Source organism: Camelus ferus, chromosome X (genome assembly GCF_009834535.1).
Source record: "Camelus ferus isolate YT-003-E chromosome X, BCGSAC_Cfer_1.0, whole genome shotgun sequence".
Classification (NCBI taxonomy): Eukaryota; Metazoa; Chordata; class Mammalia; order Artiodactyla; family Camelidae; genus Camelus; species Camelus ferus.
This window is the reverse complement of record NC_045732.1, coordinates 18118332-18402098: the sequence shown is the minus strand read 5'-3', so window position 1 is coordinate 18402098 and position 283767 is coordinate 18118332. Positions and strand designations below refer to the sequence as shown.

The following is a 283767-nucleotide window of genomic DNA, read 5'->3' as shown; positions in this document are numbered from 1 at the left end:
GCCCCTACTCAAACACACAAGGCTTCCTCCCTTTTTCTTTTCTTTTTTTCCCCATGCTACTAAATATGTCTGTGAAGTCACAGGAGAAGAACAAAGCTGGAAATGTGCTGATGGATAGTTTCTCTGCTAAAATATTTTCCAGCAAAAGACATCTTGGTAACAAGCTACTCTGTAGACTATAACATATATTTCACAATTTATCTACCTCCTGCAGGATGTCAAAATAATTGGCCTATAATATTTCTAAAATATAGTCAGTCATCTCTGGATTTATTATGTGCATATGCATTTGCATAATGATGACTGAATTTACACATCGTGCATCTTTCCAGACTTTAGGCTTCCATTACTCTTTCTTTTAAAATCATAAGTCTTGTTGCAAAATGCAAGAGTCTCTAAGCGTGGTTACCATTTTCTTCGGCCTAAAAATAAGTGATGGAAGCAGTGTTCCACTGTTAGCTTATAAATGAGAGATTAGTAATCAATGATAACAAACTTGGAATTTCTCCTCCACTGGCCAGAGAAGAGATGCTTCCAGATTTGCTACTCAACTCTGTCAAGGCAGCAACTTCAACCTCAGTAAGTTGGCAGAATACTTGAGGCAGAAGCACTGCTGCCACCCCCATTTTATCTGCTACTAGGAAAAGATTTTACCTACTGCAACCCAAGGTAAGTGGAAACAGAGAGGAGGTGGCCCCAGTAGAGAGTGATGGCTGGTACTGCTGATGGGCTATCCTGAAGCTGTCCCCAGCCCCATTCTCCCTTGCTTCCCTAAACTACACAGAATGGAAAGTCAAATGCCTTCCCACATTCCCTTGTGGCTTTGGGTTGCCACATGACTCAGCTCTGGCCCATGAGATACAACTGAGTCTTTTAGCTTTTTTTGTCCATAGGATGAATCTCACTAGGAATATATAATAAATTACTGTGGTTTAAAGTCATTTGAAATATTTCTTCCCTCTGTATTTTTGCCACTAACTTACTATACCTTTGGATTTTTTTTTTTTTAGGAAATGCTTTTTAAATTTAATTTTGTTCAGAGTTATGTATTTACATAATTCCAAAGTCAAATCTGCAAAACATGGTAAATCAGAAAGCCGTTTCTATCCCTATCTCTTCTACCTGGTTTCCTCCTTACTACATGTGGCAATTTTTTAAGTTTTTGGCTTATTTTTCTACTGGTGTTTTTTTTCTTAATTTTAATTTTTAAATAATTATAGAAAGTTGCAACAATAATACAGAGAGTTCTCATATAACTTTCATACAGCTTCCCTAATGTTATATCTTACTTAACCATGGTACATTTGTCAAAACTAGGAGGTTAACATTGGTAAAATACAATTAACTAAACCATAGACTTTATTCAGATTTCATTATATTGTTGTCCCACTAATGGCCTTTTTCTGGGCCAAGATCCCATCTAGGATCCTGCATTACATTTAGTTGTCATGACTCCTTGTCTTCTCCACCTTGAGATGGTTTGCCGACTTTTCTTTGCCTTTTATGGTTTTGACAGCCTTGGAAAGGACTGGCTAGTTATATAATGTCCTTTAATTTGAGTTTGAATGATGGCTCTTCATGGTTAAATTCATGTTATGCATTTCTGGCAAGAAAACCATAGACAACATGCTGTGTCCTCCTCAGTGCATTGTATCTGGAGGCACATGATGTCAATTAACCAATGAGGTCAACCTGGTTAAGGTGGTGTCTGCCAGGTTTCTCCACTGCAAAGCTACTATTTTTCCCTTTGTAGTTACTAAATATCTGGGGGAGATACAATTAAGGTATGCAAATACCTTATTTCTGCTCAAACTTTCATCCACTAATTCTAACATCCATTAATAATTCTTGCTTAAAATAACTATTAGCATAGCTTTTGCCAAATGGTGATTTTCTATTTCCATTATTCTTTCTATATTATTGAAACCTCTATCAAACAAAAGAACTTTTCTGTCTCCTTCATTTATTATTTTATTCAATTATTTATTTATATCAGTATGAATTCATGGATATTTATCTTATTCTATAGGTTATAATCCATTACTATCATTTGTTTTATTTCTCATATTTTCTCAGATTTGGCCATGGAGAACTTCTCTTCAAGTTGACTCTCCTGTCCTTTCAACACATCCCCATGATTTTTTAGCACTTTTATTTTCTCTCTCTCTCTCTCTCTCTCTCTTTTTTTTTTCTTTTTTAAGGGATGAGGTAATTAGGTTTGTTTACTTACTTATTTTTTCTTTTTTAAGTGGAGGTACTGGGGATTGAACCCAGGACCTTCTGCATGCTACGCAGGCACTCTACCATTGAGCTATCCTCTCCCCTAGCACTTTTACTTTCTGACACCACAAGATGTTCAGGCTCTTCCTGTATTTTCCTGGCCCTAGTCCTGGAATCAGTTACTACTCTAAGGAATCCTGGTTCCTTTTACTGGAGAATGATGTTTTAAAACCAAGATTTGGGCACTATGTATGCTTCTTGATACTGAGGTGTCACTGAACATCATCAAAATTAAATTATTTTGCTTTGCAAAAGATAGTGTTAAGAAAATGAAAAGCCACAGATTGGGAGAAAATATTTCTAGAACACATATCTGATAAAGAACTTGTCCAAGAATATTAGAAACAAAAACAAAAACAAAACAAACAGACAAAAAACCTCTCAAAACTCAATAGTAAAAAAACAAACAATTCAATTAAAAATGGGGCAAGAATCTGGACAGACACTTCACCAAAGAAGACACATGGGTGGCAAATAAGCACATGAAAAGATCTGCAATATTGTGAGTCATTTGAATATGCAAATCAAACCACAATGAGATACTATTATATATCTATCAGAATGGTCAAAATTGAAAAACAAAACAACCCAAATATTCTCCATTGCAGAATATATAAACAAACTGGTACACACATAGAATGAAATCTACTTAGCAATAAAATGGAACAAACTGCTGATACATGCAACAACATAGATGAATCTCAAATGCACTGTGCCAGATGAAAGAGGCCAGATCCAAAAGGCTACATCCTGTATGATTCCATTTACATGACACCCTGAGAAAAGCACGGAAACCAGATCGGTGTTTACCAGAAGCTGGAGTCAGGAGAGAAGATAATTACAAAGGGGCACCAGGGAATTTTGAGGGTTAATGGAAATGTTCTGTATCTTGTTCATCATGGCAGCTATAAAACAGTCAGATATAACATGTCACGGTGGTTACATGGATTTGTCAAATTTCATAGATCTGTATACCAAAAAGAATGAATTTTCCTATATATAATTTATTTCTCAGTAAAAAAGAAAAGAAAAGAAAGCAGGGAGGGAGGCAGACAAATTCAAATCACATCTCTGAAACTCCAGATTATCTATGTCTTGTCAAATGCTGTCCACAACACTTAACAGGGTGCCATTTAAATTTTTCATAACTTTTTGTGGTTTTTTTTTTTTTGCCTTCTCGCTCATTTTATTATTTTTTTCTTTTTAAAACATTTTTTATTGAGTTATAGTCATTTACAAAGTTGTGTCAACTTTTTGTGTTTCTGTGATTACAGAGGCCTGGAAATAACCATGAAACATCATGTGAATAAAGTACCTGGTACATTAGGAATAGGATTTTTACAAGAAAAGATGAGAAGAGCAGCTATTCTTCTATGCTGACAAAAAGTGTAAGAAGTAAACCATGTTAAGAGGCTTAAAAGCTTGAGCTCAGGAAATCTTAATTTAAGAGGTGCAGGTGGGCCAGTTACTCCTTTTGAATAAAAGGCAGAAAATCCTTCCAGGCTTCATTCAATCTGGTGACTCATTTTGAGTGAATCTGTTCAGAACAATTCCGCAAGGCAACAGGCATTGCTCATTACAGTGGCGGGGAAGAGGTGCCAGCCCACTCTGAAAAGGAGCTTTCTCCTCTGTCCCCTCTAAACTTGAAGTCAGGTATCTCGTCCTAATGCCCTCCTCCCCTCTCCCAATCAAGCCCACATCTTCTCCATCCTGTACAAATCCCTTACAGCCCCTTCTGTGCAAATGAGACCAGGAGTCTACAAATTGCACCCCCGAGCCAAGTCTAGCCAGCTACACGTTTTTGTACAACCTGTCAGTGGAGTGGTTTTCAACAATTTTTTAATGGTTGAAAAAAAATGAAAAGAAGAATATTTCATGAAGTGTGAAAATTAGAAGGAATTTGAATTTCAGTGTCCATTAATAAAGTTTTAGTAGAACACAGTTGTGCCTGTTTGTTTCTGTATTGCCTGTGTGACTCACAAAGCCTAAAATATGTACTATCTGGCCCTTTACAGAGAAAGTTTGCTGACCCTTAATTTAGGCATTTTCATTCTGTTGCCTCTAAGTTGATGTCTAGACTATAAATTTATAATAATAAAAAAAAAAGACAAGGTCCAGCAGCGTCCTTTACACACTAGATCTCGTCTCTATGACATCATAACAAACCGTGCTCTTGTACAATACTTTTTGCTGCTGCTAAGCAGGATAAAGACATGTAGCATTGTGATAGGAAGAGAAACAATTTGAGAAATACATGGAGTCTTTGTTTCTAAAACTATCTACTTAAGTATCCCACAGTTGTATACACACTTACAGGAGAGTTTAGAGTCCGAAACAATAACTATTCACTAATTATTGCCTCACAATATCCAATCACTCAACTCAAAGAACATTTTATCAATCTATGAAACTCCACAAGTTACATTGTCTTTCCAACGTAAGCGTAACAGTCCTATCCAGAGCTGTGATGGCAAGTTATACTGATTCTGGGCATTTGCCTCCTCACCTGTTTATAGTCTAGTATTGCTCATATTTTCTTTTGCCATTAATCAGATTATGAGGCCAAATGATAGAGCAAAAAGAGAGCTGGACCTAGAACAGGATTTAGAATCTAAAAATTTCCACCTATATCTTGGTCATACCACTTACATTGGATGAATTTCATAACATCTTGTAGCCCTGATGTCCTTATCTGTAAAGTGGAGAAAAAATCACACTTCTCAGGACTTCTAAGTAGTAATAATTATATGAAAGCATCATGCTTATGTTATGATAATGATGGTGTGTTCCTTCTATCTTCTGGCCCCTTTCCCTTCTGCTCCGTCAACCTCACTAAAATTACGTCTCTGATATTGGGAAAGCTAATCTGTTAAGTGAGCCAATGTGGCCAGCAAATCATTTTTTTTTTAAATCAGTTGTTTAAAGTTTTTGATTAATTGTTCCTATAAACTCACTTAACAAATCTTTGGCCCTTAAGCGGACAAAGACTAAACAGTTTAATATTGCTTTTATTCTGTGCTTAGGAAAATAGGCTCATTTTCAATTGGCAGGATCAAAGATGTTTCACTAATAGGAGATGATGATCAATTAATTATGAGCTACACTTCTGTAAAGAGAAAATGTTCACATCTCTTCCGCAGTCATTATCCTTCAAAAACACAAGAGGTATATCATCAAATGCAGCAATGATGATCAGATCTTATGAGTTCTGAAGTAATAATTTAAAATGTGACTCCATGAAAAACATACCAATTAAGGGCAATAAAGGGCTAAAAACAATTGGCTCTAGACGCTGTTGTGAATAAAGTCAACTCCTATGTATACGTGCTAGGCACTGGGAATTTAACAGCACTGAATTGGGGCTCAGGGCCCAAGTTTTAGTTCTAAATCAAACATTAACCAGTTGTGTGCAATAGGCAAGTGATGTTTTAGGAGCCAGGTATTGAGCTCACAAATGTTACCTCTCCATTAACACAATTTGGTGAGTATGCCTCTTGAGTGTTCTTGGCCCAAATCAGGAGGATGCTTTTTCTAATAAAGCAGTGATTGAAAGGTTCAAAATTCTAAAAGCCATTGGTTATAAGGGTTGTTGGATTTTTAAAACAGTCTCCTTTATTCAGTTGAAGATTATATGCAATAAGAATCCGATAACACCCACTGAGTCTCTTGGCCTTCTGCTTGTGAGGTTTCTTTGCTTTCATTGCCCCTATGACCTAGCAGTAAAGACCAATCCCAAACAAGGTCAGGCTCCCTTGTATGTGTCTTGGCCCCAAAAAGATCCGCTTTGTTCTTTAATACCTGAGATGATTGAAAATAATGACCTCGGAAAAAGAAAAAAGCAACCTCTGATATCCAAAACTAATCTAATGTTCACAACTAGACCTCAGTATTTTTACAAGCTCATTTGACACTCACAGCCAGGCCATTTTTGTTCTCCTATAGGACATAAACTCACACAATACCAGCCTCAAATAAGGTTACTCTGAGATCATGATAAAATGAAAGGAAACAAGACCACTTCATAATTTTAAGCACAAATAAAAATAAGATCACTGTGCCACTCAAAAAACACCCAGTCATAGCATTGTCCTCACTCTCTGCCAGCATCCCATCTAGACCCAACTCCTGCTTCCTTAGACTCTCCCATAACTCCTCCTTGTGGAGCCCAAAACCTATATGTTCTAATACCCTCTTACTGAGGGACCCCATGATCCCCTGCAAAGAGTAATAAACCAAATTTATTTAATCAAGTGTGCTTCCAGTAGTCTTTGGCTAAAGGGCATTGACACCTCCAAATACATCTTTTCCTCTCTCATCTGGGACACCAAGAGCCAGGCTGATAGAAATACTACAAAGGTACAAACAAGCGGAAAAAAAAAATCTCACCACATACAGCAAGCTATAAAGACTTGGCAAAACAACTCTGCACTCCAGTTCCTGTCCCCTTTTTATCTTTTCCTTAATTATCTCTTGAAAAATGGACTCTCCCAAGTTTGACCTATAAAAAAAGAAACTGGACTAGAAGGATATTTCCCAAAAGGCGTTCTTTAGGAAACTAGTGTCCTTCAAATGCTGATAGGTGTTTCCAGAAAGGATTCTGTGGGAAAATGCAATTGAGTAAATCTCCTCTTATAGTTTTAGTTCCAGTTCTACAAGCTACTTTGAGAGTCATTTAAACTTCCATTTACTTAAATCTCAGTTCCTTGCCTGCAGAATGGTTCCTTTACTATGCCCTGCCCATTCCTCAATATTTGGAAGCAAATGAAAAATGTGACAGAAAAGTACTTCAAAAACAGGAGAGAACTTCTCAGGTGAGACATGGAGGCAGCAGTGAGTCCACTGGAGAGATCCTTAAGGGCAAAAGTCTAATCCAGAAATCAGGCCAAAGGACATGTGTGTGAACTAGAGCTAGCACAGTGAGAAAGGGGAGGCTGGGTGTTCCGGGGCTATGGCCAGGTGACAGTTCAACCAAAAACTTGCATAAAACAACCATTTGTTGTGTTCAGATTCTGCAGGTCAGAAATTTGAACAGTGCATATGGGGATGGCTGGTCTCTGCTCTACAATGTCTGGGACCTCAGCTGAGAAGTTACAAAGTCTGGAAGCGACTCAATGGCTGGCAGCTAGAGTCATCTTGAAGGCTTCCCCATTCGCCTGTCTGGTGGTCGAGACTAGCAATTGGCTGAAACACTTATAAATGGCTTCTCCGTGTGGTCTCTTCACGTGGGCAAGTTTGAGCTTCCTAACAGCGTGACAGCTGGGCTCTAAGAGAGCAAGAGGGAATTGCAAGGCACGTGTATGACTTATTCCAGAAGTCACATAGTGTCACTTGTGCCATATTTTAATGGTCAAGGCAGTCACAAAGTTTCACCCAGTTCAAGGGGAAGAGATGTAGACCCCCACCACTCAATAGCAGGAGTGTCAAGGTCACACTTAAGAAGAGCATATGGGATAGTAGATGTTTTTGTGACCATCTTTGGAAAATACAGCCCCTTACTCTTTGCATACACAGATGCAAAGTGGATGAAAAAATGTGGATTCTTGAAGCCTGGCTGGAGGAAAAAGAAGAAGAAATCAAGAATTCTCCCAGATTTCAAGTCTAGGTAGAAAAAAAGAATAACCACAAAAGGGAAGGCTTGAGTCAGAGTTAGTTTGAGGAGAAAGACAGTTCAAAAGATGTTCCCAGTGGTTCTGCCTTTTGAGTTTGGAGAAGATCTAAGAGTGTTTATTGGCAGAGATAATGGAGCCAAGAGGAAGACTAAAGATAGAAAATGGGGGAGAGGAAATTAATAGGACAAGATTCTGGAGGAGACAGATATGACTAAATACTCAGATGGAGGTTTAACTTCACATGGAGAAATGCTATTTCTCTGAGGAAATAGGAAGAGAGGATGAGGGAAATAGAACAGAATTCTGAGACATTCTGAAGTGGAGAAAAGGGAAAATGACAGACCTCAAACTAAATAGCCTATCTTCTCAGGGAACTAAATGATAAGAAAATCTACAGAAATTAAGATGAGGGGTCTTAAGGTCCACAAGGAATAGAAATGACTAGGCAAGAAATTAAGTAGGATATCTGTAAGATATGACTCAAGTATTTCTTATTTTTGAAAAAAGTTGAAAGATTGGCAAAATGATCATTATTGATGTTGGGTGATGAAATACGGGAATTTATTATACTGTTCTCACTAATTATGTGTATGATTGAAATTTTCATAATAAAATATTTAAAAATTTTAAAAAGCTATTGAACAATACACCTATCTCTGCTTTTTAAAAGAAACTTATAACACTGTATTTTTATTTGTGGGTTGTCAATAAAAATATTTCCCTTAGGTCAATGGCCCTCAATGGGAAAAGGATTTTCTATGTGTCTCATACCAATTACTATCCTAAATAAAAGTTCAATCAGTTAAAATGTACCTGTAAAATACTCTGCCTATTGCTTTTTAAAATGCCTGATGCATATTTTAGGCAAGTTCTGAAATAATTTTGCTTATTTCCCCTAACAGCACATTATTGCTTTTTGTCTATCTAAAAAATCTTTTATTTCTTTATTATTATTATTATTATTATTATTATTATTATTATTATTATTATTATTATTATTATTATTATTATTATTACTTAAGACAAGTTGGTTACAGGTTGGGCTCTAGTCTGTCCTCTCCATAGCGATGCCCAACTGAAGAATATCACAGGCTTTCTGGTCTTGCTGGATTTCTTCCCAGCACTGGGAAAACATTGAGCTGGCAAAATAAATAGCTCAAATCTTAGAAACACATTAGAGTGATATGGAATCCTGTATGCTTCATAGCCCTAAGCATCAACTCATTTATATTCTTGGAGATTGAAAGAAACATATTAAGAAAGGATATTCGTGCCTTGTACAAAATTGTCATGGTCGGCTAGCAAGAAATATTAAAGACTGAAGAAATATCCATGAAGTAGCCACTTGGTTTTCTGAAGCATGTCCATGATACCCAGAATCCATCAAGTTCATGGTTCCACATCTTGGATTATGAAAAGTGACTAGGCAGTATGCGTGATTTTGACCTTTAGTCAAGATCTCTTTTTCTGCATTATATTAGGAATAATGAATTGTCATAAATATCATGTGGCTTAAACCAATATTCTGGGAAAACAGCTGGTGGGTTTTAGAAATTAGATGGCAAGCAACTCAAAATCTTTAGATGATTTTTTAAGACACTGCAAATATGTTAAAAGGAGAATAGCCAAGTTTTCCAGCTTTAGCTCTTACCAAATCATTCACATGTTAACCAGGCTCCTGTCCAGGTAAGAAGCACTAGAACGAAGAACATAAGTAATACAGCGGATGAAAAATCTGAACAGGATAGAGGGAGAGGGAAAGAAGACCAGGGAAATTAATGAAAGGGAAGACGCAATAGCATAAACTCAAGGTCAGAGGAGCAGAAGACACCATGCATCCCTTGCTGAGGGGTCAAATTACTTCTTTCATATTAGTACAGCAATGTGAAAACAGAAAACAGGAAAATTTTCAGTCAGATACATTTTACTGGGCAAAAGAATGCTTAGCCAACTTTACTCTCAATGACCTTTAATAGCAATTTGAGGAACGCAAAGGAAAAACTACTGATCAAATGAAAGCACCCCCTGACACCACTCCTCTCTTAACTGACATTAATCACAAGTTGCTGTCCATAAAGGAATTTGTATTTAATGGAGAAAGAAGCATATGCTACTTTATCTTAGCATCTTACTAAACAGTAGTTCTAGGATTCATCTGCATGGACTACAAACTACATCTGGAGTTCTGCCCCTGATTTTGATGTTGGAAAGATTATAAAGAAGTATAATACATGACCAATTCAGGAAGAGAGAGAGACTAAGAGTGAGGCTGGAGTGAGACTGGTGGTGATTCTTTCTTTAAATCCCCTCGCTTCCTTAGTGGATATAAACTATCAACCAGATATACACAGACACTCTTAGTGGCCAGAGAAGTCAGCTCATCCTTTCCATTTTGGCTTTAGTGAGTTCCCAAAAGGTCTAGTCAAAGAGTCGGTGCTGGATGGACCTAGAGCAGATGCCACTCATGGTCCTGCCCTTGTCAAATCATCCCAGGAGAAAGCCTCGTCCACGAATAGGCACAGCTGTACCACACAGTCCCTGTCCTCTCTGAGCCTGTGTGGCACACATCAACGGCCCCAGTAATGGAGGCCTGGGCCTACCCTGGTCCAGCTCCCAGCACTGACAGAGACTGACTCAAGTGCTAAAAGAGTGAAGAGTAAGTGCAGACATTATTAACTCAGCAAATTTGATTTCCGGCATTGAACATGAAGCAAATGTTGAAAGGCAAATATAATTTTTGTGTCCAGTCCTCCCTAACTGTGGTACGCTGAACAACACCCCTCCTCAAAGATGTCCATGACCTAATACCAAGAATCTGTGAGATTGTTACCTTAAGTAGCAGAAGAGATTTTGTAGATGTTATTAAATTAAGGATCTTGAGACAGGGAGATTATCCTGGATTGTCTGGGTGTGCCCAATGTATTCACAAGGGTGCAAATAAAAGGGGCACAAGAGGAATCAGAGAGAAGGAGATGTGATAGCCGGAGCAGAGGAACAGAGACAGACAGACAGACGGACAGAGATTTGAAGATGCTACACTGCTAGCTTTGAAAACAGAGGAAGAAGCCATGAGCCAAGGAATGCAGGTGGCCGCCAGAAGCCTGAAAAGGCAAGGAAACAGATTCTCCGCTAGAACATCCAGAAGGAATGCAGTCCTACAAACTCATTTCAGACTTCTGACCTCCAGAACTATAAGATAATAAATTTGTGTTGTTTTAAATCACTAAGTTTGCAGTCATTTGTTACAGGAGCACTTGGAAGTGTACATGCCAATAATTTATACAGACAAGATGAGATCAATTTACTCCCAGTCCCTAAATCACAACAACTTAAGTCCCATCTCACTTGTCAGTAGAAGTCCAGGCTTTATTTGTTTGCACAAATAAAAGGGAAAGTTTACTCCTTCTAGGAATTTGCCTTGGTTGTTTCTAGCTGACTCAGTCCCCTCCTGGTTTGAAGCCACTCTTTCCCTCCACCCACAGGGCCATGGATGACCCTGCTGCTGGTCACTGTCCACTCCTAGGATTCACTTCCCTTGCATTCCTACATCACTCCTTCTTTTTCCTTCACCCAAAGCATGGTCCTGATCAGCTTCCAGCTTCCCTAATTTCCAAAGTGAAATGCAAGGCTGCAGCTTGTCTTCATAAGAAAATAATAATAAGTAATGATAAAAGTACCAGTTGAGGAACTTACGACACAGAAGTAACTGGCTTAGGTTGGACTCCCTAGAACTGGAACCTGAGATGAGAATTCTTGGGTTTGATTTCCTAGGAGAGAGAAGAGGAGTGAGGGAAACAGGATGAGGCAGGACAAGCAGTGAACTAATCATGGGGTTTCACTGGGAATTCAACTTCAACCTGATTCCACAGGGAATTCTGGAATACAAATTGTACTAGAGGATAGTACCAGCTTGAAGGCAAAGAGGCCAGCCTTTTGTGCCATGTCGGTCTGTCATCAGCCATAGCTACTTCAGGAATGGGGTAAAATAACCTCCCATTCTGCTGAGAGCAATTCTCCAGAGAAAGAGGCAGGGGTGAACTGTCAACAGGCCACACTCATAGCAGCTGAGGGATGGCGTCAGGGGCCCTTAAAGGGGATGTGGGTGGGCACCAACAGCATCTATCTCTATCACCAATAACAGAGCTCCCAACTAGTCCCTGAAAAGCACCTCTGTCAATCACCTTGGCCACACTATTGTTTGAAAGAGTTAACTTTACTTTTCATTTTTCCACCTCCTTTCCACTCCACCAACAAAAACGTCCTTGAGCTGTCTCTTCTGCCTGGAATAGAGGTCCCAGAGATGTTTCTTTGTCCCTTTAAGACATCACCCAATCCTGCTTCAGTTTCAGGATTTTCCAAGATGACTGACAGCCCACATTCCCTAGTCTTGGTCCTAGGCCTCCAAGAAGACATGGGAACACAAAAGCCCAACCTAAGTACATTTCTCCAAGTCTGACTAACATAAAATTGAGTAATATGCATGTATAGCACCAACAGCCCAATTTATGTTGAGCCAAGATGATTAGCTGGGTTCATTTCCCTTTCACAGCCTCTCACTCCTCCTTGGGGAAGTGAAGATTGATCTTCCACCTTATTCCTGTCATGCACAAACACCTCCATGAGAACAAGCAATAACATGCAGGCAATGAAATCTATAAACCCCTTCTCAGGGAAGAACATATCAGCAAAAAGTGTTATTCATACTGTAGGTGGCAACCTATTACTGGTCTTGAGAAAAAATTAATGAAAAAAGGTAGACTAGAAAAGATTAAAATTCATTTCAAATAAATGTACATATTGTTTCATGGAGTAAGACTTTGTTTCAGTTTTATCTATTCATATAGATACAGATAGATATGAATACATATTCATATCTATTCATATGTGTATATTCAAACATCTGTATATTTTGGGTCATGATGTATTTCTTACTATACACAGGAGTCAAAAAAAATGTTGGAAAAAACACCAATGTACACACTTTTCACTATACAGATATCTTCTCTCATTTTCATCCATAACAGCTTGGTTTCTTGGTGTCACTGAAGGTTTAGAAAACTCCATTTATTGTTATGGGTCTTTGCTTCATAGCTACAAAAGAGAAAGATCCGTTTGGGCATTTGTTTTCCCCAAAACAAGAAGAGTTCTCAACTCCATTCCATATCCTAAAGGTGAATTGAACTCTACTTCTGTACTATTTAAAAGCTTTGAAATTATAACATTGACGTGGGTAGAATTATGTCCCCTAAAAAGATGTGCTCAAGTCCTAACTCCCAGTATCTGTGAATGTGACCTTATTTGGAAATAGGGTCTTGGTAGATGTAATCAAGTTAAAATGAGGTCATACTAGGTTAGGGTGGGCCCTAATCCAGTGGCTGGTTATCCTTATAAGAAGAGGAAAATGTGGACAGAGAGGCACACAGGGAGAATGCCACAAGACAACAGAGGCAGGTATTGGAGTGACGTGCCCACAAGATAAAGAATGCCCAGGAGTGCCAGAAACCACCGGAAGCTAGGAAGTGGCAGAGAAAGATTCTTCCTAGAGCCTCGATAAAAAGAATGGCCCTGCTGACACCTTGATTTTGGACTTCTAGCCTCCAGAACTGTGAGAGAATAAATTTCTGTAGTCTTAAGCCGCTGGTAATTTGTTCTGTTAGCCTTATGAAACTAATGTGTGGGTTTTCCTACTTCTACTCTCACCACTACATTTTCAGAGATCTCAAGAAATATTTACATGTCCCTGCTTGAATATCTATAAAATATCTCTGAAAGGATAACCAAGAAATTGACAACTTTGGTTGCCTTTGGGAAAGGGAACAGGGTACCTAAAGGATAAGGGAGTTTTTTTTTTTTTTTTTCACAATAATACCTTTTGAAGTTTAAACCATGTGATGTATTATCTATTTTTAAAACAAATAAAATTAAAATTTTGAAAATTTATGGTGTAAACTTAACCTACCTAGCAATCTTTCCCATCTCTCCAGAGATCACTGCTGATGGAGGCCTGTCCTGTTCTTTTTAAACAGAGGTAAAGTCCTAAGAAGATGGATTGCCCACTTTCACAGAGAACCCATGGTTCACAGCCATTTCCATTTTGTACCAAAAACTCAGAAAGGCTAACTGCCCAGTCTTATTCAGAGATATCTTTAGTTATCTGCCTCTCTCTTTCAAGCTATTTGCTTAAGGATAAAAAGGTACAATGCTGGCAGCTAAAATAATGTTCCTAACCATGATATCCTTAATTATTGACTTAAATGAAGAGCCATTGTCAGATTTCTTCATTAAAAGACATATTTCATAAGCAGATAACTTACACAGATGATTTTAAAAGGACAAACTCATCAGACAGTTTGAGGCTGAGTCCAACAAGGTATGCATAGTTAATTATATAATATGAAATGTTGGACAAAATGGGCCCAAGGGTCTTTCAACATCAAAATGTCCAGTGGAGAAGGATGCAGTGTAACTGGGGCCTTCAGCAAAACACTCCTGTAAGACATCTCTACACAGTATCGGTGATCAATGCATATTTCATGAATTGAATAAAATTAAAGCATAAAATGAAGAACTAGAAGAGACTTCGGGATTTTTAGGCATGTTTCCCCTGTAATGCTCTGAAAATGGGCATCAGGCTGTCTGGGTTGGAATAGTGACTTAACTATTTCTATGCCAGGCTTTTTCTATACCTCAGTTTTCTCATCTGAAAATTAGAGTAATTATACTATCTGCCTCTTAGGGTTGTTGAGGACGTTAATGGATGTGAAGTACAACACAGTAGATGCCATTGGTGCCCGGCTCAGATACCATTTACCAGACCAGGGCACCCATGCCCCAGCTGCATCCTCCTCTGCAGAACTGCCAGGAGCTGATGGTTGTCATGTCGTCCAGGAAGTTACCCGACCCCATGGCCCACAGACAATGACTGGCTGACATGGGGGTACAAAAGAGACCCCTCCTCTCAAGGCAGGGATAACTCCAAGGTGTGGTTTGTATTTCAGAGCCTCTCTTTAAGGAAGCGGGACCATTTCCTGGCTCAGCTTCCCCCACCCTCTTCCTTTCCTGCTTCCCTCCCTCCCTCCCCTTCTCCCTGAAGAGCACTCCTGCAATGCACCGACTTCCTGCCTCAGGCTCTGCTTCTCAGGAATCCAACCTAAGGCAGAAGGTAGAGAGCTTCAAAATTAAGCGTATAAACAGTCAATCCATTTTCACTGTTACTGTTTAATCACTCAAATTTAGGGCAAGCACAAAATCAAAGGACCTCTGACAAACTCTAAACCACCCCGAAGGCTTACAGAGGAAAGTGGTGATACAAAACCTGAAAAGGGTGAGTCCATTCCCAAGCTAACACTGAGGAAAAAAACAGAAGCCAGAAAGAGCTAGACCAGCCCTGCTTAGATTGTTTTAAAAAGAATAGAGACCCTGTGATTAAGGCCTGAGATTAATATTACGTGCTGCCTTGACATCTGGTAAAATCAGCAGGGTCTCAATTGGCCTAATTGCAAGTTCCTCTCCTTACTCTGCTACAAAGGTCCCCTAGCCAAACAACTCTGCTTATCACAGGGACCAAGCACAGTTCCCTGCAGCCTTTAGAACTATTCAAATGAGCCAATCGCATTCTCCCACAGGAGCCAGGGTGCACCTAGCTCTCCTGATACCACAAAGCCTGCCTCTCACAGCCCCTGGTTGTTGGCTCTGCTTCTGAGTACAATCCCCAAGTAGCCCTACATGGCATGGGACCCCAGACTGTGACTTTATGTGACTCTCATCTCTCCCGGGGTGGATGCTGTGTGTTCAGCCATCCCCACAAATCCAGGGTGGGGATCCATTCATTATCAGTGGGGTAAAGAGAAAGCAATTAAAACAGACCCTTATTACCAGGGCTTGTAAGAATTCTTAGTTTTTTAACTTCTCCCTTGTTTTGTTAAACTTGCCGATTTTCACATATGAAATTGAGAAAAGTCAAGTGTGTGTGTGTATATGTGTACATGTCAAAGAAACAAAATTAGGTTAGAAGAAGCTGTAAGCAAACACAGGAAACAGGCTGTGTGTGTGGATGAGAGGCGGGAGTGGATAAAGCCGGGTTCAGCTTGGGCCAGAGGGAGACTGAAATGGACAGCTTGCTGAGACAAAGCTGTGTTCCAGGTAGAAGCATCACTGCTTCCCATTAGACCAGGGTGCTTCCCATTGGAATAGAAACCAAAACTCAGCGGGAACAAATCAGGTCTCAAAGCTGAAGGAAGTAGAGACGCCTGGATGGAAACAAAAAATGAATGAGAAGCAGGTGCAATAACCATTATTCGTCAAGAAATCCTGATGCTGTGGTTCTTATTCATGTAGAATGTGAGGGATGAGGTTTGGTTCCTCTCACTAGTTTTAGCTAAGGTCATCAAAAATTATGGCTGCCTTTTATAAGTACGAAGTACCTCGAACTTGATACTCAGCCTAGTTATGAGATCACTGGGGACAAGTTGAATGAGGTGCCCATTTTTAGAGCTTTACAGAAGAAACCTTTCTGACAATCCCCAAATCACATTCCTTCTGCACTTCTCATTCAATTTAACTCATGAATTAGGCACTTAGCATCTATATTATAGGATACCTAATGTACTGTGTTTTCCCACGTATGCACCTATGATATGAAAGAATCTGCCCTTTTAACAAGCCCAGAGTCTTATGCATCCCAAAATTTGAGAAGTAATACTTGAAAAAATGAAAAGGAGAAAAAAATACAGGTGAAGCACCAACATTAAAATACAGGAGTGTTCCTTTAAAAAAATGAGTCAGAGGCATTTCTTCAGAGAAGACATACAGCTGGCCAACAGGCACATGAAAAGATGGCCAACATTGCTAATTATTAGAGAAATGCAAATCAAAACTACAATGAGGTATCATTTCATACCAGTAAGAATGGCCATCATCATAAAGCCTACAAATAATAAATGCTGGTGAGCGTATGGAGAAAAGGGAGCCCTCCTACATTGTTGGTGAGGATGTAAATTGGTGCAGCCACTGTGAAGTACAGTATGGAGGTTCCTTAAAAAACTAAAAATAGAGTTATCATATGATTCAGCAATCCCACTCCTGGGCATATATCTAGAAAAGTCAAAAACTCTATTTTGAAAAGATACGTGCACCCCAATGTTCACAGCAGCACTATTTACAATAGCCAATCATGGAAGCCACCTAAATGTCCTTTGACAGATAAATGGGTAAAGAAGATGTGGCATATATACACAATGGAATACTACTCAGCCATAAAAAAGAATGAAATGATGCCATTTGCAGCAACATGGATGGATCTAGAGATTATCATACTAAGTGAAGTAAGTCAGAAAGAGAAAGACAGATAGCATATGATATTACTTATATGTGGACTCTTTAAAAAAAATGATACAAATGAACTTATTTACAAAACAGAAATAGGCTCACAGACATAGAAAACAAACTTACAGTTACCAAAGGGGAAAGAGGGGGAGGGATAAATTAGGAGTTTAGGATTAACAGACATACACTATTATACATAAAATAGATAAACAACAAAGACCTACTGTATAGCACAGGGAACTATATTCAATTTCTTGTAATAATCTATAATGAAAAAGAATCTGAAAAAGAATATATGTATATGTGTGTGTGTGTGTGTGTGTGTATATATATATATCTGAATCACATTACTGTATACCTGAAATTAACACAAAATTGTAAATCAACTATACTTCAATTTTTAAAAATGGGTCAGAGGGAGTTGTTCTTTTAAAAATAGAATTAAATGAAATAAAATAAAATAAAGATCGCACAGATCAAGTCACACTATTAATGGACCAACAGGAAGGGCAGAAGCTGTTGAAAAGAGGATGAAGGTAATTGTTCAACTTCCTGAAAGGTAGGAAGGTTAACCTGGGATTTGAGGATGAACAGGATTTAAATAGACATAGAAAGCATTCCACACATCCACACAATGATGGAAGTGAGCATTCAGTTCAGCAAATATTCATTAATTACTAAAAAAATGTGACAACATCTCAAGAAGTACACAGTGGTTGCCATTTTAATTTGGCTCACTCCTTATTTGAGGGAAATATTTTTGGTTATAAAATCCAGTTTAAACACTCAAATTATAAAAACCAAAACTAAATGGTACTACACGCTTTCTTTATTGATGTGAGACTTGACCCTATAGCTCATGCAGTGCCACCAAGGACCTGGTTTCTCACTATGTAGTTTCTTCTCAGCCTTCCTTGGTGTTGGCACCATCCTCAGAGCTTTCACACTGATCCTTCGGCTTTCTCTCACTGTAGCAAAATGGCAGCTCAAGGCCAAACTTCATATCCTCACACCAAACCCCTAGGACAAGAGATGGTCTCTTTCTCTTTCTGCCTATCTTTCATTCCATCTTGAACCACGCTCTCAGTTGCTCTCTGTACTCCCATTCCATTGGCCTATTTCAAGCTCATCAAATATGTTATTCCTACTTCTATCACAGAACATGGATTTCCATGGTACACTCTTCCTACTCTTTGCCTGGTTAATACACACTCAAATTTCACTTCCCAGCATAAACTTCATGACCATAAGGAAGATTTGTTTGCCATCCTCACCTACCAGACAAGGTACAGCCCTGTTATATGCTCTTAATACATAGTATAGTTCTCCTTCATGCAATATATTAATATAACTATTTGATTGGTGTTTGTCTTTCCTATGAGAAAGAAACCATGTATGGTTTGGTTTACCACTGTATCCTCAGCATCAATCAAGCGTCTGGACAGTGGGCACTCAATAAGTATTTGTTGACTGGATAGTTGGATGGATGGATGAATAAATGGGTGGAGGGATGGATGGAACTGGCTTCTAAACATGGCCATGTAACTAATTAGCTATGTAACCTTTAGCTTTTTTGAGATTCAGTTCTCTCAGCTGTGAGATGAAAAGGTTGGACTAGTTGACCTTTAAGATCCTTTCTGAATTTAAAGTGTTGAATTCATAAGTGTTACTGTCAAGAGAATTTCTTTAACTGAAGGTATTGTGGAAACAAACTAAAAAATGATGTTTTTAGTTACTCTGCTATCCTTTTATAAATGTCATTTTTAATCTAATTCTGACTTTGTGTGGTCTCATGCAGTAGTTAGCAATCTGGAGAAATTGATATCCTACAACTGTTACCAAGCAGCTGGAATTGCCAAATAGCTAATACATGTTAGAAAAAAATATATTGACAGTCTAGGCAGATGTTAAATGAAATGTTACTGAGAACATTTTACATGTTCCTTTCTCCACCCCACCCCCCAAAAAACTTGCAATATTCAAAGTAAAGGGTTGATTTGGTTTGCTACACTGCTAAAACTAAAATTTCCATTTTTGAGTGATGTTTAGTACAGAGCATTATTACCATACTGAAATAGTTTTATTTTGCATTTACGAAATAACTTTGCTGAATCCAAATTCATAGAAATTTGATTAGATTCTAAATACATTTGCGTTCAGGGTCCAATTCATATCCATCTATTTGTGCATTTTAAGAGAAAATATAATTTATGTTTTCACTTGACATGCCTATGAAGCACAAGATAAAACTTCCTACCTGCCCCCCCATTCAACATCTGGATCTGAACCATAATTTGCCTATAAATAAGAAATGAGAATTTTGATCAGGCAGCTTTGCAATCTGTTCAAAATAGTCTGGGAATGCTTGATTGCATAACAAATCTCCAAGTAAATTAAGTGGTGTTAAGAAAGTTTAACTACCATAGAATATTTTATTATATTCTATATTCCTTTAAAAATTTATACTTTCTAATGGAGTGATGCAGCCAAAGTATTGATAAAGAGAGAGAACTATATGGAAATGTCCTTGTGAAAAGAAACTCTCCCTGTTGAGGAAATCAAGGCTCCATTGTTCTTCTTCTAAGTGGCTGGGGCAGGAACTGGCTAACTGTTCCCCAAACCCATTTCCATATCCTCCTTGGCTCCCAGGTAGACTACATTTCCCAGCCTACCATGTGACAGATTCCTGGCCAATGGAATGTAGGCAAGAAGTTATATATCTGATTTCTGGGCCTGGCTTATGAAATCCTCCCAATGTAATCCTCCACCCTCTTACCTCCTACACATTAAAGATGGCAGAGTGAGGTCTGCCTTGTTCTCTGAACACTGTTTAGGGCAGAGCCTCTCTCCACATTCTCATATTCCCAACCAAGTTATGAGCTAGCAGAAGAGAGACTACATTATCTCATCCTTCATTCTTCTTAGTATCTCAGGCTTCTGAGCACAGCATAGTACCAAAAGCTTCCACTAAAAATTTGCTATAGGTGATTATTTCTTTTCCCCCATGTTTTCTTCATTTTAAAGACAGAAGAGGAAAGGAGAAGTGAAAGGCTGACATTCCATGACTTATTTTTGTCCAAGAATCATCTCTCCTTGCATAAATTGGGTCCATAAAATAGATCGGATGCAAGAATGGAGAAAATGTTAGCTTCTTCAAATGAGTGTGCTAGTCCAAGTTCTCACAGAAGCATATGCCAAGATGAGATTAAACATGCAAGGATTTTACTAAGAGAAATGCCCATGAAAGAAAATGGAGAGTGAGCCAGGAAAACCAGAGGGTCATCAGACCATGATGCAGTCTGACCCAGAGTAAAGGAGGAGAGAAGGCTGGGCAGAAGTGTGCGGCCACATCATCTAAGGAAGGTTTGGCAAGGCCATCAGGGAGTTCTCAAGCCAGAGTTGGCATTCAGAGGAATCCCGCGCCCTTCCAGAAAAAAACCTGTCTTGGTATGCCTGCCACACATCATTGGCTGGGAGCAGCCCTTGGGAGGCAAGGCCTCAGCTTGAACTTGGAAATAGAGATGGATTTCAGAACCCAGCAGTTGGAGCTGTCAGTCAACTAGGAGCTGTCAGTCAACTACACTCCCTGCTGTTCTTCAAAGCAGTCTCATAGCCTCTACAGAGTGTTCTTTTAAAGGCAACATGAGTTTATCCATCTTATCCCATATATCATTTTGTTTCAATAGATATTAGTCACTATAAAAACATAAAGGATTAGGACCAGAACAAACCAGTCTCCATGATGGGTCTTGTCATAAATTTTGTTCTTATCAGTTAATAACATAATGCTTCCCCGTTGAATAGAGGCTGATTAACCAAGTTAGGATTTATATTCAGCTGCTAGTTATGAGAACAGGAGATAAAAATGGTTTAACCAAGAAAGAGGTTGATTTCCCTCTTATATAAAAGAAGTCTGTAGTTAAGCAGTGCAGTGATAGTATAATGACTCCAAAGTATTATCCTGGACCAGCCACCTACTATATTTCTATTCCTTCATTCTTAGAGTATGACTACCATCCTCAAGGTCACCTCTTATTCCATAATGGATGCTAGGGACCCAATCATCATGCTTGTATTCCAGTTAGGATGATGGGGAAGAAGTGAAAAGCATAAAGGACATACGCTAGCTCTTTGCCCCTTTAAAAAACAAACAAAGGAAACTATTTCTGGGAAGTATCACTGTACACAGTTACAGAATTACAACTCATTGGTAACACCTTACTACACAGGAGGCTAAGAAATGTATTATTTTAGCTGTGCAGAAGAATGCCCCAAATGTTTTTATAGAAGAAGGAGTATGAATACTGGGCACATATCCTTTTTCACAGCCATTTCTCGGGTTTGGTTCTGAAAAGAAAGTTTTAATTTAAAAAGGCTGGTATGGTATTCCCTGTGCTACTAGACGAATGGATTATGTTTATGAGAACCACTGATCCAATTCAATTGCCTTCCATAAATTTGGACATATTGTTTATTAGTTGTCTTGTCCATATAACCTATTCATTTTGTACTTTCTGCCCTCTCTGAACAAAAGTAAATTTTCATCCTTTTTTCCATTGTATTAGAGGCCTTCTCGGCTATCTGCGCACGCCACCAGCTCACCTCTCTGAGAACTGCTCTCCCAGAAAAGAGGGGTCCCTGAGTCATATTTCTAGCTACCTAATGTATCCTTTGACCCTTGAATATTGGCTCATGGATAGAAACTATTCCAAGCTGAGCAGACCCACTTCTCTCTTCTGAGAATTTGGATCTGGGATCAAAATCACAAATCTGTCTCCACTGGTCATTTGAACAAAGGAGATGTAAATATATAAATGATAGGGACAGACATCTTCTGCCATGTTTATGGGACAATCAAGAGAGCCAGTCTGCTGACAGAGGAGAGGGAAGCAGAGATGGCACAGGCCTTACTTTGCTGTAGCTATGTAGATGGATGCCTTCCACATATATTTTTCCAAATATTACATCCATGTAGGTGAACTGGAAGGACCATAAATAGCTGGTGTAGCTAGTGTCCAGTGTTTTCCAAACTACCTTTATTATTATGACGTAACAAATAACCATCCCAACCTTTCCTTCGATGGTCCTCCCAATGTGGTACACTGGAACCAGCTTAAAATTTGTTGATTTTTAAATGTGTTCCCCCATCCCCACGTTCATCCTGAGTGTATATTTCTTTGAGTAGCTGTTACTTCCCACCAATAGAGTCATCCTGCCTGCCATATGTTATCACAGCTATTAGGAATAAAGATGATGATAAGGGGTCGGGTTATTGGTTTGGCTTATTGGATTCAATTTGAGAAACTGAGTTCAATAGGGGTTCTACACTATGCAAGGTCTGGAGATTGAACATATAAATAAGACATGGACCATGCCCAGCAATTTGTAAGTCACTACCATAAGTGACTCTCAAACAAACTCTGGTATTGTACATGCACATCAAGTCATATCTAGCAAAAAGGAGGTAAGATCTCTCAGTTGGAAGATGACTCAATAGCCTAGAGGCAGAAGGGAAAGATGATTCCATTAACTTCTTAGAAAAAGGAAAACCTTTCAAAAGTTTTTTTTTCCCCCTCTCTGACCTGATTTTTACCTATACCCTTCTGTTTTTTTGTACTCGGTATACAGACAGCTCCACTGAGGAGGGGATCAAAAAAAAAAAAAAAAAAAGCCAAAGCAAGGTAAACAAAAGAAAAAATCTATACATAATGAACTTTGAGGTGTTTTTCAAATCAAAAATCTCATAATTATCCCAGGTTATGAACGTCTGTAAAAATTTTAATGCAGATACAAGAAAAGAACAATACTTTTTCTTAGTCTTCCCTTCTCACTCTGATGTGCCTTGCTGTTTTTTAAAAAAAATTGAATTCTCTGCCTTCTGGAACTTTTTACCAGCAGGAGGTGAGAAATCATATAAATTGCTGGAAACAAATGGTAACAGTCAGTCATTTCTTTTATAATGGTACATTAGATTGGTGTATTTGCATGTATCATTAAGATTTATTGCAAATTCTCTAATGGAATGACAATGCTAGAGATATAGTCTGTCTAATACAATTAGAATGTAGGCTTCTGGGGTAAAATTACTACACATTTTCCTTGGAGGAGAAAAAAATGTATATCCTCTGCTATGAAAATACCAATGAGAAAAAAGAATCTATTCTGAACGCTTTTGTCCAATTTAACACTTTTCTATCATAACAAAATTCTTATGAATTTCACATTAGCCAGTGATTTGAAGGCAGGCATCTTCCAGAGTGAATTTTTTTTTTAATGCAGAACACAGGATAATCAAGATCAGGAACATTATCTTTTATTCTCTGATGAAAAAATCAATGCTTTATGGGTACAATTATCAGTGAAGGCCAACGTTATGTCTCTACAAGGAATTGTAGGAGCACTCACCTAAGCAATGCTTCTTTGTGGCAGATGAGAGCTGGAACTAGATACAAACTCCCAAGTGGGACTAAACAAGAGGCATGTCCTTGCTCAGAGACGCATGTAGGGCCACCCCCTGCTAGAGGCTGGTTTTCAAGAGAGTTTCTTGCGCCAAATTTTATTTTCACATCTCCTTTTCCCATCAGTATTTGGAAGTATTGGTCAAACACTCCCTATTACCAATGGAAGGCCTCCCCAGTGAATACTGCTCCCTTCTCCTTCAAATGACAGAACTATGCCATCATTACTTGCACTGTTGTCATAGCTCCCATGGCACCCCGACTCACTCCAGGGAAATCATAAAACCATATGGAAATCAAACGCAATGTAATTCAGCATCTGGAAGAGTTCAGGGAATAACTCCCCCAGCCTGTAGTTTTATATTAATTTTTAAAGTGAATCTAAGCATTTTGGAGACTTTATTTTTAATATAACATTAATTTAACATAAAAAATACTATGCATATGTTCTATAGAAAGGTAGGAATAGTAAAAAGAGGAGAGAGAGCTAGAATTAAAAACCAGTGGCTTTAACATGTATTTTAACAACATGAATAATTTAAATCTGCCTCCTGGCATCAGAAAGACATTCCAGAATACTTTTCAGAGATGAATTTTGGTTACTTGAAATTTAGTGATATAATGGGTTTCAGCTATATTCAAGTGGATCATTATAAATGAAGTATGGCTAACTCAGGTGATGCTAGAACCCCAGAGGAAAGAAAATATTCAGGAGAAATATGTGGTTTATTACACATTCAGAAGCTTAAAATAATTTTTTTGTTATATTTGAAATGCCTATGTTGTACTATGTTACAAATGAGGAAATAAGAGTGTGAAATTAAGAGATATAGTCTGTCTAATACAATTAGAATGTAGGCTTCTGGGGTAAAATTACTACACATTTTCCTTGGAGGAGAAAAAAATGTATATCCTCTGCTATGAAAATACCAATGAGAAAAAAGAATCTATTCTGAACGCTTTTGAGTGTTCAGAATAGATTGGTTGAGTGGTCAACCAGTTTAAGTACATCAAATGGAATATTCACTAGACTGGTTATGTTATGTTACTTATTCTAAAGATCCATCATGGAATAGATACACTTTGAAAACGATCCTGAAGAGTGTAAAACCAGGTTGATCAATGCTTTCTGCAGATAATTCTCCCAAATGGTATATCTGAGTAAGTGACCATAGATAGCTGGTGAATTCAGTGTCAGGTGCTTTCCTAACTATCCTTCTATTATTATGATTTAACCAATACAATCTCAAAACTTTCTCTCTCTGGTCCTTTTGTATGGCATATGAAAATCAGCATGCAATTTGGTGATTCTTTTATGTCTCCCTCATCCCCATCCTCATTCCCATCCCCAGTGCATATTCCCAAGTGTTTGTTTACTTGTTCACTGATGTGTTTGTTTACCACTCTGTGAGCAACCTGAGGTCAGAGACTGTATGTAGTTTACCTCAGCATCCTCAGTGCCTGAGACATGCTGAGTAAGTATCCCAGCAAATGTTTGATGACTAGTAAAATTATGAATCTCAGGCACTTATTAGTAGTGGGATGTTGGGCAGTGAATAAAATCTCTGAAGCTCAAGTCTCCTCGTCTAAAAAGGAGGGATTAACAATAACAGCTGCTTACATCAGAGTTATTTTAATAAACAAAAAGACTGTTAGAGAACCCTCCCCTGCTGGTGGGAACGTAGTTTGGTGCAGCCATTGTGGAAAACAGTATGGAGATTCCTCAAAAAACTAAAAACAGACTTACCATATGATCCAGCAATCCCACTTCTGGGGTATATATCCAGAGGGAACTCTAATTCAAAAAGATACATGCACCCCATTGTTCATAGCAGCACTATTTACAACAGCCAAGACATGGAGACAGCCTAAATGTCCATTAACGGATGACTGGATAAAGAAGTTGTGGTATATTTATACAATGGAATACTACTCAGCCAAAAAAAGAATAAAATAATGCCATTTGCAGCAATATGGATGGACCTAGAGATCGTCATTCTAAGTGAAGTAAGCCAGAAAGAGAAAGAAAAATACCATGTGATATCACTCATATGTGGAGTCTAAAAAAAAAAAAGGACACTATGAACTCATCCACAAAACAGAAACAGACTTGCAGACATAGTAAACAATCTTATGGTTACTGGGGAAAGGGGGTGGGAAGGGATAAATTTGGGAGTTTGAGATTTGCAAATGTTAGTCACTATATAAAAACAGATTTAAAAAACAAACAAACAAGAAACAAGAGGCCAAATTTAAATTCCTATATAAAACAAGGCAACATCAAATAATCAGAAAGCAGACTGACTCACTACCCCCAACCTCACCCTAAGGCACCATATATTAAATTAAACCGTACTTTACCAGACCAGGAGAAAAACCATGCTCTTGAACTAAGAAGACAAGCCACTCTCGTTTTCAGTTTTCAAATGGTAGTATTGTAACGGAGCAGGACTCTATGAGGCCTTCCCAGGACAGACCCCTCCCCCACATCCTCTGCTTTAGCTCCTCTCTGAAGTATTTAGATAATAGTATCTGATGCACAACTCCTGAGTTGTTTACAGATGCTAAAACCCACACCAAATGGAAGAAATTAACTACTTGATGATGATCATAAGCACCTAGCCCCCAGACCTACTGGCCCCTGAGGGTTGACAATGTTAACTCCTGTGATACTGTCCTGTTATCTCACCGGAAACCAATCAGAGAATTGTGTACGAGTTGATCACATACCCTGAGATGCCCCTCCCTTATCTTGCCTTTAAAAATGCTTTGCTAAAACCCATAGGGGAGTTCGGGGATTTTGAGCATTAGCTGTCCTGGACTCCTTGTCTGGCGCCTACAGTAAATGCTGCGCTTTCCTTCACCACTACCCAGTGTCACTAGATTGGCTTTACTGTGTGCCGACGAGCGGACCCAAGCTTGATTCGGTCACAGTATCTTTGCAGGGACACCAGATCCCATTTTTATTACTGATAATGTGTTTTGCATTTTCCAGAACCATACAATAACGGGTGATTGTATAGTAAAAAGTGGGGTGGTTAGGGTAGCTTTAAGAAATTAAACAAAATGTTATGGTAACTCACAGAGAAAAAAATGTGACAATGAGTGTGTATATGTCCATGAATGACTGAAAAATTGTGCTGAACACTGGAATTTGACACATTGTAAAATGATTATAAATCAATAAAAAGTTAAAAAAAAAGAAATTAAAGATGTGAATAAATAGAAAAATACATCAAAAAAAAAAAAAAAAACAAAAACAAAAACCTGTTAGAATCTTTGGGTTTTATTACATTGTCACATCATTATTATTGCCATTATTATTCTCATCATGAATTTTCAACCATTTTCCAAAAGAGTGATTGACTCAGTCCTCTCAAGTATATGGCTGAATTTGAACTTGAAAGATGGAGCCTGACTCATGAGAAGAGGATAATAATGGGTGCTATGTTTTCATTGGAAAATCTGAGTTAGCAGCAAGAGTCCTGTTTGTTAAAATTCAGATACAGATATATTATGAGTATGGTTCAGGAATAATTGCAGGGTATCCATGGTTACAGAAAATCTTGTCAACACCCATTATTGTATGTTTACTTTGGGAGACATGTCACCACATTTCTATAAATAGAGTAGAAATTGATTCATTTCAACCTTGATCATATGTAAGCCCCCAGTCTTCTCAGGAATAAAGAAACTAGACTTGATGTGATGGGGGAATATGTAATTTAATGGGTGTAATGGGCCATAAGTCTGAAAAAAGGTCAACACAGCAAAGAAGAAATAGGGCAAATGGGGCTTCCTAAGATCTCCAGCAAGCGACCACTTTGAGGAAGAATGACCCGGAGAAGTGAACAACCTCAAGCTGAGACAGGAAGAAAGGGGACAGGGCACAACTGCTGAAGGAATGACACAGCCATTGAGGACAGGACAAACTGGTTAGAACCAAGATGGCAGAAGATTCGACTTCCAGTAGACCTTGAGCCTCATGGCACGCCCACAGGCACCATGACAGTTACCAGGCTGATGGTAAAAAGTCAAAAAGAGGGTGGAGGGCCCAGTTCCTGGAAACCCTAGCCCCTTCCCCAACATAGTTGGAATAACCCTCCTACTTGTTAGTGTATGAAATTACCGAGCCCATAAAAACTAACAACCCGGCACCTCGTGGTTGCTCTCTCTCTGTCCTTCTAACACGGGCTGCACTCTGTCTATGGAATGTGTAACTACTTTTACTTTAAACACTCCCACACCTCTCGGCCTCTCTCCCCCTCGCCTTTTGAGATGGCCCACATTCTGCTTACGGAGTGTGTATCACCTAAGCCGCTCTTCCCTCTGAGTGAGAACCACTCTGTCTATGGGGTGTGTATCTCTCTAAATAAACTCGCTTTCACTTTACCATGCCTTGCTCTTGAATTCTTTCCTGTGAGAGGCAAGAACCTATTCTCTGGCAACAAAGCTACTTACAGTATCTCCTGACCACGCATTCATTTTTAGATACAAAACAAAAAGAGGACTGGAAGATTTCTGATTCAATATGGCAGGAAAAATGATTTTTTAGAAAGGCCATAAGGCCAGAAAGAATGGAGGAGTAGATGACAGCAAATGAGAGATGGCCATGAAATTTTAAAAGTTGTAAAGCAGATGGCTGAGTGGTAACTCACTTGGCATGAAGCTAAAATTTGAGTATCTACAAGGATTCAGGGTCAGGTAGCGGTTGAAAGAAAAAGCCAATCTGAGCTGCAGAATCCCAGGAATGCTAGAAATTGTCAGCACCAAGTACTTCTGAAGGTTGAGTGGCAAAAGGCTGAAAAATAACCATAGCTGAGGGCAGGAGTAGTGTACTAAAAACAGAGGAATTAATTCAGAGTTATTACATCCCAAATAGTGATATCCTCCCAACCTGTTTCCTACTTGGCTCTGAGAACACAAGCAGCAACTCACTTCCCAGAGAAGAGAATGATCCCTGAGAAATACTACCATGCTTAGTAGTTAGTTTGTTACAGATACTAACATATGGAGGTCTCCAGTGAAACATCCAGACTTCCTCTTTGTCCAGCTCCATCAATGTACAGTTTCCACTAAACTAAGATTTTTAGTGTTTCACTCTTAGACAGACTACCATGAATTTCTATTTAAAGAAAACTTCTAACATGAAAGACAATAAGCATATGGAAAAAAAGGAACCCAGAGAAAACAGAAACAATGCAGAGAGAAGAAAACAAAACCTCACTATAAGTAATACCTTCAAGTGATAAAAGATATCACATCATCCAAGAAAGAATGGCCTGCTATACAGAAAAGAAGCAATCCAAGAATAAAGAGCTCTTTAAATTAAAATATAATAGAAAATGAATTAACAGAGAAGTTATAAGATAAAGCTGAAGAAATTTTACAGAATTTGAATAGACAGAAAAAGAAAGAAATGCAAAACACAAGAAAAAGGATAATAAAATCAGAGTATCAATCCAGAACATCCAAGATTGAATTATAAGAGTTCTAGTAAGAAAGACATGAAAATGGAGAGACGAAAACCATCAAAAAATAATTTAGATTTCCCAGAACAGAATAAGGGGCCAAGCTAGTGTCTAGCATCATGCCCTTGCTAAAGTATTACTGTAAAATTTCAGAACACTGGGTATATGGGGAAGATTTTTAAGTCTTCCAGAGAGAAAAAATAGCCCACAAATAAAGCTGCTCTCCCTTCTGAGTGAGATGGACCATACAGTGTCTATGGTATGTGTATCTCCCTGAAAAAAAAACTTGCTTTCACTTTACTTTGCTTCACTCTTGAACTCTTTCCTGTGAGAGGCAAGAACCTATTTTCTGGCAACAGTTGGAATTTCTAATCTACTATAACTGGTAGGTCAGAAGCATAGGTGATACCTGGACTTTCAATTGGCCTCTGAAGTGTGTGTGTGTGTGTGTGTCGGGGATAGGGGAGACCCCAGTCTTGTAGGACTGAGCCCTTAACCTGTGGGATCTGATGCTATCTCTGGGTAGATAGTGTCAAAATTGGGTTGAATTGTAGGACACCCAGCTGGTGTCCCAGAATTGCTTGGTGCTGTGGAAACCGCAACCCCCGCCCCCCTGCCCCCACCTTTGGAATTGGTATCAGAATCATTAGATGTGCTCCACCAAAATGAGGGAGTAAATTAAGACAGAAGATAAAGGATCAAGTAAAGGAATCAAACAGAGGAGAGACTATAATTCTCTTTCACCAGGGTGAGGGTAAAGGAAATCCCAGGACCACACAGCTAAGAAGTGGACCCAGAGAGCCACTGATTCAGATTGGAGAAAGAGGATGGAGGGCTCCAATATGGATACCTCAAACACAAAATGAAGCAGTAGATTACCACCAATGTCTGATGTACTCGAAGGGGAATGATGCTTTTGGGATGAATTAGAGAAAGCTATATAGAAAAAAAAATATAGGCCCAAAGTGATACAAGAATTAGCTCCAGAGAAAACAAGTTTTCCAAGAAAAGAAATTTAATAACTGTATGCTACCTCATTCACTTATGCATAATAGTTACATATTCATAACAAGAACACTGAATTCTGGTCTAGTCTTTTAAACGTTGGTATAACCGTAGCATAGGATGGGATAGATTAAGCATGTGTGTTTTGGAACTCAGTGTGAGAAAGGAAGGGGAGGTAAGGGTAAGAGAGTTAAATCCTCAGCCTCAGTAGTGAGAAATCAATAAATAATATCAAGTTAGGAAAACATTAGAAATAGTGTTGATTCAAAATAAGGAGATAAAGTCCAGAAAAAGATAGTTAAAGGAATCAAAAGTGGTTGACTCTTAAGTGTGTAACACGGATGCCAGAAGGGTGGGGAAAGAGATTGTTCATTTCTCTGCAAACCTTGAAGAACTATATGAATTTGTAGAATCACGTGATAAAACCTTTTTTAAAGTTATTGCTATACCTCTTCCATTTCCCCCTCAGATCTACTCTTTGCCCTGCCCCTCTCATTGAGTACCCTGGGAAGTTGACTCATGTGGACCACACGGACAGTCTTAGTTGGATTGGCTAAACAGTGAGAGAGAAGGACATAGTGTCGCAGCTCCAGTTGGGTGGTCCGTAAAGCTCTCTCTCCTCTTGCCCTCCACACCTAATGGCCGTAACAGCTCTACTTACCTATCCTTGAATGCTGCACTCTCCCTTATGATTTCCCTCCACTCTGCCCACATCTTTGGAAATAGTCTCTTCATTAGAATTCTCTCCAAACTACTTAATTTGAATATGTCATGTACTTCCTCCCAGGACCCTGACTAATCCAGAGCTTTAGCTACATCTGAATCTAGATTGACTAGAAAGTAGATGATAATATTTTCTTAATTTTTAATAACAGTAATAATTTATTATAATAACAACACAATGTAAATGTCACATACACATCTCTCTTCACTATAAATCTCTGGAATCATGGGGGTTTTAAGAGTAGTTACAGATTCACAGCAAATTTGAGAAGGCACAGAGATTTCCCATATTCCCCTGCCTTCCACACATGCTCAGCCTCCCCCATTATCAACACCCCCATGAGAGTAGTACATTGCTTACAACAGATGAAACTATATTTACATATGATAATCGCCCAAAGTCCATAGTTTACATCACAGTTCACTCCAGGTGTTGTATATTCTTTGAGTGTGGACAAATGTAAAATGACATGTATCCACCATTACAGTATCATACAGAGTATTCTCACTGCCCTAAAAATCCTCTGTGTTCCGCCTCTTCATCCCTCCCTCACCCCTGCCCCACCAACTCCTGGAAACCACTGATCTTTTTACTGTTTCCATAGTTTTGCCTTTTCAAGAATGTCACATAGCTGGAATCATATAGTTCATGTTGTTTTGAGGTCTTTTTTCCTAGTTATATACTCATAGAAAAATCAGAAAATAAAGAAATTAAGCACCATAATTCCACAAGCCTGAGTCAATCGATATTAATATTTTGGTGTGAAAATCTGCAGCAAATTAGGCATCCCTTCAAATGGATATTGTTTAGTGATGTTCAGTGTTTATAGAGAGGCAGTACAGGGGATCGGCAGAGCATCAGGATGGTTGCTTGTTACAGCCTCTCTTAATATTCCCAGTAATGCAAATCCACTCCCCAAATTCTACACTTTACTCAGCTCTACACTGAGTTCACCATCTTTACCTCCAAGTGTCTTTTCAAAGTATTCCTTCCAATCATGCACAATGCTGTGTGTAAGAGATGTTCTGGCAATATGGCTTTTTCCATCTTGGCAACATTTCCAATGATGTTTTAGTGCTCCAGTGAGGCAGTACAGGGGATCGGCAGAGCATCAGGATGGTTGCTTGTTACAGCCTCTCTTAATATTCCCAGTAATGCAAATCCACTCCCCAAATTCTACACTTTACTCAGCTCTACACTGAGTTCACCATCTTTACCTCCAAGTGTCTTTTCAAAGTATTCCTTCCAATCATGCACAATGCTGTGTGTAAGAGATGTTCTGGCAATATGGCTTTTTCCATCTTGGCAACATTTCCAATGATGTTTTAGTGCTCCAGTGATCTTTTACCCACCCACGCTTCTTAGCCACTGTTGCCCTGGGGTAATGTCCATGCCTTTTTTTCCACTTTAGCATCAAATTAAGCATGGTAACAGATCACTTCAGCGTTGTCAGCAGCAGAGAAGGTGAACTAAAACATGATCTGCAATTTTTCAGTTATCCTATAAAACTGTCAGCCTATCTTGTTTTACGGTCACCTCCGCCAAAGTTTCTTTGTGAAGTATTCACAAAGGGACATTAATTTTGATCCATATCTGAAGTAAGGGGAAAAAATCAAGTGTTTATACATAAATGCTTTCACTTCAGTGGGTGGAATGGACTATAGATTAATGAACCTCATCAACAGAACATACTCATCTCCCTGTGAGGGGGAAAAAAACTTGTGTAATCAGGGAGTCAAACTCACTGGTGTTTAACTTTATGCTGTTAAAATTGCTAAAAGCACAGGAGCAATGGTGACATCTTGTGTCAGGTTAAAAAGTAACAGGATCTTAATTCCTTGTGATGTCTACTGGGAGTACTTCAGATGAGCCCAGCTAACATTCATCTTTATCTGCTCCATTTAGTGGCTGATAAAATAATAAAACAGGGGCCTTGGTTTCTCAAGTACAAAGATGATATCTTCAGGAAAGACGGGGGAAACTCCAGCTGGCATTTCGCTCATCTAACTGCCACCTCAAGAATAGGGCAACCAGGAGTCCCAGTCTAGTTCTTCCACTCAGACATTACACCTTGCCAGGATATCCTAGTAAAACACATGGGCTGTGGGCCCATCTGCCATCAATCTGAAGCAGACAGAGGAGAGCTATGGAGCTCTGTAATGACTGCATTTAGTTATCTGACTGCCTGGAGCATTTTCTTCATCTCATTTCTTTGGCAAGCCTTGGAATGTCACATGACATGACTGGAACCTCTGGAGCCCAATAGATGGCACATTAAACACTGCTGGTAGCAGATGCCTGGGAAGCCAAATCTCTTTGTTTTCATGTGCTCTTCATGAGAGCAGTGGTTCTTAACTCTAGCCATACAAAATCACCGGGAGATCTTATAAAAATATCAATATCTGGATCCATTCCAGACCAATGAAATTAGAATTTCTGGGAGTTGAAGGCAGACATTTTTTAAAAGTCCCCCAAGGGTATACTAGCATGCAGCTCTCACTTGCCTCTTTTGCCCTGGGAAACCAGCCACCATATGGTGAGGAAGCCCAAGTCACATGGAGAGGCCATGTGCATCCTTGTGTTTAGAGATCTAGGCCTTAGGGCAAATCTCTGATTATTTTTTCTTAAAAAACAAACAATTAAAAAAAAACTTCGCAGAATTACCAAGTCAGAGAGTATCCTTTAACATATGCATATTGATTAAAAATCAATAAATTTTTAATAATTAAAATAATTTATTTTGAAAAACACATTGCCAAATAACTTTCCAGGAAGGTAGACCTTTCCCCAAAATAGTTCTCTGTCCTTACCATCTTGAATCCCTCTCCCCTCATTCTCCCTTAAACCCACTTCAATTACACCTTTGACCCCAACACTCCATAGAATCTGTTCTCCATGGAAAACAGCTCACTAACTATCTTCACACTCTTGACTTTATGACTGTCTTCTCTTACTCTGTCCTAGCAGCAACATTTGGCACAGTCTATAATTCCTCCTCCTTAATACCCACTTCTTCACCTGGTTTCCGGGATCCACCCTCTCTTGGTTTTCTTATCTCTCTGGTTAGACCTTCTCAGTCTCTTTGCTGAGTTCTTCTTCTTTTCCTGTAATGCTCCAGGGCTCAATTCTGGCTCTTTTTCCCTTCCCTATCTGTCACTCCATGTATGATCTCAGCTTGTCTCAAGGCTTTAAATTCTACGAAATGCCTTTATCATCTCCAAATATACTACCAGCCCATACTTCTATCCAAATTCCAGGCACTTTCATCTGACTGTATACTCAACAATTCCATGTGACAGACATCTCAAACTCAACATTTCCAAATCTTTTCTGCCAAAATCTTCTCTACCAGCAGCTGTCCCCTTCTCATGTAATGGCAACACGTGTCTTTCAATTGCTCAGGCAAAAAACCTAGACATATTCTCAAATCCCCTCATTTTCTGTCATGTCATATGTAATTCATCAAAAAATCCTGAATGCTTTACCTTAAAAGTATATCCACAATTGAATCTCCTCTGACACTTCACTGGTACCATCCTGGTCCAAGCACCTGGCCTTTTGCCTGGCTAACTATAATACCCTCCAACAGCTTTCCTTGCTTAAACTTGTCCTTGCCACCCACCCCCCGCCGCCCCTCACCATACACACTAGCAGCCAGAGGGATGAACCTCCTATAACATGTGAGAGGGAGCGGAATACATGAAACCAAAATATGCCACTCTGGCATGTGTATTATTTGGTTACAGCTTATGGTACAGTTGATGGGATATAAGCCTTGCCATTAGGTCTTGTATCTTTGGGGCTCCCACACATACGAAATTAAATTTTTCCTCTGTTAATCTGTATTATGTCAATTAAATTATCAGACCCAGCTAAAGAACCTAAAAGGGAAGGAGGAAAAATTTTCCATCCCTACACATGTCAGATCAAGATGCCTTCCCTGCTCAAAATTCTCCAGCAATTCCCCCTCTTCTCCCACATCCAGTGTCTCTTTTCCTGCTCCATATTTTTGTTTTTCTGTTGCTAGTATCACTTTCTAACACATTATATGGTTTGCTCATTTGTTGTGTCTTTTGTTTATTGTCTGTCTCTCCCCACTAGAATATAAGCTCCACGAGGGCAGGGATCTCTCTCTGTTTTCTTCACTCATGCATCCCAAGCACCCAGAAGAATGCCTAGAACAATGAGGGCACTCACTGCATGTTTGTTGAATGAATGAAGGCTATTACTCTTTACCTTGGGACCTCTGTGATCTATATGGCAGGATATCATAACTCCATTTATCTACCCCCTAGACGAAAGGCATGTAGACAAGGTTTGCCCACCTGGCCCTCCACTTCTTCATGTAGAGTGTATCATCCTCTAGTTTCTCTTCAGGCTGCTTAGGGACCCTCCACTCAGGCCCCCTTTCTCTCACGAGAGGCTCAGCCTCCAAGATTAGGCCTTGTTCCTCTGCTGCCCCCATTCTGTCAGTCCCCTTCCTTCCACCTGTGAATGTCAGCATGCAATCAGCAGGCAAGCTTCCAGTTAAACTAATTCATGAAGATCTTTGTGCTTGTTCCCTTCCCACAAGTCCCCTCTCTGAGCCTCCAGGCTCAGGATGAGCCTTAGCATTAGCTAAATTTGCTCTTATCCATTAGCTCTTCACCATCATTATGTTACTCCCAAGAACATTCATATTTCACAGATAATGCTCCAAAAGGCAATGCTTACTTGTTGACAAATTCATACGGTATCCCAAGCCTCCATTATTCATGATTCAGAACATGAAAAAAATATGATTTTAGCGATAAGAAAAGACAAAAAGAGGTAGTCCTTTCACTTATATATTCAATCATCAAATATTGATTAAGCAACTATTATGTACAGCCACTGTGCTAGGCATTGGGGACAGATTGGAGAACAAGACAGATCAGGTCACACTCCTTTTGGAGCGCCAGTCCAATACCTAGATTTAAATGCTTTATGTAACGGTTTTAACATTAATTAACTAATTAACATTAATTTACATTAAATAACTTAAAATTTTCTTCAGCAGAAAATGCATAATCTCAATTATTAGACACCGTGATTAGTTTTTGTTTCTTTGCCAGTCAAAGTACAAAGGAAGTTTACGCTACTAAAGAAAGACTGTTAAAATAACCCACAAGATCGGTTTGGGAAGAAAAAGCTGATATCCTAAGCAAAGCCAAAACATTATATTGCCTTCAGGTCAATGAAGGACCTCACTATTCCTCTGTTCTGAGCCAGAACCACCCACAGAAGGATTAGAAATTGCACAAGCCAAGAATGACCTCTTTCTAGTTCATCTGTATTGTTTTTTTAGGGTGAGATCCTGAGTCTCATTGGTCAGGCTGTGAGCCTCCTCAGTTCCTTATTTTATAATGTGATGACTGGGTCTTTCACATGTCTTACCTGACGTAACCAGTGAGCCAGCTTGTGAGGAAGATATTGCTATCTCCATCTTGCCAAGGAGGAAATGGCGGTTGGGAGAATAAAGTAATTTGCACAAAACTAAACCTGCTACAAGTGCTGGTGCCAGTATTTTAAAAACTCAATTCTGTCTGCCTCTTTAACTTATTTTATTTGCACTGTAACACAATGTCTCAGATTGCAAGTTTTGTGAGATCAAAATAAGTATCTTTCTAGTTCTGGTGTCAGAATGGAAGGGGCTCTTCTCTGTTCAAATAAGAAGAACCAAAAGAAGACTTAACTGGTTCTTGAAGTTAATAGCAGTAGAAATAGCATCAGTGACAACAGAGCATGGGCAAATCGTTTATTTTTTTTCCTGCATCTAAGATTCTTTAGGTGATAAATGGGAATAATAAACTAGAAAAAGCTCAAAGGAACACTATACAAATCAATCTAATGTTTTGACAAAAGAACACTAAAAATTCTTATATATCTCATGTATGTTAACAAGACTATTATAAAAAACTTGGAAATAATAAACAACCAAAATGTCCATAGACAGGACTATGGATAAATGAACTGTGGTGTGTTCACCAAATGGAATATACGAACAGTAGTAAAAATGAATGAATTTCTGCTACAGACAACAATATGGATGAATTGACAAATGTTAGAAACTTGGGAGAAAAAAACACTGCATATACTATGATGCCATTTTTATACAGCTCAGAAACTAGCAAAACTAAACAAACTGTTTAGGAATATATCTATATGTGGTAAAAATGTTTTGTTTTTAATGAACGGGAATGCAAAATCCAGAAGAGTAGTTATTTTTGTGGGAGAATTAGAGCACACATATTAATGTTCCAGCCCCTGTGTGTTTATATGTTAATATTCTTCACTACTTACATATATATGTTTATTATTATATACATAAAATATTATATAATTAAAAATTAAGATAAAAATATTTTTTCTCTCATGATACTGTGAAACAAATTCTTAAAAGACCTTAAGACCAATCTATTTTCCTTGAAAAGTTAAGAATTTGTAAGAATTGAGAAAGAGGGACCACGTGAAGTCTGAATTCTAGTGCCAAGGACTCACAATGAATTTCTCCAGCTAGCCTTGAGAGCAGCCCTTATCCACTGATACAGCAGTTTCCTGAAACCCAGGCTCATCCTTCCAACCCAGCTCCAAACACCTTAGAATTACTGAACTGGTTCACGTTAGCTGGCCAGCTCCCTTCCACCAGATAAGACCATTTGACATATTATGTAACCACTTTTGAGAGTTTATCTTCTTATTCACCACAACAAATCTTCAGTCTGGAACACTGGACAGCCATTTTTCAAACACTGGGAAAATAATGACTGTTAGCAACTTCCCATCATTCTTTGTGTCCTTGATGCTACCAGGAGAGAGTTCATGAGAGAACTTGGAAGTATTGGAAAAGTCTTTGGGGGCCTGGATTTATAATTGGAAGTTTTTCTTCTGAGTATAATTCCCTGTACTTTTATGGTCTGTTTTTAAGGAGAAATGAAACAACTTGGTTTTTAATCCCTCTTATCCTCATGTCAGAGGAGTCGGGGGAGCGGGGAGGAGGAAGGAGAAGTGGGGAGGGAGGAAGGGAAGAGGGGAAAGGGTACATTGGAAGAGAGAATGTGAAGTGGGGAGATGAAGGGGAAAGTGAAGAAGGAATGGAGAAGGAGAGGTATACAGAGGGGAAGGGGACATGGGGAGTAGGGAAGGGAAGTGGGGAGGAGAAAGGGAGGGAAGGAAGGGAGGACAAAGTGACTTAGTCTGAGGAACCACACCTCCATGTGCTATGCTAGATTATTTCCATATAGGTCCTGACAGCCTTGTGAGGTAAGCCAGGAAATTTGAGACCCAGTAAAGATAGAAGTCTTAAAGTGACAAAGTCAATAAGTGATGGGATTTAACTCCAAATCTTACTGACTCTGAAGCCAAACTATTTCTAAGTGCCCACCTCTGGGAACTGGAATTTCAGAACAAGGTAAAGCACCAAGGGGCAGAGGCCTGGAGCACAGCAACAAGATGGATACCCCAAATATGTGTACATCAGAAAGTTTCATCTCACTAAAAAGAAGAGAATTTGATCATTCTTGGACTAGTTTTGCTAGCAATATCATTGATCAGAAGGTAGACAAAAGAAATGGGACTGACACTTAAGAATAATTGGTTAAACGGAAGTGCAAAGAACCTTTGAAGAAAAAGATGATAGCATTATCTAAAAATCCAAAAGGCAAGGAAGCTATAACTGGATGCAGACTTTTAAGAAAACACATTTCTACTGATTCATAGAAAAGACAGAATCACGGAAAAGATAGTGTCAGGGGACTCAAATTCAAGCCAGAAGCTCTCAAAATAGACTTCTGGCTATTTAATAAGAATACTATAATACCACTTAAGTCCAAAGAGGAGAAAGAATTAAAGAAACAAATTTTGCTATGAGCTCAGGTGTTTAAAAGGTTAAGAAATGGCCACACAATCTCTCCCAAATCACCATGACTCTGGCGAGGATTTCCAGCATCAAGAACAAAATGATACTGTGAAGGAAAAACCGGGCTGGTCTAACAAGATAACTCACAAGTCTAGGAATGTGAAGAAGAGGCTGGGCTGGGCTGGGCTGGGCTAACAAGATAACTCACAAATCTAAGTATTGGAATACTGATCTGAGTTCTGCTAGACTAACTTGTAAATCTAAGTTAATTAGTGTTGGTCTGCTGTTCATGTTTTTTACTAGCCAGCTGGGTTTTCAAAGATACATATCTGGCTTTGGAATGTTGGTTTGCTGCCTCCCCGCCTCCACTTTTGTGATGATAATGCTGCTAAAGCTGTTCCATGCCTATTGGCCTAATACCCCAAGCTTGTACTTTACCCTGTAAAACCCCATGCGCATGTCTTGGAGGTGCTCAGAGCTTCGGAGCAGAAGCCCCTCTGAGCCCGCCGGCGTAATACATCTGAGTACTCCAACCCCCCAAGTGCTGCTTGTTTCTTGACTGGCCTGTCGTTTCCGTAACATTTCTGGAGGCCCCAGTGAGATACAACCATGCCGGCCCCTTGAGCCGCTGAACTGGGATTCCGGCAGCGAACGAGGTGGCGCCGCCCGACGGTATTCCGGGTTCTCCTTCGTGACGGCAACTTGGCCCCCCGGGTGGCTGGGCTACAACCAGAGCCAGACTCCATGGAGGGACGGACAGACTCACCAGGTGGCCGTCCGGACAAGGTCGGATCCCCCAGGAGGAATCAGGTCCTGTCCCATTGGACAGAAGAGGAGGCTGATCCCCTCCTACAGGCTCTCTGTCTGATGGTATTTCAGACGGGGAAATCAGGTCAGGTATCAGGTCCTGTCCCAGTGGACAGAAGAGCAGGCGGATCCCCTCCTACAGGAAACAGGATATTGGTATTGGTGGGAGGATCGTTGTTTGTGTGTGTGTGTGTGTGTGTGTGTGTGTGTGTGTGTGTGTGTGTGTGTGTGTGTGTGTGTGTGTGTGTGTGAGCGGCCTGTGAAGCATGCGATCAGGCTCGAGTTTGTAGCTCCACGGCATTCTGCTACGGAGTTCGAGTGAGTCCCAACCTGCGGTTCCGTGGTGACCTCATATGGCTCAGGGCGGCATCGGTTCCTCAGGGTCCCGATCGGAGTCAGCGGCTTATACTGACCTGCCAAAGCCAAGAGGCACCTTCATCCCCGCGAGGGGAGCGGCCAGGCGGACACAACGAAAACCCTCCTTGTCTTGTCTGAGACACCGGCACAGGGTGGCTACACTGGGAGGGAAAAGGACATAGATAGCCAATGAGTCAACGCCCCTGTGCTCTCGGAGGCTAGGATGCTATTTCTTTGAAAAAGTCTCCTACCTGATTCTGTCACAGAACTCCCAAGACTTATTGTTCCCCTACTGAACTGACCCAAGTAGTGCCCCTTTTGCCTAACCTCAGACCCCCAGGACTCAAGTATAGAAGACGAATTCCTTTAGGACCGGGCTCACCCGGCCTTGGAGGTCCCTTTTCTAGTCCATTTGCTTTACCATCCGCCATCAGTCCCACGCCCTTGATACGTTAGTTCAGGATATAGAGAGGATTTAATGAAGAAAGTCCCTGGAACTGCTTGAGGCCTTGAGCTCCAGAGACATCAGCTGTGACTGGAACCCAGACTCCCTGACCAAATTAGCCTTCAGACAACTCAGAGACCCAGCAAAAGAGCAGTCTCTCTGGGAACTCCGGTGTTTTGAGGAGTGAAGAAAGAAAAGCTATAAAGGCTACCTTCCCAAACATCTAAAGCAACAGATCTATTATCCTTAAACATCTAAAAAGAATGGGAGGCTCTAAGTCGAAACCCACCACTCTAGACTGCATGATTAAGAATTTCAAAAAGGGGTTCTCAGGAGACTGGAATTCGAATGACCCCTGGCAGGCTCCACACTTTATGTGAGCTTGAATGGCCGGCCTTTGGAGTCGGGTGGCCCTCAGGAGGAACTCTGGACCTAGCAACATTGCGAGCAGTCTATCAAATAATCACTAGAACCCCGGGCCACCCAGATCAATTCCCTTACATTGACTCCTGGCTGAATATCGCCCAGACTCTACCCCTATGGATTCAGTTCTGCTTAAAAGAATGGACCTGGACAATACAAGATATTAGCAGCTCAGCCGGTCCAGGCCAAAAAGGACAGATTAAAAAAAAAAGCCTATTTTCCAGGGAGACACAGAACAAGATATGCCTACCCCCTCCATATGCCCCCGGGGCACCAACACCTCCCCAACCTGAGGACCCAGAGGCAGAGCCCAGCCCCCAGCCTGAGCCATAGGAAGGAGAATCCACTCAGCACAAGCCAGGAAGCCAGCACCACCGGCCCTCCAAATGCTGCTGCGGGAGACACAAGGGCCACAACAAGTTGGGGAAAAAGGGACTGTTCAGTCCGGGCACCCCGTACTCTGCTACCAATCCTTTAGCACTACAGCCCTTCTCAATTGGCGCCATCATACTCCTTCCTACTCTGAAAAGCCGCCCAGCAACAGCAGCAGCAGCAGCCCCCACAGCCCTGGCACTGCCTCCACCTCGGCCGCCGCCTCCATGGCAACTATTGGGGAGCGCCGGCCCCTGCCCAGTCCCGAAGCGATGCTGGGACAGTCTTGGGGCTCTGTCGCAAAGTCGTGCGAATACTTGGTCTCTGTCCAGCCCACGATGATTTCTACTTGGTGGTATGTGACGACTGTAATCAGGCTGCCAAGCCGTAGGCTATGAGTGACCTCATACAGTCTATCTTCCATTCTCACCGGCCCACCTGGGAAGATGTCCGCCAGCTGCTTCTGACTCTTTTCAATACGGAGGAGAGGAGACACATTCTCGCTGAAGCACGAAAATGGCTGCAGGGCCGAGCCCCTGGGGACACAATGGATGTTGAGGGGAGGGCCATGACACATGCCCCTGACACCAGACCAGATTGGGACTTTAACACCCAAGAAGGAAGAGAAGTGCTGCGTGAGTACCGGGAGGCCATCCTACAAGGGCTAAGAGCGGGAGCCAAGAAGCCAACTAACATGTCTAAAACTGACCACGGTGACCCAGAGGCCAGACGGAACCCCACTGACTTCTATGAGAGACTATGTGAAGCATTCCGAGTCTACACTCCTTTTGATCCTGAGGCCCAAGAAAACCAGCAGATGGTCAACGCTGCCTTCGTAGCCCAATCATACCCAGATATACGCCGGAAACTCCAAAAACTGGATGGATTCGCAGGGATGAACGCTACATAGCTGCTGGAAGTAGCAAACAAAGTTTTTGTAAACCGAGAACGGGAAGCCCAACGAGAAGCAAACCAGCGAATGAAGCAGAAAACCGCACTCCTTGCAGCAGCCCTGGGGAAAACAAGCTTCAGCCAGAATCCTGCACCACCCCGGAAGAGGGGACCCCAACCATGGATGCCCCTGGGCCGAGACCAGTGCGCATACTGCCGGGAGACAGGACACTGGAAGAACGAGTGCCCAGAAAGGATGGAAAGAGAGCACCCCCAAAAGGCCTACTTATCAGCTGGAGCCACCAGCCAGTAATCACATCGGACTGGCTGGGGTCGACTCAGAATAGGAGAGACCAGGCTCCCTGACCCTGGGCCCCCGGGAGCCCAAGGTCAAGATGTTTATAGGGGGCCAACCAATGACTTTTATGGTAGACGCAGGAGCAGAGTATTCTGTGGTGACCCAACCTGTAGCCCCCTGACCAAGAAAAAGGCGACTATTATAGGGGCTACTGGGGACTCAACTGCCCGCCTCTGCCAACCACGATCCTGTCAAGTAGGGGGCCATCTAGTGACACATGCCGTTATTCACTGTAAGGGGCCATATTTAGTGGCATTAACTACCCCTACAGCTGTTAAAGTTGCAGGAATCATCCCTTGGATCCACCACTCCAGGGTCAAGAGAGCGACTGCACCTCAGACAGAGGGTCCCTGGAAAATTGAGAGTGTCCCGGGAGACCCGCTCAAGATCAAGATCAAGAGGGACCAGAAAAGGATCGATGAGCCCTGCTCTAGCCACACCCGGAGGCTGGCTAGTCAACACACGGCCGAAGCTTGAGGAAAGCTCAACGTAGCTGTTAAATGTATTAATTTTGTGCTCCCTTGCCTCTTTCCTTGTTTGCTATACTAGTCTGCGTACTAGCAGTGGGGCTAACTAGCGCCGCCCCACCTGACTGGAACATAGGCCATAGAATCCTAGTACCTATTTTATATCTTGTTATAATTAGTGCCATCACTGCAGCATCATGTCTAAGATAATCATAAGGCTGATGTTACTGACGCTAATGCCCTCACTCTCCTTGGCTGTACAATGCACCTGCACGGAACCGGGTGACAAGTGGTCCATGTACCGGCCTGTATTTTCAGCTTATAGGTGAATTCAGCCACGATCTCCAATGAATAGCAGAAACCCTGGGAACTCTGCAAAATCAGATTGACTCTCTGGCTGAGGTGATCTTACAAAACAGGAGGGGTCTGGACCTACTCACGGCCAAAGAGGGGGGACCATGCCTCTTCCTAAATGAAGAGTGCTGTTTTTATGCCAATCAATCAGGAATTGTCAGAGGGATGATTCAAGAGTTACAAGACTGAGTGGAAAAGAGAAAACATATTTTAGATAAGAGCCCATGGACAGGCCCCTGGGGCTGGACCTCCTGGCTGGCACCGTTCATAGGTCCCTTACTCCTGACTTTTGCAGTTCTGCTATTTGGGCCCTGTGTCCTAAACTTCCTGACCCGCTTTGTCAGTGAGTGGATAGAGGCTATAAAACTTGAGATGTTAGCCTCCAATTATGAGCCCCTGCAACAGATAAGTAATGAAGCTTACTCCAACTGGAGTTGTGAAAGCATCAAGAGGGGGGAATGTGAAGGAAAAACCGGGCTGGTCTAACAAGATAACTCACAAGTCTAGGAATGTGAAGGAGAGGCTGGGCTGGGCTAACAAGATAACTCACAAATCTAAGTATTGGAATGCTGATCTGAGTTCTGCTAGACTAACTTGTAAATCTAGGTTAATTAGTGTTGGTCTGCTGTTCATGTTTTTTACTAGCCAGCTGGGTTTTCAAAGATACATATCTGGCTTTGGAATGTTGGTTTGCTGCCTCCCTGCCTCCACTTTTGTGATGATAATGCTGCTAAAGCTGTTCCATGCCTATTGGCCTAATACCCCAAGCTTGTACTTTACCCTATAAAACCTCATGCGCACGTCTTGGAGGTGCTCAGAGCTTCGGAGCAGAAGCCCCTCTGAGCCCGCCGGCATAATACATCTGAGGACTCCAACCCTCCGAGTGGTGCTTGTTTCTTGACTGGCCTGTTGTTTCCGTAACAATACATGCACCCTAGTGTTCACAGCAGCATTATTTTCCATAGCCAAGACACGGAAACAACCTGTCCGTCGACAGATGACTGGATAAAGGAGTTGTGGTATATTTACACAATGGAATACTACTCAGTGATAAAAAAGAATACAATAATGCCATTTGCAGCAATACAGATAGACCTGGAGATCGTCATTCTAAATGAAGTAAGCCAGAAAAAGAAAGAAAAATACCATATGATCTCACTTATATATGGAATCTAAAAAAAAAAAAGACAAATTAACTTGTTTACAAAAGAGAAACAGACTTACAGACATAGAAAACAAACTTATGGTTACCAGGGTGGGAAGGGATAAATTGGGAGTTTGAGATTTGCAGATACTATTAGATATAAAATAGATAACAAGGTCCTACTGTATAGCACAGGGAACTACAGTCAATATCTTGTAGTAACCTATAATGAAAAAGAATATGAAAAGGAATACATATATGTATATGTATGACTGAACTATTATGCTGTACACCAGAAATTGACATAGTATTGTAAACTGACTATACTTCAATTAAAAAAAAAAAAAAAAGAACAAAGTGAAGGTAGCATAGACCCTGCAGTCAAAGTTCCAAACTGGAGGGCAGAACAGCTCTCTTGTTTCCTTCCTGTGCTCGCCACTAGAGTCCCTCAGTCATAGTTTGAAAGATCCCCATGGCAGTTATGGAGGGGTCCGGGAGAAAGAAATGGGAGATGGCTGCTCACTAGCCACTGGTGTCCAGATCTTAAGTCAAAAGAGAAAAGGGAGTTCTTGACCTTTCTACATGATCCATCCTGGATTCCCAAAGCAGGCAAGCAGTTAGGGATATAGAATATGCTAGGAATATTCTACATACGCTTTTACCATCCGGGGTCCTGCTAGGAAACAGATGGCAGGGGAGCAGAATAGGCTACCCCAAAATGTGCCACTTTGGCATGTGAATTATTTTGAGCTTCAGGCAACCAAGACCCAACAGATTCAAGGAAAACTTTTATCTCTCCCTTGACTACCTAAAAGAATTCAGATAGGGGGCCTGGCCCAGAAAGAGCGCTATTCCCAGAAATAACTTTTTATCTGAAAGACCTATCTGTATGGCAAGGCAAACATCTGATTACCAAACATCTGCTCTTCTTATCATCCTGTGAATCACCCTTCTGCCCTCTGAAGCATCAGGTGCCTATCCCATTCCTTAGCTCAGGATGAGATGTAAGCCTCAACTGCTCGACTTACCCTTGGTGCTCCCTTATGTACAAAATTAATTTTGTTTTTCTCCTGTTAATCTGTCATATGTTAATTTGATTCTTAGACCAGCCAAAGAATCTAGAAGGGAATGAGGGAAAATTTTCCACCCCTACAGCCCACTCTCCTGGGGTAAGTGAGAAGGGGTTAATGAAGAACACTTCAAGGCAAGGTTAAGATAAACCAACAGGAAATGGTACAGTATCATGGGGTGACCTGAGAACTGAGTTCTGGGAGAGGGGTGCCCAGGCACAAAAGCCATCATCAATACAAGAATGCAGCCAATGAAAATCCACAAAAAGGGAGGGTGGCAGTCAGAATGTCATCCATCTCTCTCTACTGCCCACCTCCAATGTCCTGCTTGTGCTTCCCATCACCAGAAGGTTAATAAGCCCAGTGATGTGGGCCACAGAGCAAGGCAAAGAAGGATGTGGAGTAAACCCAGAAGGAAAGAGTAACCAATGGAATCATTCAAAAATTATGAGTATATGCAGAGATCCATCTAAAGGAGATCCATTACAATGTTGATTGTAAAAGCAAAAATATGGAAATGACCTAAATGTTAGAGGGAAAAAAATTATGTTACCCACATGAGGGCAGAGACAGTCTTGCCCATTTTTATACATGAACTGCAGCGACTGGAATAACACCTCGCATAGAAAATATTCCTTAAACATTAAAAATGCTAGTGTGGGGGTATGTTTATGGACATAGAGAGATGCTCATAATTCAGTTAAAACAACAGGTTTAAAACAGGTTTTAAAAAATAATGTGGTAATGATCCCATTTTGTTTGATAGCTAGCTACATAGAGGATGCAGGTTTGGAAAAACATACATGGAGATGGTTAGAGTAATTAATGATGCTCTGAGGGAGACTGTTTTGTTCTGTTTGATTTGTTTTTATACTTCATATTCTGATTTTGCTGTAATGAAAACAAATTGCTTTTATAATAAAAAAAATACAGCTTTTTTCAGTTTTATTTATAAAACAGTGTTCATTTTCCTGGTGTTTTCCTTTCCCTTCCCTGTGTCATCTCTTGCTCTATAACCTTGAGAGTAGCAGCAGATGGCTGGGCAAGCATGCGGATTGAGGGGAAGGGAGGGAATCCCACCATATGGAAGTCATGACTCACAGCTTTCACAGCTTGTGGAGCACCGGGGACCAAAATACAGAAGAGTGGTGGGGCTTAGGAAAACCTCCTGTTCCCAAGGCTTAAATTCTAGGAAGCTGAAGAGAACTGAAAAGTATTTTCAAGCTGCATTGGAAGCAAGATGAACAAGCAGGGAAGAGCATTGCTGTTAAGGAAAGTTGTCACATTACCAGATAGCAGGGAGAAGAAGCAGTCAACTCCAACTTTGCTTTAATGTCAAGCATAAATAGGCTTTATCCTCCTTTTCTCTTTCTTAGCCATCATCATCATCATCATCATCACCCCCATTATCCTTGTATCCTCCTCCAAAATCACTACCGTTATCATCATCTCCATTCTGGACAGTAAACTTTCTAAGAGTGGTAAAATATGCCTTAAACTTGTATATACACTGGAACATTTAGCATATAAGATTCTACACAGGATAAACATAAATTGAAATGACAAAGATGAAGGCACTCATCACGTAAGCAGAAACATGAGGTTGGTAGGAAGAGTTGGTAGACTACATGAAAATTTTATAAACTTTTTTGAGCCAGCATCACAAAGGGCCAGAACTTTTTAATCATGTATGCCTCCCCAGTATTTATGTGTTTATTTATAAATTTTATACGTTTGACTACTATAGTACAATGTCATAAACATTATAAAGTACACATAAAATAAACATTTTAATGAAAAAGGTAATATTTGTTTTCCACATCTGAATGGATCATTTTGGGGTTTACATACCCTGCATGGGAAACCACTGTCCTAGACGACAGAATCAGAAGTTTTTGAAATAAATCTATAATAGGGGCTGTAATCAACAATAGGAGATTAAATATAGATAAAGATCAAATATTACATCTGAATTCCCAAACTGAGCCCAAGTTGAGGAATTTAATATGCAAGTCCACACTTGTAATACTAACACATCACCACCAGGTGACTTCTAGCTCTAGTAATTTAATATGGGTGGACTGAGCAATAAGCAGCATTTAAAGAAAAGCCAACCTTGACAATTATTCAAATGTACCAGATGGTGCCCCATTCTTGCTACTATCAGTATTTAACGTTGCTGTATTAAATTAGTGTGTTTTCTTTCTAGGGATTTCTTGAAACAAAATAAGGTTTCAGAGGGCATGAGCAATATGTGCCTGCTTCCATCACTTTTGGAAGCTGTTCCGATACCACGGCAACCAGAAATTTTTAATTACCCGAGAGAGCCCTGCTTTTCATCCCTTTGGGACCAGCATCCTAGCTCTGGGTTGCTAGTTATTAACTGCAGCAAGAGAGGAGGAAGTAGGGGACATCCTTGCTAGTTCATCAGCGTGGTTTCCTCGGACAGTTCCACCCAAATCTGGACATTTACACCATAATTTCAGGTCAAATTAGGGAACTTCTGCAGAAATGGCTACCCCCACAAAGTGGGATTGGAGCAACCAGAGTGTGTTCTGGGTAGAATAACCTTTGGGCCACAGGAGCTTCGTAGAAGGTTATGGTGTGACAGAATAGAGAGAACAAGGGCTTTGGAGTCAGACAGATCTGGGACGGAATCCTCCATCTGCTGCCCACTGCCTGGGTGACACTGGGCAAGCTACTGAACTTCTCTGTTACAAAAGGCAGTTAGTAGAAAGCAACAAGATTTTTTTTCTAGGCTTATCGTGTGCTGGAAATGTTTGTAGAGCACCAGGCACGGGATCCAAGCTCTCCATTCACTCTGTCATACTTATGGATGTGGATACCTGCAGCATTTGTTAAAAATACAGATATTTCCCCTCTAGTGATTCAGATGTCACAAGCCCAGGGTGAATAAACCATAAACCAGGGTGAATATTCCATAATTACCTGCCTCTGGGGAACCTGTATGCCCTAAGGAGTTCCCGTTGCCCCCCAGGTGATTATTACTGTCAAGCAAGCTTAGGAATCCCCGCACCACCAGTTATTTCGCAACGTCATGCCCACTGCTGTGTCAGTGCTGTTCCGCTCCTTCCTGCCACCCCGCAGCACTACCACAGGGTGCCGCCCTTATGGAGTCTGCCCACTTTCTTCCACCAAAGAGAATTCCCTGCACTTTCTCCTCCACTTCCCTCCTCCCATCTTCACTCCTCAGTCAACCTGCTCTCCGCCATCTGTCAAGTTGGAAAGGCCCGAGTGGATAGATTCATGTGAAGGCTTTGAACTGAAAATGACTTACTGAGTTACGCAGGCCAGGGATTTTTTCATATTAAGTGGCACAAACTCAAGAAATTCATCCTAAATAATAGCAGCACTGGTCCGGTGGGAGATGTTTTGAGAAGAGGGATTTCTCAATTCCTGCCATTGCCTACTTGCTGATTCATCTACATGTGTGTAAGAATCACCACAGAGCTTGTTAAAATGCAGATTCTGCTATTATACACTGGTGCTACAGTGGGGCCTGAGACTCGGCATTTCTAAAAAGCTTCTGGGTAACCCCATGCTGGTGGGCCAAGGACATTCTGTGTGTCAAGGGATGGGTAATGGTGAAGAAAAGACCTACATCCCCAAATGCTTGGAAATTTACCAACACCTAGAGACTAACATGATCATGAATGTCTAGAGTCTCTTAGTAAAGCACCACAAGATAGGCCTGTTACCAGACACACACAACCCACAAACACCAGGTAAGAACTTTTCAACACCTTTAACAACTTAAACATCATTACTTTCCATGTGGGAACATTTCCACAGAGAAATGACAACTAAGAGCTCCCACGTTTATTGTAAAAGCATTTATTATTATGCAGTTATTTCAAAAATTACATCTCAGTAATCATAAAAGGTAAGTAGAGGTAAATGCGCTTGCTTTACACATGACAGACAATACAAGAACACCAAAGTAACTGTTGACAGAGCCAGCCCTCCTGGAACAAAGAAATTTCCATTCACCGGTGTGGCACAGTCAGCTCCACAAATGTAAAGGGTTTTGAAAACATTCAACGGGCTACTGCTGTTAATGTCCTGGAGGAGGTTATAGCACAGTGTGAAACAATAGAATATGAAATGTGAGAGCTGGGGACAATGGAACATGGTCATGGCGTTGTGGAATTTGAGCAGTAACCTATTTGTAAATCTGGAAGGTCTCTGCAAAGCAGCCATTGACTGGTCTAAAAGGTCGGACAGTCCAAACTCCTTAAGCATGATTATCTTTTGGAAGACAAGCTCCACCTTGGGTGTGTGAGGATGATGCTTCTAGGGACACTGATATCCAGGGTTACAAACATATCACTTGACCCTTTGGCTCCACACATCACCTAGGAAAGCCAGCTTTGGCACTTGCACAGATGCAAAACCTCTTCCTAGGGCAGCTGGAACTTCTTGGAACAACATGGCAATGTTGGTTTACAACCCATTTAAAACTGCCACCACTCTCCAGAGGACCCCAACTACGGCCCTGATCTGGAGCCCACACTGCCTCTTCCCCAGAAAGCTTTCGTCCTCTCCCTGGAAACCTGGCTTTTTAGGCTCCAGCTGCTGAGCTACCAGACAGAGGAAAACAGCATCAAGCAATGTCAGGCAGAAATTTTCACTGTGTGTGCAGTTCTGCTGATGCTGGTAGGAAGATAATGTTATATCAACCTTGCACAAGGCTAGCCTTCATATGCTCCCACTCATTAGATTTTAACCTCTAGTGACTTTTTGAATGAGAAAAGACAAAGGAGTAGCCTTTTCGCTGCTGAGGTTGGGACAAAATGGGATACTTGTATAGTTTATCTCTGGTATTAAACGTATCACTCAGATTTATTTTCCTTTTGTGTTTTAGCTTTTGATTCACTTATAACACACATACAGGGAAGTACACAAATCACTATGTATGAACAGCTCAGCAAATATTCACATACTGACCACATCCTTTGACTGAGCACCCAAACAGGAAATGGAGCACTGCAGCTCCCAGAAGTCCCCTTTGCGTCCCCTTTCAGTCACTATATCCTCCCCAGAATGGCTGCCATGACTTTTAATACTCCATAGATTAGTTTGGTATATTTTCAAACATTAAATAAAATTCTAAAAACTGACTTATTTTTGAAACATGAAATTAAAAGGTAATAATATTAATAGCAAATTTTCAAGTTGGTGTTTTATGGTAATTTGAGAGTCCTAAAATTAAAGTATCTCATTTAGTCCAGTCCAATAGCTATGGACTGGACTGCCTCTCCCCCAAATTCATATGTTGAAATCCTAACCACCAAAGTGGCTGTATTTCTCAGGGCTTTTAGGAGATAATTAAGGTTAAATGAGGTCATGAGGGTGGAGCTACACAGTAAGAAGGCTACAGAAGGCTACTACCAGCAAGCCAGGAAGAGAGGGCTCACCAGGACCTAAATCACCCAGCACCTTGATCTTGGACTTCCTACCCTCCAGAACTATGAGAACTAAATTTCTGTTGGTTAAGCCACCTAGTCTGTGGTGCTTTGTTATGGCAGCCTGACCTAATACATCAATTTTCTTTAAAATGTATTTCACTTTTTTCAGTAATAAGTTTATCACTGAAAACCAGCCTTTACATTTCAAAATAATGCATTGGTTTTTTTCAGTATTAATAGAAGTTGGCACACAAAATGAATTTACTACTGCCCAGTAAGAAAAGTACGTTTCTTAGGTAAACATAAGGAGACCTGTGCACTAAGTGCTGGGGTGCAAAGACAAAAAGGCAAGATCTCTCGTCTATGAAATTCACAGTTTACTTGGTAAGTTCAATCATTCCAAGTCAACAGCAGATATTAAATGGCATCACTAATGTAGGTTTAGGTGCCCTGACTTCGAAGTAATGCAATAAAACCCTGTCCTTGCCACTGCCTTTGAAATCAGGGTGGTAGCTGCAGCCCCTCCCACTAAAAGTAGACATCCAACACATGTTGATTAAAGAGGTGGCTGGAGGATTTTGAAGTGCAGCTGGAGGGAGAGAGGTGCCAAGAGGTGGCTCTCTTTAATTAACAGTCTGTTGGGAAGAATCAGGCTCTTAGTGGAATCACCCATAGTACCCAAAGGGAGTGCAGTGATTCTATTTGCAAGCCAGTGTGATGAGAAGTGTTTCTACTGAGTCATATTTTCAAAAGCCATCGTTTTCCCCTCCTGTAAACAAATGCCAATTAATGTGTAGGATGTGACTTTCTTAGAGTCGAATAAAAATAACACAGCAACCGGGTGGCATGCAATTTGCCACTTGTGCTTTTAATTTACAAACCTATTGCGTGCCACTTGTGTCGTCAAAGAAATAAGAAATAATTAGAAAGGTAGACTAACAGGGAAAATAAGATGTTTGTGATATCTGGGTCCTCCTCATAGCTCAGAAGGCACTGTTTGTTATATTGCATTCAAATATAAAACAAATGATCTGTCTCCAACATAAACTATTTAGACTGAACACCAGCCAAATGAAAGCAGCTGCCACTAGATTAAAAAGTCATTTTCTCAGCCAACTCAGATTAAAAAAGAAACATTTTATGAACATATTTCTTCAACTCAAGCAGATTTTTATTATTCTGTGTTTCAGCTGCACATAAAAATAAAAACAGCATCTCCTGGCATGACCATTTTTCAGAAATTTAATTTCAGATAAACAGATGGTGCTAAACTAAAAATATTAGTAGGATATCATCTGTAAAATTCAAATCATTTTAGTATACGTTGCCTTTAGTCTTTTTTTTAAACAAAGAAGTTTCTTTTTCTAAATCTGTCACACCAAAATATAGCTAATATTCATTTTCAAGGATATTTAACAAGGGTCTCATGTCCCCCATCTCTAGGGGTTCTTGACAAGAAATAGAATATACTGTTCCTTCTTCACTTCAGGGCCTGGAGATAAATCTGGATAAAATTTTAAAGGCTGCAAATTGAAATTAGAATTCTCTTTACTAGTTGATTTACTTGCTGTTCAAGGCTTGGGCACATTTTGTGCACCTGGGGGGCCAAGTTCTACTCAGTCAACGTCAGTAAAATGAAAGGAAGCAGCAAAGGAGAAAAGGACTGGCACAGCAAACAGCTGAAAGATGGGTTTCCCAACTTCCATTAGTTACTAAAACAAAAAGTCAAGGCAGTCCCTCCAACCACTCAGTGAAAGTTCTCACCCAGGACCAACAGCTACAGCAATTCTGGGGACCAACCAAAGGTCCAACTGATTCAAAGCATAGATTGGATTAGACTACATTTCATCACGTACAGTCTAACCACACAGCATAAATCACATCAAACCACATGAAATTACCAATATTCAACCAGTTTAGACCATCATATATTTCAATCTAATACGAAGACTGCTTCCCAAGAACACCTCATTTCTAACTTTGCCCATAGTACAAATCAAAAACATTATTCAATATGTGTCAGATCACATAAGAGGGGCTTGACTCTTTTTCGGCTGCTTCCTTGTCCTTAAAAAACTATTCTTTTCCTCACCGGTCTAATCATATCTAATTCTCTAACAGAACAGAGCTTTTCCACCAAAGCTGTGGACACCTTTGGACTTTGTGCACAGGCTTCTGGGGGCCAGTGAAAACTTAGAAATTGTATACATAATTGCTTGTGAATTTTAGAGTAGGGATTGGGCAAGAGAAGTTAGTCCACAATATTTACCAGCTTTAAGAGAAAACAGTGGATCAAAATTGTTAGGTAGCTGCTCAAAAATCCTGTCTTGTCCCTGAAAACTCTAGCCCACATTAATCTCACTCTAGAAGCAGTTCTGAAAGACTTAATGTACTTAAACATAAACTGGTTCACATGCTACTGACTGGTTTGAGAAATGAATGAATGTTCTTATAGATCAGATAGAAAGTTCCAAGAGGCATAGTTCTTTTATGCCTTTTGTGTTTCTCCTTAGTTTCTAGCACAAGGGTTTAATCTTACAGGTTAGTTAAAAATTTTTGTTAACAAATAACATGCATCATTGCTCCTTAAAATTATTTTTAAAAATTGAGTTTTCTAGTGAAAATTCATCTACCATCACATATTTCTACATTTCTATAGTTTATAATTGGATTTGATTATTGTTCACAGTAATTATTTTATGTGTAAAAATAACAATAAAAATATGTCAAAAATTATTCAAAAAACATAATTGAGAGCAAATCTGATATCAAAAGTCTATTGTGATATATGCTAAAGTACATAAAAATTTGAGTCTACTCCTGCTGCCATCAGCATGCATAATTATGAGTTAAGTGGTTCAGATAAGTAGACAGCTTTGGCATTATTTTTCTGGGAAATAGAAGGCAAAGCCCTATTTGGAAATACGGTGGTAGCCTTAAAGGAATCTTTTAAAATTATGTATATATATGTATAATTTTCATGGATTTATACTACCTTAGATGAGTGATTCTTTAAGGCAAGGTTTTTCAACCTTGGTACTACTGGTACTTTGGACCAGATAATTCTTTGCTGGGGGCTGTCTTGTGCACTGTAGGGTATTTAATGGCATCCCTGGCCTTCACCCAGGAAATGCCACTAGCAAGCCCTCCTCCAGTCAGGACAATTGAATAGGTCTCCACTCATTGCCAAATGTCAGGAGGGGGCAAAATAACCCCCAGCTAAGACTTGAGATTTCTTTAAGGTCTTTAGTCAGTAGCCAACCTATCCCATGTGTTTCTCCTTATTGCATGAAGGGGACAGCCTCACTGGAAATAATGAAGTATTTCCTCAAAGGTTTTGGGTTACAGTTGTCAGATTTAGCAAATTAAAAATAGAAGATGCCCAATTAAATTTGAATTTCAGATAACAGCAAATAATTTTTAATTAATTTTTTTTCCTTTTTCAGTTTTATTAGGTAGAATTATTACAGTTTGACTGTACATATACATACTGCATATAAATACATATGTACAATATCCTGCAGATGTTTTTTAGTTTACACATTATGTACTGACAATTGTTTCTAAGAATAGATTAGAGCTTTAGCTTTTTAATAATTTTTTTATTTTTAAATTTTTTGGCAGGGAGGTAATTAAGTTTTTTTAATGGAAGTACCTGGGGATTAAACCCAGGACCTTGTGCGTGTTAAGCAGCTGCTCTACCACTGAGCTATATCTTCTCCCAACAACAAATAATATTTTAGTATAAACCTGTCCCAAATATTGCAGAGTGTTTAATCTGGCAACTTTATTTCCAGTGAAGTACTAATATCATAAATAAATGACTACAAATAAATAAATTGCTAATTCATGACAGGGGAAAAACAGGATTAAACAGTTACTGTGACTCTTTTCTACTCTTATGCTGTACTGAAGTGATGGAAACTGGGTTGTGTTGCAAATAAATCATTTTGTTGTTGTTAAAAAAAAAATAGTTCAGAGTCAGTGGGTTATAGTGAAAACAGCACATACTTTGGAGCCAGGCAGCTTTGAGTTGGAACCTGATAATGTCACTTTTGAGATGTGCCTTTGACAAGTTAACTTCTCTGAATTTCCACTTCCTTTTTTATGAAAAAAAAAAAAAAAAAAAAAGGTCGGGAGTGGGAGAGGGGATTATAATTCTTTTATTGAGTAGATATGTGAGTCTATGGTGAAGTGGGGTATCTCTTTAAAGATGAAGTGAATAATATATAACGTTGCAAGCACTTGGCACTCTCTGGATGTGTGGGGCTGGTGACCAAGGGCTCTAACAGGCGGTAGACAGGACATTCTTCTGGCACTGCCCCTACCCTAGACGTAATCTAATAGGCTTCAGGCAGCACCTGCCGGGAGGCAAAAGAGGGAGCTGAGCAGACTGAGAGGTTTCCGGTTCTCTCATAGCCGCCTGTCACGCCTGACCAATAATAGCTGAACAACCCACTCAGGCCCCCCGCCCCCGAATAGGGCTGGGAGCAGTACTGAGCAGAGAGGCGTGCAAAACCGAGAAAGAGAGCCACAGCCTGACACTTGTAGGGCTATGGTGTTCAACTTCTAAAATGCTCTTCTCAAAAGAGCTTTTCACTCGAATTTTTCACCTTGCAATTGGACTGGTAGTGTAGAAAATATATTAAGCTTTAAAAAAAAAAATACTTTATCTCTATCTCTTCATCTGCAAAAGGAAGGGGTGGGGCAAGCGAACACTAACATTCATTCCAGGTTTGAAAAATTATATGATTCCTCCCTTCAAAGGCTGATTGAAGTCTCAGCTCCTCCTAAAGGCTTCTGCTCTGGAAAGCCTGCCAGCACTCATCGCTCCCTTAGCTTTTACTGTCTCTACCATCCATTAAAGCAAACAATCTATCATGAGCTACTTCATATTTTAAAGGATTATATTACCTAAATAATGTATGCAGAATAATAAAACAAAATATCTATGTATCTACTGCTCAATGGAAGAAATAATGTTACCAATGTTTTCAGGGTCCCTATCAGCATCCCCCAGCAGTAATCACCATCTTGAAATTTGTTAATTATGTATCCTCTTCTTATTACTGCCTTGCTTTTTTAAATAGTTTTACAACACATATATCTATTCCTAAAGAATACTGTATAGAGTTGCTTGCTTTTTTGCTCATATTGTTTTGTTTTGTTTTTTTTTTAATGGGGAGGAGGTAATTAGGTTTCTTCATTGATTTCCGCTTGGAGGAGGTACTGGGGGATTGAACCCATGACCTCTTGGGTGCTGAGCATGTGGTCTACCACTTGAGCTATACCCTCCTCCAAGAGCTGCTAGCTTTTGAATGTTATATGTGTGTATGCTTTCATGCTCTATATTCTGGGACTTCTTTTACTCATTAGTATATGTGTGAGACTCACCCATGTTGAGGGGTGAAATTCTAATTCAATCATGGTCACTAATCTACTGTATTCCACTGCATGAATATATTACCATTTATTTATTCATTATTCTGTCAGTGGACCATAGGGTTGTTTCCAGTTTACTGCTATTTTGAATAACGTTGTGGTGGCCATTTTTTATGTCTCCTGGTGCACACAGACCAGAGTTTCTTTAGAGAATAGCAGTAAGGCTATGGGATAGGTGCATCTTCACTTTTCTAGATGATGCCAAATTGTTTTCCAAAGAGGTTTACCAATTTACATCCTAATCAGCAGAACATCAGTTCTCCATGCTGCATGTCTTCCACACTGGGTATTGTGAAAGCAAATAAAAATTATTTTCTCTTCTGATAGTGGGCAAAGAGACCATTTTCCCACTCACCCCTTTTCTTAGAGTGTTTCCCAAAACGTAAGGACACAGTGAATCTGAGTCCTTACTCTAACCTTTGGAATAGAGAGAAATCTCTCTAGGGATTAAGCCCAGGCTCCAGTTTTTACAACACAGTTATCTCCAAGGCCAGGACCAAATAGTCTTTAGATGTGTAAATATGCATACCTCTGGAATTAGCTAAGGGCTCTCTCGAAGGGTGGGTAGGAGACCTTGGGAAGGCACAGTCCTTTGTCTCTCTGGGAGGTAAGAGAAGTCATTGTTTTTTCTTCTGCTTTGCTTTATAAATTACGTGAGATTTTGTCCTAATCTTGTAGTCTTTTGGGTGGACTATCTGCGTTATGTGTTTTCTATCTCTTCTATATCAGTACAGAGGAGGCCTTGCTGGCAGGATTGTTCTGTTTCTCCAATATAATTAAAATCCATAATTTAAATAATTTTTTAAATTTTGGAATAAATTTATATTTGCGGAAAAACTGTAAAGCTAGCATAGATTCCCATGTATCCCTGATTTCCACCCATCAGAAATTTTTATTTAGTTGAATATCTAGTATCTTGTATTGTTTGCATATCACACATATACATATACTATTAAACATTATATATTTGCTAATATGTATTTTTGTCTCTGTAAGAGTCTGGGGAAGGTGTTGCTCTAGGTTTCAATACTTACTATAAGAATTTAGCTATGAGAAGAAAGGCCCTAGCTGAATTTGGAGGCAGAGGTGGGAGAGGGCCAAATTGCTCCCCTAAGGCAATGGAAGGAATTTCTATTTGTCTCCTGAGAGGAAAAAAGCAGAGAAGAGAAAGACGAGAGGTTGAGCTTAACAAGGAGACAAGCCGATATGGAGCTGTAGAGGGGGCCAAGGAATTATTTTAAGAACCAGGATATCCAAAGTTAATTTTAAGTTTTGTCCATTGTAAAGCAGGGGTGCACAAAATACACATTTCAGCCACATGCCCAATGGCCCAAGCCAAGGCAAGAACCAAATATTCTATCCTAGAATGAATGTTCATTCATAAAATTTTATTTTAATATATTAAAAGTTTAGTATCAAAAATTATAGTAGTCACTTTTTAAAGTGTGACAGTTTAGTGCAGCTACAGAAACATCTTGGCTCAGACAGCTGCTGCACCACTCTCTCAGCTACTGCACCACCATTTGCAATTTTGTACCAAATGGATATTCACTTTCAAGTGAAGTCAGAATAGGTACACCATGTTTTTGGCTAGCACCGCCAGCATGGAGCTCTGCTCCTGGCGAGATGTCACCAATTTATTAAGTTTCTTCCCTAATAGTAACTGACCAAGGTCAAAATTTACCTCCTGGGGTCCAAGGTTAGGTGGATGGTGATGGTGCAATTTCACTGAAGCAGGCTCACCAACTAAGCTTTGCGCATGGTTTAAAGAAGATAATTTCTGAATATTTTCAGGAGCAGCCTTAAGATTGTTTTTCTTGCTTTGGTTTTTTATTTCTAATATGTGTGCAGTACTTACAATGCTCCACATGATCACAGCAGATAAATTTGTCCTCAAACCTTGGATCTGGAAATGTGGCATTGGAGCAAGTAATTGGCTTTCAAGATGACAAAACTATCTCTGAATTTCCACCTGCATCTCAGCTTTCATTGCATTCACACCAATTTCAGCATCTTCACTGGAGAAAAATGATAGAGGGATCTCTCCGGCAGGTCATGGAGAAAATATTTGCAGCTTCAAGGCACATCAGTCTGGTTAACTGCTTCAGTAGCTTTCAGCAAATAAACTACCCTCTCTGCAAATAACCATTGGTTGCTAATAAGCCCTGCTATGTTGGTATTGTTATCTGCAAAGTACAAAATTAAGGTTGCTTTGTCCAAGTAACATTTTTTAAAAATACGTTATAGGTGCTTTTATGTCTTGTTTGGTCTGCAGTTTGGAAAGTATCTTGCACACTGTTAGGGAAGGAGTTCTTATTTACTAAAAGCAACAAGTTAAATTAATGCTTCCTCAACTTTAGTGATCTCCAGGGATTCTGATTTGGTAGTTTGGGCTAGGACCCAGAAATTCACATTTCTAACAAGCTACCATGAGGTGCAGCTGCTGGTGAGGGGCCCACACCTGGAACAGCTTTGAGTTATATCATGACCTTGTCCCCACTCACTATCTTCAGTTGTGGGACTTGTTTGCTGCAGGGGTGTCCTTTTGCTTTTCTTATTTTTCCAGTTTCTAAGCTTCTTTTCAGGGAAACCATTCAGTACTCTACTTTTTTAACAGCTTTGTTGAGATATAATTCATATACCATACATTTATCCATTTAAAGTGTGCAATCCAATGGTTTTTAGTATATCCACTTGAGTTATGCAACCATCACCATAATCTTAGAATATCTGCATCACCTCAAAAAGAAAGCTCTCACCCCCTACCTCCCCCCGGCACCTGGCAACCATGTATCTACCTAATGTCTCTATGAATTTGCCTATACTAGATATTTTATAGAAATAGAACCATACAGCCACCCTCTGTGCTTAAGTGTTTTCTTGAAGGGATATGAGAACAGCAATATTTGTCACGACTGAACATGGTTAGAAAAACAACTCTGTCAGGTACCATTCTTTAAGAGACAAGGCTCTCAGGGATGATGTTCCTTCCTGAACAGGGTCAGTGGCGTTAGTGGTGAACATTATTTGGATTTTAAAGGTTTACTATTTAGTGTTGTGGTGGGATCTACTTAACTTACATGGTCACCACTCCCACCTTCTTTCTTTTGGAGGCCTCGTCCCCACTGCTCCAACTGTGTGGTTTTAATGTCACTGCTAGTCATAATCCTCTTCCCAGCTCCCATCCCCTCCCTCCTTAACCCATGTTATAGACTGAATGTTTGTGTCCCGCCAAAATTCACACACTGAAACCTTAATGCCCAATATGAGGGCATTAGGAGGCGGGGCCTTTCAGAGGTGATTAAGTCATGAGGGTGGAGCCCTCATGAATGGGATTAGGGCTCTGATAAAAGCAGACAGAGCTTGCTTTCTCTCTCTGCTCTGTGCCATGTAAGGGCACAGCAACAAGGTGGCCATCTGTAAAGCAGGAAGACAGCTCTCACCAGAACCTGGCTATGGTGGCACCCTCATCTTGGACCCCCCAGCCTCTAGAACTGCGAGAAATAAGTGCTGCTTAAGCCACCCAGTCTATAGTATTCTGTTCTAGCTGCTGGAGCTAAGACGACTCCATGCATAGCACAGGGTACGTGACCCAAGCTTGCTCTCTCAGAGGCCTTCCCTGGACATTTGTAAATCAGCCCTAAGGGAAGGGAAATGTGCTAGGAGGATGTGAGTCCTTGAGCTGCCATCAACCAGGGTTTCAACATCCTGGCTGAGATGGGGAGGGAGGCAGAGTCTTCAGGAGAGGGGATCCACATCTTGCCCCTCAGGTTCCCAGGGCCACCCTGATTCTCGCTTCCCCAAGACTTGGTTTATTGGTTCTGGCCTCTATTCTAGAAGTACAAAATGGACCTCAGGCAGGCCTGAAGGCTCAGACTCAGAAACTCGTGGTAAATTAACCTTTAATGTCCCCAGTCTCAGGGCACACGAGAGATGTGCCTAATTCTTCTATCTTCTATCTTCTTATAACTTTGTCTCTACTTCTTATATCTGGTGAGCAGGCAAGCAGGTAGCCAGGTTCTCTCCAGTCTGATTGAAAGGAGCTAAGAGAGTAAAAAGACCCCAAGAGAAGGGAAGGGCAAAGTTCTCACTCTGTGCTCTCCATCCTTAAAGGGATCTCGGAGGAATTAGGATGCTAGCTGCATCTTCTGCTTTGTGAAGCTGTTGGGTGAAGCTAAGTTTCTGTATCTTTTGACATCAGAGAAAACATATTCCTTTAACTGTGTCTACAGGCATCTTTCTACCAATCACATCACTGTTGCACTGAGACAAACTGTGCTATGAATTATCCCAAGATCCTTCCAATAAATCTCTTTTTATCTAAAGTTCTTTTTGTTTGTTTTATCATCTGTTTTGAAAAGTTCCAACTATACAACTACTGATGCTAAGAAATTTAGTCATCATCCTGCTTATCTAAAGATAAGAAATTCACTATACTTTGGTGCAAAATATGACTATATATAACTGCCAAGCTGAATACTGCGCACTGGCTACCAACCCCAGAGGGGGGCTCCAAACACTTTTGTCCATTGCATGTTGGTATTGAAGTTGCCAAGGAAAACACAACACAGCCAAGAACTAGATGGAATGATACATTACTTACATAGAGAGGGGACAGAGCAAGATCAGCTTCATAGTGGGTGCTGGTCTCTTATGGCCAGCAGGTCCCGAGGGCAGCCAACACAGGGCATTTGGCCTATGCACACCCTTCTTGTGCTGTAGCAGAGTGACCCTGGCGCCCCCACTGCAGAGTCTAAAGTACTGAAAGCTGGTGCATGCCTGTGGGCTGTTGACATACACACGTAAGCAGTATGAAGGAACACTCACTGAGCAGGAAACAGGAAAAGACAGTCCACACAAGGCAGAAAGCCTGCTGCAGGCTGTGTGGGCTCTATATGTCTTGATAAGGAAGTGTTCCAGGCCCAAGGCCCTTTCTTATTTGGCCGAGCAGGGGTCCAAAGATTGCCTTTTGACCCTGCCTTTCCCAACAATGACCAAATCCACTTGGAAACTTTGACTTGCAAGATACAGAAACCCCAACGCAAACAGAATTGGTTCACGTAACTGATGAAGTCCAGTAGTCAAAATCTCAGCTCTTGTGACTCCTTCCTATTTACTTGTGACTCTTCCCTATTCAATACTGTCACCATGTTAAGACTAGCATTCTTTATGGAAGCAAAATGGGTGCAGGCTTTGTGTCTCCTGACGTTAAACTCTACCCTACTTGGACAAACTCAGCATTCCTGAAACAAAGAGGGAGGGATTAAGGCTGCCACTTGTTGGGAGAGACGATCTCAAAGTTTGCTATGTTGATCTGGGCTCTGTTTTGACTTAGTTTAGTTTGATAATGGTTGAACTTCAATGGTGTACCAGGTACTCTCAATGAATAAACACAGTCCTGCCCCAAAGAAATTCACAGTCTTCTAATCAACACACAGTTACTCTGAATATAAGATCCAATGCTTATTTAAAGGTCACCCAAGAAGCCCAGAAGAGAGTACTTAGCCTAATCCAAAGTGTTGTAAAGGCTTCCTAGTAAACATTTTACCTGAGCTTTGAAGGTATTTCCACTTGGGATTTCAACTCCATACAGACACTCCATGAGGGCAAGGCCTGATGCCATAGTATCCACTTATCTCAGCAGAAACTAGTTCTCACACCATCCTAAGTCTGTTCCAGAAGCCTCTGCATAATTGTATTTAAGCTGGTTAGTGGTTTTCTGGTTTCCATTTTCAGCCAGTTGTTTGTTCTCTTGGTATATCCTCTTTCCTTAACTCCTGACATTGTAATAATCCAATCCTGCCCTCCTCCATTTGTTCTAACAGCTCTCCACCTACATGTGAAAACTTAATTTTCATTTCCCAATGTATGGAGACACAGAAGTACTTTTCAGAGCAAGTCCAACAGTACTAGGAAGGTGAGAACTGACATTTACCAAGCACCAACTATGTATCAGGCACAAGAGTAGGCTTTTTGCAGCCATTTAATTCTCAAAGAAGTCTGTGAGATAGATACAGTATCCCTGTTTTACAAATGAGGAAACCGAGCCCCAGAGAAGATCTGTTACTCACAGAATGCTATACAGCTGCTTACTGGAATGGCAGAAGTCTCCACCCAAGGCTACCTGATTTCAAAGTTTTTCCCAAGCTACGTTCTCTTCATTACCCAGTAATTTCAATTTTGGCTGCAATAAAAAATCACCTGCAGAGTTAAGACATACACATATACACATGTTCCAAGTCCTTGGCCCCATGCCTTACCCTTATTTTAAATGGAGGTGAGACCTGGACATCAGTATTTTCCTTCAGAGCTCCTTGGATGATTCTAATGAAAACCCAGGGTTTGAACAAATTGTACCAGAATGTGCTGCCTCCCAAATCATATCAATAAATTTCATCAAACATAGCAGAGGCTGGACAGCACTTCAATCTCAACATCTAAAAATAGCTAATAGTGGCACCAATATATAGTATTAAAGGGAACTCAGGGTAATTTCACCTAGGATGGTTCACCCATGCAAAGTGATTATGATAGGCCTGGGACTAAGACAGACAGCACAAATCAGATCCTGGAAGCCTGCTCTTGACTTTGCTTCTGAGCCTGTGTATGATGGTTGCCTTCTCAGCACAGACCGCAAATGCCCTGCCCCACGAGCCCTTGGCCTGGCCTGGGTTCACCTGCAGCTGCTGAGGAAGACAGTCTTGTACCTGCTGACAGCTCCTCACCTCAAGCAGCCACCTGTGTCTCTCTCCACCTCTGCCCGAGGGCTTCACTAGCACCTTCAGGGCTAGCTCAGTCTGTGCACAGGGTGTCTAGGAAGTGCCAGGGATTTATCATCCCCTGGGGCAGCCTTTAACTGATGAGGGAGAGAAGCCTGTGGCTTAATACGTCCACTTCCCCATCCTCAGCAGAAGGTTCGGAGACTGCTCAGTTCCCTTGAGCTTCATTTGTGCACAGTTATAACTACTTATAACTCACCCTTTTCAGGTGAGTTCCTCCATCAATTGTGTAAAGGTCCCCACTTCCTCACTTATGCTCCCTAGGATCACTCCCTCCCCCCAGTTTACTCCCTGCACCAGAATCCTAGTTTCAGGATCTGCTTTGGGGGAACCAGACTAGAACCACCTCCAGGCACCTCATTTTAGCCTCAGATGTAAATAAGCATTAGGCCAACAACGATACTAATTTATATATGAATACTACTTTATAGCCTACAAAGAGCTTTACAAACACTGTCATGTTGATCTAACTAAATGTTAGAACATTTCCTAACACCATTACGGGGCTGGGGGGGGGGGGGCAGTGAATATAATTCTGTTTAATTTCTTGAGAGAAAACTATACTATTATCATAATAAAGACAGACAGATTAATTTTTCCCTATGCACGCACTCTGCTGACACTGTTTGACTCTGTTAGTGGGTTCTTCACAAGAAAAATGGCCAATTCAAGCAAATATTAGAAATAATTCTATTGTTTTATATAGCAGATGTTCAAGCAATTAGTGCAACAATGTCAGGGTTTTTTTTTTTGAACTTTGATTATGACTAGTCATTCATGCTTCATTATGTAAAATTATATGTTAAAAATGTGTGTTATGGGAACATTTTTCAGTGAGATAAATACAATTTAACATGGGTCACAGACTAGGGATAACAGAGAAATTTTTCCTGTCCTCCTATAAGTTAAACGAAAATGAGATATAAAGGGGGAGATCATTGGGGTTGCACATAAAAAGTAATATACCTTTGCCATTTCTTTGCAACATAAAAAGGTTCTGTTGGGTATTATAGCTTATAGCAGTCTTCGCTATAGAAAATTTTAAATAAAATTGGCTGGCTCAAGGAAAGGATATTATTATTTTGAGAATAAGAATGAGCAAAAATGCACAGCTCTCTCTCTGAGTCTAAATCCCTAATGAAATGGATAATCTTGCAGCAGAAGAATTCAATTTAAGCTATTATTGTCCCATCTGTGCTGAGTCAGGGCTGGCCACCTTGCACTTTCCTTCACAGAAAGTAGGGCTCCTTTTTAGTAGAATTGCAATTTTTTCTCTACAGTTTGGACCTTTTTACTGCTGGTTGGATTTTAAGGAATTTTAAAGCATGTCCTTAAAAACAAGATTAAAAGTTTTAAGTTTATATGAGAGGTACTACATTAACCATTTAGGTAAGGTTCTTTTAGTTTTATTTTTATTTACTTTTACTTTTAGGTTTATATTTACTTTTCAAGAAAATCTAGACGAGCTTAAAAAATGTCTAAGCTCTAATATCCACAAATGAAGCCATGAACTGCCAGAGGTTTTTCTCTTAATCCATTGGCCTCAGAGCTGGATTTGCTAGTCACTGCATATTTGACTGCCTCAGTATAGTCATAGTTCCTAAAATACATAAACAATTTCTGTTTTAGCCATCAATATCTACCAGAACGCTCCATGTAGGAAAGGGGAGACCAGTAGGTTGGGCTCAGTCTGTAGTCTAACATTTTTGTTCTTGATAATAATAATATAGAGATATTCACAAATTAATTAAAACAGTAATAGTGTTCCAGATCATGACACTAATTATTGCTGCAGGCTTAGGATAGACTGTAAAATAGTAAAATGTAAAAAAAAATGTATATATTCACCTGTATTCCTGTGCTAAATTAATATGACATTATCTTGGAGAAGTGGGAAGATGTAATGCTCTTTCAACATTTTTATTTGGGGCTTTTCATCTTTACCAATGGCTTTTGGATTGTAGATGGAAATCAGTTTTTTGGAAAAACTCAAAATGCATTCACATCTTCTTTGAGGCAGATTTTTATCTAAAAGAGGTGATTTTTTGTTACCAGCATTTCAAAAACGTTTGTTTCTTGGGATGATTGCCTTCATCTCTGCTTATTTCTTTAACTTATCAAATACTAACATTCTAGTCTGCAAGTAACTTCAAGAGAAAAAAAAGTGTTTGAAATGGATTATACTGAGTTTAACAGACTGACTGCAATTTTGGTGTTTCCTACCTGAGGACTGTTTAGGACTCAGTTTAGTTGTTTTAGAATCATCCAATAGCCCCATACTGACTTGAATCTTATGTGTGTTGCTCAGGAAGATGTCATCTTATCCAGATAAGGTATTTACATTTTACTCTGGGTTTTGGAACAATTCCTCTTTTTCTCTTTGCTAGGGTAGACATATTTTTGGTATATGAATCTGTGGTTCTGAAAAGTTTCAAGTAATCAATTAAGTTCAAACACTACCACATAACACAGAATACTTGTTTGTGTTATCAAACAGCAAATATTACTTTAAAAATCATGCTTGCTGTAACATTCAGATGAGTTTTCTTTCAACACTTGGAAATTATAATATTCCTGGATGTTTTATTTATCAGCTCCCTTTATCTTACTGCTGTTTGCATGTTGATGGAACAGTGCAAAACAAAAGATTTCAGTTTAAATCAGGTGAATGTTATACATGGTGGTGCCTGGAACTGGACAGGGGGCATGGATATTCCTACATCACTTTATGCAGATTTCTTCTAGGTCTGGCTAAGAGTTAGGTCCTTTGATATCAGCTAAATCTGTCAAAATTAAGTCAGTTGTGAAAATTCAAGCCTTAGGAGGCATTCTTCATCTGAAAAGCTGTAAGTATTATGCCCAGGCCCCCAGGAGAAAATCTGGTGAACAAGGCTTTGCAAGAGCAGATTTGAATTTTCTAATGTATGTTTCCCAGTTGGAAACAAATCACTTTTATTACCTTTTTCTTATTTTTCATCTGCAATTTGTGGACTCATAAATATTATACATAGTTAAAAATTGAATGGAATTCTATGATTTACTTTTTCATAAATTTTTTAGAAACTAATTGGCTTGTTCTTTGGTGCTCTCATAATATTGAAGACGAAAAATATTATATAAGTATTTTGATGGATTTTGAGGTTTTAAAAAATTGATGGTGTGGAAGTTGACTCTGGAATAATACAGTTTCTGATTTGCTTTCTAAATTGTATTTTTCCCACCCTCCTCCCACCCTCATGTATACACTCTGTTCACTAACTGCATTATGTATGGCACCTGGAGGGGAAGGTTCTCTGTGAAAGCTGCTCCCAAGAGTGGAGAAGAGATATCAGTACATCAAGCAAAATGTTTGGTAACCAGTGGTTTTTGAGTTTGCTGATTTAGAAGGACATGTATTATTGAAATTTAAACGCTGATCTCTTATGGGACATTGGAAATAAATCTGGACACTTTTAGCATATTCTTTGCTAAGCTTCTTGTGTAGCCTCTGGGTTCTTGTTAAGAGCTATTTTCATGTTGATTTTTTTCTTAAGCAGACTTTTATTCTCTCTAGCTTTTGTTATTCTTTGAAGGAAAAACTAAATCCTTAAATTTAATCTTGGGTTAAAATATATACATTAATGTGTTAACTGGCCTAGAAAAATGTCTGAGTTTTTTCCACAGGTGACCCATCTCACCCACTGATGTTATTTGCAAAAAAAAAAAAAAAAAAAAGATAAAAGAAAAAAATCACAAATAAACATCTGGTAACATCTATTCATCTTTCTGGCTTGTTTCAACCATTCAAAATCCTAATTCTAAATTGAGTATCCCTTCCACTTGGGTGTCATCTGAAAATCTGATCAGTTTGCCATCTCAAAAGAGACAGATGGTCTGCTGGACGGGCCTGTGCCTTCCATCAGGGAGCCTGGCGACAGGATGTCTCATAGGAAGGACTTCAAGGTATTCAGCTGAGAAGCATGGGTGCTGAGTGCAAATTCTAGGTGCCTTACATCCTACATAAGGATGATCTTCACTTTGACAAGGCCATTCCACTGACTATTAACCCGAGTCCTCTTAATTCCTGATGACAGGCGCCTGCTCCAGTGCGTCCTGCCCCTTTCAGCTTCTCCAGAAGTACAGAGGAGCAGAGTCCTTCTCCTGAAGCTATCCTTGGTGCTTCCAACTGTGCCCTGCTCGCAAACATTTCCTATGGAAAGAGAAGTGCTGGGAGAGGGGCACATGTAATATGAGTATGAACATTGTCTGTCATACATTTCATTGGTTCTCCTCTAAGTTTCAATAAGCCTGCCTTATGCAGGCATCTCTGCATATGTACTCTGTGTAGTATTTGTCCCTGTCCTGGATTTAATAGCTGGCACTCAATGTGGGCTAATACCACTTGACCTAATGCTATGGTCTTGTGGAAAGACAGAAGGGTTCACCTGACAGTGGGATACATCTTCCCTGTGGTTGCTGGTAAGTCATCTGGCTGAGCTAGAATGGCCAGTGACTAGGTGGTCACAAGGCTTATGCCTAAAGACTGCAGAAGCCCTGGAGCAGGGTATCTGTAGTGAAGGGAAAACATGGAATGATAAAGCTGCTCATAATCCCATCCCCTCATTCCTTCTCACCAGTTTGGCGATCCTTTCAAGCCCTAAAGATGACAAGCAATGTGTAGTAGGCAGAATAATGGACCCCCGAAGATGTCCATGACCTAATCCCCAGAACCTGTAAATACTGTTACATGGCAAAGAGGAATTAAGGTTGCTGATGAGCTTTAAGCTTAGGATAGGGTTAGTATAGGATTAAGATACAGAGATTATCCTGAATTACTGGAGGAGCCTAATGAATCACAAAGATCCTTAAAAGTGGAAGAAAGAGGCAGAAGAGTCAGAGTCAAGCAGCACTGGAAAACCACACAGCTGCGGGAGGAGTATGTGCCGAGGCTAATAAAACCACTCCTGCTGCATCTGGTCACCACCCCAGGCCAACTCAAGCAATCCCTTGGTGGCCTGGGAAAGCAGGCAAGTAGCTTCTGATCAGGTCTTTGGATGTGTCTCGGCACTCCTTACCCACACGTGCACTGAGAGATCTGCAGAGCTGCATGATTGGCTCTGTGTTACTTTCTGGAGTATGCCCATTAACACAATGTCTTCTCTGACCTCCGACTAACTGCAAAAACTCTACTTAAGGCCCAGTTAACTTCTTCCTTGAAAAGCAGCTTAGGTTGAATTAGCCCTGCGAGGAAGGTCTGCAAGCTCTGAAGACCTGAAGGCTGAATGGGTGCTGGGAAGCAAACTCCTGGGGGGGTTTCAGATAGGAGGATGTTCTTCTCACCAGGAGGGCCTTCCTCTGACAGAACGTCCAAGGCCTTCTGGGTCCCACTATTACATGATAGATTGGGTGCTCCCTGCCCCTTCCAGCTTCTCCATGAATATGTGGAGTAACAGCAGGACAGGGTCTCTAAAACTATAAAACTCTTAGAGGAAAAGCTAGGGGAAAATCATTACTTTGGATTTGGAAATGGATTCTTAGACATTACACCAAAAGGACAAGCAAAAAAAGAAAAAAATAGACATACTAGACTTCATCAAAATTAAAAACTTTTGTGAATTAATAGACACTATCAAGAAAGCGAAAAACCAACTATAGAATGGGAGAAAATATTTTCAAATCATTTATCTGATAAAGGTCTAATATTTAGAATATACAAAGAACTCTTACAACCCAATAATGAAAAGACAAACAAACCAGTTTAAAATGTGCAAAGAACTATTCAAGTCCATTCAGACTTTTCTCCAAAGAAGATGCAGAAATGGCCAACAAGCACATGAAAAGATGCTCATCATTAATCATTAGGGAGTTGCAAATCAAAACCACAATGAGTGCCATTTCACATCCACTAGGATAACTAATTTTTTTAAAATTTACTGACATACAGTCAGTTTACAATGTTGTGTCAATTTCTGGTGTACAGCATAATGTTTCAGTCATACATATACATACATATATTCCTTTTCATATTCTTTTTCATTATAGATTACTACAAGATGAATATAGTTCTCTGTACTATACAGTGTAGACTTGTTGTTTATCTATTTTATATATAGCAGTTAGTATCAGCAAATCTCAAAGTCCCAATTTATCCCTTCCCACCCCCTTTACCCACTGGTAACCATAAGTTTGTTTTCTATGTCTGTGAGTCTGTTTCTGTTCTGTAAATAAGTTCATTTGTATCATTTTTTTTTTAGATTCCACATATAAATGATACCATGTGGTATTTTTCTTTCTCTTTCTGGCTTACTTCACTTAGAATGATGATCTCTAGGTCCATCCATGTTGCTGCAAATGGCATTATTTTATTATTTTTATGTCTGAGTAGTATTCCATTGTATAAATATACCACAGCTTCTTTATCTAGTCACCTGTTGATGGACATTTAGGTTGTTTCCATGTCTTGGCTATTGTAAATACTGCTGTTATGAACATTGGGGTGCATGTACCTTTTTGAATTGGAGCGTCCTCCAGATATATGCCCAGGAGTGGGATTGCTGGATCATATGGTAAGTCTATTTTTAGTTTTTTGAGGAATCTCCATAATGGCTGCACCAAACTACATTCCCACCAACAGTGTAGGAGCGTTCCCTTTCCTCCACAGCCTCTCCAGCATTTACCGTTTGTGGACTTTTTATTGACAGTCATTCTGATTGGTGTGAAGTGATACCTCATTGTAGTTTTGATTTGCATTTCTCTGATAATTAGCAATGTTGAGCATTTTTTCATGTACCTACTGGCCATTTGTATGTCTTCATTGGAGAATTGTTTGTTTAGGTCTTCTGCCCATTTTGGGATTGGGTTGTTTGCTTGTTTGTTATTAAGTTGTATGAGCTGTTTGTATATTCTGGAAATTAAGCCCTTGTCAGTAATATCATTTGCAAATATTTTCTCCCATTCTGTTGGTTGTCATTTTGTTTTGCTTATGCTGTTCAAAAGCTTGTAAGTTTAATTAGGTCCCATTTGTTTATTTTTGCTTTTATTTCTATTGCCTGGGTAGACTGTCCTAGGAGAACACTGCTAAGATTTATGTCAGAGAATGTTTTGCCTATGTTTTCTTCTAGGAGGTTTACAGTGTCTTGTCTTACATTTAAGTCTTTAAGCCATTTTGAGTTGATTTTTGTGTATGGTGTGAGGGAGTGTTCTAACTTCATTGATTTACATGTGGCCGTCCAGCTTTCCCAATACCACTTCTGAAGAGACCGCCTTTTCTTCATTGTGTATTCTTGCCTCCTTTGTCAAAAATTAATTGATTGTAGGTCTGTGGGTTTATTTCTGGGTTCTCTATTCTGTTCCATTGATTCACGTCTATTATTGTCCCAATACCATGCTGTTTTGATTACTGTAGCTCTGTAGTATTGTCTGAAGTCTGGGAGGGTTATTCCTCGAGCTTTGTTCTTTTTTTTCAGTATTGCTTTGGCAATTCTGGATCTTTTGTGATTCCATATAAATTTTAGGATTATTTGTTCAAGTTCTGTGAAAAATGTTCTGGGTAATTTGACAGGGATTACATTAAATCTGTAGATTGCTTTGGGTAGTATGGCCATTTTAACAGTATTAATTCTTCCAATCCAAGAGCATGGGATATCTTTCCATTTCTTTAAATCATCTTTAACTTCCTTAATCAATGTTTTGTAGTTCTCCATGTATAAGTCTTTCAGGTCAGGTTTATTCCTAAGTTTTTTTTGTTTTTTTTTGGATGTGATTTTAAAAGGGATGGTTTGTTTATTTTCCTTTTCAGATATTTCATTGTTAGTGTAAAGAAATGCAACTGATTTCTGTATGTTAATCTTGTATCCTGCTACCTTGTTGAACAGAATAACTAATTTTTTTTTTTAAAGCAAAAACCAGAAAATAACAAGTGCTGGTGAAGACATGGAGAAGTTGGAATCCTCATACATTGCTGGGGGAATGTAAAATCGTGCATCTACTGGGGAAAACAGTTCAGTAGTTCCTCAAAAGGTTAAACACACAATTACCATATGGCCCAGTAATTCCACTCCTAGGTATATACCCAGAAGAATTAAGAACAGGTGTTCAAACAAAAATTGCCCACAAATGTTCATAGCAGTACTATTCACAATAGCCAAAAGGTAGAAACAAATCAAACTTCTATCAACTGATGAATGGATGAACAAAATCTGGTATATCCATATAATGGAATATTATTCAGCTATAGAAAGGAATGAAGTACTGATACAGGCTACAACATGGATGAACTTTGAAAACATTATGCTAGGTGAAAGAAGCCATACAAAAAAGGTCACATATTATATGATTCCATTTATGTGAAATAACTAGAATAAGCAAATCCATAGACCCAGAAAGCAGATTAGTGATTACCTGGGAATGGGGGTTGGGGAGAATGGAGAATGAGACTGGGGGCTTCCTTTTGGGGTGATGGAAAAGTTATGGAACTAGATAGTGGTAATAGTTGCACAACATTGTGAATGTACTTAATACCTCTGAATTGTATACTTCAAAATGGTTAAAATGGCAATTTTTACATTATGTGCATTTTTTCACCACAATTAAAAAAGAAATAATAAAGAATATGAAAATGTATATATGTATGCATATGCATGACTGGGACATTGTGCTGTTCACCTGAAATTGACACACTGTAACTGACTGTACTTAATAATAATAATAAATTAAAAAGAACAAAGCCATCTAACAGGGTAACTATTCAGAGCATGTCTGTCCATCTTGTCTATGAGGATACAAAGGCCTTGCCAAGTATCTTGCAGAAATCTCTGCCCCACTATTTGCACCACATTACTTTGATCAACTGACCTAATATCATTAGTGAAGGTACAAGTAAAAGGAAATCTGATGACTGATACGATGTTCTTTGTGACTCCACCATCCAAACTCCTACAGCTCATTAACTTCCTGTGTGGGTGCTTACAAATCATTCTTTGAATATTGTAGTCAATTACCTTGGAGTAACATCAAGTGTACTAGGCTGTTATTTTTGGTACTGTCTCCTTTTTCAGAATTAGGACCCTCACCCCTGCCTCCCTCCTTCCCCATGCCCTTCCATTCCTCTGGCTTTTCTCCTACTTTCCAACCATAGGAATTCAGGATCTCATATGTAAGTTTTCTCTGATGGTTTATCACATTCACCTTGGTCCAAACCCTAGCACTTATAGCTAATCGTGCTGCATCTTTTGTCTGTTGTTCTTCTTCCTCTTCTTCTTCCCCTTCTACTTCTCCTTCTTACTTCTTTTTTTTTAATCTCACCTCTCACCACTCTCCTCTTCACTCACTTTACTCTAGCCACACTAGTCTCCTCTCAACTCCTCCATCAGAAATGGCACGCTTTCTTACGCCAAGATTTGGCACTCTGTTCTCTCTGTCTGGAAAACTTATTCCCTAGATTCCACTGGTTCATCCCCTCACTTTCTTTAGCTCTGTGCTCAAATATTACTTTGCCAGAGAGGCAGTCCTTGACCAGTCTATCTGAAACTGCAACCCCCGCGGCCCCTCTCTGGCATCTCTCTCTTGCTATTTATCACCTCCTGACCTATTTGTTTATCTGCTCATTGTGTGTCTCTTGCTGTCATTCTCTTTCCGTCACCTCTTGGCACTTCTCACCACCTGACAGATTTATGTGTTTATATCTGGGTTGTCTGGCTCTCCTGGGATATCACAGGGGCTCAGTATTATTTATGTAATAAATTGAGATTGGCCTTCAACTATCCCCTGACCCATTCAGTCAATCAACCAAGAGTTATTGAGCAATCTTTATATGCCAGGCCCTGTGTTAAGTCTCTGAGCTACAGAAAATGAAAAGAGATGGTCCCTGCTTGTAAGTAGCCTCTGGACTAGTAGGAGTGGACAGAAAACAGTAGGTCATAGGAGAGGCTTTGATCTAGGGAACGTCAAGAAGGCCTCACTGAAGAGTTGAAAAGGGCTGAGGTTTCCTGAAGGCTAGGAAAGGTATATATGTATGCTCAAAGTCACTGAGATGGGAAAGACATAGCTCATTCAAAGAACTTCAATATTCTGAGGCTGGAGCCCTGGATGCAGAGGAGGGAAGGGTAGCACTTATCATCTCCTGATTATTTGTGCATCATTTATCTGTCCCCTACTCTCTTTCTCCTTGCTTCCTGGGCTTATCACCTCCTGAGCAAGACCCAGGAGCCTTACTCCGAAGGGCCACCACACAGAGTTTGACACCTGCAGGTGATGGAGCATGTGGTCAAGAAGACAGAAAGGGGGGTGGAGGCCTAGAGCCCAGCAGCTACGCTGTTTGTACAAGGCCCTCATTATTCCTGCTTGCAGATGGCTGCAGTGCTTAAGAAAGCTGCCAAGTCAGATTAAAATCAATCAGGAATGTAGACTATGGGTCTTAGGTTCAACAGACAGAACTACTGGCGAGGGAGTCGTTGCTATACAAAAGCCTCCCTGTTTCAGCGTAGGTTGGAGCAGGGCACTGCTCAGGAAAAGACTGGTTAACCAACCCAGCATGTAATTGAGTCTGTTCTTTTCCCTGTTCTACTAATGATTCATTAAGGAGAGTGTACCGCTCACTGTGATCCAGACTCATGACTTCAAATCAAACAGAGGAGGCCAGTTTCTGCAAAGTACAGGAAGGAAACAATCAGTGTCCTGGACTTGGTTAGGGCAGGCTACAGAAGCAGGAACCCTACAACTGCTTTGCTCTGGGCAAGGCATTTTGGAAAACTATAGCTTCAGACCTAGACACAGAACGGGTAGTAGAAAAAGTTGAGGCTAATAATAAATACATACTTTGGACTTGGTTACCAGCACATGAATTTTTTTTTAACAAACCTATAAATAATTATGAAGTTAGGACATTTTAGTTCTAGTTAAATGATTAGATCAGGGAAAGAAATGGCCACATGGCACTAAATATTTTAAAAAGAAATAGTGTTAAATTTGATCTATTACTTTAAGGGGAGCTGAGGATTATTAGAAAGTTACTGTGTGAGGAATTAATAATAATATTCACATTCTATGGTATGCCTACTATGTACTAAGCATTATGATAGGCTATTGGCATACTTTATTTCATCTTCCAAATAATTTTCTAAAATATACATTATTAATCTCATTTAACAGAAGAGGAGACAGGTTCTGAAAGACTAAGCAAGCTGACTAAGGAACCCAGAAAAGCCAAGATTTAAAGCCTGAGCCTGTCTGACTTGGAAGGGCGAGTTTTATGCTTTGTATGGTGCCCTGAAAAGCTCTTCCAGGCTTTTGTGGCAAACACCAAGTACCTTCCAAATCAAAGTCCTATTGGAGAGAGACTAGGATGAGAATTAGGAAAGTATTTTTACTTAATGTGAATTTGCAATGATGGAAATCATAGTATGAGCTGCAGTTTTTTTAGCAGTAAAAACACATGATTCTTCACTCTTAAATAAGGAGATATCCACAAGTAAAAAGAAAGCAGTTGAAGGAGAGAAATCACCTCAATTTAAGATTAAATCACAAATATAAATGAGATATAAAATAAGGAAGCATCTTCCTGAGAAACCTGGAGAAGCTTCAAGAAAACAGTCCCTTTGTTGAGTGCCTGTGTGTCGAGAATTACAGGAATTTCAAAGGAAATTCAAGACACTGGCCTTCTATCCCATTTGTACCTACTATTCTAGACTTCTGACATATCAGTCAGGAAACATTTCATTTCCGTTTAAGGTGGAGAGAAGCAACACCAAAACGCAAACCCCAAACCCCAAAACAACTGCTAACTTGCAGTGGTATTTTCTGGATCCCATAACTGAAAAGAGCCTTAAGGTTCTGAGTGTCCAACCCTTGAGGTAGCAGAGGAGTCCTCTCTGCCACGTAATTTGAACATCTCCAACAAGTGGGAGTTCACCTACTTTGATTATAGACTCCTAATTATTACTAATTACTTGTTTATATTTTATCTGAAATCTACCACCCCAGTAACTTTCATCCACTGATCTTTGTTTTCCTCCTGGAACTAAACAGAATTCTGTCTTATGTTCCATCTTTTTCAATGCTTTAAGAGAGCCATCCTTTTGCCCCTAAATATTTTATTCCCTGAACTAACCATCCTCACTCAATTCAGCTGCTGCTCAAATGCCATGATTTATAGCACTATATGATGACTCCTATGAAGGAGTTGAAGTTGGTCTATGTCCCTCATGAAATATGTTTCCCAGAACTGAACATAATAAATCAAAGTATGGTAAGATTGATTATCAAAAGCATAGAACAGTCAGAATACTGTATTTCTATTTAAACAGCCCAAGATTCCTTTGGGGTTTTTTTTCTTTTGTTTTATAGCCTTATCACGCTCTTGGCTCTTACTGGCTTCTGGCCACTAAATCCCCAAGTCTTCTTTTCTACATGCTGCTATTTAGCAAGTTCTCCCTATATCCTTAACTTTGGTTCTAAGAACAGAACACTAAAACTTGTCCTATTTAAATTTCATTTTAATAGAGATGACCATTTATGCGTTTATTTACATACTTATCCTGCCTTATTCCAAAAGATACTAACTGATACATCATCCCTGGGCCAATGCCAGTTTGGAATCTGCTTTGTCATCTGATTTATTCACACTCCCTCCCAGATTCCTGTTCTCCATACATTGATAACCATGTCTACTCAGCTCATATCCAGGTTACTTAAAAAGGACCAAGCTAGGAAAACAATCTTGTTTGAAACAGATCTTCAACAAAATTTGCCAGATTTGACAAAGATAGATCCATTAATCAGCATTTTTAGGATAGAATGATTATGCTGCTAAATTATCCTATCATCCATCCAGTTTTTCCATCTCTTCAGCAAAGATGCCATGAATGTCTTTGAAAAATGCCTTGCAGAAGCACAGAAACTCTATGTCCACAGGATTCCTTTGATCTATGAGTCTAGTAAGCATATAACAAAAGAAACCAAGGCCTGTCAGACTGTCTCTTCTTAGTAAATCATGCTGGTTTCTTTAAGGATCATCTCTTCTCTCTCTGGGAGTTCACATATGCCAATTTGATATTCTTAATAGAGAATCAATATTGAAATCCTTGTTAAAGTTTGCATCACCTACCTTCTCCCTATTTTTGAAAACCAAGACATTTACCCATCTCCTGTATTCAGGAAGCACTTCTATTGCTAATCTATGGGAAACATAGCTTGCAGATGGTATTGTAAGGATCTCTTCTGAAAACTGTTTTCATATTCTCCGATATGACTTGTCCCAACCTGAAGACCTGCATTCTTTTAGTCTGCATCCCTGGAATGGGAGTGATGGTGGTAGAGGGGCAGAACAGTTTCCCTGAAGAATGGGGGTACTGTTTTTAGAAGGAGTGAAGGATACTGGGCAAACAAAAGAGAGTCCACTGCAGCAGTGAACCTTCAAATTCAAATACCCTTCAGCAAGCCTCAGTTCTCTCTAGCTAGTCTTGCTTACATTAGCATTACAGCTTTGTGCTGTTCTTGTGGTTTGAGTCTTTGATTGCTACCTCCTTCTTCCCAGGTTTTTATGTGTCTTTTATAATCTGAGCTCTTCAGAGAGCCTTAGCCCCTCTCACCAGCACATTTAGTCTCTTGGATTACTTCCCCCAGTATTATTAATAGGGGGCTCTAGTCCCTTCATACAGACAACAGTCCCTTCTCCTTATTTGTAATTGACATTTTTTGGAGGTAGATGCATTCATTCAGTTTTATTGCTTTTAGTAGGCCTTGACCCCATTTTGGGCAGTTTCTGTTACTAACATGGTTGAAAAGTAGCCAAAGACCAGAGAAGATAAAACTATACAGGGCTTCCAAGGTCAATAGGCCAGAAAATAAATTATTCCATTATCAGGATGAAAACTAAATCCTCACATTAACCTTCCTAATTGCTTGCTTACCTTGTTTTTATACTTTCTAAGTGAACAGGAACAAAGCCACTTGCTGCTGTTCTCATTAACACTAATGATCAATAAATAAAAAAAAAATTTTTTTGCTGATTCTTATATTTTGTTCAACATTATGTATGCTTAATTTAGAGCTTATTAGGGCATTGCCAGTTTTGCTCATTATCTCCTCTATAAGATGAATGTGTTTCTTAGGCAAGTAGTTAACATGAAGCAACAATGACTGATTCAGTTTTTGTCATTAAGCAAGGCTTTCAGTTATATTTACTGCTGGGGGCAGGGAGGGAAGAAGCAAGCATTAGCATTTAATAATGACTTATTTCAGATACTCCTGAGAAAAAGACATTCTTATAACAATTTCAGCACTGGATGCCAATGACCAGAGCTGACTTGGTGTACAAGCGAAGTGTTTGCCTTGCATCCTCCCCTAAATTCTTTTGAGGTTCTTTCTACTCATTAAAATCGTGCTCTGAAATGAAATCCCAATGCATGCCACAAGATGGATGATGCTTGAAAACACTATGCTAAGTGAGGGAAGCCAGACACAAAGGACCACATGTACTACGCTTCCATTTACATGGAATGGCCAGAATAGGTAAATCTATAGACAGAAAGCAGATCAGTGGCTGCCAGGGGCTGGGCTAGGGGCTTTGCAGGGATTGAGGAGATTGGAGGTGATGACTAAGGGGTGTACAGTTTCTTTTTGGAGTGAGGAAAATGTTCTGAAATTGTGGTGATAGTTGTACAACCCTGTGAATATACTAAAAGCCATTGAATTGTACACTATAAATGGGTGAATTGTGTGGCATGTTAATTATATCTCAATAAAGCTGTTTCTTAAAAAAATCACACCCTGTTCCTCATGCTGCCATTGTATACCACTCCTTCTTGCCTTGGAATTTTTAGCAACTGGATCACTGTCACCTTTTCCATCAGGTCCTGCTACCATCCTGAATAACTCTGATATTCACATAGATGACCCACTACTCAACACCCAAGTGAGTCCCTTCCTTGGTCTTCTCTGCTCCATTGACCTTCACTTCCTTTCCACTTGGCCACCACTCCGTCCTTATTTGTTATACTTTCCACTCAACTTCCCACCTCCCCCACCTCTGAAACAACACCTTCAGACGTCCCTCTCAGAACACGACTCCCAATGCTTCCAGCTGTCTCACTCAGCTGCTCTAATTCTCATCTGGCCTTAGTGGGTGTAGGATCTTCCTCTCCCTGGACCCCATCACTTTGTCTCTTTCTGTTCTATCGTATCAGCATCCACCACCTCCCTCCTGCCCCGAAACTCCCCGCTTTCACTGTTACTGCTTTCCTCATCTGGCTTGAATTCCATCACTTCAGTCTCTTGTCCTTGTATCTCAGCTGTCTGACAAATCTCAACCTTCCATCAATGCACCTAATTCCAGGATGATCCAGTCACAGATCTTGTCTCCAGTGCACACTCAGTGCCCTCAGTTATCTGCTCATATTGCTCCAGAAGCCTCTCTCCAGTTCTCCAAGGTCCCTAGGAGAAACCTGTTTCCCACTTCTCAACCCCTCTCCACCTCCTTCTTCATGCCCAGCAGACAACCTTACCTTCTCCTCTGTGTCAGAGAGGAAGAAGCTGCTTCTCTACCACCAAACTATGTGCTTACCTACATCCTTTCTTCCTCCCCTATCACCCCTTGGTCTGAGCAAAATGGGAGAAATGCCCCATCTCTTATTTAGTCTCTACTGTGTCTGGCTTGCATCACCTCTTCACTACTCAGAGTCTTTGTAGTACTGCCTTTCCCCTAAATCTTCAGCCTCTTCCTCTCGACTGACTCCTACCCATCGGCATGTCTCCCTCGTTAAGCAACAACAGCATCTCCAATTTGATGCCATGCCTCCCCTCTAGCTGCCTCTCTTTTTCCTTCTCTTTAAATACAAACCTCCTAAGAGAGCTGTCTCCACTTCTCCCTTTCCACTTTCCCCTCCACATGCTGCAATGAGTGTTTCTACATGTCATTTCACTAAAATGGCTTCTTTTAATCCAGTCAGCTCTTTCTGTTCCTACTTGAGTTCTCAGCAATATTTGGCACATTTGACAAATTTGACAACTTTCTCCTTATCAGGATCTCTTCCTGTAGCTTCATGACTACATACTTCTGGATCTCCACCTATGCTTCTAACCTCTCCATTTCAGTCTTCTTTTGAGGCTTTTCCCCTGATTGCCCCCTAAAAGTTTGTATTTCTGAGCTGTGTCCTGGATATTTGTATAAGTGATCTATTAATGTATAACAAATTAACACAAACTTAGCAGTTTAAAGTAGCATCCATCTAGTATCTCTCAGCTTCTGTGGGTCAGGAGTCCAGGCACCAATTAGCTGCTCTGCTCTGGTCTCACAAGGCTAACGTCAAGGTGTTGGCTGAGGCTGTGTTCTCATCTGGAGCTCAGGGTTCTCTTCCAAGCTCATTCAGGTTGTTGGCAGAATTCAATTCCTTGGCTGTCAGCTGGGTTCATTTTCACCTCCTAGAGGCTGCTCTCAGGACCTCCACATGACCTCCACATGACCCTCTCTATCTCACCAGTGAAGAACCCCCTCTCATGAAATCCCTCTTATGCTTCAAATTTCTCTGATTTCTTCTTCTATTAGCTAGAGAAAACTCTCTTCTTTTAAAGAGTCCCATAATATTAAGTTAGGCCCAGTTTTACAATCTCTCTATCTTAAGGTCAACTGATTAGTGATCTTAATTACATCAGCAAATTCCCTTTGGTGAGGTAACCTAACATAACATCATGGGAATCACATTATAATTCTGTCCTTCACAGTACTTAAAAAAAATATATTATTGTTGTATACATTCTTCTGGAGTGATTTCAGCTTCATTTACCAGCTCTATGCTGATGACTCACAAATCTCTAGCTACAGCTCTAACTTCACTCCTGAGCCATCAGACTTACATCAACAACTCCCACAGTCCATTTGGAGGCCCCACAGATGTCTGATTTTGGAGGATGAAAAATGAATTCATCATTTCACCACCAGTCTGCCTTCTTTCTGGGTTCTGTCTCTCAGGGAATTATCCCTCAGCATCATCCTTGACTTTACACCCATTCCCCTTGCCTCTACATCAAAGCAACCTATATCAATCAATCCTACCTCCTAAACTCTCTCCAATCAATCTCTTTCTTTTTATTCCTTGTTCAGGCTACCTTCACCTCTTATGTGAATTATTCAACAGCTTCCCAACTGGTCTCTCAGTCACCAGTCTTGACCTCTACAGTGGACATTGTGGATCTGCTTGTTCAATATCCATTCCAACCTCCTTGTAGTGTTCCTTCCAGAAAACAAAAACTACATTCCATGGCAAGGCTCCTGGTTTTGATGTAGATTCCAACAATCAGGTGTACCCATGCAACACTTGGAAGGGGGAAGTGATATATCATGAAGAGGGGGGCCTCACTTACACTATTCCTGCTGGCAAGCATGATTATGGAAGCATCTGGCTTTCAGTGGCAGTTGTAGAGGGAGTCCAGTGTCCAGTCTCTAGCCACATGAGTGAAAAGAGGGAGGACCCATGGCTTCCACTTTTCTGGCAGCAGATTCCTGATTTCTCAGTCACAGCAGAGGAGGTATAGGCTTGAAGCCAGCAGTTAGGGAGACAGTTTCTTAGTATTCCACCTCATGATCATGGCAGACACAGTGGCTCCCTGGCAGTCAAGTTCTGCAGTGTTATTCTGGAAAGTCTTCCTGGAAACTCAGCCTAGCTTTTGCTCTTTCAGCTCCTCCAATCATTCTTAGATTGCTCCTGTTTGTATGAGTTAGAATGGTTTATTTTATCAGCAACTAAATTTGGACTACAGTATATCCTGCAATTATCCACATTTCACCCAGAGTGATTTTTCTGAAACTCTAATATTCAAATCCAATAATGGCATTGCCCTTGCTTAAAATCCTTTAATGTCTCCCAATATCTTTACGTAAAGCCCAAATGTTTTAATCTTGTTTGAAAGGTCCTGTATAATGTGATCTTCCTGTTCTCTGCAGACTCATCTTTACCCAGGTACTCTCTGACCACACTGACTTTCTATTTAGGTCCTTAAGACAGTCACACACTCATCTCTTCATCTTTGTACGTGCTATTCTCCCTGTGTGGAATACTCTTGCCCTTTCTTCTCTTGGCTAACTACCCCCCTCCTTTTTTTTTTTTCCAATCTTGGCCTAAAGGCTGTGTCCTTCAGGAAACCTTCTCTGACCCCACCACCTATCACTATCACCAAAACTCAGGGTTAGGCCCTCTTTTACAAGCTCCCACAACAACCTGGCCTTCCTTCTTTTGAAACACTTACTCCACTGTATTGGGATTGCCAGTTGTAAATTGTGCCCTCTGTCCTCATACTATATGCACCTGGCAGAAGGTTTCATGTCTAAGTTGTTCTCTATTTTATCTCCAGTACCCAGTGAGTACCTGGCCCAGACTTAGGCATACAAGTCAGAGTAATAAAGAAATTGAAACATTTTAAACAGAAGGTCTAATCACTATTGGATTTATGTTTCAAAAAAAATACTCAGTAATGGGATCAGATGGAGACAAGGAGCTGAGACTGAAAGTTCTGTTTGTTGGTCTGACCTAGAGCAATATTAGTGGGGATGGAAACTTGGAGATTACTTCATATGCTATGGTGGGAGAGGCAGGTAGAAGAAACTGAAAATACTCAAGAAGCAATGAGAAAGGGGCTTATTAGTTTTTCTTTTGGCATTCAAATCCAAATTAACTAACATTTTTTTGAGCATCTACTCTGGTATAGTATTAGGTTCTGTGACATAAAGATTAGTAAAATACTATCCCATTCCTGGAGATCTCAAGGGTTTCAGTGGGCTACCAGAGACACAAACACTTTAATACCAAGCCAGGAGATAAGAGAAAGAATTGAAGAGTTTGAATTTTGAGGAGCTGTGTGTGTGGTTTTTCAGTCTGTTTGTTTTTGCCTAAAGATAATGTGCTAGTAGTATGGGCAACAGACAGGGGACTGAGGGAAAACACTGCCTGGAGACAGAACACAGGGCTCTTATTTCCTCATCTACCACTAACGAGGTAGTATGATCTTGAGCAATTTGTTTACTTCTCTGGGGCTTAGTTTCCTTATTTGTTTTTTTTTGGGGGGGGGTATGTATGTATGTATTTATTTTTAGGAGGTACTGGGGATTGAACCCAGAACCTTGTGCATGCTAAGCATGCGCTCTACCACTTGAGCTATACCCTCCCCCTTCCTTATTTGTAAAATGAAGTTTTTGAGTGAAATGACCTTTAAAATTCTATTATTCTATGTATTTGCTATATTTAAAATGTGTGCAATATTCTAAAAGTTTTTCAAATCATTCAATTAAAATGTCCATGTATTCTGAATAGTACTTTATGATAAATGTTTTAACTCTGTCCCATAGTATTTAAAAGACAAGGATATAATGTGATTATAAATAAACTCTTAACTTTGGGTTTCTCAGTTCTAAGAAATTGACAGTATCATCCACCTTTGACAATTAGGGACAGTTCACCAGAATATGTTCCCCCTGTGCCCCTATTTCCCTGGCTCTTTCAGCCATATGATTTTTTTTTTTTAATTTTGCATTATCTATTGCCTGGTACAAATGCTAGGTTTTGCCATAGGAATGTAAGGTAAAGAAAATCTCAAATCAGTCTCTTCTGCCCCTTTGATAGATGAGTAGTTTTAAATTCTGGGCCCAGATTGTATGAGGATTCTCTTTAAATTTCAGTGGAGGTAGGGAGTGTATAGCTCAGTGGTAAAGCATATGCTTAGCATACATGAGGTCCTGGGTTCAATCTCCAGTACCTCCATTTAAATAAATAAACCCAAATACCTCCAACCTCTACCTCCTGCAAAAAAAAAGTGTTTGACTCTATGTGCATACATGTTTGATTAAAAATTTTTTTTTCAATGGAAAGGAGACACATGAAGAACACAAAAAGCAGGTTTACAATTGAGAAAAAGAACTAGCCACTTGAAAAATTCACTGCTCTCCCAATCATATGGCTCCTTCTCTTTGTAATGAAGCGTGTAACAGCTTGCAAGAATGGTTAGTAATACTAACAGATGTAACAGTTGAACCCAAAAAATCAGTGGCTTAATACAAAGTTATTTCTCATTCACTTAAAGTATAATTGGTGGTAGGAATGATGATGGTGTAGTGGTCTGTGTGTCTGCTCCATGCAGTCATTCCGGAACCCAGGCTGACAGAGACTCAGCCATCTTCAAAGCCTGACTTCCAAGGTCACCCTGGGTGTCAACACCCAGGGGGAAAAAGCAGGGTGGAGGAGAGGGTGAGGGAAGAGGCTTTCCTGTGGAAGGTTCTCTGGGCCTGGCCTGATAACACTTACATCTACATTTCATAGCCTGATCTCAGCTCAGTGGGCACCTTAGGTGGCTAAGGAACAGGGTCTAGCTGTGTGCCAAGGAAGAGAAAGGGTGGATTTTGATTACTACTATTTCTGCCTTATCCAAGGATAGAGATTCTGTCTAACTGGTGCCTCTCAACTCTGTCCTTTCCACCTCATGTCTGTAATTGCTGGCAAAGTATTTCAGAGGTGGTTCCTAGTTGGCATGAGGAGTTGGAAAATATTTTTAGAGCAGTGATAGTCATCAAGTAAGCATCTGATTTTTATGATGCAAACTTCAAGTCTCTCTAAGTGCTCTAATTTCTAACTTAGACTATTACAGTACATTAGTTTGTACAGGGCACACCATGATCACAGGCCACTGTGGGTTGTGCACATAGATTTACCTTTAGGTTCATATAACTGGGAACATTACTCTCCCAATGTTATCAGACTTAATGAGATCAGCAATAAAACATATTCAGATCTCAAGTTTCCTTTAGCTAATTTGTCTGGGGAAAATATATTAATCACTGGCTTTGAGAACTTTCTTATTAGATATCATAGCTTTTTTTGGTATAAAGCAGTGGTTCTCAAAGTGTGGTCCCAAGACCAGCAAGCATCAGCACCACCTGGGAACCTGTTACAAATGTAATTCTTACCATAAAACTCCTAGAAGAGAACATAGGCAAAACATTCTCTGACATAAATCATAGCAATGTTTTCTTAGGTTAGTCTCAAGAAATAAAAGCAAAAATAAACAAATGGGACCTAATCACAGCACAGCAAAGGAAACCATAAACAGAATGAAAAGACAACCTACAGAATGGGAGAAAACATTTGCAAATGACATGACAAAAAGGGCTTAATTTCCAGTTCAATATCAAAAAAACAAATAACCCTATCAAAAAATGGGCAGAAGACCTAAACTGACATTTCTCCAAAGAAGACATACAGGTGGCCAATAGGCACATGAAAAAAAAATGCTCAACATCACTAATTACTAGAGAAATGCAAAGCAAAACCAAAATGAGATATCACCTCATACCTATCAGAATGGCCATCATCAAAAAGAACACAAATAACAAATGTTGGCAATGATGTGGAGAAAAAGGAAACCCTCATACACTGTTGGTGGAAATGTAAATTGGTGCAGCCATTATAAAGAGCTAAAAATAGAGTTATCAGATGACCCAATAATTCCACTCCTGGGCATACATCTGGAAAATATGAAAAGTCTAATTTGAAAAGATACATGCACCTCAATGTTCAAAGCAGCACTATTTACAATAGCCAAGACATGGGAGCAACCTAAATGTCCATTGACTGGATGAAGAAGTTGTGTTACATATATACAATGGAATATTACCCAGCTATAAAAAAGAATGAAAGAATGTCATTTGCAGCAACATGGATGGACCTAGAAATTATCACACTAACTGAAGTAAATCAGAGAAAGATAAATATTACACAATATCACTTATATGTGGAATCTAAAAAAATAATACAAGTGAACTTATTTACAAAACAGAAGCAGACTCACAGACATAGAAAACAAACTTATGGTTGCCAAAAGGGAAAGTGGGGCAGGGAAGGGACAAATTACGAGTTTGGGATTAACAGATACACACTACTATATATAAAATAGATAAACAACAAGGTCCTATTGTATAGCACAGGGAACTATATTCAATACCTTGTAATAACCTATAATGGAAAAGAATCTGAAAAATATACATATACATACATATGTATCTGAATCACTTTGCTATATACCAGAAACTAACATAACATTGTAAAACAACTATACTGCAAAAAAAAAAAATGCAGTTCTCAGGCCTCATCTCAGATGTGCTGAATCAGAAACTCTGGAGAGTCATCTTGTGTTTTCACAAGTCCTCTAAGGAATATCCTAGAACCGTAAGTCTACTTGACTTACATTACTGCTGAAACATTTCATTTTAAGGACCAGGTCAAAAGAAAATTATTTGAAACTGTTTTGTTGAAAACATATTGAATCTGTGAATTCTCACAGAATGAAAAGATTGCTAAGAGCCCTTGGAGGTCATTAGGGCAAATAGTTTCCACAAGTGTCAGTCACAGAAAATCTAAGGTTCTATGAAGCATCTCTAGGGGTTTCCTAAAAGAAAATGTATTCATATGTTTTGACTGGTGACTGCTCCCCTGACCATCTAAGGTTTGTCACCAAAAGACATGGAATTCTGTGTCAGGAGAAATGGTTTTGGAGTTTTAGGACACAATCAACATCTTATTCATCTCTGTATCTCCATTACCCATCCAGAGTACTTGGCATAGAGCAGACACATAATAAACATTTATGTTAATGAATGAATGGATGGAATAGTCATCCTATGGATCCTGGTTCTAAGCAACTGCACTAATATTCTGGGATCACTTTGAAAAAACATTTCATTTGGATAGTTTATTCTAGTTAATTTAAAGAATACTAACTGCTTATGTATGTGGCCAGTCTTTTTAGCAGTTAAGGATTTTACCTATTAAATATTAAGAATGCTCATCCAAGAGAATTCCAACTCATCCAAAAGAAAAAAAAATATGAAGATAAGTGTTTGTTTTATTTCTTGAAAGTCTATAAAATATCTCCATTGCTACATGCTTTTCAGTGACTAACTCAGGGTTCTCAACCTTGGCTCTACTGACATTTTGGGCTGGTTAATTCTTTGTGATGGAAGCTGTCCTACACACTGCAACAGCATCACCACACTGCACCCACCCCCCTCCCCAGCCCCCATCCCATTGTGACAACCCAAATGTCTCCAGACACTGCCAAATGTCCCCTGGTGGGGGATAAAATGGCCTAGGTTGAGAATCACTGCTCTAACCTAATATTAAAAGAAGAGTCATTTTCCTGTATTTTATTCAAGGCTATGGAAACAGGCTTCGAGAAAGAGCATATGTTCCATATTTCTCTTTAGTTCATTCTTGAGGACTTTGGCATTGACAGCTCTATCTATTTGAAATGATTTGATTCACAAATCCTCAATATTTTAGGCCAGTTTTCTCCTCAGAACAACTTTATCTTAGGAGATGCAAATTCACAAACTCTAAGCATCTTTTTTATACTTACTGTGATCTTCTGCACTGATTCAGCACTGAATTCCATTGCAAGACATTTTTATTTAATAAATTTCAAATAATATATAGATTGGCTAAAGGAACACTGTACAAATCCATAGTACAGTGTTAACACTAACAGAATTCTTATCTACTTCATTACAATATTTAAAAAATGTATCTAAGTAAAACCTGCTCTAAAGTAAAATGTAATAATAACCTTTATTACATTCTACCTCAAGATTCTGTCCCTGGAAAGAAAATCATCACTGCTTCTGGAATTTACTTCCTGGTATCAAAAGAATATGCTAATAGTTCTATTTCTTGACTTATGTTAGATCTTATCTATTTTCTTACTGTTACTGCATGAGGATTTAGCATTATTTCAACATCCCCTCACCTCCGTCCTCCATATTCTCAATATGAACATACTACAATTTTTACTTAAATTGTCAGTGTTTAATGATGAGCCGAGAGTGTACCCTCACACCCTGTTGACACCCTCATGCTAATGTCCTCTCCTTTATTGTCCACGTGGGTCTATACTCTAAACATGCCTCTTTTTCTTTTTTCATTTAATGGCATTTTGAGAAGGAGAAGAGATAAAAGCATATGGCCATCACACATTTAAAAGGAAACTAAAACTATTTTTGAAAACTTATAAAAGATAACATATAAAGTCTCAAAAATTTACTGTTAGAAAGTAGAATCTCTATTTCACCCTCACCTCTCGCATTTAGCATAAAGAAAAACTGGGCACTTATTTTTTAAGAAACAAGTGATGTTAAGTAGACTTGTTGTGATCATTTTGCAATATATATAAATATTGAATCATTATGTTGTATACCTGAAACTAATATAATGTTATATGTCAATTATATCTCAATAAAAACATAAATAAAGAAAAAGCAGATTACCAGAAATACTTCAATTCTTCCCCTTCTGAACACTTGGGACATGGTTATCATTCTTATTTCAGGATAAATCTGTTCTTCTCTCTTCTGACCTTGCGGAATTTTCCTTCATCTATCTGGGCCATTGAAACCTGGGAAACATCAGGCAGCCTTGCACCATGAAACTATGTGTTCTTGTTCCATAAGAAAGAATTTTGTAATAAATGTCTCCTGTATCAAAAAAAAAAGTATAAAATCTGATTGTTACTTTTTCATAAAAATAATTTTTGTACCATCAATTAATAACAACCAAGAAATCAGGAGCACCCAGACAACAAAAGCAGAGGACTAAAAAAGATACCCTATTAACATGACACATGAAGAAGATACTAGATGAGAAGAACCGGGTATATAACAAAGCCCACATTTTGGAAATTGTGGGACTCAGAGTCAAGCAGTTAATTACCAACAAAGACAATAACAGTGCTTCTTTTGTCTTTCACGGTGAATGCACAATTAGCACTTAATACTAAGACTGGGGAATAAACCATCTATAATCTACTGAAAAAGACCATCTGCTTCTATAAATTTTGTTCTTACACACTTGCCAAAAGAAGAGTACATATTAACAAAATAATGGGCCCTGCACTGTTAATTGCTAGTTGTTTGCAGTTGTGCTGTTGCTATTAGAATTTAATAAGCCATTCCTTCTGCTAAATTAATAAGCAGCCAAGATTATGTAATAGCTGCTTTCAGCTGCTAATTATTTTTCCCATAATTCCTTTTTCTTCCTCCCCCAACCCCCACCTTTTCTTGGCTAGGCACACCAGAGACTGCCAGTGTCATGAGCAAGTCTCACATCCTCGTTTTCAGAACCACAGACCAACATTAGGAACATAATCAGTGAACTTAAACTTAGAGGTAGTTATCTCAAGAACCTTGAGGACATATGTGTTTTGTACAGAAAAAGAGAAAAGCAGCATTTGGAGTCAGAGGGTGAGTTTTCATTGCATAAAATTAGATCTATCTTTGATTGGCTAATGGCATTTGTTTTACGTAGTCAGGGAGAAATGGGACATTAACATGTGCCTCTGAGGCATGATTGGTCAGGCTGCAGAGAGAAATTTGGGCAGGGGGACTAAAGACCTACAGTAAACCAGCTCTGTGCTTTGTATTCACCACTTCTTTAATATTACAGTATATGTTAAGCATATATGTACGTAGGAAAATTTCCAAGCAGCACAGTAGTGCTTAAAAGAGGGAAGTATTATACATTTTTATTTTGCCAAAGAAGGGCATTAAAAATGCTCCCAAATCCCTGTTATATACTATCTTAGTTTTAAAGATATTTTAACACACACAAAAAGAACACAATCCCTAGTAAAGGATCCTTTTAAATTGATTAAATTTTAGCTTCATGAAAAAGTTAGCATCTTTTTCCCTTTCGGCTGTTAAAAAATTCTGGCGACTATGTTTGGGAACCTCTGCAAAAAGGGCATAGCTTAACAAAAGCAATTTCCTAGCTTCCTTTGTAAGAACCTAGGTGACTAGGGTAATGAATAGCATTCTACACGAGAAACCCGTGACTGTTCAAGCAAGGTCACTTAATCCCTTGGGGCCCCCCTTCCTCATCTGTAAAAGATGAGTCGGACTAGATGATTCATCCATCCTTTCATTCAAAAACATATAAACATCCATTATGTGCCAGACACAACGGCTCCTAACAAATCTATCGTTTTATACTCATCAGTCAACTCACATTTATTAATGGTGTTATACACCAGGCAGTGACCTAGGTTGGGATGCAAAATGAATAAAATTCAATGTGCTAAATAGAGGCTAATAGGCATGTAGGTGAAAGAGGGATTCGTTCTTACAGGGTTTGAGGGTGAGGCTTCATAGAAGATGTGACATTTGAGGGCAAGGGCATGCCAGGCAGAGCAAGTCGTCGGCAAGGCTAAACTGGAACCCAGGCGGCTGTGGGGGAGAAGGGGAGCGACTCCGAGTGAAGGAAGCGGGATCTTGAAGATGAGCTATTGTCTGAGCTTTTCAGCAGAAAACGGAAACTCCTCAGGTCCGCAGCACTGAGGATGGGCGAGGCAAGCCCAGTGAAGAGACACTTGCACAGCTTGGGGTGAAAGGTGACTAGGGCTGTAGCAGTGCGATAGGAGGGACCGGATTCCGGGCAGTTTTGAGGCAAAATAATTGCAAAAGCCCTCTGAACGTGTGCAGGAGCTCCACGAAAGAGCTGACTTGTTTTCCTCAGAGTTGCAGCACTCCCTCTCCCCTCACCAACGTCACCGGTAATCACACCGTCCCGTCCCACCCTCTTGGGGCACGCAGTTATCGGAGCTCGAACGTGGCTCTTGTCTGTCCAGACCTTCCCTGCCCAGCACAGAAGGGTCGACAAAGGGCACTGAGAAACTATGCCATCTCACCACTAAATAGCTGGGAGAACCGCGCTCGCGTCCCTAAGGCACGCGCAGGAGTGCGCAGGCGCGCCGGCCCCGGCATAAGCCGCTTCCGGCTCACGTGGCCTGGTTTCCGGTCTCGGACCACCCTTCTCGGTAGAGATGCGGCCAATCAGCTTCCTTGGATTCTGCGGTCACCTGAGCTGCCTGCGGTGCCGTTGGCGACGACCGCACGGCTTCCAGCGCGCCGCCCAGCCCGCCCCTCTGCTCGCCGCAGCCCCGGCTCCTCCCTCGTCCGGCCCCCAGGGCGGAGTCTGTCTGCTCGCCCTCCCCTCGCTGCCTAAGCCTTCCCTCCGCGAACCGGCTCCCCTCCCCACAGCAACACGGCTTCCCTTCCTCAGCTCAGCGACAGGGGCTTGCCCTCAGCCGCCGCCGCCGCCGGCCAAGCCCCGCCGCGCTCGCGGCCCGCGGCCGCCGTAAGTCCCGGGAGGCGAGTGGGGGCGCCGGGGACGGGGACCAGGGAGGGAGGGTCGCGAGAGCTCTCCGCCGCCCCGCCAGCGCCCGGACGACCCCCACCCCGAGCTTGCCCGCCCGGCCCGCCACTGGGGCACGGCGCCCCAAAACTCACTTCTCTCCGCGTCCGTTCCCCTCTCCGCTCGGCGCCGCGCCTCGGGATGCGGAGGCCAGTCTCGGACGCTGCGGCGGCCCCGCGGCACCTGTGGTTCGGGAATCACCTCAAGTTTTGCGGCGTATTTGCGGGAGGGGTTGGCGGCGGGGGGCGGCGGCGGCGGAGCACCCTGGGCGCCCTCTGCGCCGCGACGGTTGCCATTGTCTGCTCCGCTCCTTAACTGTCACCTCGCCCGGGCTGGGTCAGTGATGAAGTGCGGCCCCGTGGGGCAGTGGCGGGGCATCGGAGACGGCTGGACCGAGAAACGCTGGCCCCGAGCCCGCTCCGCGGCCGAGCCCATTGTTTTTAATACCAATCTCGAGGAATTGAGGTGCCCTGTGATTTGTAGCAAAATCGAAGCATTCATTGGTTTTGAACTAGAGGAAAGGAATACTTGTGCCTTGCGATCGCGTATCGTCCCATGTTAATATATAATTTGTTTTAAGGAGAGTGAATTGTTTATTAGTCCTACAATGTGGGCGCGGGGGGTGGCACGGATACAGGACCCTGCTACAGACTGCCTTGAGTCCATACTCCTTTCGAAAGCAAACCCCCAGCCCTCCTGGTCACCGAGATCCTGAAATACGAGTCTATTTTTTTCCAAGTTCTGGTAACGGGTTTGCATTGAACGTTATCTAGTTGATGCTTTACTTGCTGTCCCCTTCGAATGCTGCTACCTTAACAGGACTTCTGTGTGAGGCACTTTGATATCATGAATATTATTCGTTTAATTCGTGCCAGTGATGCGTTTTAAGTGAGGTGTAATAAGCCACTTTTAACTTTAATGAAGTTAAATTGTCGCATCGTAAATTTCTAAATATCTTATTGATGCCCGTTTGGATCATTACAAAGGGCGACGGTAATTTCTTAGCGAGATTTAGGGCCCATTGTATTCTAAACTGATCGTGTAAATTCCCCCACCCCAATTCAGTATGGTGTGGTGAATATTAAGAGTCAGGCTGGAATCTTACTTGCAGTAACACTATTAAAGGAACTTAGTTAGAAGAAAAAATATATATATCTGAATTCTACCTTTAAATTACCTTTGGAGGAACAATGCTTATCTGTTTGCAGTTGAGAAGACCGATTGAATTACAAAGAACTTTCTTTAAATTTGAACATGTAGGCTAATCAACATTTGCAGATTCCAAATAAATATATACAAAATAGTTTGTGTAAAATACACTAGAATTCAGCATCCACTCCAGCTGTAGATGCTGTTTTTTATCGCTTTAAATGAAGCGTTTCATGTAATATCTGAATGTGTGTAGCTCTTATTTCAGCTTTTTAAAGGTTTATATTCTCTTTGGTAATATTAACTCACTTTATTATGTGTATATTTATGTTGGAATTTTTTAAAAGTGAGATGAGAAGGGATACTTAATCAGGCTTTTATTAAGAAAAATGTGCATTTGTGAGTCTTTTTTGGTTAATAGTTTAGATCTTTTGTTTTGCTTGAAATATGTAAGGATACACTGAAGAGAGCATTCTAAGTGATAGCTGATAGCTGTCTGTCTACAAGCAATTCGGTTCGGAACTAGAACAGCGTGTTCTGTTTAGGGTGAAAAATAGTAGATCTGTTTCTTTGAAATGCACCTAATCTAGTAGATGTTAACAATTCTCTTTTGATGCATATACAGTCCTGTAGCACAGGTGCACAATAGTTTCTTAAATTGCAAGAATTATCTTTCTTTTTCCTCAGAATTTTCACTTAAACTTTTGCCTGTTCCCCGTGCTCTTCCCCCCCCCCCAAACTTAAATGGAACAGGGTCGTGTTGGGAGTTTTACATCTGGTGAGAACATCTTTCTACAAGAATTTCCTGGTATTTTAACTGGCATAGAAATATTGATGGTTTCTCATCATTTGTTAGCTAAATGCCCTGTTCCCTAAGACTTGTCTATGCAACTTGTCATCTTAATCTTAACTTTATTGAATCAAAGTATTGCCTGTAATCTTGGTTCTATTTGTCTTAACAGATGCAGTTTATGTTGCTTTTTAGTCGTCAGGGAAAGCTTCGACTGCAGAAATGGTATGTCCCATTATCAGACAAAGAGAAGAAAAAGATCACAAGAGAACTTGTTCAAACCGTTTTAGCACGGAAACCTAAAATGTGCAGCTTTCTTGAATGGCGAGATCTGAAAATTGTTTACAAAAGGTATAATTTTTATTTATCAGAAAGGTGAAATAGAATCAAATGTTAAATCATTTATAATGTGGAAATTGCAGGCTTTTGAGGATGATATTTGTAAATAATGATTACTATAGATGAAATAAGCTTAAGGTAAAGCTTTGTATTTTTAAAATAACTTCTGTTTTGATTGTTCACCCAGGCTGCAACAATAAAATCATGGAATTTTTTAAACGAATTATATAACTAAAGGCATAAATGATAATTCATGCTTAATCACCTTTTTTTTTCCAATGAATTCATTTCTTTGCAGGGGAAACTAGGATCAGTATTTTAAATTGTGTGAGTAGTTCTCCGAATTTAGATAAGCATTTACCTCCCCCTACATCTTCCCACAAATCTGTAAAGTAATGACTGATGTTTGAAATGCCTTTTTATCTGACTTGTAGAATCTCTTACTTGCTTATAAACAGCTTGGATACATAGACCATTTCAATCATAGATGTGTAAAAACTGGATATATACAGGATCTGTTCATTAGTAGTGTTTATTAATTTGAAGTACACTTGTTGCTGTGGCGGAGGTGTGATTAGATCTGGTAGATAGATAATTTTGCCAAGAACAGATTTTTAAAATTTTGATGTTGCAAAATGACTCATAGATTGGCCTTGAACAGTAAGCTTTTTAAAAAATGTTATACATCTTTATTGATATCTGAAACTTTTTAATACCTTAAAATAAATTTTTTAAGACTGTTCTAATCAGGTTAAAAGAAATAGAATTACTTTGTTTCTTCCTCACTCCTGTTCCCGTATGAATAATTTACTGAATTTAAGATAAGAATGTTTCTGCATATAAAAAATTCTCTCCTTTGGGGGGTTTGCAGGGAAGTAACAGCATGGGCTGCAAGGACAGTCAAAGAGAAGTCTGGGTTTTAACTCAGCTTTCCTTTAACCACTCTGGTATGGGTGGGGTTTGTGGGGAAGATGGCAGAGAAAGTCATGAAGACTATAGGACATCTAGAATTTTTAAAATACCAGACTCCTCTTTACAATAGAATGAATTTAGTCATCTTTGGGTGATTTTGTATTTGCTGAGAAAAATCACAGCATTTTAGAGCTGGGGGATGTCAAGTGACTTTTTTTTTTAAGCTTTTTACCCCAAGGATAGAGCCTTAAATGAAACCAGTGAAAGTGGAGGTGCTAGTGTGAAGTCAGGACTGCATGTCTACTCACTTGGCTTCCACCCTCTGTCTAGGAGATGATTCCTGAGTTTGAAAACCACTTCTGTTGATCAACTTCAGTTTTATTAGAAACAAACAAACAAACAAAGGAGAACTGGGGAGTGTCTTGTCCAAGGTCTGATGCTAGTAACTGGCATAGGGGCCAGAACTCAAATCTTAACCCTGGAGGCAAAGATTGAAAAGAAGCAGATTTGCATTTCTTTAAAGATCCTGTAACTGGGAAATGGGTGGAGGGCAGGCTGAGACTGGCTCCTGGGGATCTGTTAGGAGACTGCATTGTCAGGAGGTCCTGAAGGAAGACCTCTGCTGTGGGCTCAGCAGGTGGAAAGAGCTGTTGTAAAGTAAGTTTTATAAGACTTGGTCACTGCTAAAAGCAGTGAGGGTAGTGAAAGGAGGAGAGGAGTGAGGTGATCCCACATTTCTGGTTCAACTGATGGGGTAAATGGTGAGCTAGTAGAAAGTTGACTTTGAAGAGCCCATGTGACTTCCATTTGCAGATGCCTAATTTCTCAGGGTGGGTATAGGCATGGAAGTCTGGGGGGAAATTAGGCATAAATTGTTAGATCACCAGCATTCAAGCAGCAGGCAGAGGGGGAGAGGATAAGTATAGGGTCAGTCACATTGGGGAAAGGGAGAGAGTTTAAAAAGTAAGGTCACCAGTGCCAAATATTGCATAAAGTTCAATTAAACTGAAGAATCTATTAGATTTTACAGTGAGCATTTCACAGAGTACCCTATCTGAACATTTCAGTAGAGATGGAATTCTCAAAGAAAGGGGGCAAAGTGTGAGTGGAGACATTAAAACAGCAAGTGTAGACTGTTTGGGGGAGCTTTGCTAAGAAGGACAGAAGAGGTGATAACCACCATAGACAGGAGTGGGAGACAGGGTTAAAAAAACGGCCTGCGAGACCTAAGCTTATTTCTAGATAGGGGAAGGAGTCCCTCGTGTGGAGGAGGAAAATACCAGCAAGGGAATCGATCCCATGAATCAAGATTCCTGCAGCTGAAGGAAATGGCTTGTTAAACAGAAGGAAAGAAAGCGCTAGTTGGTGTTCCTGTTCACAGCATTCAGCCCATTCATGTTGGACAGGCCGCTGCTTTTTCTTTTAAAGGCTATAAAGGGTAATCTAACCTGACTCTGATACTTTCATCAGCTCCTATAAATAAAGGTTCACTAAAAAAAAAAAAAAAGCTTTACTGAGATAAAGTTTACATACAAAATTAGAACTTGTAATCAGTTTTCCTATGCATCCCCAATTTCATACTGAAAACCTCATCTATAGAACTTAAGGACGTATTTTTTGTAGATAGGAACCGGTGATTTTTTTTCCTCTAGTCCAGCTGGAAGAGAAGATCTTTTAAGCAAAAGAATTACCACTTAGCTCCTGAGAAATTCTGAACTAGCACTTTTGCTGTTCGTATCAGCAAGTGATCTTTATGTCTGCCTTCCTCAAATTGTCTCATCCACATTTTTCATCCCTGAGCCTTCCACATTAGTTACCCATCTTGGGGAGGGAGAGGTGACGGGCGGGAGTAAGGATAATACAGCTGGAAAAACAGACTGAAAACTTGGGGACTTGAATTCTGTTTCTCTGGGCCATTAGCTAGTTTTGTGACTTTGAGCAAATCATTTTGCCTTTGTTTCCTCATCTCTAAAATAAATGCTCTTGAAGATCCCATGAAGACAGAAAATGCTATGCTTTTTTGATTCCTATTTTGTGTAGCAAGTTATAGATTACAGTCTTAATACATATAACTACAAATTACTAGCTTTCAATAGGTCTGAGAGTACTATATTGATTTTCTTTACTAATAAAAGAATTTGTAATGACATATACCATTGGAATATTGAGAGCAGTTTGGTTACACTCACCCACAGTCAGCTGATATTTAGCTGACTGGAGAGAAGTCATGTGTTTTGAATATAAGAATAGGCACTTTCAGATGTTCTCTGAGTGCCAGTAATTAGAGTAAGCCTTAATCTACTCTGCTAAAAATAACCAGACATACCTTTCTTCTTACTGGTCTATTATTAATTTTACTTCAGATTTAGACTTACAAATATGCACTAAGAAAACAAAATGAGCTCATTACTGAATTTTTAAAAACCACTTGGTTCTAAAAATAGAGAGTACACTTCAGGTTCTCCTAGTAATCTTTCACTAAATCAGTATAACAATTCTTATTTCTCTCCCTCTTCAAAGCACGCAAAATATTGCTTTGAATATGTTTTAATTTTTGCCAGGTGCAGGATTACTTTACTGAATACAGTTCTAGGCTATAGTTTTTAATATAAAACTTGGGCTCTGGAGTCAAGTCTTTGTTCCTGGGAAGGTTACTCAGTTAAGCCTGAGTCTCCTGTAAATGCAAATAATAACAGTATCTCTCTGGAAGGGTTTTTATAAGAATTTAAAATGGTAAATTATGCCAAGACCTTAGCTAACATTTAATGCCTTACTCAGGGTGGGGACTCAATGTTACCTGCTTCTGTTTCTTCCTTAAGCTTTCTAGAAAGAGGTGCCTTCTTATAATACTGATAACTTGATGTTCACCTACAATGAAGGTTTCATTTAATTTGATAGCTTTTTCCATTCTAAGTGAAAGCAAACATTTAGATAGTGTTGCAGGGTTTTTAAAATATTACGGTTGGTGCTTAGGCACATCAGTACCGATGATATTTAAATTAATGTTTCTGAATGATTCATACAATCTAGGACCTTTGACTAGCGTTTAAGTGTTGTTCATTTGTAAGTAAAGAGACAGTACTGTGAAGAAGGAGCGAGCTTGGTGCAAGTATTAGATTGCTTAACAGTAGCATTGAAGAAATCTTGAAATTAACAGTAAAAGGAATTTTACCTGACACAGACTATTAGTAAATTCTTTCTAATTAGATTATTTAACACTCAGTTCATGTCAGCTAGTCATATTTGGTTTTTATTTACCATTTTTTAATGTCAGTCCCTTTAAACTTTAGTTTTCTTAATTCAGATAATTTATGAGTCATTTGTATCAGCTTCCCCAAATTTAAAAGTCTTATTTGAGGAGCATGGGTTAGGGAAGATGGAGAGTTGGAATATCCCATTGCCTTTTAGAACCATAAACAAAACATAGGGTAGTGCTGGGAAAGAAAGGAAGCACTTTGTTAATAAAGTTGGAGATGGTGCCCTGTTATGTCCTTCACGATAATAAATGAACACGTTTGAACACCTTCTCTCTAAGACTGCGGGAGACCCACCATTTAAAATAACTTACTGAATGTAGAAGTCAGGTAGAATAGACATGGCAAAAGTTTATGTGTGTGATAAGGGAGTTGGAATGGTAGAGTGGGAAAAGGCCTGGAGTTAAGGTCCGAAGATCAGATTTCTTGTCCCAGTATAACCACTTGGCAGGCTCTGTACTCATGGGCCTTTTTTTTTTTTTCCCTCTTCTATAATCAAGGATGATGGGTAGTGCTTACTGTTGGAAAGATCAAATAAGATGAAATGTTTTTGATAACGTTGAAATTAATAGAGTTATGAAAATACTAGTTATTCTGATACTGAAGAGCCAGAATTCATTGAATTTCAAAACTGGGATTGTGTCTGTGTTAGCATATTATTTTGCGTTAATGCTGCTAGTGGTAATTGCCCATTGTGTTTTCTGAAAATCACTTAAATGCTCCTCAGTGAAAATTACAATGGCAACTGAGACTTGTTTGCAGTGTTTTAGGTTTTTTGTTTCTTTTCAAAAGCCTTAAATACATTTAAACCTTTTGAAAATACTCTTTTAATCCTCCTCCAAGGATTTGATTAGGTCATGTCCCTTATTCCTCAAGATTGTATGTTAATAAATTTAGGCTTCCTTGGATCAAGTATAACCGAGTCCCATGTGCTAGAATCCTAATTTGGAGGAGAATATGAGTTTTCCAACTTTATTCCTTCTTCAAGGGAAAATAAACTTTAACAGAGTAGAATTTGGAAAATTTGAGGACTCAAGCCTCAGTTTCCCCTGTCTTTTCTCTAACTTCTGTGATAACTTGGAACTGCTGTTTTTTCTCTTGGGGTTTATTCCACAATCCTGTAAACCTTTTTTTAAAAATAATTCTATGCTGTTAGAAGTCAAGATAGTAGTTACACTTGGGGTGGGAGGTTGTGACCTGGAGAGGTTAGGGGAGGGGCTTCAGGGGTTCAGTAATAATTCTGTTTCTTGATCCAGGTGTTGGTACACAGGTGGGTTCACTTTGAAAAGTCACTGAGCTGTACGTTTGACTTGTGTTCTTCTCTTTGTGTATACTGCACTTCAATAAAACTTTTCAGAACATTAACTTCACGTTTACAGTGTCTTCAATAAGTCCTTCAGGTGGAGAGTTTATTTTCTTTCCTGTTTATTTGTAGTTTGAATTAGTCACACAGTGCATTTTAAGTAAACTTAAGAACAATTTAGGTCAGCTATGTGTTAGAATATTCATCATAGAAAGGAGCCAGAAAGGAAGAAGAACAAAGTAAGTTACTCTTTCTGGATGATGTGGTTACTTTTTATCTTTTTTGCTTGCCTGTACTTTTCAAAATTTCTTTTTTATGCATTTATTACTTCTATAGTCTAGGAGAAAAATAATCTACTGTTGTAAAAAGGAAATAAATTGTATAAGCATGGGGTCTTTCACAGTAGGATATGAAAATATATTTAGAAAACATGATTATAGGGTAAACTTTTTTCCACATTGTTTTTTGTTACAGATATGCCAGTCTGTATTTTTGCTGTGCTATTGAGGATCAGGACAATGAACTAATTACCCTGGAAATAATTCATCGTTATGTGGAATTACTTGACAAGTATTTTGGCAGTGTGAGTAGTATTTTGCTTTAGTAAATTGAATGCTGTAGTATTTTTTTTAAAACCCTTTCTGTAACAAATTTATTATTTGATTTGATTGTTTTGGGGATTCTGACTATTTGAAAGAAAGGTGGGAGAGGGAAGGAATGACTATATTTCTTAGTGTGCCTAGTCAGTTAACTGCCAGAATTGCTTGACCCTACAGACCTACTCATTTAATTATGCTGGTGAGAATGAGGTTTAAAGTAGTGAAATGGAAGTAGCCCAACTGCAAAGATAAGTATACTCTAAGTGCTTAGTATAGAATTTAGATTTGGTTAGCAATTATAATCACATTACCCAGGAATATGTATTTCAAAAGATTAGTTTTTGTGAGTAGAAAATTATTCAGTTGCCCATGTTAGGAGTTTGCAAGGTGTATGGTCTTTTTTAGCTTGTAGGCATTGTGTTTTCAAGTACTTGAGATTTGAAAATTAAGCTGACTAAATCAATGATGGTTAGTTAGCAAGGTTACCATTTTTAGAAGAATTAAGATTGATTCACTCTGGTCAGATTTTACTGACTACTTGATGATCTTTTGCTTTCTTCAGCTTTAATTTTTTTTTTCTTTTCAGGTGTGTGAACTTGATATCATCTTTAATTTTGAGAAGGCTTATTTTATTTTGGATGAGTTTCTTTTGGGAGGGGAAGTTCAGGAAACATCCAAGAAAAATGTCCTTAAAGCAATTGAGCAGGCTGATCTACTGCAGGAGGTAAGCTACTCGTTCTCTTGACTAACATTAGCATGTTTTGCTCTTGCTAGGGAAGTCTCAGTCATCTTCTCTCATTCTTACAGTTTCAGAAATTACTCTGAAGCATGCTTGGCATGTAGTGTCCATGTGCAATTTATTGATTGGAATATGTGTCAGTCACATCAACTCAGTTATCTGTGGATGGATCATTTACTTTGGAGATGGTCTGTTGTATTGATGGCCCATTTTTGGACCCCAAAACATCAGAGTCCAAACCTTTAGAGAACAGACTACATTAAGATGGGAAAAGTAACAGTAATTTGAGAACTTTCTGTCCATTGTTCCAAATTACTTAAGATAACCTCTTTTCTCATTAGTGTGGATGATCAGGAGTTGACTGTGAGATTATGGCATTTTCATTCCATGTTGGTTCATATTTTCACCTCATGTCCATTACTTGCAGATGTAGCCAAGCAAATCATAGTGTTACAGTTACACTTTGTGTAGAATCCTCTAGTTTTGCATTAGCAAAATTAACTAAAAAGTATTTCTACTTCTTTGCTTTTCTTAAATAACAAACCATGTTCTGTCAAACAACTGTATTCTTGTCTTGCCTTGATATCACAGGAACCATTGATAAACCCCATTCACTTTCTAATTTCTACAGTTATCTTGGGTTAATTGTATATTTGATGCTCTGTAATAACAGGTGTGCCGACTACAAGCTCATATTGTAAAATTGGCTTTAAAGTTATCACCTCCTTATTTTACTGTTCACTAATCAGACTTTTCTAAAAATTAGGTCAAAGCCAGGGTCACAAATCGGAAATTTTTCATATTTGTTCCTTCCCTTGATCATTATATTTCATTATTATGGAACTATATTCTATTCTATCATATTCTGGTATTTCCTCCAAGTCCTTCATCATTTCTTGAAGTTAAACATTTCATACATAAGGCTACGTTTTCCTAAAAACTTAATGATACCTTAATTCAGGTACTAAGTTGAATTATGCTTTAGTCATAATTGTGGTTTGAAACAAATTGAATGTTTATAGGTTGAGGAGAAGAAGCTAGTCAGTATAAAAATGTAGTCTGTTTTTGTGAGAGTAATTGTCTTTTTTATTATAATTTATTAAAGGAGGCTTTAAATCAGCAATTTTTTTTCCATTATAACTTCTTAACTGTTGGCCTCAGTTGGGAGAGTGGGGAGCTCTTGGTAATCCCTCTGCATCAGTCACTGACTGGGTCAGTTGTGGGAATTGTTGAAGTTGAGATGACATTATCTGGAACATATATTAAATATGAAACAATGCATTGTACATTTAATGATCTTGAGTTACCAAAACAGTGGTTAAGGTGCCTATATAAGTAATGTTTAGGGCATTGATATCTCCTTGTGTCTGGATTGTTTTTTAAACTCTACTGGAAAATCACTATAGACTACAATATGACAAATATGCTAAATTTACATTATAGCATATATTGAGTATTTAATGTACTAGGGGCTAAAAAAGTTATTATAGTTACGTGTTTATTTGTGAATGTGTGTGTATCTCACCTATCAAAGTATTTTAATAAGAAGTAATGTCTCCCTTTTTGAAGTAGTATTTTTATATCTTTAATTGGGGAAAGTAGGAATGGAGAGAGAAGCATAGGATGTCCATGGTCTCATGTAAAATTCTCTTTACCCCATCTCACCCTAGTTTTAAAAAATAAAAAGCTGACTACTGTTAATTACAGTTCCTTGTCTTTGGAAGGGAGCTATTTGGCCCTGTTTCTCATCTGTGACTACCTTTACATTAACCAAGTTGATACTACATTAAAACAATTTCTGTTCAGTGGTCTGAGTGGATCCTTTCTCGTACTTTAGCTATTCAGGTCTTAAGGCAGAAAGTGACTGGTCCATTGTGAATTTAGAGTGACGTTAGGCCTTTATGAAGCCAAGTTGAAGTCTACGGGACAGTTAAGCTTCAGCTTATTCTGTTCAGGTTAACAAGTTAACCTGTTTATTCAGATTATTCACCAACATACTGTCACAGGAAATTCAGGATGACAAGATGCTTGTTTCCTAAAATAGAGTCATTTATATGTTGATACATAATACAAGTTTACATCTCTGGGAGAGTATTTGAATATATTATGTTCATGAAATAGATGGTAGAAGAAGATGAGAAAAAGCATTCCACAAAGTGCCAAAAAAGACTTGTCTGGACACCATGACAACAAAAAGAACTGTGATGATAGCTAATGCTTATTAAGCGGGTCATGAGAGCCTTTTTAACAAATGAAGTAGAGGCTTGGTGAGGTCTTAGGTAGCAGCTGGCAAAACCAGGATTCTAAACCCAGATCCGCTAGACTCTGGAGCTGTATGAAATCTGAACCACTGTGCTCTGTCCACCCTACCCCACATTCATGTATTTTCTTGGTATGCATATTTTAAACATTCTGTTTTAGATACCAACTTCTGTATGTCTCAGTAATACAGTAAAGAAATTCATAATTCTCCTGGACGTTTTTTTATACTGAACAGAGTAGGTTTCCTAAGACTGATGCCATCTTTTACTTTTTAGGTTGGAAATTTTCATTGTCCAGATTATCAATAGTTGGAATTTTTAATCAGATATATAAATATAAATAATATTTTCAAATTATTTCTTGTTGGATTTATCAAAATGCCTGGATCTATAATAGCTTTTCTGGTCTTACAATTTAGGGTATAATATTCACTTAGTGTACATCGTGGAATGATTTTGCTTCCAAAATTGTAGATATAGCTGTAAAGACACTTCTCTAAATGCAGCCTTAGATTTGTAGAAGTCCTAATTGATTGATTTTAATCTAGTTCTTCATATATTGTGATTATTTTTCTATTTGGTGTCAGGTCTTTTACTTGAATTGATTATTTCCAAACACTAAAGATTACTGAATTTATAATGAAAATATCTTTTGGCTTAAAGATGAATGCAAATTACAAAGTGATTTTGGTTTTAGTCCTTTTTTTAATTTGTGAAATATTTATCTGTATCCTTAAGAATGTATATTTTCTTCAGAAAAATTTCTTTAAAATTTCCCTTTTATCCAATTTGTATAAACGTCATGTAGTTTATTTAGGTAGTCCTTCATTTTATAGGCCAACAGGGTAAACAGTCAGTGGATAAAGTAGATTTTCTGTTAGTATTTTATAGTCAGTAATGAGAACGTAACATAAATGTGTATTTGAGTAAATATTGCTAGAATATCAGATACTCTGATTAATAAAGATAACTTTTTTATTTTACTTAATTACTTGGTAAAGGAGGTTTCAGTTTTGACATTTCTAGACCAAACTCTATGTTTATTCCTTTTGGTATTCTGTTGTATGAATACATAATTAGATTTGGAGGTAAAGCCCAGAAAAATCAGTCCATTATTCCAATTTCTAACATTTGACTGTTGGAATTTAAAACATGTTTTCTTAACATGCCACTGGTACTTAACGTGATGCTTAAATTATTAAAGTGCAACATGCTGAGATTACTAAATTGATTTTTTTTTTTTTTTTTGCAATACTGGGTGCATTTTCCCCACCACCAATTAAATATCTATTTTAAGCTAGATTTTGGCAGGGGAGGGGAGGGCACAGGGGAGTGGTACAGTTGGGTTTATTTTATAAACATAATGACAAAGGAAATATAGAGTACATTTTCTTTGTGAAGTCAGGTACTTAACCAGTTTTTCTCTGCTCCTTAATTTTATAGAGCCAGAATGAAGAATGGGGAGGTTTGTCTGAGGATATCTTATGATAAAGAGCAGTCTAAGGCTTTAGTCCCTTTGATCCCCAACTTATTTATTGGTAACTACTAAATTTACCATTTTTGTGGCATGGATTAAATGGGGTGTTATGCATAGACTGTTGCACGTGAAATGATTTCAAGTCCTTGCTTGATCCATGAAGATCAAATAGTTAAATACTGGGCGTTGGGCTTTAACCCTCAGCAGTAGATGCATGATGGTGTTGATTAGCGCTTTGAGATGTGTCGACCTTTTTTTTTTGTACTAACAGCATCATTTTGAAATTTGTGGGGTTTTCCTTTTGAGCTTTGTTTGCTGTTGGTATTGTTTCTCACTAAAGTAATCTGAGAAATGAAAAATAAGTGAGGTACCAAAAGCAAGCATTACACTCATGAATTTGCTTCTACTTCGAGGTGATCCACTTCATGAACAGATTTATTGGATTTACAGTTGTTAATCTGCCTGTCTAGAAAGTGGTGCTCTACAGAGAATTAGTGCTGCTAAAATTTGATTTGTTTTAGTGCTGGGGCTGCATGATATATCTTAGTACTATACAACATCTTTGTGGAAGTATAATTAATAAATCTGTTGAACTACATAAAAATGGAAAGGTAAGAATCTTAGGAGAAAAAGCGATTTCTTTAAAAAATGAATCTTGTAACGTAAAATTATTTTAAGTACTTATTGAAGTATTTAATAACATTATGCCTTTTAATAAGTTTTAAGTTTTTTTAAATTAGAATCTTGCTAATTAAGAATTTTGGGGCATGCTAGTGAAACTCAAGAATATTTTACATTGTTTTAAAACATGGTTTCAAATATGTACAATAAAATTTAACAGAAAAAAGCATTTTGATAAAAATTCTCTTAGGATTTGCTTTAGTAAGACAAACTCCTGTAATTCCTTTGTAATTACCATTGTTTATATTAAAACCTTTAAGTCTAAACCTTTTTGTTTATATTAAAACCTTTAAGTCTAAACCATTTTCTTATCACTTGGGTTAAAAGTTAACAAGGCTATAGTCATTTATGCCAGCATATTTTAATTTTTATAGGTAAGATTGATTGGGATCTGCTAGAACAAATTCTGGATAAGTGAGGTTTAGTTACAATAATACTTGAGATGGAAATTATAGAGGGGTAGATATAGATAAAACAGAAGGCCGAATAAATCTTACCTTTTACTTTGCATTTAATAAGAAACAATTTGGCCAAGTCCTTGGTCACTGGTTTTCAGGTTGTAAACATTTTGCTGTATGTTTATGTGTTTTTTGAGCTCTTTGTCTGCTTTTCAGAATTTTGAGGATTTCCCCCGTATGATTTAATTTTAATTCATTTTGAGCCAACTCTTGCTACTTTGGACTATTTGTAATAATGAAAAGTTGAAGTAACTTAAAATATTCAGTGACTGTAAATTGATTTTCAAAAGTATTCGACAAGCCATAGTATTATGTTTTTATATCACAATGGTTAAATAAACAAACCAAATTTTTTTTTAAGTAAATACTTTTATTTCTTGTTTTACAATCTCACATTTTGTATTCTCTTCTCCTTTTTTTTCAATGCTGATCCTGATCTACTAAATTAATTACATGAGCCCTAGGTTTGGGACCTGCACAGGGACTTGCAGAGTGTATTCCTAGCTGTTAGTGGTGATTTTTTTTTTTTCATTGAAGTAATTTGACGTGATTTTTTTCTTTAAAAAATACTTTCTGAAAAATTTCAGCGTTTGAGTTCTTTTTCCCCCTACTGATACATTCTTTTTTATTTTCTTTTATTGTTTCCTCTGTTGTCTTTATTTTTTTAAATAAAAATTCCCATTCTAGAAAAATTAACAAATACAGGCAAGCACATTAGAATGTAATCTTACTCACCAACCAGCTACAATTAGATTAACTCTAGTTCTCAGATGGGGTGAGTGGTGGGGCAGTTGTGCCTTCTCAGGTGCCATTGGGCAGTGTCTGGACACATTTTTGATTGTTACAACTAATCGTGGGGGGCTGCTGGCATCTAGTAAGTACAGATCAAGGATGCTGCTAAACATCCAGCAGTGCCCAGGACTGCCCTCCCAGAATAAGAAATTATCCAGCCTCAAGTATCAATAGTGCTGAGGTTCAGAAAAGGTTTAATTTAACACTGAAATATGTAAAGATTTCATTTATAGGTTCCATTTACATTTATGGACTGCTACATCTTTTCAATATAATATATAGTCCAGATTATAAATGACCAGCTGGAAATGAATCAAAAGTAGGGTGGGGGAAAAAAAACCTAAAAACTGTGAAACAAGGACACGTGTTCAAAAACACATAAGTGGCTATAAAAATCACCTCTGTGATTCACCCAAATTACTTTTACTCGGTAACCAGAGATAACCCACAGCAAAGCTTATGGGATATCACTATATAATTTAATTTCCTTAACAAAAACCAAATCTGTTAACATCTATTAAGGTAATTGAGTTTTTGCCTGGAAACAGAATTGAGCATACCCTGCAGACAAAACACTTTTGAATTTTCTGCTGATTTCCCTGTCTGCCTTGGGAATTTGATGGTTTCTTAAGAGGAATAGTTTAAGTGACCAGAATTGGTATATATAGACTTTACATTGTACATATAGCCTTTTTTGTTTTTCTTTTGTATCCTATTAACCTTAAAGAATTTACTTAATAAAGATATTCAGAGTTTGAATATTTGAAATTCAGTGATTTCCAAGAAATCTTTTATGTTTGGAAAATGCTGATTAAATTTAGGACATTTCAAGTATGATCCAAATGGAAGACCAGGGCAAATACAATTACTCTAAAATATGCCTAAAACTATTTGTTTACAGTCTATTACAGTCTAAAGTTAGAAATGCTAACTTAATTATCTTGCTTTTTTATTAAAAAAGTAAACTAACTGCCAGAGAAAGTTATTTGTCCTACTTCATCACTAACAGGTTTTAGAGCAGGATTTTGTAAGATATAGTTAAGTTATCCCCATTATTATTTTTAAGACTAATGTAATAGAAACAGCTCAATAGCATAACAGAAAAAGATAGCAGTAGATATGAATAAGTAGTTCACAGATGACAGAAAAAAACAAATGGTCCTTTTATTAAGGGAATGTAAATTAATTAAAGTATCAGTTAGACCCTCTTTTTGGTTTGTTTCTTGGATTGGCAAAGAATTGCTGCTTATGGGCACTTCAAATTGTATTCCATTTTGGAGGATTAGTTTGGTGTACACAGTTAAATGTGTACACCTTTTGCCCCATTAGTTATACTTGAAGGAATTATGTCCATTAGAAATGTACAGGTGCACCAAGATGCATGCTCAGGATAATGTTAAGCTATTGGAACTTACCCAAATGTCCATCAGTGGGAAATAGGTTAAGAAAATTCCAGTATAGCCATACAGGAAACCGTTACCTGGCTATAAAAGAAATGAGGTCAATTTCTGTATAATGATACAAAAAGATACTCAAGGTATATCAAGTAAGAAAAGATCTAGGAGCAGGACATTTACTTAATGGTGTTACCTCTGAAGATGTTTGAGGTTTCCCCTACCCCATTTTCTAGAAGTGTAAAACATGTATTTGAAGTATAAATTTTTTAAAATTTATAAATGTTTTAAAATGATAAAATGCTGCTGTGTCAATGGAAGATTCTACATTGTGTTGCTCCTTTAGGTGAAACTAGAGTAGAATTTGCTGAAAAGAAAGTTTCAGCAGGTAAACTGAAGCACTGGTGTGCCCTCAGGCCATTCTAGACACTCATCTGGAGCAACCATATTGTTCTTGCCATTCACTGCTAACTTAATGTAAAAAAATAACTCAACTTTCCTAGTGTCTCACAAGTGCTCATGAATAAGACACCGTGAGCCCTGTCATCTAAATGACACCTTATAAAAGTTCCTTCAGTTCTTTTCTTTTTATTCATTGCTAAAAATAGATCTTAGTGAGTTTGGATACTCTGTGGCCCTTTGGTCTTTAGCTCAAGGAATAGGGTTCCAGACTTGAGAGGAAGGATTTTGCCACAGTAATTCAGTGAGGCAATAAAGAGGACCATTGTATTAGAACATGAAGGACAATGGATATTACTTTGTAGTGCAAAGAACAAGTGAAGTCCCTTTACAAGAAAAACTGGAATAGAGCAGTAACTTCAAATTACACTTACATATATTTATTAAATGTACATTTTTTTTCTTTGACCACAATGTGTACTAGAAAGAGAAAATCAGGAGACTAGGTTTTCAATTTTGGATCCAGTACCACTAATGCTATTTAAGCCTTTCTCATCTCAGCAAGACTTAAACCTTCAGGTAATTGCTTGCTTACCAGTTTTTTTGTAGTTTACCAGATCAGTTTACTTTTGAGTCATCAGCCTAGTAGAGTGAGTGGGAATTTTTAAGGCAATGAGGTTTGTCTTTTCCTAGGAATGTAGGCGGTTTAGGAACAGGTGTGACTTAATTCCTCTCTGCTTTGTTTGTTATCCTAACCTTCCCACTACATCTGGTCCTTTTTTTAGGGAATCGAAAAAGATTATTCTTAGTATGGAGGAAAGTTGAACATGCATGTAGACTAAAAGAGAAGGAGCTAGTGCAGAGCATGATGAAAAACAGGAATAGAATAAAGGGGAAAGTATATTGGGAGGGTGAATAGAAATGGAATCAAAAGCATTGGTTTTCTTCCTCTGTATGAGGAGATAACAGATTAGTGCTGTAGTGGGTTTTTTTTGTTGTTGTTTTTTTTTTCCCCCTCATGAGTTGGATGAGCAGAATTGAAAATTGTTTTCTTGGCTTTGAGAATCTACATTAGAGGAGAGCTGCTGTGGGAACTAAGGAGAAAGAAGGGGTAGATAACTTGAAAATGTTGAGGGTTTGGAACAGACTGACTTAACTGGGAGCAAATCAGTGATTTGCCCAGGACTGAAGGCCCATTTCAGATGGAAAATAATATCTAATCTTTATTCAGAAAATAAGTCTTCAAAGAATCTGTACTAAGGGCAGTTTGTGGTTTGTATTCATGTAATACAACCAGATTAAAAATTTTTTCTCACTATTTTCACTCTGGCCTTTATTCCCACGTAATCACTGACGTTTCAGTGCATTAAACTCAATTTGCTAGGTAAAAGAAGACAGTAGGTCTAGTTCTGCACTGGTCCTTTGTGTGTATTTTAACAGACTTACTCTCACCCTCCCCAATTTTTAATTACTATAATTATTCCATGACTCATAAGATGTACTGGTGGAATACCGGAGTTATATTTAATCTACTATAATGTTTTCCTTGTACATAAGAGAAAAAATAACTTTGTTAATTATGAGTGTATCTATCATTTAGCTAAAAAATCAACCTTAATATTAAGTGGCCATTAAGACATTTATAGCACAATTTTTTCAGAATCTAGCAGTTTAAACTGGGGAATTATTTTAAATATGTTATAGCAACTTAAAAGTGGTAAAAGAATACATTTATTTTTGTGCATTTTAGGGTTTGTTTTCTTCTTGAAGGATGTTTTTCCAAGGAAGAGGATTTTTTTTACCTATGGAGAGTATTCTTCACAATTGATTGGATGCTAATTTCTTGTTTAAGTACAGTAATAAGGATCATTGCTGTAAAGAATAGTTTGGCTGGTTTATCAATCCTTTTCTTTCCTGAAAGTAGTAAAAGGTCTGTCAGAAATGCCTGGGGAAGTCACAGTTGAGAATTGCTCCTATAGAATTGTTTGTTCTCTTTCGTTTTATAGTCAGTCACCTCTGGGGAGGAACTGCTGTGTACTCAGCCCTATTTGGGAAACTACTTTTCTCTTTTCTTTTAATGGCGTAGGCATAAGCTCTCCATGGTTGGTTTTTACATGGTGTGGTATAAAATTAAGAGGGAAAACAAAAAGATGAAAAGCTATAGTATAATAATATAAAGGCTCAAAGTACTGGTATTATTTAGGTGAAAGGTTATTTGATAGATTTAAGCTTTTCTTGTTCTCTCTCCAGAAAACAGAGGCTATGTATCACAGCAAGAGTTTCATTGGGTCTAAGAAAGCGTACTAGAATACGTGCTGGAGTACTGACATGCATCAAAATGTAGTAGGACATATATTCATTTTGTAATTATAATTTTGTCAAGTTTGTTACTTATATTTTAGCATTACCTGAAAAGTTTAACTACATTAAATCCCAAGGGATAGTCTCCAGTTATTTCATTTAACTGATATTTTCATAGGGAATTTTGCTCTGATAATGATCTATCATTGGGGCTTATAATTTATTTTTTTACATAGAGAATATTGAAATAGGTTAAGAGTTAATTGACAAAAAAAAAGTACTATTAATGCCATTGAACAGAAACAGAATTCCCTCATGAAAATGAAGCATTTAGGGGTTTAATTTATTATTAATACTATTTTAGCTTGCTGCTTCATTCCACAACATTCTAAGTGGAGGAAGAAAGGCAATTAATTTTATCTTTAAACTGTTTAGGAATTATCTGAGGATTAAGATTTAACTGGCTTTTTTTCCTCAGATACTTTTGTATTTAATGGTTATTATATAAGTATCTGTTACATATTTTATTGAAATAGTTTACATGGCTTTGTAGCCTAACATTTCAGAGTGCCAAGTTGAATAAATATTAAAATGAGGATATCTTATAAGCCCTCAAATAAGCAGTTTTAAACTTTTTTGAGTCATAAGGCTTTTGGCAAGGTATAATCCTTTTAAGAGTCTGAAGGGCCATGGGCCCTCTTCTCAGGAAAATCTGTACCTCATTTTACCTCTAATTTCAGGGAGTTCTTGGAGTCCCTAGAAATTCATCTCTGCTGTACACTCTAGGATCAGTTTAAAATCTCACTTCAGGTTACCTTGTTGATGTGAGAAACATCTTTTTAGGTACATTTGTAGACATAGACATTTAACATCTATTTGGAGAATCCTTTAAAATCTGTCATGAAGATTATTTAAAAAGTAATATCCTTAGTCACAGAGGTATAGTCTTGAGATTTTTTTTTTCTTAACTAAGTGAACCATTAAAAACCTCCATTGCTACTTAAAATACTAAATGGGTGACTACTCTTCCATTTTTTCCTTTAGGATCTGTAAAAGAGTTAATGGTCACCTTAGGATGTAATGATTTTCATTAAGGGATTGACATTCCTTTGCTTTGTGTAATAAAATGCTGATGAACTTGAACACTGGTGGGAAGGAGTATTCTAACTGGATTTTCAGTTAACTCAGTATTGACCAAATGATTTACACTGAAAAGTCTTTTCAGTTTATTAGTAAACACAGTACTTTAGGATTTTCTAGGACATAGGCCATCATTTTGGTTACCATTATATACAGTAAAGTTATAAAAAATGAGTCTGAACTCTGGGGCATCATTTAAAAGTTAAATGTACCATAAACCAATATTCTAAAAACAAACTTCTAAGTTTCAATTAAGTTTTCTTTACTGCGTACTAAACATTCTAGAAATCTGATTGTGTCTGTGTCAGTTTGTATACTGTGTAAGAATATATGCATTTCTTTTGTAGCCACGTCATGAATATTTTAATGTCCCTGTGTACTAAATGACTACTCATCGTGTGTGCAGAATTTCACAGAGGAAATAGAGAGCTGATATGCTTATGAAAGAAAATATCCTCAGCTTGGTGACTGATTACTTTATATAGTAATAATAGAACATTTCAGAACCAGTACTTTTACAATTGTAACATTTTTCCTGTTTCTATCCTCTTTTCTATTTTATTTTCATTCTATATGTGATCTTGATACAACTTTTTCCTGCTTACAACTGTTTTAATTTTTCTTGAAAAAATATGACCTATGACTTTTGAGTAATGTTTCATCTAAAACACATACATGTCATCATTTATGAACTATCTGTGATTAATCTTGTAAGAGGAAAACCTAACAGTCATTAAAATATTTACCAAAGAAAATATAGCTGAAATGCTAGGTCAAAATAAGCAGTGCCATAGTGTATAGCATGGTTTGGTCTTCACATGTTGAGGGGGCAGTACTATGTTTAGGGTGATTATATTACAGTCTGTATGAGCTGTTGTTTTCTAATGTATCACATAAAAGTGTATTTGGAAATAATACAAGAAAGTAAAATCTGTACTATTATACACTATTTAATGTAAAACATTCACAATTTTTAAGGAATTTGTAATACCACATGTATTGAATCACACTTGTGCTATATACAACGGTATCAAACAGTCTCTTTAAGAACTATCAGAAAGCTATGTCAGGAAAGTCTATTCAATAGTGAGTAACCCTTTCAGAGTATTAATATGGAGTTTATTTTCTATAGTTCAAATTCTAATATTGTTTAAATACCAATATTTTATTAGTTATGGTTTTATAATTGCCTTCATTTAGATACTTAATGATTTGTTAAATATGGTTTTATATTTCTGAATATTAAAACCTTTAATATTGATCATTTTTGTGTATACTTTTAATAAAACATGCAACATATTTTATTATAAAGGGGAAAGGATGAAATAATTCATTGTTTATATCTAGAGAGCTTAAAGCCTGAGTTAAGTAAGCTACCATTAAACAGTAAATTCAACAGATGCTCACACTGGTTTACCACTAAAAGAAGACATGTGAAAATGTGTATTAGGCAGGTATGCAGATCAGTTATTTCCATTCTTACCATTCTCACTGTACTGCATTACATTTGAAGCACCTGGATGGGCTATCAAATGAGAAATTTAGCATTATACGTTGAAAGCATTGGGAAACATTGGTCTTCATTTCCATTTTTCCCTCTACCCCTCCCCCAGCCCTTCAACTTGTCATTCATCTGGTTTTAATGGTGCATAAATATACATTGTCTCATGCCTGTTTGCTTTGGATGCTATGTGCCAAGCTGTAACAAAATGTTGCTTCTTTTGTTATCTGTATACAGCTGCTTGCTTTAAATTAGTAGATTCTGAAATAGCTTTCCTTGCATGTCTAAAATAAAAGTATTGCATGTACTGTCTCATGTGAATGACTTTTTTATCCTTTTGATAAAAAATAGATTTCATAGTTTAGTTTTTACAGGTAATTTTAAAAAGTTGTGGTTAAAAAATAACAAAATTTATTAGCTTAAGCATTTTTAAGTGTACAATTCAGTGATGTTAAGTATATTCACATTGGTGTGCAACAGATCTCCAGAAGTTTTTCATCTTGCAAAACAAAGTCTGTACCCATTATAAACAACTACTCCTTACTTCCCCTCCCCTCAGCCTTTGGTAACCACCTTTTACTTTATGTTTCTATAAATTTGACTACTTTATATAATAGTTTTTCTAGGTAATTTTGAGCTACAGTTTGAGTGTGAATATGTGAAAATTAATTTTATATTATAAATACAATTGGTAAAAAAATTCAAATGTACTATTTGTGCAAGTCTCAAAGGAATAAAATGTGTAAGTGATACTTTCAATCTAAGCCTTTTAGAAAGGACAGATTTTTGAAATAATGCATATTTGATAAGCAACACGGTTCTCTTCAAGAAATACTATATAAGATTGCAGACAGTCAGTGCACATAGGGAAAATCTGACCAGCTCCAGGGAATAGGATGGGGGGACATTTTTGCATGGATAAGCTAAGAATATTAACTCAATAGAATTCAATGTAGGCATCCTTTTAATAGGTACATTAAAGGTTGTATGACATTTTAAAAATTATTTAACATTAAATGGAAATGGTTATTTTTAAATTGTCTCCTTTAATATGTGTGATTCAGATGTCAGTCTTGCAGTATATTTAATGTTTAAGGCTCAACATAAATGAAAGAGATTGGCTTATATCACTCTTGGGAGTGTTGCATCATTTCCATGAAACTTTCTTTACAAGCTATATCATGAAAACTCTGAGACATGCAAATAGAATAATATAAGGAACCCTCAGTCACTCAGTTTCAACAACCATCAACTCAATACTGCAGTTGTTTCATAAATCACCACCCCACCCTACTCCACCTTTTTTGCCTGAGTATTTTAGAGCAAGCCCTAGACATCCTATCATTTCATCTTTGATACTTCAGTCTGTATCCCTAAGAGATAAGTGCCACAACCCCCCCCCCCTGCAAAATGACAGTAATTCCTAATATCTTATTCTTGGTTTGTTTTTTTCTAATTGTCTGAATAATGCATTTTTATAATCGGTTTGTTAGAACCAGATTCCAAACAAGGCTCACACTGTATCTGGTCTCTAAGTTTCTCTTAATCTTTAACAACGCCTCTGCTTTTTCCCTCCCTTACCTTTTTTTTTTCTTTTTTAACTGAGTCACCTATACATACTGTAGAATTTCCTCCATTCTGTATTTGGCAGATTGTAATGGTGATGTTTAACTTTTCTTGTCCTCTGGATATATTTAGGTTTGTAGCCTGGTTAGGTTGAGGTTCACTTTAGGGGGGCAAGAATACTTAATAAAAAATAACCTTTTTTCACCAAAGCAACTTTTACCCATTTTTCATTAATATACAAACATACTAAAAGATCATATGGACTTTATATAGAGAGTTAATTTATAGTAAGACTAAATACCTTCTTTAAGATTTCAGTTGTGTAATGGATCAGCTAATTTTTTTTTTAGCACTTTCTGTGAATCAGGCTCTAAGCCTATTTCCCTTAGTCTCTACATACGAAGGTAAGTACTATGATCCTTGTTTCCCAAATAAGGAAACAGACCATGGAGTTTAAACAATTAAGTTCATTCCATGTAGTGCTTTACATACAGTTAAATCTAATGTATGGATTTATGGTTTAATTAATTTTTCTTTTCCTTGTTTTGTGCTGCACCACAATTAGGATGCAAAAGTAAGTTATTAGATACAAAATTGTTTTCCTTTATCAAAATCTAGTATGCCTTTTAATTACAAACTTGTTGCTAGTAATACCTGAAATTTGACCTATTTGGTCCTTTTTTTATTTTGTGATGTACAAAATTAGCTAGTTTGGGAATTAAAAAATTTTTTTTTGTGGTATGGCTGCTTTGTTTAGTCTTCTTTGACATTTAAAAATGAGTGTTCATTGTTACATAGGACAAAAGTGCTTTTTGTCCCAGAGCATTCTTCCTGAATATTGCTTCCACGGAAGGCATTGTTTGCTCTGGGGAGCTCTGGAAAGGGGAGTTCCTGAAGCCTTGCTGCTGAGGACAGTTAAGTCCAAAACTGAGTAAAAACTCAAGAGAGGAAGACATTTCTGTAAATGCATGTGACTCAAAAGAAAAAAGAAAAAAGCATGGAAAATAAAAATATGTGAAGAATGGGGAGAACTTAGGAGGTTTTCCCTGCTTTTTGTTTAGGGGAGCTTTTGGATTTTAACAGTAAGATAACTTACCTTTCCTGTAGAAATGTTGGTAGCAATGATTTCCTAAATTGCCAGTGGGTTTGCAGTGAGTTTGACTGCTTTTTGTGTTAGCAGCAATGGAGCCTAGCACGTTGGTAGGTTATCAATAGGTATTTAATGCATGTTGAAAATAACCTCTTGTGGTCTCTGATGTTTGGGACGTAAAATGCTAAATAGACAGTAGCTCTCAATAGTAAAAGTGCCATACGGCTGAACTACTTGCATTCAGCGTTTTTCAGTGAAACTTGCATGGCCTTCCGTGTCGATTTCACATTCTCAGCCCTCCCAGGATCTGCTTACCAGAGTCTCACATTTTCCCTCCACAGGAAGCTGAAACCCCACGTAGTGTTCTTGAAGAAATCGGACTGACATAACTCTCCTCCCCTGTTGATGACTTCTTGTGGCATTTCACACACTGTAGATGATCACTGCCTTCATGTCCATGTTAGCTAATGGTGTAAGATGACGTCTTGTCAGTATTACTGTTCTGCTAAGCTGCTTCATTCAGGCCTACACAATTTTTTTTTAAAGGGAACTTTGGTTAATCAAGTGATAACAAGGGACTTACATAGGAATTAGAATGAATGCAGAAAAAGAAAAGTAACTTTTCTTCCTGTTTTAAAGTTTATAGGTCTCTTTCTCTTAATCTGATTATGTGCATCTATGAAAATGACAAGATCAGGTAATTTATTACTTACTGTCTTTGGCAAAAGAAACTTAAATTATGTGAAACCTGATTTTATGAAACCAAAGACCAGTGCCGCATTTCAGTATATATGAGAATAAAGGGAATTGACATGTCACGTATCAAATGAAGGAAAATTTCACTGTATGTTGAAACTTTAAAGAAAAATAAATTTATACCAAAGACCCTTATTAGAAACTAAATACTTAAAACAAAGGGAATACGCAAAAGACTAAAATGGAATGATGCTGTTTTACACTAAAAATTGTTTAAAAGACTTCTGAACCTGGGACAGGGAACAGAGATCAGCTGTTTCAATAATAGTAAGTATGTTATTTTTAAGGCCAAGGAATATTTGACTCCTGAGATAAATTTTTTGTGGTCATAATCATTTAGTCACTTAGTTGGATTATTTTTGATGCCCCCAAAATAAAACAGAAATGTTGACTTACCAGGGATTTTTAGTAACAGTTTCTTATGAAAAGTGTGTTATTCTCTTCACAAAGTGTTGCATAAGTCATTGTTTAAAGCAAGGGTGCTTGTTATAGCCAGATTTATTTTGCTCCCCTATTGCTTCTCTCCACTTAGAAATAGAGCAAACTTTAGGGCAGCTTCCTTCCCTTCCACGACACTGTCTACTTATCAGAAGTCATAAACACCACCTTTCATGCGAAAGTTGAGTTGAATGAGATAAAATGGCATTAGTGGGCCCTATATTTTTTAAGGCTATACAGTTGTTTCAGTGTCACTTTTATACATACTTCTATATATGTAAACATGTCTTCACAGTAAACATGTCTTCACAGTTTACACTTTCATTTGTATGCTGGGCTGGATTAAGCTTTGTTGTGATTGTTACCAATATTCAGGCCACGTGAGCATTGTCTTATGACATCGCCAATTAGTTATAATAAATGTTCAACGTACACCACTGCAGTGTGTTTTTATCTGTCTCTTTCCAAGTTTGTCAAACTATAAAGAGCTAAAGGAAGAATCTAAAAAATTTTTTGAGTAAAATGTTGAAAATTCACCTCCATTTGAATGTGGCCATTGTTAAAAGCACACACAAGATAAATGGTGGAAGATTGAAGGAAACTTCGTGTACTTCAAGCTCATTAAAAAATAATGTGGAGTCCATGCTACTTATCTACACATTTATTTTCAATCAATCAATAAATGCCGCTTTTAAAACCTTGATGCAGTTGACTTTTCTACTCTATGAATGAGCAACTTAAATTACTCCAGGTAATCAAAGGTATTCCAAATCAACTGGAGTCTCCCCCATGAACTGGAGGTGCTAGTACACTTGCTGAAATGAACTGGTATTTGCAAACTAAGGCCTAACATAAGTAGCAAATCAAAACTTTGGTTAACATGATAGTTAAGTGACTGCCCATTAACTACAGATAGAAATTCTACATACTAAAATAAGTTTTTTTTTTTTAAGTATACTCTGATTTCTGGAAAAAGATCTTTATAGGAAAATAAAATAATAAATGGAGGATATTTAAGAACGAGGAAACAACTACCATCAAATGAAGTTGCTAGTCTGCTTAAAAAAGATGTGTGCAAAAAAAAGGGTGTAGATTTCAAGAGCCTCCAAACACAGCTATTTATTCACTGAAAACAGGCCTGTGGGCTTCTGCTGGCAATGTAGAGTTGGACTTTTTGAATAATAAATAGTAATCAGGTTATAAGCTTAAAAAACACAGTAAGTTTATTAAGTTCAAGATGGACATTTATCAGGATAATGAACCAGTCAATGGTTTAAAAACTCTTTCCCTCCATCCCTCCCATAGTGCCTATTAACACTTGAGGGAAAAGTTACCAATTCAGTTACCCTGAACACAAGCTGGTGTTTAACTCATTTTTCTCCTCTATGATCTTTTAGGATTATTCAGCTTTGAGTACCACATTTAATTTTGTATATCTTGGCTGTATTTAGGAAAGTATTGAAGTTTTTTTAATTTAGTGATCATTATTCAGCATTAGTGAATCCAGTAGACAATTACAGAAAAATTTCAACCACTTTTAGACTAAAGCAGGCATTTAAGGTCTGGAACAAATCAATATTTAAAGTAAAATGTATTCTAGACCACATACTTCCTTTCTTTTAGATTACAGATTAAAGAAGTCCCATTTTCAACAGATACCACTCAGAAATCCCAATCTTGAAGAAATTCCTTTTCCTATTTCTCTTAACCTCAGTATTTTGTGCATCCTTAAGTCCTTACTTCCAAATCTCAAAGTTGCCAAATGCCACATACTCTGAATTTAAAGTATGCCAATAGAAAGGATGTTACTAAGAAAATAAATTTATAAGGAAGTATGAGACCATCTTTTTTAATGATCTGAAATCTAAGGATGATATTCTGGCTTAAGCTTTTTTATTTTTGTTAAACAAGTTTCTCTGACCACTTTTTTTTTTCTAACCAGAATTGCTTTAACACAAGGCATATTCAGTAGCAGTGAATTCTCTAACACGCTATAAAAAAGATGAACACCCTTAATGGAAAACCAGCTGAGGGACTGAGAATATGGGGTAGGAGGGAGGGGGAAAAAGTTGACTTTACCATTTGGTACTTTAAAACTGAAAAAGTGAGCTTTAAAGTAAAAAAGTTGTTCAGCTATTGACATGCAGAAAAATCCAATAGATTATTATAAGGGGCAGGCATCCAAACTTAATGGCCATTAAGTATAGAAAAAAAGTTTGGCTTAGCCAATATGTACAGAAATTAATAAACACATAAAATTTACCAAACTGGCAAAGATTAATTTGTTGTGGGAACAGCAAAATTTATTGATAGAGTAAAATTTTTTTGTAGTCTTTATGGAGGGCTATTTGGAAATACTTCAGTATTCATATCTCTTGACGTAACCTAAGGAAGTGATCAGAAATGTGTGAAAGTATTTAAGACAATCCACCAGAGGATTGTTTATAGCACAGAATTCTTTAATAGTGTAAATTTAAAAATAACTTAAAAATCCAACAAAAGGGATAGGTTGAATAAACTGGTAGATCTACACTATGCAGTGAGTAAAAATAACTAAGAATAGGGGACAATGATTTGTGTGAAAAAAAGCATATTCAACTGCAGCCATATATGATCTTTGTGTGAAAAAAATGTGTACACACCCATAAAAAGAGGGAAAAAAAAGACTTAAAGCAATGTTCCAGTGTTAACTGGTTATCTTTAAGGATCAGGATTACAAGTAATTTTTGTGTTTTATACATTTTATGTTTCCTACACTAAACACACTGTGATGATCAGAGAATAAAAGTATTTTTAAATGGGGTTCCAAGGAACATAGGGTTCTGCCAGACTTGCTAACCCATCTGAGCTCAGAGCCCTCTATCCAAGTATGTAGCAGTCATAATAAATAAGATGTACAATCACTGAGGAATATAGTAAGTTTATTTGGATTTGGGACTCTGAATAGTTCTGTCTCGACTACCTGACCTCCCGCCACAACTCCTGGACCTAGAGGAACTCCGGCTGCGGCTGCGGCTGCGGCTCCGGGTGTGGCTGTGGCTGCGGCTGCGGCTCCGGGTGCGGCTGCGGCTGCGGCTCCGGCTCCGGCGGCCCCGGCTGCGGTCCCTTTTTCTTCCTCTGCTTCGAGAACTGTGCCTTTCCCGGCTTTTGGACCTGTGTTTGTGGGATTTCTTCCCCCCATGACTACTCCTCCTTTTCCTCTCGGATTCCCCGTTTCTCCGGTAGGAATGGCCCGGCCCGGGGCTCCTCCTCCTCCGCGGCCTAGTGTAGTGTTCGTCGTGGCGGCCCATCCTCTCTCTCCTCTCCGAGTTCTTACCCAAGGAGGAGCCAGTCCGATCTGGAGACAGGTAGATGTCTCGATTAGCTTCCCAAAATTCATTGTTGGGATTTCTGAACACATGAAGAAAGTTGCAGTGTTTTCCTCTTGGACACTGCTGGATTTCAAATAAACCTGCAATGGCACAGTGAGGAAACGGCACTTACTGCTGGCACGCCATCCTTTGCAGAAGGTACACCTCTGATGTTCAGTTGGGATAGGACTATTTTCTCCCTATGTACAATGATGTCATAGTTTGGGTGCCCAGAATTTCAAAACTATTCAATGCTCTAACAAAGGGCACTGTAAAAAGTAACAAACTAACCAGAATGTCCCATTCCCCTACTGGACTATGGTGTGGAGTGCAACCAAACAAATGGAGATCACATTATTTTTTCTAGGGTTTTACCATCCTGCTGATTGACAGTACAGATCCCTAATTAACACTCAAGAACCAGCCCTGGGGGTCCCGGGGGCAATGTGCTTTGAGGGCACAGTGGTGGCTGTTCAGAACCACTGGCCGAAAGAGCCTACTGTAAGTGGAGGATCCTATATTTTCTTACACTTCAAGAAGATGACGACACTGGCCTAATGCTTTAAATTTACCAGGTGCTTTTAATATGGAAGAGTTTTGTCAAAGGTGAAACCTACTTGAACAGTTCAGAGATCTTTTTGGGATTGTCAACCTTTTCTTTAAAGCGGTAAATTCTCTAAATATGTAGAATAGGTAAAAGTGAAATGCCTGTATTTCAACACCCACACACTATATACACTGAATCAAAATGTATCAGAGTCCTCAACGTAAGCTGAAACTAAAAAACTCTTTGAAGAAAACATACAAGTAAATCTTTGTAGGCAATAGATTATCTTAGACATGACACCAAAAGCACAAGCAAAAAAAGAAAAAATAGATATACTGGACTTCATCAAAATTAAAGACTTTTGTGCTTCAAAGGACACCATCAAAATGAAAAGACAACCCACATAATGGGAGAAAATATTTGCAAATCAAATCTGTGATAAGAGACCTTTCTGTAGAACATATCAAGAACTCTTACAACTCAATGATAAAAAGACTTACAACCTAATGAAAAAATGGGCAAAATCTGAACAAACGTCTCTCCAAAGATGATTTACAATGGCCATAATCCAACAATAAGGACATGAAAAAATGTTCAATATTGCTAGTTACTAGGGAAAATAAAGCTGTTATTTTAAAAATAAGTGAAATAAATAGCCTCCAATTTGAGGGAGTCAAAGTCACCCTCAGAAGCACCTCACTGAAATCACACTGGATTCCCAGGAGCTGACAAAAGTAACCGCCTTCATAGAGAAAATAGATTCATCTCTTACAGCCCCCAGGCTTTAGACTTAAGCCTTGGTTCTTCTGGTTTGCCAAAGCAAGGAATTCTAAATTCTTTTTTTTCACCCTTCAATAAGTGTTTTTTAAGTGAGAGCATCCCTAAAGACCAAGTTACCAAAGACTGAGACTTTATAAATTACAGATTTTTAAATAAGAGGTTTTAAGCAGGTGAGCATAAGGCAAAGCAAAGGGTAAGGGAAGTTCTCCCCTGAGGTATGGGCAGCTCTTTGCTTCTAGGCACTTCACAACAAACAGTTCCGCTAAGCCCATCTGATAGTAATCAAAAAAGAAGGAGCCCTTCAAAACTGCTAGCTGCTCAAAGGACTGACTCATTTCCTGATTCGACAGCCGCTGTCTGATGAGTCAGTCTGACTGAATGTGCCCTGACCGGATTCTACAGCTATAATCAATCTCCACCGCACAAAAGCATGTATTTCAGGGATGGCAGGAAATGTTACAGGTAAATGGTTTAGGTGGCAAAGATGACAAAAGATTCATTGGGGATAAAGATGGGGGAGGGGGACACAAAACATAGCTCAAGTGAGGGGATCCAATAACTAGAAAACATCTCCAAGACTGCAAGAAGAAGGTAGCTTCCCACAGACAACTTCTCAGGATTCCTGCAGAGCCCAGGGCTGAAGATGGGAAGACCCGGAGTTCTAGCACCTACTCTCTCGCCTACGCATTGTGACCTCAGTCACCTCATCTATAAACTGGCCCACAAGGTCGGTTACAGATCTAAAATGTCATGTCCTTTATATCGTGATCTCTGCTCATCTACCATGTGAGGCAAAAGCTATGCTTTGCCCCTTTAAAATATCGTTTTTTTCCCTAAGAATATCCCTTTACATGACTGTGGAATACTGAGGGAAAATATCATCATGTTGCATTTTACCACAAATTGCCATTTTCCATCGGGTCACTGGGCAGAATTCGCACTGAAGCTGCCGTCCTGCGTACCATCGTCCGTTAAACAGAGAAAGGGCTGCTTGGCATTCTTCTTCCCTTTAAACCATAAATTAGAGGATCCACTTTAGATGTGTAGAATTAATCCTATTGTTAATTAACCCTTTGATTTGTTTACTGTAGGACCACCAGTTTCACTCCTTTCGTGCTACCTAGGGAGTCCTCACTGCATCATTCAAGCACCCAAGGCTCACAACATATTCAAAAACCCTTTTTACTAACCCTCCCAGAGGTCCTGATGCATGGAAATCGGCTTGAGTCAAAGCTTCTTAAACCAAAAGACTGGACCATTAAAAATGCAAGTGTTTTCCATTGTCAGAGCCTGTTCTTTCCCAGCTAGGATAGCTGTCCTTCTTTTTACAATGGTTAATTTAACCCATTAACCACAGCACAACGCAGGCAAAAAGCAAGATGAGCAGAAACGACATGCTAACTGCTGTCTTAGTGGGTCAAATGCACACTGAGATTATTTGGGGCTTCAATTTCTGGCTCTTTCGATTTATACATTTCTATTCTCTATTCTGGTTATCCCTTTTCAGTTTGTGTTTTAATTATTAAAATTACATAAGTAAAAAAATAACTATATTGCACAAGATTAAAAACTCTGTAAGTATACAAAGAATGAAATACAAATGTATTATTTTCAAATCCCTTCTGTATTTCTAGATCAGCTCTTAATATTTACATGTTTAAAAACACCATGCATATGAAAGCTATACATTCAGTGGAGAAATCCCAGACAGCAATACAATCACAACACTACACTGTGACAAAATGTAAAGTTTATGTTCATAATACTTACGATTGATACTGAACATACACATTGCCCCTCAGATGAGGTTCCAAGTTGCAGCTGACCTAAGGAGCAATGAAGAATTCCATCATTTAAAAAAAACAAAACCTAAGGAAAAGAAGCCCTCCAAGTCATCAAATGCACTTTTTGTCTAGGCCAACATTTCCAAAAGTTGTTATCAATCAAAGATTCCAAAATCAAGATACTGCCCCACCCTCAGGTCTATTTAAGGCCCCCAATTATCTGATCCCTGTTGATCCTGACCCTTTTTTCCCCAAAGATATGAAATGTTTCACACATGCATAAAGACAGACTAGAAATCACCCCATATATACATCACCCAGATTTAAACCTAACATATTCCATTTTTGACTGAGAATGTTTAAATACGTGAAACATGAAAGACCCAGCTGAAGCCCTTCCATCCTACTCTTCTCCCTCCTCCATCACACAGATGAGCACGATCCTGAGGTTGTGTACATCCTTCACATTCCAAACACAAACACACACACATATACATACACGTAGACCTACCTACCTACACAGACACATACCCACAGCCATCCATAACCACAGACAGGCATTTACACATATAGCATACATGTACCATAAAATATATACATTTAATCTTACACTCGTGCTTTGTGGTTTTTTTTCTTGGTGGAGGGGAGCTAATTAGGTTTACTTATTTATTTAACGGAGGTACTGGGGATTGAACCCAGGACCTCGTGCATGCTAAGCATGCACTCTACCACTGAGCTATACCTCCCACCATAAAATATATACATTTATTATGTACAGACATACAAAGAAGTGTATGTCTATTATGTATATATGGGTATACACACATTCACATATACATATGCGAAGAAACATGTATATATATGGATAATATACATTTGTACATTTGAAAGTTTTATATAATGTTTATGCACATTCATTTTTTAAGATATAATCATGTAATGACTTAATGACTCATTTTAAAGTACTATGGTATACATACTTGATATATCAAATTATCAAATTTATTTTGAACTCCCAATTTATCCCTTCCCACCCCCTTCCTATATGACCAAAGCACTGTGCTGTACACCAGAAATTGACACAGCATTGTAAACTGACTAGACTTCAATTTAAAAAAATTTATTTATCGACTTCTCTAATGATGGATATCCAAGAAGCTTCCAATTTTCATCAACAAACGGCGCTGTAGACAGCCTCCTGAATGCATCTCTGCACAGCAAGACGTTGTCTAGTGTGCGTGACTGGAAGTAGCCTGCAGATTTGCAGGTCATGTGCACCTTCAAGCTCGCTAGGTACTGACAAACTGCTCTCTGAAGTGATTTTACTAATTTACACAACCTCAGCACTCTTGGTATTAGAATTCATATCTTTTTTTTACCTAAGTATGAATAATATCTCATTTTAATATGCATTGTTCCCATTACTAGTAAGGTTGAACATCTGGTCATTTACCTTCAAAAGTGGCAAATCGGATTTGGTTTTATACAATGATATAAAAAGGTCTTCAAATAGTCATACTAATGTTTAGCTTTTATTTTCAAAATGAATCTATAATTTTACATATTTTTTCCAGAGTATTTTTATTAGAGCATCTCCAGAGAAGCAGGATCTGTACTGACTGACAGTTTATAACACCATCCCAAGAAGGAAGACTGAAAGGCCTCAGGGGGCCATGTCGGCACACCAGGGACCTTAGGGATCATTTAAGCCAGTGGTTCCCAAAGACCCATTATTAATTTTCCATGATGAATTTGATGTTTTGGCAATTTTCCTACTAAAAATTTACTAAACAGTTTTCTAATTATAACTGCCAATGTGATTAACATGAGCTTGGCTGACAGAATTCTCAACAAAAGGAAAAAATACACCGTAGTTAGCAGGCACCGCCTGTTGCAGATAATGGTGTGATTCCCACTAGGCAGTCCAAGGTTTGGAAAGCAGCCCCACCACTAACCTCCCAGGAGCAGTGTGCTGTAGGGACCCCACGAGGGAAAACACTCGTGTAGTCCAATCCCCGCCCTTCTGGGACAAGGGAGAGGCACGAACAGGTACCAGGTCATGTTCAGGAGCACAAGGCTACTGGACCACACCAACCCCTCAGCCGAGCTTCTCATGTGCACCAAGTCGTGGGTGGCTTGAGTGTTTATTGGCTCTGCCGAGTAGCAGTGTGAAGACAGGGAAGTGCATGCAATGGAAGCAAAAGGTAAAGGGGAAAGAAAAATTCTGAAAGAATTTTTTTACATCTTGAAATCAGCAGAGAGGAGGATAGCCTTGAATTTCACGAGTGCCGGGGGTTAGCAGTTGCTCTGTTCCTTGGCTGTTTCAACTTTCCACTGTCATTTCCCACTAACAGAAAAAAACCCACTGCTTTATTCCTTTCTTTTTCCAAATTACGGGCCATTTCTCCCATCCTAACATAACAAAATCACTCAGCTTGGGATCTGATCAAATCGAAGACAGCAGGAGGCTTCCCTGTGTTAGGATTCAACCACTGGTCCCGGGAGCAGCAGCTACTACACCTGACTTCACTCTTACTTTAAGGAATGGTTTAAAATAACTGTAATCTGGAATGCCTCTTTTACTCCCTATGCTGCACACAAACCATGACTTTGGGAACACTATATTCAGTATTGAGAGTATCCAGTGAATAAAAATAATGCAAAAAAAAAAAAAAACAGGAATTAAGATTTACGTTCTTGGGTAGCTCCAGAAGAAAGAACATGCACTCAGGTGAAGTTGCAAGCAGGCACCATCAACACAAAACAGTAACAACAAATCGACAACCTCAGTAGGTGGAGTTAAGTGGAGAAGTGTCAAACTGTGCACACCATAGCTCTAGGGGCGATCGACTACAGGAGGAGGGAGCACGATCCCCATCACACACAGCATGTACGTGAACACTTGGACAGTTATCTGCAGAGGACCTTATGCAAAGAATTTATCAGCCAGAAAAAGAGCTGGACCATAAAAGTACTGAAAGACCTTTTCCCACGTAGACCTCAGAACCCAGGAAATGCCACACTAGTGTGTGTTCATGATTTTGTGCAGTACCTCTACCCTACTGGCAACGACGGGGTTGGAAAAGGGGAGAGAAGGAGTCATCCCTTCCAACAACAGGCCAAGCACTGTGCCACCAGGCATCCCCACCAGGCAGAGACCCTGTGCCCTCATTTCTCACCCCACTCGGTACTTCAGAGGGAAGCAAACCAGTCCTCTCCTTTGCGCACACTGCACATGCCCACCTTGAACTGGATCACTTTTCCCACGTTCTTGAACTCAGGGAGCACGTCTTCATAGAAGTCCAGGAACTGTTGGTAGGTCTCCTCTTCGCTGTACTCCAGGCTCGCATCGGGGTCATAGTCGTCTCGTCTGCACTGCTCCATCCCAAACGTCGTAAACATGCTTTTAATAAGAAGAGTGGGACTTGACGTTGGGAAATTGTGTTTACGTGAACACCTGGGTACGAAGGAAAAACCGAAATTCAGTCGTCCAATGATTAGAAGTTACACATGAAAAGCTCACTTGAAACTCTGATAAAGACTCAAACAACTTGGCTGTTTTGACTTAACTGTGAGATGATAAACCCCATTCAGACTTTAAATCTCAACTGTTCTAAGGCTGACCAATATACTGGATCTCATTGAAATTATTTCCAAGTTCATATGCCATTCAGCTGCCTTTACTGAAGTTCAGGAAGCTGTCCACACACGGAAGCCCGGGGAAGAGGAGGTGCGCTGGCACAGCAGACTGTGATGACAGGTGCACAGACACGCAGGTGGGGCTCCGCGGATGGCAAGGACGATGCAATCCTGGTTCCATACAACTGCCAACTAACCCAATGCTTAGAGTACAGGGGACTCAGAATTTCGCTAAGTGGAATGCATTTTATAGTTTTCATGGCATTTTTATATTATTCCTCTGATCCTTGCAACCTGTTAGGACAGTCAGGGCTAGAATTTTCTCCACTCTGACAAAAGGAAACTGAGGCCTAGAGAAGCACACGTACTCAAGGCACATGGCTGGTGAGAGAGGATCCAAGAGGTCAAAGCTGAGAGTCTACGGCCTGTTTGTTATACGATGTGATATACATAAGGAATTTTTTTTTAATGAAGGAGGTTGACCATCGTGAAGAACAATTTTCATTTCCCAGTTTAAACTGGACCAGGTTGTTACTGAGTAATTTTTTTAAAAAAATCTTTTATGACTTTACTCTCTTATTCACTTCCTTCTCCTAAAATAAAATGAAGGGAAAAAATGTAGTTCAAGATTCCAAATCATCAAAATTTTCATGATTACTTTTCTAGTTTAGAAATTGGATAAGACAAAATTTTTAGAAAAAAAAATCCCCAGAACTTTGGAAGAAAAAAAGCTGAAAAACAAGGCAAGTGTTGGAAAATAACAATGGCCCTGCAATGACTAAATGTTTAACTCATCCTCATTTTCTGTTGTCTGTAACATACATCTGTGCACCTAGTGAGAGAATGCAGACAGAATGCCTCACATATACCATGCCCAGATCAGAAATGTGCAATCAGTGTTCATTAATGTGAGATTTTTTATTTTTCAAAGAATCCTCCTGTATTATTCAGTCAGACACCTTGTAATGAGCTCCATCTTCCCAAGTACAGGTACTCACAGAACAAAGATGCAACCTGGCTGGCAGTGTTAGCAGTGAACTAGACTTTTACAACTATGAAGCACATACAGAATTAGATGAGAAACCAATTTAACGAGGTTAAAATTCTGTTCACAAGATTATTTTACCTGAATGAACTTGGCTATAGTACCCAGGATGTCAAATGAGCATTTGTGAGTTTTGGAACAGTGCCAAAGTCCCCATCGAGGGAAAATCCCCACTTGGGCTGGAGATAGTCCATATAATCTGAGTATATTCAAGGCCAGCCCTACAGCTCCTATGAAAAGCCAGCTAAGACAAGAGGTACTTGGGAAGGCAACCTAAAGCTGTGGTACCAAGCCCATGTAATTCTCAAAATCACCTGGGAAGAAATGAGATTTCTCAGGTCCTGTCCCAGACCGTCTGTTTAGAGCTCAAAAAGTGGGGAACCCATGTTTTCAAAGTAACTCCCACCTGGTCCTGAAGGTCCGCCCTATTCGGGAACCCCTGGTTTAGGCCATGCTATTTATCCATTACGCAGATACTTGAATCAAGTAAGACTGCCACCAAATCATGCAGTTGGACATTACCTTAGCTGAAGGATGGACAATAAATGGCATGGCTCTCCAAATGCCCCCTCAGGTATAGCTAATTGACTATGCCTCTTCTTCTATTCTCAAGGGAGCACTCCAGGTACCCACTACCTCTGTCCTTCACAGAATCAAGTTACATGCTAAAGTAGGCTGCAATTATTTATTGAAGGTGTTTGTGAGAACCATTCTTGTGAAAATTACATGTGCAACTGTTAATGAAACATCTATTAAAGTTATTAGCCACCCTTCTATTCAATGTCTTAGTACAGTATTCCATGGGAGAAACATGTAGACTGTGATGCCTGGAAAATCTTTGTCTTTCTAGAGATCCCACTCACTCTTCCTTTGTGGTAAGAACTACATAGCTCATTTCTGCCTGCGATGTATAAAACTCCAAAGCCAATGTATTGTACATTCATAATAACTCACTTCTTCTCCTTTCCTGGCATTTGATTTCTTTCATTTCAGTCAACTTAGTGCAGTAGAAGGAAATGAAACTCACAGCATGGATAATTTTATGAATAAAATAAACATGAGAGACAACATACAGTTTCTCATTAAATACATATGAATTTGCCTATTCATATCCCCTTTTAGGATGAATAGGACATTAAGATATAATTAAATCTTTTCTTCTGCAGAGTAAAAAGTAATAATTAGATTTTGCCTCGATGGATTTATTCACCATTATGAATTATTTATCTACTTTAAGTTGTTCATTCATAAACAAGCCAAATTATAAAAATCACCATTGCCTAGCATATAGTTGGTATTTAAATACTTGCTAAATGAATGAAAACACTTAGTTATCCACATGAATGTCTTGTTTTAAAACCATTGATCCAAGAGGCAGGGAACATCTCAGAAGAGGGGCAACAGTAACAACATGAAAATAGGAGCAAACACTCAGCACATGCCATGTGTCTGGGGCATTCCACCTGCTTTCCCTGCATTCACTCATTTCAGCTTCACAATCGTCTTAGAAGGGGGTACTATTTTAAATCCCCATTTTATAGACACGAAAACTAAGGCACGGAGGGCTTAAGGAATCTTCCCACAGTGACAGCCGCTACAGCCAGTTTTTGAACCCAGTGTCTATTCCTCAATCTCAGTCTCAAAGAGCAGACTGAGAATGTGCATTAGAATTTTCCTCTACTCACTTAGATCCTGTCTTTCACAGATATCCCTTTGGGCATGCCAGTTTTTAAAGCCTCTTTTGTGCACAGTGTTTGCCATTCAAAAATAAAGCCAGGCTGCTCCAGTCTTTTGAAATAGATTATTTCCCCATGCCAGCTGTCCCACATGGACTAATACAAGCACAGGAAGAAAACAAAAGCAAAAGGTCTTCAGAAAGCTGTGGAAGGAATGCAAAGGAAGCCCTGCCAGAGAACTTGACAAGCCCACTCAGGGAACAGGTACGGGGAGAGCAGGGGGCACTCGGCTGGGGAACTGGAACGGCAGCAAGAACGTGGCAGCGCCTGAGTGTGAACATTTCAAACCCAAGCCTGTGCTGCTCCCAAAACGAGAACTCAGAAACCTCAACATTTTGAGTCACTTAACTCTGAGATGATAAATCAAAAGCAAAATTAGTTACCTATCTCCGAATCTGCAAGCTCCCGTTTTACTGTAGAATGGACAATTAGCTCGATCTTTCTCCATTATTCTTAATTCTGTGGGAGGTTCTGGGTTTTGCCATGTGGTGCCATTCTCCAACTGTTGAAAATAACCATGACTTTATTTGGTGTAAAAATCCATGAAGAAATAAATGTTTAAAATGTATTGAAATACTGTGGTCAAAAATAAAAACAGATTCATTTAACAATATACACATTTAAGCTGTGACACACAATCAAGACTCTACAAACTGTCGTGAGACACGTGTACGTCACTCCTGGCTCCTGGTCACTGCCCACCATCAGGCATTGCTATGGTTACCAGGAGCTGGCACCAAGGTTTCCCTTCTGTCCATCCGTTCTAAAAAGGGTCGAAGGACTCGTTAGGGAATCACCCCGTGAGAAATCTTAGTTACTCTGAATCAAGTTAAACCATCCATCTCGGGTAGGAATATGTGGCATTGGTTACACACACTTTGAGGACTATAAACAAGCCCAGGCCACAGGGGTGATTTCTGCTTTTGTTCATCAATTAACTTTTGTTGCTGCTGCTGTAAGTCACAGAGCCACAGATGTAATTCCCACGTTCAGACATGATCTAAGTAGCTTACCACAAAATTAATACTACTCGAAGTATTGCTTTTAAAGAAAGGTGCGTTGGTCTCAAATTCTTAATGAAAGGTTTTGAAAATACCTCATTTTCAGCCTGTTCCAGCATCTTCTGCACAGCTTCCTACAAATGGTGCAAACATAGGACTAATGAAAACCTCGAAGTCAGGTAAGTCACATCTGGTTTCTCTGGTTAAGAATCTCATGTGTAACAATTTTTTAAAAACCCATGCACACAAAAGGCTTCAGGTTCTAATTTGCTTTCTACAGCACAGATCTTCTGAAAAGCTTTCGAAAGACATACGGCTGAGAACCTTTATTCAAATAGGACATTTAACAGCTCACACTGCAAAACAGAGTCTTCTAGTAGTTTCTGTAAGAGTAATATTTAGAATATTTGAACATATAGTCTACATTCTATTTTTAAGATTAAGGTATTAGTGAATATCAAAAAACACAATGCTGGCTGAAACATCACAAACATTTAACAGATGCTGCATGATGACATGAATGGTAGCAACTGGGATTAATGAAAAACCTCAAACTTTCCAATAAGGCAAAGCCAGCCCCGCAATATGCCAGTACATTTTGATCTCCTTGGCATTTAACTGAGTTTTAAATTATGTCCAACAGACTTCTCTTCCCTAGCTCCTTAAAGCATACATACGACTCCTATGTCTAGGTGCTCACTTGACTAACTCTACCTGGTCACTTAAGGGTCCTCAGTAGCTTAACGTGCTCAAGATGGAATTCTACTCTGCCCCCTCCATCTAAATAATGTTCCATCTCAGTAAATGGTGCTGCCATCTGCCCACCTGCTCAAACTAAAAACCTGAAAGTATGACTTGAATTCCCTTTCCCTTCTGCCCTCCCCATCCTCTCAGCACCAGCTAGAGCCACAACACACTCCAAATCCATGTACTTCTCTGTATTAAGCACTTCTGTCATCCAGACCACCTCCTGTCCTGTCTGGAACAGCAGCCTTCTTCTAACTGGTCACCATATTTCCACCCTTGCCAACTTGGTCACCAGTCCCCACCCCCACCACCCATTTTATATACAAAAGTTAGAATGATCTGTTAAAGGTAAAGATATAAATTAGATGAAGTCACTACCTGCTTAAAAACCCTTTAACAGCTTTCCATGACACTTAAAGTAAAATCCAAACTCCTTCAGACCCAGGAGGCCTTACACGATGCCCCGCCTACCCTCCTGACCTCTGCCCCATCGCTGCTGCTCTCTCCTTTGGTCTCAAGAAGTCAGGCACCCTGACCTCCTTTCACCTCCATGCTCAGGCCTCCTCCCTCTGCCTGGAGCCCTTCTCCCTGAAATCTCTGCACTCAGGCATCAGCTCACACATCGGCTCCTCCTCCGAGAGGTCTTCCTTGACAGGCACTCCAAAGAAGTACTTCCCTACCCCATCACTCTGTCACGTGACCTTCTTTCTTTTTACCATTTACCATTACCTCAGAGGACTTAAATGATCTCTCTGCTAACTTACCATCCAGCTCCCCCATCTGGAAAACAAACTCCATGAGTGGAGATCTTTTTCACTGCCCTATCTCTGACCACCAGAGAAGTACCTAGCTCACAGCAGAAACACAGACTGCATATCCCTTTATATATGCGTAGACTCAACTTCATTCTACCTCCTTCTCCTTAATGTCTCTCCGAACTCCCTTTGAAACAAAAGCCTTAGCTTTTATCTGGTGCCAGAAAAAGTTCAATTGAAGAACATTCTACTGTTAAAATGGGAATTTATTACTCTCTATAAAAAAAAAAAAAAATGACAAGCTCCAAACAATTTTTCTGTCCCCAAAAAACCCAGCATGATCTTGCCTCATCTGGAAAGTAGTACTCAAATAAGGGTGTTTAAAAATTTGTGCTGGAATTAACTGATGGCCTGAGACACAAAAAAACAAAGGTTGTTTCTACCCCATCATGACTAGGATGTAAACAAATGCATTTTCCCCCATGATCAGGTGATTACTCAATTTTACGCTATTCAAAAGTAGCAATATTACAGAAAAGATACATCCTGATGAATCATTCAAGGAAAGATGAGCTGTGACATATTTGAAATAAATACACTGTTAAGGAACAGCAGCAAAATAGACCAAAGCAATCTTTAAAAAGAATCCTGGAAGATACAGAAGATATATACACATACCTTATAGATTCTTTTTTTCAGTGAGCAACTATATGTTAGCTACAATTGCCTTTATAGCCAGTTAGAGAAGAAGTCAAGATTTAATAACAAAAAAAATTTCCTAATCCCTCAGTATCCGAGTTTCTGATTTTTTCAATCTATTGGTTCTTGCTGACATGTCAAAAGCAGTGAAGTCTCTTACATACCAAATAAACGTAGAAATGATACAAAGTAGTATTCTCTAAATAAGTCAACCCATATACAACAAAACTTCAGAAAAACCCCATTTACTCTTGAGGGGTACAAAGTGTAAAGCAGAGGCCAGCTGCCTGTTTTGGTAAATAAAGCAATAAGGCTGTATGGGAACGTGGCCACCACCATTCCATTACATATCACCTACGGCTGCTTTCACAAGACACTGGCAGAGTTGGACGTTTTCAACAGAGACCATATGGACCATAAACCCGAAATATTTACTCTCTGGCCCTTTACAGAACAAGTTGGCCAAAACGTATAAAGAGTAAGACAGGTAGAGCTGAAGAACAGCCTTAATTTAAGGTATCTGCCACAGCACAGACCTAAAGAAGAGCACCCTAAGGAAACTCTAGTGTCTGTCTAAACTAAAAACATGACTCTTTCTAAAGAAGAACACAAAGCCCAAACCCTGATACGCCTACAGCATATTCTTCAACCCCATCCCCCGCCACATCTGCCCACTAAGAGGATACGCAGTATGCTTATCCTCCTGGGACGGGAATCACCTCTCTTTCTTTCTTCTCCTGCAGCTTCTGCTCCTCCTCTTCTCTCTCTTTTCTCTGCTGTTCTTCCCATTCTTCCTTTAACTTTCTCTTTACAGAGGGGGAAAAAAAATAAAAAATACGAAAGGTAATTTTTTTTCAGATTCACTTTTTAAAAACATTTAACATATGAGGCAAATAAATGAAAAATGTTAACACTGGTAAAATAATCCTCATTTTTTAAAGTTCCAGGTATGTAACTCTTAATGGAAGTCATTTTGGTTAAATCATTAGTTAGTTAGCTCGTTATCTGATTAATACCATACCTCTTGTTCCTCCTGCCGTCTTCTAGCTGACTCCTCCTTTTCCTTCTTTATTCTGAATTCTTCTTGTGCCTTCTGCTCCCGTAGCAACCACTCCTCATGCAATTTTTGCCTATTGATGTAATGATGTCATGAAACAAAAGCAATGGGCATTAATCTACAAACACACACACACACACACACACACATATATATGATAGCAAAATGACATTTGGGGAATGATGAAAGGATCACGAAAGATATTTTTTAGAAAGAAGTTAAGTAGGGGTAAGAGGACCAGAGGATATGAGCAGTGATCTTGGAAAAGCACTACATTTTAGCAGCTATCCTCCTAAGAGGGGGACAGCGTAAAGTCACTATTTATACATTCCCTATCTGTAACTTCTTTACACAAAACATTGACACTTCAGCTTTCCCTTTAGGTTGGCCACAGTGATGTTTAGGTGCCAATAAAGTGAGTAACAAGTTTCAAAGCAACATCTAGCTTTTCAAATTTACAAAGTATTAGCCTTTCTGTCCTATGCATTTTAAAAGCGTCTATCACAGGATTGCAGCATGATGAAAATCTGCCATAAACCCTCGGACTGCTACTCTATAGTTAAGACACTCCTGTGGTTTGCACCAAGCACCTAAACCGCTGAGAAGAAAAAAAAACTACATCATGATCATGTCTTTAAAATAAAGAAAGCTACAGGTTTTAAGAAAAGATGACAAGGAAATACAAAAACAAATTATTAGGTGTCTAGTTTATTTTTAAAAAATGACCAATTAGAAAGAGGGATCTTATCTTAAAATGGTGTCTCAAACATCCAATATCACAAGTTCCTAACTTAAAGATGGGTTATATTTCAAAACTTTATAAGCCAGTTGAGTGTTTAAAACCTAGATTGCATTTTCCCCACTGATTTTGTAAAAGGAAAACGAAACATGAGAAATTGTTCTATATTATTTCAGGGACATTAGGAGTTAAATGAGATTTTATGTCTAGCTTGGGGACCAGCCACAATTTCAAATACTTTACGGCAAAAAGTATTCTGTTTCCAACTAGAGATTCCAGGCACACATCTTTCATCTCTGGTAGAGACTGCCATATTGCATATGTCAACGTTCCTGTGTATGTTATAGGTTTATGTAGATCTCTTATTCATGAATCTTTTGAGGAACATATTAATTGTATATAAGCTGAATCGAAGTGTATATAGATTTAAGACCACAAAAAAGTAAAATGTTACAAACTTTAAAAAGTAATAACTTGGATATAATATTGAGAACTATAGAACTCTGGGCACATAATTCTGTCAAACCCCTGCACTAAAAGACTTGAGCAAAGTCTGGCATGGCTTTTAGCAGCATAAGGCTGTGTCCCTAGGATGACCCCAGCACTACCCACCCTGCTCCCCCTCACATACACACACTAAAATGTCTGCCTGAGGAAGCTCAATTCTGCCAGGAAAATGGACTGTTTGCTCTAGCCAACACCTGCCTTCCCTTTCTTAGAGCATTACTACAAGTGGCTCGTAATTGTGAATATGTGTCTCTTGTAACTCATAAGGGTCTCTCTCAAGGATCTGAGAGCCACTCCGGGCAAATGTAATCAGTAAGAAGGATGAGGCCTCTGCTGCCCAGGCCCTGTGGGAGGACAGAGCCCTAACTCCCCACTAACAAACACAGCTGCCTAGTCACATTCATAGGGAACAACACTTCGTACTGTTCACCTTTCTCATTCTCCCTTTTAAATGCCCAAATCGCCTCTGCACAAACGGGAAAGGAGCTCAGCTCTTCCCCTATTGTCAAGACTTACTGAATAAAGTCTGTTCTTGCCACTTTAATGTCCAGCTGTGTTTACCTCTGACACTATATACCTGCTTTTAAGTAGTACATAAAGTCATAGAGCATTTTCACATAATTTTCCTGCTTTTCAACAACGAAGTATTATGCAACTCTTATAAGAATAAATAAAAGCCAACAGAACACAAACACATGCATATGTGATTTAATAGAAGCATCTCAAATAAACGGGAAAGCAAAAAAATATTACTTCCCTGTTTCATGCTATACCCATCATCTTCATCATAACAGAACTCTAATAAGAACAGCCAGAGTTATTACAACACCTCCTAACTGCTCACACTATGTTAAGCACTATACACTTATCACCTCATTAATCTCATTTCATCTCCCCAATTCTATGCAGTGGGTACTATGATTGATTTTTTTTTAATCACCATATTTAACTCAAGGAAATTGAAGCTTAGAGAGATCAAGCAACTTGAACACAACTAGTAAGTAGCAGGGCCAGAACTGGAATGCAGACCTGGCTGAATCCAACTCCATTTTCCCAATCACTACTACTTTTTTTTCTTCAGGCATTTTGATAATTCCACCTATTTATGTGCTTAGGTAGAGAACAAGAATTAATTACAAGAAAGGAAGCAACATTTCCAGTGAATACACTAAATAGCTAAAGAGTGTCTATAAAGTTTTTTCTCCTTTAAAAACTTATTTTTTATTGTAGCAAAATATATATACCATTAAATTTACCATTTTAACCATTTAAGTGTACCACTAAGTAGCATTAAGCACATTCACATCATTGTGTACCACTTAAAAAAAAACTACCCCCTGAAAAACTCTTAAAAAAAAAAAAGCAGAATATTTTTGTCATCTTGGGATGGGGAAGGCCTTTTTAAGTTAGACACCAAGGCCAGATATCATGATGAAAATTGACGACATGGAAATCAAATTATGCTAAGTAATGCCGCCGCAAGCCAAGTCAGGACTGATGACAAATGGGAATATACATCACATATAACAGATAAAGGATTAATACCCTTAATCAAGTAATAACATTGTTTACATAACAAACTTAAGAAAAAGAGAAAGAGAAAGGTGCAAGACTTAAACAACTTACAGACAGATAATACATAAAAAGATACTCATCCTTACTAATCAAGGAATATACACTTGAAACAATGGAATATAACTTTCCCCTATGGGAGTTTTAAGAACCGATAATGCCTAGTGTGAGGGAAAGTACGGGGAGATGGGCACCTTGATTCATTGTTGGAAAGGCTGCAAACTGCAAACCGGGATGCCCGTTCTACCTGCCCATCTACATTTCACGTGTACTTGTCCTCTAGGCATCTTCCTAAAGAAATAACAGGACAATCACCAAGGATATATAATCATGGATACTCACTGCAACTTTTTATATAAAATATTATACTTATATTAAAATAGTAAAAAGCCTGAATGTAAATTAACAGTAAATAGTAAATTAATAGTACATGGCAAGTGAATGTTATTTAATAGTAAATAAGCTGATGTCCCTCAGTAGAGAACTATAAATTATGAATAAAAAATAAATTATGCTACATCCGTACAATGGATACTATGTTGCCACTGAAATGGTTGAATTAGATCTCCACATCAACACTGAAATAAATGTCTTACATGGTCAGCAAAAAAAGCAATTTATCGAAAAATACATATAAATATCCCATGACAGAAATATACATGTATCTACAACTTCTTTCTTACATTCTTAGCAGTGGCTATCTCTGGGTGTGTTGAGTTTACTGAAGTGCTTTCACTTTCTATACTTCTTAATTATTTAGACTTTTTTTTTCAAAAACATTTACCAATTAGCAAAAACAGTAAAAAATACTCAGGGTTTCGTTTTTGTTTTTTTGTTTCGAAAGACTACATCTCATTTCAGCCCATCAGCTAGAGATTTAAACAATTTATCCAGGGTATTTTCTAAGACCTACTGTGTATAAGATATTAGGAAGAAGACCTGTACTAATGAGCAGAGACTTCTAACAGTCAAGTGAAATAACTGGGTTCACAGGAAGCGCTTCAATCAGTGCTGACCTCTCTACCTCCAACAGCCTCTCTTCTTCTAGTTGTTGTTCCTCAGTAAAAGCATCCGCTGCTGCCTCCTCCTCCTTCTGTGAGAGTCCTGAGGGAATAGAAATGTTTCATTACACTATCTGAGTATTATGAAACCTTGGTCAATAATTCAGGAAAAACGATGTACAATTTTTCATCTTCACAATTATGGTACAAATCTGTTTTTAAAACTTTCTAATAATAACAGGCCCCCACTGCCCAAAATGGAACAATGTGAACATCAAAAAGAACAATAATGGTAGTAGGTAACACATTAAACTAAAAAAAAAAAAAATGTACTGATCATTCCACAGTGATACCCCAAAAGGCAGTGGGGCGTGGGAGAGAACATCCATCTTTACAGAAGAATGGCAACTAAAAAATGTAGGAAGACTTAAGTGAAAAAGTCCTCACTTCTGCAAGGAGGAACTAATTGTTGGGAAGAGGATATTTATTTAGCTATCTCAAAATATCAGTCCACAGATGATTACTAATTACAAAGGAGGAACTATCCTTTACTATGAAGTGATCAGATTGGCAACACTTTGACCACCCTCCTCCACATCCATGGTTCCTCCATATCTGCTGTTCTGTACCCTTGGATTCAACTAACTGCAGACCATGTAATATTATAGTATTTACTATTTAAAAAATCCACATATAAGTGGACCTGGGCAGTTCAAAACCCATGTTGTTCAAGGGTCAACTGTGTATCTAAATGTATTATACACATAACTATATATGGAAACATACTACAGTTTTGCACCTTGCTTTTTAAACTTCATGTAACTTTCATTTCTGATAAGGCAGATCATTTAAGCAGCTCATTTCAGTTTATTTCAAGTAAAAGTGGGTGCTAAATAGGTTGCCTGTAATAGAGGTGATACTCTAGAAAGTTCTACCAATCATTTGCCAACTCACTCTTACAGCAATTCTTACAGAGTATCTCTATATTCTATCCTTCTGGGTAATGTTTGCCCATCCAATATGTTCTACAATGAACAGCACTGTTTGGTAGACCACAGTATTCATGAAGCACTACTAAATAAAGAATTTAGTTGGAGTAGGCCAAAGTAGGGATAGTTGTCCAGAGACAAGTGCTTAGTCTTTGATTTGCCATTAGCCACATACAATCATGAGCTGACCAATGAGCTGCATCAACTGACTAAAATGCCAAAGAACACTTCTACTTGCTTCTCCACAAAGGCTCACTGCAAGCACCCTTTGCAAAGTTAAAGGGGAAAAAAGTCAATGCAATACAAAAAACAGCTATAGGATTTAAAACAGGTAAAGAAAAAAAGGAAGAGTTTAAAAAGGGGGTGGGGGAGCATATTACAAGAAAACAGGTTAACAAAGTAAGGGGGCTGAGAACTTTAAGGGGGTTGGAGGAATCACTAACAGCATCAATAACTCCAATATACCCTGTTTTTCCTTCTATCCCTGATGCTTTATCCTGCCTCTAATGCACCAATTTTGAATAAATAAAAAAAGAGATGCTAATACAGGCTGCAGGTAAACACACTGCTCCTTCCATTCTAAATATCTCAAGTATTGCTACTAAAATAATGACTAGGCAACTCCAATGTAAATAAAACCGCTATGGCTATTTTTCTCAAGGCCCAAGAATCCTGGTTACTTGAAGCCATGGTCTGTGCACTTAAAGAACTATCTAGGATGATTGAATAGGTAGATTCTAGATAATATGGATGGCAACCATTATAACTCAGTACTCCTGTGTAATTTTAGTGCTTCCATCTGCATTTATAACTACTATATAATTTTATAATTAAGTTAGTAGCACTAATTTCATGAAACAGGTTGAATATACAAATGTTCGATTTTGCCATGTGAAGGTCAAATGACACCATGGCCAGTAGAGATAAAGGTTCCACAGTATTTTAATAGGAAAAAAACTTGATAACCACAGGGCAACAGTAGAAGTGGCATTCCAAACCCCGATCAGTACCATATTCATGCTGTAAACATCTGTTTCCCATTATCGCTAACATTATATTAATGTAGATTTGATGTTTTACTGACTGTGTAATTTCACTTGTTTTGTAATTTTTAAGTATTTTATAATATTTATATTTATAATATGTACGAGTATGTTTATAAAAATGTTATTAGTTGAGTAAGTTTCATAACTAGTTTTAAGCACATATACTTAAATAACAACAAAGGATTTGTTAAATTAGTGAAATTTGAAAAAAACTTCCAAAATGTCTAAAACCCTCAACTCCTGCTGGTTTTACAAAGAAAAATATTCACCGAATACTTACTATGTGCAAGGGCTGTACCAGCTGCTGTAATTCATGATGCCCGCACCTTAATATTAGATACTTTGTATCTACCTGTAACCAGTGGGTAATGATTCACTGTGACTTTCTTCCGCCTCAGTAGTACGTTAACACTGTTCTTGTCATGGGTCTAACAGAACTTTTAGGGAGGCCGTGGCTACATCAGTTCTTTATCAGATACGGTAATTGGCTTCCTTCTGACACTGGGGCCTAAGTTAAGACGGGAGTCGGGGGAGCAATTTCACACAGAGAAAACACGATGAGTCCGTTACCTGAGTCTCTCAGTCGAGCGAGTTCCTGCCGACGTTTCTTTCGTTTCTCCTTCTTCAGGGCGGCCCTGTACTTTTTGTGGCTGGAAAAGACAAAACAGACACACTGTATCGTAAGTGGCCGCACCTGCAGCGCTGCCTGAGCTCCCCTCTCCTCCGCACCCAGTGACAGGAACTCATTCGGGTGCTGGGGAATAAAATCTTGCTTCCCGTCTTTTAATTTCAGAACATGCTTTTACCATCGCCTCGCCGTCGGATGCCCAGACAGCAGGACTTCTCCATCCCACCACCCGTTCCCCTCCCCTCCTCGCCTCCCTGAGCCCACGGGTGCCCGTTGACAGTCGGGAACGCGCTTAGGAAGGGATCGAGCTGCCACGGTGGCTCGCTTGCTTGCCCCAGCTCCCCTTCCCTTCCTGCCTGCACATCCTCCATGCCCAGCCTTGGTCCGCTCGGCCCCTTTTGTCGTCAACTCATATCCCTAAGCCCAGCGTACCTCAATTTCTCCGGAAACATCATTTGTTCGGGCGCCGCCATTTTCTCGGCGCAGCCACGCCCACGCCCCCCCCCACACCGGCGCGAGCCGGCCGGAAGGGGCGGGCTTGAGGGCGTGCTCAGCCGCGCGCGGGCGTTTCGCGGCCTCTCGGTCGAGAGGTCCGGGGAGCATGCCTCCGCCCCGCCTGACCAGAGACGGAAGGTGGGAGATAGGTTGCTCGTCTTCCAATCCTCTGCGCAGCTAAATGTCTCCTTCCCGAAAAACCCTCTGGGGCTCCTACCCTGCCCTGTAAGTAATTCTTCCCTCCTAGCGCCCCCCTCCCCCAGTGCGTTATCACTACCTCTCCTCACATAGTGGGGTGTCTTGTGCCCTGGAAGTTAAAGTCACAGTTCTCCCTCTTTTCTCCTCATCCATTCACGAAGCCTCATCCCACACTCGCTGTTCGCCTTGCTTTCCAATCCGAGGCTCCTCCTCCTTCTGTCGTTCTGCCTATCAGCGCCTCAAAGCTCCCCACTCCGCTCCCTTCTGTTTACACCTGCCAGCTCTGTAGGCGAATTTAACTCCTGAGGCTACAGAGGTGCAACTTCTGCTTCAGAGGAATTTACAGTCTAGAGGCACAGAAGGACCAACACATAGATTAGATAATACGGTACAGGCAACTAAGTTTACTTAACATAGTCCACCTGGGGATTCAAGAAGAGCTTTCTGATGCCTGAGTTGAGTTTTGAAGGCAGATGGCCTTAACTCAAGTGAAGGATGGATTCAGTTGCAGGTAAATCCGCATACGCAAAGACACTGAGAGGCGAAACAATGGAATCTGCCAGAACCGCGAGAATTTTGGTCTTCGAATATTAAGGGCAGTTCGAGAGTATTAAGGAATACAGCGGTGGAGGGGGCTGGGGCTAGGTTATGGAGGAGGGCCATTCCAAGAAGCTTTAATTATGCTCTTTAGGCAACAGAGAACCATTGGAAGATTTTAAGTTGAGGCTTGTTGTGGTCATATTTGTGTTTTAGATAAACTACTCTGGTTTACAGTATAAAGTATACAACTGGAGTGCCGCAGTCTCGGTAAGAGGTCACAAGGAATTAAACTGGGGTAATGAGAGTAAGGGATTGAGAAAGCAAAATCAACCTTGCTAATAATTAGACTGATATACACATACAAGACCAGGGACAAGGCCAGGAAAAAAATGTTCCCTCCAAGGACATGTTGCAGCTGCAAAATGATTAACAACCCTTATCTTTTGATAATTGGATAACTTCCCCGACTTAGTTTTGTTCCTCTCTCCTCCAAATCAAGGTTTCTGAGACACCCAATTACTAAACTGCCCCTACTTCCCCTAGTCCCTCTTTTAAGTGATTCAGCAGAAGCCCAAACTCTGCATGAACTCTGCCCTTCTCCCTCTTACAAAGACACTTGCAGGAACACGCCTCCAAGTTGACCTTGTCCAGCTCAGTGCATCAGTAATTAGGGACATAGACTTTGGAGTTGGATGTACTTGGAAACTCAAGCCTTGCCTCTCTGATCTTGAGTAAATTCCTCATGTGTAGTCTTCAGTTTTCTCATCTGTAAAACTCAGGGGAATGCTATATGTTGGCATAGTGCCTGGCAATAGTTAGTGTCCCCCAAACATTAGCTGTTATTAACAGCAGCAGCATGGTGAAAACTTCCCAGCCCTCTCAAGAGTGGGTTAGGTACTGGTCCTGCAGGTGCTCCCAGCGCAAGTATTTCACCTTTTATACCTGCCGCACTACATTGTACTTTGTGGCCTTCATAAGTCTGCCTCTTGCGCTAAGTTTCAAACTCCTTAAAGGTGGAGACTTGTACTCCTGAGTGGCACAAAATGTAGCTGCAAATCTCCAATTTTGCTGATTCCTGAGACCAGGACTTATGCTGAGAATTGCTGCCATTCTGAAAGCATCAGTGTTTGGATTGCTGTAACATTTCTTATGAATCAGAGCAGACTTTCATGTCAGAATAATAAGTAAGAATGTCTTCTAGGAAGATACTCCTACTTAAAAAAGAATACAGATTTAGATTTTATTCTGATTTAGAAATGAATGTAAATCTCCTTTTACAAGAGTTAGACATTTATCTTCTACAATTAACCACTGAATTCATTTTTATGAACAAGCTTAAATTGCTCAAGTTGATTTCATTACAGAAGTCACTTTAAAAGCCAATTCCATTTCCAAACTACAGTTACCATCATTTGAATTCAATAAATCATAAGATAAAAATGAGGTTGTTAAAAATGTAATGCAAAGATACATTCTATTATGATATTCTGATAAACAGAACAAATTTATCTTTCTTCTGAAACATATTTTTAAAAATTTTTCTAGGTGCCTGAAATACAACATCTACATATTCTCAAATATGTATATTTTGGTTTAATCCCTCTGTGTGGGAATATGCCTAAATTTTTATCTTACATTGTCAGTAGAAAATAGCTGATTATCTTTAAAAGGTTGAAGAAAATATTTTACATATGCAAATGATGAAATAGGTAATGCTATTATTAAATAAGTCTTAGTTATTGTAAAATGACCAAAGAATGATCCATAAATCTATTTTTCATTTATTGCAAGCATAAAGGGAGAGCAAGAAAAATGTTTACTCTCTGAATGCCAGATTGGGACCCTTTCAATTAATTTGTTTTTTCCCTTGCTCTAGTAGGACAATGGTACTAGGACTCGTTGAATGGTCAATGCAGAAATTATCAGGAAAGAATATTTCATTTCTCACCTATCATTAATTTCAGTACTAATCACCAGATTTATTCAGGGACATACAGTAGGGTCTTAAGTCCTCTCTAGCACTCATTGCTATGCCAAGGACTTTATATATTTTCCAGATTACAGTTATAACTTAATATGTATTCATAACTATTTTACCTTGCTCTTTTAATATGAAAATGCATGCAAATGTATATTTGTACAACTGATTAAAAGTTTTCTTTGGAGGAAAGAACTATCCAGGGGTAGTTATTCTTTATTCATTTCCTTATTCAATCAGTTCTTCTGCAGTTATTAGTGAATACAGTTATTCTTTATTCAATCAGTATTCTTACTGACTCTTTTTTTTTTACATTTTTTTATTGAGTTATAGCCATTTTACAATGTTGTGTCAAATTTCAGTGTAGAGCACAATTTTTCACTTATACATGAACATACGTATATTCATTGTCACAGTTTTTTCTCTGTGAGCTACCACAAGATCTTGTATATATTTCCCTGTGCTATACAGTATAATCTTGTTTATCTATTCTACAATTTTGAAATCCCAGTCTGTCCCTTCCCAGCTCCTGCCCCCTTGGCAACCACAAGTTTGTATTCTATGTCTATGAGTCTGTTTCTGTTTTGTATTTATGTTTTTGTTTTTGTTTTTGTTTTAGATTCCACATATGAGCGATCTCACATGGTATTTTTCTTTCTCTTTCTGGCTTACTTCACTTAGAATGACATTCTCCAGGAGCATCCATGTTGCTGCAAATGGCATTATGTTGTTGGTTTTTATGGCTGAGTAGTATTCCATTGTATAAATATACCACATCTTCTTGATCCAGTCATCTGTTGATGGACATTTAGGCTGTTTCCGTGTCTTGGCTATTGTAAATAGTGCTGCTATGAACATTGGGGTGCAGGTGTCATTTTGAAGTAGGGTTCCTTCTGGATATATGCCCAGGAGCGGGATTCCTGGGTCATATGGTAAGTCTATTCCTAGTTTTTTGAGGAATCTCCAAACTGTTTTCCACAGTGGCTGCACCAAACTGCATTCCCACCAGCAGTCTAGGAGGGTTCCCTTTTCTCCACAGCCTCTCCAGCATTTGTCATTGATTCTTTTGTCTAGAAATAAGCTCAAAGCAACACAACTGCTGGAATGGTGGCAGAGTCGATATTCCCACCTAGAACCCAAAATACCATTTTGAAGAGTAGGTTGTAAACAGTAAGTTCACACTGTATAGCACAGGGAACTATATTCAATATCTTGCAGTAACTTATGTTGAAAAAGACTATGAAAATGAATATATGTATTTTCATATATGACTGAAGCATTATGCTGTACAGCAGATATTGACACAACATAGTAAACTGATTATACTTCAATAAAAAAATATATATATACACACAAAGAGTAGGTTGAATTCAAAAATCAGGAATGGTGGGGGGAGGGTATAGCTCAGTGGTAGAGTGTGTGCTTAGCATGCATGAGTTCCTGGGTTCAATCCCCAATACCTCTATTTAAAATAAATACATAAACCAAATATCTCTCCCTCCAAAAAACAAAAAACAAAACAAACAAAAAGCAAGAATCAAAATGTACATGAGAGGGGAGGGTATAGCTCAAGTGGTAGAGTGCATGCTTAGCATGCATGCGATCCTGGGTTCAATCCCCAGTACTTCATCTAAGAATAAATAAGTAAACCTAATTAGCTCCCCCTACCAAAGAAAAAATGTACCTAGAGACAAGTGTTTAAGTCTGTTTGGGCTGCCATAACAATATAACAGAGTGGATGGCTTATAAATAACAGCGATTTATTTCCCACAGTTCTAGAGGCTGAGAAGTCCAAGGTCAATATGCCAGCAGATTCGCAGTCTGGTGAGTATCTCTTTACTGGTTCATAGATGGCCATCTTCTCTCTGTGTCCTGATATGGTTGAAAGGCTGTGAGAGCTCTGTGGGTTCTCTTTATAAGGACACTAACCCCATCATGAGGTCTCCAACTTCATGACCTAGTCACTTCCCAAAGGCCCCACCTGCTAGTAGCATCACATTGGCAGTTATGTTTCAACATATGAATTTTGGGGGGACAGAAACATTCAGTTCCTAACAACAAGAATGCATTACTATTTATTTGTAAAGTAGCCAGTATTGTAAATATGTACTAATTATATGGTAATATTAGAGCTTATTCGCTTAATTGAACTGTATCCATTTTGATCAATAAAATCTTACATGAAAGAACTTAAACAACAAATTTGAATTTAAAAAGACAGTAAAACATTAAGTAGAATAGGTAGCAAAAGTTGAGTCTTCTAGTGAACAGAAAAATACCTCAAGTGATTACAATACTGTACTTTTGCTAATATTGTGCTAGAAGAATGTGTCCCCCTAGTGAGCAAGGGAAAGATATCTTCCTAAACTTTGTTGAGGTGGATGCCTGGTTTTAGAAAAGCCAACTTCACCCTGACCTATGCAGCCCTGGGAAAGAAGGGGGCTTGTAGCTTGCCCTGCTGGTGATGTCAGCAGATTGTGCTCTGGTTCCATAGAAATCAGCGAGCTGAGGAGGAGTGGGTGGATCTTTCCATTTTGCTTCTCTAGTAAACCTCTCATGATTTTCCATTCACTTTCTGATCTACATCTTGTCTTGTTAATTTTACAAACATCTTACATACTCAAAAAAACTAATAGGAAGAAAAAGTCATTCAACAAATATTAATAGTGCAAACAAAGGGTTTTATTATATTATTTAATGAAGATGAGCAGCAATTTTAATACAAAATTCTTTCTCAAGCCCTCTGACAGACCTCAAGCCCAGTTTCCCCCTTCATGTCTAGGAAGGTACAAGTAAAACACTTTGGCAGGCATAAAAGACATAAAAAGCTTCTCGTTAGGGTGTATCAGTAGCCAGGGAATTTACACCCCGTTGGGGGTCATCTGACTAAGGCATGGAAGAAACCACATCCCCAAGGCAGTTTCCATAACCTATCCAGAGAAGGTGACCAAGAATTTATCAGGCAAACCAGGACATGGTTGGAGTGAAAGCGGGTGCTGTTAATAACTACACCAGAACACCAGATGTAAGTAAATCAGGAGTGGCAAACCGGGATACACCTTATGAATACACCCTTTATATCTCCAAGATATAAGGGCAAGTCGGGCATTCTGTGCGTTGGTTCTCACTCCAATTTGGAAGACTCACTGCAATAGAATTTTGCACTAACAATTTGCAAGAGGCCTGGGAGGGAAGCCTTTGTGCCCTGGAAAATGCATATCTTGTGTGTTTACCTTTTAAAGATAACTGTGGTTTGAAACAGATAAATTATATAAAGCTAACATAACTTTTCCCCCATATTAATCTTTTAAAGAATTTTATTCATTTCCTAGGGCATATGTGCTTTCCTTTTCCAGAGAAGGCATGCACTCTAGAAACAATGTTTTCATGCCCTCCCTTTTTTAAGATGAGAGATATGCCCCCAAACTTACACATACACTGCAACCCTATTTTTTCTAATGAATTTATTAGTTATTTTTAATTGTGGTAAAGTACATATTAAAAACAATTTACCATCTTAACCCTTTCCAGTGTATAGTTCTGTAGTGTTAAATATATTCATCCAACCCTATCTTGCAGGTCAGATGACTAGCATATTAATGAAAGAAATATACTAGTAAATGCAATATTGAGTTTGGACACAGGCTTATAGACAGTTAGAAATGTTCCAAGTACTTATAAGCAAGGGCAACAGTGGCATGGATTCCTCAGAATGTGTAAAATTTTCTAAATTTTAGCCTATCTTACAAGTTTCTCTCCCTATTACTGTAGCAAAACTCTTCTAAACCACTGTAGAAATGAGATTTATGTTGATCACCTGCATTGCATGGAACCTCAACTAATGAAATAAAGTTCCAACAGTTTTAAAGAGAAGTCAAGATAGTTCTGTCATTGTGGAAAATATTATCGTATTCTATGAAACAGTGTACAAACAATGCAAATTAATACTATAAACCATATTATATACTATTATTATTATTAGTCTTTGAAAAATACTTCTGTAAACAGATCATAAAAGGATTTTAAGTTCTAGGCACTTAATTTGCTTTAAAATACTCTGCATATGCTTTTTATATGATCAAGCCCTTAAGTAAAATATCTGATATTCAGAAATGCAAAAGGATTTCTGGATACAAGTAAATCCTTGTTTTCTTAGGATTACAAAATATTTTTTCTATTATTATAATCTGATAGTAAGTAAGTAATCATATCACTTATTAGTAATGACAACTAAAGATTAAGGCAAAGATACCCATTGAGAAGGCCTTGTAAAAGATTACACATTCATGTTTTAAAATAAGATATACCTAAAACCATTGTCAATGTTCAGCCAAGAAGTACCAATCTTGGCCCTGTGGCTGTTTCTGAAAAGCCTGCATTCTGGATGGTCAGTGTCTGTGCCTTATCAGTTGTTAAATATTTTTATTATCACCCCTACTTACAACTCTATAGAACCAGCAATTGATGAACATAAAAAGACAGCTCAAAAATGTCAGACATAAAAAGACATGACAATTACCAACAGATTGCTGTAAGAGAAAATTGTGTCTTTTGCTGGTACTTCAGTGGTAAATATCATTATCAATAAAAGTAAGAATTTGTTTAGCAAAGAGCTTCCCTCAAAGACTAAGGAGCACTGCCATACCAAGAAAGGCACATCTATAATTATTAAATGCAGGCATTTAGAGGAGTCTAATTAACAATTTTTAAAGAGCTAGTATGTATTTAAGCAAGACACCACCTAGATAATGGTGTCTTAGGGGCTCACTTGGCTGGTGGATGGTTTGGGTTTTGTTTGTATATTCAGCACATAGTCGTGATGGAAGGATGAGCGGACAGTGCGATTCATTAGGGGCTGAAGGGGGCGGAAGTTGTCCACCATTCTTTGCTCTTTCTCGCCCTCAGAAGTGAAGAGCAGGGTCCGAAATTGCTCAAGCTAGAAATAGAAACAGGAAGCATAAATAATTTCAATAGAAAAACAGCTTTACTTCACAAATAAATTACTTCCATTTTTACAACTCTGAAACATTCCTCTAAAATTGGATACAGAAAATTTTATTTCTGAGTAGGAACACCTTCACTGCTGGACAGGGAATAAACTGTCATGTGAGGAGAGGAGCAGGAGGTGGTGAAACCAGCAGGGCACTTGGAATCCAAAGACTGAGGTCAAAGACACTGTCCCCCACATATTAGCCATTTGCCAAGGACAAGTTACTTCATCTTTTGTTCTCAGGAACCTCATCTTTAAATGGGCAAAAGAGCCAGCCTACAGGATAATGAGGGAAAGGCTTGATGCATGTAGTAGCAGTGCCAACAATGTTTTACTTTTTCAAAATTTAACTGACTTGTTAACATAAACAATATAGTCTTGATTGCTTGCCACGCCTGGACGTTGTGGGCAACGTGATACAGGTGGAGGTCTTAACAGGCAGCGGGATGCCCCCTGCCAGCACTGTCCAATAGAACATTCCGCAATGATGGCAGTGTCCTCTCTCCTGTTTGTTACAGTAGCCACAAGCCACATATGGCCACTGAGCACTAGAAATGTGGCCAGTGGGACTAAGGAACTGAATTTTTAATTCAATTTCAATTTAAATATATTGACATTTAAATTTAAATGCCCACACATGTCTAGCGGCTGCTGCCCTAGACAGCGCAGCTTAGTACGAAAGGAGTGATCCAAAATCAAGGGCTTGTTTTTCAGTGTGGCAATAACATCAATCAGTAGCTCCTTGGCTTACGGAACAACCATGTTACAGAATGCTTCACTTTAAGCCAGATAGAAAATCTCTTTATAGCATTTTTCCTCACTCAGGCGCACTGTAGCTACAGAGAGGATAGCCTATGGCACAGCAGGCAAGCATGTGAAGATTTGTTTGTATTAAAGATGTCAGGCAAAGTAGAGCTACAGGGGCAGGACTGTGAACAGGGACAAGCACTAAACATAGTGACCGTAGTTGTAAATTACATGTATACGCCCATTCATTAGGAAGGTGTTTGAGTAGTTCAGGTTCATTTTTATTTGACTAATTGCAAAAGACTAGAAATAGCCCAAGTACCAATAATAAATTACATTAGATCTATAAAATGAGCTAGTACATAGCCATTAAAATGATATTGAAGATAACGTTCATTATAAAATGTTCCACACATCAATGAGTGAAAAGAGCAGCAAAATGGTATATACAGAATGATTCCATTTTGTTAAAAAATTGTGTATATTTACATGGATAAAAGAACAGAAGGATTTATTTGTATTTATATAAATAAAAGACCAGACAGTTAACATTGAGTGGTAAGATTATAGGCAACTAGGATTACTGATGACAGCTAACATTTTCTTCTTACTGAATTTTCTGTGTTAAAATTTCATTTAAAAAGTCCTCACATGGCCCACTGACTCCCTGATTTATTTATTATACTTCTTTATTTTTCAATGTTATATCAGTTTTTAAATATGAAGGATAAAAACAGACTAAAGGTGTAGGCCACCAAGCCCAGGCTTATGAGTAGACTCTGTATTTTGTCATTTGTTTATGGTGATTTCCATTACATAGAACTAAAAATAAAATTAGTCTACTTTGCTAGTTACTATCTTTATGACTTCTGGTTTTGGTATAATTTAGAAAAGCTTTCTCCATTTGGAGGTCTGGAAAGATTTTCCTGTGCTTATTGTAGTATTTTTATGACAGTATTTTTAACATTTAATAAATCTGGGGGAGGGTATTGCTTAGCAGTAGAGCGCAAGCTTAGCAGGCACAAGGTCCTGGGTTCAATCCCCAGTTCCTACATTAAAAAATAATAATAATAATTTAAAAAACTAAATATATCTGGAATACATTCTTATGTAAGGTTTGAATGGCAGATCCAACTTTTTCCCCCCAAAGTTTGCTCAATTGTCCCCAATAGCACTTACTGAATAATCTTATGTTTGCCCCACACCAAGCTGAGATGCTACCTTTACTATAAACTAAATTCTCACGTGTTTGGAGATATTTCTGAATCTACAATTTTCATCCTGTGATTGATCTCTTTATCTGTGTACCAGTACCACACTACTTAATTACTGAGGCTTTATAGCTTTGTTGATCTGATCATCTCTCATTTTCTCTTTCATAATTTTTCCTGGCTATTTATTTATGCTTATTTTTTTCCACATGAGGTTAGAAGTAGCATACCTATTTAAAAGTCTTATTGATATATTTATTGGGATTACCTGAAAATTATGGAGAATAAACAATTCAAGAAGAATAACAACTTAAGCAGAATTGGCATCAAAGGTGTCTTTATGATGTCTTCTTATTCAATAACATGAAATGAATTTTATCAGTTCAAGTCTTTTGTGTCCTTCAGGAATATTTTACGTTTTCCACAGTGGCTGCACCAAACTGCATTCCCACCAGCAGTGTAGGAGGGTTCCCCATTCTCCACAGCCTCTCCAGCATTTGTGATTTGTGGATCTTTGAATGATGGCCATTCTGACTGGTGTGAGGTGATACCTCATGGTAGTTTTGATTTGCATTTCTCAGATAATTAGTGATATTGAGCATTTTTTCATGTGCCTATTGATCATTTTGTATGTCTTCCTTGGAGAATTGCTTGTTTAGGTCTTTTGCCCATTTTTGGATTGGGTTGTTTGGTTGTTTCTTATTAAGTCGTATGAGCTGTTTATATATTCTGGAGATCAAGCCTTTGTCGGTTTCATTTGCAAAAATTTTCTTCCATTCCGTAGGCTGTCTTTTTGTTTTAATTTTGGTTTCCTTTGCTGTGCAGAAGCTTGTAAGTTTCATTAGGTCCCATTTGTTTATTCTTGCTTTTATTTCTTCTAGGAGAAAATTTTTGAGATGTATGTCAAATAATGTTTTGCCTATATTTTCCTCTAGGAGGTTTATTGTATCTTGTCTTATGTTTAAGTCTTTGATCCATTTTGAGTTTATTTTTGTGTATGGTGTAAGGGAGTGTTCTAGCTTCACTGCTTTACATGCTGCTGTCCAGTTTTCCCAACACCATTTGCTGAAGAGACTGTCTTTATTCCATTGTATTTTCTTGCCTTCTTTGTCAAAGATTAGTTGACCAAAAGTTTGTGAGTTCACTTCTGGGCTCTCTATTCTGTTCCATAGGTCTATATGTCTGTTTTGGTACCAATACCATGCTGTCTTGATGACTGTAGCTCTATAGTATTGTCTGAAGTCTGGGAGAATTATTCCTCCAGCCTCTTTCTTTCTCTTCAGTAATGCTTTGGCAATTCTAGGTCTTTGATAGTTCCATATAAATTTTATTATGATTTGTTCTAGTTCTGTGAAATATGTCCTGGGTAATTTGATAGGGATTGCATTAAATCTGTAGATTGCCTTGGGCAGTGTGACCATTTTAACAATATTGATTCTTCCAATCCAAGAGCATGGGATGAGATCAATTTCTTTTATCAAGGTAGGGAAGTCTCCATACATACCTATCATATTGAAGATTTTTGAAAAACTGAATGCTGAATTTTTCTGGTACTTTTTAAGAATCTATGGAAATGATTTTTTTTTATATTTTTCTATTTAGATTCATTGATATGATGAATTATCTTAACATCATTCCTAATATTGAACCATCTTTGCATTACTGGAATAAATACTACTTGGACAGAGTATATAGTTCTTCTAATGTACTGCTAAAGTCTATTTCTAATATATTATTTTTGCTTTTTAAAAAATGTATTCTTCAGAGATATCAGTCTGTAATGGTTTGGTTTTTTTATGGGGTGGGGGTGGGGTCCAACCTTTGATGAATGTTGGTATCAGTTATCCTGGCCTCATAAAAAAAAAGGTTTCAGAAGCTTTGGTTCTTGTGAACATGCTTTGTAATTAATAAAAATACCATAAAGCAAACATAAGCAAATATTATTGAAGTTTAGTTATATTATGGATTAAACAGGATTTGTGTATTAACATGGTAATCACCACTTAGTCTCTAATGAAAAAATAGACTCTGAGGTCAAAACAACTGACTTAAAATTTCTGGATAGACTTTGTTGGGTTCTATTTTTATCCTAATATTCCATAGCAAAATTCCCTTACAGATTCTAGAGTTTTGAGCACATCCATTTTCAGCCTTCATTCTTCCCTTTAAAAGGATCTTGTTTATATAGAGATTCGTATTTAAATATAAAATAGACAATGCATAAAATATGTCATTGTCAAATACGGAAGTAAAAACTTATGTTTCCTAACCTTTAACTCTTCTCTCTAGTTGATTTGAAGCATTTCCTAATTCATATCCAAATTACAAGATGTTAGCACATTTTAATAAAAATGTATAAGCATCACAAGATATTAAAAACTGATGCCAAAGTGTGAGCTCAGCCTTATTTTAAATGGGCAGCCTAGAATTTCCTTACATAAAATGTGGAAAGAACGTACCTGATCATGATCAACCTCTACAGGCTGCTTCTTAATGATCCAGGTGACAGACTCAGAGAGTGGTGGGGTAGTCAGGGATCCCGAGTAGGTCCAGTAATCTGGGCAGGTGGGCATCAAGCAGGAAGGGTCAAATGACCCAAATTCCACCAGTGTGTCCTGGCCAAGAGAAAGGGTCACTGAGTCATCATTTCATGGTGAAAACCACTCTGGAATCTGATGATGTGGTAGATGGTGTGGTGATGATTCTAGGGGAGTCTGGGGACCAGCAGTGGTCCCGAGGAGCTCCAGGTACCTCTGGGCACATTAGGACAGAATCATGCTGGTGCTCTGTTCCTGCAATTAACTGTATTTCTGGTAGTCCCCAGTGGGAACACAGCAAAAACTATTTTCTCCCTCCATTCTAGTGAGTTTACAGCAGGTGGTCTCCTCTGAACTCTTTGGGAAGCATTAGGCGGCAGCTGATGCATAAACAAGGAGGATTTTCTTTTTCAAGAGAGACTAATAGAATTCTCCTTTCTAAAGTGCAGTGCAAATTAGGAGAAGACAGGATCCTGGACGAAAAGGGGAAAGAAAGAGAGAGACAGAGAGAAGGAAAAAGAGGGAGATGGAGAGGGAAAGAGGTAGGGGAGAGAGACAGAGGCGTGGAGGGGAGGGAAAGAGAGAGAACAGATAGACTTCCAGAGAGCAGCCCCTCGGGGATTCTGAATACTGAATGATTAACCGTGGAATCTGGACAGAGGTATCCAACCTGAAGGATGTGGGTAGTTGTTCTTTAAAGCTGGACAAGCCAAGTTTCTGTCAACTTTTCTTTGCTCCCTGCCTGTGGGAGTGCAGCTAGAGTCCAGAAGGCTGCCCCGAGTGTTTCCACAAGGACTGAGAAGGAGCAGGGGTCAGGAGTAGAGGAGGGGACTCGTTGTGTCCCCGAGTCCCCGAGTGCTGAACTACACAGAGGTGAATTACATTCCCCAATTCAAAGTGCCTTGTTAGTGTCTCCACTCTGAGATTGAAACATAAAATATATTTCAAGTGATTTAGGGAAAAAAAAGTTACCTTATGCTTAATTGATGGCAAAGTATCAACCAGTTTCTGGAGCTCTTTATGATGTTTGCCTAGCTAAAGAAGCAATGAGAAAATATTAAAAAAAAAATTGACATCTCACTTTTGAAACTGTAACAGAATGTGAATTAAAATTAACCACCTGGTGATTATATAAAAACAAACCAACTACTCTACTTAAGCTACACTTAAACTGGTAATTTAGAATGTTTTAAACATCACTGAGTTTAATTAGACACAGAACAAATGAGCAGGCTGTTTGCTGACAGGGTCAGCATGCCTGCGGGCAAAGGAGCCCTGCTCCATTTAGCATCAATTCTTAAATTAAAATTTAAATTAATTAAAATTAAAAGTTCCACAAAGAAGCTGCATTTCAACTGCTCAGTTGCCACATGTGGCTTGTGACAGCTCTGTTGGACTGTGCATTTTTATACCATTTGAAATCTATTTGTAACAATCTTGTACTTTAAACATTATTTACTTTTATCTCAGTATTCTTAGAACTTAATACTGCAACGTTGTATCTTTACATCCTAGGATACAAAACATCATTTAAAGCTATTAAGGTTGTTTGTTTTTTTTTTTACCTTTAAAAATACTCCTATCACAGCCAAACCATTTTCTTCCAGTGCTGCATCCTCAAAATTTTCAAATTTGACTGCATTCCAATGCACTAAGTGCAGCTGAAACACCATTAAAAGATGGTTTTATACATGACCATATAGGATCACTCCAAAACAGACAGCCTTATTCACATATATTTTTAACATGCTTCCTCACCCAAAATAAAGCCACTGAGAAAAGCAAATGACAATCTGATGCAAAATGAGATAGAAATAAAGAACAGGAGGAAATGTATGTGGGAGCAGCAATTAATGCTACTTTGGACCAATATAAGGATTTATTAGGGGAGAAAATTTTATATATATATTTACATATCTATATCTCTCTATGTATTTCAAAGTGAATAACATTTCAGTGAGGGAACAACATTTGTCCATTCCCATCCTGATTTGCATGAAAGACTCATATCCAAAATCCATTTACATCTAAAGGAGAGATGTTTATATTGAGAGAAATAGATTTTCCCTATGCAAACTATGAGTTGAAGACAAATTTGTTTGAGGGATAACCACTTAAAATGTGTTTCTTTGTACAGTAACATTTAAAACTAAGTTAGGGGGAAAGCTGTAAAGAAGAAATTCTGTTTCCTTTGTGCTCCCTGTATTTCCCTACAAATCATTCCCTGTCCATCATTCACGAATCCTCTCCCAACCTCCCAAGTGAGACCCTCAAGGTCATGGTTAACTTTTTACCTCTCCTCTCCTGAAGAGGACCTTGCCTCCAAGTCCTGTTGCTTTTATTTCAAAACTGCTTGTTAAATTGTACTCTTTTTCTCTATTTCTCTTGTCACCGCTTTCATTTAGTCTCCTGCCATCTCTCACTTGGATTAATTCAGCCTGTGGCCCTGCACTGTTGTCTGGGTTATTACTTTAGGCTTTCATTTGAGCCTAGCTTAGAATTCTGGAAGAATTCTGTTTCAGAATCTTAAGGTTGATTTCTGCTATATTCTTTGAAATGAGAGTAGGTATCATTTTTACAAGTATAAACTGGGAATAATCAAATATGCCTCTGAGAGAGCTACTTAGCATCTATAGGAATTACCTGATTCTTCCTGATAATTTCTTAGAGCTAGGAACTCAGAACCATCCCCTCTTCTCCACAGTTGTCACTGTTTCCAAGCTTCTCAACTTACCTCTGCTGGGTAACATTTGCTGTCCACGGTATGCTCGGAGCCCCAGGCATCAATGGCCCCCCAGTGAAAATGGAACTGCTTCAATCGGTAGTTGTGTTCCAGGGGTCCTCCCTCGATCACTGAAATAGCATATCTGACAATTCAGGGGACAGTTTTTCATATCGTGGAGGAACATGGGGAAAGGCTGAATCTGTGGGTGGACCTTCTACATGAACTGTCTTAAATGGAGCACACTCTATTATACAGACGTGTTTATAAACTTGATTTCCACACAGTGAATACATGTCTAAGGGCGAGACCTTTCCTCTGAATGACACCAAGATTTAACTACACTCCAAGCTGCATACAGTTGTTAAAGGCCAATTCTTGACTTAGTTTTATACTCTGTATTTACTGTGCCCAGTTTTTAAAAAATGTACAATAAAATGCAAATCTCTCAGCATATTTATCCAACCCAATCTCATAAAACTGAAATATGGGGATAAAAGATACTCTTTTTATGCACTGATACTTTGCTTTACAATTTTTGAAGATACTAATGTTTCTTTCCATTACATTGAAATGCAATAGGAAATTTGCAAGTCAAAAATTATCACGCATCTCCCTTTGGACAGAGTGAACAATGTGAATCACCCACACACTTTGCCACTGGCCTCACTGTGCTGGATAATAAATACCTTTTGTTTAGACTAAAGTTTTATGGAACTAGTGAAATCAGTACATTATAGGGAAAATATTCAGATATAAGTTTTAAAGGTCACCCTTCTTCAGGCTTTGGGTTGTGCTATTTTTTTTTTTTTTTTTTTGGCTTGAATTTGCCAAAGCATATTAGTTCCTCACTTATTCCATCTAGTCAGACCCTGGCGATGTCTGTCCATGGTTAAACCAGTACAACAACACAAAAACCCTCCATCTCATCTATCTTAATGGTCTAAGAGTTTATTGCCTTATTAGTTGAATTTTCTGTATGCAAATGATTGAGTACAGGGATCCCAAGGACCAAAACCTCTGGCTGTGGCATGCAATGGTCTACTATGTATCTTACTGGCTTTCAAAAATGTTTTACATAATTTCCTTTCTTAACAAATAGGAGTTTTGTAAAAGGTGAGCAAAGACACCAATGACCACTTTTCTTTGAGGGGCAGGGGAAGTGCAAAGAATAATACCGCATGTTCACTAAATTAATCGGAGAATGGTACTAAAATGTACTGAAATAAATATCTTCAAAAAAATTCTTATTTTTATATGCCAGCTCCATTTTGTGCGCATGACTTTGGCAAATACTCAGTCTAACCGGTTGGATGAGATTGAAGTTCTGGTCCCAAGTTAAGTTACTAGGGCAGAGGAGAGGGCCAGCATTTCCCTCCTATCCTCAGAAAAACACTGGCAGCAGTTCCTGGACACTTAACTATGTGTCTCCTCCAAAGATGATGAGCAAGGCCAAGAGGAGATGTCACCAATGGGTAGTGCAAGGGAGGGGGGCCGAACTGGCCTTCAGGTGTGTTTTGATTCACCCACATAATACTAAACATATTTTTCAGTTCACTGCCAACATTTAAAGCTGGACGATCTCACATAAAAATCAATGTTTTCAACCTGAGAGTGAGATACTTGGTCCATGTTGAGCATTGGCTGCCACCAGGCAACAACAGGCTGGATAGAAGACGTGGCCGCCCCTTTAGATGGTCCCACCAGTACTTCACAGTGGCCACCGCTGCCATTTCTCTCACACTCTCCCACCCTGGCCCATTCTCCTTACTTCTCTGGCACTGTAGGTACATCTGCATTTGTGATTCCTGGGAGAAATGTTAGATGCCTAGGCATCTGTCTTGGGCACTAGCTAGCTAGGAAAATGAAGTCTCTATGTGTGCTGGGCACTCTGCCTATGTAAGTTGTACATAGGGGAGAGATCGCACAGGGAGATATTCTTCTGTACAATATGGTTAAGAGCATGCACTTTGTAGGAAAAGAACTTCAATTTGAATTAACTGGCTTTGTGTCATTAGCCATGGGTGTTAGCGGTTTCTAAGATGACTCCCAATGATCCTTTCTCCTGGTATTCATACTCTTGTATTATCCCCTGCCCTGAGTGTGAACTGGACCTTATGACTCACATCTAAGGGCAAATGTAATAGGATGTCACTTTCGAGATTACGTTACAAAAAGATAGTGGTTTCATCTTGTTTGCCCTCTCTGACTCCTCTTGCTTATTTGCTCTGAGGAGGCCAGTTGCTGTGTTGTGAGCTGCCCTCTGGAGAGGCCCACTTGGCAAGGAAATGAGGGTGGCCTCTGGCCAACAGCTAGAAAGAAACTGAAGCCTTGGGAGAAACTGAAACCTGCCAACGGCCACTTGAGTGAGTTTGGAAGATGATCCTTTGCCAGAAGAGCCTTGAGATAAGACCCCCATCACAGCCCAATGAGAGACCTAGAGCAAAGGTACCCAGCTAAGCTGCATCCAGATTCCTGGTCTCTGAACATGGTCTTTAGAACTCTCTGTGAATCGGCTTTTGCCTAACTCAGGACTTCCTTGTCTGCTACTTCCTTCTTGCACTTTTTTTTTTAAATTGAAGCATAGTCAGTTTACAATGTGTCAATTTCTGGTGTACAGTGTAAAGTTTCAGTCATATATATACATACATATATTCATTTTCTTATTCTCTTTCACTTTAGGTTATTACAAGGTATTGAATATAGTTCCCTGTGCTATACAGAAGAAACTTGTTTCTTCTTGTACTTTTAATACTTAATGTGAGCATCACACTGCCTCACACCTCCACCCCCATGTGGAGTACCCAGGTGTCACCTCCACCAAGAAACCTCCTCCCAACAGCACTTAGCTCTCTTCACTAGCATCGTCTTTTCCAGGGTCAGCTTCTCCACCACACTGTAAGCTCCTTAGAGGCAGGGCCCATCCCCTCTTCCTCTTTCTATTCTGAGCACTGGGTACAGTGCCTGGCACTTAGTAGATCCTCCATGAAACCAGGAACTAAAGAAATAGACTGTAAAGTGTCTGTGGGGTTTGTGAACTGAAACATACTGGTAACCTCAGCAAGAGCAAGGAAAAGGGTGGGATCAGGCTGGGTAGAGGCCTGGATGAGGAGGGGAATTGGAGTCGGCAAGAAACAGGGCACAGTAGGGAGACAGTGGATTAGAGAGCAGATAAGTCATAAGATGTATCAAATAAATATATACTTGTTTATTTGAGGTTGCTGATATTTTGTTCTTCTTGTGCTTTAAGATGACAAAAATTAAACTTATAAAAAATTAAATAACAAATAGCATAGAGTCAGGCTTCTAGTAAGCAGTCTAGGCAACATTCATTCCCTTCTTTTGCCTTGAATGTGGAGATGAAGGAGCTAGCAGAGGCAGGTCTGATGAAGGGAAAGGTAGTAAGTACACAGGACCCATAGAAATAAAAGCAAATGGAGGAAATGGATGGGAAACTTGGGGTGATGGAAACGTTCTAAAATTGGATTGTAGTGATGGTTGCACCACTCTGTAAATTTACTAAAAATCATTACATAGTTCTTTTTAAATAAATAAATAAATAACTAAATAACTAAATAAATAAATAAATAAATAATAAAGGACCAAAACTAGGGAAGGAGAACTTAAAATATTTGTGAGAGCATTCTTACTAGGTTCACTGGTGATGCCCCATAGAAGGGTAAAGTTAAGTGAAGCAGGGTGGGGCAGGACGCACCCTTAGGAGAACAATGGGACCCATCTCTTGTCTTTACTGCGTGGTGACATTGCCAGTGAGATAGATTCCAGAGGAGGTGATGATTTACAGGGATCATCCATGGGACTCAGGCCAGACATAATGTAGTGTGCCCTTCCTCAGTATTTTGTATCCTTTACATGTACTCATTAAAATCAATAACTGTGTCCTCTTCAGGGAGCCAAATGACAAAACAGTACCTAGCAGAGAGCACTGGTATGACATGCTCACATCCCTTCTCTTAGTATCCTTTCCATTTCTGGAAAGTAGGTTGTGATGGCCCCTCTTTCATTCCTGATTTTAGTAATTTGAGTATTCTCTCTTTTATTTTTTCTGTTGGTCCACCAAGCTAAAGATTTGTCAGTTTTATTGATCCTTCCCAAGAACCAACTTTTGCTTTCATTGATTTCTGCTCTGTTCTTTATTATGTCTTTCTTTGTATTTGCCTTGAGTTTAGTTTGCTCTTCTCTTTCTAGTTTCTATAGGTAGAAACCTAGGTTCTTGATTTGAGAAATTTTTCCTTTTTTGATACAGGTTTTTTTCATCTATAAATTTCCCTCTAGGCACTGCTTTAACTGTACCCCATAAGGTTTGGTATGTTTTGTTTTTGTCACATACCTTCCCCAGCCTCTTTCCTTGTACACTTTATCTGTAGCTCTTTGTAAAGCACACTGTAGCATTTCCTACTTTTTAAAAAAAATTATAGACATTGATATTTATTAGATCTTTTCTTTTCTGGAATTAGAATTGTTTCTTGCCTTTCTTCAAATCTAGGATTGTCTTTCTTTTAACTTTTTCTTTATTTTTTATGTTCATTTACTCTTTCTTCCTCTTTGAATGCTATTGATTATTTGGCAACAGCATGGAGAAATAGCAGAGAAGAATGAGCAGGAAATAGGTTGTCACTGAAATGTGGAAAAAGAGGCAGAGAAAGTTAGTTACTTATTAAAGATTAATTGTATCTTAAAGAAAATAATTATTGGAGCAAAATGAAAAGGGGCTATCTGTTTGGTCCTCCCTAAGAAAATAAGTGGAAAATTAGCAACCTCTCTGCAATTTTTCTTGCATATTTTGTAAAAATAGTCTGAAGCTGACTCACCTAGGGAAGGTAAGATCAAGGAATGATTTAGTTAGTTGTGTTTGGATATATCTAAAGAGCTATTGGAAGGAAAATATTGGCCATTTATTTTGCATATGTGATTGCCCAGGCAAATAGCTGGATAAGAGTTCTTTTTTTTTTTTTTTTTTTGAGGGATTATCCAGTTTATTTGTTTATATTTTTTTAAACTTTTTTTTTATTGAGTTCTAGTCATTTTACAATGTTGTGGCAATAGTTGGATAAGAATTCTTGAATCTATTATTCAAAAGAAAAAAAAGTGACTAAAAAAATAAAACAAAAAACTGTTTGTCTTGAATGATCTTGAGGATTAACTCACTTGGTTAAGAAACTGATTAAATAACTTCCTAAGATTTCCAACTCAATGAAGAAATAATACATTGGCAACAAATAGTCCCTAGACTGTCAAAGAAATGAGAAGGCTTACCATTATGTAGGATCCTCAGAAGAAAAGAAAGAAGGTTGTCAGGGACCTAGACGGGACTGAGACTAACTAGATAACAGGACTGCTCTGCATCCGGAGTGAACTTATGAGAGCTGGTGTCCTACAGACAGAGCCTGCCCATCGTCTAGTTCTGGCGGGAGTAATGGTAAACCCTAAAGGGAGACAATTATTTCAGACTAATTAAGACTATGTGATACTATCAAATTTAGTTTGAAAAAAGAAAAAAGAAACCTGCACAGAATTAATCACATTCTGTTTTCAACAGACACTCGAAGTTTCAGGTAAAATTGGAAATATTCAGATTAGTTTACATCTAGATAGGATGAAAAAAGGAGAAGATTCAAAAGCAAATAATATTTGAACTTAAAAATCTCTTTTAAACTGTGTTTCTTTAAAACTAGGTAACAGTATTTAATTAATGAAATTAACAGAGGTGAAGGGTATAGCTCAAGTGGTAGAGCACATGCTTAGCATGTGTGAGGTCCTGGGTTCAATCCCCAGTACCTCCTCTAAAATAAATAAACCTAATTACCTCCCCCTGAAAATAAAAAATATATAATTAAGCAATACAATAATAAATAAATATTAAATATTTTTAAATAAAAAAATAAAATTAACAGAATATAAGCTTCCATTTTCCTAAAATAGGACTAGTCTTAACTCATTAAGACTGCAACCGCATGTACTCATAAATATGCTTTTTGCTCCATTTCAAAGGTATTGCAATCTCATCAGTTAAATCTGATTAAATAATATTACTATTTAATATAAAAGAGCTTTGTAAAGTCAGTAAGCAGAGAAAATTAGTACATATTCAATACACGTATACAAAATAAATTTCCAGCAAAGCTTTACTTTCTCACCCTACCTTTATATCAATTATAGAATCTATACATATATATATTTATTAATAAAAAATACTACCTGTACTAGAAGAAAATGTACATAAAACTTGAAGGGACTTTTTCCATACACTGAAAAAGTAGGTCCAATGAGTCCCTTGCCACTGCTAACAAAGAGGTCCACACTCCCATGGAAGCAGTGTGATGTAGCCTATGCTGATATCACACTGTCCCTTTAACTCCAGACAAGACCACAGGTCTGGCTCTCACCTGATTTATCTGTAGAATCTTCAAATTCCACGAGGAAAGAGTACCCGTTATTCCAGATGTGTAGGCAGGTAGTCGGGTCATAAGAGATGGTAAGCGGTTTTAAGTCAGGATCGTAGACACTGTCCCTCCACCGGATGTTGATGGGTGACTGGCGCTCACCCCCTGGGACCAGGTCCATGCTCTCCCAGAGAGGGTGCACTGGGAGAAAGCACATCAGGGCTGTCATTGAGAGGCCTACTAGCTGGGATCCCACTAGAGGAATGATATTGTCCCATGTAAGCGTATATGCTGAGTTCACCTCTTACATAAGCCAGCTGGGAGAATTAGGCAGCCATCCTGCAAAACCTGGGTAGAATATTAGCATTGCTAAGGTCCCTGGAGTTCTGTCCATCACATGAATGGTATGACATTGTATATCAAGGTGTACACGTGTATACACATACTTTGTCCCACATGAGCACTGATGACATCACTGATAGTGATTTTTCTACCAAAGAGACAAGCACCAGGTCTTTGTGGCGAGTCCCTGACAAATCTCAGCAGATTTCCTGTAACACAAAGAGAGCTGTTGAGACATCCAGGCATGATGGATAGAACCCCCGAGTATAATTCGGGGTGGTCCAGCTCTCTGCCAACGGGAAAACCAGACAAAATCTGAATCAAGATAAATCATCACCAGTGACCCTCTGCACCTCACCCCACCGCTGAGAATGAGTCTAAGGATTTGAGAGAGTGACAAGGCAGCTGCTGCCCAGTCAAACCCCCTGTGCATGGCAGGCTGACTGGCGTGGCACTTTTCATAAAAACAAGCTTGTCTCTGGTTTCCTCTTACAGAGAAGACAATTGTCTCCCTGAGGTGGCTGCCGAAAGCTGGAAGTTCAAGATCTTAACCTTGGGGAGATTTTTTGATAAAAGTACCCAGCTGTAGAGACATAGAATGCTCAAAGGTAGTTTCAAGACCAGTGGCTCTCAAAGGAGGGAGCACTTCTGACCTCAGGGAACATTCGGCAAGGTCTGGAGACACTTGCGGTTGTCAAAACTGGAGGAGGGCACTACTGACATCTAGTGGGTAGAGGCCAGGGATGCAGCTAAACATCCCACTGTTTTAGGACAGGGCTCTCACAAGAATTATGTGACCCCCAAATATCATTAATACCAAAATTGAGAAACCTTAGTCTAGAGCAAAAATCTATGGGCAAACTCAGAGTATCCCCCCCCTTTTTTTTTGGTTCAAATTTTTCATATAATGTAGTAATCTCATCTCTAGAGAGCTCTGAACCCAAAGTTTTGGGTTTTCTCCCTTAGTATAAAAGAACTTGTGAAGAACAAGAACTTACTTTAGACAAGGATAACCTTCTGTTTCAGAAATCTAAAATGAAAAATGCATATGAATTGGTACAATACAATCATACATCAGATTGAAATGCAAATTCTTTGCAGGCAGGAGCCATATCCTCCCCTTTTTTAGTGCCCTTTAGAGCCTTATTTGATATATGCCCTTTAATTTGAGTATTGATTATCCAACTGCTATTGTTGAGATAAAAAGCTGTATTTGACTAATTGTGTGATATTTTAAAACTTCCAGAAACCCCTAGAACAGCCCAGGTTCAGTTTTAAAGATTGTCCCCTCTGAGACGCTGAGGCCGAGGCTGAGTATTGGAGAAGTCACACCCTTCAAAACTGATTCATGAGGGTCTTCTGTGGAGACTAGGGGAGTGGGGATTAATGAGCACACCCCCAAGAAGATGCCCTCTTTCACCCTTAGTCACCCCCCCCCCCCCCACCTCAGACAGGGAGTGCCTGGATTCTCCTCTCACCCAGGCAGACACCAGCCCAAGGAAACCGGGCCTCTTCCTTCAGTTGCTCTTTTATGACCCTAACGCTCCTATCAATGTGTGCCCTTCAGTTCACAAGTTCAGCTTCCAGAAGGTTTTCTTTCCCCCACCCACCTCCTCCTTTAGGGACCCAGACCAGCCCCCACTAGGGGGTCCTTGGTCACTGTGCCCATAGTGAAGCCAGCTTCTGCCCAGGGCTTGTTGTGCTAAACATAAATTCACATTTCTGTTCTCTCCTCCCTTCCTCTTGCTCCATTTTAACAAAATAGAGTAAATGATTTCTTGATAGTTGCTCATACTTTCCCTCAAAGTAAGAAGACGATTGAGTGTTCTGACTGACAGAGCCTGCATATTCAGTTTTTTCCTGTATGGGGAAAATGAAATAAACAGAGTGATTCTCTCAACCAGGGTTTAAGGGAGTGACACCACACGGTCATTGACAGAAGCCCTTCGGATGCCATGTGCTCAGGTTTAGTTCTTGTTTCTGTGACTGATCCTGGCTTTGATTTGCTTTGTGCTTGTACCACCTATAGCTCCAGCCTCGGGGGAGGGGGGTTGTCCCTCTTTCAGCTCCATTCCTGCCTTAGCCCCTCCGTTCCTGCTCCTCCTCCTCAGAAATCAATTTCCCCTCACTCAGCTCAGGACTGGCTCCAATTATATTTAGATCTTGGGCTTGTCACTTCCTCAGTAAAATTTTCTGTGACTACCATCTTATAATATGATCCTCTCTTCTTCTTATTTTTTAATCATAGCACTCAGATCCTTTCCTTCACAATGTTTATTACATAGGTATAGTCATAATTATATGCATATGAAGGGTAGCAGGAGATGCCACTGTAGAGGAGTAAATATAATTTTCCCTTACCCTTCTAGTTCCTTAGCTGAGACCCCTGTGTAATAAAAAGAAAGATTAACAGGAGAAAAATTTAATTACCTACTTATTTACTGAAGATCCCACAAAGATCTGAGACTCAAAAGGCAGCTGGGCAATTGAGGCTTCAATACCATCTTGAACCAAGGAGTGGGACGGGGGCTGGGATTTCTGAGGGGAGGAAGGGATTTCACGGGAAGGTGAGAAGAGGAAATGTATACCAAACAAACTTTGTAAAAGGTCTCTCAGGTGAAAAAGTGATCTCTGGTTAAGAGCTATTGTCCCCGTGCAGGCCCTTTTTCTAATGCAAATGTCGCTTCCAAAAAAAACAAAAACAAAAACAAAAAACCCTGTAACTTGCACTCCATTTCCAGAGTTTCTCCTGTGTCTGCAGTTTCTCCAAATAAGCAGCTCAAAATAATCCGTATGTCAAAGAGACATATTTTGGGGTGGTGAAGGGGAGCAGAATATGCCACCCATAAATATATCTCTTTGGCATAAGGATTATTTTGAGCACCTTATTTTGAGACACAGGAGAAGCTCTGGAAACAGAGTGGAAATTACCCTTTTGTAAGGGAAATTTACATTTACAATGGAAATCTCCATTTGAACAGTGTCTCCCTCTCTATACCAGGAAGAGGAGGATGACTAAGTCACCAGAAACTCATCACTGGAGAATGCAGGACTCAGATCTGCATAGTAACCTTACCCTTGTTCACTGTGTGTTTCCTGGTCACCTCCAATAACGCACCTCCCCCAACATCTTCTTTTGTCTTTAGTATTAAAGGTGGTATCTTGGGCCCTCTGGGGGAGTAACTTGTTTTCCTGGGTCTCTCTCATGGTATAGGAGGTATACAAGTTATTAAACTCCTGTTTTTCTCCCATTAATCCATATTATTACAGAGGTCTCAGCCAAGAGCCTAGAAGGGTAGAGGAAAAATCAGTTCTCCTCTCCTACACATATACACTTAACTATCTGCCTCCCTCACTGTTCTGCAGTCTGAGACTGAGCTGGCTTTCAATCACTTGCGGATTGAACGTACAAGATAAAGAGCATCGCTGGGAAGGGTTCATCCCCCTTTTATTTTTATTTCCTTTTACCTCACTGATCATCACATTATTTTTTCTTTAATAAATTCTCAGGTTTATCTCTTCCTCGCCTTGTCCAGGACCACCAGGCTGGTCAGGGCCTCTGTACCCAACACTTCATACCACACTTCGTGGTGGTTTTGCTCTTCTCTCACTCCTCTCTACTCCATCTTCTCAAAGTGGTCTGACATCTTCTCCAACCCCACTAATCTCTCTTTCTTCGGAACTCACCCTGCATTCACTGTCACAACATTTAACATCCAAACAGTCCTCTTGTAATGTGTATTTCCTTAATCTGCTCAAAGGGCCTGCGTCCTATATTTTTTCTATAGTCCAGGGCCAAACTTGGTACCAGGCACAAAGGAGGCACTGAATGCTTATTTTACTGATAGAGAAAACCAAACAAGTCCAGGCCAAGGCTTTCTACCCTTACTTCACACTCATAGTCTCTCCAGCCAAGCAAGCAGGTGCACCCCAGAACACCTGTGTTCATATGATCTCATCTGCCTGTTTTTCTCTCATTCCATAAACTCCTGCCAGGCTCTCAAGGTTAGTTCAAGCCCCTTCCCTAACAACCCCACAATGTATTAAGCATCCTTTCATCTGCTGTTACTCTTCGACATCCGCTCTCTGTTCCTGCACTGTCTAATCTGGTTGCCACTCGCTCGGTATGGCTGCTTTAAATTGAGGTGTGCTGTAAAACACCTAGGGACTTTGAAGACTTAGTACAAAACAAAGAATATAAAATATTTCACTTATAATTCTTATATTCGCTTCATTTTTAAGTGATAATAGTTTGCTATATTGGGTTAAATAAAATAATAAAATTAATCTCACCTGTATACTATATTTCACCTATGTATTTGATATATTAGTAGAATTAATTTCACAAATGAGCAAAATTTATTTCTTCTTTTCTTCCCCAGCTATATTGCGATGTAATTGACATACTTATTTGTTGCTTTTTTAATTAGAAAATATAGGAGGGGAAGGGTATAGTTCAGTGGTAGAGCACATGCTTAGCATGCAGGAGATCATGGGTTCGAGTCCCAGTACCTCCATTACATAAAAGTAAATAAGTAAATAAATAAATAAACAAACAAACCTAATTACCTCCCTCCCCTCCCCAAAACAAATAAATAAATAAAAATAAAAGAAAATATAGAATTGCCTATATGGCTTATATTTGTGGCTCACATCATTTATCTACTGGACATTGATGCTCCATACCCTCATTAGCTTTTCCTCCTGTGTTTTGCCCTGTACTGTCCTTTTTCTTGAGATGTGCTATTTCCACATTGAATTAAGGACCATCCTAGCAGGCTTAGGGCTTAGTACAGTGATGGATATGTTAGCAGATAGAGAGACTCCTAAATTGGGACACCCACCAAAGTGCAGGTTCTTGCCACTGGCTGCGAAAGAATTCGCACAGTAGACGCAGAGAGATGAAGTGAACCGCTGCTTTATTGCTCAGAAGGGGAAATGGAAGGAAAGTGCTTGAGCAGGGGGAAGGAAAGAAAAGCGCCTGAATGAGGAAAAGGCGTTCAAGTGGGAAGCGTCAGCCAAGATGGGCAGTAGAGACGGCTCCAGCCCAGGTCTGGCCACGTGGACTTTTATAAGAGGCTTCTGCCATCTTGTCCTCCTTCTGGGTGTGATGGAGCCAATCAGTCCTGGTATGGGATTTTCCGGTTGTTGTCATGGCAGTCATCAACTGTCATGTTGCTGGTGGGCATGTCATTTAGCATGCCAATACATTACAGTGAGTGTATAATGAGCCTCAAGTTCAACTAAAAGTCAAATCCTCCACCATCTTGGGCTCCCTTGGTTCTAACCAGGTCTTGTTCTTCTCTGCAGCTGCCTCCAGAGGCTTAGATAAGAGTAATTGGTTTCTGTTTGAGGAAGGGGCAGGGGTAGGATCCTTGGGGCAACAGCCTTGGTAACAAAAAGGAGGGCTGCTTTTCATCAGACTGCCTGCAATCTGGTGGACCCAGCATTCCCCTCAAAAACCCATCTCCAAAGATTCTGTTCAGCCATGAAAGTTTTAAAGGGAAATGAAGGATTAATCTCAGTTAATGGTTGAGATAGGTGGTCAGAGTTGTTGCCATCCCCCAGTGCCTGCAGGCTTGTCCTAATCAACTGCTTGAGCTGCTCTTCCATGACTCAGGGAGGCTTGGGAGACTTTAGCTTTTCTACAAACAAGAGGCAGGGGTTGGGGGTGGCGGCCACAGGGTCCTGCTTGGTATCAGATACACAAAGACCCTCCATGTGAATTTGTTGAGGATGGTCACAGCATCCCTAATTGCCTCGTTAGAGCATCAGGGCTGTAAAAGGCACTTTAATGCTGAGCCCAGATAACCACAGCATCACATGAAGTTACAAGCAGGAGTGACCACGTTTCCTGGTGGTCAGTTCAGAGCTATTAGTTTCTTATAGCTGCAGATACCCTTGAGGCCGTTAATTAATTCCAAAGGGCTCTTCATCGGTCCATTGTTTCTCAACGTTATTTGACTATTAATGAAAGACTCAATCTGGTGCATCATGAGTCTAGATTATCTGGGGATTATCAAAGTTCTTTGTGAAGATATTGCAAAACATGCTTTGTAATACTCTTGTTTTTCAGGTTTTGTATCCTTCAAAATTAATTGAAGAAATAACTGAACAACTTTCTAACACAGTTCAGTTATTATATAGATCAGTGCTGTCAAATAGAACTTTCTCTGATAATGAAAGTGGCCAGTATGGTAAATGCTAGGCACTTGTGGCCATAAAATTTTAATGAATTTTTATTTACTCGTAAATACCCATGTGGGTCTAGTGCCTACATTTTATACAGTACCATTGTATTCCAACTTAAACTAAAAAAAATGGTTTTCTTTCTTCTAAAATTAGACATCATGAACAAAATGAATCACTGGAATAATGACAAATAACAAATATGTGCCATTTCCATTCTAGATGATACTCCTTATATTTCATTAAATTAAGAATTAACATCATTAAATTTATTATCTTATGGCCTAGGATCTCATGCTTAATGTTTAAAAAGACTTTATTAATTTTTTTAAGGTTCAGTGATTTCCTATATACTGCTGGCCCACACACATGCATAGCCTCCCCCATTATCACCTCCCATCAAAGTGGTACTTTTATTATAATTGACAAACCTACACTGACACATCAGAATCCCCAAAAGTCCATTATTTCCATTGTGGTTCACCCTTGGTGTTTTACATTCTGTGGGTTTAGACAAACGTATTATGACATGTATCCTTCATTATAGTATCATACAAAATATTTTCACTGCCCTAAAGATACTCTGTGCTCTACCTACTCATCCCTCCCTCTGCCAACTCTTAGCAATCATTGATCTTTTTACTCCATAGTTCTCATAGTCTCCAGAGTTTTGCTTTCCCAGAATGTCAGAGTTGGAATCATACAGTAGGTAGTCTTCTCATAATGGCTTCTTTCATGTAGCAGTATGCATTTAAGGTGTCTCCGTGTTTTTTCATGGTTTGATAGCTCATTTCTTTTTAGTGCTGAATAATATTCTGTTGTCTGGATGTACCACAGTTTATGTATCCACTCATGTACTGAAGGATATCTTGGGTGCTTCCAATTTTGGCAGTTATGAATTCAGTTGCTATAAATATCTGTGTGCAGTTTTTTGTGTGGACATAGTTTTCAACAACTTTGGATGAATACCAAGGGGTAATTGATTGCTGGATTGTATGGTAAGAGTATACTAATGTTGAAAGAAACTGCCAAACTATCTTCCAAAGTGGCTGTACCATTTTACATTACTACCAGCAATGACTGAGTGTTTCTGTTGCTCCACTTCCTGGTCAGCATTTGGTATTGTCAGTGTTCTGAATTTTGGCCACTCTAATAGGTGTGTAGTGGTGTCCTGTGGTTATTTAACTTGCATTTCACTGATGACATATGATGTGGAGCATCTTTTCGCATGCTTGTTTGCCATCTATATAGCATCTTAGGTGATGTGTTTGTTAGGAAATAAATGGGTCTGTTGACACATTTTTTTAACTGGATTTTCTTATTATTGACTGTTGGGTTTTATTTTCTGATTTACTCTAACCTACATTTTTTTATGTGACAAAAATTAGGTTAAATTTCACTAGGTGATACATGAAGTGAAACTGATTTTCTTTTCATCTTGGGTAACAGGTGCAGGCTTTTATCTTTATTTTATCATATTACCAGTCCCCAAAGTTAGGACTGTCAATGTTTACTGTCTGCACTTTGACATCAGAGCAAACAGCAGTTTGACGTGGCACCAGTGATTACCCGGGTGGTGGGGAGTGCAGGTCAGGCACAGGGCACGGGGCCCAGGGAAACGCCGCTTCTGAATTCGCCATCACCTCCTCCTTCAGTCATTCCTTACTGTGCTTCACCCGATCCTAAAAATGGTCAGACATCTGAGGGAGGAGCTGAGCGTATGCCGATGGTAAAGATGGTGATGACGGTTAAGAGCTGTGGTACTAGAGGTAGCTGCCAATGCTGAGTCCCCACTGTGTGGCAGCCACTAGCTAAGGACTTTCCGCATTATCTTTTCTGACCCTCAACAACCTGGGGACATTCTTGGTCACAAGTATACACTGGGCCTTCTGCTGGGGTTCCTGGGCTTCTGGAAACAATGAGTATTGTCTTTACAGCTAAACAGATGAGGAACCAGGATATCTAAACAGGACATGCTCGGGGCCCAGGGCAGCAAACACCAAATATTCTCCTGGGTGAAACAGGGAGGGACAGTGTAAGCGCCAAAACCAAAATCAAATCGTGACTGTCACCTGTCTGTCTTAGTAACCTGCAAACAAGAACATCTGATGTGGGAAATTAATCGAGGGAAGCCCCTCTTCCCTAAGCTGCTACCACTTGTTGATTTCGTCAGCACCAAAAGGAGCAAACTATTCTAAAGACATGAGCATATTGGATTTTAGACCCTTAACTTTCAACTTTCTGTTAAAAAAACCTTTCTGCTAGTAACTAAATAAATATGACTATTTTTTTCCATTCTAAAAGCCTTAGACCGCAAAGTGCCAGTGTTGAGAAGAAGCCAGTCCGGGTAGGATGTGGGCCTGCTGGTAGGAAGCCACACCCAGCAACCAGAAATTTATTATGACTCAGGCCAGTTCAGTTTAATAAAAACACAGTCAATACTGGAGAAAACAAAATAAATTTACAAAAAATATATTTATGAAGCGGTTTCAAGACAATGGATTTAGCTAGATTAGCATTACTAGTAATTCCTTTTCATGCGCAAATAGGGTCAAAGAGAGGAAACCCAGGGAGGAAAAGCTGAAAACCTAGAATCCTGAAGCAAACCAACATTTGGAAACTGTGTGAATTCACTGTGAATGGTGGAACATAAATAAAATAACTAACTACGAAATATACTTAACCGTTTCATTAAACTCATGTCTCCACCAACACACACATTATCCTCCCCTGTCATCTCAGTGGCTCAGCACCAGGGTTATTTTTCCCCCAGGGTTCACTGAGGGAGGTCTTGAGACATTTAGGGATGCCACGCAACATGCACGGTGCACAGCACAGCCCCCGACAGCACAGAATGACCCACCCCCGTGGCAGCAGCGCCGCGGTTTCAGGGAAGACCATCTGCTGCCTCACTTGATCTGCTGTAAACACAGCAGATCACACACTCGGTACGCTGATCAGATGGAAGTCACTCTGCTGCAGTTTGTAATAAGGAATGGAATATTCCAGAGTGTGAAGCTGCTGAACTGCTTGCGAACAATCACATGCAACTTCCAGAATGTTCAGATTCACAGAAATAATTCGCAGTCTGTGCATCAACCTTAGTTCAAAGACAGTTGCTAACGAGAAACGATAAAGAATGGGTTCCAAAGTGTTTGAAACTGGGACATCTCCCTTGGCCTAATTCTGCATGACATCCCTTTAACAAGTTAAAACTGGTCAAGAAAAGGACTTTCCAAGCCTTACTGTAGTCATTATTTTGCAGTACGTGTGTATCAAATCATCACGATGTCCATCATAGACTTACACAATGTCATATGTCAGTTATATCTCAATGAAGCTAGGAAAAGAAAGAGCTTTCCAAGTTTGTTTTAGAAGACAAATAGAGAAATAATGAGTTATTCTCAGTTCTCGAGGCATCTGATCCCAGTCTGGAATGCCACCGACACCAGCGCTGCCAACACCCAACACACGTGACTGGTGGGAAACAACCAGCCTTCCCCTCTCTCAAGGCAGCCGCGTACTCACAGGCTCGGTTCCGGGTTTTGTAAGTGCAGGTGTAGAGGCTGCAGGGCCTCACCGGCATGGACCTCGGAATCTGGATCCCTCTCCACAGTGACTTGCATGGGGAGGCCTGAAGAATGGCCCTCAGGCGGCTCATCATCACCATCTTTAGCTTGAAATCCTGACCAGCTCCCAAAGAACTTGCAGGGACCTAATAACCTAGAGGCAAAAGGAGGACAGAGGAGGAAAAGCCTTAAACAACAGAGGTGGCCGATCAGACATCACTCAGATTATTAGGAGTGGGGCGGGAGGGAAGGCAAATGAGAATCAATGACATATCCACTCTTGTTCTTCACTGGTCACCCCTGGACAGAATGGCTTGCTTCCCCTGCATGCACTTCACGCTCCTGTCTGCACACCAGCCAGGGGCACTTATTTCTCCCAACTCCCCAAGCTCCCTCCAGCTGGTGCAGATGCTCCTCCCTCCCTGAACCACTCTTCCTTCATCTGTGCCTGGTTAATTCCTACCCTGTCTTCAGGCGATCCACTCCAGGGTCATGTACTCAAAGCCCGCCCCACCGTGCACTCACCTGGTGAGCCCAGCACTCTCTTCTTGGTCATGGGGCGTATTGCTGTTGAATTAAATAACGGATCATGAACGTACTTGACGCCTCCATCCCCCCAGCATCGAAGCCCCACGGTGGTAGGGACAGTGTCTGTCTGTCATGGCTGCATCTCTTAGGGACACGGTGCCTGGCATGTGGCTGCTTGATGAGTCTTAGTGGAATGCCCCGAGGAGGCTTCCTTGGTGATGGAGATGTTGATCCTAATTTTAAGAACCCAGAACTGTGAAGTTACCGCTAGCGTGTTCTCAGACGGTATTAAGGGGTTTTCCCTTCCTGCATGCCACCATCAGTCATTTGTAGGGCTTTTTATACTTCTGAAACACTTTTAAATGCTAGTCCTGTAAGAAGTGGGTCTCATCTAAGACCTGAAGGACCCCGGAAGTCCTGCATGATCTGAAAGAGAAACCTACTCGAATATGAACCTAACTTAGCCTCACAGGTTGGGAATTCTGCCAGTGAACATTTTCATTTCAACATTTATCGTCATTTCCTTTGCTCCAGGACCCAAAGTTGAACAAGGCATGAATTCTACCTTTCAGATGTACAGTTTCTCCTCTTGGGAGTGTCTTGAGATGCGTATCATACCGGAAGGAAAACAGACACCAGTCCAGGTCTGAGCAGATTCTGCCTTCCGCCTATTGGAGGCCTCTCGATAGTTTAGCAATGCCAGGGAGAGGACAGGTGCTAAAACGCACAAGAAGAGAAACGGGGGGCGCGGGGGGGGGGGGCACTGAAGACACGTCACTTACAAACTTGACTTAATCTCTTCATACCACCTTTCCAAGAAGGGTATTCAATACAAAAAAGCACATTATGGACACAGTGATGCTGAGCAAGGAGGCACATGTGCTCATTTCATCGTCTCTCTCTTCCTGTTCCTCACTGCTGTTCACTGGCCGTGAACTAGCTTTTCTCCCTGTACTGCTGCCCTCGACCCCACTAGCTCTGAGCTGGAGGGAAGAAGGCTACACTCAAGGGAAATGAGAGAAAACCACACCTGAGGTGTGTCCAATGGAAGCAGGAAGCAGAGTTGCTGTCACTACCCTGCAAGGCACAAGTGAGGGCTCCAGGCAGATCTCTATATAACTGGCTCCCCACGAGCCATGTGCCCATATAAGTGTTATAACATGAATCACAGTGTGGTGACAAGCCAGCCTTCCAGCCCAGGGCCGTGTCCTCTGTTGTACCCTTCACTTTGCTGATGAACACGTGGAACCAAGGGATCAGAAATGAATGGCTTCCACCTGCAAGGGGACTGGTTGGGATAGCGTGAGTCCCAGGGAGCACCACCCCCCCAGGCCTAACTCCCTACCTGGCGTCTTTAGGCCAGTGACACCTGAAGTATGTCTGCATTGCCAAAAGGTGTTTGATATTCTCAAACCAAGTTAAAATCACTCTGTTTATACTTTTATGTGTGTGTTTGTATATATACGTCTTTGGAGGGAGTGAGTATGTCAAAATGTACCTTATTTAAGATATGTAAAAGTCTGACAGGGTTTCAAATACAGACTGGGGATACACTTTCAGGGCACTATCTTGATAGTGCCTTGAGCCAAATAAGAGTAGCTCGTTTTCAAGTATCTTCACTAACTCAATTAACAGAGCAGGCTTAGAGAATAATGGACAGTTGGCCACTTTATTCAGAATCTATTTCTGATTAAAAAAATATTTTATTTTGGAAAAGTTCAAACTTATAGAAACAGTGAAAATACTGTAATAAAACCACCTATGTACCTAATACTCCATTTAAACAATTATCTGTTGGTGGCCAAGCAAGTTTTATTTATGCCCCACCCCACCCCAGATTATTCTGAAGCAAATCCTAGACATCTTAGAAACACATCCATGATTTGATTTTCCATAGGAAAATATCCTCCAAGTTTATAGTTTCTTCTCCATGAAAATTATCTGTATGAAATAGCCCCTGGTGATAGTTTACTGAGAGAATATGAAAAGTATCAATTTCAAAATTAAAACCATAGCATAAAAGCCCAGTAACTTGATAACTTTCTCAGTGCTTACCTATCCCTTAATGTCAACACTTCACTTTTTTCTTGATATCTCCACTCTAATCTTGGATGAGAGCCCAGGTTAAGAACTTTATGCTTCTTTCTAACTTATAAGACTATGTCCAGCATGAAACTGTGTAATTTATAATTGCAGGTCAGCAGGTTAAAAGGATTATATGAACTGAAATGCTTAAGATTAAGGCTTAATGTACACCCGTCAACTTAAGCAAGAAAGAATCCATAACCAGAAGAGCAAGAAGAACAGTTGTTCCGTAACACTGTACAAGAAGTTGACTTTTTCTGTGACTTCGGTTGGTGCATGGTCTGAGAAAACTCCCAGAAAATGCTGCTAAGTGTTATGTAAATGAAAGTTGTTAGTACTCAAATTGAGTTTGCTAACATGCCACCCATGATTTTAGTACAAAAACTAAGAAAATAGAAAGAAGTTTAAGATGATTTTTAATGTCATTTTTTCCTTTTAAGACAGAATCATCAAATAATTCCAACTAAATAGGATTCTCTCTGATAAAATCAATTTGTAAAATTTCAAAAATTGCTAAGAGATGTGGGGAAACCTTGCCTGAATTCTGTGCTTCTTTCAGTCAACTTCCATTCCTGAATTGAAGCAATAATGAGCGATTATCTCATGCAAAGCACTGTGCTGGGTAAAGATGAAAAAGTTAGGTTTTCTCCTTATTCTGTAGCTCGCAGTCTACAAGGATAACCTCTTTAAACAAATACCTTCTCTGTTTTTTTAGTTACATTTTTTGTTGTAGTAAACTATACGTAATATTATCATTTTAATCTTTTTGAAGTGTATAATTCAGTGGCATTAAGTATATTCACAATGGTGTGTAACCATCACCACTATCTATACCCAAACTTTATCATCCCCACTACAAACTCTGTACACATTAAACAATAACTCCTCACTCCTCCCTACCTTGCAGCCCCCAGTAGCCTCTACTCTACTTTCTGTCTCTATGTATTTGCCTATTCAAGATATTTCATTTAAGTGAAATTGTATAATATTTTCCCTCTGAGTCTGGCTTATTTCACTTAGCATAATTAAACCAATACTTCTTAACCAAAGCCGGATGTGATGACAGCCCTGACTTAATTCAGTGGGAACATAGAGGGCAGAGGCTGTAAGTTTCAGGAGGGGGTGGGCATCTGAACCATGTGTCATAGGGGAGAGTTTAACAGGAAGGGCAAAGGCAGAGAGATGGACAAGGATAATGTCAGGGATGATGAGGACATTTGGGGGACAGGGATGCTTAGGAGCCAAGGCCAGAGGAGACAGTGGGGTTGAAATGGGAACAGCCTTGGGTTTGTTCAGTATTCAATCCCAGTGTCAGGGGGAGGTGGGCAAACATGTGGGAAAGGCCTCCTTTCTTGCTTACAGTCTAGATAGAAAAAGGGGCTTAGTAAATCCCTGGGAGGCAATGGTAATTACAAGGTACACTCAACAGAAGAGACATGCTGATTTGTCCTTCGAAGCGAAGGTTGTGATAAGACAATGCCAAAGGCATGCTTGATGTCTGAGGGAGTTGTACGGAAAAGCAGGCACGCATTTGGCTCTGTACAAGGCACTGTGTGGGGTCTGCGGCCTGTTAGCATGGCGACCAGAGAAGTCTGGGTATAACTGATCCTTGGTCTAGCTCCACAGAGCCATCGGGAAAGCACTGAGGCAAGGCTGAGCCGATGCTGCAGGCTGGGGCTGACTGCCAGGGCCATGGCCATGCTCTGGGGACTGCCCTGCACTCTGCAGTCATGCTGTCTTGGCACAACACTGAGGCCAATGACACCTGGCCCAGAGGAAGCATCTCCTGCCCACTTCCAGACTGGCTCTCTAGGGCTTGGTGGACATGAGAGTGCCAGAGGACCTGACACCCCCCTCACTCTTGGTCATCTTCCACCATGCCCACCCAGTGGCGGGCAGCATGTGTGGCTTGGGGATCTGAACCTCTGTCTCCTGAGAATGCTGCTGATCTCACTGCAGGGAGACACTGACTCTGAAGATTACCTTTTATGTTTTTAGACAAAAACAACAAAACCCAAAATCCTGTGTTCTGTAACAAAGCTAAATGTATCTGAACTTTCCACCATCCCAAGTCTGCTATAAATATTTTTTGAGATGTTAGCCAAGCAGACGGTCAGGGGACACAGTGTAAGGTAGGGCTGGATGGGGATTTGAGATTAACTTGGGGTATATGAATTTCCAAGGGACTAGAAGACTTTCAGATGTTATTCCATGTGTATAGAATGAAGTACTGATGGTGTCTGATGACTGTCAGCACAGCACAGGATGGGCAGGAGTGGACCAAGTGTGGAGCCAGGAAAGTCAGTGAGGACGCGATTCTTTTAACCACCCTTCATTCAGTCAATCGCTCTTTTATTCTTCCCTTCATCAGGACATCAATCAAATATCTATTAAATGGTCACACTGTTCTAGGCTCATCAGAGGAATAAAACAAAGTCCCCACCCTTGTAGATTTACGTTCTAGTTGGGGAGACAGATAGTAAACAGCAGTGTAATACTTAAGTCAGTTGTAGACAAACTAAAATATATTCTGTGAAAAGTAGAGCAGGGTAAGGTGAATTTGGAGTTCCACAGGGAAGGGGGTGTTGCATTTTTAAATAAATTGCTCAGGAGAGGCCTTATTGAGAAGGTGAAATTTGAGCAATGGATTGAAGGAGGTAAAGGAATTAGTTATATGGCTCTCAGGAGGAAGGGTATTACAGGCAGAGGGAAATGCCTGTGCAGAGACCCTGAGGTGGGAGCTTGTCTGGCACATTCAGGGGACAGAAAGGAGGCCAATATGGCTGAGTGGAGTGAGCTAGAAGTAGGAGACGAGGTCCAGAGGTAATCGATGCCAAAGCAAGCAGACTTCTAGGCCACTGTAAAGGTCCCCCATTGTGGGGACACAATGGAGTTTTTTGGAGCAGAGGAGGGACATAATCTGATTTACATTTTTAAAAGACCATTCAGGGCGCCCTACTGGAAGCTGACCAGGATGGAATAAAGAAATAGGGAGCCCATTCAGGACAATCCAGGGGCTGGAACTTCCTAGTCACAGTGGAGGTGGTGAGAGGTGGTTGAGTACTGAATATATCTTGGAGATACAGCCCATAAGATGTGAAAGAAAGGACTGGAGGATGACTGGAAGATTCTTGGCTTAAACAACTGGAAGGATGGAGCTGCCATGAACTGAGATGGGGAAGGCTGTGTGTGGAAAGGTTTTGAGTGGGAAATCAGTGGCTCAGATTTGGGCATGTGGAGTTTGAAATGAAATTCCAATAATCCAAGTGAGAGAATATGGTAGAATATTCTATTTTGTGGTAGAAAGAGGATGACTTCTTCAATAAAGAAACAGAACCCTGCACGAGGAGCAAGTGGGGAGGGAAGGATGGCACTCTTACTGCTAATCCTATTGGATTTGAGGTGCCAAGGGGGCAGGCGAGAGGAAAGGTCTAGGAGAGTTGGCAATGCGGCTCTGGTGCTCAGGAGAGGTCGTGAGTCTAGAGAGAAGGAAAATCCCCTCCCCCAGGAGTAAGAGGTGTATAGAGGGAGACTACCATGGAGTGATGAAGGAGGCCAAGAGACGGAGAAGGAATAGTGAAAGGCAATCATGGGAGGAACGGAGCACGAAAGGTCAGGGGCAAGGAGGGTTCCAGGGAAATCCTAATAGAAAGAAACAGAATTTAACTAATACTAGGCTGCAACACATGAGCTTATTTATGCTCAAGCCAAAGGTGAACCCCCTTTTACATTAAAAGTTAGAATTTATTGAAAGATGGTTATTTAAACTTACCCATGGATATTATAAAGCCCAAGCTAGTGAAATCACAAATGTTTAATTATCAAACATAATACGTAACAATGAACCACTAGGATACATTACTGGATGTAATTACTGTCCTTAAGTTTGTTCTTAAAGATGGGACCATAGGCTGGATGGGCCCCAGAAGAGCTAAGTTTCCTGTACCTTATGCCTTTGCTGTCACTAATTATTAATGTATGTCCTTGGATCTTAATAATTCATCCCTTATCTGCTGTTTTGCAGACTTTGAAATGTGTGAGGAAAAAATGATTCTGAAAGCCTTTAAAGAATCATTCATAAATCATGTATTTCCTAAATGACAGTCGTTTGAACTCTGCTTGATTAAGCCATATATATGTATGTAAAAGACAGCAAAAAAAAAAAAGTGTACTCTGACTAAAGATTACAATTAAACTGGAAAAACAAATTCCTTGATTCTCATCAAATTGACTTCCTTTACTCACCTCCCAATTTCCAAAAGAAGCAAGCCTTTTGCAATTCCTTGAATTGGAAATTTGAGATTATGTTGCCATGTCTTGACTGAGAAAGCTGAGTTTCTTCCTCTCACCCACTTCTCTGAGAGCAGGATCCCAATCTGGGGTTGCCAAAGGTTTTAAAATAAGTTTCTAGTAACTGCTTTGTGTGCTGCAACTAACTGCCCCAGTGCGACCAGTGAGATGAAATACATTTCCCTCCTTCTATCAGATTTCCAGAATATTCCTATTCACTCAGTCTTACTGTGTTCTGTGAGTGCTCACAGCCTATTACCTGGTTCCAGGGACAGCAGGGCAGGTGTGTACAGGGCAGAGAGAATGATGCCCTGCTGCTCTTGGCCTTTTGGTGAATTTCAGTTCTGGTACTACATAAAAATTGAGTAAAGGAGGAATGCCCTAGTAAGCTGAGAGGTTTTCCATTCCCAACATATGCGAGAACAGTGACCATTCTGAGGGATGTGCAGGGGCAGATGAGGGGTAAGGTCTGGGGCAGCTTCCCTCGTCAGAGAAATCTGGCTACTCCTTTCCATATCCCAGCAAGGTGTTTAATAGAGTGGAGATGGCCAGATTACCAGTAAAGGAAGAAGGGGAAGCAGAAAGCAATGTGGTTTTCAGTGGCTGGATGAGAACAAGTTCTATCTAAATTAAGGTATACACATTAAATTCTTGTATTTCTCAAACATTCCCAGTGAATATATGCAGGAGGGGAGGGCACTTACATTAATATTAACAAATTGCCACCAACCTCAAGACAGTATCTTTTAACATCAAATGCCACAAAAACTCACAGACATCAACAATGTTTGTAATTTAGAAATTCTCCTCCAGTCCTGGGGTGGGGCACAAAACAAAAAGGCAAGAGGGAACTGCGGAATGGAGAAGGCTCATACTTGTCCACGTGACACAGCTGTGCTGCAGATCCCCTGCCCTGGGGGTGGTTGTAACTCGTCCTCAGACCCAGGCGTATTGTGGGGTGGGAGGTGGGGGGAAGAAATACAATGCAGAACCCAAATCAGTCCCAGCTTGCCGCGCATCGGTTTCAGGAACTGCAGTCTCAGATTTGTAGCCCTTACTCCAGTCTCCAGCTATTTTACAACAGGTTGGAGTTTCTTGAGTTATTCACATCTAACCACCCCTGACAACACTCCCTCCTAAGGAATGGCCCTCAGCTTGTGGCCCGACAAATTCCCTGAGACAGCTGTTTTCCTGTCGAGTGCAAATAATCCTAAAGAAGGTGCAGCCATCTGGTTGGTGACTGGGCAGTTGTAGGGGGAGAGGGAGTGATGCCCTGCTGGCCTCCGCAGTCCCCAGCAATTACTCGCAGGACCAAAAGCTGTCAGGGATCCAAGACACGGCGTGGTGGACGGAGGGCGGTGTGAGGAGGGTCCCAGCCCTCCCCGAGTTGTCGTGTCCCCATTATAGCCCCTACTGCTCTCAGCTGTCCGTCCTTACCTGAGCGCTTCTGCAGAGCACGAACCTTGTTGCAGCTTGTTCCAGTACCGGACCGGTGCCTTGAGCGCTTGGACATCATAGCCACGCCCCACAGCCCAGACCACATTCCTACCGCCTCTAGGCCACACCTCACATGGAGTAGCCACGCCCCTCCAGGCCTATAATCCCTGCCGTTTGGTCTGGCCACCCCCCTCAGGCCAAAGCCATGCCCTCATCACCCGGGCCACGCCTCCAAGTTCCGCCTGCACCCTCCCCTCCACTTTGGTTCCACCCATCAGTTCCGCTCTGGCCCCGCCCCAGCCCCGCCCCTCCAGCCAAGCCCCGGGCTCCCCAGTCTCAGGCTTGACTTAGTCTTGGGAATTCGAGGTTGCATGGGCGGGCCGTCCCACCCCCTGTCTCTAGAGAAACCCTCTCAGGCCCTGGGAACTGAGGTCTGGCGACATTTTATCTGGTGAAATCAGACCGCAGGCTTAAGAGCCTCGTCTAAAAAATTACTTTCCTCAGATTTCTCCCATTTCCAAACATGGAGAGTAGATATACTGGGAGCAGATGGCTCAGTAGGGAAAAGCAAACACTGGCAGGGTCTTGCAACCGTGTTCCTTCCCACTAGTTTTCATGTCCACTTTACCCGAGTTTCTTGGACCCAGTTTTCGTGTCCTCCGAACTAGAAATATGGAACCGTGTTTTTTCCAGCCAATTTTCACATCCTCTAAACCAGAACCGTGGACCCGTGTTCCTTCTGGTCCCTAATGGGATGTTAAGTGCTAGGCAGAGGAATGGCGTAAACAGAACTCCCGTATTTCCTGATGTCTCCAACTGATGTCCTTTCATAGGTACCCAGTGAGCTCTTGCTGCCTAGGGCCTGTCGAGATAGTACCACACTTAAACTGAAACTCTGGTTGCTGCCCTGAGTGTGCTGAGATTATTCTGCTAGACTTATTCTCTCCATTTGCGACACTGGGTCCACAAGGAAAATGTGTAGAGGTTACAAACAGCTTTTCTACCCCTGTACAGAAATCTCTGATTCATTCATTCAAATCATATTTATTGAGGGACCTCAGTTCCCAGGCCCTGACAAATAAGCCTTAAGGAGTTTACAGTCTGAAGTTGTCCCAGCTTGAGTTTGGACGTGACAAGAAATGATGAGAAAGAGAAAGATATGGCAAGGGGTTTATAGGTAGAAAGGATTTGATAATCACTGGTCTTCTTGATTTGATTAGTAGGAATATTTTGGGATAGCACACATAGGAAGCCACTTTTATAGGATGTCGTACACTTCTTTACACAGTAAGTTCTCAGTAGATCTTCATGGAGTGCTCGCTTTGGCAGCACATATAATAAAATTGGAACGATACAGAGAAGATTAGCATGGCCCCTGCAAGGATGACACACAAATTTGTGAAGCGTTCCATATTTTTGTTTGAGATTTGCAAATGATAACCACTATATATAAAAATAGAGAAAAAAATAAATTTCTTCTGTATAGCACAGGGAACTATATTCAGTATCTTGTAATAACTTTTAATGAAAAAGTATGAAAATGAATATATGTATATATATGTATGACTGGGGCATTATGCTGTACATCAGAAATTGACACATTGTAACACATTGACTATACTTCAATAAAAATAAATAAATCTTAAAGGAATAGTTACCTTTTTTGCATGCGTAGAAAGGTAATATTTCCCTTTTGTAGCAGTAAGATTTGCTGCTTCTGTTTCTTCATGTGGCAACAGTAAAGATTTTATGATAGCATATTTAGTTACTTTTTCCTTCTCTTCCCACCCTCCATTCCATTTCTGGCTTGAAGATAGTGGGAATAGTCAAAATGTTGCACTAGAAGGAACACAGAGAAAAGAACAAGTTTCAACAGAATACTTTTAAGCTCACCCTGACCCTGAGAACCCTGCCTCATTTATAAAATGTTTCAACTGTCAGTCATTTTTGCATGAAAAATTAACTCACATAGATAAACAATGTTTCTTCTGCACAGGGAACTATATTCAATATCTTGTAGTAACCTATAATTTTATAAAGAATTTGAAAAGGAATATACGTGTAAATATGACTGCAATATTATGCTGTACACCAGAAATTGACACAACATTGTAAACTGACTATACTTCAATTTAAAAAAATCAAAAGACAAAAACAAAACTCACAGACATTGGTCCAAATACCACCTTTATAAATTAGTGAGTTGATTTTTATATAGTTAGTTCTACCTCACCTTCCACAAATGATTTGAAGCAGATTACTAAAATATAGACATTACTGGATAAAAGAAATAGTTGAAGGAGCCAGAGAAAGGGGAACATAATGGAAGAATAATGCAGCCAATGATGAGTCAGCATTTAACTGTCCCAGCCATCAGATCAAAGCAGTTGTTTAAGGTGGGCCAGAGATTTGCCCCCAAGCTTATGAACGGCAAGAGAAAAGAGGAAATAGCAATCGTTTAAGGTCTTCCAGTGTTCATAAGATAAAAATCAACCTTCTGTTTTGTTTTTTAGAAACAGTTTTCCTTGAATTTTAGTCCTAGAAGAAATCCTGTTTCTTCATATAGATGCTGTAGTGACCTAAGTGGGAAATAGTGTCATAAGGAGTTAAACACAGGTCCCCTCAATGTAAACTGTTGATGCAGTCACAAAGCACAGTACATTAAATCACTCCTATGAACCATCAAAACTTTTCTGTTCATCCAAGTACACAGGGCCCTCAATGGTCTGGCTTAATACAGGGTAGCATTTTGATAATCTTTCCCCAGGATGGCAAATAGGTTTCAACTCGTATGTCAACTTTGAACTATTTGTAATGACTGCTTGAATAACAATGTTGACTTTTGTGACTTTGTACAGGCTCAGAAGGAAACAGTTCTGTGACTAGCATGGGTGCAGAATGGGTGAGTGGCTGCATGCAAAACGCTGTTTGATTTGTAGAAATAGAGGTCTCGTATCCAGGGTTTTTGTGTAGTCACTCCAAATCAAGAATTCTCATTAGAGGGCTTTTGATAAATATCTGTCAGTAGAGAGTTCAAGGTCTCTCACTCTGTCCACACATGCTGGTCTTCCCCAGTCTGCTCCTATCTCAGAGCATTTTCCTTTGCTGTTCCCATTGTTTGGACCATTCTTTGCCTAGATTTACATGGCTAGGTTTTTCTCATCATTCAGTTCTCAGCTAAAGTGTCATCTCTTTAGGAAGTCTTTCTTAATAACCATATCTGAAGTTGTGTCTAGAGCCTCTCAATCTGTACTCAGCATAGGGATCACCTGGAGATCATGTTACAATGCAGATTCTGACTCAGTGGTTCTGAGATACGACCTGAGATTCTGCATTTCCAGCAGTCTCCCAGGAGATGTAAACTTGATGTTTCACAAAAGACACTTTGAATAGCAACCTCACTTCTCAGTCTCTATCACATTATCTGTTGCATTTTCTTCATGTTGTATCTCCCAATTTGAAATTATTTCTTTATCTGTTTGTATATTGGATTGTTTGTTGGTTGATTGTTTACTAGAATGTAAATTCCATGAGAGCAGAGACTGACCAGTTCATTCAACTTTGTATTCCCAGCACTTAATACAGTACCTGGCACATTGGTGGATGCTCCATAAATATTGCTGAATGAATGATGTTGTTCAGGATTAATTGATTCCTTTATCTCTTCAGTGCTGCTCATTTATACACCAAGAACTAGAACAGGCAGTCCATGAACTGCTAGTTACTGATCCAAGCTGAGATAAGAAGCTTGAACTAGAATGTAAATCTGATATGTCACTAAGCACATTGTTTAGTTAGGATGACTTTTTTTTTTTTTTCATAGCAAGGCTGTCTTGATGAAGGAAGCAATGGGTTGTTTTCCGTTCTTGGGCGAGATTCTCTTCTAATCCTAGACTGCTAACAGGGTGAGAACGGGCACCTGCTAATGGGACACATTTTCAGTAGCACTGATATAGAGAATAGAAATATATAGTATATTATATAATACTTACATATTTATATTTTTTCCATCTTCAGAAAACTCATAGGCAGGTAGAAATATACATTTAAATATAAAACTACAAGATTTTTAGTCACTTGCTATAATAAATAATTGTGTAAGATAACAGAGACTTGTGGGAGAAAATGGACAATGTTTTGAGAAAAAGAATTGCAGAAAAAAATGGGGAGCTGTGGGATAGAATAGAAAATTATGGGAGAAAATGGGTAATTATAGAAGAGAATGGAGAAGTGTGGGAGAGAATGGGGGATTTTGTGAGTAAGGGAAGAATTGTATGAGAAAAAAATTGTGGGATAGAAAAGAATGATGGGAGAAGGAACTCTGGGAAAGAATGAAAAATTGTGGGCAAGAATAGAGAATTATGGGAGAGACAAGAATTTGGGGCGAGAAGGAAGGTGTGATGGTTAATTTTATGTGTCAACTTGGTTGGGCCACAGTGCTCAGATATTTGGTCAAACATTATTCTGGATGCTTCTTTGAAGGTGGGATTTGGGAGGGATGAGATTAACATTTAAATCAGTGGACTCTGAGTAAAGCATATGCCCCTCCATAATGTGTGTGGGTCTCATTCAATCAGCTGAAAGCCTTAATAGAACAAAGACTGACGCCCCCACCCCCCACCCCGGAGGAATTCTGTCAGCCAACTGTGTTTGGACTCAACTCAACTCTTCCCTGGGTCTCCAGCCTGCTAGCCTACCCTGCAGTTTATGGGGTTATCTAACCTCCACAATCAGCTGAGCCAATTCCTTAAATAGATCTCTCTTTCTCTTTCTTCCCCCGCCCTGCTCTCCCTCCCAGTATATATGTGTATCTCCTATTGGTTCTGTTTCTCTAGAGAACTCTAATACATGAGGTATTGTGGGAGAGACAGAGAATTGGTGGCCTCTTACACTTGGCCTTGCCACCTGAGCTCAGTCCTAATCACTTCCCCTAATGCCTCTTAGACTCAGGACATTCCCTTGGCTGCTCCTGTGCTCCTTCATGGCCATCCCTCTAGAGTCATGCCTGTCCACTCTGCCTGACCAAACCTTTCTCTTCTGAGCCACTTTCCATCCCTCTTCCCTACCATGCTCCTCCTTTTCCCAGGCAGTCTTTGCACATTAGCCATGCAGCCTGGGCAGGCTTCGAACGTTTCATCTGGGCCATGGCCTTTTCCCTCTTATTGCAGCAAGCTAAGTCCTCTGCTCAGTGCCCTGACTACCCAGCTACTGCCAGAGCCACATGCCTGTATACCTTAATAGACATGCCCACTACCAAGGAACCACAAAGAATTTAGGGAAACATACAATTATGGAAGGAAGAAAATTGTGGGAAAGGTGCATCATGGGAGGAAATAGATCTGGAAGAGACAGAATTGTGGGAGAAAACCAACAATCGTGTGATAACATGGAGGACTGTGGGATAAAACAGAGAACAGTGGATGAGAACAGAGAAATGTGAGAGGCAGGGAATTTGGGTAGAGAGAAGGAATTGTGGGAAAGGCAAGGTATTGTAGGAGAGACTGAGAATTCACCCTCTGCATTTGCCCTGCCTCTTCTGTTTTGTCATCTTTGCTCCTTCATGACCAGCATGCCCCCTAAAGCTCCACCCCACTACATACTCTACCACTATGGCCACTTCCCCAGGTGTTTCCTTGGCACCTTATTCTTCATTCAGAGCCCCCTCTATGCTGCATTAGACCCATGTTCTCTACCTAAGAGTCACAGAGAAGAGGAGAAGACCTAAAGTTATGGGAGAGAATTCTGGGAGAGATAGGTAATGGTGGGAGAGAATGGAGCATTTTGGTAGAGAACAGAGAATTCTGGTAGAAAATAGAATTTCAGGGGAAATGTAATGAAAGGATTGTGGGAAAGCATGGAGGACTGTAGGAGAGCACATGGTATTGTGGGATAGCCATAGCATTGTGGGAGAGCATGAGGAATTGTGGAAAGGCAGCAGAATTGTGAGAGAAAACAAAACATTGTGGGAGAGACAAGGAATTATGGGGAAAGCAAGGTACTGTGGGAGAGCAACAAAAAGAATGAATTCATCCATACTCTACCTGTCTCCTTCCTACAGGACCACTCCTCACCTTCTGGCTATGCTCTCTTACTATGAGTCATGCCCTCTCTCCTAAGTCGTGCCAATTACGCTCTTTCATGACCATACATCTCAACCCAGCATATGTGTCCTGTAAGGGCCACACACCAGTTATCCATAGCCATACTCTGGCACTTGTAGCCAAGACCCTTATCTGCCTACCAGTGAGAATTGTGAGAGAGACATAGAATTATGGGAAAACAGAGACTTGTGGGAGATAATGAAGGATTGTGTGGGAGGGCATGGAGTATTCTGGGAATAAAAGAAAGAATTATGAGAGAAAACAGAATTGTGAGAGAGCACAGGGGATTGTGGGATAGCCCAGAATTATGGGATTGCACAGAGGATGAGAGAAGTCACAGGATTATGGGATAGTATGGAGGATTGTGGGATATCCCAGAGGATTATAAGAGAGAAGTACCATTGTGGGAGAGCAGGAGCATTGTGAGAAAGCATGAGGAATTGTTGGAAAGCTTGGGGAATTATGGGAGAGCAGGAAGATTGTAGGAGAGCTGGAGGACTATGGGAGAGACAGAGGATTATGAGAAAGCACTGTTGGATTGTGGGAGAGCACAGAATTGTGGGACAGCATGGGGCACCATGGGAGAGCATGGAGGGTTGTAGGAGAGAGGTAGCATTGCAGAAGAGCACAGAGGATAATGCAAAAGAACAGAATTGTGGAAGAGCAAGAGGATTCTGGGGGAAAACAGATTTGTGGGTTAGTACGGAGAATTGCAGGAGAGTCAAAATTTGAGAGAGAAAATGGAATTGTGGGAGAAAGAGAATTCATTCCCTGCTTTCCACCCTTCTTTCCCTCAGGACCCAAGCCTCTCACATTCTGGTCATGCCCACATTGAATCATATCCCTCACTTGTAGGCCATACCACCTCCTGCCACACAATGCCTCTCTTGCTGGGCCTGCATGCAGTGGCTCAGGCCCCAGAGCTTGATTCCAGTGGCATTTGTATAATGAAGTGAGGTTATGGACCCCTGGTCCTTGTCTAAAAAATGAATGTATGCTCTATTAACTCGTGTGGAGAACTACATTTTCCCTCCACAGTAGCAAGATTTGCTACATATTATTCTCCATATGCTAGCAGTAAAGATTTTAGATCACATTTTAGTTCCCTTCTCTTTCCTTCCCACCCTTCATTCCATTTTTTTCCTTGAAGACAGTGGGAACATTCACTATGTTGAGCTGGAAGGAACATAGAAGAACAACATTCAACGGAACACTTTTATTCAGCTCACTCAGACCCTGAGAATTCTGCATCATTTATATAAAATGTTTCAAATGTCATTCATTTCTTGCCTTAAAAAATAACAGGAAATGAGAACAAATGCAGACTGTGTAAGCACTGTGTTAACTTTTATGTAGATAACAATAGCTTACTTCTACAAACCTTTGAGGCACCTTGGGAAATTACAGACAATATTGGATAAAAGAAATTTTGAAGGAATTGAGGAAAGGGGAACTTAAAGAAAGAGAATGATGCAGCCGATGATAAGATGAAATCAAGCCATTGGATCCGGAACTTTTCCCTTGTGAACATAGAGGAAAATGTCCTTATTAAAGGTGGGCCAGAATTTGACTGTAAGCTTCTGAATGCCCATCAGAAGAGAGAATGACAATCATTTTAAGGTTTTCCAGTGTTCATAAGATAAAAGCTAGAGGTTTCGTTTGATTGATTTTGACAAGTACAGTTTGTCTTGATTTTTAGTACCAAAAGAAATCCTGATTCCTCATAAATACAATGTTGTGAGTTAAGTGGGAGATAAGTGTCATAAAGAATCACACACAGATCTGCTCAATGAAAATCATTGCTACAATAACAGAGCACAATGTGTTAAAACAATGCTATGAACTATCTGGACTTTCCTGTTCAACTGGGAAAGTATTCAGGTCATGAATAGTCTGGCCTAATCCAGGGTAGCATTTTGATTACTGTTCCCTAGGATGACAAGTAGCTTTCAACTTACAGTTTAACTCTGATCCATTCATGGTAGCTGCCTGAATAACTTCACTGGAAAGTTTTGTGGCTGAGTCCACGCTCAGGAGGAAAAAGTTTTGTGACTGATTAACATTGCAGGATGGGTGAGTGGCTGCAAGCAACAGCCTATCCAGCATCTCTGACTTGCAGGAATGGAGGTCTCGCATGTAGGTCTTTTCCAGTCCTCCAAAAATGACACTCCTCATTATAGGTTGTGATAACTATCATATGGTAGAGTGTACAAGGTCATTGTTGCTGGCCGAAACTTCAGGGCAGAAACGAGATATTGAATAAGTCATATGCTTTGTATATCAAGCAAGAGGAGAGTCGTTTAAGGTTCTGTTATGAAAATGAGAGCATTTAACCAAAGTAGTACATAGCCCGATGTCCCCTCTGCCCCTTTATTAAAACTGGTAAAGGAAGTACATTTGGGTAGGGCCAAACACCTCTGGGTAAACTCCAACAGACAGCCTAATAGGCAATTAAAGACAGAAAATCCTACTTCATGCACGGGTGCAAAGATTTTACCCTAGGAAAGCAAGCATTATGTGCCAAGACCATGAAAAACTTTCAATATAACATGCAGGAAGCTATGTAAATAATTAAACATTCTAGGAGGAAATGCCAGAAGACTCTCTAAGCCTTGCTTTTCGCTCATTATATTTTATTGGTCTTAATTCACAGGATGAGACACACAGACTGACATGCATGCTTCCCTTTTAAGAAAATGTCCTTTAAATTCTCACTTTAGTAATATAACCTTCCCACTCAGTTTGCCTAATTTTTGTTTTGAAGCAGTAGTGATTAACTTTCACTGAAGTAAAACAATGTTGGCTTGTGAAAAATAAAGTCAAAGTTCCTAATGGTGATGGCTGTTAACCTACAAAATTTCATGAGCCTTTTGAATATCCTAGTTTCATGAGATTTTCTCACAAGATCCTGTGGAGGAACAGCATTCTCATAGGGCCACTACAGTGAGACAAAGCAGCATCAACAACTAGGTATTACTGTTGAAAAGTGGGAGAAAAATTTTAAATCATGTAGAGATAACATGAAATCTAGGATTGCTTTCCAGGAAAATGCAAGAAAATAAGCATATATCAAATTGAAAAGGGGAACTAACAACTGATAAAGAATGTCTGTGCACAAACAAATGCATGCAAAAAATTTTGACAAAAACGAACACTTTGGCAGAAAAAAAGGGCAAAAAATCAAATAAGCAATTTACAAAAAAAAAAAGAAATACAAATGGTCATTCAACATATAAAATGTTTAGCTTTTTAGAATTGCAAACCAAACATACTCTTGTAGTATTTGTTTTGCCAAAAGAGTTTTGAGGACCATAATACCCAGTGCAGGATACTGGAAAATGAACATACATAAAGTGCAAAAAACATGTACACTGACATAAAACTTTTGAAAGGAAATTAACATGTATTGAAGCCTTACATTTTTGCATAACTTTTAAAGAATTGAAGTACAGTTGACTTACAATATTATATTAGTTTCAGGTGTACAGTATAGTGATTCAATATTTTTACAATTTATAATCCATTAAAAGTTATTTCAAGATAATGGCTACAATCCTCTGTGCTATACGATATATCTTTGTTGCTTACCTATTTTAGATATAATAGTTTGTAACTTTGTATCTTTTCTTTAATTGAAGTATTATTGATTGCAATATTATATTAATTTATTTTTACATAATTTTGACCTTAAAATTTTAAGAATTTATGCCAAAGATATTATTACAAATGAGCAAAACATTGTTAGCTTCCAGAATATTTGTTATAGCATTTTTTATTTTAGTAAAAAGGAGAAAATTATATTTAAAAGCATATGACAAGGGGCGGAGGGTGGGAAGGGATAGACAGGATTTCAAAATTGTAGAACAGATAAACAAGATTATACTGTATAGCACAGGGAAATATCCACAAGATCTTATGATAGCTCACAGAGAAAAAAATGTGACAATGAATATATATATGTTCATGTATAACTGAAAAATTGTGCTCTACACTGGAATTTGACACAACATTGTAAAATGATTATAAATCAATAAAAAATGTTAAAAAAAAGCATATGACACATTCATAAAATGAATGCAGTATTAGACCATCATGGAAAACTATATTAAAGAGGAATATTTAATGATGTGGAAATATATTCAATATACACTGTTAAATTTAAGAGAGAAGGTAACAAAGTTTCATAATAGTAAAATCCCAGGGGTTTTGTTGAGATATAATTAACATATAACAGTGGAAGTTTAAAGTGTACAAAGTGTTGATTTGATACATTTGTATATTATAATATGATTACCACTGTATTGTTAGCTAATACCTCTATCACGTCACATGATTATCATTTCTTTTTTTGTGGCGAGAACAACTAAGATTTAGCCTCTTAACAACTTTGAAGTTTATAACTCAGTATTGTTGACTATAGTCAATATTCTGTGCATCAACTCTCCAGAACTTGTTTATCTACTAGTTGCAAGTTCATACCCTTCAATGACATCTCCCCAATTCTCTCACCCCCAGCTCCTGGTAACTATCATTCTACTCCCAGTTTTGTTTTTAAAAAGAAATCTATCTGTGTTTACACACACACACACACACACACACACACACACACACACACACACACACACACAAAGGAAGACTCAAGGTTAAGAAAGATATGTTCCAAATATTTAGAAAACATTTAGAAATAATTAACAATGGTCATTGATGCTGGTGGAATTATAGGTAATTTCTACTTTTCTCTTTTGGCTTCTCTGTTATTTTCTATTAAAAACTTGTATTACTCTTTTTCCTACCTTTAGAAAAATGATGCAACAAACATTGAGAAACCATAATTCAAAAGAGAAGAGATTTTCATCTCTTTTCAAATGAATGGCTTACACTGACAAAAACTCAGCATTTTACTGTCTTCAATCCTAGTCACATAAGTGACTAAGTAAAAGCAAAAGAGAAGCATTTGATACTTTCATGAAGTTTTAAGGCCAAAGGAAAGCTGAATCAGATTTCTCTCTCTCTAACACGGCTTTGTTCCTCGATGCAGATAATCAGCTTTGTTATAATCTCTATCTATTGGCTTTTTCCCCCAAGATGCCTTTATCTAGTCTAACATTTCCTAAGATAACTTCATCTAGTCTGACTTCACTTTCAGGGGTTAGTTACATGAGCTGTTCCTTCTAGGCAATTTCCATCTCACCTAATAGTGAAATTGCTGGAATGACTGAGTTAACTTTTGGCCGCCTCTCTGTCTAGTACGACTCTTCCTGACTCTGTGCCCTTGTAACCAAGGTGAAGGGGATGAGAAGAAGCTTCCTCAGGTGGAGTTAGCTGACAGAAATGGGTCATCTGTGATAGACTGTTACCCTCACTAGGAGGGGGAAATGATTTGACCCTCAAATGATATGCTGTGTTGCAGAAGTGTAGTTGTCGAGATTTTTCTTCTTGTTGCTTTAAAAATCCAAAATTTCTATTTAACAGCAGGGTCACCCAGTTTAATTTTTCCGTCCATGGTTTTCAGGCCACAAGGTGGAATTTGGGGACTGAATTCATGAAGAGGCAGCGTGGTGGAAGGGAAAGCCCTGACATGGACCCGCCGCGGGGCCTGACTGGCACCTGTAGAATGCCCGCTAGGGGAAGGTTCTTCCCGCTCATTACCTTGACCCCAGCGCATCTCTGAGCTTCGTTACAATTTCACTGTTGACCCCTGATGACCCAGGACGCAGTACTGTTCAGTGTGGTGGCGACAGTGTTCAAGTATAAGGCATCCAGGCTGGTAAAGTGGCACCCATTCCATCCTTCTGTTGTCTCCAGTGCCTTAAACACCGGATCCTGGGTTTCCTCATATGTAAGATGACTGTAGCACAGCAACTGTGAGGTGCTGTTTTGAGGGTTAGAGAAATAATCCAGCGAAACTAGTTCATGGTAGGTCACTCCTAATGACTGCTCTGTAGCTGCACTGACCAGTGTAGTTGTTTAGCCACTGTTTTTTACTTACATCAAATTAAATTAAGGAACAGTTCTCTTTCTTGGCAGCACTAGCCCCATTTCGGGTACTCAGCAGCCACCTCTGCCCGGTGGCTGCCGTGTCGTGCATATTGTACACATGTTGAGAAGTGCAGGTATAGAACATGTCCACCATCACAGAATGTTCCATTGGACAGCACTGCTCTACCGCGTTAACTTTGATGTTACACAACTACCAGACCTTAGGGCTGACCAGAGCCATTCCCTTAGCATTGGAAGCTCTCCTGGATGTTTACCTGGGGAGGTGAGAGTCAGAGGAGGCCAGTCTTGGAAGGGTGTCCTTTGTTCACCAGAGATAGAAGGGAGTGATGTTTGTTTCCTAAATGAAGATAGCGTATCTATAAGCCAGATATTTCAGCCCTGAAAAGATGGAAAGTTGATGCCAAGGAGAACCTCCAGAAAGGGCCAATTTCCACCGTGCGTTTAACCAGACAACAGCGGGAGAAGGGGCCGGGGGAGGATTCCGACTTTTGAGTCAGCAGAGAAAATATTCTTTGGAGGTAGAGTTTGGAAAGGACGACTAATCTGTTTTCCAAACAGATTTTCTTTGTAAATAACTGACAGGAGATGAGCTGCTTCTATCAAAGTATTAACCCAAATGATGGGGGTTAATCATTAAACCTTTTAGGTGGTGGCTTGCTCGTTTGTCTGATATTCTAATCCGGGTCACAGAATGGCTAAGGGAATTTAACTCAAGGGCAGGGTTTGTTTTCTTCCTTTTTTTCTTTCTCTATTTGCCTTTTGTTTTCCATTCTGAAATTGTGTTGTGGCCTCCTTTTCCTGGTGACTGCTATTCATGTTGAACTCTGTGAATCAGGTATGTCACCTCGAAAATTAAACATAGATTACATTTTCTGTTGTTTGATTGGCAAGTCTTTGACATAAAGAATTCAATATTTTTCTGAATTTGCAAATAATGTCAAGGCTTGAAAGTTGAGCTTGTGACTGTTTTATGAGTTTGGAAAAAAACATTGCTAAACCATGTGATGACTGGGGTGAAACTTTTGGGAATATTTGGGGCTGAATATTTGTAGCTCTGTTTTCAGGTCATTCCAGTTGCATTAAGTACTAAGACTTATCAGGCTCTGTTTGGCACATTTTGTCATCATATGGTGCTCTTTCAAGTGCTCCGTAGCCACCTACGTCTAGTGACTGCCACATTAGACAGCACAGATATAGGACATTTACATCATTGCAGAAAGTTCCATTGGATGGCACGGTTCCATGTCATTAACTTTGATTTTTTTACAATCTCAGACCTTGGGGCTGACCAAGTCCATTCTGTTTACCAAAAAAATGCTTTTAAAATGAGCTTAATATCAGATTAGCTCAGGAGATAAAGCAGTAAGTGGAGCATTTTCATGTTCATTTTAAAAATTGATTTTCTACCAACACTATGCTTTCTTTGTTAATGGGCCCTTCTGCAGAGTTACCTTAAGCTTGAAGAAATTATTCCAAAGACCACAATCTGATGTTTTATGAAAGTAATAATGGATTCAAATAGAAATTGTTAATAAAATGATTTTGCTTATAGTATTTACTATATAGTATAGGCTAGAAATCCAAACTGATGGATAAATATATGCAACTAGTATGCATCGCTTGATCTGTGAAGACATAACTGAAATATAAAGATGTGTTCAATTCACTTTGAAACATTTATTGAGCACCTATCATGTGTCAAGTATATGCACAATAGGCAGCTAAGCTGCCACAAACATTCTTGTCCATATATTTTCCATTTGCTTTCTTTTTCATGGGTATTTACCAAGGAGAGAAATTATAGGTCATAGGGTATACATATGTTTAGCTTTAAAAACTCTTTCCTTATCCTCTTTTAAGTTGTACATTTCAATTCCTTTTATGCATGGAGCCTATCTCCTTGAAGGCCTATAGAAATAAGTTATGTTGAACACACAAGCTTTCAGTTCTTTAACACTTGCCCAAGGCAAGTGGTTCCATTGACAGGATACTTAATCTAGAACTACATCAATCCTGTTCTGATCTTGCTTGAGGCTTTGTTCTGTGACCAGAACTCAACTCCTACTCATCACCAGTCAGCTCACACTCTTGGAATTAAAAGGAACAAAGAAAGGACAGGAGATCAGCTCAAATTATACCAAACATTTGAAAAACAACTCAGATTCATGCTCCGAGGAGAGCTGGCTGGCATCTTCAATTTCATCTGCTGCACTGAGCTTATCATTATCATTCTCATCTGCACTTGGGCAGGCTCATCCCCATGTCAGCCTTCTGTCAACAAGCCTTTCCTGTCTGAACAGTGTTTGTGTTGATCCCTCATCAACAGTGGTCTTTCTTGATTTTTACATTTGTAGACATGAAATCTTTCTACACTGTAGCTCTTTAAGCAGGGAAGCAAACCAATAGGAGAATGAAACTCCAATTCATTTTCACTTATATTTATGAAAGTCACTTTGAGGAAAGAGGATCCTAAAATTATTCACTAAAGTGAGGATTTTGACCTTATTTGTATTTCAGCAAGTCATTCTATTCCTGCCTCAAGGTATCTCAGATATACATGGGAGCCTATCTAAAGCCAGTTCTTCCTTTGTACTCAGAGAGTTGTTTCATTGCAATGTCTATTCATTTAAAAAAATCCATCCCCCGAGCAAAATAGCCATTAATGACATATAAGAGCTTCCCCTGGTTTTCAGTCAATGAGAATGCCTCAGACACACTGGTGGCTTCACATTTTGTCTGCTGATGGGTGGGGAGGCTATAAGGGACTTGTGTTGAAATTGCATTTTGACAGCAAGCTCCCCTTTCACTGAGATCTCACGTTTATATAGAGTAGATGTGAGAGAGGTACTGATAGAAATTATTATAGTCTGAAGTCCCCCTAGATCATCCCCTGGAGCCACTACTGTCTACATACTTACACTTTTACTTGTGTAAATTTGCACGAAAAAGCAGCAATAAATTTTGGGTCACAAGTGACATAGCTGACAGCTATCACTAGGCCTATGGTACACAAAATCTCCCAAACCCAAATGGGGCAACATAGTTGACTCCTGAGTGTCCTTAGGAAATGCTCTTCATGGTATCTGTAGACCAGCAGAGAGATTGGTGGTAAACATGTATTATGAAGGAAAAGAACTGATTACTTTGTTAATAATAGGGTAGGGTGAGAACTTCCTTATGTTCAGTGATCACAGGAAGGCGTCCGTGAAGAGTTACCATTTAAGTCAGGACTAGATTAACAAGAAGGAGCCTGTAAGGGGAAAATGCTCTGGGCAGGAGGAGTTAGCTCTTGGCAGGACGCCCTGAATGGAGAGATGGGCTGATCTTGCCGCCAGGCAACAGGAGTCCCAGCAATACTGCTGTCAGGGTGCTGAGTGATGAGGGCTGCCTAATGAACCGGGATGTGTTTAAGATGCACTACCAGCGCTGGGCCCAGTTCTCCACACGTTGCCCTAAAGGAGGCTGCATCTTTACATGAACAGGTTTCCCCTATGGGGGGGGGGCACCATGCAATGCAAGATGGGATTGGAAACAACTCTGCAGACAGGCTACCTCTGTCAAGTATGGTGAGTGAAGGGAAGACACCAGTAATTTGGCAGCAGGGTCAGGCTTTAAGTCTTCTGCCTTTCAGAGGTCTTTTGGTGTTAATGTGGGGCAGAATAACTTCTGGAGGGTAGCTGCTATGGGATGAATTGGGTACCGTCAAAATTCCTATGTCGAAGTCCTGATGCTCAGTACCTCAACATGTAACTGTATTTAGAGATGGGGTCTTTAAAGAGGTAATCAATGTAAGATGAGGTCCTATAGGTAAGCCCTAATACAATATGAATGGTGTCCTTAGAAGAAGAGATTAGGACACAGACTTAAACAAAGGAAAGACAAGGTGAAAACAGAAGGAGAGGATAGCCATCCACAAACTAAAGAAGGAGGCTTCAGAAGAAATCAGTACTGCCCACATCCTGATCTCGGACTTCTAGCCTCCAGAACTGAGAAAAAAGTAAGTTTCTGTTATTTAAGCCACCCAATTGGCAATATTTGTTACAACAGCCCTAACAAACTAATACAGTAGCAAATACCCCTTTCCAGGATGGCTTCAGGGATCCAGATCTTGGACATGTGTTGTTTATTTGGTTTTTTTCCTCATTACTTACTCTATGGATATTGGAGAAAACTGAAGATACTGAGATAGGCTAGACTGAAAATGTAAAGAGTAACTCACTAAAGATAGTCAAGTAATTAACAGAGTAGTGAGTACCCTCATTTACATCCCCCCTTTCCCCAATCCTTACTACACTATCTCTTATATCAAGCATGATCACCTCAAGTGACACAGAGCACAGTGTCTCCTCTGCGTATTTGGAAACCTCCAGGGGTGGCAGGGCTGAGGGGGGCAATGGGTTCTAGCGTGCAGACACCATGCAGCCCGGCGGGTGCTGACAGCCAGTCCACTCTGATGTGTTGGTGCCCAGGCTGCCCTACTGGTTCTGTGTTTTGAATAACACACTTGCTCGTCTCCCTGCCCACCTCAAGTCAGGCAGAGACCGCTAGTAGAGAGAGGGGGTGTCTGTGAGGGAAGAGATTGGCACCTTCCTTTGTGATTGGGTGCTCTCCAACTGGCAGACCTTCTCAGGACAACTTGCAGCTTGCCACCAGAGTAGCAGCACCTGGAGTTCTAGACACTGTGATGGTCCACCCACCCCTGTGCCGTGGGTGGAACATAAGCTGGTTGCTTGAGGGTGAGTGAGGACAGGTTTGCAAACTGTCTGCACTGGGATGGATGCCTGGGGCCACATGGAGGCTCCGAGGGGAGCCAGATCTGATCAAGTCACTGTCTGCTGGGGCTGAGTACCCAGTGCAGAAGGGAAGGCGTAGAGTGGGGCTGGGAGGGGTGAGATGAAAGAAGTTGGCCAGAGTGCATCGTGCGCGTCAGGGGAAGGTGTAGCTTGCAGGTCCCCAGACAGTCTTCCAAGGCCCCCCGAGTGCACTCTACACGGAGAATGTGAGGACTCCTGCCCCGGCAGGGACCATGAATAGCCAGAGGGCACCACAAGGAGAAGGAACCTTGCTTTTTTCTTTTCTGTCTGATTCTCACCCTCTCCCGCCTCCCTTTCCCATACCTCAGTGAGCAGGAATGGGGTGGGTGGGGAGGAAAGGGGCGACATGCAGGAGGAGCTGAGCCCGGAGAGTAAAGGAACAGAGCGCACTGCTCAGGTCAGCACTGCTGGGGGAGAGAGCCTGGGTGTCAGACGCAGGAAGACAGTGTCATCGAGGTTTGGCTAAGACTGGCTTGACCTCTCTCACAGCCAGAAATGACATGAAGGCTCCATAAGCTGCTCTAGATGTTTTCAGGAAGCCAAGGAGAAGGAGCTGACCTGGCCCACGGCAGTGGTGTGCAAAACTGAAGCCTCTTCTTTGTTGTGATCTAATGAGGGCCTGTGATGGGAGCTGTGGAGTTAAGTAACCTCTGTGGGAAGCCTGCTGTGGAGGCCACTACGTGGGCCCTGAGAGTCAAATGATGGAAAAATCCAGGTCCCACACAGCATGGGCCCACACTCAGGAAGCTGGCCCTGGTGGACGTTATAGGAAGATGGGCAAGGTGTGACAGAAAAAAAGATACTTCTTTTAAAATCATTACTTACAGATCTTGACATCAAGTCATTTTCTTACTATTTCCTGGATTTTCTGAAAAGTAGAATAGAGGACAGAAGGGAAAGTTTAAGTGATAGAAAGTTCTGGTGACATTAGGTCAGGTTACTTGAAGTTTTCTTGGGACTTTGATCGAAGATGGCAACCACATGTTTTCAAGTTTTTACAATAAGCTTTAGGCCAGATTTTCAAAAATACTTTCAGAAAACTTTTTGAATGTTGAAAGTATCTCAAGAAAATATGATTAAGTTTAAACTTTAGTCTGTTTTCCCGGTAAATTGAGATTTTACCTAGTTTACTCAAATATTGGCTTTTGGGGATAATTTATCATATTCAGCTGGGGGGATAGAAGTGTGACCCAGGCACAGTGTTGTGTTTCTGAGTTAAATGGTGGGGGGCATGGAATGGGTTTCTTCCTCTAAATATGCAGGGATAAGTCTTGTGATCTGAGAAGGAACAACACGCTGTTGTATCCATGGTAAGGGGATTAACGGTCTTGTGCTTGTAAAAGAGCAGCCCGGCCCCTTTTTAGTCCTTTGATTTCCAGTAACAAGAGCCTGATTCTTCCCTCCCCTGGGAGGCAGTTGGCCCTGTCTGGCGCCAGGGATGGGAAACGGGAAACGGCCCGGGAGCCAGTTCTGAGAGAATTACCTTCAGACCAGGGTTCCCCACACTCGAGGAAAGGAGGTGGACATTTTTGCCCTTTTACCGATTTGCTGACAGCAATTTGTATGTGCATAAATATTGTTCCTTTGTAAAGTAGTCAGACAAAATTATTATTCAAGTGAATTCAAAGAATTCCAACAGACCCATCTATATTTACAAATCTTGAAAATATAGGATTTCTCTTCAAGTCGTGCTAATGGCATTTCAGTTTATTTATTTCCATTGAGGCAAAATTGACATACCACATCATATTAGTTTCAGGAGAACAACAAAATGATTTGCTATTGTTATATACTGTGAAATGATCACCACAGTACTTCTAGTTAACATCCTTCACCATACATTGTAACAGATTCTTTTTTCTTATGAAGAGAACTTTTAAAATTTAGGCATTTTAGTTTCTTTCTTACATCAAAACATTCTTTCAAAAGACATGGTTGGTTCAATAAGTGTTGGTGGCTGATAAATTTCCCATTTTGTGCAGATCTTAGTGGCTTTCAGTGAGGTCACATTTGGAAGAAAGACCATGGAAGAAGTCATGCTAGTTGTGCATAATCTATAAATGGGAGGAATTTGCACCTTTTGGGCGCTAAGTAAATTAACTACTGAAATCTGTACAGTCCATCTTCGTGTAACTTCCTGTAGCACCAACTTTCCTTACATGTACACCTTTGCTTGGCTACCCCTAGCTACACTATATTCAGACGTCTTCTTATACTGGAGAGTTTTCTGTGTTGTTACGTTGTCTGAGTATTTCTGATTGGGAAACAAAGTTTTAGGGAAGTCGTCTCCCTCCTTTCCTGCCTCTCTTTTCTATTATTGCAGCGCTGGCCCAATTTACTTCGTCAGTTTGACTCTTTTGGAATAATGTAGAAACAGTGAGTAAAATCAATGGAGTTCATTACTCCATTTTGTTAATTCATTCATCCATCCATTCTTCTCACAATCCCTTACTGAGGGCGCACAAGGGCCACACTTCAGGAACACAGGGGCTCACAGTGCAGGTCAGACTTGAGCCGTGCCCTGAAGCCCCAGGGCCCGGAGATTCTTGTGTTGCAGATGGACAGAGTGTTTGATAGTCTCCCAGGTGACGCTCAGCTGATAAAACTTAAAAGGCTGTTCTAAGCTTGAAGACTGTGAAGTCCTACTCAAGGCAGGGATCAGAGCCCCTCCTGACAAAGACTGTGGACAAGCCACGTGAAACCCAGAAGCCCTTTGCCCTCCCCACTGTCCTGGGTCTATTCTCAGACGAGGCATGGAGGCCTGAGGGAAGATGCTGGCATCTCGGGAGTTTTTGCTTGCATTTGGGCTTCAATCTTCTGGTGAGCTCAGAGGCTGTGACCTTGATCTTCAGGGGTCTTAACGGCACTAAACTTCTAGACCTGGCACTTATGGGCAGGGCCATGGAATCTAAAAGCCCTTGCAGTAGGGCTCTTTTCCTACCCATCCCTGGCCATATTGGCTAATCATTGTTAGTTCTCAGTAAACATTTGTGAGTGAATGAAGCATGCTTAACATCTCGGCTCTGAAACCAGGAGCCTGTCTGTGGGGTACGGTGGACACAAGAAGACAGTGTCCTTCCACCCATTTCTCCCTCTTGTCGCAGCTTAGTCCCCTGGGTGGGTATTCTCCCGGTGACCGTGGCGGGAACGGCCATGGTAGGAGTAGCTCCCCACTGCCTGGGTTTTACCTCTTGTTGGACCTCGGTTTCTTACTCTTGTGGTAGCCAAGACATCAGTTCATTTCTCAAAGCACCATCCAAACAAGGAGAAAGCTGCAGCACCCAAGGGTGTCTCCATCTTCTTCTGCAGCCTTTGCCTTGCAGCTGTCTCCAGAAGCAGGGTGTGCTTGTCCCTGGCCCCTTCCTCACACCCTTGCTACTATAGGAAGTGGGCTTACCCGTTCCTAGTTCAACTGCCTACATCTGAACAAAATGTAAACACATCTCTGTGATTACATTTCTACAGGTGATGTTTGTAGAGGACAAGTTTACTCTTTTGTTTGCTTAAAATCTTAGACGTGACTCTTCTTGACCGAGTCATCATGTAGGACGGATACTAGTATTCTTCTATTGAGGAAAACCCTGAGCAGCTAAGACTATGCACCTTTTTTGCTAACATGAATCTTGGAGAAATGATGGAAATGGTGCTTCTTAAGACACCAGTAGAATGAGAGATACCCTGATAAATACTCAATACATTTGAATACATAACATAACTAATTTTTTAAAATTTGACATAATTATTAAGACCAGCATTATGCTGATGGATGCCAGTATCTTACAGTTTAATACAGCTTTCTTATCTTCAAAGTACATTTGTATTTGTGATATATTATCAATGAAGCCAGTAAGAACTATTATTGACCCATTGCCTTTTTTTTAAATTGAAGTACAGTCAGTTACAATGTGTCAGTTTCTGGTGTACAGCACAATGTCCCAGCCATGAGTATATATACATACATTCGTTTTCATATTTTTCCATTAAAGATTATTATGAGATATTGAATATAGCTCCCTGTGATATACGGAAGAAGTTTGTTTTTTTAATCTATTTTTATATATAAGGTTAACATTTGCAGATCTCAAACTCCCTAATTTATCCCTTCCTACCCCCTTTCCCCAGTAACCATAAGATTGTTTACTATGTCTGCAAGTCTGTTTTCCTGTTTTGTAGATGAGTTCACTAGTGTCCTTTTTTTTCCTTTCTTTAGATTCCACATATGAGTGATCTCATATGGTATTTTTCTTTCTCTTTCTGGCTTACTTCACTTAGAATGATGATCTCTAGGACCATCCATGTTGCTGCAAATGGCATTTTATTCTTTTTATGGCTGAATAGTATTCCATTGTATAAATATACCACAACTTCTTTATCCAGTCATCTGTTGATGGACATTTAGGCTGTTTCCATGTCTTGACTATTGTATACAGTGCTGCTATGAACATTGGGGTGCATGTGTCTTTTTGAATTAGAGTTTCTCCTGGGTATACGCCCAGGAATAGGATTGCTGGATCATATGGTAGATCTATTTTTAGTGTTTTGAGGAATCTCCATACTGTTTCCCATAATGGCTACACCAAACCACATTCCCACCAGCAGTGCAGGAGGGCTCCCTTTCTCCACACCCTCTCCAACATTTATCATTTGTGGACTTTTGAATGATGGTCGTTCTGACCGGTGTGAGGTGATACCTCATTGTAGTTTTGATTTGCATTTCTCTGATCATTAGCAATACTGAGCATTTTTTCATGTGCCTACCGGCCACTTGTATGTCTTTGTTGGATAATTGCTTGTTTAGGTCTTCTGCCTGTTTTTGGATTCGGTTGTTTGTTTTCTTATAGAGCATTTTGTTATGTCCAGGAAACTTTAAAAATAACTGCTTTGCTCCTGTATTTCTGTGTATGTGTGTGTGTGTTCGTATAAATCTGAAATATATATATTATATACATATGCATTTACAAAAGAATTGCAGAGATAACACAGAGAGATTCTGTGTGCCAGCAGTCATCGACCTGCAGGGGTTTTGTCCTCCCACCACTCCCGAGGATATGTGGAAATGTCGGGACGCATTTTGGTTTTCACAGTGGGATGTACTATTGGCATCTAGTGTGTGGAAGCTAGGGAGGCTGCTACACTTGCTACAGAAGAATAGAAAACCTCCCACAAGCCAGGGTTATCCAGCCTAAAATGGTAATCGTGATGAGGCTGCGAAACTCTGCTCTAGACCCATCACCTGCTTCCTAATGCCGTTCTGTTAAATAACCATGATCGATACATCGAAATTAAGAGGTTAACATTGGTTCAATACTATTAAACTATGGAACTTTTTGATCTCCTTTTTAAAAGACCTATGTCCTTTTTCTGTTCCAAAACCTACTCCATTTTAGTCTGATCCAGTCTGTGACAGTTTCTGCAACTTCCTTTGTTTTTGATGACCCTGCTCTGCCTGTTGTTCATGACCTTGACACTTTTGAAGACGTTTCTAGGTGTGCCTCACCTGTGTATGGTACTGACCTCATGCCCATAGCATGTGCAGGTAGCATATAGAAATGTAGTGTGTTGTGGGGTTATATCTCTGACTGAGGGTGCCGTGGCATTTACAGGGAGGCGATGAGAGATAATCACGTGATGCTAAGCTCAGGAGAGTCCCACGTAACAAGGACTTTCCTACTCATAATGCCAACAGTACCCCCATTGACACATTAAGCCCTTTCTAGTAACTCATGTAGAGTGAGATGCCTTGTCTCAAGTCTAGCAAGTGGTAGGTAGTAGACTTCAAAACAGAAGCTTGATTTTTAGAGTTTTAGTCTAGGGCTTGTTATATCCAACAGTAACTGTCTCTATTGAAATGTTGGGTTGAGTATGTTCAGCAACAATTTTAATACTTTGGAACTCTTTATTTCTAAGTGGGTAAAATATTTTCATTTTATTTGCCAAGGTGCCACGGTAAAGTGTGAGTTGCCACCCAATGGAAACAGAGTGAAGAACTTGAATTCGTAGTAAGGGACAGCGGAGCTCCATGGTGATGGGGAGAGGAAAGCATTTGGGGCCGCAGTGTGTTGATGGAGTTGTGTGCATCCGTCCTCCAGCTCTGTTTTCCTTCCTAGAGCATCTCCCCACCTGCCAGTGTGTGTATTTGTTTATTTAGGTATTGACCTTCTGTCTCCGCCCCCTCAGAAAGCATGCTCCAAGGGAGGGAGAAGGGACTTTGCTTTGTTTACAGCTTATTCTCTGAGTCTCTAAAGAGGGGTGCCATGAAATTCATGTTTGAACAGCATTTAGAGAGGCTTTCGATGGAAAGAACAATACAGGCAAAGCGTCCAGATGATCTCTTACCTGGTTTCTGGCTTCCTCTGTTATGCCAGCAGTGTCACTTTGTATTTGCCTAATTTCTATACATGCCTTGTGCTATCCGTAATATGCCCCTTCCCATCTTCTTCATTCAACAGTGTAGTTTTGAGATTTGCCCTTTTATAAAAGAGAAAGTGTAACTCTAGATCAGTAGTTTCCCCCCGGGGTGGTTTTTGTCCTTCAGAGGTTATTTGAAAACGGCTGGAGACTTTTTGATCATCGCTTCCCGGAGGTGGCCCTGATGCTGTCTAGTCAGTAGAGGCCGGGTTTGCTGCTCAACATCCCTCAGTGCTCAGGGCATCCCCGACGTAGAATTATCTGGCCCAAAGCTAATTGTAGAGAAACCCCGGGCTCTGTCTTTCCTTTAATCTGTGGATTAGTTTACCCTGGATAGCACACACCTCATTTACTTTATCCCTTCCCGTACTGGTGGACATTTGGTTTGTTCCAGTCCTCTGCTCTGACAAAGGGTGTTATCAAGAACATCCTCAGTAATCGGTGCGTGTGTTGTGTGTGTGTGTGTGTGTGTGTGTGTTTGTGTTAGTGTGTGTTTGTGACAGCCACACTCTGTTCTAGCAAACACTTCCAGATGCTGTTCCCAAAGAGCCGAGCCCATTAACACCCACGGCACAGCCTAGAAACCCAATTCTCTGCATCTTTACCAGCACTCGATACTATTTAACTTTTTACTTTTCGCCAAGCTGAAGAGGTAAAATGAGTAGCTCATTTTAAAAAATCCGTATTGTCTGGTTATTGATAAGGCCAAAAACATGAGTCGTTCACAGCCAACAGCTTTCTACGAAACGGGGGAAGTGTTTTTGCCAAGCACACACCACCTTGTTTTGTTCATCTGTCTTTGAAAACCGCACATTTTGGAAGACCAAGCTTGACTGTTTCTGCCAGTAGAGGGCACTGTCCTTCAGTGGTTCTGCACCCGTGTCATTCTGCACCTCCTCACCCCCCCCCCCCCAATATCTGGCAATGACTGGAAATGTGTTTTATTGTCACCATGTGGGTGTCTCCTGGCACCCAGAGCATAGAAACCCGGGATTCTGCTAAAACCCTACAATGCAGAAGGCAGCACGTAACAAACAATTACCTGGCCCCTGCTGTGCCAGGGTGGAGAAACCATGGTGTGGACCAAATCCTACTATTTGAACCTTTGAAAGAAAGACAATGACAATCTCTAGGCTAATAAAACAATTTTTATTACTTAAACAAAGAACAACCTTTAAACTCTAAACTGGGCAGTAAGGGAGAGCATCCCTTCCCGAGAAGGGTGTTCTGGGGAGTAGGCAGGAGGGGCGGGTGGGCAGGAGGAGGCAAAGGGTTGGCTCTCAGCGGTGCTTCCTGAATGCGGGCTCTGCAGGGTGGGAGAGGTGGCTCTGGGCTTGGGGGTCCTGCCCAGGGGAGATGGGCGGGGGGGGGGGTCCGAGGGGGCCGGGGGTAGTCAGGCCCGAGTCAGTGTCCTCCTCTCAGTCGCGGTTGCACTGGGAGCTGGAGCTTCTCAGAGGCCCAGTCTTGGGCACAAAGGACCGGACGACGCCATCTCTCCACACGGGCTGGAAGGCCGACAGCCTGCGCTCCGGGCTCTGACTGCTTCTCTTGGGGTCGGGGCTCTCAAACCAGAGCGGCCCGTCGAACTTCCTTTTCCCTTTCTTGCACTGGCTGAGGGCCCTCAGCACGGTCTCCTTGGCGCAGGGGTCGGGCTGCTCCTGGGCGGGGGGACAGCAGTAGATGCTCCCTCTGTGCTGAGGCGGGGCGATTTTGATGGTCACCAGGCTCCGGCTGCGGCGGGGGTTCCGGGCGGCCCACGGGTAACTCCTGCGACGGCCGAGAAGATCCAGCCCCACGGCGGTGCGGAGGGGCGGCCCGCTGGGAAAGCGCCTCCAGGCCTCGGGCAGCAGGGCCCGGCGGGCCGCGTCGTGGTCGCGGCGGCGGGGCGGGGCGGCAGGGGGCGGGCTGTCGCTCAGGACCGGGCGGATGCACACGATGGGGCAGTGATCGGGGCCCGGCAGGCGGCTGGTGCTGAGGGCGGGCCTGGGCCGCGGGGCCCGGCGCTCCCGGGCGGGGAGCGGCTGCGTGGCCTTGGCTGTGCCCAGGTAGCTGCTCAGGTAGCTGCTCAGGTAGCTGCCCATGATCGCGGGGCGGCGGCGGCGGCGGCGGGGCCTTCGAGGGGCTTCGGCTTCCGCACGTCCTCGGAGTCGGAGTCGTAGACGCGAAGCGCACAGGGCGAGGGCGACGGTTGGCTTTGGCTGTAAGCCCCGCGCACAGGGCGTCGGCTCCTCGAGGCCGTCCGGGCACGGGGTCCTGCGCGCGCAGATGCAGCGCCCCGCGGACATCCGGGTCTCGCGGGCGCCCGTGCTGCCTGAGGCGGTGAACCTCCTGCTTCCCACTTCCGCCCCGCGCTTGGTCTGGGCCCAGGGGCCTAGGAGTGCCTTGACTTTGCATGTGACGTGAAAGGGAGAAAATAGAATACTCTCTACCAGGTCTGAAAATTACAGAAAATTCACAGATGGGCCCTCTCTTTCATGATTGTAAAAATGAGCATAATGCACTTGAATGCTCCTTTAAGGAAAGAGCAAATTTACTTGTATTGGTAAAGGGGATGTGTGTTTTATTCTTCTAGAATGATTGCTAACGTCACTTACTGCAATTTTGCTCTTAAGGACATGGTGAAAGGCAGTCAGGATTTATGTTTTACCCCTGACATCTTTGGTTTAATGTGAACTCTCCTATAGTTTTCCTGCTTCATACATTTATATACAGATTTTCTCTATCTGAACACTAATGCCATTTCTTTCTTGTCATATCTACTGGTGATCCAGGTATATAGAATAGAATGAGTCACATTTCCAGTTACAGTTGGAAGCAGGTAACCACAAAAATAGTGTTGAAAGCCTGCTGGTAAATGATTATAGCACTTTGGTTTGGAGGTGTGTTACTGGACCAGCCTTAATCCTGGAGTGGGAGAGGGGCAGAAAGTCTGGCAAACAGAGGAAGCAACAGATTTGTCTGGTTCTAAGAGGTGGATGGCTGAATGAGGAGGACACTAAAAAGATCTTGATGCAGAGACACAAAAGGTTTCTCTATCAGAGGTACCCAAATGTTGAGGAAGTGGGGATGCCATCAGCTCACAGGTGATGGGCAGTGAGATACCTAACACCCTCTGAGTCATTCTCTTTTTGTCTTTTTTGTGGATTCCTTATTTAAGGAATGATCCCTCAGCGTATGATTTTGAAATAAAAGGAAATTTTCTGTATTATTTTCTTCTTAATTTTTTCATAATGGTAGAAATGATTTCATTTGTAACTAAGACACCTCTTAAGATTGTAATAACGTTAGAGTGGAATATCTAATGCAATTTCATATTTGCTTATAATGCATTTTTTTCTTCTTATCATCTGCAGGATTTCCCACGTCCTACTTTGCAATGTAACCCAGCGGGTGTCATTCTGGTTTGTGGTTACAGATCCTTCAAAAAATCACACCCTTCCTGCTGTGGAGATACAGTCAGCTATAAGGTAATCACTGCTGAATATGCCTTGTACTGGTAAATCAACTTGATTAATTCAGCTGTTTTCTTAGCTTTTGAGGAATTCTCTCTGCTTCACAGTGATTTATATATTAAGATGTCAAAGATTTCATTTTGTGGGTTTGTAGTAGGAATTAGTGTTGATCACTGGTTCTCCTCCAGGGGCACTTTGACCTCCAAGGGGACATTTGGCAACGCCTGGAGACATTTTTGTTGTATAGTTCTTGGGCGTGGCGGTAGGGAGGCCACCAACATTGAGTAGGTAGAAGTTAGGAATGCAGTTCACATCCCACTCTGCCCAGGACAGCACCTCACAGCAAACAGCTATTCGACCCCGAATGTCAGTGTTGTGGTTGAGAAGCCCTGGTTTAAATATTAACCAAGAATGTTTAGTACTGTCTTCTCTGACAAGAACACCTTGTACGGCACTATTGTGTGATGGTTCACCACATGCAGTCTCAAGTCTGAATGCTTAGGTTTTTAATTCTGGCTTCGCCTCTTGCTCACTATTTGAATATAGATAAGTTACTTCCCCTCCTTTTGCTTCCTCTTATCATCTATAAAACAGGAATAATTATGGTATTTTTCTCTCAGAGTTGTTGAGAAGATTAAATGTAAGGCATTTTGAGGGACAACTCATATCTTTGACTTTTATTTAAAAATCAAGAAAAATATTCACATTTTTTGGGTCTCTAAGGTCTTGCCTTTAGTCACTGTACAGTCTTTACTTTTAAAAGATACTTTTTGGGTGAAAAAGGAAAATCATGACTCTCAAACAAATTAAAAATAAATGCTATCAAAGATTTTATTATCTCATTAATTCATGAGGAAACTAGTAAGAGTTTAAAACCGGTTCAAAGGAGACTTCAAGGAAGCACACAAATATAGGAATTGAGGAATGGTGATATTCATTTAGGAAGAGATGCCCCAGGCTATCCATCAGGCAGTGTTTCACCAGACATAATTCTCCTTAATTTTCTGTGGACAAGAATCATTTACATTATATCAGTTTTCAACAGCCTATACATTTGCAAAATAACTCAAAGACAAAGGTGGAAATTGTCCAGAAAAGTCAGCTTGCTGGGCACTCAGTGATATTTTTCGCCCATTTCAAGTTTTAAACATTTTTTCCTGACAGTTCCCCTCCTCCTCTCCTTGGGATCATAACAAACTTTCAAAAGTGAAATGTATTCTTTACTTCTCAGAAGCAGAGGATGCCATTTGTTTTTATTTCCATTAATGTGTACTTTATTTGTGTCAAAACTTTGAATCCCACGCATGACTGGTGTTGGGCAAAGGTATATAGGAAGAACGAGTTCACAAAATAAACTATTTCCTGAAAAGGAAAGAGTGAAACAAAGCAACTCTCCTTACAAAGGGTTTACAAGTTACTGAAATGCGTATTAAACTCTTTACCAAAGAGAAATATCTAGTGAAAGAACTCTTGCTCTTTGTAAAATATTAACATTTAAGATAACAAGTATTTAATCAAATACCCAATGATTTTGTGCGAACAATCATCTATGTTTCTTGCTGAAGCAAAGGCATTGAGGATCTAGACCAATGGTAAATAATTTATTCTGCTTTAACAAGACGGTTTTAACTAAATTGTTTCTGCACTTCTGCCACTGAGAATACTGTTAAGACTCACCACCTAGGGAGCAAGAATTAGGAATATTGTATTTTATGAGAAAGGGGATTTTATTCAAGCTCTGTGACCTGAGACGGTTACAACGTAAATGAAGGCACTCTGGTTAAACCAGGCTTCAGTTAATGTGAGGAGGAGGAGTGAGTATTTGGGATGAAGGTGGAGGATGTAGATGAATATGTTCACAACAAAATGTCTGTTTCAAAGACCCTGGGAGGAGGAGCTATTTAGGGGGCAAGGATGGCTAATAGAATGATAATTTATATCAGGGAATAGATAGGGCTCATCAGGAGTGTATGAAAATAAAGGAAACAGTACCACGAGGGAAGGATTGAGTGGAAAGAAAGGAGATGGTACCTAGAGGGCAGGCAATAGGAATTTCAAGGCTGAAGAATCTATGTGGTTGGACAAAATAATACTCATTCCACCTAATGTTTGCATAATACTTTCTAGTTCACAAGGCATGTTCTGATGCATTTGTGGCATTTAGTATCAACAGTAATCATTTTTGAGTAATTATTATTATCCCTGGTTTATAAATGAGGCTCAGGGAAATTAATTGATTTGCTAAGGTCACCATGCTAGAAAAATAGTGAGGGCTTGAACCCAGGGATACTGCTACCACATCCAGTGATTTTTTTTTTCCCCTCTACTAGAATATCCACACTTACGGAATTAAGTGAAGGGATGACAGACCAGTTCTAAGATGTCTGTTTTAGATTTACTGTGAAGACCTGACCTTATTCAAGGCCAATCTTGGCTGGAAGATAACCATGGTGATTGACACCTATTGGGGATTTCAGCAGTGGTTGGAGATATAGTTTGTACTGAACTAGAACTTTTAATTAGCCTGAGTGCTAACCAACCAGGTAGACAGAATAAGAATGCAGAGCAACTTTGCATTTTACTCTGAATTATACCTTGGTAGTGGGGTTCATTATTTTGTAGCAAGGTTTGTGTTGCCACATTATCAATATTAAGTTATGAAAAAGGAAAACACTCTGTGGTTTGATAAAAATTATGTTAAAATTATCCCCTGCTGTAGATTTTCTGGCTGGAATTCTCCTTCACATTCATGAATAATCATGCCTCCCCATAGATGTTCATTTGCTAAAGAAGGTCTTTCCTGCTACCCTTCTGATCTCCAGAGATTGTCAAGCTATTACTCTTAGGTTCAAGACCTGCGCTGCCTTATACCATAGTCACCAGCCACGTGTAGTTCTCAAGCACTTGAAATGTATCTAGTCCAAGATTAGATATGCTCTAAGTGTAAAGTACACACTGAATTTCAAGGACTTAGCACAAAATAAAATGTGAACCAACTCAGTATTGATTACATGTTGAAATTATACTTTCTTGGATATATATTGGGCAAAAATATATTATTAAAATTAATTTTACCTGTTTCTTTTTACTTTTTAAAGAAATGGAGCTGCTAGAAAATTTTAAGTCACACGTGAAGCTCATATTATATTCTGTTTTTCAGTGCTGCTCTAGATGAACTCAGCTAGTCTAGTGTGAATTCAGTAAAGGCCATACAGTATCTCCAAGAAATCCTCTCACCAAATTTGCAAATTCCAATTAGAAATCACTTATTTCGTTTCAGTCAAATAAGTTTTTGCTACCACCCTCTCCCTAACTGTCACCACCACCAAAAGTGATTTTCCCTAGGAAAAGTAACGCATTTACCTTCATATTTTTCTAGACTTTTCGACTCCTAAAGCATAATTTACTTTAGTCATATGGAACTACTTGCAGTTTACAGAACAAATCATACTATGCCATGTCTCCAATTCCTGTGTTCTCTATACAGTCTGGTCTAAAGAATTCCTGCTTGTCCCTCAAAACACAGCTCAAAAGTTGCCTTCTTAGGAAAGCAGCCCTGACTTCTTACTGTGATATACTCACCCTTCTGCTGTCCTCCCACTGTGCCCCTAGTTAGCTCTTTCATAGAACTGTTTCTGCTGCACTGTGATTGTGGAGGGACTGACTGGCCTTTCTTCTAGACTGTGAGCTCCTTGGGTATTTTTATTTCACTTTGTATCTCCAACACCTAGCACAGTATCTGGTGCTTAGTAAGTTTTCAGCAAATGTTTGTTGAATTGAATGGAAAAAAAAGATCAAATCGATGGATTTGCAGCTGATCCTGACTTCAAGTTTTCTTTTCTGCCCCTGGTTTTCTTTTCTTCTCATGTTTATCACCCACTTTTTACATATTACTTTATCTTTTCGAGCTGTTGGTATTTATGTAAGCCACCTTAAATAGAACTCGGTCATTTTAATCTAGATGCTACCCGTCAGAAAATAAAACAGTGGGCAGAGATCACAACTCAGGACTTTGGGTTACTTCTAGGATATGCACAACAGTGGAGGGCAGCAGTGCCTAGACAGGCATCTCTCTGGCAGCCGGCAGTGCAGCTTATGAAAAGAAAACCACAGCATGACTGCCCTCATCAAACTGCCTTTTTAACCTGAAGTCTCATGCTAGGGGGATGTCCTGTTTATAGAGATAGTTATAATCATGGAGAAATAGGGCTATACCTTCTGTTTCTAATGTTTCTTCTAACTTGTTTTTAATCATCATTGTGTTTTAGAATGAATAGGAACCGGATCAACAATGCCTTCTTTTTGAATGACCAGACTCTGGAATTTTTAAGAATTCCTTCCACTCTTGCACCACCTACTGACCCACCTGTGCCCATCTGGATTATTATATTTGGTGTGATATTTTGCATTGTCATAGTTGCAACCATGCTATTGATTTTATCAGGAATCCAGCAACATAGAAGGTGAGATATCTAAAGGGAGTGATTTAAAGAGCATTTTCCTTTTGCCCTATGACTTGGAAAAATGAAAGGATTTTCCCCTAGCTGAAGATAAACCCTTATCTGAACCCAAAAACAATTGGTGATTTTCAAAACATTTCTTATGCTCTTGTTTTTATAGACTTTCTGGAGTTCATTGTTCCTTATTTAACTATGACTCCTTCCATTACTGTCTTTGTTTCTATTCTACACCATGTAAATATTTCATTTCTAGAGTTGATTTTAATATTTGTGTTATGATTTAGTAAGCTGGATATAGAGAGCTAAGCAGACTTTCTGGGTAGGCAGAGTTGATCTTTGGTAGTTATCCACCTCCAGATGCCAGTAGTTCCACAGGCCTTTTCATGCCTCCCCACCTTGGCCTGCCTCTTCCAATGTCTGCAGCTGCCATCTTGTGCCATGTACTTTTGCGGTGTTTTATACTTCCCACCCCTTGATAGACGGTAATCCCTCTAGTGCCTATGATTTTATATAGACCCGTGGCCTTTGAATCAACTCCCTTCATCAAAATCACCTGGAACACTTGTTTAAAATGTAGGTTCCTTTTCCCTACCACAGACCCACTAATGTCAACTATCTGAAGGAGATGCATTTTTTAAAATTGAAGTATAGTTGGTGTACAATTGGAGGAGATGCATTAGAATGAATATCTAGGCTATTCTAATTCACTTAGTTTGAGAGCTTCCAATTTAACTATTTACATATAGATTCCCATTGCTGAAGTTCATTTGCCTGGATTCTGGGGCACGCGCAAACTTTGCTGTCTAAATTATTGACATTACTTCAAGAGAGAATTTCCGACCAGTGGGAGAATTACTAAGGTAGAGAAGAGGCAAGATTTCTCAGTACAGTGAAAGGAGAAAATACTTTTGTTTGCAAGTACCTCTGATCCAGAGATGAAGTGGAGAGAGTCTTCAACTCTTTAGTAGACATTTTGATGCTTCTAAACCTTCCTTTCTGATACCAAGGAAGAGGAATTCTGGTAAGTGGGAATCACAAGAACATGAATTGGTTTTCTGAAAGATTGGTGCCCACACAGAATGTGCGGGTTATGTTTGGCCAAGTATGTATTCACCTACGTGTTTCTCCTGAGCTTTTCTAGTTTCCATATGTTTCACCCTGATTGCTAGCAGAAGGTAATCATTTTAAATTTGGGGCTTTGCAATTTTTTTCACAAATAGTAAGTGAAGTGCTATGGAATAAATATGATTTATGTCTAGTTCCTGAATTAAACTCAAAAGATTAAGATCAAGTTGTACTTGCTTAATTTTCTTTTTTTTTTATTTTTTAAGCTTTTTTGGAGGAGGGGGGTAATTAGGTTTGTTTGTTTATTTATTTAAAATTTTTTAATGGATGTACCCAGGATTGAACCCAGGACTTTGCACAAGCTAAGCATGCTTTCTACCATTGAGTTATACCCTCCCCCTTCTTGCTTGATTTTGTTGATCTTGGCATGACAAATAATACTAAGAGATTTGATACAAATTGTTCATTTGTATCCATTAAGAAATAGTCTCTTGCAGTATTTGAATACCTTTATTTAATATCTTTAAGTATCCTGAAATGCTATGATTCTGTGGTTTCTAACAGTTGTAACCTTTGTGAATTCACCTCATCTCCTTGGTTGCCAGTTTCCTCACTAGTGGGATATAGTGTAGGAGTTAGAAGAATGGACTCTGGAGATAGACTGCTTAAATTCAAAGTATTTATTGCCTAGACTCTGCTCCTGTGCATAATCCATTAACTGTGGATATCAGGAAGCACAGGCAATGAGTCAAGGAAACCAAGCTCAACAGAATATGGTTTGTGGTGCTCGAGTTAAGTTGGTTAAATTTTTCTTTACTGTCTGTGCATAAATAACTTTGCTAGAGTGACAATGGGGTACATTAGAAATAATTCATTTGGTGGAATCAAAAGAGTTAATGCGGTAGCGTGCTTACAGTAGTGCCTGGCGCACAGTGAGCGCTCAATAAGTGTTAGCTGTTACTAGTATTTTATTATCCTGCCAGTTGTTGGTCTTTCAGCTAGTTTGCACTGGGATCAGCTATCTCTTTCCTTCTGAGCAGATTCTGCAGTAATATAATAATTGGGTGTGTAGCATCATAATCTGTTGCCTGGGAGAGGTGAGGCTGTTGTCACAACCTTGCCTTCACAAATTTATTTCGTGTTCAAACTAGGAAAGCAGATGGACAGATCTCCTGTGTAAACCTGGAGAGCATCAATAATTAGGAAATACAGTCAGGACAGTTATGACAACCCTCTGAAGATAAATTGATTTGTTGTGTTTTACGTCTGATACAATCTGTGGTGGGTTTCTCTTGGGTAAAGTATTGCTCCAAAGGTGAGGAGAGGGTGCAGTTTGGAGTGGGAGAGCCCTGATAATTGTGATGAAAGCCTTTTCTAATTGTAGGAAAGATGGGAGTTACCCCTCAAAGCCTTTAGTATTGAGGAAGACAAAGATTTGCTCAAGAATTCAATCCATACGTTAGATAATAAATGGACATAATTTCTGTAACAAAATCTTAAACCTAGAAGACGAGGAGGGAATACAGTGTCATCTAAATCACCATTCTGCTTCTATGAAGAAGAGTGCCAGTGTCATTTAAGATATATGCATATTTAAACTTACTATTGAGGACATTTCTCAAGTAAAGCTTTAACAATTCTGTGAGGTGTGTCAATACAGCATTGCATTGATTATTCAGAACCACTGGGTGGAAAGTGTGCAGTCATTGGGGCCCAAACTAGTTGAACTCAAATACTAACTATACCCTTTAGCTGAATGATTTTGGTTGAATCATCTAATTTCCATGGGTCTGTTTCTCCACCTGTAATAAGGAGATAATGCCTCATGGAGCTTCCATGGGGATTGGGTGAGGTAAATGTGTATAAAGTACCCAGGATATAATATGCACTAAATAAACAGTAACTGTTATCATTCAAGATGAACTTAACCTATTTCTGTGATTAAGGGATACTAGAAAAGGATCTCTTTTCCATCCAGATGTTGCCACCAGACTGTAGAAAATTTTCCAGTTCAATGGCTCATTTCTTGGGATTTTATTAGTTAACGAACACCTATCTTAAAAGGCAAATGATCTTCTTAGGTCTGCTGGTTACTATAATAGCGGTAAGCTAGTTAACCAGCTCTCTAAAAAAAATACCTGATTTGTAGCATTTGCTGACTTCTTATGAAGTCTGGAATTTCTGAATATTTAACAGTCACCTCTTGTAAGCCTGTACTAGCCAGTTTCAGGACTCTATTACAACTGCCACCTTTTCGTGAGATAATTTGAGGAGATTGCCTCTCTGTTACCGTCTACTGAGAATAGGAGTTTGTGGAAATGAGAGATTTGTTGAAGGAAAAAAGTTGGGAAGGTTTTTTTTTTTTTAACCTTTGGGCAACAATTAGGGAGTTGAATAGGTGGGAAGGCAACGAAGATGAGCTGCATATACTTCACAATGATGTTTGTACTAAATCTGTGTCTAGCTCTAGCCTGGAAGTAGATATTTCAGTTCTCTGGTCAGCTTTATGATGCTGGTGATGATGATAATGATGGTGGTGATAATGGCAATGGTGATGGTAGATGATGATGGTGACAATGATGATTGTGATGGTGAGGGTGATGTGATAATGGTAATGATCATGAAGTTGCTGATGTGAGGTGTATTTTAGTTGAAAGAGCACTGGATCAGTACTCTCAGTTTTGGGTTCCAGTCTCAGGCCCTGGCATTTATTAGCTGAATGGCCTTGATCTGGTGACATATGGATAATGAGGATAATATTTTCTTAAATAGTTAGGATGATGGGAAGGCAAGATTAGAGAATACACACAAGTGCTTTATGCACTGGAAGGTGCTCTATCAATGTAAAGTACTATAGCACCACCATCAAAAAGCAGTTACAAAGTGCTAATTCTATATAACCTGGCACTTTGTGCTATAAAAGAAGAGTCACAGCACAATTTCAGACTTTCATGTATATGGTAGGATTAATTCATGAATCCCATATATAAGCAGATTGTTATAATGTTAGGGTCCTTAACAATGATATAAATCCATCTCTCCAGAAGCCAAGGCCCAGAGAGATAAAAATATCTTATTCCTTTATTGACTATCCGTTCTGTGATAGGAGATATAGAACTATATAGAACCATCTCTTCCATACTGTGGAAGAGACGTACATAGATAACATGGATGGTCCTTGTCTACAGGGAGATTATAATCTTATAGTTGGTAACAAAGCAAGGTCAAGGACTCAGGACCCAGAACCCTAGCTAATCCTCACAGTTGAACAGAGTCACTAGTAAATTCACTTGGTTTATTTCTGGTTATATTTCTATTCCCATAAAGTCAATAGTAACAGAAGGGCATTTGGATTTCTATACATCTTTTCACACAAGGCACTGAGACTCAGCCAACATTTTCATATACTGAAATTTTACATTCTTATAAAGTCTTAAATGAACAAATAGTCTTGAAAATAGAATTGTAAATAAAATCAGAACTATTAGAGCTAATAATTGTTTTACTTTGCTGTTCTTAAATGTACACGCTCAATAAGCAATCTAATATGTGTTTTGAGTGAAGCCTGGGGAGATTAAATAGAGTTCTATCTGGGTCCGCTCCTTTCACCAGTCTTGTCCCATTCTGAAAGACAAGTTGCTCCACATATTTGAATCTCAGCTCCTTCATTTGAAAAACAGGGATAATAATAAAATCTGTATAGTGTTTGCAATAGGAATTAGATGAGATGATGTGTACACTTAGTCTGGCTTCTGCCATGTAATAGGTACTGGTTTCTGTTGGTTTTGCTATCACAGGGCTGATAAAAAGTGATCTGCCTACAAGCAGTCATATGGTTAGAAAGTAGGGGTCCCAGTATTTAAGCCAGTTGGGCTTGATGCCAAAGCCCACCAGTCTCACTGTGCTGCAGTGCCTACTGAAGTTATTCCAGCAACACTGCTATTTTCCTCGGGAATCATCCATACTGATTATGATGACAGTCCCAATTCCCCAATAATTAAAATCATATTTGTCCTTGGTTGCTTTTCTGGCTGTTCTTGGGCCTTGGCTTTTCAGCCCTATCTTGTTTGAAAGGAGACAGAAATACTCTTTCTGCTTTTAGCTGCTACTACTTTGTCTTTGGCAAACCCTGTTCCTCAACACCCCCTACCTACGTGGGCCACCCAATACAGGCAAATCTCGTTTGATTCTACTTTACTTTATTGTGCTTCACAGATATTGCATTTTTTTTACAAATTGAAGGTTTCTTCCAACCCTGCATCAGACCAGTCTATTGGCACCATTTTTCTAACAGCATTTGCTCACTTTGTGTCTCTGTGTCACATTTTGGTAATTCTTGCAATATTTCAAACACTTTCATTATTATTATATTTGTAATGGTGATCTGTGATCAGTGATGTTACTGTTGGTGAGCAATGTTGTTGACCTTGCTATTGGAATTATTTTGGGGCTCCACAGACCATGCCCATATAATGCTGAGTGTTGTGTATTCTGACTGCTCCACTGTTCTCCATCTTTCTCCTTCTCCTGAGGCCTCCCTATTCCCTGAGACACAATAATATTGAAATCAGGCCAATTAATAACCCTGCAATGACCTCCAAGTGTTCAAGTGAAAGGAAATGTCAGAAGTCTCTCACTTTAAATCAAAAGCTAGAGATGACTAAGCTTAATGAGGAAGGCGTGTTGAAAGCCAAGATAGGCTGACAGCTAGGCCTCTTGCACCAGTTAGCCAAGTTTTGAAAGCAAGGGAAAAGTTCTTGAAGGAAATAAAAAGTGCTACTCCAGTAAACACACAAATGATAAGAAAGCGAAACAGCTTTATTGCTGATGTGGAAAAAGTTTTAGTAGTCTGGATGGAAGATCAAACCAGCCACAACATTCCCTTAAGCCGAAGCCTAATCCAGAGCAAGGCCCTAACTTTCTCCAATCCTATGAAGGCTGAGAAAGGTGAGGAAGCTGCAAAAGAAAAGTTTGAAGCTACCAGAGTTTGGTTCATGAGGTTTGAGGAAAGAAACCATCTCCATAATTTGAAAGTGCAGCATGAAGCAGCCAGTGCTGATGTAGAAGCTGCAGGAAGTTATCCAGGAGATCTAGCTCAGATCATTCATGAAGGTGGCTACACTAAACAGCAGATTTTCAAGGTAGATGAAACAGCCTTCTATTGGAAGAAGATGCATCTAGGAATTCCATAGCTAGAGAGGAGAAGGCAGTGCCTGGCCTCAAAGCTTCAAAGGACAGGCTGACTCTCTTGTTAGGGGCCACTGTTGTAGCCAGTGCTCACTTACCATTCCGAAAATCCTAGGGCCCTTAAAAATTATGATAAATCTACTTTGTGTGTGCTCTATAAATGGAACAACAAAGCCTGGATGACAGCACATCTGTTTACATGGCTCACTGGATATTTTAAGGCCATTGTTGAGACCTCCTATTCAGGAGAAAAGACTCCTTTCAAAATATTACTGCTCGTTGACAATGCATCTGGTCACCTCAGCTCTGATGGGGCTGGACAACAGGATTGTTGTTGCTTTCAGGCCTGCTACCACAACATCTGTTCTGCAGCTCATGGATCAAGGAGCAACTTCAAGTCTTATTATTTAAGAAATACATTTTGTAAGACTGTAGCTGCCCTGAAAAGTGATTCCTCTGATGGATCCAGGCAAAGTAAATTGAAAACCTTCTGGAAAGGATTCAGCATTCTAGATGCCATTAAGATCATTCACGATTCATGGGAAGAGGTCCAAATATCAACATACATAGGAGTTTCGAAGAAATTAATTCTAACCCTCAGGGATGACTTTGAGGGGTTTAAGGTGTCAGTGGAGGAAGTAACTGGAGATATGGTAGAAATTGCAAGAGAACTAGAAATGGAGCCTAAATATATGACTGAATTGCTGCACTGTCATGATAAAACTTTAACAGATGATGAGTTGCTTCTTATGAATGAGCCAAAAAAGTGGTTTCTTGAGATGGAGTCTCCTGCTGGTGAAGGTGCTGTAAAGATAGTTGAAATGACAACAAGGGATTTAGAATATAACATAAACTTAGTTAATAAAGCAGCAGCAGAGTTTGAGAGGACTGACTCCAATTTTGAAAGAAGTTCTCCTGGAGGTAAAATGCTATCAAACAGCATTGCATGCTACAGAGAAATCAGTCAGAAAAGGGAGAGTCAACTGAAGCTGCAAGCTTCACTCTTGTTTTATTTTAAGGAATTGCCGCAGCCACCCCAGCCTTCAGCAGCCATCAGCATTGAGGCAAGACCCTCCACCAGCAAAAAGATTACGACTTGCTGAAGACTCAGACAATGGTTAACATTTTTTAGCTCTAAAGTATTTTGAAATTAAGATATGTACAATTTTTTAGACATCATGCTATTCCACATTTAATAGACTACAATACAGTATAAATGTAACTTTTATATGCACTGGGAATCCAAAACATTCATCTGGCTGGCTTTATTGTGGTCATTTGGAACCAAACCTGCATTATCTCCAAGGTGTGCCTTTACTTTTTCTGTCCCCTCTTTTGCCCCTCTTCTCTCTGGACTTAGGAGAAATACCCACTCTAAAGGCTCCTAAGAGCTAGTTTCAGGTGTTTGAGTCATGGGTTTGTTTTTCTTTTTAATCCTCTTCCTGAATCACCTGACATTGCAGGAACAGCGGAAGTCATTAGCACTCAATTTTATTCTTCAGTAGAAAGAATTCATGTTTTTAGCAGAACATTGAGTCAGAATGATCCCAAAAGATAATTAAGTTTTATTATTCTTACAGCAATGCGCAGGCAGTGAATCAGTTTATTACAGGACACACTACGAAATGTGACAAAGGGCTGTATTACTGTTAGATAACCTTTGAGCTTCTTATCACGTCCACCAGCCCACAAATTAGTGACACTGCAGTTTGTGAAGCCCAGCAATGCCAAGACTCTGAACAACTGGATCTAAGGTCACGAAAGAATAATATGTACCTAATTTGCCTTGAACACAGCTCAGATTGATAAATTTCCACAGCGATTTCACTCAGAATCATTTTGGTTGAGAAATCCTTCTAAAGAAGAGAACCTTGTCTTCGTCCATTTGCAGCTCCCTTTTTAGTTCTCCCCCATTCCTTTGTGATGCCCAGTGGATTATTTCTCCTTTGTGGTTGGGGAGGGGGAGGCAAGATTTCTTGCCATGATCTGCCAAGCATCCAGCTCTCAGCGATTTTTCTTCTAACACCATAAAAATATTTTTTAACTGAAGAAACTGGCAGATGAACACTGGCAACCGTTATTTCTAAGACTACCATTGCATTTCCACGTACCTCAGAATGCTCCATCTACTAAGATTTTTATAATATGAATTTCATACTTATCTTACATACACAAATTTCAGGGTAGAACTTGACTATTTAAAATCTGATAAGAGTGGATTGCCAAGATGGCGGAGTAGAAGGATGCATAGCTCATCCTCTCCCACAAATACACCAAAAATTACACCCACAGATGAAACAATTCACACAAAATACCTACTGAACTTTGGCAGAATATCTCTTACTTCAGAAATACAAGAGGCTTCCTCACAAAAACGGGTAAATAACAAGTTTCTTCTGTATGGCATAGGGAACTGTATTCAATATCTTGTAGTAACCTATAATGAAAAAGAATATGAAAATGAATATATGTATGCACATGTATAACTGAAACATTATACTGTATACCAGAAATTGTCACATTATAAACTGACTATATTTCAATAAAAAATTGAAAGCTATTTATTACTCACTACAGACCTGATGAGGAATGATTTTGGGAGAAATTGCATGAGCTAGGCATTTTTGATGATAATTTATAAATATACATTTGTCACTAGGGTGTTATTCCTACTGAAATATCTTCTCTCTTTTATAACCCATAAAAATGAGGGAGGGAGGATGAGTGAAATTTGGCATTTTTCTTTTTTACTGAGCCCTTTCTTTTCACTTTAGAGCAAGAACTGTGTCTCTTCCAACACACAGTAGGCACTCAAAACATAGTTACTGAATGAATGTTGGATACTATGAATGGAAGTGATGTGTTTGATGGTTATAGAATGTCAATTGCCTTTGCTTTCTGGAGGACATGGAAAGTGATGATACCCCTGTCTACAGGAGGAGGGACCAAAATATTCTAGTCCTCTGGTAGGTGATTTCACCTGGCTGGAGGACCCATCATGCCACCCCAACCAGCACTGATTGCTGGTCACTTATGCTTGGAATGGACAGTGCAGTGTCTTCACCCTGAGGAAGGGAAAACACAGCAGCCTGTTCTTACCCAGGTCTCTGGGACTACAACCCCCAACTTCCACTGCTGGCATTGGGCCTGTAGTGACACACTTTGACATTTGACAGTGGCATGTATAATGACAAAATACTTTCAAGTGATGACAGTGAGCTCTACAGTATTGCAACGCTGCTTTACTTTTCTTTATGAACTCCACCTATTTGAAAGTATCTAATAAACCATCAGTAAACCCTAGAAAAATCTACTCTAACTCCTAATTCCTAAGGTATGAAAATGAGTATTTTCCTCCATTCATTTGAAAAAAATATCTAGAGATACAAGAAATATCATGTGTGTGTATTTCCTCTTTTCCTTCCTTCCTTCCCTCTTTCTCTTGTGGTGGACCCCATTCAAAATCAACCTTGGACTCCTGTCTGAGTAACTTTGCCCAAAGCATAAGTCCATCCATCCATCCATTTGTTTGTTCCATCTCTTAACTACCATCTATTCATCCATCCATCCACCCATCCATTTATCGACCTATTGATTTATCATCCAGCCAAACAATCATTGATCTACATTCATTGATCCAGCCATTTATCTGTCTGTCTAACTAGCTAGCCAGCCACTCATATGTGTGTCCATCCAACTCTAAGCCCATTAGTTGAGTGGCTACTCTATACTGAGTCCAGTTCCGCTGTTTTACAAAATATCTTTTAATTTGGATTTGTCTGATTAGTTCCTCCTGAGAGAGTCAGATCAAAAAGAGTTGGTGATGGAGTGAGGCAGGGACACAGAACACAGAATTTTATTAAAAAAAATCTATCTATCTACCCATATGTGTGTGTGTGTGTGTGTGTGTGTGTGTGTATTTTTATTCTTGGTACATCACATTTGGAGGCACTTGCCAATTTGTCTCATTGTTAGTGATGTTCACCAAATTTCTCCCTTTTCAAAATACAAATGTCTCTTTATGATATGTACATTGCTTATAAGGGTGTTACATTGAGACCCTGTGAATATCCTGTTCCCTAATCATCTCACTCAAGGGTTTAGTATCCATTGATGAACCTCCTTAGAATCAATTATTATATGGTGATTTTCTTTTTCTGTTACAGCTTCTATATTAGTTGTCATTCTTTTGTAAACAAGAGCTGTCTTTTCGCTCTCCCTTCTTCCACCATATTTTTTAAAGACTTTAAAATGGACTCTCATGTAGGACTAATAGGAAACTACCTTAATCATCAATGGAGCATCTTCACCACCTCCTCACCCACTAGAGACTCACTAAGGTTCTAAGGGACTTTCATAATGGTGGGAGTCCATCCTGGTCACCACAGCAATGTCCACCATCCCAGCCATGTGATCCATTCAGGTCTGCCTCTTTGGGGTTTCCACAGATTTCTGGGACAAGAGAATCTTTGACAAGTCTGGGAGCCTCATGCCTAACATCATGCCTCCATGGTGCCCCAACATCTAACTTGTGATAATCCTCAGGGAAATTCTTCTTCCCCCTGGCTGCCTAGAGGTACCCACATCTCTTTTCTCCCCCACCTCTATGATATCAAGCATAATTGGCTCAGTGTCTTGGTCTTTCACAAAAGACAGGAACACTCTTTAAATTCAAGGCTACAACTTTCCATACTTCAAGGAAATATTAAGGGCCTGGTATTAACTTGTGTTGGGTAGCAGGGTCTACAAAGGGTCTGAGAATAAGTAACTTAAAAATGTATCCTGTTATATAGAGTGTTTTGAAATGACCTGGAATTACAGCTATGAGTTGTAATGTAATTAGTAAAATGTGTTCTGAGTTCCAAAAACCTGACTCACAGATGAATGCAGCTGTTCTGTAATGAGTAGAGCCAACAGTGCTGTCTACAATTTATAGTGGTTATGTCCTTTCTACAAAGTAATATGGATTTACTTCTTGATATCTCATTTCAATCTGATTTTTATTCAACATTTGCAGATCATTAATTTGCAAATATTATAAGAGGAATTTATTACTTTTTAAAATTCAGTTTTTCTTAAATTGTTCTCCTAGAGTTATGTCTTTAACTTGCCAAGTTATACATTTTCTTCACATTCCGTCACGCAATTTGTGTGTGTGAATGTACATGTGTGTACATGTGTATATGTGTTTGTATACAAGCATTTGTTCATATACATATTCATATATATTCTACTATTCCAAATAAAACCACTTGTTCTGATATGTGTGTGTGTGTGTGTGTATATATACACACACACACACACATATATATATAATCCATGCAGACTTCTAATCTTGATAGCATCTTTTTTTACCTCATCAGCTCTTTATGATCTTTGAAATTTATTTTAAAATACACATCATCAATTTTTCCATTATTCTACGGTTTCTCTTCCCCTTCTTGATCTCCATGCTTGTACAGAAGACCATGCTTTCTCTTCCTAGATGCCAATCATTCTCTTTATGTGCATTCAGGAAGAATGAAGGACCGTCTGAGATGGAAGACACTGAAGATAAGTGTGAAAACACAATCACAATTGAAAATGGCATCCCCTGTGATCCCCTGGACATGAAGGGAGGACACATCAATGATGCCTTTATGACAGAGGATGAGCGGCTCACCCCTCTTTGAAGGGCTGTTGTTTTGCTTCCCCATGAAACTCAACACTTGTTTCTGTACAACTGCTGAACATCACAATTTATCAAAGGCAGATTATATATTTTGTTTCACCATTCTTCTTTTGTAGGAAATTTTAAATGTGCATGAAATTGAAAGGCAATGAATTATACCCATGAAGACCATTGGAATCATAAGTGGTTGACCGTTCAAAATGTTCTGAAATATTTCTCTGACAACAGAGTGTGCAAGTGTAGTCATGTAATGTTTGTAGTTATTGGTGTTAAAGTACATTAGTATTTAAGCATCTCCAGAAATAAGGTCAGACCAGTATACACACACACACACACACACACACATATCACATTTTGAAGACCTAAGAAAATTTTTTCCAGTGGATAATGCCTATAATACAGTATATAAATCATCGACAATGGGCCCTTTTTAAATATCACTTACATCACTTTGTATATGACTAGATAAGCAAGAACAACAAGTAATTACTGTAAATGAGATGGATAAAAATGGGAGTGTTGATATACAATGTGGAATTTGATCCTATTATCATACCAACAGTTGCTTATATATATTTTCTGACTACCAGTCTCTAATAGGGTAGCTCTATTCATTGATTATTTCCACAATTTGTAAAAGTACAATCTATGCTAATTTAATAAAGTACTAAACATCTCTTTTTGATTAAGTGACTGATTGTGGTCTGAGATTTATTTTGACACTGCGGAACATACTAGGCCTAATTTTTTTTTATGTTATCTTTAACCTGCTCTTCAGCCCTAGAAATGAATTCTTTTTGTTGTATGTATCCTTGCTTGAAGACACCTTGTAGTTTTTAGATGTGATTTTACTTCCAGTTAGGCCGTGTATCATTTTAACTGCTGATAATAAATATTATACATTTATTAACAGAAAGAAAATTTGCTGCTCACTCTCCCAGTGCCATCACCCATAGTTGGTGTTACAGCAGTAGTCTCTCACTCCCTTCCCTGCCTCCAGTGAATACAAACTCTAAGATGGGTCATTGCATACACAAGGTTTACGGGGGCGTGATCTCAGGAGATACACCTGTAAGAAGTGAGGAAGGCAAGTGTGGCAGACAGACTCTAAGGTGTCCGCCATCTCCTGATCACGCCTTCATATCATTCCCCCTCCTTGAGTGAGGGGACCTGTGACTTGCTTCTAATGAACAGAATACAGCAAAGGTGATGAGATGTCACTCCTATGATTAGCTTATATTATGTCTGAGTCTGTCTTGCTAGCAGACTTGTTCTAGAGACTCTCCTTGCTGGCTTGATTAAGTGGCCATGCTGAGAAAGCCTACATGAAAGAAATTGTGAGCAGCCTCTAGAAATTGCTGGTGGCTGGCCTCTCAGCACCAAAGACAGCCTCCAACCAGCGGCCAACAAGAAGCTGCAATCCTCAGTCCTACAACCACAAGGAAATGAGTTCTGTCAACAACTGGAGTGAGTCTGGAAGCAGATTTTTCCCCAGTCAAGTCTCCAGATGAGAATGCAGTCTGGCCAACACTTTGATTGCAGCCTAAGCAGAGGACCCAGTTAAGCTGGGGCCAGACTCCTGACCCATGGACATTGTGAGATGAGAAATGTTTGTTTTTTAAGCCACTAAGTTAGTGGTCAAGTGTTAGGCAGCAATAGGAAACTAATCAAGTAGGATCAAGCAGAGGGAGAAGTGACCAGAAATATGGTTACATCAGAGGCCTCAGCCAGTCCTTCAGGGAGCTTAGGAGCTGAGGTTGTCCCTGACTAGCTAATGTGGCTGGATCTTTGTATCTCCACATTAGCCAGGTATGGCCATGGGTGCTCTCTGGGAGAGAATCTGCCCTTGGAAAAGGCGGTTCCCTGAGGCTGAGGGCAATTCTCATCGAAGGACTCAGCTCTGAGCCTTCAAAAGCCAATATTTCCAGAAGCTAGGGATGGGTATGTGGGCCCTGAAGGGGGTGCCTGGTGGACCCCCAGGTCCATTGATTGCATTGTAGCTTGGATGAATATCCAAAATTCAAACCTGATTCTGTGGTTTCCTAACAGAAAAGCTTTTAAAAATGGTTTCTTATTCTCTTTAGGAGAAAGCCAGATTCCTTAACACAGGGCCTGCTGCAGTTTGATTCCCACTTTCTTCTCTAACTTCATCTTTCACCCTTCTCCCCTTTCTGTCTCTCTGTCTCTCTCTCTCTCTTCCACCCAATCATAAAAGATCTCTCACTTCTCACAGGCCTTTGACCAAGCTTTTCCCTCTCCCTGGAACACGCTGCCCTGTCTTCCAGCCATTCCTCCAGCTTGTCCTTAGAGTTTCTCTCACTTAAACCTCTCATCCTCCTAGAAGTCTTTGCTGGACCTCCAGGTTTTGTGCTCCTAGACTGCCCAGATAATGATACTCATCTCATTATGCTAGAATTATACTACATTTAAATGCGTTTTTGTACAAGAAGGAGACCACAAAGGCAAGAGTGCTCTGGGGCCCACCTAAGTCTTCTAATACAGCCTTGTCTCCATAAACGTTTTCATAACTCGCTTCACTTTCCTCCTACCTCTAACCAGATAGAATTAACCATTGCCTTGTAACCTCACCATATCTATACATCTTTTCAGCTAATGATTATATTTCATTTTTTTTATTTGTTTACAATTCTGTCTTCACACTAAATGTTATGTTTTTAGTAGCAGTGTTCAAGTCACTTAGCACAGTGCCTTGTCTTCCTATTTCCTTCCCTTCCTTTCTCTCTTCCTTCTTTCTTTCCCTTAATCTGTGATGGTGAGCAAAATTGAAAACAGTCCATACCCGCATGGAGCTGAAAGTGTACATAGTCAGAGCTCAATAAATGTATGCTAATAAACAAGCAAATGAGATGGTGGCTGTTGCAAGCTCATAGTCATCCCTTCTGAGAGCAAAGCCTACGCCCTCTCTGTACGTGGAGGAGTTTGAATTTGTGGGTGCAACTTTTTTGACTTGGGAACCATATGGTCTTTAAAATTATTAGGACTTCCTTGTTTTTAGGAGAGGAATGAGATTTCAGTTGGCAGTATATTTTTACTAAAGAACTGTTTTCTATCTTACATCCTCTTGAGTTGTATACTCCAGAATAGGGTAGCTTTGCATATAGAATTGGTGAAACATCATCTGAATTCTGTCACTGTGCACTAGTAAGCATAATCCCAAACATGCATTCTCAAGAGGGTGGAAGTTGTTCTTGGTAGGGAGAAAAAAGTTTAGATATTACAATGATTTATAGTCCTCTGAAGGACCACTTCATAAACAGATAAAAAGTATATCTATGGTATTAAAATTTCCTATATGAGCTATTAGGAAAAAATGTCTGAGAAGTCTGAATAATGGAAAAGAAAAGAGTGAGAAATACTGATCCTAGATAAGCTTCTTATTTTGAAGGTGTGGGATGAACCAATTTGATCGCTAGATCATTTTCTTTACTGTCTGTTTATCCTGAAGCCGAAGGCATTTGTTTCACCTGCAAAGGTCTGCTCCACTAAATATCCTTGTTGGGGAAGTTTTCCATGCTAGCAGAGATGTGCTGTAAACTTGACATTCAATATAACAGCAAAATGGAGCTTACGGCCTTTGACAAATACTCTGGGTAATCAGAGAGCAGTCAATCATCAACTGTACCTTGAATCTTTAATTTAATTATCCTGTAATGTCCCAGAAGGGGACACATTGCAAGATGATATGTACTGGAAGTAAAATGTTGTAAAGCGAGTGAAAAAACAGCTGTCACTCCAATCTCCAAGTCCTTAGCAAAAACTGTGATGAAACTGGAAAGACGGAAGCATCTGAAAATCAGGTCACTACAGAAAAAATTAGCTGAGATGATAGTAATATCTGGACTTGCTTCACAGAAGAAATGTAAATGCAAGTAACTTGTTTTTCACAAGGACTAACCAAGATAACACATCACTATATCAAAGAATGCAGTGAGCTCTTGCATTTAGAATGATACGTGATCAGATTCCAGATATTAATATCACCAAGTGAAGTATACACATTTATCATCCCTGGATAAGGAATAAAAAATAGGAGCGAACACAGGTTAAGAATCAAAAATAGTATAAAATCCCTCAGAGTCCAAATTCCTAGTCCTTATTTCAAAGTCATGGGGCCCCTTAACATAGTATTTTATTTTGTTTTGCATCTTGTTTTCTTTCATAAAAAATGTTACATGTCTAGTTACCTCAATTACATAAGAAAATGTATGAAAATTTTCTTTCCTTCTTTCCTACTATCCTTCCTTTGCCCTTCCCTCTGGCCCTTCCTTCCTTCCTTCCTTCCTTTCTTTCTCCCTGCCTCAAGAATTTATTGAATGGACATTCTATGTAAGATAAGATGCTAGATTCAGGAAATAAAATTTCCTAGAAGGGACGTGTTCATTATTTATGATATGGTTAAGTTTATTACTAAGAATACCATTCTCTTTTAGGATATTTTGGTTTGAATAAGTGAATAATTTCTAGGGGTTTTTTTACATTTTTTTTATTGAGCTATGGTCATTTTACAATGTCGTATCAAATTCCAGTGTAGAGCACAATTTTTCAGCTACGCATGAACATACATATATTCATTGTCACATTTTTGTTCACTGTGAGCTACCACCAGATCTTGTATATATTTCCCTGTGCTATACAGTATAATCTTGTTTATCTATTCTGCATATGCCCGTCAGTATCTACAAATTTTGAAATCCCAGTCTGTCCCTTCCCACCCCCCGCCCCCTTGGCAACCACAAGTTTGTATTCTATGTCCATGAGTCTGTTTCTGTTTTGTATTTATGTTCTTTTTATTTTTTCAGATTCCACATATGAGTGATCTCATATGGTATTTTTCTTTCTATTTCTGGCTTACTTCACTTAGAATGACGTATTGAGTTCTTTTGCTCTTTGTTTTCACAGCATTGTTTGAAAATGAATTTTATATTATTTATGGGCAGAGACTATGGGCCAACTTATAAAGCACAGCATTAGTCTCCTCTTTATTATAACCGAGTAGGGGTGCACATAGTTGGTACAAGTCTCTATCATGGTACTGGGCAGTAGGGGAGAGTTTGGCCAGCAAAGAATGACAGCTGTGTCCCTAGATGTAATTTTTCCATTGTTCCCCCTAGATGTTGCTTCTATTTTTTTGAAAATTAGTGAACATGTGACAATAATATGGGTGTTGGGTGTTGGATGAAGGGAGACTTTTAATCAGTTGCAGAGAAAGTGATCCTAGGATTTTTTCAAGTATCAGATATCTCTTGACCCAATCTGAAAGTCGATTTCCAGAACAACAGGGCTAGGTCATATCCAAGACCACTGGAAAGGGTGGAACCAGAACTCCTGAGAATGGCATAGAACTAGGTGAGCACTAGCCACCATGGGCAGGCAAGTGTAGAAGGTGCCACTGTCAGGGGCCTTGCTGCAGTGAACAACTGGCCCCTTTTGCAAAACTTAGTAAAAGTTCAATGAAGACTCATGTGTTGATCACTCCTGGAATTCATTTGTCCTTCTAAATGATTAGTTCCTAGCCCACCATAACTAGTGAACACTGAAGAAGTGTGGCAATACTCAGTTCGTATCAAGGTTGCATTTGAAAACTTAAGAGGGTGAACCAGGTAAAATTGCTGCTATGCATTCATTTTTGACCTACAGAAAAAGGCAATTTCCTGTAGTTTAAGCTATTAGTTTGCTAGTCAATTCTTTGGAATTTAGGAAAGATGTTCCCCTTGTAAATAGGTCATACATGCTAAGACAGCCTTCAGGCCAGCTCACAGGAAAGTATTAACTCATGATGTAGCTGAATTATTGTACGTTATGATGTAAAATATTAGAAGACAAACTGTCATAATGCTAGCAATTTAATAGAAACAAACCAAAAAATGAAGACAATTTAATAAGAACCAACTTTGATTGTATTTTATTGTCAGTGCTTGAGGGCAAGGAGGTTTTAATGGAAGGATAAGGAAGTACATGGAACTAGTAAAAGGAATTTTCCTCTGAAGACCCTCTAAAGGATGTTGATCCTGGCTAATTAAAAATTAGGTCTGTATTCACTGTCTTGGCTTAAAATTGATAGTGAAACGTCTCAACTTGAGGCCATAAAGAGGAATAAGGGTTTATTTAAGGGAAATATTTTACTATATGAATGATTCATAGCTACAATGGCTTAATCTCAGAAGTAGATACCTACCCATCTAATAAGACAGCTACACATAGATCAAACATCTATTTGAATTTTCAACCCAAATAAATTTTTTTAAAAAAACACTACAAAACTCTGCCAGTGTAATTGCAAGGAAAAAGACTTTCAAGTATGTACACACGACTTCTAGCCCCAGCAATGCCTCATTTTCCCCCAGAGGATATAATCCTGTATAATCCCTGAAGAGACAGAGACAGAGAGACAGAGAGAGGGAAACTTGTGGTAACTTGGCTATTTTTCCCAGTGTTAATTAACTTCAATTCAGTTAGTAATGATGATCATGGTTTTAAATGATTACTCTTTCTTTTGGCTCGCTATCACTGAACCAGTTGACATTTGTTGAATCAATTAGTCTCCCAACCAGTTCAGTTAAAAAATTCTATATGACTGGATTGACAAGCTGTTTTGTTGAATAAACTAGTCAATATGGTAGAACTTTGTGCATCCAGTCAAATTCTAATGATACTGAGACTTTCCTGTATTGAAGATGAGTGCCTGTGGCTTGTCTGCCAGGTATGTGGGGATGAGTCACCCATCCTATTTCTTCATTCCTTGAAGTTCTTACAAGCAAAGTCTCAAAGGTCCCTGGGAGGACAGGGCCACAAGCCAGCAGTAGAACAATTCATCCCTATGATAAGGCTTTTGGCTTTTAGTTATCACAATTCCAGGTAATCTAACATGCTTTCTGAAGGACTAAAAATTTAAACCAATAAATGCAGGAACTAAAATCTGTTTGCTCCAAAGTCACAGAGGCTTGCCAATGTTAATATCTTTGCCATCATTCCAAGGGTGGCTGAGGCTTATATTAAATTCTCATCACTTATTATAGTATTTGCTTGCTAGATTATCATCTACTTAGCTATAAAGGGGAATACCAAGGTTCATTTTAGTAGAACAGTGATTACAGAAAGACTCACGTTACAGTTTCAGACGTAGTGCCTTGACACAGCACGTTCCAATAGATAAGGAAAAAAAGCCACCTAGAAAACTTCCCCAAGGATTATCAGGAATCCTTCGGAGAGAATTGTGAGTGTGTAGGGGCTGGAAATCAGTATACTTGGCAATTTTTCTCAGAGTTTTGTAGTTCTTTTTTACTTTGTGTTGAAAATCCAAACAGATGCCTTTCATATCTATGTATTCCCATTCATCCCCTCCCTGCCAGATCTGTTTCTTTCCAGATAGATAGGTTGTCTTAAGATTTAGTCATTGTCGATATGAATATCCATATTGTAAATATTTTCCCTCAATAAATTTTTTTTCTTTTCTTTGTGGACTCAAGTTAAATTGTTTTAATATCATTTTATCTGAAGAATAAATGTTTCAGTCACAAGGTTCATTTTATTCACTAATTTTTATTGCTTCTCATTATTTTATTCAAAGGCAAGTATTACTAAACCTACTTAACAAAAGAAATGGCTGAGTGAATTTAAATATCCTGCCTGAAATCATACAGCATTTTAAAATGTTCACACATTATTAGAGGGTTCGCAGCGACTGATTCTTTTAGTTACCATATTTTAAGTATTACTATTCTATGTTTAGCTTATCTCCATTTAAAAAATACTTTGTCATTAAGTCCTCTTCCTGGAATAACTTGAACATGTCAGCTATGCCATGCCATGTGTGTCCTCAGTGCAGGACAAGAACTGGGATTGGGGTGCCTGAAACCCCATGACTGAGTAATGTGCAAGGTGGTTGCTAGGATTATTCTCGATCCAAACCGAATGCAGCACCACAGGCAGTGGCATAGAGAGAAATCAGAATCTTAAACAGATTGAACGTGTTTGACCACTGGAAAATTTTACAAATGAGGATTATCTTTTTGCTTCAGCGTTTGTATAGCACTTTGGATAATTGTTGACTTTCCCTGTGATATGCTTGATTTAGGTCATTTGCTGTTTATACGTGGCATAGGAGTAATGAAGGACACGTTTTAGAGGCTCTGGTAAAACTGCAAGCAGGACTGCAGCTTTCCTCATCCTATAGTGAGCCAGACTTAAATGGAGGAAGAAAACCCTGACGTATCCTGTTAAAACAGAAAGTCAGACCATATCATTCCTTTACTTAAACTGCTCCATGCCTACCCATCTCTTTCCAGGTAGACTCCAACCTCTCTCAGTGGTGACGAGGCCCTACACCATCTGCCCTCAGCCCCTGTACACCTCCTGCTGTTTTTCATTATACACATTATCATGCATAAAGCTGGAGGAATAGTATAATGAACATCCATTTATCTACCATCTAGATCTAACCATTCAAAACTGAAATTATAAGGGGCTGGGAGAGATGGGATCCTGAGAGGGTTGGAAATGAGAGAGGACCCACTGGGTCAGGCTGTTAGAGATGTAATGGAGGATGGGCTAGGCTGCCTGTTAAACCGAGGTCCTTACACAGGAGTGGGACGTAGGGGTGAGGAGGGGAGGGGAGAAGAAGCCTCATTTGGGCTGTGATTGGCACTCTTTTTCCCAGAGCAGCATTTGGTTTCGTTTGTTTGTTCATTTCCCAGCTTTATAGAGATATAATTGTCAAATAACATTGTGTAAGTTTAAAGTGTACAACATGTTGATTTGATATAGATTGCAAAACAATTACCACCATAGTGTTAGCTAACACTTCCATCACATCACATAATTACCATCTCCTGTTTTGTGGTGAGAACATTTGAGATTTATTCTTAGCAACTTTGAAGTATATAATACAGTATCATTAACTATAATCACCATGTTTCACATTAAATCTCCAAAGCTTATTCATCTTATAACTGGAAGTTTGTACCCTTTGACCAACATCTCCCGTTTCCCCCTCTCCTCAGCCCCTGGTAACCACCACTCTAATCTCTGTTTTCATGAGTTTGGCTTTTTTACATTCCACGTATAAGTGAGATCATGCAGTATTCATCTTTGTCTGTTTGCCATATTTGACTAAGCATAATGCTCTCAAGCTTGACCCATGCTGTCACAAATGGCAGAATTTCTTTTTTTTTTCATGGTCGTAATAGTTCATTTTATATATATATAAATACACACACATATATGCATATATATACACACATTATATGTATTATATATATATATATATATATATACACACATGTTATATATATAATGAACTTCATTGGGGTAAAATTGACATATAACATTGTGTAAGTTTAAGGTGTATAATGTAATGATTTGTTATATGTATATACTGCAAAGTAATTACCATGATAAGGTTAGTTAACACATCCATCACCTTTCATAGTTACAGTGGTTTTTTTTGTGGTGAGAACTTATAAAATCTACTCTTTTCCCAAACTTCAAACACACAATACGGTATTGTTAACTATAGTCACTGTACTATACACTACATTCCCAGAACTTTTTATCCATTCATCCATCAGTAGACACTTAGGTTGTGTCCAAATCCTGGCTGTTATGAATAATGCTGCAATAAACACAGGAGTGCAGATATCTCCTCAAGATTCTGTTTTCATTTCCTTTGGATATATACCCAGAAGTGGGATTGTTGGATCATATGGTACCTGTATTTTTTAATTTTTTGAGGAATCTCCATACTGATTTCCATAATGGCTGTACCATTTTACATTCTCACCGACAGTGTACCATCCTCACCAATACTTATCTTTTATCTTTTTGATGATATCCATTTGAACAGGTGTGAGGTGATATTGTGGTTTTGGTCTGCATTTCCTTTTTTTTTCTTTTTCTTTCTTTTTTATTTTATTTTATTTTATTTTACATTTTTAATTGAGTAATAGTCATTTTACAATGTTGTGTCAAATTCTAGTGTAGAGCACAATTTTTCAGCCATACATGAACATATATATATTCATTGTCACTTTTTTTTTTCACCGTGAGCTACCACAAGATCTTGTATGTATTTTCCTGTGCTATACAGTATAATCTTGTTTATCTATTCTGCATTTTAAAATCCCAGTCTGTCCCTTCCCACCCCCCACCCCCTTGGCAACCACAAGTTTGTATTCTATGTCTATGAGTCTGTTTCTGTTTTGTATTTCTGTTTTTTTTTTTTTTTTTTTTTTTTGATTCCTCACATGAGCGATCTCATATGGTATTTTTCTTTCTCTTTCTGGCTTACCCCACCTAGAATGACACTCTCCAGGAACATCAATGCTGCTGCAAATGGCGTTATGTTGTCAGTTTTTGTGGCTGAATAGTATTCCATTGTATAAATATACCACATATTCTCTACTCAGTCATCTGTTGATGGACATTTAGGCTGTTTCCATGTCTTGACTATTGTAAATAGTGCTGCTATGAACATTGGGGTGCAGGTGTCATTTTGAAGTAGGGTCCTTCTGGATATATGCCCAGGAGCAGGATTCCTGGGTCATATGGTAAGTCTATTCCTAGTCTTTTGAGGAATCGCCATACTGTTTTCCACAGTGGTTGCACCAAACTGCATTCCCACTAGCAGTGTAGGAGGGTTCCCTTTTCTCCATAGCCTCTCCAGCATTTGTCATTTGTGGACTTTTGAATGATGTCCATTCTGGCTGGTGTGAGGTGAACCCTCACTGTAGTTTTGATTTGCATTTCTCTGATAATTAGTGATACTGAGCATTCTTTCATGTGCCTATTGATCGTTTGTATTTCTTCCTTGGAGAATTGCTTGTTTAGGTCTTCTGCCCATTTTTGGGTTGGGTTGTTTGTTTTTCTGTTTGATCTGCATTTCCTGATGTTTAGTGATATTAAGTACCTTTTCATGTACCTATTGGCCATTTGTATGGGGTTTTTTTTGGGGGGGGGAATATCTTTAAAAAGTTATTGATGTGTTGTGTTTCCATTGTCCTTTGTTTCAAGATATTTTTGGATTTCCCTTGTGATTTCTTCTTTGACTTATTGGTTGTTCAGGAGTGTGTTGTTTAATTCCACATATTTATGAAATTTCCAACTTTCTTCCTATTTTTGATTTCTAGTTTAATACCATCATTGTTGGAAAAGATAGTTGGTATGATTTCAGTCTTCTAAAATTTGCCAAGACTTGTTTTGTGACCTGTCATATGATATATCCTGGAGAGTATTTCATGTGCTCTTGAGAAGAATGTGTATTCAGCTTCTTTGGATGGAATGTTCTATGTATGTCTATTTGGTTCCTTTGATCCAAAGTATGATTCAAGTTCAGTGTTTCCTTGTTGATCTTCTGTTTGGATGATCTATCCTTTGCTGAAAGTGGGGTATTGAAATCCTCTACTATTATTATATTATTGTCTATTTCTTCAAATCTATATTTGCTTAATATATTTAGGAACTCCAATGTTGGGTGTGAGATATTTACAATTGTCATATCTTCTTGATGAATTGACCCTTTTATCAATATATAGTGACCTTCTTTGTCTCTTGTTATCATTTTTTACTTAAAGTGTACTTTTTTTCTAATATTAGTATAGCCACCCCTGTTCTCTTTTGGTTTCCACTTGCATGAATTATCTTTTCTCATTCCTTCACTTTGTATATCCTTAAAGCTGAAATGAGTCTCTTGTAGGCAGTATATATTGGGTCTTGTTTTTTTAGCTACTCTGTGTCTTTTGATTGGAGAATTTAATTTATTTACATTTACATTTACAGTAATTATTGATAGGTAAGGTCTTACTAATGGCATCTTATTCATTGATTTCTGGCTGTTTTATAGTTCTCTTATTCCTTTATTCCACTCTTGCTGCCTTCCATTATGAACTGATGATTTTCCATATTGTATGCTTTGATTCCTTTCTCTTTATCTTTTGTGAATCTACTGTAGGTTTTTGTTTTGTGGTTACCATGAGGCTTGCATATTATGGCTATAACAGAATATTTTATGGTGATAAAATATCAAAGTTTAACTGATCATGTATAAAAACTCTCCCCTTTTACCTTTTTGATGTCAGAATTTATATATTTTATATTGTATATTCATAACCAAATTATTGAAGCTAAGCTATTTTAAATAATTTTGTCTTTTAACCTTTATACTAGAGTTAAGTGGTTAACATACCACCATATTATAGTGTTAGAGTATTCTGAATCTGACTATATACTTACCTTTACCAATGTGTTATATATTTTCATGCTATTAATTAGCACTCTTTCATTTCAACTTGAAGGATTCCTTTCAGCATTTCCTGTAAGGCAGGTCTGGTGGTGATGAGCTTCCTCAATCTTTGTTTGTTAGGGAATCTTTATCTCATCTCTATTTTTTGAAGGACAACTTTGCTGGGTAATGTATTCTTGGCTGACTTTTTTTTTTCCTTTCAGCACTTTGAGTATATCATCCGATTTTCTTTCCCAGCCTGCAAGGTTTTTGCTGAAAAATATGATTATGGCCTAATGGAAGAGTTTCCTTTACAAGAGAAAATTTTTTTCTCTTGCTGCTTTAAAAATTCTCTTTGACTTTAATTTAGAAAGTTTTATTATAATGTGTCTTGGAGAAGATTGTTTTGGATTTAAATTTTGGGGTGACCTATTAGCTTCAAAAACTTGGATGTCCATATCTCTCCCCAGGTTTGGGAAGTTCTCATCCATTATTTCTTTAAGTAAGCATTCTACTTCTTTCCCCCTCTCTTTTCCTTCTGGAATGCCAGCGATATAGACATTATCTCTCTTAATGCTGTCCCATTAGTCCTGTAAGAATTTTTCATTCCTTTTTGTTATTTTTTCTCTTTCCCAGAGCAGCATTTGACTGGAGCTCTGCCCATCTATGTCCTCCCCCTCAGTCAAGGCCATATCCAAACCCTCCTCAGCCTATGAAGACTTCCAGAGACAAAGATTACACAACACCCTTCAACAGCCTATGTCAGTGTTCACAATTGTCAAGTGATTCTCCCTTAAGACTAAACTTGAACTTTTGCCATGTCCCTTCAGCACATTTCCTCCTGTTCTTTTCTTGGGAAAGACAGAGCTGTCTGGATAATATCTCCTACATATTGACGTCAACAAATTTCAAGGCAGAAGTACTACATCATTTTCATCTATTTTTAAAAATCATAATTATCTTCTTCTTTGACAATCTTACTAGCTCTTTTGAACTTTACCAGATCCCATGGAAAGAGGCAGGAGTTGAAATGGAAAAGATACTGACAGGTTAAACCCCAGTTCTCTTACTGGGTGACATATAGCTAGTTACTGATCTTGCTGAGTGTTTGAAAAGTAACAACTTCCACAAAGGTGGTTGTGAACACTCAGCAAACGATATACATTGGTGCCCTGCACACAGTTGTCAGTTTTTGCCTCTGTCATGTTCAAGTCAAGGTTAATTATTTGTACTGATATTTTATGTTTTGTTCTTTCCTGCTTTGTCCTATTTATTATTGATATGTATAGACAGGATTAGATACTTGGCAGCTTTGCTATTAGGAGTAGGCAGTTTACTACTCTGCTTGGCCCTGATTGAGATGGAGAAAGTTCTTGAGAGTACTGTGTTCATAGCACTATCTAGCCCAGGGTCTGTTAATCTCATCACTTGACATTTAGAGCCAAGTAATTCTTTTTTTGTAGGGAGCTGTCCTATGCATTGTACAGTGTTTTGCAGCATCCCTGACCTCTACCCGTAAATGCAGTAGCACCCTCCCCCAAGTGGTGACAAACCCAAATGACTCCAGACATTGTCATTTGTCCCCTGGGAGGCAAAATCACCCTGGTTGAGAACCACTGCTCTATATCACTGATACAGATTTGTTTTGAAGAGAACAAAATTACTGCCATGCCATCTGAGGTTGTCATCCTATGATCTCTAATTACTCTCTATTCCTGAACATTCTGTCTCACCCTACTGAGAAAAACATAGCTTTCCACCAAAAGAGGGTGGAGCACCAGTGGTCTCCCTTTAGTGAAAATTGTGAAGGTGAATGCAGTAAAAGAAGCACAAGGAGGAGGGAGGAGGGTATAGCTCAAGTGGTAGGGTGTGTGCTTAGCATACCCAAGATCCTGGGTTCAATCCCCAGTACCTCCTCCAAAAATAAACAAGTAAACCTAACTACCGCTCCCCCCTAAAAATTAAATTAGATTAAAAAGAAAAGAAGTACAAGGAGAAACTGTGTCTGTAACTCATACAAGTTTGATATCATCTTGGGACCATTTTTCAGGCTGTCTAAGCTATACCTGTTATACTTCTTTCTGCCTTGACTATCCCATCTCTTCCACACCTGCAACATGAATTCTTTCAAAAAGCCCTTTCTAACCACAAGGAGTCTAGGCATGAAGTCTGACTGCTGAGGTTCAAACCCCAGTTCTTTTGCTTTCCAGTTTTGTGATCTTGATTTCATGCCTCGGTTTCCTCATCTAGAAAAGGAAAATGATGCTGTCGCTTACCTCATAGGGTTGTTGTGAGGATCAAATGCAGGGACACAAGGATGCTGACTTGCTAATGCATAATGCTCACTGATGGGTATATTAGGGCCTGACCTAATGCCTTGTCTTGTCTTGGGCCCTGTTACTTCTGGTTTTTGATTACCAGCAGCTTTCTCCTTAAAAGAGCGCCAGGTTGAAATCCCAACTGAGTAATTTATGGAGATTTTTGCCCTTCCTCACTGCTTCTCCAGGTTTCCAAGGAGTATGTTGCTTGTGGGCATGGATCTAGACTACCAAAAGTATCTCTAGGGTGCCCCATGCTCCCCGAAATCCTAGATCTTCCAGAAACATCTTACAGAATAGTTGGAGCTATCCCTGAATTTCAGGTTCATGTTGAATCTGTATGGAACTTGGGCCTAAGGACTTCTTGACCAAATAAATTCAGAGAGGATTCTGAATCAGCTCCCAAAGATTATCAAGCTGCCCAGCGAGCTGTAACTAACTCTTGCTCCCCAGCTTATTTTAGGAAGATTCCAGTGTTACAATAGGAGAGGCAGAAACACTTGGGACAAAACCAATCACAAAATCCAGTGGAAAGGCTGAGCAGAGAACGATACTCTATGAGAATTCCTCCAAGTATGTTCTCAAGTTTTCAATTTTCACAATTGCTAGTGACTTCACCCTTGCAGACATTGCTGAGGCTTTGCCTAACCTTATCTAAAGCAATGTTAAAACACTGAGAGTCACTGAGATCCAAAAATAACATCTTGTAACATAATGGCATTATCCAAAGTCCAAGGCAATAAGGCCTTGACTCCTTTCTGGATGGAATCCAAATGCATATTATTAATATCCACCACATTCCAACTGTCCCAGAAAAGATGCAAGGCTGCCCTGGGATTTATGTTGATAGTTTCTAGTTTCTAGACATTGAACATATTTCTCAGGCAAATAATATTCCTGATAAGATTAATTACAGGATGGTCTTTAATAACAAAGAATGAACTAGTAGTAAGGCTCTTACCCAACTGAGCTTCTAATTTTTGTGTATTTGTGATAACATTATACCTCCTGCATCATCAAAAGCCAAGAGATTTTGATTTAAAATATGGTAGATTCTGAAGTCTCAGGAAAGTTCCTATAATTCCAAGTAAATGTATGCATGTGGGCATGAGACTGAAGCTTTTACCCTTCAACTTTTTTTTGAAGCTTTTTTTTTTATTGAGTTATAGTCATTTTACAATGTTGTGTCAAATTCCAGTGTAGAGCACAATTTTTCAGTTATACATGAACATCTATACATTCATTGTCACATTCTCTTTCACTGTGAGCCACCACAAGATCCTGTATATATTTCCCTGTGCTACACAGTACAGTCTTGTTTATCTATTCTACATTTTGAAATCCCAGTCTGTCCCTTCCCAACCCCGTACCCTTCAACTCTTGACTGCCAGATTGATCCTCCTTGAAGCTCAGATGTTAGGCACTTGAGGATTCCCAAGGTGATTTATCCACTCGCTATCTCTCTGGTTTGGGGAACCAGAATCCTTCTATAATCTCATGTACTTTCTTCCACATCTCCCACTTGCTTAGGTTCCAGAGAGAACCTAGGCAGGAGCCCTGCGACCAAATAAACATTACTGTTCTTGGGCAGAGTACCAGTTTCCAGGATAACCTAGAAGAAAACTTCAAAGCCCCAATTAAGCTTCTTTCCCTGATTTTATAGACCAGACCAGCAAGCTTACCTCTGAGCCACACCCTGGTTCTTCCAGCTCTCCAGAGCTCTGATATCTCCAAAGAAAGCTTCTCCTGCCTCAGTGCTTACAATCCTTCCAGTACCACTGGTGTTAATAAGCTCTTATCTGGGACACTGTGTGTCAGAAAGGTGAACAAATTGAAAAGAGAATTCTGTGTATTGTAGAGTCATCATACACTCTGCCATGCTATTCAATCTTTGCAATAATTATTTTCTCTCTGGATTTTTGGAATATTAGTCTGTGATGTACTAAACTATGACATGGTGAAGTATCTTGACTTTATTTCTGGTTTCTCACCATCACATTAATCATATATTCTATTTTAAATAGGCCACTCAATCATCAGTTGTGAATCAAATATATTACATAGGAATCTGGGATGAAATTATCATCCCATGAGGCACAGAAATGGAGCCTCAAATCGGCAGAACTCAGAGTCATACTTGCCAGAGAATCCCAAAGGTCTTGTGATTCAGAATTACCTTACTTCTCTATAACTGATGTTGCCTAATTCATTCTGAAGTAAGCACACCCATTCCAGTACTAGACTTCTTGCCAACAGGTGTGGCACCTCTGAGAGCTCCTGATCATAATGATCTCATCCGAATCTCCTGATACATTGTCACTGTGGGAGCACATGCATCCAATGTGGCTGCCAGAGCAGCTTTTCAGTTTAGCCAGTATTCTGGCCTCTGTGGTTACCTAGCTATCTCATCTTTGCCGATGTTAATGGCTGGCTATAAGGGCCATCTTTAAAGAACAGAAACTCCCCAAGGAATGGCATGGACTTGATGGCAGTCTAACCTCTTGAGTTCAGAGCATCTCCAGATTGTGGAATAAATTAGCAATGCTAGAATAACTAGCCCCATGTTTTGCTGACTCAGTTTAAAGAGTAGGTACACTTCCTGACTCCATCTAAAATACTTATTTTTATAGATGTTTTATGTTTGTGTTCAGAATACTGTTATTTTATGAAACATTTCACTTTGATATCCCAGTTGGAACAGTATCATCCATCTGGTTATCTAGGCATTCTGATGACCACAGCTGTGGGGGAATGAATTATGGCCACAGATAAGACAACACCTGGGTAAGAGCAAAGAATCAATGTAGTAGTAAAAAATTTTAAAGTAAATGAATGAATTTAATAATAGATTAAAAAAAATTGTTCATGAACTCAACTGGAGGGATTTCTATTACTTTTACCTCCCTCCCTGACACCTAGTTTCATAGTCAGCAGTGAGCTTTATCACCATGGTAGTTGTGACATAGTTGTGACATGAAGATGGTTCAACTCATAAAAGACCAGAATGTCCTCACTTGTTGCCTAAAACATTAATTATGGGCTGAGCTATCTGACTCAGGGGAAAGACTGATCAGTTTTCAACCCTTGCCTTTCTACTTACTAATTAATAGCGTGACTCTGGACAAAGTGGCTTGATGGAGGCAAACTTCTTTTTCTTCATCTATAAAAAGGTCATTTGGTGGATTCAGAGACTTAATACATGTAAAGCACTTAGCCCAGTGCCTGGATTATAGTAATCATGCTGTTTTCTTCCATGTCTTCCACCATATTAACTCAAATCTTAACTTCCAAATCATATCTTGTTCCAGAAGTTTTTTTTCCCACCTTTTATCAGTTGATACTAATTTCATCCATCACAACCTGTGGATGGGCAGACAAGCAGATAACATATGCCTTATTAAAAATGAACTGTACCCTCCTCTTCCTCCTTACCATTGAGTTTATATACAGTATCTTCATTAAACAAATATTTATTGGATGTCTATTATGTGCCAGGCATTTTTCTAAGCAACTGGGGATATGGTAGTGAACAAAACAGAGAAAAATCCCTGTTCTCTTAGAGCATATATTATAGTGGGGAGACTCAATACATATGTAACATGTAATCAGTATAGTGTAGCAGATAGTGGTAGGTGCCATGGAGGAAAATAATGGGTGGAAGTTGTCTAAATACTGTCAATGTATGTTTATGTAGTGGTGGTGGTGATAGGGATCAATTTTAATAAAGTACTCAGGAAGCTTGAGCTCTGCTCCTTGACTCATTAAAAAAGGAGAATCATATATATATATATTTAAATCTGAGCTGTCAGATTGGCAGGAGGCAAAACAGTGTTTAGTAAAATTGAGAAGTTATAGTCTTGATCAGCATTCGTAGGACCAACTTTGGAGTTAGTGCAACTGGCTCTACCTGGGTACTGTTCTATTAGCTCTCTCCTCTTCCAGCTTGGTAGGAGGGACTGTTTGAGTGCCTAGGGATGTTGGGGATGGAGTCAGTAACTAGCCTTGGCCAAGCCCCACTGATGACCCAGACCAGAGAAATCCCTTAGAAGATGAGGAGGGAAGGGTACAATGTCTCCAAGATGAACTTGATAGACTTCAAGAAGACAACTGCTGTTGGACTTTCTAACTGGATCAGAAAACATGGCTCTTATACTCTGTCTGAATACTGAGGTAGAGGTCAGTAGGGATGAAGGCTTATTCTAAGATATTCAGAACCAATTAGGAAGTATTAACCAAAGTGTAAAAGTCTTCAGTCACCCTCAGACTCTGGTTGACAGGCAGGAGCTAGCTCCAAAAAGAGTCTTCTATGCTTTCAATGACCATCAGTGTACAGCCTTGACCCAGACTGGGTCTAAGCCATTTGACTTCAACGATCTCTTATGTCAGCTGCCTTCTCTGAACCTGCACCTTGCTTCAACTCAACCATCCTGTGCCCCTGAGATGTGTCTACTTTTCTATAAGCTAGTGAAGAAATGTGATGCTCTGGCCAAATTCCTAAAACTCCCTTTTATCACTTCCCTGTACAGCCCACAGGTGGCTCCTCTAGGGAGGGTTGTCTCAAGTAACTTTTTTCCTGATTATTCCATCCCATTTTCCTCCTGAGGTCTGGACCAAGTAATACTTTCTAGCACACGGGACCCTGGAGAAATAAGATCTTTTCCTCTTCATCTTCACCAAAAAGAGATATTTGACTAACCATCTCTAGATGACAACTCTCAAATTTATATCTTCACCCCTGACCTTGATGCCTTTTGTGTATCTAGTTGCCTTTTCAGCATCTTCACTGGGATTTCTAACAGACATCACACACTCCATCAAACTGTTTTACTTACAACCTCCCCCATCTAAGTTGATGTCAACCTCGTCCTTCCAGTTGTTTATTCCGAAAACCCTGGGGTAATCCTTGACTCTCCCTTTCTTTCACAGCCTACATCTAATTCACCAGAAAATCCTGTTGGTTTTACTTTCAAAATGCATTAAAAATTCAGCCACCTTCTCACAAACTCTGCTGCTACCACCAAGCCACCATCATATCTCACTTGGATGACTGCAGTAGCCTCCTCGCTGGCTTCTCTGCCTGTAGTTTTGCCCCTTTGTAGTCTGTTCTCCATACAGCAGCCAGACTGATTCTTCTCAAATGTGAGTGAGAGCATGTCACTCCTCCATTCAAACTCTACCATGCTTTCCCATTCTCTTAGGATAAAGGTTCGTGTTTTGTTTCTCCGGCCCTAGATATAAATGTATACTAATGATTCTCATGTTACTTGCTATTTTGTACAGTCTGGGTGTGGGAATAAATTAGGGTTACATGACAAGCACTGTGTACTATCATCAATTCAGACCAGTAGTAATCAGTACAACCTCCCTGGAATCTGCAGTTTGTCCTCACAAACGTGAACTCTGTTGAAAATATTTGTCAATTTGGTTAATGATTATCTTTGCTCTGTCTGTAGGAAAAGGGGACAGCTGTGCAACCAGAAATGTAAACAGGAAAGAGCTTTAGCTTTTCCTTTGGGCTAAAAAGTCAACTTGTTATTTATTTTCTGTAAAGTACTTATAAATGCACTTTGTGTGAGAAATATGTGGTCAAAACCAATTGGACTAAAGGCAAATCATTCTTGGTTGTGTAAAGTTTCAAATTCTCTCCACCTTATACTCCTGATAGCCTTTCTTATTTCTGTCGGAAGCATTACTCGATCAATTTTAAGGTAAGAAATTACATAAACCATCCTTTTTTTCCCTCTGAAGTTTACCAGAGTTACCCTTTCAACTTGGGGAAGTAGAGGAAGCTTTTGCTATAGCTATTTAGCAATCTCACCATTTATGACTCAGTTGGAAGTGTACAGAAAGTTGACGGTAAGGGAAATAGGGATTTCAAGGTCGGTGCACTTTGCTCGAGCAGAGAGAAGACCTACCCTCAAGTCTGAGCTGGTGAAGTGGTGCCTGCTGATTGAACTCCATGGTTATCTGGTGTCCATTTAGGTTTTATAAGATAGCAAATCAGAAACAGGGAGGGGATTCGTGGTAGGCGGGGCTACTAAAAGCACATTCTCCAAGAAGTGGCGCAGAATTCAGAACCTGCAGCGACAGCAGACTTAATAGCAATAAAACTGGAGCCACTTAATGCAAAGCCCCGAAGAGGTTGTCATGTTATAGCCTAGGCAGTAAACACTGTCCAAGATGATGACATTGAGTCATCTGGAAAAGGAAAAAAAAGGCACATAAAATAATGTTCAGGCAACATCCTGATTAGGATGGAATGTGTTTTAGAAAAATTCCTACCTTAAATGGTTCAAAATGGAAAATTGGTATAATCAAAGCAGTGCATTTTCATTGTGCTTACGTGGGCCTGCTTATCCTCCGAATGTGACAGTTCTCCTATGGAACCATTAGGGACAATTTTCCCATTTCCCTCACTTCTCAAAGTTCTCTAATCATTACACAGCTCTTCTTATTTTGAGTGGCTTATATTACTAGGCTTCCAGCGTTTTTCTCTGTGTTCTCATGTATTCATATAATACTTAACCGTGTCCCCGTGGGATGAATATAATATGATTTTCAGCTTTGAAATAAGGAAATTAGGTGTAGGAGGAATATTACCTGCCTAAAGTCACACAGCTAATAAGTGACAGAGTGAATCCATTATGCTACCTAAGTCTTCTTCTAAATGATAGTCCCATGATGGGGAGAGCTGTCCATCCTGGGTCTCCTCTTCCAGGTCTGAACTGTGCTTCAAATGACATTATTTTAGACCTATTTCTTCTTCTTTATTTTCCTCTGGCTACTCTCCTGTGTCTCTCTAAAATCATGGGCCTCAGAAATTAGCATGATGCTCTAAATCGTTTTGTCTTGATACTTCTCTGAACAAAGTCTAAGATAATCTAAGATGGATTTACCTTTTGAAGGGCAGCCAAGTTGGCTTTATAGCTCATATTAAGCTCTTATTCACCGTTCCCGAGTGGGCTGCTGTAGTAGTTCCCTGACCCATCTCCTTGCTTCTCCTCTTACCCTCAGTGTCAGTGCTCTGGCCAGCAGTGAGAGTGACCCTGTTAAAAAGTTTGTCAGATCACCTCTGCTTGAAGTGTCTTCCTACGTTACTCAGAGTAGAAGCCCAAGTCCAACAATCGACTGTGAGGCCCTCTGGGTGGGGCTTTCCCCCTTCCTCTCCATCTCTACTTCCTGCTGCTTTTCTCGAGCCACTGGCTCCAGCCACAGAGGTCTCTGATGTTCTTGAGACCTACGGACATTTGAACTCGCTGTTCCCTCTGCCTGGAACCATCTCCCCTCAGATATCCACATGGCTTTCATCCCTTCCTTCAGGTCTTTGCTTAATGTCACCCTCTCATCCCCACCCCATCAGTCACCAGCCTCCTTTCCTGCTTATTGTAAAGTCATAGCATTTTCCGCTACCTCACCTCATATAATATGATATCCACAGGAGCTTTTCCTGTCTCATTCATTACTGTATGTCCAATATCCAGAATAGTGCCTGGCATACAGTAGGTGACCAATAAATAATTGTTGAATCACAGTTCTTGTTGTTTTGGACATGGACTGTTGATCAGAAGACTGCTTAATTCTGTTCTGTGTGGTTCTTTCAGGGACATTTACGTTGTGTTAAATCCCTAATTGAAATGGAAGATACAAAGGAAATCACACAGGCAGCATCTGACTTGTTCCTAGTGCCTCCTTGGATATATTTTTAGGATCAGAGATATATATTTTCCAAGTGTAAACCACATTCAAAAAATTATATTTTATAGTTTTGCCAGGTGTCAAGATTAAACTCTTCCCTCTACCTCTTATGAAATTCACCCTCCAACCCTTTCGAAAAGCAGAACAGGTTTTCTCCATCTCCAGCCTCCTTTTTTTTTCCCCTGGTTCTTCATTCTTTCACAGAGAAACTGTTCCTTTAGGCCAGTTCTTTTTCTGGGTCCCATCCCCTGGGTCTTTGGCGGATTCTTTCCATTATCCGAACCTCAGCATCTTCTCAGTGGAGAGTAAACAAAAATTCCCCTAATCCAGCCATTGCTTGCAGTTGGCCACTGTGAGCTAGTTTTCCTACAGAATTATTGTGACAATTCTCCCATTTCCCTCACTCCTCAAATTTTCTTGGCTTCCAGAATTTTCCTGCCTCCTTATTATCTCAGGGTTCTTGTTCACCTACTTTTAGCTTTCAGAGTTCATATCCTGCTGTCTCTATTTCAATTTGATTGTGTTAATCTTATTTTCTGCCTCAATGCATTGAAGTTAAACAACTCCCTCCTTTTTTTTTTTTTTTCCCCTGAACCCATGAGCTTCCTTAAGGAAGCGACCCAAGTGGAGTTTTGTTTTAGCTTTTATTAAAGTAATATTCCACCTCTTTATCTGGAGCCCCGCACACTGCTCCCTTTTCTCTTGACAGGTTTTCTCCTCATGCCTGTGAGAAGCATGTGGATCTCACCTTCCTTAGATGTGGGGGGAGCCTACTGAAACTTCACTGATTCCCCCTCACCTCACTTCCTTTTAACATTCTTTATCAGAATTGCTTAAATCTGTCCATCACTAAGTAAAGTAATCTTAGAAGGGTCCTGTATTTTGATTCATATCAAGGATGGTAAGAATCCACGTCTTTTGGATGTGGCGCAACTCAGTCCATCATCTTCACTGCAGGCTCCCACTGTGCCCTCTGCTTCTCTCCATCTGCACCTCCATCCTTGCCCTTAGCAACTTAAAGGCCTGTACTCTAGAATCACGCTGCATGTTTTCGTATCCTGCCTCTACCACTTACTGGCTGAGTGAGGTTTGGTAATCTATTTAAATTCTCGGACCCTCAGTTTCACAATCTGTATAATGGTGATAAAAATATTTGCCTCTAGGGTTGTTGTAGGGCTTAAATGAGATATTATAATGCCAAGCACCCTCAACAGTTACTTAAAATTATTTTTTCTCTTCTACAATAATATGTACAACTGCAATAAGGGGAAGTAGTGGAAAGTTATTGTTGTTTTTTTAAAGGCTTGGTTACTGCCATTTCACCTGGACCTGGAAGACTTGTTTTTCTGGGTGAAGAAATGTTCTCCCTGTGTGAAGGTTTCATAATCGCAGTCAAGCAGGCCCGTGAGCCCTGCCGTTTAAAGTGGCTCCTCTCTTTTATCCATGACATTCATACCTACACCCCGGTCCAGCTCCTGATAACCACTGAAGTCTCTTTGAATTCTATGCCGTGATCCCATGGCTATGGGTGACCAGAATTTGACATGGACACACTCTGAATTTCATACCCCGTGGAGGCATTCTAATTTCCTTCCTTCCTGCGTTCTGAGCAGGTAAGTGAAAGGGATGGAGGCACGCGGTGAAGTCAGCCTTAGAACCAGTGTTTAACATGGTCATCTGAGAAGTAGAAAATGAGCTTTTTAAAGTTTTCCCAAGTTATATCAGGATGGTTAATCTGTGGAGTGGAGAGTAGTCATAATTTTTTAAAAAAATGGCCATGGAAATTAAAATGTATCAGAAAAAAATGACTTCCATACAGACAAAGGCAAAGTTGTTTATTTAGGAAGGGAAAATGTTATCTAAGTAGAGCGTTTCTGTGAATTTGAGCTTGAAATAAATAGAAATGCAGGGTAACTGACTGTTAATGGAATTGTCTGAAAAAAAGTCTCAACTTTCCCCCGCGAGCCCTAATTCTAGAGTTCTTTGGTCACTGTAAAATCATAACACCTTCAGTGTATCTTTAACAGATTTTAAGGAACATATTAACCAAATGTACAAGTTTTGATTTGGCCATAAAATGCTAGGAGGGCTATGATCCTCTAGGATTAATGAATAACATTTGTTTATTTGATTTACTTTAAGAAATCATTCTAAAATCTGTTTACATATCTGTTTTTTCCAGGATGAATTTTATGTCGGTTCAGCAGATTGTTTACTGTTTTTTCTTCTTCTTCCTTTTTTTTTTTTTTTCGTCTTCCCTGCTCAGTGCCCAACCCAAGTTCAAAGGCTGATGAGAGAGAAAAACTCATGAGGAGGTTTTTCCTCTAGGGAAGTTGTTCAGTGGATGGGATCTTGGTGCACAGAGAAAGATGTCAGGCTCTTTCTGGCTCCTTCTCAGCCTCGTTGCTGTAACGGCTGCTCAATCCACCACTGAGGAACTGGCCAAGACATTTTTGGAGGAGTTTAACCATGAAGCCGAAGACCTGTCTTATCAAAGTTCACTTGCTTCTTGGAATTATAACACCAATATTACAGATGAGAATGTCCAAAAGATGGTGAGTTCTCATTGCTACCTAGGGGTATTTGTTGCTTCTTAAAAAATCAGATTACTGCCCCGGAAAGTGAAAAGGGAAATCAAAGAAATGCTCTGAGCTCTGAGATTGGATGTTTGCCTTAGTATTTCTGATTCTGGAGTCCCAGATGACTAAACAATTGACCTTTGGGTTCATTTGGAAAATTGTTACAAAATAATTCACTGGTCTCAGTCCAGATTCTTGGAAACCAGTGAACATGCTTTAGCAAGTTGCCACCAAAACTCTCATCATAGTCAGAGTTTCAAAGCATTTCATGGAAATGCCATAAGCTATTGAGTTAATAATTTCCCCAAGCCTACAATGTCAACAGGAATGTCTAAAGACTCTACAAATGATATATTAACTGAAAAATGCAGCCGGAGGCTTAGTGAAAGATCTTGCTAGTAATTAAGATTACCCTGGGTCGGGTAAGGCTGGCCTTGGGAATTCCTTCCTTCCTTATCACAGAGCTCTGAGGGACTTCCAGAGGATACAGAATCCACAGAGCCCTCCAAGAAAAAGCATAATGAAACCAGCTCTGACAAATCTCAGAATGCTCTGGGAAAGCAAGATGTTTTGTTTGACAAGTGCAAGGACTTAGTAATTTTTTCCCCCAGAGATCCCAAAGCAGTATCCTTCCACATTCAGTGCTGGAAATTGAGCAACATTATTTAAGAAAAGTTTTTGTGGCACTTGGACAGAAATCCATTCCTTCTGAAATGTATTTCAGAAGCTTATATTTTTCAAATCGTGGGTTGCATGTTTAAATTCAATTACTGCCATTCACTGGACAGATCAAATCTGAGACTTGCTGCCTCATTTGAATTCCCTAGGAGATTTTTTTTTTGTATTTTTCTCAGGCTCAAAGAAATCCAGATTCTGACAGTCTGGGGTTGTCATAGGAGAGCATTGTTTCCCTGTCTCATATTTTGGTCTTACCTCTCTTCATCTCTTCCCTGTTGCTTTTTTCTCTCTTGTTATTTGATCTGTGTTGGAGGTCCAGGTGGCACGTTGTGCATTTGTTTTAATTCTCAGCTGAATGGTCTGGTAGGTGATGGTGAAGTTATACCAGCATCATGCCCGAGAGCTCTGGAGCCCGACTGCTGAGGTCCAAATCCTGGCTCCACCACTTTCCATCTGTGTGAACTGGAGCTAGTTAATTACCCTCTCTGTGCTTCAGTTTTTTTGCCTGTGAAAAACAACATAATACTCATGTTTGCCTCATAGGGTCGCTGTGTAGACAATACACAAAACCACCAGAATAGTGCTCAATACTTGTGAGAATGGGTGAACAGTAAGGTATTATTCCTTGAGTGTGAGAGGGAGCTGTAATTGCTGAAGAGACTGCTGAGTGCCCAGATACTGAGAAGGCATGTTATAGAATGAGATGTAGTGATGTTTGTTGATCATCTCTGGATCATTAAGTGTTATCACTTTTGAATTGCACTGGTTGATTAGAGGAATGGCCAGAAATGAAAGGGCGTAGATCACAAAAGGTGGCCAAAGTGCAGAAAGTATGGGCCCTTTAAAGGAAAGTGAAAATATTTGAATGCAAGAAACAAGCAGCGGGCCCAGAACGTCCTTCCCCAAGCAGCGGTGAGGATGCATTAGTGCACATAGGTGCAACTGTGTGGATTTACCTGTGGAGGAGGGCAAAGGACACATATTTTGAGATCCCCTGGTGAAATGGGCACTGCAGCTGGTGCTAGGGGAGGTACCAAGATGAGCAGGTGGTTGAGATATGGTATGCTGCTGGTGGCCATGCTTAAAGAAAGAATTGTAGAAATGGAGAAAGTTCCCCAAGTAAGAGCAACTGGAATGATTTAAAGGATCAGAGAGAGTTAGGAGAGAAAGCAGAATTAGCTGTACAAAGCCTTACTCAAAAAGAAAAAAAAATTAGTCTGAGATGGAACAAGACAGGACAGAGTGTTCACAGTTGTATTGGCCAACTCTCTTCATACTAGGTGGTGCCTTTGAAAGCTCAAAAGAGATAAATTTACAACAAACAGGAGGATGTGCTATTTACACTACAGGTGGTAAAACTGGTAAGACTGGTAAAACCAGGCCATTCTTTAATCTAAAAAAGTGACACATTAAAAACTGTACATAGGTTTTTGAAGTATTTATGCAAATGTAAAGATTAGAGGTGTACTGTGGGTAAGGAAATCTGGTCAAGTACATTTATGGACCCAGTTCTTTACCCTTCCTTACATCAACACCCCAGGTTATGTCACTTTGCAGTGCCATCCCACTGAAGATGATGTGACTGTGTCCTTTGCCACATGACTTACTTTGACCAACGGGGTGTTAGCAGAAGGGATGCATGCAGAGGCTTGGAATTGACTTGAACAATGGGGCTTGTCCTTTGCACCTTTGCCTTTGGCATGAGAATATGCCTGGATTAGCCAACTACAGAAGGAGAGATTTGTGGAATAGTTGTCCTGGCAGAAACCAACCCCCCAGAGTTGTAAGCAAATCAAGCCAAGATTAGAAGAGCTGCCTGGCAACCCTCAGTGATTCTAGGCATGTAGACAATAAATACTTACCCTGTTGAGTTTTTGCTTGTTTGTTAGCAATTGATAACTAATACAGGAAAGGAAATTTGAGCTCTATGACACATGTGTCATATCCTATCAGAGTGACATTATTGAGGACAACCTGCCATTTCCTAATTATCCCTTGATATCACTTTCAGAATCAGAATATTGGGCTTGTCAGCCTGTGGGTCTGACTTGGTGTGGCAATTCTTAGATCAAGTCATGAGAATAGACCTTAAAATAATAGAAGGCATCAAAATTTAATCAGCATAGTGCCCTAAAAGCTCCCTATTAAGGAGATGTCCATCAGATAAAAATAAGTAAAAAAGCTTGGTTAAATACAGGTTTCCACATAGTTCAGAAGTTCAGTGAAAATTAATTACCAAGCACTTGCTTTAGAGCAAATACAGTTCTCATGTTTGAGTTCAAATGTTCACCAATTACCCTGTAATTATCTTCTCAATAAAATGATACTACTTTTTTTTTTGCATTGTCCCTTCTTTGGAAGGTTATTATTGGTTTGATTTTTGAAATAGAGTCCTTTGTAAATCAAATAGACTTTCTTTGCAAAGTCAGAAGCCCTCTAGCAACATAGGAGGTCCCTGGACGATGTTTTAGCCCTCTGGAAGAGAGCAAAAGGTTGCTACTGCTGGCAGAGGCATCCTGGTTCACTTGTCCAGTATTTGGCAGTGACTCCTACAACTGCCCCAAACTCCTGTGCACTCAGCTGAAGTGGGTGTTGATGACTGCCATGCTGGAGCCCTGTAGGTCTCTGAGAACACTTCATAAATATTTCTTGGTGAGTTAGCAGCAGCTGTGACAAGAGAGCGAGAAGCCCACACTTACCCTTTGGGTGGCCTCTAGGGCTTCTTCAGCTCCCTGCTGCAAGGGCTCCTAGAGTCCTTGGGCACACCTGCTTCCTGAACCTGTCCCTCTGTCTTTAGGGCTGGGGGCACCGTGAACCCAGAGCAGGGTCATTTTAAACTGCTCTTCTGTACCCAAGGGAAGAATGTAGACTTCATCCCTGTCTCCAATGAGTCCGTCCCACACTCCCCAACACACACAAGTACCTACACACAGGCACAGGGGTCGGGGAACATCACGTGGTGTAAATATAATGGAATTCAGGAAATCCGATGCTATGCCGATTCTCCTGAGCTGACTGTGATACCTTGGGCAAGTCACTTATTTTTTGTCTCTTGAAGCGTAAGAGTGTGGATGGGCACACCCGAGAGTTTTCTGTGGATAACAGTGGTGAATGGCTAAGTTCCACATGTGGAGGATTAGCATGAGTCAAGTGCCTTGGAGGCCTTGTTCAGACTAGTTTTTCTTTGTCATGAAAACTTGATAGTGCCCCAGTTTAGTGATGTAATTTGGCGAGATTAAACTTGAGCAACTCAAAATGACATGTTTAATTACATTCAGATTTGACACAATTACTCAGTGATCTAAGCAGTCTGACAGGACATCAGGTGGAGGGCAGCCTGGTGGTCAGGAACTACCACTGCTTCTTAGTGTGTGCCAGGTAACTGGGTAAAAGAGAATTAATTTAATTTTCGCTAAATCCTTTGGTTTGGAGCAATTCCATGGGGCTTTCAGACCTAGTTATAGGACCTAGGGAATAAAGCATTTTTTTCTTTGCTCTTAGTATTGAAGGCTTTTACCAAGAGCTTCATTGAGATACAATTATACACCATAAAATCCACCAATTGAAAGTATACAATTCAATGCTTTTTAGTATATTTACAGAATTGTACAACCATCATCACCATCTAATTTTAGAACGTTTTCACCACTCCAAAAAGAAACCAAATGCCCATTTGCAGTCACTTTTCTTCTCCCCACCCCCAGCCCCTAGCAACCACTAATCTACTTTCTGTCTCTATAGATTTGCCTATTCTGGATTTCATATAAATGGAATTATACACTAGGTAGTCTTTTGTGGCTGACTTCTTTTACTTTGCATGTTGTATATTTCAAAAGTAACCAAGGCAGTTTTCATCTTTTAATCTGATGGAGTTTTGAAGGCTATATCTGGAAAACGGGCCAGCATATGAGACCTGAGGGTGGAGCGTTCCCTGGGAGCTTGTTGGGCTCCAAGTTACTACTTGGATACTAAGGTTCCATTCAGTTTTTCATCCTCTATCTTCAGGGAACTCTCACACCTACAGGGAAGGAAATGGTTTAGAGGTTGCTGAAAGAATAGCCTGGTTGATAGTGAGCTATAGAAAAAGAGAAAATGAGGTGTTAATTCTTTATATCTCAAACAACTTATTGCAAAAGAATTTTAATTGTTTAAATAAAACCATGATAATTTAGGTAGAGACTTCAGATCTCTGGCTTAAGACAAAGCTCACATGAAAACATTTAAAAGTGTAATGAAATTATTACCACAAGTATAGTAGCTCAAAACAATACACATTTCTTATCTCACAGTTTCTGTGGGACAGGAGTCGAGACGTAGCTTAGCCAGATCTGCTTCTGAATCTCATAAGGTTGCAATCAAAGTCTTAGCTAGAGCTGTGGTCTCATCTGAGACTTGACTGGGGATGAATCTACTTCCATGCTAACGTGGTTAGTGGTAGCATTCAGATCCTCATATGTTGCTGGACCGAGGTCCTTAGGATGTCAGTCAGAGACCATCTTCAACTTCTCACCATGTGGCCCTACCCATAGGATAGCTCACAACATGGCATCTTGCTGCATCAAATTCAGCAAGGGAGCATCTTCTAGCAAAATAAAAATCACAGTTTTATGTAACATAAACATGTATATCCTGTCACTTTTGCTGTATTCTACTGGTTAGAAGTGAGTCACAGGCTCTGTTCACACTCAAGGGAGTGGAATACACAATCTGTCTACCACAGGGTCTACGATCCAGATACTGGCAATTTATTACCAGTTCCACTATTTATTTCTCTTAGCCCCTTTCTACACATATGAAAAACGGGAATCGAATAATTTTCTATCTCGTGGGGTTATTAAGAAGATCAAATGAGGTAAATTATTTTGCAAAGTACTCTACACCCATGTATATCCTACTTACCTTAAGGTCTGTGTTAAGTTCCACTTCCTCCATGAGGGCTTGGCCAAATCTGGTCCCTATAACAGGAATTGCTTGGCCCACTCATAGTTTCTACATTATCATATGCTCTTATGTTTCATTAATGAAACGTTCATGATGCATATCTTATCTGTCTGATAATACTGTAAGCAGCTTAAAGACAAAGACTTTTTTCAATAAATGAAGAAACAGCTGTAATTCTTTAAGGCTTAGGATGTATCAGGCACTCTGATAGGCATTTTATTATTTGTTAAATTTTCTTGTCCTTACAACAATCCTTTAAGGTAAATTCTACCTTATTTTTTTTTTACATTTTACAGAAAAGGTAACTTGTGACCCAGAGAGAGTAGGTAATTTGCTCAAAGTCACACAGCTAGTCAGAGGTGTCTAACTCCAGGAATGAAGCTCTTACTTCCCTCATATGCTACCTCTTTTATATGGCCTAGAGAAGTACAATGTACAAAGAAGTTGCTTGTTTTAGTCTTTGATAAATGGAAGTGGGCTTGTGCATTAAGAGAAGACTGCATTGGATAAGTCTGGAGAAGTCCACTTGCCTACTGATGTTCAAGATAGGGGGCAAGTGAATCCTAGCATCATCACCTGCTTATTGGTTTCTTTTGCCAGTGGAAAATCACTGTGGCTACCAAATAGTCATGTTCTGGGCAAGCTTGACTGGGGATCCTAATTTAAGATCAGAATCTCTGGTAAATCATAGTACCATGGCGCTTACTACAAACTGGTTCTCATTTCTCATGGTTCTCATGGCCATGAGGAACTGTATTCCCAGTAAGTCTAATCTGAGCCCTGCTGAGCTCTCCCTTTAGTGCATTCATTCTTGAATCCTTGAGCAACTTACCCAGGTCATAGTGCTAAGGGTTTAAATTCCAGGGCCCCACAACATGGATCATCTGTGAGAATTCACTTCCAGTTCTGGGGACAGGACCCTTGGGAAATCTAGACACTAGGCCAGAAAGAGTGACCAAGAGTGGCTTGATCACTCTTAACCTAAGCCTTGACCTTCAGCAAAACAGAGAACTAAATCACTCAGGAAATATTAGATGTTCCACCAGATGTTCTTTGGACTATATCTTCTGTTCTATCTACTCGCTCAGTCCCATTCTAACTTCAACTTTATTTTTTGTTATTTCAGAATGATGCCAGGGCCAAATGGTCTACCTTTTATGAAGAAAAGTCCAAGACTGCCAAAACTTATCCCCTAGAAGAAATTCAGAATGTCACACTCAAGCGTCAATTGCAGGCCCTTCAGCAGAGTGGGGCATCAGCGCTCTCAGCAGACAAGAGCAAACGAGTATGTGAAATTCTAGCACTGACCCCAAGAATTGAAATATTTGGGAAATATTAAACATTACTATCGCCCATAGCTGCTTCCTTTATCTGCAAAGATAGCAATGCTCACATTAGAAAGAGCTCTGTGCCTTACTAGGGTGGCTGCATAATTTATTATCCAAACTGGAATCCTCTGAGTGAAGAAAGACACTGGCATGTTGGGACACAGAGTTAAACTGAGATTATCAAGGCACTGTGGTATGTATGGACACCCGAAACAGAGGTCACCTTCCCCAGGACCAGGCAATTAGTCTATTTCAGTGCTTTTCAACTGGGAGTAATTTTGCCCGCCAGGGGCATTGACAGTGTCTGGAGACATTTTTGGTTGTCACAGCTCAGTGGCGGGCATTTGCTATTGGCATCTAGTGAGTAGGGATGCTGGTAAACACTCTGTAATGCACAAGGAGGCCCCCAGTGACAAACAATTGTCCGATCCAAAATGTCACTAGTGCTAAGCTTGAGAAGCCCTGTATGTCATCTAATCCTCCCCCTCCTTTAATTCTTGACTCTCACCTGCAGCTTCTTTAACAAGTGGCTAAACCAGCCCAGCTCAAACCATTTTAGAGATGGGCAAGTCACCTCTTTCCAAGACATCAGTTCCATATGTGGGTCCCTCTAACTGATGGAAAGATACGCCCTCCATGGAGCATAAAGTGCTTTACCTCCACCACCTACTGCTTTCTGGAGCCAAATTGCTCTCTCCTATAATAGTATTTATTTGTTTATTTATTTTTGAAGTATAGTTGATTTACAGTGTTGTGTTAGTTTCTGGTGTACAGCATAGTGATTCAGTTATACATACATATATATTATTTTTAATATTCTTTTTCATTATAGGTTATTACAAGGTATTGAATATAGTTCCCTGTGCTGTACAGTAGGACCTTGTTGTTTATCTCTTTTATGTATAGTAGTTAGTATCTACAAATCCTGACCTCCCAATGTATCCCTTGCCACCCACCCTATCCCTGCTGGTAAACATAACTTTGTTTCCTATGTCTGTGAGTCTGTTTCTGTCTTGTAAATAAGTTCATTTGTGTCATTTTTTAGATTGCACATATAAGTGATATCACATATTTGTCTTTAAATAACTGAGGGCAGATAATTTTTTTTAACCCATTGAGCCTCTTCTTCTCTAGACTAAACATCCTCCACTCTGTCATTTTTCCCCTATACTGTGGTTTCAAGTTCCCTAACCAGTCCTTAGCTGCTATCTTCATTTTGTCAGTTTCCTTGGCCTGAGCACAGCACTTTGAGTGGATTCTGGTCTGCACAGAGGTGAGCAGGAGCATGACATTCTGCACCCTGTGCTTTACATCTGCTAAGACAGTCCAGGACTATATTAGGTTTTTGTTTGTTTGGTTTGGTTTTTTGACACAGTCCATATTTGACTCATATCAACATCACTGTCAAGGAAGTCTCCAAATCTCTCCCACCAAAGCTGCTCTCAAATGATACCTTTTAAAATTCTATTCTTATGTAGGTAGTTTGTCTAAATTCAAGAAAGCCTATATTCACCCCTGTTAAAATAAAAATTTCTCATCTCATCTCTCTATCCCAGCAGCCAGCAAACTTTCTTTCTGCAAAGGGAAAGAGAGTAGATATTTTAGGTTTGCGGGCCATATTGTTTCTGTCACACTGAGTCAACTTGCTGTTGTAGCAGGAAACCAGCCACAGCTAACACGTAAACAAATGGGCGTGGCTGTGTTCCAATAAAACTTTACAAAAACAAGCAGCAGATAGGATTTGGTCTGCAAATCGTAGTTTACAGACCCTTGATTTTAACCTATTGGAATATTTTTTATCTAAAATATTTGGCTATTTAACATCAAAGCCTTTCTTAGTTGCTTGTCCTCTTGTATTCTGGATTCTAATCTGCATCTATAAAAAGAAAAATGCACGATAAGAATAAAGACAAAACCATATGAATTGTATCTTCCTACAAGGTGATATTTATTATTCTGCATCCTTTGTGTCCAATTGTCCAAATAGTTATTAATCCACTGTATTTTGTCCATTTCGTGGTTCCCCATCTTTTCCACAAGGACACCGTGGGAAACCTTGCCCATTGCTCTGTTAGACTCTAAACAGCTTGGGCTAACTTAGGTGGACCCTGGACATTGTATTTTTAAAAGATACCCAGATAATTCTAATGTGCAGCCAGGATTAAAAATCACTGAACTGCATGTAAGAGCTTGAAGTGTTTGGGAAGAGAGGAGACTCAAGGATGCATGAGAGAGGAAGGAGGGGAGTTTGAAAAAACAGGTAGAGAAAGAGACCAGGAGGGGTTTTGTGCCATGGTAAGGAACTTGGCTTTATTCTTTTGGACTATGGGATCTTGTTGAAGTTTTAAGCATGGAGTCTGTTTCATGTTTTAGGATCACGGCTCTTGTAGCAGAGTAAGAGAATAACAGAAGAGAGAAATAGGAGGGGAGACAGGGCCATTCATCCAGTGCTTCTTAAATCATCTCTGAGAGAGAGAGTCAGTTCTATCCTCTCTGCTTCGCTCCCTTCCTCCCTCCTTCTCTGTCTTCCTTCTTCCTTCCTTCGTATCTCCCTTACTTCTTCCCTTCCCTTCTTCCCGACCTTTCCTTATTTCCAATCCATTGTAGGTCAGTGCTTGGTTAATTTCATCGATCACATGCCTGGATGTCATGGAAATATCAAATTGTTTTTAAAAATTTATAAACATTTATTCTCTCAATTCCTGGGCTTCTCACAGACTAGAAGCATGCTGTTTGCTGATTTGCACTGGTCCATGGACCATACTTCGAGGAGCACTGCTTTACTCTATTACCTTTACACTCCTTTACCTATGAGGTAAAGTTTAAACTCTTTAGAATAGCACAGAAGGCCTCTCATGATCTGGCCCCTGCTACCTCTCTGTTCTCCCATCCTCCACTTCCCTCACTCAACACCGCCACCCCAGTTTTCTTTATCATGTCACCACTTCCTGAAGTTGCTTTGTCTTTCTCAACCTTCAGCCATCTTTTAAGCTCCATCCTCTCCCTCCCTTCTCTACTTGACCAATTCCTACTTCTCTTCCAAGACCCAGCTTCCCTTCTTTGAAGCCATTTCTGAGTCTCCAGTTTGCTCATTTATCCACTCCTTGGCACCCATAGTGCCATATTACTTTTTGGTGACAGTTATAGCACCTGTCACTCTGTTGTGTAATCACTGATTTCATGACTTGACTGTCCCATAACTGTGGGGTCCTTGAGGACCAATGTCTTGTTCAGGTCATAATTGTCAGAGTGTAGGACATAGTAGATGTTCAATAAATGTGCACTCAATGAAGGCTGAATGGGACAACAAAAGCACTTCTCTGTGCATGTGCAGGTGAGAAACATTCTTGGGATTTGGGGAGCTCTGTTTTGTTTTTCAGTCACTCCACATATGTGTATCATATGTTCATAAGGCCAGTCTGTGCTAGTTGATGGTGGGGAAATTTAACCGAGATGTTCCTATACTACATAAAAGAAGATAGATGTGAACTGCTGTTTTTTGAGGCATAAAAAGTCACATAGCTGAAAGGACATCGTTATATTAGCGTTCTCTTTAGTGTATTTTCCATTTTTAACATTGTTTACTATCTAACTTGCAGTTGACCACGGTTCTAAGTACCATGAGCACCATCTACAGTAGTGGAGAAGTTTGTGATCCAAATAACCCACAGGAGTGCTTAGTACTTGAACCAGGTAGGCTATTTATTTTCAGCAGTGATTATAAAATCTACTTTATATTCCAAGTTTTAAAAATGAGATTAATGTTAAATGATGACCTTGTTCCTCTCGGATGGATAATCCAAAGAGAAGATGCCAAATGTATTTCAGCACATAGGCGCTCTTTTAAGTTTTAACAAAACTTCACTGTAAATCCTGTCACACTCAAGTAATTTCATTAAGTTAGTAGTTAAATGATTTCAGTGACTTATTTTCTCTACAGAAATATTTTGAAATTATAATAAGGGTGAGGAAATTAATGAATTGTGAGGTTTCATTTAATACCTTTATGAACTTGCTGTCTGCCAGCCTTTTCATTCTTTAAATTTCACAGAATTGTTTCCAAATGAAAATTTTACAAATGCATGTTTACTTCCCTTTGGGGGCTTGGTGATAACAGGTTTGGATGACATAATGGAAAACAGCAAAGACTACAATCAGAGGCTCTGGGCTTGGGAAGGCTGGAGGGCTGAGGTCGGCAAGCAGCTGAGGCCGTTGTATGAAGAGTATGTGGTCCTGAAAAATGAGATGGCAAGAGCTAACAGTGAGTCCGCGGGCTGTGGAGGTCCTGGAGCTCTCCGTGGGGCTGCGGGGCTATTTCTCATGAACCCCCAAGCCTGCCCTTTGGTATAAGGGGCATCCCTAAATTTATCGTCATCTGCTGAACAATTCAGCTTACCTGCCTCAAAGAGGAAACCAGTAGGAAATAAGGAAAGGTGGACTGACATTCTACATTCTGAAGGGCTCAGAAGTGACACTCAGTTACAAGGCTTCAAACAAATCAGTTGTCTGAGAAGGTCTCAGGCCCCGGAGGGTTCCTCAGGGAGTCTGGGGATCGACAGAGTCTATTTACCAGAAAGAATGAGAGACAGAGACACGACTCTCACCTAAACTCCCATTTGGCCAGAGTTCATTCTCAAAGGTCATTTGTATGTTTTCCTCAGGGTGGTGGCCCAGGAAGAAACAAATTAGATTAGTTTAGGCTGGAAACCTATTATTTTCTGCAGTTGTCATTATTACTCCAATCATGTGGTCATCAAAATCTTAAATCTTGACATGGGAGAGATTTCCGTATCTCTTGACTTATTCTCCTGCCTGAATAATGAGCTGACAGCATGACATTGTGAATAAATGTATGCTTTGGTGTTCACTGCCTCCCAGGGTTGAGTAAGGAACATGTTTTTTCATCTGCTCTTTCGCACTGTCTTTCACTGCCACTTGAACTCACATTCTCAAGCCATAGGCAAGCTGGAGACAGAAGCCCATCACCACATCCTTCCATCCAAATATTTATTTCTCTCCTCATCTTCTTGATTATCCATTGCCAATGTACATGTAAAAATTATGAAAATACATTTACAAACTGTATCAGCTGTTACCCTGACACAAGCTTCTGTTTCCTGATGACAAGATACCACACAAAGCACACAGAGCTGTGCTGTGTATACGTATAATTTGCCAACAAACACAGGCCCACTGTGGCCATGTCTAAGATGAGTTGGGTTAGGTTTGAAAATCAAAGGCCCTGAACAAAATGAGGTCTGAAAGATCCAATTGCATGTTTTAAACCTAAAGATGCAAACTGACGTATGGAGAGAGTAGAGACCCAGGGTTAGGAGACCTCGAGTGTGCCTCTGCCCCTGACCCGTTGTGCGACCCTGGACAAATCATCTAACTGGCTAAGGGCAGGCTGTTAACCTGCACCATGGGGATTATAATGCTGTCCATCTTGTAGAGTTTCTGTGCTTATTAATGAATTAAATTTTTGACACATTACCTGGTGTTGTTATTCATTTGCATCCCTTTGAGATGATATTTAGAAGGATGGTAAAAAGGTGACAAGTCTTTGGATTTTTTTTTAACCTGTCAGGAAGGCTAGTCTAGGTATACTGTGCTTTATCTCTTTCCTTCTGTGTGTTCTCATTTTTCTTCTTTTTAAAAACAGATTATGAGGACTACGGGGACTATTGGAGAGGGGATTATGAAGTGATGTGGGCAGGTGACTATGACTACAGCCGAGACCAGTTGATGGGAGACGTGGAACATACCTTTGCAGAGGTAACGAGGAACTGCCCACAGAGACAGATGTGGGGCAGCACATGGGAAGAAGGGACAGTGACCAAAAGCATTCTGACTTGTTCTTAACATACTGGCTGCTCATTCCCAAGCCTCAGAGTTATGAAATATTAGAGTGTAAAAAGATTTTAGAGCATCATAGGGCAACTCTTACAGATGATCCGAATTGCTCTGCTTTCTTCCCCTTTCAGCCACTGACCAGCAATGGCCAATAGCAAGAATGTAAGCAGGATAGCTTGTAGGAAGAAATGGTCTTTTAGATTATCAAAAGGAATAGTTTTCATGAGCTGTGTGGGGCCAGCACTGTGTTCCTTTGTTAGCAGAGTCTTTTCTTCCTTCCTCAGGACAAGTGATACTGTTGTTTCCTTATCTTTGACTAAAGAAGAGGACCTTCTAGGGATGGGAGAGTCCTATGAGTGGCAGTGCCCCATGGACACTTCTCAATGTCTCCCTCTTCCTTCAGTTTGACCCCTACATCTCCCTCTGACCCCCATGCCTTCCAACTTCTTATGTGAAGCTATTCTGTCTTAGCCATAGTTGGGCAGAGTGATCAAAAAATGGACGTAGGACAAACAACTCCCCCACCAAAAAAAAAAAAAAAAAAAGGAAATAGGCAAAAGATTTGAATAAGTGCATCATCAAAGAAATTATACAAATGGCAAATAAGCAAGTAAGATGTTATTAGGGAAATGCGCATTAAAACCATGATTGAAAACCACTGCATACCCACCAGCATGGCTGTGATTAAAGAAGGCTGACAATACCAAGTGTTGGCGAGGATGTGGAGACACCAGAGCCCTCACACACTGCTGCGGCAAAGATAAAATGGTACAGCCAGTTTGGATAATGGTTTGGCAGTTTCTTAAAAAGTTAAACACATACTTACCATATGACTAAGGTATTTCACTCTTAGCTATCTATGTGAGAGAATTAAAACGTTTAGCCATACAAAGACTTATACTTGAATGTTCACAGAAACATTACTCATCATAGCCCCAAACTGGAGACAACCTAGTTGTCCTTCAACTGGTGAATTTTATCCATGGGATACTAAATGAAGCCAACTCTGATGTGTTCATACAGTAAAATGCCATGCAGTAATAAAAAGGAATGCACTACGGATACAGGCAACAACACAGATGAACCTAGCATGATGCTCAGTGCCAGAAATAACAGACATAACAGACATAAAGGGTCACATATTCTATGATTTCATTTATATGAAATGTTCAGAATAGGCAAAACTATAGAGATGGAAATCAGTCCAGTGGTCACTTGGGGCTGGGGGTGGGAATGGAGTCGACTACAAATGGATACAAGGAAACTTTTGGGGGTGTTGGAAATGTTCTAAAACCGGGTAGTGGTGATAGTTGCCCAACCATATACTTTTAGTAAAACTCAAGAAACTATATACTTTAAAATGGGTGAATTTTATGACATGTAAATGATACTTCGATTTAAAAACGAAGTAGGTAGCATCTTAAAAATGAATTTTTTTTATTTGCATCTACCTTCCTTCTGGGATCTGTATGCCTCCAGGTGTGTTTATTGCTTATGCAGTGGAGCTAATCATCATCAATATCTGGGAAGAAGGAATGCTTTCAAACTCTCCAGAATATTTGAGAGGAGAAGAAAGTAGAATTTAGGGAAATTCTACTTGTCTAAAGAAGCTCCTATTTTTAGTGTGGGGGATGAGAAATTGGAGTAGGCTACTCTTGGCCTTAAACTTTCTTCTGGGCTTTCAGATTAAACCATTATATGAACATCTTCATGCTTACGTGAGGGCCAAGTTGATGGATGTCTACCCTTCCCATATCAGTCCCACTGGATGCCTCCCTGCCCATTTGCTTGGTAAGAAACTCCAGGAATTCCTTGTGTACTTTGCTCTTTGTTATTTCCACCAATAAACTTGTTCTTCGGAGTGAAGGCCCAACATAAAACTTCTGAAAAATTATGTGAATGATAGTGACCTTATAGAAGTTAGTGACCTTATAGAAATCATATTTTGAAAGCCCTTTCTTCAGCAGAAAATCCATTTTAAATTACTCTCTATTGCATTACTTTTTTAATATACATTAAAAGTTATTATGTTGGCCACAATCCAAAGGATAAAGGGGTTATTTAAGGTAACTAGAGAAGGAACCCCAAGTTCAAATGAGAGTGGGAATGGGGAAAATAGGTTTTATTTATTTACATTGGTTGGCTAAGCTCTTGAGGTGGAGTTTGGGATTTTAGCATTACACTGTCAGAAGAAAGGAGCTTGGTTGGCTGAGGGTGGTCAGGGGTGAGAGAAAGACTTTCTAGAATTAAGGTATAGCCTGAGTGAAAGCTTCATAAGTTCATGTTTAATTACACTAATTACTTTTGCTGAAAAATACTTGATTTGGAATCATATGAGTAATGAATGAATTCTTCATAATGAAGGAAGCTTAGAAGGAGAATCAGTCTTCCAAGAACTTTGGATCCTGCCATGGACCCGTTGTAGATCATGCAAGACCTGGGACCCTTTATCAGACTTCCTTATTTCCCACCAGAGTGGCCATCCTCCCCTCCCCTCTCCCCTACCCCAGAAGCCGAGGCCAAATAAAAATACGTGTTTGAAAAGCTTATGTCACGCATACAGAGCATTCCTACTACAGTCAAGCTAAGTTGCTGGTAGCTAATTCTTCTCCTGCTAAGAGAGAGATTCCCTGCTATGGGATTACCCAGAATGTGTCCATTCTTCTATAAGATGGCCTTTAAGAGCTGTGTAAACTACCATTGTAAAGGTATAGTGAGGTACCTGGCACAAGAGTCTGTACTCGGTATATTTTAGCGAGTATTACTGTTATCATCAGGTGTGCACTATTTTCTTTTTTCACGTTAAATATCCTACACAGATTTTCAACCATTCTTTGAAAATTTCACTTTTCTACTTGTTCTCCTTTGGACGAGCTATCCTTTGTTGATATCCCTCTTCAAATATCATTCTCAGAACTGAACAGTTACTCCAGATGAGGGTTTGACCAATATGGAGTTAAAATGGTACCAGGGCTTCCTTTGTTCTAGATGCTGTATTTCTATTCATTTACCTTAAGGTCACATTTGTGTTTTGGAAGCCATGTCATACTGTTTGTTGGGTCCCTTTTGGTCTTTTACATGTGGGTTATGTTTTAGCCTTATGTCACGTATCATATATTTCTATAATAGATAGATTTTTCTTTAAAATTGAAGCATAGGACTTTACATTTATCTCTACTGAGTTTTATCTTTTAAAACATGAGTTCATTAGAGTACTCTTCATGTAGTTGTCTCGCCCTATTCCTTTGGTGCCAAGATTCTGGTCCTGCTATTAGGTTGATTTTTTCTAGATCCATTTTTGCTTTTAGTTTCTGGCCTTAGAATCCAATTTGACATTTGTTTGAGATGTTTAAAAAATCACCCAGTTAAGTGTATTACTATAGTACAGTAATAAAAATGGAACTTAGTTACTAGTTGGTTAGTAGAGAGTCCTAAATGATGATCCTATATGATCTCTCTTGAATCCAACATTAAGGATTACTAACAGTTTAATTTGTAGTGTTTTGTCCCATGGATGATGGATGTATAAATCTGTTTCTAATCTATAATAGCTATGATGTCCCATATATTTAATAAATTGTGCCTTTGAATTGGAAGTTGAAATGTGAGAAACAGGGATGTTTCTCTAATAAGCTTTGCCTGACCTCATAATCTGCCATTTTAAACTTTTAGAGGAGGTATGAAAAGAAGGGAGTGTTGAAAACTTAAAATAAGAGAAGAGAAAAAGAGGTAATGAAAAGGAAGCATAGAAACTAGATTAAATCTAGAATACTCTATGGCCTGTTTACCAATTCCACCGCATGCACTGTGTAAAACCAGGTCTCTACTTCTGCTGTCTTTGTCATGTATTAACCAAGTCTTTTTTTAAATAGGCGATATGTGGGGTAGATTTTGGACAAATCTATACTCTTTGACAGTCCCCTTTGGACAGAAACCAAACATAGATGTTACCGAAGCAATGGAGAACCAGGTAGGAAGAAGAGGTCTTGAAAATCAAATGTACATCCTCAACTTCATTTTTTTTATGCCCTCCTTCCCTTCTTATCTTTTGCAAATGAAACTGTGTAAATAAGAATTTCAAGCTAATTTAAATTTATTTCTGACGTAGCTATCTTTTCATGGAAAAGTAGTTTATAATGCCAGGGACATCAAGTACCTTGAATAACCAATATGCTGTTGATCTTGCTGAGAGATATTAAAAATGGAGATGACCTGAGTTTTCCATTAAGCAATAAGATACAGAATTATCAGCTGGTTGGCATAACTCTTTCTAAAGTTAGTCATGGCTGACTACTCAGTCAGTGATCTCTATGAATAGTAAAAAAAAAAAAGGACATCATTAAAATTTTTTTGCATATTTAAAAAATCCTTGTTGTTAAAAATATTACAAAAGTCTTTAAAATAGTTTTAAAATAACCTTTTTTTTTACCATCTTGGAATAATTGTTTAAATTCTCTGTGTTCTCTTCATTTTTTTCATCTGTTAGTAATTCATTAAACTATACACCGATTTTCTGCATTTGTGCAAATTTTTTTATCATATTTTTAAAATTTTTAAAAAATTTTTGTTGAAGTATAGTCTGTGTACAATGTTGTATTAATTTCTTCTGTGTTCTCCTCCATTGATGAAATCATATTATAGTTATAATTATGTGTTTTTCTTTATTTAGCTATGAGCCTACATTTCTCAGTAGAATCCATAATCATAATTCTCATGGCTGTGTAAAACTTCTTCAGATAGTTGCACCATGATCTACTTTACTATTGATGCATTGCTGGATTTTGGCTTGCTAACAGTTTTAAATGTGTAAGCAGCAGTGCAGGGAGCCCCTTCACCTACATAACAGACTCCTGGGAAAAGTCCACAGCAGAATAAAAACATGAAGCTGCAAGGACCCCAGATTCCTGTAGCTGTTCCAGCCCCACTTCACAGCTGAGCAGCAGCAGAGGCCCATCTTGTGTTGCTCCTTAGCCCATCTACCATGTCTCCTAATGTTACATTGACAACAAACCTATGAGACGGTCAGGACAGGTATTGTGATAGTTCCATGTTGGATGTGAGGAAACTGAGGTTCAGGTAAGTGATTTGCCCAAAGTGGCAACAAAGGTTGGAACTGAGAACTCCTCATATTTCCAGTCTGGTTTTCTGTCCGTTCATTCTTCGTTCAACAGATGTCATGCTCATTAATACCAATATTGCCTGACCTTAAGCGTTTAAAGGTAAAAAAAAAAAAAAATCCATGTTATATCCAGGTTCATCTCCTGAAAGCTGACATAGGAGAAAAACCAAACTTGACAGATCTTTAAGATCAGAGGAAGTTTTCTGTGTCACTAAAAAGTGATTCATTAAATATCTGCCAATTTCACAAACTTAGTTTGACTGATAAGGGCCTTATCGCCAAAGAAGTCTTGGTCAGCTCCAGAGTTAGGTTCCCAGAAGAGCTTGCTGGATGGCAGACACCTACTGTTGCCCCTTTCCAGTTCCAGAACATTCTGAAAGTTAAGATTCTTGTACAGACATTGAAGCCAAGGCCCGCTACCCCATTTGCTGCTGGGTCACTTGTGGGCCTTTTTGGTTCCACAACTTCATGTCTACTCTATTGTTTGTGTCATCCACTGAATCTAGTACCAGGGCCTTGCCCCTTGAAGGAGCTCAATCAAGGATTTTTGGCTTGAGTTGAATAGTTTTTAGCAAAGAGAAGGTCGTTTATGTTTATACTTGGAACATAAAGAATAAAGACCAAAAAAATCACACATAATCTTACCCAGTCTACTGTTAATATTTTTATGGATTTCCTCATTAAGATTATCCTATATAAGCAGTTTATAATATTTTACTTTTCACTTACTATTAAATCATAAAAAATCAATAAAAATTCTTTATAAATCTAATTGCTTTTCATTTTCCATTCCACAAAGGCATCATTATTTATTTAACCATTCTGGTGGTGGTTTCCTTTTTTCCCCCTATTAAAAATCATTGTATATGTTGTACACCTTAAATTTATAGAATGTTATATGTCAAATATATTTCAATTAAAATAACAATAAAAATCATTTAAAATGTAATTCTTTGACCTAATTTCTGAGAATTTTCTAGATTAGTTCCCTAGACATAGAATTACTGAGACAAATAGTGTAAACACTGAAAGCTGTCCGTACATGTTGCCAAATTGCCTTCCAGGAAGGCTCCTCCTTTGTACATTTCCAATAGGAAGAATGCTGTGATTTTAATGCTAGAATCAAATGCTGTTCTTTTTTTTTCCAGTCTTGGGATGCAAAGAGGATCTTCAAGGAGGCTGAGAAGTTCTTTGTGTCTATTGGCCTTCCTAACATGACTCAAGGATTCTGGGATAACTCCATGCTAACTGAGCCAGGCGATGGCCGTAAAGTGGTCTGCCACCCCACAGCTTGGGACCTGGGGAAGGGTGACTTCAGGTAGTGAGGCTGATATTTACACCGCTGATACTAAAACGGGAGATAGTGGAGGGATGTGGATGAATCTGGATTCCTTCTCTGCTTCTCTGAGCATAGAAGAGATGAATGAACTCTCCTTGAACAAAGTCTGGGAGTTCATGAGTGCACATCTGCGCTTTCCAAGGAAAAGGAGCCTGTCTGCAGGCTCTAACTTGAACCTTTAAACAGTTCACCTCATTTGAGATAAAATGCACCCACTAGGGTTACATGGTCATGGGAATGGTGGTATCCCCATTAGGAGGAAAGGTTTGGCGCTAAGATTTACAGAAGATGGGCTATGTGAATTAGGCATTCATCCTCCCCTCCCTGTTTCCCTCTTCTGAGTGAGAGAGGACAGGTGAATAGCTAAGCTGCGATAAAACAGAGAAGGTCGTATGTGTCATAAGAGAGACACAGAGAACACTCTATGGAGAGCAGGAAGATAAGTGACCATACCTGGAATGGGGTTCAGCTCAGACAGGGCTTTTCAGGTGGCATTTGAATGAGGCTTGAAAGATGAGAAGGATTTGGACAGACAGGGCTGGGCAGTACATTGGGCAGGGAGAACAGCAGGATCAAATGCAGAGAGGGTACCTGGCATTGTGTACTGGCGTCCACAGGTTAGGCTAGAAAAAAGGGCACGTCAAGAAGGTTCTGTGTGACAAGGTGGAAGAGAAGGAGGCTGCCACCCCAGAGGTGCTATTTTTCACTGGTATCTGCACTGACAGCCTCTTCCGGACTTCTTTGACTTCTCTCTCTTTCTCCTTTTCCTCTCTCCACTCTGTATATCCTGGGACCTACTAGGGCTTTGTCCTTTGCCCTCTTTTCTGGCCATTCTCCACCTGCTTCATGGGCCATCACATCCACTCCCTGACTTACATGCTAATGATCCCCAAATATCAGTTTCCAGCCCCTTCTCCTGCTACTTCTCTGTCCTGGCTCTACCCAACTGCTGGCTGTGTTCCAAATGCCACATTCTTCTCTCAAGCCATCCTCATTGAGCACTTAAAAGAATGTCATCTTCTTGTCTCTCCCTGCCATCTACTGGCAAACTCTGCAGCATGTTAATCAAGGTCCAGATTGCTCATTGCATCCTGAGTTATACCCTTCCTGGTGCTTCTCGGATACTGTGCCTGCATTTACTCACTGTTATGCCCCAGGCCATGTCCACTGTCACTTAGAGAGTACTTGCCTCAGAGTTTTTGTAGAAGTCTGTTTTTCTTTCTATTAGTCTGTGAGTAGGAGAACAGGGTTCAGGCCTGCCCGTCACATTGTATTGAGCACCTAGTACAGTTTCTAGGACATAAATGGTAAGTCCTTAGGAGTCATTGGTGAATAAATCTTGGAAAGGTGATCTGTGCTATCCAAACCCCATACAACTCTACTGTGATATGTAAGGGAAATTCAATGAGATTCATTTTCATGGTGCCCATTTTTGTTCAGGATCAAGATGTGCACAAAGGTGACGATGGATGACTTCCTGACAGCCCATCACGAGATGGGACACATCCAGTATGACATGGCATATGCCATACAACCCTTCCTGCTAAGAAATGGAGCTAATGAAGGTTTCCATGAAGCTGTTGGGGAAATCATGTCACTTTCTGCAGCAACACCTCACTATTTGAAAGCCCTTGGTCTTCTGCCAGCTGACTTTTATGAAGACAGTGGTATGGACATCTTTTCATGGCATGTTTTGGGGATTCTTTAGTCTGATATGGACAAAGGTGTTTATGGTCGTGTGTAGGATGTATTTAATTTTGCCATATGATGTATTTAGGGGTAACTGGGAACTGCTACTGGTAAAAAAAAGTTTAAGTATATATAACAACATGCCAACTTCTGGCTTTGTATCTTTGCATAAGAGAGAAAACTAAGTGAGCAGCCTTGGGATTCTAAGAACCATTTAAAAGAAGATTTTTAAAACAGGCCCACAAAACTGAACTGGCTTATCCAAGGTCAGCCAGCTAATTAGTGTCGGAGTTCTGACTAGATCCCCCTGGTTCTCGGGAAAAACCAAAATGGTGGAGCTGGAACAGATGCTGAAGACCATTTTGCGGAGGAAGCGGACTGAAGACAAGAGAGGGAACATAACTAGCCCAATGTCAAAAAGCAATGTGGCAGAACCAGAACCAGAGCCTAATCTAAAACTCTTCCCATAATGTTACACAAAGCAGAGCATAGCTTGGAAATTTGGGGGTTCTTAAGGAACAGGTGGTGAAAATCAAGATTGGAAGAGACTGAAACATTTTGTTCATCTTGCTGAAGCAGGAATTTGCCCCTGTAACATCCCCTCTGATCCAGGCTATCTTTCAACATTTGCCTGAGGCAGCCTGTTTCTCTTTGGATGACTTGTACTTGATGGAACACAACAAATATTCGCAAGATACCAGATTTTTCAGTGAGGATTCTTCTGCGTGAAAGAAGGAAACTTAGAGCCAAATATGTTCTTCTTTTCCATGTATTTCTCTATCCTCACTTTAGCTGTTTGGAGCATAAACATCAGTTTTGCTGGCTGGTACCTTTGGTCAGTGAGGTTAAGGCCCATCCGTGTGTAGGCAGTTCACTGTGCCTTGATTTCTGGCTTCAGACCTTTATGATCTCACAAGGACCTGGGTCAATGTAAAGCCATCATGATGTCCAAAAAAGTTACAGTAAACACAGACTCAGTGGGTAATAGATGAGTAGCGGCGTCCTCCCATGAAGGGAGCAGCAAAGGAAAGGGAGTTCACGGTAACCACACCTATTTCCTAATTTTAAAGTATGATTCTCAAGTCCATTAACAGACAATTATTTGTTTTATCATTTTAAAATATTCCTTGACAGCAGGCAAAGATGGTTGAATAACTAAGACAGTACTAGGCATGGTTAAGCCACTGGTTTGAAAAACTGCTTCTTTCCTTGGCTCTGCTCTGATCTGTGAATGATGTTAAACAAATAAGGCTCTTCATTCCTTCTCTCCCTCTCTCCTTCTCCCTCTCTTCCTTTCTTCCAGAAATATTTATTGAGCACATACTATGTGCAAGACATTTTTCTAGACTCTAGAGATATAGTGGTGTGCCAAGTACATGGTATCCCTCTGCTTACATCCCAGTGAGCTTCATTTATACACCAGATGTGAGCTCTACTGCCTTATTACTTCACCAATAAAGGATAAATGAAATAACGTAACTTGTTAAGGCATTTTAAACTCAGGTAAGGGAAATGTCAGTAAATTTAAAGTGCATTGTACTTCTGATGATCCAGGAAATTATTTCCTCTAGGGAGGCTCTTTTTTTAATTTGTTTTTCCCTCCCTGGTTTACTGGCTTTTGGCCATATCTGTTTAATATTCATTGATTTAGCAAAGGCTCACAGAGAGCATCATGTAGCAGACACCAGGCTAGGGATACAGGCTTGACTGAGACATTAACAGTCACTGCCTTCATGGGGCTCACAAGAATAAACAGTATGACTAGGGAAGTAGATGAAAGAGCCCCAGTTAGCTCTGATAAGAAGTGTGTAAGGAAGGCAATTGAAACTAATTTAAAGAAGAAGATTTGGACTTATGTGTGGATTTATTTTACCAGTTCTATCCAAGGCTTCACCCTACTCCACATCCCTCAGCTGAGAAAGCGAGTATATACATATGTATGTATTTATTATATATGTATATTGTATGTATATCCACTGTCAATGTTTCTCATGTAACCATCCCTATAATAAGTATATCTTGAGGAATAATATCTTGAGATTAGGAAATTATCTAACACAAAATGTCCACTGTCATCCTCATCTTAATATTTATTCTTTCCCATTGTACTTCCAGAAACAGAAATAAACTTCCTACTCAAACAAGCACTGACAATTGTTGGAACTCTACCGTTTACTTACATGTTAGAAAAGTGGAGGTGGATGGTCTTTAAGGGTGAAATTCCCAAGGAGCAGTGGATGCAGAAGTGGTGGGAGATGAAGTAAGTCCATGAATATGCAATCAGTAAAATGTTTTCTCATGAGTTTGCTGTTTATTTAAAAGCATTTGGCTGGCCTGTACATACACACACACACACACACACACACACACTAACGGCCTTCTTTTTAAGTCACCATCTGGGTGCCTTCTCAGTTAACGTTTCCTTGGCTCAGCAGGGTCAGGTTACATAATATCTCATGCTCTATCTTCTTAAGTGTTGAGTCACCCATTAAATAGTGACACTATTTAGGAAATGATCAAAGTATTCATTTTGATTTTTTCTTTTGTCCATTCCCTGAAGCAAAAATACTAAGCCCACATTTTAGGTCAAGCTCTGGGGAGCTGATGCTGGTCATGTTGTTCTCCTCGACTCCAAAGAACTTTTAGTCTGTGGAGGGGTGTGGGAAATGAAACCACTGCAATGTGTTGGGTTGTGATGGGAGGGTGTGGGGATCCATGGGCATCCAAGGGGAGATCCAAAGCCCTGGCTGGTGGGTCAGAGGAGGAGAGGCATCCCAGGTGAGCTTTGAGAAGATGTGGGGGTTAACCAGGTATACATAGTGGGGAACAGAGAATTCCAAGCTGGAGAGAGCCTGCTGCATTTGAGCAACAGAGAGTGATAACTTCCAGTAGTTTCAGCACTACATCATTCATCACTGTATCCCAAGTGCCTTGCACAGTACCTGGCACATGTAGGTATAAAATAATTGGTGAAAGTGTTACAAGAAGAAGGAAGGAAGGGAGGGAAGAAGGAAGGAAAGAAAGAAATCTCCCCACCATCTATTAGTCAGATTCCTGTCAATTATTTTTCTTTATTTTTCTTACTTTCCCTTTTTGTAGTGAAGATCTACCATTATAACATTCAGCCCCATACCCATAAATTTGAGTCAGTGCCGCTCTTCTGCCAAGAGTCTTTCTGTTAACATAAATCCTCCTTGGGAGGAAGGAGGCAGCATCTATAGCAGCTGTTTCTAGCACTTGAGTATTACCGAAATGATGTCTATCGTGATCCCACAATCAGAAAGGATGAATGTATTCTGTTTAAACAATGCCAAATACATGGTTTCCCTACCTTTTCTTTCTGATTGAATTAATTTTGATCCCTTATAGTTTCTTTCCAAAGGTACATGGAATCAGACCCTTCCAATGATTCATGAATACATTCATTACTCCATTCATCCAACAAATACACATAGAGTCTTTTCTTAGCATCTGGCACTGTGTTTGGCACTGGAACTCTAAAGATGATCCAAACACAGCCCCGCCGTCTGGTGCTCAAGTCTCAGGGCAAGGAGGAGCTGTATGTGAACAGTGCTAAAACAGAGAAATGGCCAAGGAGGTGCAGCTAGAGAAGGCGGAAGGAGCTGGAGGGCTCACTGTACTGGCGGGTGGTTCGGATCGGGAGCAGGCCTCACAGAGAAGGGGCCATTTGAGCCAGCCTTGGAGAATAAGATTTCAATTTTAGAAAATTCTGTCTACCAGGAGTATATAAAATATGGTGCCAGAGAGGAATTATTAGGACTTTCACAGTTTTTGGCCACACAATGCACTCTATTAGTGTTTTTTCAATACAACGTTGTAAACCGATATTACTTCAACTAATAAATAAATAAATAAATTAGTGTTTTGAAGGTTCAACTATCTTCTAGTGGTCTAGACTAGCTGAATTTAAAAAGATAGAGGTAACTACATCATGGGCTGTATTCCGTCATTTTTTACACTGTTTCTATTTCATCTGACAACCAATTCCATTATAAAAGCCATTGGCTGATGCAACCGCACCAGCTGCACCCAGCTGCGCTTTCTCATGGTGAGTGATCCACAGCTAACATAGCTTCATTTCTCCCCAAAGGCGAGAGATAGTCGGGGTGGTGGAACCGCTGCCCCATGATGAAACATACTGTGATCCGGCGTGTCTGTTCCACGTTGCTGAAGATTACTCATTCATCCGGTAAATGACAGCTTTCTTCTTATTGTTTAACTCCTAGGATTTGGGGACAGAATGATGACTATAATCTCTCTTTCTATCTCCAACTACCTCCCCCCTAGAACCTCAAAATAGACGATCAGTTTCAATTCGTTTTAACTCAACTCAATTTATTGGGTTAAATAAAACTTATGTGAGATCTTTTCTCCACCATCAAGGAATTTACAATATCCTTGGGAGAAATTAAAAAATATCTTTCTTTGTCTTCTTGTTCCTGGCAGAGTTCAGAGTAATTCTAATGGAAAAAACATGTTTAACATGAAATCTAAAAACCTCTATTCTTCACCTATTGGCCCCAGATCTTGAATTGGCTGAGCCTCAGTTTCTTTATTTGTAAAGTGGAAATCATACTCTTGACCTGCCATAAGGATCGAATGGCATCATTTATATGAAAGGGCTCTAAATCCATAAAACACAGTACAGATGTGAGCTAAGATTTAACAAAGGTATACTGCCTTTTTATCAGCTGATACACGAATCTAAGTACGATGACTCTGTAGGGTTTGTGTTTGGGTCTTTCTGGAGGGGAAAGAGGTTTGACTGGTCCTTCTTTGGTTATTAGGGCCTCAAAATTTAAATATATGCCCCAATCTATGACTCTATCCCAGAAACTAAATGCGGGACAAATTTTTGTCTGTTTGTATCTTTTACAGATATTACACAAGGACCATTTATCAATTCCAGTTTCATGAAGCCCTTTGCCAAATAGCAAAACATGAAGGTCCCCTGTACAAATGTGACATCTCAAATTCTACCGAAGCAGGACAGAAGCTGCTGTAAGAAGTGCTTCCAAATATTCAGCCTCTCCTACTATTCAGTATGACTCTTTTCCATGCCTGGGTTTGAATTTGATTTCTTTGTTCTAAAAAGAAAATTTAGGGCCTCCGAATGTCCTCATCCACAAGTGAGATGTTTGTTTTGTGGTCCCACAGGAACCTAGACCATGTGATGGCTGGACAGGCCCCCTCCTCTCTCCATGTCATAACTCCAGAGCTTTCTGTACTCACTGGAAGGGAAGAGATTGAAGGATGAATCCATCTGTTAACGTGCCTTATTTTCTTACTCACCAGGGGCAAACTTACGCCAAAGAGGAGAAACCAGAGATTGTACATGTAAATCTATGTGTATCTGGAGTCCCTCAAAAGACCCTAAACCCACCCTCCCCTTTGTTCATGTAGCCAAATGCTGAGCCTTGGAAAATCAGAGCCGTGGACCTTAGCACTGGAAGGCTTGGTAGGAGTAAAGACTATGGATGTCAAACCACTGCTCAACTACTTTGAGCCCTTGTTGACCTGGCTCAAAGACCAGAACAGGAATTCTTTCGTGGGATGGAGCACGGACTGGACTCCATGTGAGTACCCTGAGCTGACGCAGTTCTCATTGCCCCTTTTCTGTTTTCCCTAATCCTCTCTGGCCCCAGGCTCTTGGGACTGTGACACAGCTGAGTATGTTTTCCCTCTACTTAGACCCTGCTTCTGACTGTGCTGTGGAGGCAGCTGCCATTTTATCTGGGAGGAAACATTTATTGAGTCCCTACTAGGTATTTGGCACAGTGAAAACTGCATCTCTCTCTCTCTTTCTCTCTCTCTCTCTCTCTTTCAAGTCAGCTTTATTAGCTCCATATTTAAAATGAAAGAGTATGTAACAGTCCCCAACCCACTGTATTCAAATCCTGCTCTTCAAAGATAAATACTTTTTAACAGTTTTAATGCTATTACCTCTTCTTTCTGGCAGTTATAGTCACATTTCTAAACAATTTGTTTATATTGTCATTTCTCCATTGGTCACTTCTGTCTACTCTTCCACCTCCTTTTCCACCCAATGAAGTTTAACATAATTTTTAGTGATGAAATTATCAATATTTACATCATTATGCCTCCAGAATCAAATAATATACTATTTTATATCCTTTCTTATGTGGCTTTTTGTTTGTCCTGAAGTTTCTACTACCTTTTTCTTTTTGCGTGCTTAATTTGCTATCAACGTTGCATTCATCTTTTCCAACTATTCCAATATATCTATTCTTTTCAGTCTCATTTTTCCCTAAAGAATTCCCTCTTAGAGTCTCACATCTTTCCGTCTCAATCTGGACCACAGTTTTCACCCTCAGTCATCCATTTGCTGCTGTCCGGGGTTGAACCCACTGCCTCCTGGGCGCCATGTCTTCTTTTGTGGATTACCTCTTGTTTTGCTACAGCACAGCCTCCAAGTGACTTTCTAAGCAAGAGCTCATGGGGTAGGAGCATCAACTGACCCACAAAGGGGCTTTAACCATTCCTGGACATTCATTCCCCTTGTTTTCAGTCCAGTATCTTCTTCCCACCCCCTGCTATATCTGAATCCCAAGCCTCTCCAGGATTCTCTGGAACTTGGGGGGTCTGTACTGCCTCTGTGTACATATTAGGCTCTTCCTGACCCTTGAGAAAACACTTACCACTCCTCCATAACTTCTCATTTTCCAAAAATGTGTTTCTACCTTTAAAAAATTCCGTAACTATCACTTTAGTGGGATCTTGGGAGAGGAAGGAAATAAACACACATGGTCAATCTGTCATCTGTGACAACAGTCTGTTATTTCTCTTTAATCAGATACTGACCAAAGCATCAAAGTAAGGATAAGCCTAAAATCAGCTCTTGGAGACAAAGCAGTGAGTATTCTGGACAGTGTGTCTATTACTTTTCTATGCATTCCCTTAAATTGGACACATGGTTCTCTTAAAAGCTACAAGCCCCAGATTCTGGCCTTTGGCTTTTGGGTTGGTTTTTTTAGTAATGCATTCCTTATTGGATTGGCTGTGCCTGCTTTTTCCTTGTTACTTTGAAGGTGTTACGAAGATCGATGAGAAAACATCCAATCTTAAGTATCAAATATCCCCCCTCCCAATTCGCTCTTATCACCATTACTTGTATTTTGAGGAAGAGGACATGGTTATATTTTGAGAGATTGTTTTTAGAAGTAGTGTAGGTAGTTTTTGCTTTGTTTTGTTTTAGTCAATCATCTATATGCTAGAAGCTTGTTTTAATCTTTGACCCCAGCCTTGGACCTGCTTAATCAGAATCTGCATTTTAATCAGCGCCTGGGTGGTTTGTAGACACAATAAAGACTGGGAAGCTCTGGTTTAGAACACTGTTTCTCAAACCTGGCTGTACGGTGGAGTCATTTGAGATGTTTTAAAAATATTCATGCTTTGAGTCTCGCTCCCAGACATTCTGACTTCATTGCTCTGGAGTGTGGCATCAGGAGTCGGAAAAGCTCCCCAGGTGATTGTAATTACAGCACAGTTTGAGAACCACCAATGTAGAGATGCATTTCAGGACGACAAAATGTTTTACAGAAAATCATATTCCTGACACCTTCAGGTGAATTATTTTAATCAGCTCGTGCTTTCTCCTAAGCACCTGCTTCAGGTTATCCAGTTTGAAGGAGTAGCAGCTTTGATTGGGAAAGAGGAAAGCAGAGGGCCACCCCAGGCAGATGGGGATCAAAGGCCTGGGTGTGGGTGGCACTCCGAAGGTTTTACAGGATTGGAGGGCAACCTGGCATTATTGGATAAAACAGTCCAAGATGCTACAGAAACTGTCTCTTGCATTGGATAGGCCCAGAGATTGTATTTCTACCCTTACTTTTCCTGGGAAGTTAAATATTGTCCAAGGCTCCACAGTAGTTGTAGTGTAATTGTCATAGATAAGTAAGACATCAAAATATCAATAACAATAGGAGTTAAAAAAATGAACATTTAAGGAGGAAATAATAAAAATGGAGGCACATCACTTCCCAAACTCTAAAAGTTGAAGTTCCGATTTCTTAGCAATCATTGAATGTCTCTGGGATTATTTCTTTCTGTCATATTTTTATTAGCTCTTCCTTGGACTAATAAATTTTGATTACTTTGATTTATTTGTGGGAGAGAGTGAGCTCCACGTCCTTCTGTTCTGCCATCTTGAAGCCCCTCCTCTAAAGTATCCAGTAGATCAGGATCCCTTTCAATTATCTTCTTTTGTCTTGATATTTGTCCCCATGTCCTCTTTCCAGGCCTTGCGGGATTAGTAAATAGTCTTCAGAGGGGCTGATGGTGTAACGTTGAGGCCAATTCACTGAGCAGCAGGCTGCTTTGATGAGACCAGAACCACACTTGTAGCCACCTACACATCAGGACCAGAATAGCTGCCCAGTTCCAACTATTTCAAGGCAAAGTCCAACTACATCTTTGATGCCATTTTGAGAAATTAGCCTTTAATTTTTTTGAATATAGAAATAGTAACCAGAATATTATTAGTGATATTAATACTATCATTATTACTGTTAAAGCAGCTTTTCCCAACACCTGAGTGATATCAAGCAGAGGTCAACTTGGCAATCCTTTTGTGAAATCTTGTAATTGTTTTTCCTTAAAGGGAAAGAAGAGACGCAAACTTTGTGCTATTCATTGATCTCTACTGCCACCTACTGGAGGAAAGAGTGAATGCTTTTTTTCTCTTTCAACAAGTTTTATACACCACCCATTTGTTTAGCACTGAAAGCCAAGAACAAATGATCCTGTTTACAAAAAGAAAAAAATGTTTTCCTTTGAACTTCAAGAATTTCTTTTTCTTTTATGCTTATACATATCTGAGAACTTGTTATAAAAATAGTAAAAACTCAGCATATCTGTCTACAGTATACAGACATTTTAACCAAAACCAATGGTTTACATGACTCCCGCCTATAAACCTGCCTTCACGGCGTTAATTTTGGCTCACATCAAACTAAGTTAAAAGGGCCAGTGAACCCAGTGGTTCTTAAAGCGTGGATGCTGGACCAGCACTACTAGCACCACCTGGGAGCTTGTTAGAGCTGCAAATTCTTGAGTCTCATTCCAGACCTTCTAAATTAGAAATTCTGAGGTAGGGCCCAGTATTCAGTGGTTTAACAGGCCCTCCAGGTGACACTGATGAACACTCGAGCTGGAGGTCACTGACAGTGCCTAGCAAGAATCTTTGGAATCTCAGACAACTGAAAAATAATGCTTGTGGAGTATCAGTTTAACGTAACCCATGATCCCTCTGAACAGTGCTTTCCTTTTGAATTTACAGTATGAATGGAATGACAATGAAATGTACTTGTTCCAGTCATCTCTTGCCTATGCCATGAGAAAGTATTTTTTAAAAGTCCAAAACCAGACCATTCTTTTCGGGTGAGTTCACTTGTGCCCTCAAGTTCCTCCAACCCGTACTTCCCTTCCTCTTGGGTTTAAGAAAATATTACACTTAAACTTTTATTCCAGTGAAATTAAGAAAAATCTCTTACTAACTTTTAAACCTCTGATATCCTGGGATTGGGGCCACTTTATTTGGGGATGACTGTGACTTATTTGACTTGTCAATTGCAAGAGCACTGTTCTTATTAGATGGCCCCCTCCTCGTCTCTCTCCTCCCCTCCCCTCCCCTCCTCTCTCCCCTTCTTTTCCTCAAATGCTCTCAGCCACCCTCAGCTCTGAAAAAAGGGAGAAATGACTGCTTTCATTGAGCTTATATTCTAATGTATGTGTTTTATGTGAGTGTGCATGTGTTATAGACCACCGACAAAATATATAAGAGAAATATAGTAGAATTAGATAGTGATAAATGTTAGGGAGTGCTGGGGTGTGTGTGTGTGTAGAGTTCAATTTTAACTAAAATGGTCAGAAAAGGCCTTGTTCATATTTGAGCACATAGCTGAAGCAGGAAAGAGAGCCAGTGGTGCAGACAACGGGGGCGGGGGGAATGTTTCAGGGGAAAATAGCAGGTGGAAAGACCCCGAGGAACAAATATCCACCTGTTGAAGGACCAGCAAGGAGGCCAGTGTGGCTGGAGCAGAGGGAGACAATAGGAGGCAAGCGGGAGATGTAGGCAGGGTAGTCCCCGGCCGTGGGCGTGGGAAGGCGAGGAGAAAGTTCACGTGGGCCTTGCAAGCCAGTCTCAGGACACTGGCTTCCATTCTGAGTGAGAAAGGCTCTGGGCCACAGGGTCAGCCTTAGGCTTTATTAGATCAGTCTGGCAGCTGTGAGAGCACAGTCTTGTCACGTTGTGCTGTAAGCACCCGCTCTCCGTCACCGCGGGGTGTACCATACCGGTTTGCTCTGGGCAGGGCCGGGTGGGAATATGTAAATGCACCACCTCTGCCTCAGAAACTGAGCCATCCCTGCCTAGCATCTTGTTGACCACAGTCCTGGCTCACCAAGGACTCCTCGCTGATTCTTCTGGTGCTTTCAGTTTGAAGTATTTCTGTCATTGAAAAAGAACCGCGGTTCTCCTACGGTGGCCGAACCAATAGTGCCAAGATTTGCTATCACAATTTCCATAGCTGAGTTCATTCACTTTGGGTGGTGTTCCGGTTTTTTGGACAATGACATCCTTCCATTAGCGGCCCCACCCATGTCTCTCTCCTTTACCCTGAGGTCCTCCCCTTCATCTCCTTTTCACCGGCAGAAATCTTCACTCTCTTTATTGTGTCCTCCGTGCCACAAGGGGAGCTGTTTCTTTGGTTTCTCCACAGGGTGGAGGACGTGTGGGTGAGTGATTTGAAACCAAGAATCTCCTTCAGCTTCTTTGTCACTTCACCTAAAAATGTGTCCGACATCATTCCTAGAACTGAAGTCGAAGAGGCCATCAGGTGATATTTTATTTTCAAATGAACTATATAAGTGCGACAAGAACTGTAAGGAATATTTAGGGTGCTCTTACACCACCAGGCACCATTCTGAATCATTTACATGTTTTTGCTCATCTGAAAAACGTGGGGTTTCATTCCAGAACGATCTCATAGCAAGGGAATTGTCTTGATTGGGTTTCTCCTGATGCAGGTCCTCAGACAAGGATTTGAGTGTAAGTAGTTTCTTTGGGAAGTGATCTCAAGAAACACTGATAGAGAAATGTGGGCAGGAGACAGCAAGGGAAGAAGGGAATAAATGACACATTATGAGCAAGTGGCTACTGTGGGCAACTTGAGTGCCATTCTGCTGGGGAATTCTGGGAGACGGTGTAGAACATGCAGCTGAATTGTCCCATCAGATCTGGGGTGTTTATTTACCATCTCCTGGGAGTCATGGGTGAGAACTGCTTACAGGTGGCAGTAACCCCTCTACATTGCTGGCCAGCAGACAGGGCCAAATCTTGCGGCTTGGGAATTCTTCCAGGCCAAGGCAGCAGGTACTGGCTGAAGGAAGTCTGGCCAGCACACCCAGAAAATGGTAAGTGCAGAGCGGACATACACAGGGGTTGCTGTCATGTGCTGTAGGGACTTCGTTGTAGGATTCATTTAACCAAAGTCTGGAACAAGGTGGGCAAGGATAGTATTCCTTAGACATTGTTTAGCCTCCACATCAGAAGATGAACTTGGTAGTATGGAGATTCCTTAAAAAACTAAAAATAGAGCTACCATATGATCCAGCAGTCCCCCTCCTGGGCATATATCTGGAGGAAACTCTAATTTGAAAAGATACATGCACCCCAATGTTCAAGGCAGCATTATTTACAATAGCCAAGATATGGAAACAACCTGAATGTCCATTGACAGATGACTAGATAAAGAAGTTGTGGTAGATATAAATAATGGAATACTACTCAGCCATAAAAAATAATGAAATAATGCCTTTTGCAGCAACATGGATGGACCTGGAGACCATCATTCTACATGAAGCCAGAAAGAGAAAAATACCATATATCACTTATATGTAGACTCTAAAAAATGAGACAAATGAACTTATTTACAAAACAGAAACAGATCACAGACATAGAGAACAAACTTATGGTTGCTAGGGATGAAAGGGAGGGTGGTGGAGGGATAAATTAGGAGTTCAGGATTTGCAGATACTAACTACTATATATAAAATAGATAAATGACACAGTCCTACTGTATAGCACAGGGAACTATACTCAATACCTTGTAATAACCTATAATTGAAAAGAATATGAAAAGGAATATACATACATATATATATATATATATATATATATATATATATATAACTGAATCACTGTGCTGTACAACAGAAACTAACACAACATTGTAAACTAACTATACTTCAATTAAGAAAAAGAGGAACTTGGTATTGGCAGTGAGCGTTGAGAAGGAACAGTTTTCTCAATTTGCCTCAGCTGTTTCTCAAAACAGCAAAAGTGAAGACTGGATAGATGTAGGTATTTGCCCTAGCTGTTAAAGAAACAAACAAAAACCCAAAAAACTTGAGATACCTGCTGCAACGGAGATGCTCACTAGGTGGCGCCCCTGAGCTGCCGTTCATCTTCGGAAGCCGAATCAGGATCTGAAGGGCAGTGTGCCTAGAAAATCCGGTTTAGTAGGGTATCCAATGCGACCACGCCTAGAGACTCACTGGCTGCCTCCAAGTGATTTGTCTTGGGGGAAAGTGCCAGCTGTGGTCATCGTGAAAGAGCCCAGCCCTCCTGCAAGCTGCAGGGGTCCTCAAACTTCCTGTTTCCAGAATGACGAGACTCTTCAAGGCGGAGGTTGCCAGGGGTCACGTGGCTAATTCTGCTTTGACCTACCTCTCTATCTGGGTGGACTCTGACCTCCTGACTATACCCAAGGGCAGAGCGATGGGATCCCAGACACTTTGGTTTTCAATCCAGAATATTGAACATTTCACTATTTTTTGTTTTTGTTTTAAAAATCATCTTTGATGTACTTTGATTTCATGGTGATTGTAGATGTACATTTTTGAGATAAGCCTTATCAAATTCGTTTGGGAACAATAATATAAATAATTGCACGCAATTTTATTTTGCCTAAGTGTCCCTTTTGCCTAAATGTTTTGCTTTGGGGAATAGGATGTCCCGGAGCCGTATCAATGATGCTTTCCGCCTGGATGACAACAGCCTGGAGTTTCTGGGTATTCAGCCGACTCTAGGGCCCCCTTACGAACCGCCTGTCACCGTATGGCTGATTATCTTTGGGATCGTGATGGGACTGGTAGTGGTTGGGATTGTCGTGCTCATCTTCACTGGGATCAGAGATCGAAGGAAGTAAGTGACCTTTCCTAGACTTACCTATCCTAAAACAGAAAGGTTTAGGGAAAACAAACTGGAAAGTTTGTAGTATCTGGTAGGTTGTACAAGCCAACTACTTACTTGGACAATTTTGCACCTAAATTTTCTTGGGCATCCCCTAGAAATGTACCAGATTTCATCAGCACTTTGCCTTCCTAGCAAATCCTACCATACAGATGTCCAGCCTGGGGTTTACTGGCATGCCCGGGTCAACTCCATCCTGGCCACAGCATCATTTCCCTGCTGCTAAGAGGCACTCCAAACTCAGCAGGGGTGGGTAGGCTCAGGGGATTATCCTTACTGATGAGTCCTCCTTGGTCTAGAAGTGACCCTAGAGATTGGATTAGTGGTGGGTTTGAACTGTGAAATCAAGAATGAGCTCTGAGAGTTGCTTCTGACTACTACACTGGAATCTTCATTCCTCCTTGAGTAGCCCAGATGCCTTTCTGTCCCCTCAGTTCTTGAGTCAGATGCCCTCTCATTTGTTCTTGAACTGAAGATCCAAGTTAATTGAGGATTTAAATCACTAGAGACCTGATTTATAGTCTTGCTCTGCCAGTAGATTTGTTTTCTGACCTTGAGAAATCATTTACTTTTGTTGGGCTTATGTAATTAAGGTTAATAATATTTTATAGCACCTAACAAAACACTTCAGGTTGTTTAAACATGTTCTTGTTTCAATTTTTACAGGCACTAGTCTATTTTGCTCATTCTTTACTATAGAGATTTTTTGTTCCCCAAAATAGATTCATTTTAAAAATTAGGCATTGGCTAGAATACAGTCATATAGTTCAAATTTTTTAAATGCAAAATGGGACTTAGAGTCTCCCTGTCACTTTTTGCTTCCAAGTTCCCTTCCCAAAGTCAGTAAAAAGGATCTGTTTTTCAGAGACCGGATTAATCAGAATCTGCATTTTAGTAAGATTCCCCAGGTGACTGATACGCACATTTGAGAAGCACTCTTCTGTATACTAAAAATTGGCACATGTGATGCTGTTCCAAAGTGAATTCATTAAAGAAATTATGTGGGGGCACCCCCTTCATGCTACACACTATGTTAATAGAAGGTACACAGAAAAATAGGACTGTCAATCCTGCTCAGTACTTTCATACATTAATGTTCTCAGCACATGTATGACATAAATGTGTGATTATCTTCATGTATATATAAGACTGAGATTCCAGGAGGCCAAGAAACTTTCTCACATTTACACAGCTAGTCAGTGACACGTGACGATATATCTCAGTTTGTAAAGCTGATTGTTTTACTACAAAGAGGTCTACCCTGGTCTTTATACTTTGGAAGCTGATAACTTAGTAGGGAAGCTCTTTAAAATGAAAGTGACTGGCTAAATAACCACCAAGTTCCTGAAAATAATAATAATGGTTAATATTTATTAAGGATTATACACCAGGTAGTGTCAGTACTCTGCCAGCATTATTTCACTGACGTCACATAATGGCTATCATTTTCCAAATAGGCAGACTGAGGTCCAGAGGCCCCCTCTCTGTGACTCTAGAGCTTATACAGTAACCAGTCTGCTATGCTCAGCCAGGCATCATGCCAACAGATCATGGGGCTAAAGAAGTGAATGCAATGCACTCTGGGTGCTTATAGTCCGTTAAGAGGGTCTGATATGCAAATGAGACCAGCAGTGATTGAATGCTGAGATGTGAAAGATGCCTGAGCCCAGTGGAGTCCAAGAGAGGCCATGTCATTCTAAGATCATGATATTAAGTTGACTTCACTTTATTTAACAGGAAAAAACAAGCAAGCACTGAAGAAAATCCTTATGGTTCCGTGGACTTGAGTAAAGGAGAAAACAATTCAGGATTCCAAAATGGTGACGATGTTCAGACTTCATTTTAGAAAAATCTATTTTATTTCCTCTTGAGGTGATTTTATTGTATGTAAATGTTAGTTTCACGGTACAGAAAATATAAGATTATAAGGATGTCATTAAATGTCAAAACTGTGGCTCTGTTTGGAAAAAGTTGTCCAGAGAAGATACACCTGAGGAGAGGGCATCTTCACTTGCATTGCTTTTAGTATTTGTTTCTGC

At 39.7% G+C, this 283767-nt stretch overlaps 6 protein-coding genes, 2 long non-coding RNA genes and 2 other non-coding genes across 26 annotated transcripts in view; 5 read left to right on the top strand and 5 right to left on the bottom strand.

The window, feature by feature from the left end:
- The window catches only part of LOC102513403 (coiled-coil-helix-coiled-coil-helix domain-containing protein 2-like), a 22731-nt gene extending 7936 nt beyond the window's left edge, over positions 1-14795 (bottom strand). The window contains 1 exon segment of the mRNA XM_032475647.1: positions 14701-14795. Coding sequence (XP_032331538.1) covers positions 14701-14795 — 95 coding nt within the window.
- A 13192-nt stretch (positions 14796-27987) lies between these two features.
- Positions 27988-46904, bottom strand: LOC116662173. Its single transcript, XR_004318179.1, has 3 exons — positions 46837-46904; positions 38794-38798; positions 27988-27998 (listed from the first exon to the last, which is right to left on the bottom strand). It is a non-coding gene; the product is annotated as an uncharacterized LOC116662173 (long non-coding RNA).
- Positions 46905-90065: 43161 nt separating this feature from the next.
- On the top strand, positions 90066-116321 carry AP1S2 (adaptor related protein complex 1 subunit sigma 2). 6 transcript variants are annotated; one of them, XR_004318163.1, is made up of 7 exons: positions 90066-90222; positions 92391-92569; positions 98501-98609; positions 99212-99349; positions 103069-103163; positions 113900-113908; positions 114766-116321. XR_004318163.1 is itself a non-coding variant. In XM_032475597.1 (6 exons), exons 2-6 carry the CDS (start codon positions 92391-92393, stop codon positions 114811-114813), a joined length of 483 nt encoding a protein of 160 aa, XP_032331488.1. In that variant the 5' UTR covers positions 90066-90222; the 3' UTR covers positions 114814-116321. The 6 variants fall into 6 exon arrangements, 4 of the variants coding, with proteins under 4 accessions (XP_032331488.1, XP_032331489.1, XP_032331490.1 ...); XR_004318162.1 differs by lacking the exon at positions 113900-113908; XM_032475597.1 differs by lacking the exon at positions 103069-103163.
- A 386-nt stretch (positions 116322-116707) lies between these two features.
- On the bottom strand, positions 116708-139829 carry ZRSR2 (zinc finger CCCH-type, RNA binding motif and serine/arginine rich 2). Of its 2 annotated transcripts, none has more exons than XM_006189306.3 (11): positions 139673-139829; positions 139183-139262; positions 136593-136680; positions 132723-132831; positions 132421-132507; positions 129596-129634; positions 128883-129001; positions 125323-125536; positions 122066-122121; positions 121193-121302; positions 116708-119069 (listed from the first exon to the last, which is right to left on the bottom strand). In XM_006189306.3, the coding sequence occupies exons 1-11, from the start codon at positions 139711-139713 to the stop codon at positions 118540-118542; spliced, it is 1473 nt and encodes a 490-aa protein (XP_006189368.2). In that variant the 5' UTR covers positions 139714-139829; the 3' UTR covers positions 116708-118539. The 2 variants fall into 2 exon arrangements, with proteins under 2 accessions (XP_006189368.2, XP_032331641.1); XM_032475750.1 differs by lacking the exon at positions 139673-139829 and adding an exon at positions 139419-139440.
- Positions 122754-122825, bottom strand: TRNAA-AGC. Its single transcript has one exon. It is a non-coding gene; the product is annotated as a tRNA-Ala (tRNA).
- On the top strand, positions 139825-202843 carry LOC116662217. 2 transcript variants are annotated; one of them, XR_004318224.1, is made up of 3 exons: positions 139825-139960; positions 144225-144275; positions 202356-202843. It is a non-coding gene; the product is annotated as an uncharacterized LOC116662217 (long non-coding RNA). The 2 variants fall into 2 exon arrangements; XR_004318225.1 differs by lacking the exon at positions 202356-202843 and adding an exon at positions 173887-174144.
- On the bottom strand, positions 145112-179677 carry LOC102514573 (carbonic anhydrase 5B, mitochondrial). Of its 10 annotated transcripts, XM_032475755.1 has the most exons (11): positions 179503-179674; positions 178021-178151; positions 172256-172407; positions 171688-171729; positions 171122-171316; positions 161066-161263; positions 154671-154789; positions 153502-153597; positions 152909-152971; positions 151859-152014; positions 145112-147387 (listed from the first exon to the last, which is right to left on the bottom strand). In XM_032475755.1, the coding sequence occupies exons 5-11, from the start codon at positions 171261-171263 to the stop codon at positions 147208-147210; spliced, it is 954 nt and encodes a 317-aa protein (XP_032331646.1). In that variant the 5' UTR covers positions 171264-171316; positions 171688-171729; positions 172256-172407; positions 178021-178151; positions 179503-179674; the 3' UTR covers positions 145112-147207. The 10 variants fall into 10 exon arrangements, with proteins under 10 accessions (XP_032331646.1, XP_032331644.1, XP_032331645.1 ...); XM_032475753.1 differs by having other exon boundaries at positions 171688-172407; XM_032475754.1 differs by having other exon boundaries at positions 171122-171729.
- On the top strand, positions 180816-180920 carry LOC116662329. Its single transcript, XR_004318365.1, has one exon. It is a non-coding gene; the product is annotated as a U6 spliceosomal RNA (small nuclear RNA).
- A 2921-nt stretch (positions 202844-205764) lies between the features above and the next one.
- Positions 205765-223353, top strand: CLTRN (collectrin, amino acid transport regulator). The gene is made up of 4 exons (XM_006194202.3): positions 205765-205908; positions 206179-206292; positions 210546-210740; positions 222505-223353. The coding sequence occupies exons 1-4, from the start codon at positions 205835-205837 to the stop codon at positions 222659-222661; spliced, it is 540 nt and encodes a 179-aa protein (XP_006194264.3). The 5' UTR covers positions 205765-205834; the 3' UTR covers positions 222662-223353.
- A 22931-nt stretch (positions 223354-246284) lies between these two features.
- On the top strand, positions 246285-283767 carry ACE2 (angiotensin I converting enzyme 2). The gene is made up of 19 exons (XM_006194201.2): positions 246285-246521; positions 247175-247463; positions 254233-254391; positions 258034-258127; positions 258552-258695; positions 260097-260209; positions 261973-262078; positions 264160-264257; positions 266555-266724; positions 268186-268412; positions 270550-270694; positions 272546-272644; positions 273334-273456; positions 273859-274031; positions 275270-275328; positions 277754-277854; positions 279195-279311; positions 281486-281680; positions 283466-283767. The coding sequence occupies exons 2-19, from the start codon at positions 247278-247280 to the stop codon at positions 283572-283574; spliced, it is 2418 nt and encodes an 805-aa protein (XP_006194263.1). The 5' UTR covers positions 246285-246521; positions 247175-247277; the 3' UTR covers positions 283575-283767.

Bases quoted from the DNA above. Each gene is read 5' to 3' on its own strand.
- ACE2 (XM_006194201.2), top strand. From the start codon at position 247,278: ATGTCAGGCTCTTTCTGGCTCCTTCTCAGCCTCGTTGCTGTAACGGCT. The intron at 268,413-270,549 runs GTATGGACATCT...TTGTACTTCCAG, and splicing joins TGACTTTTATGAAGACAGTG to AAACAGAAATAAACTTCCTA. The intron at 279,312-281,485 runs GTGATATTTTAT...TTTGGGGAATAG, and splicing joins GAAGTCGAAGAGGCCATCAG to GATGTCCCGGAGCCGTATCA.
- LOC102514573 (XM_032475753.1), bottom strand. From the start codon at position 171,263: ATGGTGATGATGAGCCGCCTGAGGGCCATTCTTCAGGCCTCCCCATGC. The intron at 154,790-161,065 runs GTGAGAGCCAGA...ATGCTATTTCAG, and splicing joins AGATTCTACAGATAAATCAG to TGATCGAGGGAGGACCCCTG. The intron at 153,598-154,670 runs GTAAGTTGAGAA...ATGGTGTTTCAG, and splicing joins GCAAATGTTACCCAGCAGAG to CTGCACTTAGTGCATTGGAA.
- AP1S2 (XM_032475597.1), top strand. From the start codon at position 92,391: ATGCAGTTTATGTTGCTTTTTAGTCGTCAGGGAAAGCTTCGACTGCAG. The intron at 92,570-98,500 runs GTATAATTTTTA...TTTTTGTTACAG, and splicing joins CTGAAAATTGTTTACAAAAG to ATATGCCAGTCTGTATTTTT. The intron at 98,610-99,211 runs GTGAGTAGTATT...TTTTCTTTTCAG, and splicing joins TTGACAAGTATTTTGGCAGT to GTGTGTGAACTTGATATCAT.
- CLTRN (XM_006194202.3), top strand. From the start codon at position 205,835: ATGCAGAGACACAAAAGGTTTCTCTATCAGAGGTACCCAAATGTTGAG. The intron at 206,293-210,545 runs GTAATCACTGCT...ATTGTGTTTTAG, and splicing joins GAGATACAGTCAGCTATAAG to AATGAATAGGAACCGGATCA. The intron at 210,741-222,504 runs GTGAGATATCTA...ATGTGCATTCAG, and splicing joins GGAATCCAGCAACATAGAAG to GAAGAATGAAGGACCGTCTG.
- ZRSR2 (XM_006189306.3), bottom strand. From the start codon at position 139,713: ATGGCGGCGCCCGAACAAATGATGTTTCCGGAGAAATTGAG. The intron at 139,263-139,672 runs GTACGCTGGGCT...TGTCTTTTCCAG, and splicing joins ATGTTTCCGGAGAAATTGAG to CCACAAAAAGTACAGGGCCG. The intron at 129,635-132,420 runs GTGATTCCCGTC...CACCATTTGTAG, and splicing joins AGGAGAAGAAAGAAAGAGAG to GAAGCTGTGCAGAAGATGCT.